The following is a 288,358-nucleotide window of genomic DNA, read 5'->3' on the forward strand; positions in this document are numbered from 1 at the left end:
CCACACTCACACACACAATTACACAACTGTCCTCCCATCAGGCTTGTGTTACTGACATCATTCAGTCTCTGCAAGGTCTTTCCCTCGCTCCTTTTGCTTCCGCTCCCTTTGCGCTTGGGATGAATTGGCACAATAGGAGAAATGCTTGAATTGTGAGAGGCATGGAACTCATTTCCCTGCTTACTGACACACATGGACGCAAGCTTTTGGTTTGACTTCCCCGTTTTCCTCTCTCCCAGTTTGTCTGTGAGACAATGCACACGTGCACTTCGCTCACACATAAAAGACGTGGAAAGATTATTTTCTCCTGGCAACACATCCTGTTTGGCTAAACACACGTGCAATTGGTTTATCCGCTAAACCCTGCGGTTCATGTACAGAAAAGCGAACAGTGATTTAATATTTGTACCTTTTTCACACTGTGTTGAATAAGATCATTTGAATGAAGCCAATGTATGTTTTTTTTTTCCCCTCCCCTCCAGGGTTTTTTTTTGTGGGCTCTAGTGTCCCTTATATAAAAGTAGGCTGACAGGAAAGGGGGAAAGCCATGCAGTAAATGTCGCCGGGTCCGGGAATCGAATCTGCGGCGGCCATGTCGAGGACTCAAGGCCTCCAAACATGGGTCGCGCTAACCCCTATGCCACCGCAGCACTCCCAAGCCGATGTATGTTTGTCCAGAAACCTTGAACGGAAAATCAAAACTTGAACTGAGCTTTCTTATTAGGCGGATAGTTTTTTTAGTTCCATAAATCAGTTAATTATTTTTTATTTACTCTTTCAAATGCAAGTCTTTAATTAATCTCAGAGTAAAAACTCTGTTTATATATTGTTAGATTAACACAACACAGACACAGATTAATGTTTATAGTAGGAGAGTTGAGTGAATGTTTAATTTGAAGAAATGAAATCAGAAAGAGCAAATAAGTAGAGATAACATGCTCGAATGGAGAATGCTTAAATTTTTAATACCCCATCTTTACGCCGCAGTTTGATCACAATCACGATCTTCAACTGACTCATTTTTCTCACTCTTTTTCTTGTTTTGTTATTAAGTATGATTAAATATTAGTAATTTTCAGTTTATCGTTCCAAATGTTACAAGAAGTCAAAGCATTTCTAAGACCCAGTCAGTGGACAAGAACTCCATTTTTTATGAGTGGATTACTGATTACGATTTGTTACATTTTGACATTTCTTTTCTTTAAAATGTTCTGTCCATGACACTAAAAAGACTAAACTTGAAATCAGTACTTCACAAACCACTGGCCAGTACTAGAAACTGTGTCCAAAACCTACCCAAGCTGCATCATGTAAGTCTGATAAAAATAATGAGGGGTTTAATCCCAATTTGTGATTCATGCAGAAATTAGTTCCAGAAAGTTCATAAGAAATTTTCTTGTGGAAAAAAATGTTTAGAGTATTCTTTAGACTATTGTTTAATAATCTTAGGTTACCAGCAGTTTTTCATTTTGTAGAATCTCCATCTGTTATCAGAATCCAGCTGTTTTTCATTTGGTATAGAAGCATTAGCAAAAGATAAAATAATAATGATAATGAAACAACCAAACATGTTCTCTTCCAATGATTATCTGTGTTAATTCATGAATTAAATCAGCGCAAATTGCTTTTTTGTGCTTTCTCAACAGAATTTTTATTAAGTGTCTTCTCCAGACATATGCTGCTCTTTGTGACAGCGGCTCTTACGCTGACCATCTACCTCCTCGTCCAATACTGACTCCTTCAATAGTCAGTCTGCTCTAACCGCATGCACTTTCTGTCTCTGTCGCCCTCTAAAACACAAACACCCGCCTCTCTCCCTCTCTGTCAGACTCCCTCTGCACCTCTGGCACACACATGAATCGCTCCTTCTGTGTCAATATTCTTTTAATCTCTTCGGGCCTTCTTTTGGCATTCAACCCCTCTGACCCTGTTTCTAAAAAGCAATTCACGTTCAGCCTCTCCTCCTCAGCTATCTGTGCCTTTACTTTATTTTTGATCCAGTCAGCGCTCTCCTTTATACTCCCCTCTGCTCTCAGACCGGGCGTTTTTCCTTTGCTCGTGCCCTTGCTTTGTAGCTCTGGACTTGGAGTCCATCCTGGTTTGTGTGTGTTTTAAGCAAGTGAGGAGGCATATGTGTGAGCAATAAAACAGTTTTGAGCTTTTCTTTCATCCTAATAGAAGATTAAAAAACAGCACATAGCTCCATTAAGTTGACATACACTCCTAAACATTTAAATTAGTGCCCTCATAAAAATGCCACTGCACGCAAACATTCATATGTGCAAATATGCATGTCATGCACACACAGAGTAGGTCTGTGATCTCACCACAGTAATTATCATAATAGGGCAGGCATGCACACGTGTCCCCGGGGGAATCTGTGTAGTAGCCTGTAAACACACACGCTTCAGGGAGTGGCGTGTGTGTATAGCTAAGCCCTTGTTCGTCATTGGGTGTCCCTGAACGCCTCTCCTGCGTTGTTATGGCCGTTTTGGAATCCTGTCGTCCCACGAGTCCTCCCACACCCTATAATTAGCATCACCGGGGCAACCAATGAAAGAATACTTAGCATTCTTGTTGTCGTGGTAAATGTATGAGTGCTGGCCGGAGGATGATTCTCAGAGGTGCTGATTAATGGCATGGACAAGAGAGACTTCAGTCTGTCACTTTGTGTGGCTTGTTACCAAAATCAGTGAAGAATAATTTCTGTGTGTGTGTGTGTGAATGGGGGGATATCTCCAGGTCCCCATATGTGCCATAAACAATCTCTGAAGACAAAATACCAGGTATTCGTGATCACTTCTTGAAAACTGTTGAGTCCAGAGATAATAAAATACTTTCGGGATTCCACTGATCTCCTCATTTCCTCCATTCGTGAGTCGTCTGGGTACCCTGTGATCTCAAATACTACACACGACAGTATAACACAAAACATGACATTGAATTATGATTGTTGAAAATCTCCCCATCTTTCTCTTGTTTTTCCATCATCACCATTATCTACATCAATTTCACTGAACTGTAGTGTTTTGAACAGTAAGGTCTAACTGACGTTGGGGTATAAAAGATAATGAAAGGCCATCCAAGTGGCCAATTTGACGACCAGAGTCTTAATACATGGCAACTAAAATATGACAGTCCAATAATTGTGATATTATAGACACTGATGTTGTAATGAGGATTTCAATTTGACATATTGTACAGACCTATGATGACTTCATCTTACTTATATGCAGATCTAAAGGAAAAATCCATATCCAGCTCGCTGATGTAAAGCTGGTTCCAGATTATTTGTGGTTAAAAAAGAAAAAAGAAATGCTAAAGGATTCTCAAAACATTTGACCCTTTAAAGGTTTAAAAAATAATCTAAATTAGATTCTTGTTTTTTTTTTAAGCATACTTCACAAAAGCTAATATATTATCTTTGGTCTATTGCTCTCAGAGATGGATTTATTGCTGCATTTATTATTTAGACTGATATTATTGTTAGCTAATTCCCCTACAATGTAGGGCATACATTCCTTAAATGTTGGGGTGGAAAAATCCATTATTGACATTAAATATTATAAAGCATAGCTGTTCTTAAAACGAACTTGACATTTTATAGATTAAACTCAGTCACCTCAAAATGCTCAGAACGAGCTGAACTGCAGTTCTCTGGTGTCTGCTGCCCTCTATCGTCCATTAGTGGGCTATTACTGCTGGAAGTCAGATTTAAATTTGGTTAAAAAAAAAAAAAAAGTGAACACCGTGTTCTCTCAAAGAAACTGGACTGCTAACTTTTTTTTGTTGTTGTTTTGGCCAAATTCTTAAAATTGAGATCACAATAAATATTTGTATTTGTCTTGCTCGTACATTAAAGCACTTATTTAGAAGCCAAATGTAGTAAGTTCTCAGTACAGGTATTTCACACTAAGTGTAATTTAACAATTCCAATTCCTTAATTGATAATGTAATTTAGTTATTTTAAAATATTTTTATTTCCATTCACATTTTTACTTGGCGGACGGATATGTTCCAGCGGCAACTGTGAGAAGTCCGTACTTTCCCGTAAAAGACGTAACAAAAACCATTAAGAAACCATGTGTCGTGAGCAGTTTTAAAAAAAACAATATTTCAAATAAAGAGTGTGTTCTACCTAGAAACCAAAACTGCCAGTAATAATTGTGAAACTTTCAAATCATACTTAAGAAAATATACGTGATTCCTTATTACTTTTTTGTTCAAAAAAGGGCGCCTGCCGATTAAGTCTGCATAATTTCATTATATTCAAACCTACGTCATGTAATGACTTCAGTTGTTTCAAATTAGCAGAACTGATGAGGAGAAATGAATTCCAGGACATTGTTAAATGCATTTATTTTTAATTTGATTTCTTGTTTATATTTCGCCACTTAAGTTTAGGAGTAGTTGTGGGTTAGTGACACTTAAGCTCTGAGAAACTATTTTCTTCCATCGCGGATGTGCACAGACGTTTGCGTCGCCACAGGGCGCTGACGTACAGTGCTTTGTCACAGTCTCGCTTCTTCTCAGCCGTGGTGTTTGTCAAGGCTGCGTGAGCCGCTAACAGCCGAGTGTCCGATGAAGATGGCCGCAGGTCCTCTTTCTGTATCGTCTAACGCATCTAACAACGATGGCATTCTCATCGGAGACAAAGTGTACTCGGAAGTGTACCTCACGATAGACAACTCGGTGATACCGGAGGAAAGGCTATCGCCAACTCCGTCTATGCTCGACGGCCTCGACCTGAACACCGAGACCGACCTCCGTATCCTCGGCTGTGAACTGATTCAGTCGGCGGGTATTCTTCTCCGGTTACCCCAGGTACAAATATATATGTACATTTAAGTCCACTAAGTGGATGTTTTTATGAAAGTTATGTATGTGAAACGAGACATTTTTTTAAAAGGTGCGGCCTAGTTTTTAGCTTGCTAACTTTAGCCTTTTGACGTTGGCGTGGTGGAATTAAAATGGCGGCAGGCCATTGTGCAAGGTTAGGAAGGTTTACATAAGACCTGGTATTAATAACATGGCCTATGTTTTTCTCGCAGGTGGCCATGGCAACGGGACAGGTCCTTTTCCATCGTTTCTTCTACTCCAAATCCTTCGTCAAACACAGTTTCGAGGTAAGTTCATTCAGTTAGCTGGGTTCTTCAACCTCCCGAGTTGACAACTGAACGTTATAGTGACGTTCAGCGGCAGCCATATTGTTTAAGGTTTTTGAAATGCACAGCGGAAATATACTTGTAGATGAGGACTGAAAAGCGAATCTGAAAGTTTTAAATAAATGGGCTCAGTTCATATATTTGACGTTAATATTTAAGCTCGTTCTTTTTATATTAATCTGAACTATTAGTTAAAAAGTGTAAGGTACCGATATATAGTAGCACACTAGTTACTGCACGACGGCTAAATCTGAGTCAAACATAGCGCCGATTTTAACACATTGAAAATAGAATGGCTAGTGGCCATCATTAAGGCTTCAAAGTTGATTTTGTGATCACATTTTGTTAAGTTATAACCCATTCAGATATAGAGCCTGTGCTATCTTTCTGGCAGACATTCTTCTTAGTGTTGATACATAGATGTTAAGCACCAACAAGGCATTTAAACTCATTATGCAGAAAATGGACATCAGTTAATTTATATTCTCATTCATGCTGATAAGCACATTGTTAAATCAGGTGAAAGAGTCCAAAATAGGTTTAGTAATACATGATAATGTTACCTATTTATATGTTGGTCAAGCCATTTATAAACCGAATAAATATCATTAGGGGCTACCAACTAAATATTCTCAATTTCTAATTATGGAATTTGCTCAACTTTGATTGACAAATCAATTATTAAAAAAAAAAATTACCTTAAGTAAATAAGTTAAAACTTACTTCAGTTACAATCTGAACATGTTCTGAAGCTGTCTCTGAAGCACCTTCACAAGTTGCATCATGAAAGTAGATTTATTTTCCTTCCAATCTTTGTGCTTCATTATTGTTTTTCAGATTGTTGCTATGGCTTGTATCAACTTGGCGTCTAAGATTGAAGAAGCACCACGGCGAATACGAGATGTCATCAATGTTTTTCATCACCTCAGACAGCTAAGAGGCAAAAAGTAAGTATCAGCCAGAAATCTTAACCATTTTTGTAGATTCAGCTTTTTGTTACATGGTCAATATGTTGCACTGCATTTATTTGGTGTAGAATGTTGTCTACACAATTTGTTTTTAATGTGAAAGTGCCCTTCTGTTTATCCATGCACTCTAAACCATCTTAAATCTTTTCAGTTCCAGCCTCACTGGTAGTTTCAAACTGTTATTGTCTACATGTAACATCAGTTTGACCTTTGAAGTTGATAAATGGAAAATGAAAAAATTATGAACAAAAGTTGAAAAAGAAAAAAAAAAACACACATTTGGCTTTGTAAAGGATGAGGCATTTGTACTTTGCCTCATTTCTTTATGTCACGATTCTAGTCCTTGGCATTAACTTGGCTTCTTTTTTCCCTTGCAACCAACTAACAGCGACCAGCTACATTTACCAAATCCTGGGTGATGTGGAATGGTACGTAAGATGAAGCAGTCGGCATGACAACCATGATGCGAGGGGGTCTCTGTCGTCCCCCGAGGCCCATCCCGCCCCCACCTGTGGGAGACTACCATGGTCTGAGCCACCGCGGGGCACTGGGATCGGGGATGGCAGGTTGGCCGAAGGTCCTTGGCCCGTGGGGCACCTTGAGGACTCCTGTGGTTCAGTCTTAAGCTTGGGGGTTCTGTCCGTCAAGCTGTGGACCATGGGGTAATGTAGATTTCTTCTCTGACCGCTTCTCACCATGCATTTTTGATTGTCCAAAAAAACAAAAGTTCATTCATCTTCTATAACCCATGGCTTCTACAGAAATATCTCCTTGTTTTTAACTGATCCCTTGGAATCCATGCTAGTCTTTTTTTTATTTTTTATTTTTTTGCCTTAAAGTGCATGCAGTTCAATGAATTTAATTATTTTTTTCTTTCCCACTATAATTTCAAATCCGTAAGAGGCAACAGTAATTGAGAGACTCCTGGCGCTACTTTTTAATGCTCATCTTTATTTGGTTTAGTAGATTTAAATTTTCTGAATATATTTAGCCTTGCATGTCTGAGTGTAGCATTAGTTTTCTGTTGTTTTTTTTTCTGTCACATCAAAACGTCCTTATGAAAATATGAAAAGTAGTTTTTGATGGCACGTTGGAGGGGTCTGTTGCTTTACTGATAATTTAAATTTCAGGAGTCATTTTATAGCAATTTTTGTGACATTAGAAATTAAGGAGAGTATATCTGTTTAAATCAGAATACACCAATTTTTCTTTTTACAGTTTTTGCTTAAAATAAGATCTTAGTATGTTTCCATCACTTCTATATCTGTGTTTTAATAAATATAGAACTGATGAATCCTTTAGCTTGGGTTGTCCAATACACATTAGTGAACATTTATTAGCAAGGAGTATTTCTAATAGACTGGTCGGTAGATTTTCTTTTTTTGAGATTCTAGTTCTAGTTTGGAAATGTTTTTCTGCCTTAAAATCACTGATTATAGTTGAAGTTGATATTTCTGTTGAAGCGATGGTTTGGGATGATCATGTCAGGGACAATCCTCCAAGCTTTCACTGGAACCACAAGAGTCCACAAGACCCCAGCTCACTGTTAGGCATGCAAACAGTGTAACTTGTTGCTTAAAGTTGGTTGGCAAGGGGGAAAAAAAAGTGCAAGAATTCAAAAGGGCACTTTCTCCTTCATACAATATAGTGAAAGGGGAACCACTGTTTGATTTTGAATTTTTTATGAAATAGGACTCCAAGTCCATTGATACTTGATCAGAACTACATAAATACCAAAAACCAAGTCATCAAAGCGGAACGTCGAATCTTGAAGGAGTTGGGCTTCTGTGTGCATGTCAAGCATCCGCACAAGGTGAGTTTAAAAACAAGATTCTTTTTATGCAATGTTGGGGAAATTTGTTTTCATTCAGGTAGACCGCTTCTGTTTTTAATTTTTCACTTATGGTAGACGTAAGAACTGCACTAGACTATTTACATTTTCTCAGTTTTGTGTTTGAGCAGCAGATTGTTCTGTTAACACATAATCTATATGTGATTCCAGATCGTCGTTATGTACCTTCAGTTCCTGGAATGTGAGAAGAACCAGACACTAGTCCAAACGGCCTGGTAAGTTCATGTACAGATCCTTAACCAACTTCCTCACAGCAGCAACATTAGTCAGAACTGTAAGAAGTGCTGGCAGACCTGGGCTTAAGGTGAAGCTGAATTACTTTCAAATGGTTAAAATTTCTGTTGTATTCAGATGCCCCTCATCTGAACAGCCCCACATGCCAGTAAAATTATATTAAAGTCCTCATGTTGAAGAGTTTCACATTTGAACCACTTTCAATGTTAGTTTTGCCCAGGTCTGAGAGTTACACTTCATCACTTCCATTAAATTCTTCCAACTGTTATTTTCTATTTATTCTTATGTGATTTGCTCATTTTGGGAGGTTTAGCAAGTTCTTGTACTGAAAACGTGCTAATTGCCTCACTTTCTAATCTGCCCTTACATGTGAGAGTGTTTATTTCCCAGTGCCCAGGGAACTTGGTTTAACTTTGTCCTTTCTCTCTACTCTTTGATTAAAGGGTAGTCCATGCTGGTAAGTCACATAAAGAACCTCTGAACTCTGCCTCCTCCAACCACATGACCTCAGGAAGCTCCCCCTTTTGGCTGGCTGCCCCTCTCCTGACAGCCAGTCCCAGTGCAAGATTCACTGAAGGGGGCGGGCGGGCCTTTCCCAACAGCCAGCATCGTCTTGTTTTCTCTTGGGTGTCCAAAAGGATTTGTATTTTTTGGTCTTGCTACACAGATTCTCAAGTGTAATAGCTCTCTTTCCAAGTAGTTACAGATAGGTTATCTTGTTCTAGTTTACTTGCATTTAGAAATGAAGTAAACTCAGTCAGAACAGAATTTTGTTTCTATTGGCCACATTACCTGCCTGTTTGTTACATTTACCAGTAGAATACTGTGTCTTGTCCCCCACTGACATGGTGTCCAGACATGTGTCTGTTTTACAGGCTGATCCGGTTCTCGGGTTTTGGCTTCAAGGACCCGTCTCATCCTCGCAGCAAACAGAATCGAACGGCCAGGCGTTTTCTGTAGTAGTGCTAAAAGTATTTTCACACTGGTCAGTTTTTAAAGGCAGGTTTGAAGGAAGGAAAGGTTTGACCACTTATGGAAGAGCTAGTTTTATGTAACTTAGAAAAAAGGACATCATTTTGATGCTCATAATATAAGAGCTTTACAGTCATATCGACTCGCAATTAGTTGAGGTATAGTTTCTTTGTGGTTTCATTTGGTTAGATTAGGATTACTGAAAGATTTTTCTATCATTTTTCATTAAAAGTTCCCACCTAATTCCATCATTAGTAAGCCTAATTCACATTCCAAGCAGTGCCGACTCTTCCATATCCCAAATCATTGTTCTAGACAAACTCTTGGCACATGGTGCATTTTGCAGAGATTTCAAATACATATCCAGTGTATTTCCACAAAGTGAAGTGGATGCCGGCGGTTATCACCTATAGGAGTTCATTTTAGTTCTTTGCTTGAAATCATTCACTGAAGCAAGACATGGTTTTAACAATGCACCCTAAATCCACATAAACCAACATGATGGTGAAAAACTTAGTCTCCTCATTTGAGTACATCACAGTGCTTCTGAATCATAAGTTATCCCCCGCATGCCTCCATGCACACACCATGCTTTTTTCTTTCAGATCCAACCATCTGAAAGTGAAACTAGCTTTACTTTTTTATTTTTTTTCTTCATTGTCTTTGCATGTCTCCCTTCTCAGAGAGCATGTGTTTGTCTCCGTCATCATCAAACACCCTGGAAAGTTGAAATTTCTTGGATGGTCATCAGTCTTGTCTTCATTCTTTCTGTGACATGCAGCAGCTCCACGGATGCCCTGGAGAGAAACGGACAAAGTTAAACGCAACAATAAAGAGATCGTAATTTAATATTGTCAGTTATTTTAAAACTAAAGTAAAAATGCATCTTCTGTGCTACTGCGTCAGGGTAATTATTTTTATATGGCATCAGTGAGATACAATTGCATTGTGCAAGTCTGCTGAAATACTTGCATCTAGTCATGCTTGAACTGCAGATTCTAGAGTTTATAAATTTTACAGATTTGTATATATATATATATATATATATATAAAAAAAATCTGATTATATATTGGCAGTAGAGATAAATGTTGCAAATTGATATTTAGTACGAAGTTTGGTGCTGCATGATTGGTTGACAGTTTGGTTTGTGTAGCGACGATGCTATGTTTTTGTCTGTGTGTTCTGTTTGTCCCTTTAGGAACTACATGAATGACAGCTTGAGGACAAACGTGTTTGTGAGGTTCCAGCCTGAAACCATCGCCTGTGCCTGTATGTACCTCGCTGCCCGAGCTCTGCAGGTGAGACAGCATGCGATCTAAAAGCAGCTCCTTCACCCTGCTTTTACTCCAAACTCCATCACAGACATGATGAATAATTCACAGCTCGGTGCGAAGGTTTATAGAACTGTGCGCATGTTTTCCCAGATTCCCCTGCCAACCAGACCGCATTGGTATCTACTTTTTGGAGCTACTGAAGAGGAGATTAAAGAAATCTGCATTACTACCCTGAAACTGTACACCAGGAAGAAGGTAACTATTGTGAAATGTGTTATGATAATCCGGTGGTTCATTTTGAACTACAAGAACCTTTTAGGATATTGCTGCAAATGTCTCCTTAAATCTGTGTTTATTTAATTGAAATAAAGTTTGACGTATGCTATTACAATCCGTGCAGAAAAACCCGTGCAGAAACCAAAGCAGTTTAAAGAGACATGGCTACAGATGGCAGAAATCACTGCTCTAAAATCTTGCAGGGTTCCTGTACAAGATTCTTTTATTTAGGCAGTTTTTTACTGTCTGAATGCTGTCCATCCATCCCTATTATACATTCATCCATTTATCCTTTAATTTTTTCCCCCTTCATTTTCTCTCCCATCCCCTGAATCCATACCTTTGTGGAAACAGGCCTAAAAAAATCACTAAACATTTTATGATTTATAATGTGAAGAATGCTGCAATTTGACATTTTGGCTTTTAGTAAATTGAACTATTTCCTTCTTAGCCCAATTATGAACAGCTTGAGAAGGAGGTGGAGCGACGGAAGGTGTTCTTGGCAGAGGCCAAGCTGAAGGCGAAGGGCCTGAACCCAGATGGAACGCCGGCGCTCTCTGGCATAGGCGGCTTCTCTCCGGCCTCCAAGCCTTGCTCCCCCGTGGTGAAGGTGGAGGAGAAATCCCCAAACCCCCAGACTATGAAACCAGTAAAGAAGGAACCCGACAGCCGCACTCAGGTCAACAAGAGTCCACATAATGGGTAAGAAACCCAACAGGTTTATGCCAAGGGTGTTAATATTTCTATGTTTACTTCATTTAGTGATATATTTTTGCTTTTACTGATCAATCTGTTTGCTCTGCAGGCTGAGGAAGGAGGTAAAGATCGGCAGGACCAGTAGGAGTGGAAGTCGTTCCCGTTCAAGAACACGATCACGGTCCAGATCTCCCTCTCATCGCAGACAGTAAGTTTTATTTCGGTCTTCACAACCATTCTTGTTCATGTCCACACATACAAGTTGTGTAGATAAATTCTTATATGTTTTTATGCTTCCAGTTACAACAGCAGACGCAGTCGCTCAGGGACGTACAGCTCTCGGTCACGCTCGCGCTCTCACAGTCGCAGCCCGTTGCCTCATCGACACCCGCCCTCACCCCTTCTCCCTCATCTCAAGTCGAAGTCCAGTCACCACGGCAACAGCGACTCCAAACTCAGCGGGCGTCACAGCAACAGCGGGGGCAGTGGTTCTGGTCACAAGAGGAAGCGCACCCGGTCTCGTTCCCACACTCCAGTCAAAGCGGACAGAGACAGAGAGCGGGAACGGGACAGAGAGAGAGACCGCTCTTTTGATTTCTCTTCAAAGAAACCCAAACATGAGCGGGGAAGCGGACATCGCGACCGGAGGGAGAGGTCTCGGTCCTACGAAAGGGACAGGGATCGCAGCCACAAGAGCAAACACCATGGCAGTGGTGGACACTCAGGACACAGCCGCCACCGGCGCTGAGAGACACATGGAGACGAGCCCTGGGGCTGATGGTCACCAATGTTTGACACAAATCAAACGAGTTGGACACATTCTCTTAATTATGGTAATGTTAATTTAATGTCCATGTCAGGAAATAGAATATTTGCAAATTGTAAACCCAATAATCGAAAGGTTACTGTTTGTTGCATTAAAATTCTTCGGTGGGAGGGAAACTGTTGCCAAATGATGCAGTTAAACAAGTGTACCGTGACTGGGAGAACATGTCAAATTTGAAGTTTTGAAATATTACATCCTTTAACAAATAAGTCATGTTTCTGCGTTCAGCTTTTTAATTTTTTTTCATTTGAATTCAACAAAGGTATAAAGAAACCATTGATGACGTTTCTTCTGGTCCGAATTCCAAAAATTCTTAACCTGTCTGGGTCCTAAATGCAGCATCTGCATGGACAGATATCCTGAGTACTTAACTCTGTCAGAGTCAGCCTGTCATGTGGAAAGTGCAGCAGTGAACTCCAGCATGAAGTGATGATTGTTGGTTGACCTGCTGGAAGGGACTCCATGTAGATGAGGGCAGCAGCGTGACCTCAGCCTCCGGCCTCTTTATCTGCCTGTGTTTTCCTCTTGTCTCACCAACGAGTGCACCCCTGCCCGATTACCTAACCCTAATCTTGTTTTTAGTTTTATATGTAAAGTTACAAATTTTTGGAGAAAAAAAATAAATTTATTTACAGTGTAAAGCTTTGATATCCACTGACGGAATGTGAACGCTTTGATTTATAGAAGCGACCTGTTCAGTGGAGGGATTGAATGAGTAAATGTAAAGTAAATGTTATTTAGGAAAGATCAGTAAGTTTGCACATTGCAGGACTAGTGGGCAGTTTTTTTTTTTGTTGGTTTTTTTTTAAATGTTTTTTTATTGGAAAGATTTGTCTAAAAAAATACTGGTGACTTTCATTTTTCTTGCTCTTTCCAAGCAGGAAAAGCAGACAATTAAAATATATTTTAGGGTTGTCAGTTTGTTGCACTGGTTTTTAGTGTGCATGTCTTCATGTCCAATTTTTATTCATTAATAAATGAGGAATGCCACTGACCAATGGTCTTTTTGTTGGGTTAGTGCTTAATAAAGAACGGTTATGAACAAATTGACACTGGCAATGTCAATTTTTAAAAAATATAAAAATCCCTGCATAGTTTAAATAAATTTTGGTGATGTAATGTAAAATGAGACTAATTTTAAATACAGTTTTGGCTTTGTGAAATGACTAAATTCATATATGTTCCACTAATATCGCCCACCAGAGGGCGATGTAGTTTCAGAATAGCTATGTTCTAGTTTTCTAATTTTGAAAAGGAAAAGTGACTTTGTTTCCTCATGTTAAGATTATGTAGTGCAAATTATATTAGATGATTCTAGTATCTCCAACAGAGTGAAATCTGACTACAAAAAGCTAAAATTAAAATTTACGATGAGTTGCAATTTACCTGTCAGTCTGACCTAAATGTTGACCTGGGAGACATTGACAGCTACGTCAAAATCGATTGATTACCTTAATTCAAAAGTGAAACTTGATTAATTACAGAGTAATGCATGCAAGGGGTATATTTTTGTATGGTTAATAAAAGCAAAACATTCAGTCAGAGAACACTTAAAAATTATATAACATCAATAAAAAAAGGACTTTCAACACAGAAACTTTGACATCCTGAAAATGATGTCAGTATGTGCAGTTAGTACTTGGTGGGGCTCCTTTTACATGAGTTACTGCATCAGTGCTGTGGAGCACGGACGTGATAAACCTGTGGCTCTGCTGAGATGTTAACGAAGACCAGATTGCTTTGAGAGTAGTCTTCATCGTTGGATGTTCTGTCTCTCATCCTCCTCTTGACAATACTCCATAGAGTAAAACATGATGTGTTCTCAAATTTCCTGGTAGTAAAGTCACACTGCACCTACATCAGCAGATTTTATTGCTACCCAAATCACTGGACCTCAAGCAAAGTCAACATCCTGGATACGTCTGTGTGTGGTGGCTGCTAAAGCACCAACTCCAGCTGCAGTCCAAGCCAATGGGACAGTCCACCAAACCCTTGAATGTGTTTTGCCTTATAATCTCCTTTTTTATAGTTTTTTTTGTGACATTCGAACCTTTAGAGACTCTGATTTTGGGTTTCAATAGCTCTAACCTCTAATGATCAAAACTTGAAACATATCACTGTGTGTAATCAATCAGTATGAGTCTCTCCTCTTGAGGTAATTTGACAAGTGAACTTTATCTCCAATTTAATGAGATATTGTATTTTATGTTTTACTGTGTGGAGAGAGGAAACAAAACCACTGAGCTGCACAAAAAATTGTTAAATGGATGTTTTCAGAAATACAGAAATCTCACAGCAGTGTCTAGAGGTTTTGGGACCTCTAATAACAGAAACTAATAAAGTTTCTGTTATTAGGAACTTTTCTTTCTAATAACAGAGAACTTTTCCATGATATCATCAAGCCTGTTGAGATCAGAATCTCATATTACTCACGTGTCACTGCAGCTATAAAAATGCTCAGTCAAGGAACAAAATGGACATAAATTCATGCATCTCTCCAAATCCACCGCAAAAAAAAGGAGCCAAGAGATTTGTTCAGTTTCCCTGAATCTGACATCATGTTAGGCGCTAACATGATGTCAAGTATCTGTCTGGTCGTCTTGTGACCGAAGTAATAATCTATGATTGAGAGTATTCACATAAACACTGATCTTATTCTCAAGGTCATGCTATACACTAAAGGAAGGGCGACATGTTTCACTGTCAACGTCACGTTTTTGGGCAGAAATGACTAGAATGCACGTCTGACTGCAGTAGAAATATTTAGGGATTACTAATTACAACACTAGTTTAAAAGAAGGAGATGCTTTTTAGAAAAAGTTTTATTCCAAATTGCTTGCAGCTGTAAAACGTTTAGTCATACAACCATCAATCACTGCCAGTTGTTCCATTATCTGCTTCTATCTCACTGAGTCATCTGCTTGAGTTAGTCTGTCTTTGCTTTGCTTTTTCTTTACGACAAACCAGTTTGAATGGAAAACAATGGGAGCTTGTTAATCAGACCGACCCACGTTACTCATTTTCCACTCTGCAAACTGCTGCTGTTGGTGTGGGGCAAACCTGAGTGGAGTTTGCACACTTTGACTTAAAAAGTTGACTCTGTTCTTAATACTGAGTCTAGAATGTGCTCCATGTAAATAATGTTGAATGTAAATCAATTCTGTATTTGATCATTTTGCTTTAGATTTTGTCTAATCTTCTAAAATATTTTTCAGCATTAGTTTTTTCTTAAAAATCTCTACATTTCTAATTTCATTAGAATACATAACCATCATATTTTTCCCCCGATTTTTATTTCAAGTGCCCAAAAATAAGCCCTTATGAGAAGCCCAATGTCAGAGGCTGAACTGATTCCTTTAGTTTGCTGATTGTACAGATCTACTTGCTGCACAAGACAAGGATTACTCCCACAAAACAATACTGCTTTATTGTCAATACAACACGTCATTCATTTGTATGCATTCATTTGAATTTAATAGTTATAAAACCAGGAAAAGAACAATAAGACAGAGGAGGAGACAACATTTCATTAGTCATTCATTGTTTGAGGCCTTAAAAACACATAATAAATACTGACCTTTCATCAAAATCAAATTTAATCAAACATCAAAAAGGAAGAAAAAATATATATGATTCATGTTCCTCAAGGCTGAAGGAAATTATTTGAAACATTCAGATAACCTGTATGAATCATCTTCACAGTGTTTGTTTAAACTACAGCAGTATTCTCATTGAGCTTTAAATCATGGAAAGCAGCGTCATACATTCTCCAGCATGAGACATAACTGGACTACGTGTGGAACGGACTGACGGATACAAGAGAGAGGTTACAGAGCCGCCTTGGAAACGTTTTATTTGAAGAACAATATTTTAAGAGTTTTGTGGTCAAATGAAACACGCAGCTGCCTATGGATTTGGAAACCAGTCCAACACGGTTGACAAGGTGTTCATGCTCCATTGTTCCACTTTTAATTTCAAACATTACTAAATCCATAGACAGAGCAGCTGAACCTTACTTTTAGGGAGCAGAGGTTACCAAAATGGGCTTACCTTGATCTTGACTAAGAATGGTACAGAACGCTGAAGCAGATCTGATCATTTCGGGACAAAGTGTTCATACAAGAGACGACTGCAGGGTTTAAAATTTAGGTGACTAAATTTTATCTGGACAGCAGTCTCAACCATAAACATACTAAAATGCAATATTGCACTGACGTGACCTTTTGAAAGATGTCTCTAACGTTTTAAGCGCCATGCATGCAACAAAATATTTCTTCTATGGAAAGATTAAAAAAAACTACTAGAACAACACAACAAGATTGTAAAAAGGAGAAACTTGGACCATTTGTATTTTCCAGCCACTTCTCTTATGAGAAACTTCAAGAACTTCAACAGAAGAAAGGTAGGTGATAAAAATGAACTGAAATGAAAATATGCGATACAGAATTATTTAGGCCATCTAGGCACGCAAAAGTTGCACATAAAAAAAAAATATAGGTCACAAAAGACTTTGACATCTTGGAAAAAGGAAGGTTAGACAAAAGTTAGCTTAAGTCTTTAGCTGACTCCACCGATTTTGTAATTTGTCATTGTTCTTCGTAAGTTAAATGTGTCGACATAAAAAGATGTATAAAATAATCAAATCTAAATCAGCTTCAAAGCAATTTTTTTTACATTGTACCCACTACTTATCTCACAGTAAAATACAGCAAAAATGAGAATTTCTATGTTGTTTTATCTGGGTCATTTATAGATATTAAAAGATTTTGTATTTTGCGTGTGGTCCACTGACGAATGTGTGTAACATACGAGCAGGTCTTGCCCACAGGTTAACAGTAGGTACAGTGCTGTAAAAATGGATCAATACTTCAAGTTAGCAATACATGCAGTCTATTTTTGCTGGTTTCTTATATTATATACTAAAAATACTGCATAACAAATCTGGGTTAAATAAGTCAATGTTCCATCATCAGCAGGATTGATGTCTACATGTGGAACAGATAGCTAGTCTTTGTTCAAAATACTTTTACAATTTCTGCAGAGAATAGCCTTCCTGCTCTGAGTTTACATATCAGAGCTAGCACTGCAGGCCCAAGAAGGGACAGAAACGTTATTGTTTAGGTGATCCAATTCACACCAACCAACTTGGCTCTTTGCCCACTTCCTCAAGTTATCAGCAGTGATTGTTTCTATTTCCTCTCTGTCCATTTGGTTATGCATAAACCAACAAAAGAAGAAGAACGTGCTCCAACTGAAATGAATACTAATGATTCCCATCAAAGTCAGTGTCTGTGTTGGTTCTGTTCTCACAGGTAGGTGGTCGCCTCTCTTTTCTCCCTCTCTCTGGCCTGAGCCACGGCTACATTGATGCACTGCAGCCACTCCTCAGCGTGTTTCTCATCCTCAGCTTTTAGCACGTATGTCTTGTTGTCTGTGAAGATCTCGAAGGCCCTCGGCAGACCCCGATCCCGGCGCTTCTTAGCTACTACCTATGAAAACAACGGAAGATCAGGTGTGAAGAGAGAAAAGAAAAACATCTCTACGCTCAGCAAAGCAGCTGCTATCGCTTTTGTAATTCACATTATTTACCTTGACGTAGATTTGTTTGTAGCTTAAAAGTTTTTTAGGATAAAACACACCTACTTACACTATTAAAGCCTTTATTGGGAATGATTTGGTCCACAAAACGTTAGCAGAAATGTTTTTACAGGTTTACATTAATAAAGAAATCATAGAAACTTGATGAATGTTTTGCAACTTGCTGTACACTGATACAATCAGGGTAAACGTTAGCTAAAGTTGGAGCAGTGAGGATTAAGGAACCTCTGGGATTAGTCACCTTGACACTCTGCACTTTGCTCAGCTCTATTGGGATGTCATCCAGCTCATCTTTCTGTAAATAAGACAAAGAGTTCATTACCTCTCAGTAGATTAGATTACCTTTTTTCTGTAAAAAAACATGTGTGATTTTAGCATCACAATGCCTAATGAAACCTTTGAATAAAGAAGCACAATGCTGTTTGCAACCATTTTTGCCAGTGAAATCTACCTCAGAATGAACCATGTCAAAGAAGAACAACTTCACTTTGTTTTTCTCCAGGGCAGGAAAAGAAAAGTCTGTCTCGCTGACCCCTGGTCAGTCCAAATGTGGGTGGTGTAGTGGAGTCAGAACCATGTACTCTTACAGCATCGTTAATTATGTGGCTGCAACCACAGCATGAAGCAAAGTCCACCGCAGGAGTCCAACCTTTTGCTAAACAACCTTTTGCATTATTTATTTAGTCATCCAATGACGGCCTCTGTTTGGCTTATTGACCGTTCATAAAGGTCAGACATTTCCTGTTTTTGTCTCCATGGTGTTTTTTCTTGTCAACACTTTTCAACAAATTGGTGAGTACAAAGGTGCATGTATGGACCTTTTCATTTGCAAACCACAAAAAAAAAAAAAATGTGTGAACTATATTAAAATACCTTCTCCTACCTGGTGTCATATTGTGTCAATAATAAAAACTAATGGCTCCCTGTAGCATCAGAAATTGACATTCATGACATCCAAGCCATAGAAATACTGCAAAAAAGATATGTTTCACAAAGACTGAACAAAAGTACGACTGTCATATTTTACCACAAAAAAAAAAAAACATTACAAAAGGTTGTCTGATACAGATGACAAGACTATAAATCTATACATCTAACTGTATAACTTTATACTCCCGATGACAGTTGTGTTTTGGGCATATTCTGCATATGAGGGAATATAAAGATCCTTTAATTAATTTTGATATTTGATACCAATGATATTTGGCTCCAGTTCCTGTCTGGTCCTGATTAAAAAGCAAACATAATCTTCACCAGAGCTCCAAATTACAGTGCAAGGATAAATACATCTCTTTGATTAGAAATTGCTTTAAATGAACCCTTAGCTTTTTCTTTATCTTGAATATGTTTATCTGTATTTGTTTTTTCTTGAGGCAGAACAAATGAGGCATAACTCTGTCGTTATACAGTGTGTCTGCGAATAAAGTTTAAAAAAAAACAACATCCGCCCCCTCTCCCTCCCCCTCACCCAACAGACTTCTTGTGGCTTTGACGTGAAGCTGTGATGTCACTCATCCTGTCTGTGACATCACAGGCGCCTGTCTTTATATTCCCAGATTCCACAGAGAAATTCATTTGCAGTCTTCAATCTTAAACAAAACTCAACGATGGCGCGACGAAATGTATTGCTGGAGAATGTGGAGAGTTTGGAGAAGAGCTGCTGGAAGCTTACAAAAGAGAACAAGAAGCTTCAGAAAACTGTTGAAGATCTGAGGCTGAAGATTGAGCGACTGACTGCCAGGAAAAAAGATAACTGGCAGGTAGAGAATGAAAGGCTGGTCAACAAAAATGATTATTTGAAAAAACAATTCAGCACTTTGAATAGTGAATTGGACGAGGCTAAAGCGACAGTTGAACAACTGCAATCAGAAAGCAAAGCCCTGTCAACCCATAATAGGAAGGTAAAATGGGGAACAATGGTAGATAAAAGAAATTTTAACAATTCAATGAAAGAGAAATCGCAACAGTTGTACTGGATTGGCAAGGTGAACGAAGAGCTCACTCAAGAAATTGCTGGACTTAAATTAAAGATGGACAGACTTAAAGCCAGGGAAGAAAATTCAAAGGCTGAGCCACAAGACAAAGAAAAGATGGACAAAACAGAGAATCAGACCCCGGTAGAAGAAACTAAAGAAGAGAAATCAAATATATTTCAGACAATTGGGAGAACGTTCATCAAAATGTATCAATCAGGGACTTTGAGGTATTGGGTGCCACCCTGGATATTTTAATTTCGAAATAAGATTAAATAACGACCACAAAAGCAGGGCTAGACTCAGATGAAGCTTGAGAGCAGAGGCAGAAATCTGCGGCTTCCAGAGGGAGGAACGGACATCAGAAGACCGTGACCACCGCAGGCTCCTAGGAGTCTCACAGATCCTTTCCAGGACTGTGTCTCCGACCCGCCTGCTGGAAACTATCCGTCGGACAGTCGAACCTCGGATTCAGGAAGAGCAGTGTGGTTTTCGTCCTGGTCGTGGAACACTGGACCAGCTCTACACCCTGCAGGATCCTGGAGGGTGCATGGGAGTTCGCCCAACTAGTCTACATGTGTTTTGTGGACTTGGAGAAGGCGTTCGACCGTGTCCCTCGGGGAGCCCTGTGGGGGGTTCTCCGGGAGTATGGGGTACCGGGCCCTTTGATACGGGCTGTCAGGTCCCTGTATGACCGATGTCAGAGTCTGGTCCGCATTGCCGGCAGTAAGTCGGGCTCGTTTCCGGTGAGAGTTGGACTCCGCCAGGGCTGAGCTTTGTCACCGATTCTGTTCATCACTTTCATGGACAGAATTTCTAGGCGCAGCCAAGGTGTTGAGGGGATCCGTTTTGGTGGCCTTAGGATCTCATCTCTGCTTTTTGCGGACGATGTGATCCTTTTGGCTTCATCAGGCCGTGATCTGCAGCTCTCGCTGGAGCGGTTCGCAGCCGAGTGTGAAGCGGCCGGGATGAGGATCAGTGCCTCCAAATCCGAGGCCATGGTCTTGAGCCGGAAAAGGGTAGAGTGCCTTCTCCGGGTCAGGGGGGGTGTCCTGCCCCAAGTGGAGGAGTTTAAGTATCTCGGGATCTTGTTCACGAATGGGGGAAGAAGGGAGCGGGAGATCGACAGGCGGATTGGCGCAGCGTCTGCAGTCAAGCGGGCGCTGTACCGGTCCGTCGTGGTGAAGAGAGAGCTGAGCCAAAAAACGAAGCTCTCGATTTACCGGTCGATCTACGTTCCCACCCTCATCTATGGTCATGAGCTTTGGGTCGTGACCGAAAGAACGAGATCGCGGATACAAGCGGCAGAAATGGGTTTTCTCCGTAGAGTGGCTGGGCTCTCCCTTAGAGATAGGGTGAGAAGCCCAGTCATCCAGGAGGGACTCAGAGTAGAGCCGCTGCTCCTTCACATCGAGAGGAGCCAGTTGAGGTGGCTCGGGCATCTGGTCAGGAGGCCTCCTGGACGCCTCCCTGGTGAGGTGCTCCGGGCACGTCCCACCGGGAGGAGGCCCCGGGGAAGACCCAGGACACGCTGGAGGGACATGTCTCTCAGCTGGCCTGGGAACGCCTCGGGATTCCCCCGGAAGAGCTAGAAGAAGTGGCCGGAGAGAGGGAAGTCTGGGCCTCCCTTCTGAAGCTGCTACCCCCGCGACCCGACCCCGGGTAAGCGGAAGAAGATGGATGGATGGATAAATTGCTCCTTCGAAGCCGGAGTCCGATACACCTGCGGTTTCCAGCGGGAGAGACGGACATCAGAAGACCGTGGCCACGGCAGGCCCCTAGGAGTCTCACATCTTTTCCAGGACTGTGTCTCCGACCCGCCTGCTGGAAACCAACGGCTGACGGGACGTCCGTGAAGGGGGGACAAGTGAGTAGCGTTTAAATTAAAAAGTGAGCGAACGATTGAGGGTCTTTGGGGTGTAAAACCCCATGAATCCTAGGCACTGATAGGTAACAGAAGGACGGCGGAGTCCGCGTAAACTGAAAAACCCGTAATACCATGTGTGTGTGTGAGTGTGAGAGTACTTGAAGGAATTTAAATACCACTAGGTATTTGTCCTCATACCAAACGGCAGGAGTGCAAACGGTGAACCTCTGGTGGATGCATGTAGGCAAGAATTTCCCACCTGAAAAGGTTGAAGAGGGAATTACCACAACAGGGGATTGATCACCGTCCTGCTAAGAATTTATCCAGTCTTTTAGAGTCCACCCTATGTGTTTTTAAGACTGGAACGAAATTGACTAAATTGCTCAAAATGGGAAAAGGGAATAGCAAATTAACACCGAAAGATAAACTCCAGTGTAAGGACTGGAAGTTTATGGAAAGACAAAACCCTAACTCAGTAAAGAATTTAAATAAATTGATAGAAAAATATAACTTTCAGGGCCAATTAAACACTCACAAAAACTGACTGAGTTATAGGATGAAGTACGACAGAAAACAAAAATCAAATCAAAAAAATATGAGTAGTGAAGGAATGGGTGAGTTAGAAAAGTGGATGGAGGAGCTAAAAAGAGAGAAGAAGGCAATCAGAAAAGTTAGGATAAAACAGGAGAGCAAGAAGAGTGAAGCAGATCAGGCAGCAGAGCAGGGAGGAGCTCAGGTAGGAGTTATAAGAAAAAAGCAATGTCAAATTTATTTATATAGCACTTTAAAAGCAGGCATAAAACTGCACCAAAGTGCTGCACAAGAATGACAATAACACAAATGAATAAAAACAGAGTATCAAAACACTAGTTCAATTAAATGCCAAGGAATAAAAATGAGTTTTAAGAAGCGATTTAAAATGATCCAGGCTGTGGGCAGATCTAATTTGGAAAAGTAGATTGTTCCATAGAAGAGGAGCAAGAACAGAAAAAGCCCCATCTCCTTTCCTCTTAAGCAACCAAATACAGAAAGAAAATAAAAAGAAGATTTTGAAGATATAGAGTATAGATAAATAAATAAATGATTTAGTAAACAAAATGAAAAATAATGAATGATCTAAAAGCTGGAAAGAAAAGTAGGTGAGAGGAAGTTCATGCAAGGAGGGAGTGAGGATTGTTTTGTGGTCTGTCTGACAGTAGAGAAGTCATGATCATCACATAAGGCAAGATTTTGATGTAGTTTTAGTTTTCTAAATTCAGAGAACAGTTTTCTCTTTAGAGTGGCTTGTTTAAGTAAGCAAATGATTTATGAGGAATGAAATAATATGGGACGTTTTAAACGTTTCACAACTGCAAAGAAAATAATAATTTGGTGTTGTGATGCCTTGAGTGGACATCCAGAGAGGTTGACAAGCAAGTGTTAAGGTGCCAACCTGAACATTATCCAGCTGAATACCTCAATTTAGGCTTTGATGAGAGGGAGGGATAAGGGGGGTGTTATCTTTACTTTTCCTACACACACTCGCACACATAATGCGTGATTAATTTGCCATACAAAGGAACCTGGAATGGAGTAGTGGAATGGAGTGGCAATGTAATCACAATGCACTGTAAGCTATGTAATGTGTTTTGAGGCAGTTGACCAAAATCCCGGACGATTTTTAGGTCTGAAAAGTAGGACATGTCCGGGAAAAAGAGGACGTCTGGTCACCCTACCACCGAGGTAACGTCTTATGAAATGGTTATAATCCTCCTGTTTCAGTAACTATAGCTTGGTCACTAGGCACTACTGTATTGTGAAATCTTGACCATAAATGAACTTTGTTTGGCATTGTTTCAGTTCCACACGTGGTGTATTTAGCTTAGGCCTAATGTTGACTGTAGCAGGCTACCTAGACTCCTCTGTTCAAGGGGGACAGAAGCCATAGCGATAGCAATTTAGACTAAATTGAACGAATATAGGAAAGGCATGCAAGTTCAAAACCAGGTTTACAGAGATGCCAATAAGCTGCATTTCCCTCCCAATTTTTTTCTTCTTTTGCATAATGACCAGTTGTGTGCACCACCTACTGACTGTAGCATTGACTGATTCACTGATTTGTGAGGTAGAGTAATCGTAAGAGATCTTTTTCTTCATGTTGGCCGCATTTTCTGTACTATTTATTTTTCTCATTTTCAGCACTGACCTTACTTGAAGGGAAAACTTGAGGCTTACAAAAACTTTGTATTTTCTGTCCTGGAGGGTATACTAAGAAGCTGGTTCAGTTGTAAAGCAGGTTAAGTTAACCTTGTGCTATAGGTAAAGCACCTAATTTTCTTAACTAAATGATGCCTGCAGGTATATCTATTAGCAAGTTTAATTTTGCCTGCACTTGGTTGGGTACATTATTTTAAGTGTATTTGACAAGTTTACCAAAATATAAAAAAAGTCATTCAAACTACATTTGCTTTGTTTTACTTTTTACTTGTACTTTTCATTACATTACTTGAGTACATCCATTTTTACAGTAATTTCCATACTTAAGTACAAGAAGTTTCAGATACTTTAAGACTTTAACTCAAGTAACATTTCAGTCAGTGACTTCGACTTTTACCAAAGTCATATTTTGGAGAGGTACTTATACTTTTACTTGACTCTGAGATTTCAGTACTTTATACAACACTGCTCTAGAGCACAGAATCTGTTTAAAGCTGAGGATGATGATTGGAGGTGAATACGAAGCAACTCTGAAGTTTAACTCGATAGAGACTGAAAAAGATTTGATGTATCTTAGCTACTTCATGAAATCCCAGTAAAGTACACTGAAATGTATAGTTGTAAGAAGTAATAATTATTTTGCAAGGCAAATATATTGGTGTTCGAAGTTGTCATTATCATAAACCTAAATAAGCTGAAAAATCTAATTTCACTTTTTGTAGTAGCTCCCTTTTGCATGGATGTTTAGAAGATTTCACAATTTTGCTGTAATTGGCAAAGAAAGGTCTTCCCTTTTCATTTGAGGAAAAATTATTTCACAACAAACCAACCACCTCCAGAACACGCTGGCAGAGGCAAGCTGAGCTCCGAGAACAAAGGCATTCAATCCTCTCAACGTGCGGCTGCTGCTGCAAAACAGAATCCATCAACATCTGGACGGCAGCACAAAGACTATTGTTTAATGTGGGAGGTAAAGAGAAAAAAAAAAGAACATCGGTCCTGTTTCTGCTTATGTTTTACAGATGCTGAATCATGATTTTGAGCCAAACTTGAGTATTTTGACTGTAAACATGCGACACCCATGGGTCACTAATGGCTCCGATGGTGGACTGCATCAACTGAAAACTGGGATGGACATATTGTTAACAAGCCGAGTCAAAAGATTTCATAAGATCAGATTTCATTCTATAGCAAACAATCAGTTCACTGTTGCCAATCAACTATCCTGTTTTTTTGGTGGATCTTTCCGGTCAGGCATGGTAGTTTCTTTTCTTTTTAAATAGAAAACAGCTCATTTTCATTTCCACTTTGCCCTTTCTAATCACCACCACTCCTCATGGGGGATTAGTCACTCAGTCAAGCACAATGTGGTGTATAAATCTAGATCTCTGTTTCTGTTTGCGACTTCTGAATAAGGATATCTGATCGAAGTTGAGAAAGGTGTCATTGACTCATGCCTCAGATGTTCCACCCTAAAGTTTCCAAAGTGGGCCAAAGTTTGCTTCAGCCGGATTCACCTCATGCTCCAGAGGGACAACTTAACTTTTCAAGAGGTGGGATTTTTTACTGTTACACAGTTTCATAATAATTCAAATGACATGGAACATGGGGAAATGCTGATTGTTTCAACACTGAGATGCAAGAAACAGGAAGAATGTGTGTATATACATATTTATCCTTTTTTGTTTTTACGTTTTCACTGCCTACGTACAGATTTGCCCCGGCGGAAGAGGAGCTGGTTCCCTGCCAAGGTGTAATAGCGGGTCTTCCAGCGCTTGATAAACTTCCAGCGGACCTGTTTCTCCTTCAACTTCCCTTCGATCAGAGGTTGTCCTTCCTGGTTCACGACTAAAAGGGTCACACAAACACAGACCAAAAGACTTAGGAGAAAATGGGATTCAAAAACGACCCATGTTTTAAAAAAAAGACATCAACAATATTTTATTTTCACTTCACTGTTAAAAACTGAAAGCAAACATTAGAGTCTAACAGGAATAAACAGTCAAAGGTCAAGAACTCCCATCAAAAATGTTTTTTTTTGAGGTGATTTTAAATGGATCCACAATCAAAGCACCAAGGCTTTAATAATAAAAAATGAAGATGCTTGCTAAATATCTGCTAAACATGAAGAGTCAAGCATTTCAACTCATAGTACTTAGAGCACCTTAAAACAGATTGAAAATATGACTGAATATATGAAAAGCGGATAAAAAAATAAAAAATAAGTTGAACTCTGGGACACACAACACATGACAACCATTACCTAATCTCATTGTTGCAGCAATCAGTTCTCATGACCTCTGCTCTAAACTATCTTAACTTTGGGACAGTTTTCATCTACATATCTGAGTGATGAAACTAGTGGATATTTTTCCATTACATTCAGATTCAATGAAATCCTAAAAAACTTGTTGAAGGCCAAGATAACCTTATCAATGAACTCCTCCATCCCCAACAAGAATGTAGTAAAGTACCTGTTGCAAGCAACGTCTCCCCTGCTTTGGCGTTCAACGTCTCAGCTGACGTCAACCGACCAACAGCATGTTTTCACAATATAAGTGAAAGCATTCAGTTATATTTAGCCTCTGATATAATCTACAATCTGCATGCATACTATACATCCACAAGCACACACACTCTACACCGATCATTAATGTACACTTCAAAGATACTCCAGTAGCTTAAAGTCAGAAGTAAATATAAGTTTTCATAAGTTGCAGGAAATGCTGGTTCTGCTGCAGTTTTTATAGTGGAAAGAAGTTCACCTCACCAACTGGTGAAAAAACCAATTCACAGCGCAGACTTCAAGAACTGCTGATCTATAGCAGCTGCTAACTGGATCAGTGATGAAATTTTTCCGACTTTCCCATCAATCTGATTAAACCATTTGTTTGACATGCCAAATTCCCTTTTGTTCATTTTCTTTCCCCCCCCCCCCTGATTTGTTGTTTTTGTTTTCTGCAACAATGACTGTGCCCTTTTGTTCAACCTTAGTAAGTGAAGCTGTATCAAAGAACATGCAGATTATTTCTGTTAGAGAGCAGGATGTGCCTTCGGTCTACTTAAGTTTCTGATGATTGAACTTTTGTGCAGCGATCTTGCCAGCTGAAATAAACACAGAAGAGAGGAAAAAATAATAATAATCAGGGGTGATTGCAGAATTGAAGATTAAATGCAGAAAATATGTCAGCTTCGTTTCGTGGGATTAAGCTTATTCATACTTGAAAGTTTCCTCCAATCCTGGAGAGTGTTTAGTATTGATTCTGAAAAACTCAGTTAGTTTGTCAATGAAACCTTGGACTCTGAGAAGTTGGCTAGGTCAGACCAGTTTGCTTCCAGGGACTAGTTATTGTGTCTTAACAGGAGACTAAACATTGATTGTGCCAAATTAACCTCCAGCTTTGTAAATACAAATCCACATGTGTGACAGCATAAATACTAATATATACAACCCGACACTAAATACATTGTTTGTTTTGAAGTTGAAAACAATTAGGCAGAGGCATTTAGTTTATAATGTCATCATTATTCATATGTATATCTATGTATATAAATATTTTTAGGTACATTTATTATGCAAAGAGTAATAATTGCAAGATATTATAATACAAACTCAGAAACATGGTTAATAAATAGTGCAGTTGAAGTGCTCTTCATAAACTGAGGAAATTCAAAAAGCTGTTCAATATGCTAAATTTTTTCCCTCATGTTTTGCACCAACTATCTGATTTATTTCTGCACTGGAGTCATGACAGATTACACTGAGTACACACAGACACAGACATGTCCACCAAGTGCCACAGATCCAAGCAATTTGCTCATTGGGTTGCTGCTGCTGCTCTAGTTGGTGATAAACATAGCAGGTGTAGAAGTGATCAAGGCCAGAAAAAAATTTCCACACATCAAGAGAAATAAGTCCCGATGAGATCATAGCAGACTGACTGACTTCAACCCAATGTTTGATAGATATTTGAAACTTTTGACTGGTGGTGGCTACATGCTAGTGGAACGGCATGACAATAAAATGAAGTTGGAAGTGGATTTATTTCTGAACTGCTGATCATGTGTATACCAACACCATCAGACACCACAAACCATTAGCTGTATTTTGTACAAAACTGATCTAAGATCAATCAAAAATAATGACTTCATGTTAACAGACATCAGCTTATCTGAGCGCTAACCATTTGCGCTGCATCTGGAACATGTCTCTGTCTTTCACTGGTCCACCCTGCTGAGGAGACAAACCAGGAAGAGCTGAGTGTTTGCTCCTCTTATGCACCAACACAGTTGTTTTGTTAAAGTGGTAAGTTAAGCCGACAGAAATATAATAAAAACACACATTAACAGTTGTAACTGCTTACTTTGTATACAGGAAGAATGACCAATCCCTCTACTTCTAAATGTCTGAACACAACCAAACAAAGAACTTAAATAACCCAACCATTTGTTCTGCATCTCAGTCACAAGTCACACAATATCAAAAATCACATTTCAGGTAATGAAACCCTCACAAACCCTCATCTGGACTCTGTGAGGTATTGATGTCAATCTTCAGTGAACTAAAGTAAAATCCTATAACCTTAAAGCATCTTGAGTCTACTTTATATGTACATCATGTTCCTTTCTCAGTTTATTACACAAACTGGATTTTTTCTATTTTTACTGGGCTGTAAATATGACAACTTCTGCAGCAATTTATAGGAGAGATCAAGCAGACAGGCTGAAATAGTTATTGCTATCTCCTCAGGCACTTCCTGTTTTCTGGCTTCTCATTAGCATCCATCAAACATCACAGCAATGTATCTTATAAAGGCTTAAAGCAACTCATCAGTGACGATGCAGTTCTTTCCCTGAGTATTCCTACCCCCCTCTTTAACAGCATCCATTGTAATAGGCCTTCTTCGTCTTGTTATGTAATTATGTTAAATGATTTTAAGCTCATAATTTACTGTTGTGAGTTTTCTACAGTAAAAAACTGATAAAAATCACACAGCCTATCATTTTATTATTATGTCAATCATCTAAACATACTGTGTGCTTTCTGTATCTGAGTGGAGAAACAAGGAGATATTACATGAGTTATGTACAATAGTATATTGAATGCTAATGAGTTTGAAACCAGAATCAAAGATTAAATGCCCCAGATAAACATCTAGGTCAAAGTTTAAAATTACACACATGTGGACTCTACAATATTAATTAATTAGGCTACTTCTGAAGGGAAGGTGTTTCACCTTTTGTTAGGAGTATTAGACTAAAGTAGAGTATTTAAAAAACGTGAAGGCAGAAAGTGCGTACTTTCAGTGACCTTGAACGGCAACAAAATCAACCTGGCTGTCACTCGGTTCAAGTTTCCACAGCAGCTTTGAGAAAAGATTGGTTTCCTTTCAGAAATTTTGAGTGAAAACATCCTACTGAGAAACATCTTTACCCAAGACTGGCGGTGAGATGACAAGAAATGAGAAAGCGCTCTCTCAAAAACCTGTGCTTGATTTAGGGAAGACAGCAGAACATGGTGAGCAAGATAAGGGGAGCAATTTGACTGGCTGAGACATGAACGAGCAAGAACTGCCCGATGAGCGGCCTCAGTTTTTAAAAATTTTTTAAATTTCCATCCTTTCTGCTGGGGTGTGTGTGTGTTTGTGTTCACCTGTGGCCTTCTCAGGGTTGTTGCACATGAAGCAAAGCCAGCCCCCCTCCTCTTCGCTGAACCCAAACAGGTCAAAGAAGCGAACCTCCTCCAGCTGGATGTGAAGGTTGTCCAGGTCCTAAAGATGAAAAATGAGAAAACAGGTTTTATATGTTACTTTTATGTATCTATCACTATTTGGACCAAGAAAAGTTTTTCTATTCATCGTCAGAAGGACTTTGGATCAACTTCTATTAATTTTTCATTAATTTCTTTAGCCTAACCCGGATCTTTACCCCAAACATAACTGTTGCCTGTACAGGCCTGACTCTAAACCTAACCCAGAACAATGCTTCTTCTTGTACTCTTCTTATGGTTTTGGGACCCATAAGAAGCAGTAGGTCCTCACAACATAGCGTTTGTTGGAAAAACGGGCCTTACAAGGTGATAAATGTTAAACACACACACAGAGTAATATGTCTTTTTTGCTATCAGACCTCCATAAATAACCAATAGAGGTCTAATTGTGGACACAGATAAACCATGTGAGGATAAAACAGGCATCTGTGAAGTCAGAACATGTATGTGCTATTACAGTGAGAGTGACTGAGGACTTTCTGGAAATCAAACAGAGACCAGACTGATCATTTCTCCCAGCAGAAACTCCTGCTGGGAGAAATGATCAGTCACTGCCTGGAAATGGAAAAATATAAAGCCAAATATGAGGGAGTGCAGCGAATGGAACGTTATTGGTGAGTGAGTTACGTCTGGTGAAATTCAGCGTTTTATTTTACTGCACTTCAAGGTCACTGAGTTTATGGCACATTAAAGGTACAGATAAAGGTAATTTTATTTATAAAGCACATTTTCAGCAACAAGGCAATAGAAAGTGCTTTACGGGAATTAAAAGGAAATACAAACATTAATAGAACTTATTATCTAAACTTTAACAAACTAACAGAGTCATGTTTTTAAATGACTTGGATTTATTTTGAGGATAAAAATCTGCATTGGGCATCCCTAATTGACTCTTCTACAGTCAAAGTAGTAAATTTACTATCCTACTGATTCTACAGCCGGGCTCTCAAACTGTATTCCTCAACGGCCGACCTCCTCCGTGTCTCTGCTTCAGCACACCTGGCTCCATTATAAGCTCATTAGAAGAGCTGACTGCATGCTAGTGATGCAATTTCACCACTCAATGCAAGTGTGTAGGCCAAGTGGCACATCTAAAAGATGCAGGGCTTTGCCCTTGAGGAATGCAGTTTGAGACACTGAAGAGAACAACTCTGAAGCTGGGTTTCAATTCAATAAAGATTCAACAGCTTTACTAGCATCTAGCATCACGGAAAATCTGGAATATGTTATCCTCTGCGAGATACCATTCGTGACTATGGCATTTCATGATTTTCTCTTTTAGAAAACAGAACAGGAAATAGAGTTAGGAAAGCATTTTTTTTTTCACATTTTCAATATTAAATTAACAAAAAGGCTATTTATTTTTTAAGTCAGACATTTTGAGCTTCCATATTTGTCCACTCTTTCCAATACCTCAAATTCTACAATATAATATTTATTACTTTCCCCTTCATATCAAGGAGTAGAGCACAATTATTATTTCAATGACTGAACTTTAAAAGAAAGATGTACACAAACCTTCTGGTTACCTTACCAACACATGCTCATATTTTATTATGCATGTTGTCTCCTTTAATACCAGGAGCAATCCCGATTTAATAACATCAATCATAGGATCAGGATATACAGTACATTCCCAGACAGACTTTTGGCAAGGAACAAAATACCTTGCAACCCGGTTCTTTAAATGATACACCTGCAATGCCAAGGCAGGACGTGTGGGAGAAAAAAGATTAATCATAAAGAAGATGCTTAAAAGTTTGAATAAAAAAAAAAACAAACTTTTGTTTGATTATTGTTTCTAGTTTGCAGTAAAAACAATGTGTCAGCCAGAAACTGACCAAGAATGCCAAATTGGAACATAAATTTGCAACAGAACAGATTTAGGAATGAATTATTTCACAACAGCAAATGTACAAGATGGCAGTCATTTACTTCTGAACCCACTATTAGAAAAAAGTTAAGCACCACAGCATGCCAGTCAAATGAAAAGTACATCACTGTATTGTTAGAATAAACTTCAAAGATCCTGCGTGACAAATATGCTGCCGAGCTGTGAAACAACACAACATTTTTGATTCATCAGGGAAGAAAGATAAATCATTCTAATAGACATAAAGAAACAACAAACATGAAGTCTCCGTTCCCGACGGCGCCTAGTCTACATCTGTCGGCCTCCATTCACTCTTTAACTTTGTGTTCCGGTTATAATTACTTCGAAATAAAGATAAAAAACTGTAAGTACTTCCAAAAAAATGAGCATGTGCTGCCCTGATTCAGCACAAGTAAACTTCGATAGCATTTACGAACCATTTCCCCATGTTTACTTTATGTACATGTTTCGGATGTGCACAAATCTTGGAAGTATTTAGATGGAAGTATTTTTTTTCTTCAAACTTCAAGCTAAGTTTATGAGATCACATGCGTTTATCTGAAACTGATGAGAGGAACTCAAATGAGAAACAGGTTTCATTTCTGCCTCCTTGGATATTTAGATTTCATAAATGAAAGTCAGGAATCCAGACACTAAAAGCTTTTTAAAAGGGCACATGGAGGGATTGCATGTCCCTAAACATCTTTATCTAATCAGCTTGAGCTCAGTCTTTATCACCATGTAACCCACTTTCCACCCATTTGTCCCTCTACCACGGACAAACAAACCAAGGAAACAAAAGGTCAAAACCCCTTCTCCCTTCGGTCTCCTCCTGTTTCTTACCTCTTATTCCTGTCATTTCCTTAAGATTTTCTTGTACGTAAAGTCATGCAAATAAAAGATCTATTGCAGCTTAATCCAGTTTTAATTATTACCGTACTTTATCTCCATCACATCCTCCTTTTCCGTGCTTCCTGTCTTCTCCAATCCATCACCAGCTCCCTGTGTTGTTGTCTTTACCTCCCTTCATGTTTCTCATTTTGTCTTCCACCAGCTTTCTGTTTTCTCTGGACCATAAAACTGCTTAAAATGAGTTGTCAGAAGCCAAACATAAGTCCCCTCTTAAATCACAGAAGCCCCATAAAGCTTTGCAGCCTCCCTTTAAATCTCCCTGCTGATACAGATGTAATTGGTAACCTTTTCTGCCTTATATATATATACACGTGTCCGACATATGGTTCTGATTGGCTCTCAGGTCCCGGAGAGAAACTGTGGACCTGATTGGGAAGGAAAGATGGGGGGGAAAGAGGAAATGCTGTGCATAGAGATTCAGAGAAAGGTTGTGACCTTCTTCCTTCCTCTCTCTTGTTAAATCTTGTCTTCTTTATGGCTGTTTTCTGCTCCCAGAGAAAGAGAGGCCACACTGTTTTTAAGGAAATAAACAAGGATTTAGCCGCAGCCAATTCTTCCTGTTATTTGCACCAAACGTGTTTCTGGTTACCAATCTGTGCCACGAACTTAAGTTGTTATTCATAGATTGGTTCTGAAGTGCATTTGAAATCAAGGTCCTCTTCAGACATTCAATTCTGTTCATCTTGAACAATGCACTGGGACCGCAAGTAGCACAAAAGACCCTCAGCATGATGCTACCACCTCCATGCTGGACATTTCGTACAGTGTTGTCAAGTTTAAAAGCCTCCTTGAGCTAAATAGCTTAATCATTGCATTGTCTTTGATGACACTGAAGTTGCTTTTCTCTGTTCAGTGAAGTTGGACACATGTGTGAGTAACTTCAGGGTTCACATCCCAACCTAAGCTGGTTGCACCGAAACTGTATACTTAAAGTGAGAGAAAGGACAGATGTGGTTTCTTTGTAGCTGTAATCATCTAGTAATGACTTCTGACGTTGTGACATTTTCAAAAAGAGCCTCCCACCACCACAGGATAACAAACGCATAGTAAAAGCTACACATATACTGAAACACACGACTTCTCTGTGTGGCTTGACTTTGAGCTGGCGCAGCACAAACAGACATGATAAAGATGACTGAGAGCGAGGCGAGGACTTGTATAAAGAAATGTCCATTTACCAGAGTCAGAATGTAAATACAAATGACGTTCACACTTTGTGATGATGATATCAGGCCCACTGCTGGGAACACACAACACACACACACTTTGTATATAGACACACACATACATGCACCCCCCCCCACATATATATATATATATATAAATAAGTTTACCTTTCTTTGTGGGGTGGATTGTTGTGTCATGGCCATGGAAAAGCTGTGTGATCCTTTAAGCTGCGTCTTCTCCCAAAGAGAAGCTAATCTTTCGACACTTTTGTCTCTGCTGCACAGAGTGGCACTTGACTTGCTCTGTTGAAACCGGATACAAAATTAAACACAAGGAAAAATCTACTGTGCATAAAATAAATTTAACCCACACATTTATAAGATGGCGAGTTTTTGTGATAGAAAAATCACAACAATGTCAGCTTTATTCTCCAAACTTATGAACACAAACAAGGAAATTATTTTTTATTAGTTGTTTGTTGCAGTTTGGACCTCCCCATTTATGTTGCTGAGCCAAACCACAGAGTCATGAACGAAAGGTTGCAGAGTCAAAACGTGACACTAAAAAGTACAAACTTACACAAAAAAGCTGTTACAGTTTTTCTATTTTGCTTTAGCTCAAACCAATTATTTGTTTTTTTTTTAGCTGGATTACTCATGATATATCACACATTAAATGTACTTTATTTATCATTACTTATCATGGTCTAATTTTCACATAAACCTGGCATTTCACCAGGCATGTGTGGACATTTGAATTCAGCCATATAAGGCAACAGTCATCAAATAGAGATGAATGATTCCATTAAGTAGGCCAAAAAACTCGAAGAAACAGATGCTGGACTTATCTTAGGACAAATGCAAACCTCTGATATTTATGGTGATAAATTTAAATGATAAATTTTAACTGGGTGAAGGCATGTCTAGCCTACTGGGAGTGGTCTCCTGCAGTTATGGCAAGTCAATAGTATGAGCTGTAAGTAAGAGCTGCAATATCCCAGAAAGAAAGTTTTAATTTCACTCTCAACAAAGTGTTTGAAAGAGTTGTTAAATCACCAAATCACTAACTTCTAAGCCTCAAGCAAAATTAAAGCATCCTGTATCTACTGGCACCTTCGGCACTAGATACAGATCAGCAAACTGTCTGGAAATAAATTAATCTTTCATCAAAATACCGTAATTCACAAAAAAAAATACTAACGGGTTGATAGTCTGATACCTTTTTGTTTGTTGCATCAGAAATTTGTGGTGCAAATGAATTTATTTTTACTTTGAATAAACATCCTGGTAAAATGAATTTGAAGCTGAACAGCTCAATTTCCTGTTTTAAACAGAGAGTGTAGTAACATATGCAGACTGGTGACTTGTTTGCACCTGTAGATGCAGCAGCATGATGTGAATCCAAAGGTGAGGCTGTTGGCTGGTCAGGAGGAAACTGGATTTGGCGTACAGGCAGTAGTAGCCCTTCAGGGGACAGGAGAACGAGAGCTTGGCCACGCAACCTCGATTTGAATCTGTTACAAAAAGGCACCAAATGTCAACAACAAATAAAAAAAAAAAATGCAGCAGATATATACATTCACAATCTTATTGGTCATGGTAATAAAAAAAAAAAACTTAACTGGAAGAACTGGACAGGAGTATGTAAACATTTGCAGTTGTTTTCTATTTAAACATCTTTCCCTTCGTGTTTATACTTCTCTGAATGCTAAACATCAACAGCTCAGCTCGGTAACGGAGTTATGGGAATTATACCCAAGAATTACACCACATCTAAATCATCATAAAAAGTATTTTCTTTCTACCATCGCCTCCCAAAACATTCAGGGAAAAAAGCAAATATTTTGACACTGCAGAGAAATCCTGTGGGCTCATAAAGAAAAAGAAAATGAAACAACAGATGGGATTCTGAGGCACATTGTCAGCTAAATAGAAGTTCAATTGATCCAACATGTGATGTAACCTTTAACTCAGGTTCTGTGGTCTAATAATGCAACTGATACAGGTCAAACTAATCTTGTTACCTTGACACATAAAACAGGCTGTCAGCACCGTCAATGAATTTATTCAACCCACACAAAAACATCATACTGGCTCACTGATATCTGTGCTAGTGTATTTTGTCTACAAGTCCTAACATTACACCATCATAACCTGATTGCAAAAGGTTAAAGCAGAGAAAAGACCAAGGGGTGGACAGAGTAAGTCCAACAAGCAAGTCCAGATGAAGTTGTCTTTCGCTGCAGCATCATCATCATGAAACTCTGTGTGTCTCATTCTTTTCATTGTTTACATTAAACGCTCAGTGTTCTGATAAAGCAGCTCTGATAGGAGCTGGGCTGCGAGCCCCGGTGTCGATCGTCATTAATACTAAGAGAATACATTCACAGTAAGAGTAAAGAGTGTTTTTAGAGTGCCATTCTTTACATTTATTTCTAGATTTCATCAGATTACCAGAGTTCAGAGAGAATATTATTAACTTCATTTTCTTTCATGTATGAGAAAGCATGAAGTGTTTTGGGTGCTGTTTCGCTCTCGGCCACTATGAGATACAATGACTAAAATGAACTGATTATAAAATGTACTTTCATTCAAAATATCATCGTCTCAGGTTGTTGTGATCATCCATATTTCTGTCTACCTGTGTGTTTAATGGAATCTGCCTGTCGCAAATGATTAAACACAGAAAAACTGAACCTATGAGTAGAAATGTTTGCCTGGTTGCAAATAGTTAGGACTTTAATTCTGCATATGATTTGTATATGCATTTTTCTAGTGCAGGATATCTGCTCATCTGTCCATCTGTCAAATACCACATTCCCATAATTTCACTAACATTGCATGTTGCGAAGCTGCAGCAAAAACAAACCCCTTCAAAAACAAAAATAAAAAAGAAGATGATGAGGAAAGGCTTGGTTAAAAACATGCCGGCCAAGGTTTGATTTAGGTGAATCAAATTGATTAGAAAAAATTAAAATAAGCAAAAGTAATCAAACATAAATGACAATAAAATATCTGATCCCCAAATATCCGAAAGATGACTGACAACATGTGAAAGCGGATTAGATTTGGAGGCCGTTTCTCATTTCATTGTTTTATTCATGCGAACCTCTTGAACTCTTTGTTTCTGCTCTGTGTTGGCTGGAGAGTCTGCAGGCACACTGAAACTACTTCCATATACTCATGGCTGTTCATACTTTGCACTACATTACCTTCATCTGTTTCAGCTTAGTGTCACGGGCATTTCTTATGCCACTCACTTCTTACTGGGTGGATGTTTTTCCACATATAATCTTATTCTCTTCATCAATTTGCTCATCTGCTGTTACTGAACTAATTAAAAACTCTGTTTCCTGTTTGATTATGTATCCTTTGACAGGTTGTCTTTGGGCAGCTTTAAAGCGGAGCTACTACACATACTGGCTGATTAGACCAAAGAGAGAGTTTCTAGTATATAATAGATGCACTGAAAATTTATCACTCATACTGCATTAGCAGGGGGTTTAGGATGCACAAGGCCATTCCCTTATAAAAAGTGTAATTGTATATGTGTGCTTGGTCTGACTTAGAGATTTCGGATGCCTTCATAAAATCATATTTTGATGTTTCTTCTCGCTGTTTACATATAGAAGACGGCAAGAAAATAAACATTTTGATGTTCTTTTACCAAAATCTGCGAGAAATTGCTATGAGCTAACACTTAAACCACAACATATCAGCAACATATCATGTCAGGTCACAACATGAACATATCAGTTTCTGAAAACCTGCACATTCTTCCTCATGTTCATTCTAACAGCAACAGGGAATAAAGGATTTGGTCCTCAAACCCAAACTCTCTGCTGGGGGGTATGTCTGATATATATTACAGACAGAAACATGACTGTTTACAATAAGGAGAACAAACTGAAACAACATTTCTACAGTTTCAAGGTCTTTAGAAAAACAGCATGACAGTGTTAGAGCGCTATAATGTCTGTAACTCTGTCAAATATGAATCATCACACCTACTTTAAGTAGCAGAAGTTAATTTTATTAGTAGAAATTGAACATATTAAGTGTTTTCTTTTCTTACAGAGTAGAAAACTGAGAACACAACGTAAAGCGTCTAAATTAACTTATACCATTTTTTTCCATTAACATCTGAACTTTTTAAAATGTTCCTGTTGGTAATTAGGCTTGTGAATTTCATTTACAACCTTCACCTGCATGGACCATTTTACCTTATGAGAGATGTGTTATATCCAATAACATTGTTTACAGTGGAACTGTAAACATTTTTGTGTTGGGCATTTTTTGGGTCCTCTAAAGGTGGATAGGAGACTGAACCCTACAGTTCCTACTTGCAGAGGAAAAATCTGGCAAGTATTTTAACAACAAAGAAAAAAAACACGATGTGAAGTTTATAAATGCTAAATCAATTATCAATGCTGTCTACACTGATTTAAAACGCTACAGCCGGTTCAGCAGTCGTTGGAGGCTTTCTCAACGCAGAGACGAGATTTGGCAGAACGGCCAACCAGGCTGAGACCAAACCAGTGAACAGCAGGAGGAAAAGGAGACAAGCCACTGTGGTTCTTTATGGTTTCCCAACTCATAACTGAGGCGCATGTTTCCTAAATACAATAAACAATATCAAACAACAGTAAATAACAGATTAAGCTGTTAGGTGTTGGCAGAGGGGATATGGCTAGTTTTTCAAGGGTGTAACCCACAAACTCGACTCCATTGTTCAACTCACAAAAGCATTTTTCTTAAAAATGTGGCACCAGTTAAACAACTAAAATGCTTTTTGTGTAAAGTTTACATGAAGACATTCCTCTTTTTAGACATCATACTATAACACTGTTTTAGACTTTATACCAACCAGCAAAAAAACATAGATCACAAGGAAAGTATGTCAGGAAGTTTTAGTGGTTTTGAAATAGTAACTTTTTAGGTCTGCAGTATTACCTGAAAGCAGAAATCCAGACCTGGTATAGTTGCTATAATCTAGATGTTTCTATTTCCTCCAGTAAATAAAGACTACTCACAGTTACTCTGTGCTGTAATGTACACATGTTTCAAATCAATGTGAAGCCTTTGAAAAACCTATGAATATTGCATTTTACACATTAAGTGTAGACATACCAAGGTAAAGAGTTGTAGAAAGTGCCAAACTGTAGGAGGTAGTGCATAAAGGACAAAGATAACCCACAGGAACATCATGTGAGCCTTAACCCTACCTGGTGTGGTTATACTGTACATAGTAAATGAAAGCAGATCTCAGAGATGCAATACACAATGGAAGGTGTCTCAACAGACAAGATAGAAAATAACTGGGGGATCAAGAAATGCAACAGACATTTGAAGATTGCACCAAAAAGCCAGAAGTGGCATATAATACCTATATGTCGCTTGGACAGGGTTTGAATCATTAATCAGGACATACTATTTTAAAATCTAAGTTTAAACCCATGAGAAATAAATCTGTCTTTTTGGGTCTAAAGTGCAACTAATCAGCTCAATGCTGACCTCTGCGCTGAGACCAAGAGTTGGAGGAGAAGGTATTTTCATAACACACCATTAATCAACACCTGTCACCACATGTAACTATCAACTCTTTTATTTTCAGGATGTTACGTAAAATCTCCACTGTCCCCTTTCTGGAAAATCTTCTCACAATCATTTTTATAATTACTACACTACAGTTTGTTCAAGTACTTGAGCTCATTCCAGCACTGTAGTACTTTATGGAAAACAATGTACCATGCAATCTTAAACCAGTGGTGTCCAAAGTCAATGGTTTTGAAACCCTAACCCTTCAACACATCTGACTCAAATGATGGTTCATTAGCAGACCTCCACTGGAGTTTACAACATGCAGAGGAGCTAGTTGGACCTTTTAATAAATCAACTGTGAAGATTCAATCAACAGAGATATCTAAAACTGGCAGGACAGATCTCAAATTATTTTATTAGGATTTAATGTGATTTTCCTCCCCAAAGGAGAAACAAGAAAATCTTAATGAAAACAGAATCCAGTGCCACTGATTGTTCACTAAAATGCATGTGTTCTGTGAACATATCATGGGTTAGTTGGGTAATTTTAATGAACAGACGATCAATAAATCAACAAAGTTGTTGAGAGGTTTAAAGAGGAGTTAGGCTATATAGCAATGGCAGCAATACAAACCAGAAATATTTACTCTGAATAAAGGCAAATATGCAACATTTTTGACACTCTCATTTGTAAAAAAAAAAAAAAAAAGAAATGAAAAATCTTTCAGCTTCGTTCACCTTCATAATAATGCATCCTTTTTTCTTGGTCTGTAAAATAAAATCTCTAGAAAATAAATCTTGTGGTTGACATGTAGCAAAGCTTAAGCTACATCAATATTTTTGCAGCACATGGCGCTTCTAGGTCTGGCTGTAGAAAACCTATTAGGAATCACTCACTTTACCTTCAATCACACACTGCTCTGGAACCGGGATCCGCTTCACCATGTCGGTGCAGAACTCCCTGATCGTCTCCATGTTGTCTCTTAAGTGAATGAAGAGTCTGTCAGCTTGCTCCTGTTCTGCTTCCTCTCTGTTCACATCTTTAATCTCAGCATTTTCCACCTCCTTTTTCTCTGCTGTGACAGACAGGGAGTTGTCACTTGTCAGTTTCTTTTCTGCCGGTGAGACTTCATGGCTGTCTGAGGGCTGATTAGGCTGAGCATTGGAAACGCAGTTCTCTGAGCTTGGCTCTACAGCTTCACTGTCCTCTCCTGTATCTGAGCTGATGGAGCGTGAACACACAATATGAAGAGCCAGGCTCTTTGACCTGTTGAAGACCAGAAAATTAAATAAATGAAGAAAACATCAATCTTAAATTAATTAAACTTAAATTATTACCATTGTTTTAACAAAGCTATTATGTAACCATAATGTTAACAATTCCATCTTTAACATGACCCTTTTTGTAAGATTTTTGGTGACCATACTGTCATTTTATCAGATATAGATGTGTTAATTCTCTTTGTGTGCAATCTTTTAGTTACTGCTACTAATTCCACCATAGAAATATATATTTTATTATGTTGTCTTCTAAGAACCCTGCTCTATTCACCAATTTAAAGAAATGATTTGATGCACCATCACCATCACAAGCTAACCTGTTGAATCTCATCTCCCGTCTCTCCTCCTCGACACCTTGGCTCAGGCTGTGGCGTCGCTGCTGCGGAGGAGAATCCTCCCCTTCCTCCTCTGTCGTTCCCACATGTTGTGTTTTCTTGTCAAATTTCTGGACTTTTACCTGCAGTCGCTGCTCAGATGTCCCTCCTCCTCGACCAGCGGGAAGAGGTCCACCTGAAGATGGACATGCCTCTTCCACCCTGTAAGAGATTTAGATTGTTCATTTCTGATTGTCAAAATGTTTGGGTCCATTCCTGACAGTTTCTTTAATTTGGTATTTTATTTTTTACTTCCAGGTGCCACATTATTGTGTGTATTTTGTAACTCAAAATTATTTTATTAATAATAAACCAGCTTACATTAAGCTGGCTTATTACAGTTTTGTGTGGTTTTCATGCTAAATCTACGTTAATATACACACATTAAACATTTTTTCCAGCTTTGCATGCGCAGCAAACACAAAACAATGAAAAATCAGTGTGTAGAACCACCCGCGTTCAGACTTATTCTTAGCAAGACTGAATATGGTAAGATTGTAAAATGTATTGTCATAGAAATTATCTGATTTTTTCGTTTTCACATTAATTCCAACCTGCAGTGTAGGGTGGTTTTGTCCTCCAGTCGTCTTTCCAACACTCTGGCTATGGCAGTGAATGAGTTGCTCATTCTGTAGATGTCTTTCCCACAGCCTCCCAGTAACGATGGGTATCTGTCAGTCAGAGCTCTGATCTCCTGCAGCAAGGTGTGGTGAAAGTTGTGCTCCATACTGCCCAGGAGGGACACCAGGTAGACCAATGAGCTGTGGGCATGGGTCTGGAGGAAGGGGGCAACAGAAATCAGTAAGCGTACAGTTTGGTAGCAAACATACAAATTTTTAAAGTAGGTACATTACAGGGTATGTTTGAAGAAAAAGTACACTAATAGCTAAATTAAAACCAAGGTCAGTTTTATAACGTCCAGTGTCATAGCTTAGGAATATATAGAGAAACAAGAAATGTCTCTCTAAAGGCATGAGATAAATGGGTAACACTTTATTTGACGGGTTGTGGATATGACTGTCATGACACCGTCATGAACATGACATAACAATTGTCATGAACTTGAGTAAGACTTCATGAATATTTATGACTGTTGTCATAAAGTGTCATTCAGTAAATCATGACACTTTTAATACAAAGTTGACATTATTCAAAATGTTTTTGTTATGACAACTTGACATTAGTCAAGAAATCATGATTAATCATTACATTTGTTATAAAAGTATTAAATTTGTTATAAAAGCTAAACTTTAGCTTTAATAACATAAAGCTACATAATTTTTAAAGTTTAATCAGTGATACTTTTATAACAAATTTATGTCAGATCATGATTTCTTGGTTAATGATAAGTTGTCATAGCAAAGACATTTTGAATAATGCCAACTTTGTATTAAAAGTGTCATGATTTACCGAATGACACTTTATGACAACAGTCATAAATATTCATGAAGACTTACTCATGTTCATGAGTTCAGGTGTTATGTGATGCTTATGACGGTGTCATGACAGTTTTTTTCACAACCCATCAAATGTTAAATATTATTTTACAGGCATAATGTTTCTTGAATGATTGGGATTGCCAAAGTGCAATTAATGTAAGTATAACACTGATCTCAACAAAAGTTAACTAAATAAGGAGTGAAATCTAGTTTCCTACAGTGACACTAAAAAACACTGCTGTTTTTTAAGAAAAGTTGTTGTATTGTTTAGCTAAACTGTCCCAATGGACTTTATTTGATCACAGCTATTTTAATACAATTCCATCAGACAGTACTTATTTATATTGTGAAAAAAAACCCTTTAATTTATCTTTCAATCTAATAGCCTCCGACAAAAAAAACAATCTTTATTTTGAGAACAGTTACTGGAAAAAAAATATTTTAAAAAGTACTTAAAGTAATATATTGGTGGTTGATGTTTGTGTTGTTAGTACCGGCTTTTTATTTTGGACCATGAGATTATGCTGCTGCAATGGGTTAATTTTTCAGACTTTTTAAAAAATCTTTTCAAAGATGCCAGAGTAAAAGTGGAGGTTAGAAGGACACTTAAAAGGAGTTGTTCAAAAAAACAAAGTGAATAACCAGACATAATTACCAAAAACATATTTGTTTGTTCAGATATATTCAGTCTTATCGTTATTTTCTAATGTTGTTCTTGTTGAAGTGCCTCTAAAATTGAATCTGCTGCGTTATGGGAAAACACTGGAACTGGATGTACACGTTTTGCTAAATAGGTGAATTTAAATGCGATTAGTTTTGCACTTCCAGCCAGGTTGGAGGTCGGCTCTGCTCTCTGCTCTTTTCTTCCTGAATTATGACAAACTATAATAAACACAAGCACATGCAGCCAGCTCTCTGCTAGCTGAGAAAGTATAAACTCCTTCATTGTCCAAAATGTGATTTCCTAGCAAGGGGTCTTTGTAATAATATTCATATTTCATGTCTGCTATTGTTTATCTGCCCAGTGCTGACGCAAAGCGGCTTCTGGCTTCGTCATGTCAAGGGACGGTTCACACCTGTCTGAGAAAGTTTGATATTTGAATCGCAGACACTTGATTGTCTTCCAGCCCAAAAGTTAACCAAGATTTAAATCACAGTAATTAGAACAGATGCTGAAAACATAACAGTTCTCTCTGGCTGTGATCCAGGTCAAAGGATTCATGTGGTGATACAAACAAAACTTTTCCTTTAAAAAAAAGAACCACAATGAAACCTTTGAAACAACTTTTCTTTTTTTTTTCTAAATAAGGTCAGATATAAAAACAGAGCCAAAATCTGCTTGCATATTTTAAAACGCACAGAGTAATGAGGTGAGAAGGACGAAGCTACATCTGGCACCTTTCATAAGCACTCTCTGTAGAGCCATAAATTTATTCGTTGATCCTAAAAAAAGAGTAGAATATGTAGAACTTGACCTTAGACTTTGGTAATATGCCACAAGGATTTGGGAGAGCTTAGCCCATAAATGAGTCAGAAACTCGCCTGCAGCTCAGGCTGGAGGTAAAAAGACTAGAAGGATTTCTATTCACACAGATTGCAGTTTTAATTTTCTTTTTAACACAAAACCTTTACATATCGCTTCAACGAAACATCAATGCATGTGTATTATGCTATGCCTCCATAATAACATAGCAAATGATTTGCTGTATAATTATTTAGAAGCACTTGGCAAGGATTCAGCATCCTAAGCATCCACTTACTTTTGGCTAAATTCCTATGCAAGAGATCACTAATCAGTGTTAACAGCTTCTTAATGATAAGTTTCTAAAAATTGTGGCAGCATAACAAGAGTCAAATTATAATATCAACTGTCTCGTCTCAGGAGGACACTCAGAGAAAATACTTAATATTACTCTGACATGAGGACTTTAGCCTGAAACTAAGACCAAATCAGTGATGATGTGTTTGGAGCAAAAAGAACTAGAAATGCAGCATGATTAAAGTAATTTGCAAAGCATTTTATATCTCTCTGGAGAGCTTCTGAGCTGGATATACTGTTTATACTGGATTATATCATGGATTGATTAATTCAATTGAAATAATTTGTTTATAAAGTGCCTCAAAGGCTACATTTGTTGCGAAATGGTTTAATATAAACTGTACTGAATTTAAATCGATGTGTCCATTGTAGATAAACTTTAATGAGACATTTGTGTTTTTACATACTGGTTTCAACATTTGTGTCTCTCTATATTTTGTATTGTGTTTTTCAGGCATATGCTCAGCTGTGAACCAAATAATCCAATCCTTAAAAAGTATTAGGTTGAGGAACCGGAATGAATCCTATATTTTTTGTGTGTTATAGTGTTTGGTTCATTAACTTTTTAGTTTTTACCTAATCCCATCCAAGACAGGATTTTTTTTTTTTTTTAGGTTTCATAGACATTTTTCATGTAGTCGATGTGCTCTATGGGAATAGTTTTAAAATGTAACCAGATATTCCTCTGAACAAAATATAAATCTTTCAGATTCGTGAGGGATTTCAGATAGTGAAAAATAATCCTCCTTTCATTAAAAGTGAAACATAATCATCCCCTTAAGAAATCTTGATATAATATTCATGTTCAGGACACGCTGTGTAACTTTAAACTAGAACTTATAACTTACTTCTGGGATGCTTTTCTATTGTCTCTGGGAAAAGTTGAGTATTGGTAACAGAAAAACTACAACCACTTAAGCCTTGGGGGAGTTATTTATCAGATTACAGACACTTATAGAGGAAAACTGCTTAAAAATAATTAAATTCAATCCACTGCTGGTCAGTTTGTTGGATACTGCACAGACACTCAAGTGTGGATCAAAACTAATTATTGTAAGAAAAGATCTTCATTTAAAGTTTGGCACAAGTGGACAGTAAAGATGCTGAAGAGGTCAGATGAGATCAGTACTGAACTTTCTGCTCTACATATAAAACACCATATGTGGCAGGAAAAAAAACCCTACACATGAAGCCACGTGTAGGGGCAGAACATCCCATAATGTTCTGCAGAACATTATGGGATGTAGAGGTGATGTTTTATCAAAATAGGTATCTATAGTAATAGTTGAAAATGTAATATCTGTAGCTCAATCTGACCTGGAGCTATTTAACAAAAGAGAAATGAGTAAAACAGTCTTTTTGTCAAATGTTTTGCAACGTGGAAAGTGTTGAAAATTTTTAAAATGTTTAAAATTAAAAATGCTAAATAATATATTCATGTGAAATTACTTATTTCATCTCCTGAACAATAAATGTAATTTAAATTATTTTGGTGAATCAAACATAGGTTCTTGTTAAAAAGAGGCTGGCAAGTCATGGATCAAAAGAGCATATTTGCCTTATGAAGAGAAAGACATAAAAATGTTCTGGGTTAATTGTTTTCTGTTGTCTTGGTCTGCATATATAGTCCTTGATGTTGCCAGATTTAGGGAATAGGTAAATCCAAATCTGCTTTTGAGTGACCATTATTGGATATTTCTTGTTCTACGTATTTAAAAATAAAAATGAAATGATCAAATGTGGTTATGAAAGGGAAAATTACATTGTGTTCGACACAGACCTTTCAGTTTTAGGAAAAGCTCAATTTAATTTATTTTTTAAAAAGTCTACGTAATACAAAAATACAAAATCATTCTGAGAGGAAAAAAATTACACATCCCAAATGAATAAATGCAAATGCTAACCACACAGATATCTATTTGAATACCATTTATAAACCATCAAAAGTCAGTCAGAATTACACACAACGATCCATCATTATATCCAAATTGCTTGCAAGTAACCCGCGGTCCAAAAGTCACACATGAAAAATAGAATGCTCATATCTACTTATTTGCACACCAAATAAGCAGACATGGTTTCATAGTCATTAAAAATACTATTAATTCAATTTTTAAAATGGTAAAAAATTTACCTTGAAGCTAAATGAAAACTTGGCAAACACTGAACAACATGATAAGTCACTGAAAGTTTTAAAAGAAGCACCTGGTCTCACCAGCCCCACTCGAAGGAGTTCAACAGCATGGAGGAATTATCACTATTATTATTATCAGATGGCATATTTATTTCAAAACTGTTGGACTGGACTTTTTGCAAAGCGTATAGTGTTTCCTTCACTAGTGATATATTCTGATCTAACAAGCAATAGAGCCACACACAGAATCGAGCCTGAGCTCCCTTCAAGGGGGTCGAGGAAGAAAGGGAAACAGTTGTGCAATCGAGAGCGAGTTCATCCCGCATGCATGTGTTCTTATAAATGTGTGTTTATGAGTGTGCATGCATGCATGCATGCAGGGCACAGCACAAACTCACAGGAGGCCTTCCCCTCTGCCATCACCAAGAGGCCTCTGCAGGAGCATTTTCAGAAAACAAGCGTTATTTTCCAAATAGCTCCAAGGTGAAGAAAGACAGGACACCGTGGTCCGAAAACCCCCTGTGTGCGGGTGTGTGTGAGTGGGCGCGGGTGCATTTGAGGGTGTGACGAAGTTGGGGTTGGCAGGCTGCTTGACAAGAAGATTGAGCAGGAAGCAGCTTTTAGAGGAAATGTTGCCCTGGAGAGGTCTGTGCATGTGTTTACAGTATCTGCAAAATACCCTGTGATGTGTATGTGGAAAGAAAATATCTCATCTGGAGACTAATGTGTATTCCCCTGTGGCTAATTGTCCCACATCGCATTTAAGCTGCACTAAATAAACCTGAGAGAGGAGAGAAAGTGGGACCCTAAGACATGAATGTCATTCTACTTCCTGAGACTAAGTTATTTTTTTATCCAGAGGAAAACCTTCCCTGACATAAGTGTATGGTGATTGATTGAGTGCTAAACTTGCCTTTACAGAAATGAGTCAAACATGTGAACAGATTAACTCATATCACACAGGAGATCCTAATCTTAGCCTTCACAACAAATGAGAGGAAACATAGGAAAGTGGAAAAACACTGTTCCTGAAATTTATAATGTGATTTTAACCTTTTCTGAACTCTGTTCTGTAACTCGTTCTAGAGCAGAGAAATAAGACAGTAACAAGGCATGGTAATTTACTTTATCAGATGCAGTAAATACAGGTGTTTCGGCAGAGGAGAACTTTTATCTCATGGAGGCCATTTTTGACCAGTGTCCTCCTCATGATTGAATCATGACCTCTAACCTGGATAACAGTTTCTGATCTGTCAAAGGTGTGAGTCTGTGTTTGTTTAGGAAACTTTCATTGACCACAAAGTCGGGTCGTAAACCTTCAGATCTGCCATGTGCAGTGTGAAATGTTGGGTTTCACCCTTGGCAGAACAACAAAGAAGAAGCCATATGATTGTGCATAACATTCTTCTCCCCTTATTCAATTAAAAACTGTTTGTGGTGAGTGCTTTCCTTATGGTGTCTAGAATCTCTCTCTCTCTCTCTCTCTTTATATATATATATATATACAGTATATATGAGCTAACATTTTTAGGGATTTTATCTGATAAACCAACACAGATCCTACAGTACTTTGGAGAACACCCTTCTCTGCAGTTTCAGCTAAAGGTCTTTGGCATTAATTTTGACATCTAAGGACAATAAGATTTCCACTTTATTCTTTCCAAAAGCTTATTTGTCTTGGCTCTAAAATGTCTGAAAAAATACATTTTACGTCCTGCAACACAGTCTCAGTCCAAGGGCTTCGGAGGACCTTTTCTTTCAGTGTTGGTGTATACTTAACTCTATTCATCATCTGTGACCAGTGTCCCTTTGAAAGAAAAAAATTCCCACTGCTTCACGCTGTCACCCCCATGCATCACTAATAATGTGGACGGTGTGTGTGTGTCTAGTGTCTTCCACCACACAAAGCATTTTCCATGCAAGCTAGAGACTTCAAATTTGATCTCATCTGACCAGAGAACTTTCTGACGCTTCTCCCATTTGTGTATTGTTTTCTCTATGCTGCTTTTTACAAGCTCCAAGCTGGATGTCTTACAACTTTCTTTGAACTGTGGCTTTTTTCTTACTAATTTGTGGAGGGTATAACTTATAGCTGACCTTCCAGCAGAGTTCCACACCTGAGCAGTGGATTATTGCAACTTAATTGCAACACAATTAATGCTCTCAAACAAACCTCGGAGGCCTTTACAGAACAGCTAGATCCATAGGTTATACACAGGTGGACACAGCGTGAGCTGAATACAATTACACACCTCAATTTTCAGATTATCATTCTGCTTTTCACTTCAAAACGATACCCTCTTGCTTTGCTATATATTACATGAAATGCTAAAAAAATAAAAGTTGTGAATTTTGCATCAGAAAATGTGAAAAGGTTCAAGCAATGTGAATACTGTAATGGGACAATGTGGTTCAGACCCAAGCTAATGCTCATCTAAAGCTATACCAGAGTAAGTCTACATGGGCATTTAACTGGTAATATCACTGTTTCACTGTAAAAACCTGAAGACCTGCCTGAACATCTTGTAGTATTGTGAAACATGGCATAAATTAAATATTTGTACTCAATTAGTTCTAGTGACGCTCTCTTTTTTTCTTCTGACAGGATGGTTTCTGTTTCTCCTTTTCTTCAACACGAGTCCCTTATGTAAAAGACCTTAAACCTATGGCATGCTCTCCATTCTGTGTCTCTTATATAAATTTAACATTTTGATTGTGTCTCTGTGTATTTTACCTCACTGAGGATGCCAATAGCACCATGGATTTTGGCTACATGACTGAGAAAAGCAGCAGACTGCTGTCCCACCATCCTTAGTCCTGGCAAAAAGCTGACCAGTGACGAGGGGCTGGCCTGGGAAACATCCACAAGAGCTCCCAACAAAGCCTCAGTCAGAGTGGGCTCACTCAGGTAATTGACCAGTGTGGGCACATGTGTGCTCAGGATCTGCAGGGATTAAGAGAAATAAAGGCAAAAAAAAAATTACAACAAATGTACATCATTAAATCATGACTCAGCTTCAGCGCTCTGTACTAATAAAGCAAACACAAACGCTGAGCTCTAGCTCTTTCATCTGAGATATAAAGGGCAGAGTGAAACCCCCCCCAAAAGATTGCCAATAGGACTTTCTGAGCAAACTGAATGAATGAAGAGTTCCTGCTCATTATCTGAGCTGATCACACTGGGAGGCACTAGACTAGAAGCCCACGATTGTCTGCTCTGTTGCTGCTCCATAATGAGTCACGTTTTCTAAGAAATACACTAAATCCAACAACAATTTGTTCCTCAAAAAGACAGAGGACGGCAGCTAAAATGTTTCCCATATGAAGCATGTTTTATTTTTAACATTGCCAGGACATCACTTCCAGTAAGTGGCATTATAATGCAGAACATTTCACAAGTACTGTGGCAAACACAGCAACAATCAAACTGCCAATATTTCATGAGCATGTAGTGCGTGTGTGTGCGTGTGTGTGCAGTTGGGAGAAAAGAGAGAGGATAAGAATAACTCCAGATGGCCGATGTTGTTTCTCCTCTGAATAAAACTGTGCATGTTTTACTACTGCATGCTCCATTGCTGGTATGTGGTATTCCCCTCCTGTTGGATCACAATGGCTGTGCTCCAAAATATGCAGGATAAAAGGTATTCTTGGAGCGCTCAGTTTTATGAACTCTATTTAGCTTTCTAGGGGATTGTTCTCAATGCAGCAAACAGAACAGCTAAAAGGTCAACAATCTGATTAGGTTTGATTAATAGGAGTAATTGTTTAAAAATATACATAAGATAAAATAATAAACTCATTACAGTAAGTTCTATGCTATTCACACCAAGAACAATATTGGTATGAAGATCCACAATATTGAGAAATAATGTTCTGAAGGCTGAGTGGCCAAGTGTAGTCTTTAAGTGCCAGTGGCATTTAGGCCTCATAGTGGACATGACAGCAAGTAGATTGTCAACTTGCTGTCATTCACTCTGTGTGACACAGCGCCTCCAGTGGCGAGGCACTGCACTGCACTGTTTCACCCCATATTTCTTCCATGTTTGATGTATGATTTCAGGCAGCGTAGATACATTTTGACCATAAAAGTTATATTATCAGTGAAAAAAGAACGACGATTTATAGAAAAGTCAAGACAAACTGATTCTCGCTCATCATTGCTAGCATCCGTTTTACTTCTCATATTCCTCTCTTACTTGTCAGGATTGCTTCACCTGCCTCCTCTGGTCACATGTCACTGCACCTTATCCAAGATGCCTAACCACTATCTTTTCAAAGAGATGTTCAGAAACTTTGATATTAAAAGTTGTTCTTGATTCAGAAAATTTCCTGAATTTTCCTTTCAGGTACAGTCTTCTTGACAGAAATTACCTCGGTGTGAGAAACCTTTGATGCAAAGCAATGTTGGTTGGATACCCGGTAACCATTAGTAAAACAAGAAGATTATGATTTCAGGCAGATCTGTCCCTCTGTTTTCTTACACTTTCAATTCAGTTTATTTTATATCATTTGGACTACCGTTGTAAACTCTCACATGTCCAGTAATACAAAACAATCTGAAATGTGATCTCAAAAACTAACTTCAAAGTTTGCAAGCACAAATTACATCCTTGCCAAAGATCTGGCCGCAGTTTAAATATCACTTGCAAAATCATTTCTGCCATAGTTGTAACAACAACCAAGCTTAACATAGTTACTATTATTATGCTTAGCTGTCAATTTTAGTCTTCTGAAGTAAATAAAAACAAGGACTTACAAGTGGATGCTGCTCTGCAACCGTCTGAATAAGTCTGATCAGGTGTTGTTGCTCAGGTGTCTCCAGCTGGGGCATCATTGCTGTAAGGCTGCCCAGGTGATGGTGGATAGTGTGTGGCTGTTTGGGGTAGACTGATGGCAGCACACGTAGCATCATGTGGTTACCTGTAACACATGAAGAGAAAACAATAATTACACCAGCATACTTTGCACATAGAGCGCAAATAATGCCAAAGAAAAAGTTTTGTTTTGAAGTCGTCCTGCTTTGACTAGAAAAAGCCTCGTCCTGATTCAGTGTTTTTTTTTTTTGCAGGAACACAAATGTTGCATTTTTCAAATTTTTTAGTTCACTTGTTCTGTTCACAACTAACATTAAAGACATGAGTATTTAAGAAGATGACTTAATGAGTTTGGAAACACAGTGCAGTCATTGCCTCTGAAAGAAGCAAAAGGTTACTTTGAAAAGAATATGGTGAGATGATTTTTTTTAATAATTGTTAAGAGATACTTCTAGCAATTTAATTAATGAAATGATTGCTGTGATCTTTCTCCTTGGGAAATCTTACTGCTTTCTTTCAGTAATAAAAACAAAAATATTCCTGCCATCGTTTCACAAAGCTCAGGTTTGAAGATTGTGTTGCTGTTACCTGTCAACCAATTCTCCCAAATGAGTTGCAGATCTCTGCAACTCCTCCAGAATTACCAAGGCCCTCTTGGGTATATTCCAATGGCCTGAATACAATGCCAGGCACTGTGTTATGTGTTGATCACCATGACTATCAAAATAAGAAACAGGCCGCAGGAAAAGAAAATCACCTTTAACTTTCTTGTTTATTGCAATCACAAGACATGATTCCCAGCTATGAAATAATATCCACTGTTTAGAAATAATCATTTTCCCATTTTATTGGGTTGAATCAAGTCAAGTTGACACATGATCAGACATGAAGGCCTTTGCAAAGTGGCTTACAGGCCTGCAAAACCACAGGATTACACAACAGCCTCTGTGTGACAATAAAACATCTTTAAATGATCCACTTCACTAAACAAAAACTCTTGTTTTCAAATAATGGGGGACTTATTGGTGATTTTCAGGCATTTTATACAATAACTCTTGTATAATAAAAACGCACACCGCAAGTATAACTTCACATTCAATGTTTAAATGCAGTCAGATTGTGTGTCAAATACAGAATGTAGGAGAAAATGACTGAAGTCCGAAAAAAGAGTTTTAAAAAAGTAGAGCACGGTAGTTTATTTTTATAAAACTGACTCCTTTTATAGGCAGTATGGAGTTGATGAGTATTTATTTATTTATACTATTATTTGTAATAATAGTTACAAAGGCTAATAGAAGATTTGTTGGAGTTTTTTAAAAGAGAATTAATTCATGCAAGAACAATCCACACAAGCTTCATACCGAAAGGCCCTGGTAGGATCAATATTTGGGCCTGAGAGGATCTAGTTTACATGTAACAATCCTAGCCACTGAGCTATCATGTTGCTCAGTAATAAATTAACGCAACTTCACTGGGAAGTTTAACAATTAATAAAACATATTGGCAGGTTGTGTGCTCAATTTGTAATTAAGATGCAATGTAACATGACTAAAAAGGATTCATATTTTCCTGTCACAATGTGTTTCTCATTGCCTCTATGTCGTCAACAGATGACCAAGGTTTGAGTCATAACCTGTATCACTTGCTGCAAGTTTTCCGTCTCTATTTCCTGTGAAATATGGACACTAACGCCACAAAATCTGTAAAAGGTACCGATTCTTCTATACAAATTAGGACAAAGTTCATACATAATACACTGAGTAGGCTTTCTTATTCTACAATAAGGAAGTCTACTCTCTCATTGTGGTGTGTTTGTGTAAAATATCACAAACACACCACCTTTACACAATTCAACACAAATCATCTTAAAAGAGGACAAGTACAGTACAGAGAAAGCTGGTAGTAACCATAAACCTTCAGTTAAAAGACTAAAATATCGGTTCAAAAGTACATTAAAAGACAGGAGACAAGAGTCTGCATGAAATACTGAGGAAAATTTACAGTCCTGAAACTGTATCTCACATACATTAAGAACAACATGGCCAGATCAAAACGACCCAAACAAATTCAACCTTTTATTACAGATCCTGCCTAAATCCCTCCATCTAAAACAGTAGCGTCAAACAAAGTAGGAGACAATAAGTCAAACCTGAACATGAAGAAATGATAAAGGTATTAATGAATTTGATTCCAGACTATAAACACATTCAACTATTCAGATTAATATCTGACATGACTGCCTAAATCTCTGGATGCAATCCAAGAGCCAGAGCGCTAAAAATTACTTGGAAAACTATTTCCAGATGTACAGTATATGTGATCTAGTGGAAACAATCATTTACCGAAACACAGAACTTTCCTATTTTTGCATTTTTGTCCCACTTAAATGTTTCAGATGATCAAACTAATGTTAATATCAGACAGCGATAACCTGAGTAAGAGCAAAACGCAGCTTTACGTGATGATTTTGTAAAGGATAGACGTAAATAAAACCAACCAGGAAATGATGTAAAATACAGATTATTCGTTTATTAATTTGTGAATTGCCTGACATGTAGAATAAAGGAATCCCTTAAAAAAGAACTGACCAAATGGCTAGGGAATCTCAAAATGCAACACATTATGCCTCAATATAAGAAATTCACAACAAAAGAGAGACATTGACATCTATCAGCCTGAACCCCCTAAAAAACCCAGAAAACCAAAAGGAGTAGCCAGCTTACCAAAATTACTGCACTGACAATTTATCTACAAGGTTTCAAAACAACCCAGAATGATATGAAAAGCACTGGAAGTTTCACTTGCCTTGGTTACCGTAAGTTCAGTGTTTATAAATCAACAATAACAACGAGATTGGATTAAAATGAATCCATGGGTGAGTTCCAAAACAAAAAGCTATTGTTGACTAAAAAGTGCACAAAGGCCTGGCTCACGTATCCCAAATAAATATCTTGACTATGCCTCTTTTGGGAAAATGTTCTGTGCACTTGTAAGTGAAATGTGGAAGTTTTAGAAGCCGGGCATCCCATTACAACTGGAGTAAATCTAACACAGAATTTCAGTTTTTAGGTTTTGGAGGGGTTTACTTTTTTTTTCTTTTTCTTCAAAAAGTCAGGCTGTTTTGGACAACTTTTATCACTTAGTAAACATTCTTGGGATGAATTTATGGAGCTCCTTTCCAGTCAAACTGACCACTCAAAGTGCTTTATGCACAGAGTAACTCTTTCACCAACCATCTTGAACTTTCACCAACATGACTGTAGCCCCGTCCCATCCTTTATGAGTTTTTCTTATCATCGTGAGCCTCAAGTATTCAGACCATGACAAATACCACATTACTCAGTTCCTACTTCCTCTGATTCAGCACTTACTCTCAGGTGGCAATGCATTTGGAAGGATCCGATTTAGAAAAAATAAAAGAATGTATTTGTAAAATGTAAAAATAAAATATTTTGGTTTGTTTAGTATTGTTTATTAAATAAAGAAGACAAAATCTGAAGAGATTTTTTTTTTTGCTGTCAGCTACGCATTTATGATCTGTTTTAGTTGGATTAACCATCTCTTCAAGTGGCAGTTATGTGGCAACAATAGATAAATATTTATACAAGTCATACACACACTGAATTCGCAGCAAATAGACCCGTTTCTTCTCTGCCTTTAAGCGTGTAACATCTGTTTGCCTTCTGCTCTACCTCCCTGTGATAATGCCTTTCTCCCTTTAATCTAAGTAACCTCACTGGCTAAGGCTTGTCTTAAATGTTAATGTTTAAATTCAATCATTCGTGTCCCCTACAAATGTTCTCTTCAAAGTTCAGTCAAAAATGTCCATTTCCTTCACTTTTTTGGTTTTGTTTTTTTTACATGTTACAATGCCAGAATTTGGCTGTTATTGTGAAAGATTCTTACTGCAGAAACTTGATTGATTTCTTGCCAAAATCCCACAAATAAGAACAGTATTGTTGTTTGATCCTCATGCTTCAATGTGGAACCAATTGAAAAAGTCAAATCCACACTCAGATTTCCCTGCTTGTTTCTTTGTTTTAGGGTAATGAAAACGATGCCCGGTCTCTTCTGGTCTTAGTTATACACTTTTCATATTTTCAAGCTGAGGTTATGGGCAGAAAGTGTAAACATGTTCTCAAAACAAAAGATTTTACTGCAAAAACGAAAATATTGTTTATCTTTGAGATATGTTCTATTGTAAAAATGAATTTTAGTACTGCTCTTTGGTTGTGCTGGCGAAAAACCCCAAGCAGAGTATCACCATGGTAAAACTCCATCTGAGCTGAACAAATTTATCTTAATCTCATTTCTGCAAAGAATCTGAACACAATATTCATCAGTTCTCCTCATAAGCTGTTTAGCTAAACCTATTAGTACAGTTTCGTGCCCCTGAGCAGACAAATTTCATTAAAGCTGAATCATGTGGTGCCCTTCAAACTAAAATCTGTGCGTAGACAGAGAGAGTCAATCTGCTGCATCACATGTTTGAGGAACATTTTTGTCACCTTTCCTAGTGGCTTCATCATTAGGATCACTGCTGTGAAATTTTTCACAAATTTATTGTTTAAGCAATGTCACCATCTGTGAAATGCATGTCATGAAGAAGTGCTCGGATGCAATAACTGTTAGCTAATAATGCAACTATCATAAAACCAGATTGTCTGTGCCTGCAATTCATTCAATTTACTGCTTCATCTGAAACAAAGAGCTATAAAGGGTGAAAGGAGGTTAAATAAAAGTGGACATCTTTTTAAATATAACATTGTTGCAATAGAAATCATTTATTTTATTGTTCATTATCAATTAAATTCCGTTTAGTTTATTAATACAGTGCCAATTCACAAAGTTTTTTCAGCACACTACAAAAACAGGTCATGTTATCCAAATCAATTCTAGTGACCAAATAATGCAGTCAAGTTCAGTTTGTTGCTCAAATTAATTAAGAACTTTTCCATTTAAGGAACCCAGCAGATTGCATTGAGTCACTGACCGACAGCATGCACTCCACCTGGACAAGCATTTAGCGACAGAGGAAGGCTGCTTGCATTGTCGTTGGCTTTGCAGCAAACCCTCCAGAAACTTCCAGCAACCTTTTTTTTTTGTAGACTTTGATAAGGAGAAGAAATCCCACCAAAAACCTGTGGGTGGGGCTAAAAAGACAGAGGATAAGAGAGGACCACGGAGGATGGATGATCTCTAGGAACAAATGGTCAGAGATATGTCTCTTGAAATGTGTGCAGTGGTATATTAGTGCAACTTAGCATTAGATTTCAGAGCTTCTTTAAAGATTCATCTTCTAAAAACTACAGCAAACCCAAAACAGAGATGCTAATCTTAAATTTTTTCTTAGAATGATGTTTCTCGCAACTATACAGAAAAAACACACAACACTTCTCAAGTTAAGAGATCAAGGAACACATGCTTTTCAGTAGGCCTGTGTGGGAGAAACAGAAAAACACCACAAGAAAGACAAAGGCAGAGAGAAAGATGGAGTGGGGGCAGCAGGATGAGTGTTGGCAATTCCCATGAGAAAGTTATTGAGTCAATTTGACCAAACACAAACAGGCAAACACAGCCTACATTGATTTCCCAGTCACATTGTGTCGCATCACGGGCCCACAGAAACAACGAGGGTGAGAAGCTGACAGATAGATGTGTCAATATAAAGAAACAGACAAAAGCTTTTAGGCAAACATCTCATCCATAAAGTCCAACAAAAGCCTACACACCATCTCTGCATGGGGCAAAAGACTAAATCTCAAATTTCTTTCTCTCCTCCTGTTATTTTTTGGCTCCCTCCTTTTTTTCCTGCCTGAGAGTCACAGGAGCTGCAGTTATATCTGATTACACCACACAGCCTACCTCCAACAGAGCATGAGTCATTGCCTCACTCGCAGGCCGAGGCGCTGCTTCTGCTTCAGAGAGCCAGATGTTTGCACAAGGATGAAGATTCAGAGAGGGGAAAAAAACCCTTATTTCCTCAATGGATATTCCCAGTGTGTTTGATCTTTGAATACGTTTAATAATTCTGGTTAAAAGGTTAAATAGCTTTCAGGCAAAACATGCACAAGATTATGTTAAATAGAATGATTCAGCTGTTTTTTTTTTACCCCAGGTTTGAGCTGGTTCCTGAGAAAACAATTATCACTTCAAACTATGGTAGTTCTGGGGGGAAAAAAACAACTACTAACTGAGTAAAGTTTGGGAAACGATTTCTGAAAAGGCTATTATTTTTCACCAAGGAAATCTACAAATTGTGCAATATGTGAAATGTGTGTGTGGTTGCTACATGGCAAATGAAAAAAGGAAAGAGTAAGAACTCCTACTATTCACAAAGATCCTCTGTGAAACAAACATTAGAGATTTGTAAAAGTAAGTGGAGGTAGCAAACTTCTCCTCAACCAACAAAGATAGTCTACCCACCTTAAACAGTTGAGGCCTGAGGATTATAAACCACCTGGAACATTAGCTATAAGGAAACAAAATGAGACTGACGACTACAACACAACATACTGAGGTAGCTCTTCTGGAATTAGCAAACATTTCTAAACCTTTCTAAGACATTTCTAAAGCAAGAAAATGCATTGGTTTGCTGGGATTTCTATTTTTTCATGTCCTCTGTCAGAATAAAGAACCAATATCTGCCTAAAATGTTATTAAATTAAAAAATCTCAATTTTTTCCAAAAGTCTCTTAGCCACTCTGCTTATCTGCAACAGTGGCTACTTTTTAAAAAATGTGTATTTTGATTTCCATTCCAATTATTTTTCAAAGCTGAATGTGACTTTTCAGGTAAAAATTACATGTGAAACATCTCCCCAACTGGTACCAATAAAAATAAAAAAACTAAATATTTTATGTTTTTAATGATTTGGCTTGGAGAAAACTGGGTGCTGGTGACCATAACAAGGTAACAATGCTGATCATATCTTGAACATTCAAAATGAACCAGAATGCTACCAGAACTTTTTTCTTTCTTTTTTTAGATTAAGGTTTTTCCCAAAAATGTTCATTAGCTAATCTAACAAATAACAGGTAGACTTGACTCACCACAAAGTTCTTTTAAAACAGCAGACCGGGTGCCAGTTTGTTAGGTTTTACTTTTATCAAATGGATAGAAGTTGTATGAACTTAAACTGGAACTTGGCACTTTGCTATAACTACTATTTTTGGGTGGCCATTGTCTTATGCGTTGATGCCCAAATTTGATGGGGCTCAACTGTCTTGTGTATATTTTTTTTGTCTTTCATACATGAATATAAATATCTTACAGCACAAGCCTGAATACAGTTGCAAAAGAAAAATCTGTGAAATGACGATGTGTCCTCGTCAGAATTACGGAAATATTTTATGAGTGCTTCACAGAAAAACAGATGAGCATGAGTAAGCTCTTCCCTATACCAGGAATGCTGGGCTTCTTGTCAATAATTGCTCAGCATTTAGTGGAGAAAAGAAAAGAAAAATCAGTCAGAGATAAAGAGAAAGAGGTGGGGAGTCTTTAGAGCAGGAGGAGGGACTAACATAATAAGAGAGAGTTGGGGCTTAGAAAAAGAGTGTGGTGGACCTGCAGGTCTGTAGAAAAGTGAGAGCAGCAGCAGCAGAGGAACCTTAAACAAATACACACACATAAACACACACACGCACACACACCCCGACAGAGAAGCAGGAAAAGGACCTGGAGCTGAGCAGACATACTTGTTCACATTGCTGACACACTCTCTCAGGCAGCAGCAGCATGCTTTGGTGGAGAATCCCTGAGGCAGCATTTCTTCTCTCTGTGTGCGCGTGTGTTACTCTCGCCTACGAGGATGACATCGAGATCCAGTACACCGACTACTATAATGAAATCACTGATGGCGAGACACCGGCACGTAAGTCTTTGACACTAAATATCTATTTGATTATCTGAAAGGCACATTTCCTGTTGTAATGCAACTGAAGATTACAGCTGTATTTTATTTTCTGGCTACGGTGGAAGAATATGGAGTCATGCTTGTTTCTGAGGTGACAAAATGGGAGTGGAGAGGGGGAAAAAGCTCACTAAATGGCACCATTACTACTAGATAAATGTCAAAACCTTTATACTCTCAGTTTGCACTAACATCTAGGAGCTTTAAAAGCCCATGACCACTGAAATAGAGATTCAGTTTTGCTTTTGTGTGATGCTCTGCAATCTATTACGTTTCCTAAAACAAAAACACTGACTTAGTTTTTTTTCTTTGTTTTTGGTTGGCTTGTTTACTGTTGGAAAAAGAAAACAAAAAAAGGCACCACAGTTAATAAAGTATCAAGACTGTTGGCAGAGATGAAGAAAAAAAAACTGTGTGAAATAACATCAATTGTCTAATTGCAGAATTATTAAAGGAATTATTTTTCAACATAATTAAAGTTGCATGAGCACGGTAGCCTGGACAAGAGAGAAAAGGCAAGGACTACATGTGTCAGTCTCCTATGCTTCAGCGAGGCCCTTCACAGCTTGCATTCATCATTTGTTTGCTTTTTCTAAACCTAGTAGGAGGTATAATTGCAGCACCATCATCAGTTAAGAGGCTGAAATCTGGGCAAGCCGCCTGTGATGTGATAAAACGTGATGAAGGGCAAAAACAGAAGGGGCTCCAGGCAAATGACTGGGTGGTAAAATACACACACAAATTGGTTCAGGGGATGGGGGGAGGAGAGGTGCGACGAAACACAGAATTCATAATGAGGTTGCTGGAGAAGGGACAGAAAAGGTCAAGCACGTGAGTTGAGAATAGTTTGTTCGCAGGTGTGTCAGGACGCGGGGAGGTCAAAGGCCAGAGGGAGACACGGGTCACTTGTTCTGACCTGCCCAAAGCTCCCAATCTCTGAGAGGAATCTGAATTAATAGGCAACATGAGAAAGGTCACAGTACAGTTCATTTTCGCATGAGTGGCAGGCTGAAAAATGACGTTCAGCAGACAGGAAATGGGGGGTGTTGAGCTTAAAGGCGACTTTTTCTCAAGAATCTCATCAGTGGAAACAAGAGACTCACTATGGATTCACTAGAAGTTTACAAAATATGTAGTTCAATATTTTCCAAAGAGTGCATTCAGGATTTTAATAAAAATTAAATTAATTATGCAGAAAATTTTACATTTGAATTTTCTTTTATGTTTAAAAACATTTTCTCTCATTAAAAAAGTAAACTAGTGTCTGCATTATTAAACCATAGGGAGCACACTGCATGAAGCTGAATCCTGTTTCCTCTGAATAATCATGGACACTAAGAAGCCAAAACAACCAATGAGGGTCTGCAGTAATGCCTTCCCATCCCCCCGCCTCAATCTCCCCAGAAAAGGTCTGCAGGTATAAACAGAGCCTGAACGCGTCAAACGCTAACCAGAACAACATGTGTGACACACATATATATTCTCACTCCTTGTTTCTTTAACCCACCCATTCACCCCACGTTTCCCACTGCTCAAATTATCTCTCTCCTTCTCTAAGCACATCCTCCCCACTTTATTTTCCTTCCGTCTCGCTTCTCATTTCACAGCACAGAGCTGGATAATCTCACAGGAAACACAGCGGGGGAAATTGTTCTGTTTCCTTCTAGTTTTCTCATTGATCTCCCAGCAACCTGACATTCTCATTTGTTGTCATCAACTTGTCACTCTACCTGCTGACCTACGTCTGCTTTTATTTTTCAGAAGTCTTTTTTAAAGTCCTTAAATATTTCATTGATCTATGATAACTAGTGTTTTGAACATATATGAACCAGATATGCATCTATCTGTGTACAAGTGAGTTTTTAAGCCTTCTGTTGTAACTGCTATTCACCATACAAGTTGACGACAGAATGAGAATTGGTAAATAGAGACTGTACAGTAGTATGAGTGATACTGTTGCAATGAGAGAAAACATCCTTGAACTTTCACAGTAATTTATGGCAGTCATGTTGAATCTGAATTTGGGATTAGTCTAGGCTGTTGGATCTTCTATCAACACAGCATTTGAACTAGGGGTTGTTTAAGGACCTCTAACTTTTCAAGTCGAGACCAGTGGGTGGTCTCCCCATTTTGCATATGAACTTGGCTTAAGAGACTTCCGACTTCTCATGTTGACATTCTTAATTCAGGGGTGTTGTAGCCCTGCTGATCTGGGGTTTGACATCTCTGAATCTCCAAGTTGAACTCCAGGTGGTATTCTACCCATACTGAATCTAAACTTAAGGTTGGTCAGAGACTTCAAACTGTTCATTAGAAATTATGACTTAAGATGGTTTTTACATCTAAGTTTTTACCTAAATGTGTTACTCCAGGGTTTCCCCCACAAGACTTGCTAAGCCATGTGGTAGGGGCACTGGGGCAGTCCACCATGTTTTTGTGTTATAAAATGTTGAAAAGGAAATATGATTAGGTGATTATGTGCTGTGAAGAAGCAATGTTTTTTTTCTACCCTTCTAGTGTGTAAATGAACCTTTAGTGTGGCTGTGTGTGGTTGAAATATTTGTTGACTTGTGGATGTGTCTTTTGTGGCAGCCATTTTGGGATTCTGCTAAAGAGGAGACCCACCTCAAACCCAGCCCTTTTATAGAAAGTCCAGTGACAATTGCTGGAGTTTGATTGGATGAAATAAAACTCCAGGCATCAAAGTAATTAACAGAATAAAATGTTTTATAAATTGTGCATTTGCATACATAAAATGTCTTCCTGATATGTTATTATTGATAAATAATTCACATTATGTATGTGAAAGTTAACTTTGTTTCCTTTATTTCACCACTCTGGAAGGCTGAGGTGATTGGCCGAGGTAAATTAAGGAGGCGGGGTTTAAGCAGTATGTAGGTGAACTGCCGGAGGCGGCAGGAGGATTGATGGGAGGGCTGCTGTGTTGCTCCAGACTTAACAAAACAGCTTTGTTTCCTGTACAGCCAAGGTTGACTGACTTCTCTTTCAACACCACAGGATAACTTGTGATATTAAAAGACATAATTAACACCAGATATTGAGTGTCCAAAAAGGCAAACACAAAAAATTCATTTGCTCTTCAGTTAAATCCTAATTAAGTAATCAGATATTAAAACAAGCTATAATGCTGGTCACATTTAAAATCTAACTAAATTAAAAAACATTACCTCAAATGGTCAATGAATAAGTATTTGTCTGCCTTACTAAATAGTTTATGGTACAAATTCAAGTATTTATTCAAGTTTTCTCGTGTTTTCCTAAATCCTGTCATTTTGTTTAGTAAAAATAGTCACTGTGCAGTATTTTGCTTTCCTGGTCGTGAGTGTTTTTGACTTATTCAAGCAAATGCAGTGTTTGCAGTGAATACTTTAAATGGATGAAAAAGATCTGTCTGTGACTGGCTGGTGGTGTGTTTCATTTACATAAACCTGATCAAGCTGCAATCACAGACACAGAGCCAAGTTTGTGCCAGAGCACATTTTGAGTAAGCTTGTGAGGTGTAAACGTCTAACTGCGTACTGCGAACCTCAAAAAGTGTGACTGCAATCCTTTATAGACAGCCTTCATATGGGAATCATAAAAATTACATTACAGGTGAGATCACCTTCCAGATAGACCATTTTGAGTGAAAGTTTTTGTACATGATCCGTCCCGACTTCTATGAGTGCATCAGCTAAAACCACCTTAACCTGTCTTTGCTATTACTGTTATTGTGGTTAAAAAAACATATTTAAAATAAATAAGTACTCAAATGAGTCTTAGCCCAGCGATCGGCAGGGGGAAGTAAAGTCTGTTAGGCTCATAATACGCAAGGGAAAACCTTGCACTATGAGGATGACTGGAGATCAACTATGCTGACAATCAATATAATGAAGTCATAAAATACTCCATAAACTTTGGATCTCTCTTTATCTCTGTGAGTAAAATGTTCTTTCCTAGTCCAACTTTTCACCATGTCTCTCTGCAGCCACACCAAGTTCCACCCCCTGCAACTCTCCAGACCTGACAAAATGGGACAAGATCTTCTCCATGATGGAGAACAGTCAGATGAGGGAGAACATGCTGCTTCAGTATGTTGATGACATCGTCAAGGTCGAAATGGGAACTCTGCGCGGTGAATTGCGAAGGTGGGTCTATCGGTAGGGGTCCTGCTGCTTTATCAAGCAATAATATTAATTCAGCTGAAATAATGGCATGAAGAGTGATTTTAAACAAGACAAAAGTGGATAATTTAAGCTCTTCTGCTAAAGATCTAAATCTTTTCCACTCGTCCTTTGGCAGGTTTATAGCTGAGTATGAAAGGTCCTGTGGGGCCGCTGTGGAGACAGCAGGAAGACGGATGGTCTTGCAGCTGGAGAACCATCTACGAGAAACTCTGGAGCTCCTCAAGCTCAGTGATCTGACCTCTGCTGTTGGAAATTTCAACCACATGGAGGCCCAGATACAGCAGCTTCTCTCTGCAGAACATACTCAAACCTCCAGACTAGCCAAGCTAGAGAGCAGCTGCCTCAGCAGCAGAAGTGCAGGAGCTGGCTTTGGGTTGAATGGCAAAAATGGACTCCATCTCCAAGAAGTGACACCAGGAGAGGTTGCTTTGGATGAGGTGCTAGCTGCAATGAAAGCAGTGAAGGCTGAGCTGGATGAAGAGCTGAAGTCATCAAGGCAAAGGCGACTACCTGCAGGTAAACCTTCCATCTTATCACCAGCAGTTTGTCTACTCTGATATGCTGTTTCCGTTAGTTTGTGTTTGTTTGATATTCAGCAATCTTAAGGTTGTTTACGTTCCTCCTGCAGTGGCACAATTAGGTAACACAACTTCAGCTAGGACAAACTTCTGTGGTCTTTAAGAAGTTGTGTGAGACAACTTCTGCTAACCCAAAATAGTTTAGACATCTCCTTTCTGGCAAGTGAACCTTCTCAGCCAGAAGGACTATCTTCTTTTTCCCAAGATTTCATTAAAAAGCAAAGTCAAGGCTGATTTTGTCATCATCCTAAGAGCCAGAGCTGCTTTCCTCATGACAGCCCCCTTTTTAGAGTCTAGAAATGTTGGTCAGCTCAACACACACAGAGCAAAAGGAAGTGTGCTCATCATCCATGCACCGCAAAAACCACACAATACACCCCGAGAAAGTAGAACCAGATGTAAACCAACAAGAACTCACACACACACATGTCAAAAAGCTTTTTTCTCCTTGCTACTATTTTCTGAGTGACAGAAACCTGAGACCAACAGAACATCAATATTTAGTATATCCAATTTTAGCAGGGTGGAAGTGAAAGCTGGCTGGAGTGACAAAAAGGGTTAGAGCAGGAAGGAGGGGGCAACCCAGAGAACAAAAATATATATATATAAAACATAAACAGTGGAAAGTTGATTTTAGAGAGAATGGGTGACATGGTAGATTTTAAAATGTCATGAGAATTTGAACATTCTTATCTGACAGAAAATAGGCCAGACCTTCTGGAGGTCAGTATTATAGTCACTTTGTTAACTTTTGTTTTTACTTAATTGATCAGTTTTTACGAAATTTGGGGAGCAAAAACACAAAATTATGGTTTGGTGTAAATTATATGAGTCATTTATAAAAAATAAATTATACGATCTAAATTATGCCAGAGAGGTCTTTCTGCATGACATGTATCTTCTCCCAGTGCATCAGATTCAGGTGAAACTGACATCTACTCCCATGAGAATTAGTCTATCTCTTAATAACTTGACTGATTACTTATAAAACTTTGTTTTATGTGATGACTTATATTTTTTTGTCTTCCTTTGGGTTACAGTTAAGTGCTGCATGCCATGTGATAGACATTATTATCTAACCTAATGTTTTACCGTGAGTTTTACTGACTGACCCCATCTGCCATCATTTCTACTTATTGCACAGGGTGTGAGATGGCCCTCCTGTTTCCTGTGCGCTCCCGTCGGATTTACACTGCAGTCATTCCAGATGTCCCCCTGTCCCTGTCTGCCTTTACTGTCTGCATGTGGGTGAAGCCAACTTCAGTCTTCAACAAAACTGTACTGTTCTCCTACGGACACCGTCGAAACCCTTCTGAAATTCAGTTGCTGCTCGCCCAAACCTCTGCCGTGTTCACTGTTGGAGAGGAAGCTAGTCAGGTGGAGGCAAGGAGCGTGGTAAGCCCAGGACAGTGGATCCATTTATGTGGAGCCTGGTCCTCCGAGCAAGGCCTGGCGACCCTCTGGGTGGGTGGGAAGAAGATGGCGTCCAACCCCGGGATGGCCAAGGGACACAGCTTACCCGAGGGAGGCTCACTCCAGCTGGGGCAAGAAAGAAACGGCTGCTGCCCTCTGTCTCCAACCAGCGGGAGTGGTGTGGCCGGGTTTGAGGGAAGTTTTGATCCAAAGCTGGCGTTTGCTGGGAAAATGACGGGGGTTAATATGTGGGACACTGTCCTGTCAGAAGAGGAAATTTCCCAGTTGGCTGCGCAGCGAGGCCAGGGCTGCCAGCAAAGGGGGAGCGTGGTGGCCTGGGGGGTGACAGAGATCGTGCCACATGGAGGAGCTCAGTTCATCTACTGATCCATCATTTTAATCGTCATAATCATTTGTTGCATACATATCCTCCACTCTGATAAAAAGTCAAGCTGAAACCGTGGACATTTAAGAGTTTCAACATCACATTTTTATTGATATTATCATGAATGGTTAAAGGGAAAAACAACCAATGCTGTGAGAGACTGTGAGAAATTGTGCTATAACCTATAATTTTAAACTGATTCAGTTAATTCAGTTTAGAAAACATGACATGTTGCTGGAAATGTGTTGCAAGCAGCATTTGCCAAAGACTTAATTAGGGAGCAAGAAAGACACAGAGTTGCTGACTCATTTTTGCTGACTCAACAAATGATAATGACCAGACAGCCAAGCAGAAATAAGAGGCCACGCACAATGACAAGAGATTATCCTGTAATTGCAGGCTAATGACATTTTTCGTTTTTACTTCTGAGGATTTCATAGAAGCAGCAGGTGCAAGTTAACAAATACAAACAACACAGATTGTGTATTTTAACAAGAACCACAATCATTGGGAAAATGTTGCTATCTTTTCATTGCGGCCTTAAAGGTACAATTAACTTCAGGCGAAAGTAGCTTAATACTTTTCAATGAAATAAACTTTAGAACAACATATATATGCAACACTATTAAAAACTGCTGTACTTGCCTTCTTTTTAGATATGAAAAACTAGAATGTAGGGCTAATTTTATTATTTTGTTGCAACGTTTTGGATGTGTGAAAAACCTTTAAACTCAAACATATTTTTTATAATAAAAATACCATATTCATTAAATGTTTACATCGATTTTATGAATAATTAATTTTATGCTGTGTCTTTTCTTACTTGTGTTCAATAGTTAGATTATTCTTTGTCTTTGGAATAAACAAAGTAAAAATGTTATTTTGAATATGTTTATGAACCATGGGGACAATGTTTACTCAGTCAAATCTTGCATGATTAAACTTGCATAACTTTGTTGCTTGTATTATACTGTACATTGTTTTATGTGAAAAGATGAAACAGAATGTATTTTGTAAATAAATATTTTTACATAACATGAGTGAATAAATGGAAAGTTAAAGTGAGTATAGAAGCTTTTTTGTCATTTTCCAGCAGAAGGCAAAACCTTAAAAAGAATTTGAAAGAGTCTAATGAGGACTTTCACATTGAGCCTCAAACCAACACAGGAAATTTAGCATGTTGAAAGACTGTCCTAGTTTATAGTATACATAATTCTGCATTAGGTGTTTCTTAAAAGTGGGAATTCAAAATGTTTTGCCGTGTTTGCTTTAAAGCTTATTATAATCATAGCCATGGATTAACTTCACTTCAGAAACAAATTAGATATAAAACTAAAAATATATTTTATTTGAGTCTGCTTTGCTACTGCTACAGTTTGACAATCCTTGGTACTGTAACCATTTCTTGAGGCAGTGAAGCATCCACATCTACACCCTACAACATGAAACAGAAACAGCTCCAAAAGCAAAGTGGAGAAAGAATAAATGGTTCTGTAGTCGTGTATTTTGTCTGAGGCATCACAGTCATTTTAAAATAGTTATAGTATTTTTTTTTTCATTATAATTTTTTACCAGACTGTTATGGGCTTGTGGGGGTGTGAGGTTCATAGTGTTGAGATTAGAGCTCGCTCGGGGGTTGGGATTGTTTCATCCTCAGGCTGTTCTGGTTGGCTGGCTGGCTTGTTGGGACCTTGTGACCTTTTTACAGCCCATTTCTGGATGGGGTCTGTGGTCTCCTTCATGTCTGTCTCAAGTTCTGGGGGGTAGATCTGTTTTGGCTTCCCAAAACCCCCAATTGAATATTCTTATGGAGAAACCTTATATACACAAGCAAGCTCCCACACACACAGGTGTTTAGATTCAGGTATTTTGTCAGAAACACCATGTTGGGCATGTTGGGCCACGGATTACACTAAATGCATCTAGTATTAACTTGTAAAGTGTACTTTTCAGGGATATTGAAGTTATTATTACATATGCATACCTTGATTGTCACTATTGTTTCTCAATTTTGTTCTTTTTTCTCTCTCTCTCTCTTTCTGCAGGTATAGAAACAGGCTTCCAGGTTGTCTTGTGTTTTCTCTATCCTTCTTTCTCTCTTCACACATCTCTCATTTTTTCTGTCTCTTTGTCCGTTACATCTGAAATAAATCCAAACACCTTGGCACTCAGAATTGTTATCTGAGTACCACCCTGCCAGGCAGGACGTAAGAAAAAAGGAAAAGTCACCAGTTGCTAGTTAGTATTGGTTCATAATATTATATCTACAACCAACCTGCATGCAGTCTACAACTGCATTCCAAACCACAAAGTTAACTTAAGATCACATTTAACTTTAACATTTAAAGGAACAGTTTGGCACTTAGCCCCCATGGAGCTAAACTGAGTTAAACTTTTATAAACGAGGATGTGTGAGTGAGACATCCTGCTGAAGCTATAAAACTGCATCCTGCAGTAAGCTCTCTCTGAGTTGGGAATACACAAACACACAGACACAATTTCTTATAAAACTGAGTATAGTAAACTGACAAAAACATAATGTAAATACGTCAAAACATACGTTAGAACTGAGTCAAACCATTTCTAAAGGAATGCATTAAATAGGACAATGTGTATATGACTACACAGGCCTTCACTGACTTCAGTATTAAATACACATGTGTGCGGTCTGCCCTTCCTGCTAGCTCATATAACTAAGCCATCATCTACCTCACCCCTGTGTTTATGCTGAGGTTTCAGAACTCAGTTGCACAGCCGGCTTGTAAAACACAAAAGTCAACATGAGGCTGAAATGGCCATAGTAAAGTAGATGGGTCCATGAGCAGAGAAGAGGAATCAGAAATTCAATGTTTCAACTGCTCAGTTTCTGTTTTAATCTGTCTGAGGAGGTGCAACTCCACGATAAAAATCTCTATCCATCTTCTCAAATACTCTGATCAGCTATCCTGTCAATGTTCAATAAAAGCAACCCAAAGCATGATGTTTCAGAGGAAAGACACGAGTTGTAATGCAAACTATCTGAACCTTTTTTTCCTATTTGTTAAATAATCTTAAAACAAAACATGGAAAATAGAACAAAGTAGCTGCAGTATTAGGCCTACAGTGTCTCACTTTTAAAAAACGTGTGTCATTGCATCACCAAACTTCTACTGAGTGGAAGAAGGAGTCGAACAAAGCATTACTGGTAACAGTTACGATCACATATTAAAAAACAACAAATAAACTGTGACGGAGGAGCCGTCACGAGCTGGGCGTTAGAGTCCGTGTTAGCATGCCCGCATAACTGCGTACACACGCCGACAAACACATACATCATCACTAATTTACTTTTGTTGCAGGTTGGACTGGGGCGGCTCATCGTGGGTGCACACGCGGTGTTCCTGCTCCGGTTAAACATTTACTGTAACCTTTTTTTTTAGCACTGGATGTTTTCCTGGTTTTTGTTTTCAAGTAGTGTGTTTCCGGATTGTGACGTGCCGGGAGGGAGTCACATGAGGAGGTGACGTCAGCAGAGCGCATTGGGTGTTGTATATTAAATTGAATATTGTATTTTGTTTACAAGTTTATTTATTTATTTATTTTTTATTATTATTTTGTATACTGTATAAACTTTAGGCTGATTTGAAGTTTGATTCAAATCAGAATCAAACTTCTGATTTGAGTTAGAGATGATTAGTATTTTGCTAGTTTGGATTGTCTGTGGGCGGAGCCTGTGGCTTTAAAAGCAGGGCTCTGCTCCACAGGAGGCAGTCGGTGGTTAGACTGAGGAGAAGTCACGCTGGAGGTGATGAACTATTGCAAGCAAAGGTACTAATGATTTTTGATTTCTAGCCTGCTCTGGATGTCCTTTGTGTGTGATCTGCACCTGCCACCTTTGTGAGAACCGAATAAATCTTCTAAAATGATCTCCAACTTGGAACAGTCATTCTTTTTTGACTAAACCATAATAGAACCTCGTCACACATGGTGTCAGGAGTGGGATTATGGCAAGCCGGAGAAGAGGATCTCGTTTGGTGAAGCAAAGATCTGGTCTTCGATCACAATCAAAGATGGAAGAACAGGTGACTGACACAGCATGGGAAAGCATGCCGACGACGGATGGATCAGATGAGGAAGGTGAACCGAAGCCTGGCCCCAGTGGATCAAGTGCATCTGGCAGTGAGTTTCTCACTTTGATGAAGGACTTTATGACAGGTCAGCAAAAGCAAGAGAAAGGGATGCTGAAGGAACTGCGATCTCTTAGGCTGTCCCTGCAGCAACCACAGCAAGTACCACGTTCTCACCTTCAGTTAGGAGTTGGTGCGGAGCAAAGTGACGATGATGACGATGGTGATCAAAGCCATCAACCTCAGTCAGTAAGTTATACCACTGATCCAAAAATTCCCCCATATCAATTAGGAGAAGACCTTGAAAACTATTTGCTGCGGTTTGAGCGCATTGCCAAGACATGGAGGTGGCCAGAGTGTGAATGGGCGTGCCGTCTCATTCCACTCCTTTCTGGGAAAGCGCTGGAGGCCTACGCTGCCATGGATGAGGACTGTGCTCACTGCTACACGGACTTGAAAACTGCTTTGTTAACAAAGTTTGACATCTCACCTGAGACATACAGACAGAAATTCAGAGCAACAAGTATACCTGTTGGTGAAAGTCCTACTGAAACCTACCACCGCCTTAGAGGTCTCTACCGACGATGGATCCGTCCGGATCAGCATTCCAAGGAGGACATCGGGGAGCTCATCATCCGGGAACAACTGCTGAGCATTCTGCCCTCTGATGTAAGGACCTGGGTGAAGGAACATGAACCTGAGGATGGTCTGACGGCTGCAAAGTTGGCTCTACAGTACATGAACGCACGGCGAGGAGGAGCAGTATGGTTCTCCAACCCTGGACCGCGACCTGTTCAACCAGCTGGACATCAACGGTATCCCAGAGACCCAAGACAGGAGGTTAAAGGTATCACCAGTTCTCTGAATCCACCATCTAATGGTAAGACATTGATTTGCTATTATTGCCAGCAGCTGGGCCACAAGGCTTCTGTGTGCCCAATAAAGAAGACTAAGTTTACTGGTTCCTGCTATGCTCCTAGAGTTGAAAATCAAGCTGGAGTCAAAAACCTTGAAACTAGAACTCATAAAACTGTGACTGTGAATGGACAGCATGTGACTGCATTAATAGACAGTGGTAGTTCCACATCACTTATAAAAAAAGAGTCTTGTACCTGTTGGATGTATGAACTATGAAAAAAAAACTGAGATCTTGTGTGTGCATGGAGATTGTCATGTTTATCCAAAAGCAGAAGTGACTGTCATTATTGATGATCAACCATATTTGCTAACTGTCGGTGTGGTGGAAAACCTACCTTTTGATATAATTTTGGGTACTGATCTACCTGTGATGTTTCATCTTTTGGAAGAGGTACGAACCGAGGGGAGTAAAGTTAGCAATGTTTCCGGACCTGTGATTACTCGTTCTCAGGCCAAAGAACAAGTTGAGTCCTTACCTGACTTTGATGAGAGTTTGTTTGAAATTCCAAAGAGGTCTAGAAAATCCAGAAAACAGAAAAAATTTGAGAAAAAGTTAATGCTGAGTGGGAATGTGTTAACAGATTTAACGGTAGATGACATTTGGAAAATACCTGAAAATATTGCTACTTTACAGAAACAGGATGTGTCTTTACAACCTTTGTTTGATCGAGTGGAGGAAAAAACTGATGCTAAGTGGAGAGGAAGAGAAACTTTTGTGTTAAAAGATGGTGTGTTGTATGCTTGTAATGAAAAACAGCGGTTGGTAGTTCCAACTTGCTGTAGGGCACTTGTCATGCATTTGGCACACACCATTCCATGGGCAGGGCACTTGGGGCGTCACAAAACATTTATGCGTGTCAGCTCACGTTTTTTTTGGCCGTCAATGTACAATGACATTAATGCATTGTGTGCTTCTTGTCCCACATGCCAGAAGACTCGTCCTGCTCAGAAATCAGATCGGGCGCTCCTCCAGCCACTACCAGTCGTCTCCACTCCTTTTCGTAAGGTTGCAATGGACATTGTTGGACCCCTAGTGAAGAGTGGGCGTGGTCATCAGTACATCCTGGTAGTATGTGACTATGCCACCAGATTTCCAGAGGCTTTTCCACTGCATACCATTACTGCTCCTGCAATAGTACGAGTTCTGGTCCAGCTGTTTTCAAGAGTTGGAATCCCAGATCAGATTTTGACAGACCAGGGAACTAATTTCACCTCTAACCTCCTAAAACTTTTTCACAAACAGCTTGGGATCTCAGCCATCAGGACGACGCCTTACCATCCGCAAACTGATGGACTGGTCGAAAGGTTCAACCAGACACTGAAGAGGATGCTGCAGAAGTTTGTGGATGACACTGGCAGAGATTGGGACCGCTGGTTACCATTCCTTCTCTTCGCCTATCGTGAGGTGCCGCAAGCATCAACTGGATTCTCCCCCTTTGAACTCCTGTACGGGTGGGATGTTCAGGGACCATTAGAGCTGCTGAGAAAAAGCTGGGATGCATCAGAGACCTCATCCAATGCCAAAGGTGTGGTCCAGTATGTGCTGCAGATGAGAGGTCGGCTTGCTGAGTACCAGGAAGAAGCTGAAAAGAACCTGCTGCAGGCTCAGCAGAAGCAAAAGAGGTGGTATGACCAGCAGGCCCGGCAAAGGGTTTTAAGTCCTGGACAGAAGGTGTTGCTTCTTCTGCCTTCATCCACCAGCAAGCTTTTGGCAAAGTGGCAAGGGCCCTATACCATCAGCCGACAGCTAGGACCCACCACCTATGAAGTCTATCATCCTGACAAAAGGAAAGCTAAACAGGCTTGTCATGTGAATTTGCTGAAGGAGTGGAAAGAACTATCATGTCCAGCTCCAGAAACATCATGCCTGTTGAGGCCTGTGGAAGAGGTTCCTGGTGTTGAAGTGATGGCTGAACAGTCAATCCCCAATCTCAGCCATTTGGCCTCACACCAAGCCTCACAACTTCAGCAGATCTTCCAGAAATTGTCTCCTCTCTTTTCTCCTAATCCAGGCCGGACCTCCTTGATTGAGCATGCAATTCGACTGAAAGAGAAGCAGCCAATTCGTCAACGCCCATATAGAGTTCCACAGCAGTTGGTGGGACGGCTGCGAGAAGAAGTCGAGACCATGCTAGCGTCAGGAATTGTTGAACCTTCAAACTCTGAATGGTGCAGTCCAGTGGTCATTGTGTGTAAGAAAGATGGCTCACTGCGGATTTGCATTGATTTCAGAAAGCTTAATGCAGTTTCAGAGTTTGATGCCTACCCCATGCCCAGGGTGGATGAGCTGCTGGAAAGGATTGGAAAAGCCAAGTTCATTACCACTCTGGACCTGTGTAAAGGGTACTGGCAGGTTCCATTGGAGCCTTCAAGTAGACAGTACACAGCATTTCGAACCCCTTCTGGTCTTTTCCAATTTACTGTAATGCCATTTGGCCTGCATGGTGCTCCAGCCACCTTCCAGCGGCTAATGGACAAAGTCTTGCGAGGAAGTGAAGACTACAGCGCTGCTTATCTTGATGATGTAATCATTTATAGCAATAGCTGGGAGGAGCATGTCTCACATCTAGCAAATGTGTTGGAAAAGATTGGAGGTGCAGGACTGACACTTAACATTTCAAAGTGTGTTTGGGCACAACAGGAGACCAGATACCTGGGTTACCAGCTGGGGAGAGGAGAGGTGCGACCACAGATGGACAAAGTTGAAGCGATCCAAAAGTGCCCTCGTCCTCGAACCAAGAAGGAAGTGCGGTCGTTCCTGGGACTAGCTGGTTGGTATCGAAGGTTTGTGCCTCATTTTGCCACACTTGCTTCTCCACTCACAAGTTTGACAGCTAAAGACCAAAAGAATCCTGTGGTGTGGACTAAGGAGTGTGAAGCTTCTTTTAACACTTTGAAAGATCATCTATGTTCATCTCCTGTCCTCCGAAGTCCTGATTTCAGTAAGAAATTTCTGGTTCAAGTGGATGCATCCACAGTTGGCTTAGGAGCTGTCCTGGCTCAAGGAGATCCTGGGGAGGAGCAACCCATACTCTACCTGAGCCGTAAGCTGTTACCTCGTGAGGTGAGGTATTCTGTAGTAGAAAAAGAAGGCCTGGCCATTAAATGGGCTCTGGAAAGTCTCAAATATTATTTGATGGGCAGAGACTTTGATTTGGAGACAGACCATCGTGCCCTGACCTGGATCAACACCATGAAGGACAGTAACCATCGTCTGACTAGGTGGTATTTGTCCTTGCAACCGTACAAATTTACCATCTGTCATAAAAGTGGCAGACTTAATAAAGTGGCAGACTTTCTTTCTAGGTTGCCAAATTTTGCCAACCTTGGAGAGGAGAGGGGTGGTGTGACGGAGGAGCCGTCACGAGCTGGGCGTTAGAGTCCGTGTTAGCATGCCCGCATAACTGCGTACACACGCCGACAAACACATACATCATCACTAATTTACTTTTGTTGCAGGTTGGACTGGGGCGGCTCATCGTGGGTGCACACGCGGTGTTCCTGCTCCGGTTAAACATTTACTGTAACCTTTTTTTTTAGCACTGGACGTTTTCCTGGTTTTTGTTTTCAAGTAGTGTGTTTCCGGATTGTGACGTGCCGGGAGGGAGTCACATGAGGAGGTGACGTCAGCAGAGCGCATTGGGTGTTGTATATTAAATTGAATATTGTATTTTGTTTACAAGTTTATTTATTTATTTATTTTTTATTATTATTTTGTATACTGTATAAACTTTAGGCTGATTTGAAGTTTGATTCAAATCAGAATCAAACTTCTGATTTGAGTTAGAGATGATTGGTATTTTGCTAGTTTGGATTGTCTGTGGGCGGAGCCTGTGGCTTTAAAAGCAGGGCTCTGCTCCACAGGAGGCAGTCGGTGGTTAGACTGAGGAGAAGTCACGCTGGAGGTGATGAACTATTGCAAGCAAAGGTACTAATGATTTTTGATTTCTAGCCTGCTCTGGATGTCCTTTGTGTGTGATCTGCACCTGCCACCTTTGTGAGAACCGAATAAATCTTCTAAAATGATCTCCAACTTGGAACAGTCATTCTTTTTTGACTAAACCATAATAGAACCTCGTCACATAAACCATCTGTGAAGGTTTATGCACAGATGGTTGCATAAACCACCTGTTTATGCAACAGATAAGTTCTTATGGACTAAAAAGAAGGACTTTTTATGTTCAACAATAAGTGACAGCTGCAACTTATTACCATTATTTTCCTAAATGGTTTTATTACAGCACCTTCTGATTGCAACAATCACTCCCTGTTCCACCAGTGTAAACATCTGACCTGCTTGTTTCACTTATATTGAAAATGCTCATAATGAGAACTCATGAGTCCAACTTCTACAAAACATCCACCCAAAGTTGAGAATCATCATCTAAATAAGCAGAATTACAAAAATTATACTGATAAAGAGTTATTGAACTTACACTATGGTAGGCTTTTAATTTCATTATTTTTGATAAAAAATGTGGAAACTGACGTGGGAGTAAAATGATCTGTTTATTTCAAGTGCAAAGGAAATTACAAAAAAGCAGTAATACGCTTTTAGCTCATGACTATAAGTGTGTAGACTGTACCTCCCAGCACACTGACGGTTATGGCCTCTGTATGTTCAGCCAGCAAGTCAGCTTTTGCTATAGCAGCCAGTGAGAGATAGCTGGACATGTTCCTGCTCAGTTCCTGGTTCCCTCGCTGCAGGAATCGCACCGCCACTGGAACAGCCAGAGCCATGACTGAGGGGCAGCTGTAGTTCTGAGAAGACAAAAGAAGAAAAGAAGTTCAGATCATGTGCCTAAGGAAAGACAAAATGATGTATTTCCTTCCTTCCTCATAATACAGTGCCTTACAAAAGTACTCACACCCCTTTAACTTGTTCATGTTTATTAGTACTCAATGCTTTGTGCTTTCCAAGAGTTGACAGCGTTGAAAGGAGCACATTTTGTGGGTTTTCTTCCCTCTGAACCAGGGGCTTCCCAGATCAGGAAACCCCTGGTTTGGAGAGTCTTGCCGACTTCTGATCACTTCACTTGAATCCATGTTGCATCAACATCCAAACCATGCCATTGTATTAGATGTCGGAAATGATTTCACTGGACTTATTTTGAGCAGTTCTTAAAGATAGTCAACAAGATTCTATGAAACAGTGTCAATGTTTTTAAATTGTTTTTATTGTTTTATACTTGTGCATATGTATTAATTGTTTTTATCTTGTAACCAGGTTGCTATGTATTGCAAATTTTTTGCTCAGGTCCCTCTTGAAAATGAGATCTAGATCTCAACAGGGTTTACCTGATTAAATAAAGGAATATATATATTAGGGCTAAAATTAAGACTATTGCGCACCGAGTGGCGGTTACTTCCTTGAAGCAGGAGGCCATATCGGTACTGCTAACTGAATAGCTGGCAGTGGCAAATTAAGGAGACTATGCACTTGTGTTAGCTTTGAAAAAATTGGTGACTAGCATGCATAGGCTCGTCACCCACTGGTCTGCCTACTTCATCTGTCCATTAGCACCTACAGTGTATATCTTTTTCTTTAAGAAAAACTTTATCAACTCGCGTTCTCACTAAAACCAGGAAGATGGAGCACATAACACCGGTTTTAAAGTGCCTACACTGGCTCCCTGTAGCTCAAAGAATAGACTTTAAAATACTGTTGTTAGTTTATAAATCACTGAACGGCTTAGCACCACAATACATTAAAGATCTGCTGTTGCTGTATCAACCTTCCAGACCTCTCAGGTCTTCCGGTTCTGGTTCTGCTCTGCATCCCCAGAGCCAGAACCAAATGAGGAGAAGCAGCTTTCAGCATCTATGCACCACAAATTTGGAACAAACTTCCAGAAAACTGTAAAACAACTGAAACACTGACTTCTTTTAAATCTCGACTAAAAGCCCACCTGTTTAGGATTGTATTTGAAAAGTAATTAATTACAAATTTATTGATGGAACTTGACTTAATGTCATGTTTTGATTGTTGATTCTATGTTGCATTGTGATTCTGTGTTTGTAATGATGTAAAGCACTTTGAAATGCCTTGCTGCTGAAATGTGCTATACAAATAAAATTTGATTGATTGATTGAACAAAAATGGTTGGTAAATGATATCTGTAAGCGACATACATTAGATGTATTGATGTGTTCTTTTGACAGAGTTTACTGTAATTCAACATGACGTCAAGCATAAACATACTGTAGGAGTCCCACTCAGACTATATTGTAAAGTCTGAGTGGGAAAGGAGAAATATTATTTGAGATGCACTAGCACCCTCTAATGGACAGAGTGATTCCAAATGTATTTATACAACCTAAATAAATAGAAATTAAAACTCTGTCCTCACTAGTGTTACATGAAATTATAATTTGTTACCCCAAAAACAACTTTCTTTAATGCCAATGCTTTAAATATTTTTAAAAAGTATGTTTTGTCTGCGCTACGACTCCCTTCTGCCACATGATGGCAGTGCAGATACTGGGTTACCACAATACAATGAAGGTGATGTGAACTCAGTCAAATTATCAGTCTGCAGGATTTGCTCATTTTCTTTGAGAATAGATCTACAGGCTTATACATCCAACCTAATTCTCCATCTTTCATCTTTCTTGAGGGCTAAATTTAAATATCATAATTAAGACATTTCACAGAGTCTGTTTGGTGAATGTTCATTATAAGGCAGACATCTCTGTTCGTGTTTACACTTGCCTGTGTTCAGTTTCTTTACAACCAGCAAGCCAATAAACCTCTTCCTCCAAGAAACCACTGCCTACATCTCTCCTGCTCCTAGTGGGAGTTTCAGAGGAAGGGTAAGACAAGTGTGTTGGTGTAAATTCAAAATGACAGTGAGGTAAAGAGAGAATCAAAGATATTTGAGATCAGGGAGGCTAGGAATCAAGGAGAATGGTTTTTAAAAGGTAAAGAAAGAGAGACGCACAGTCTCCTGTGATAGCTATTGTAACTGGGACATGAGAATCAGACAGAGCTGTCAGAAGTTTTAGTCTCACCTCTGTGTGTGTGTGTGTCTGTGTGTGTGAGCACGCGAATGGGCTTTTTCTGAAGAGTTGGGCTCATTAGGATGGTATTAACACATTCCCATTCCTCAAGGAACAAGAACAGGGGGGTGGAAAAGGCAGAGGACAGAGTTTGTTTATGTCTAAACCTTTTAGCTTGAGAAATCCGAGATGAGAAATCCTATTTTAAAGTTTCTTCATCAATAATTAGAATTTTTGTACCTTTTGTATTAAAATCAAGCAACGTTTATGTCATTTGAACATTCCATCCACCATTTAAATAATTTTTGCGTACAAACCTTTCCCGATAACACACTTTTCTTCCAATCAATTTTTCAATAGTTATAGGATAAAAAAAAAAATACAGCAATGGGTAAACATAAAAACTGGGCAAGGGCAAGTTAAATTTATCATGCACAGCACCTCCACAGGCTTTGGCACCCCTGATAAAGATGTGCAAAAAGCCTTAAAGTAAATTGTTTTTTAAGGGCAACTTGGTGACCTAGATGTCACTGTTTTCATAGTTATTTAACAGGGAGCTTTGAAGATTATTTTTAACATCCCGTAGCATCCACCTCTCTGTCTACTTAAGTCCTGCTCCAGTCTTGTCATAATTTCAACTGCTTTAAACTTTTTATTATTGCCTTGAATGTAAAAAGTGGCAAGATCTATTCTTGATATACTGTGTTAAACATACACCTGTTTTGCTTTATTCACAAGTTCTCTTGTCTTTTCTATATTGAAGAGCAGTTTAGACAAACAAGCCCCTGTGCCAAGTCCTATTTTTATCCTTGGGAGACAGGAAGTCATGCGTTATTAATTCGACATTCCTAGACACTTTGAACTCCAAAAGTGAAGAAAGTACAAAATTACTAAAAGAAATGCTCATGTTACGCATATCTCTCATTCTATAGAAATGGTTTGGGTTAGCAATAATTTTACACATCTTAAATGGTAAATAGTGGTCTATGTGACACTTGTACATATTTTAGTACCACTTTTATTTATGGTTCTGTTCAAGCTGAACTAACAGGTCATATGAAATCATCACAGACCCCTTTCTTGGTCAGGAAAATTGTTTCAAAAGTAACGTAGTTGTTATATGCAGGTACATGAGAGATGCTGTAACATTGCTTAACACACACATACACACACAGTCTCACTCTGAGGAAATGAATGTTATTTGCACATGTGCAAGGATCACAAGTATTTGGTTCTGCACAGCGAAACTGTGTGCAAAGATTGCAGACCAGAGATTTGACCCTTACTTTTCAGGCTGTGACATTCAATTCAATGTGGATATGTAATCCATTCACAAATGACCTTAGTAATAAACTTTGAACAGAAAAACACCCAAATGGCTTGATGCCTTTACTTTAGCCATGTCTTAGTTTCAGTTTCTCCAGAAAATAGCACATTGTTAAATGAACTGATTAACAATGGCTGTCAGCAGTACTCTTGTTTGAATTAGTAATGCACTAATTGATATCAGTACATCACTCAGAGAAAAGGTTTTAAAATGTCATACTGTTGCAAATAAGGTTGATTGTAGCTGATGTAATACACAGTAATACACTCTTAACTCTGTAAGAGTGTATTACTATTATACTATAGTATCACACTAGGAGTATTGAATGCATTTTATAACTTGTTGAAGTTAAAAAATAATATTCCTATGTGTAATAAAATTTAGAAATTTCCTCAGCATTTCAATTATTTTAATTACAATAGAGTGCCATGCAAAAATGAATAATTAATATAAAAAATTAATATAGTTTATGTTTTTTTTATTATTTTATTTTTTAATGTTTGGGCTTCTTACAACCAGAAACTTCAATGCGTTTTATAGGGATTTTATGTTTATGGTTTCTCAACATTCACAGTTCATACTAAGCTGTGGAATCGTTGCATTATTTTATTGGTTTCTTTCTTATTTGTATATTTTTTTTAATGTGTTGCTAGTTGAATAGCTTCTCTGAATAATGCTCTTTTTGCTGGCCTTCTCAGTTTAGGTTGATGTCCATGTCTAAGTAGGTTGGTAGTTGTGCCACTTTGTCTTCTTTTTATCAGCTGATGCTCAGCAATGTTTTGTTTTTCAACCTTACCCAGCTTTACACTTTTACACAACTGTATTCCTGACCTGCTATTTTTCTTTTGAATGTAAGGGCTAGATTTAAAATTAAATGACTGTTTACTAATCTGATGAAGCTATAAGCTGTACCACGTTTTATGTATCTCTTGATAAGTGACACTTCAAAAGATAAGTGAAAGATAAATCATTATTTATAGTCTTTAAGTGAGACATTGTTTTTTATCTGAAGAATTGCACCAAAATCTGTAAGAATCATTATGGTCATTTTCACAATGACCATAACGATTCTATTCTATTCTATTCTATTCTATTCTATTCTATTCTATTCATACTTCACCTTATGTCAGTTTGTCACAAAATCCCAATAAAAAGAAGTTTGTGGCTGTAATCTGACAAAAAATGAAAAAGCGCAAGGACTACAAATAGGTTTAAAAGTTGCTATTGTTCCCTTATTTAGGTTATATTTAATAAACTTGAGGTGATTAAATATAATCACCTTTGAAAAGCCATGTATTTTCAGTACACAGCTATGAATGGACCATGTTGAAAGAAAATACTAATACAGTTGTAAGAGCCTCTTAATAGACTTTGTAAATAGGTGAACATCTTAGTGTATAGAAACCACATTTTTTAAGAAGATTCCAAATGTCAAACTTATTTAACACCACAGGCATAAATTTCCATCTGATGACAGGTATGTGCAAAGCTATGTCCTTTAAGAGTTCCAGGTCATCAAACCCCCCAGTGTCTGTCTCTGATGAGAATGTACCTGCAGGATGCAGCTGGTGATGTCAGAGGCTATCTTTGCGTGCGGCGTGTCTTCTGTGCTTTCCCCTTGAGGAGTCAGGTTATGCTCAAGACAAGACTCCCACAGGCCCACCAGGGCCATGCTGTGTCGTTCGATGGAGCTGGTCTCTCGGATGGCCGTGGTGATGCGTGTGATGCAAATCTCGACCACGGCCTGATCATTGTCGTTGGTCAAATAGTCCTGTCGGCCGGCAGAAAGAAGCAGGCGGCAAAATTAAGAATATTAATAATACATGACAAAATAAATAATTCATTAAAGTGGCATTTGCTATGCAAGTATTTACATAACTCTCAAAGGACTGTGTATTGGTTTTGCCTGTTTAGACATGCTTACTGACTGGTGAACAGGAGATGTCCTTGATCTGATCCAGAGCTTCAGACAGGCCGTCTTCGATCTCCGTGTCCTCTAGAGAGAACAGGTCTCCTGCTCTGGACAGGTCCCTCTGACCGAGGACCCGACTAAACAACTGGTGCATTCTGACCCTGAAGGAGCCGTCCGCTGAGACCAGCTATACTCAGGACTTTACAATCAAGTATTGGAGAATGAATAAAACATAACAGTGTGGAGAAAATCCTGAACTAAAGAAATACCTTTTCTGTTTGACTTTTTAAAGAAAGATATGAAATGTCAACCAGAGTTATTTGCATTTTAACAGTAGCACCTAAGTCCACCTCTGTGAGTCCAGGATCAGGTAGGCTGCATGTGACTGGACCAGTTTGAGCCAAGCTTTTCTGGCTCAGTGTGAGGTCTGTTAGTGTGGATGACAGCCATATTCTGAAGAAAGGAGTCCTGAAAGAGCAAAGTCCTGAAAGAGAAAGAAGAGAGAAACAAAACAAGAAAAAAAAAATCAAACACAAGACATGCAGCACAGGATAAAGCCAAACTAGACAGCAGAATCATCTGAATGTGTTTGAAAAGTCCCAGGGTCTCTCACTTAAGCATGATGGAAGGTAGACTTGATAGCAAACTACCAGATGTTAGGGCAGCACAGCTGATTAGTGTTTCTGTCTGGAGTAGAGAAGGACAGCTGTTTGGATGGCTCTTTTCCGTCACTGAACAGAGCTCAGAGACAGATGGGAATGCAGTTGGAAAGTGAGAACTTATACAAAATTAACACCACATGTTAATTTTTGGAAAGTTTGGAAAAAGCCTAAGTAAATGTTGGTAATGGCATCAAAAATAATGCCATAGCAGTCAGAAGATAAGCCTGCAATCTAGTAAGCAATCCAGACCCCACAGTCTGTGTTTCTTTAATTGGTGTTTATCATTATAGCAGTGGTGGGCCGTCAGGGCCTGCAAAGCCTTCTCTGCTGGCCTAAAAATATCTGAATCACAGACTGATGTTAATTATATTTTGTCCATGAATACGTATTAAATAAATCCAAATGGTCTGTCCGCTTCCTTTCATTGCTAGCCCCCTGGCTGTGCTGCTTCCAGACGTGTATTTTCATATTTAAGCATTTAACCAATCACATTTCAGCCACTATTTGTTGCCAGGGTCAAAGAAATCTGCCTGGAGGCCTTCACAGTCAGTTCTGCTGGCCCTGTAGCATAAAATAAATGTCAATCAAACTGTTGCTTCAACCAATCAGATTTTGAGTTGGCGACACCAAGGCCCGTACGGGAACGTCAGCGTATTCACACGCTCTGATTGGCTAGTCAAAGAGTGTACTAGCCAGAGCTAGCAAACTGCATCTGTAGCGAGCTGCACAAGCAAAGATTGTCAGGATCTGTGTTTTCTGTGTTCATTTAGAGTGTTTTGTGTCCTTGAGTCTCTTCGTTGTCCTGTCCTCCCCTTGATTGTTCCCAGGTGTGTCTCGTTCTGTGATTACCCTCCCGTGTATTTAACTCCACCTGTGTTCCTTGTTCCTCGTCGGGTCCTCGTCAATGTCGAGTCTAGTTGTCAATGTTCAGTCTAGTCGTGGTCAGTGTTTCCTTGTGCCTGCTGCTTGTTGCTGGACTTATTCATCATTAAACATCCATTATTCATCTCATCTGGGTCTACAGCGTCTGCCTCACCACCTCACACCCGCACTTCATGACAAAGATATTGTTGTGTTGATTTAATAGCTGGTTTGTCAACTCACAATGGGTGAAGGAGGAGAAGAAATGGATTTGGTTGGAGATTTACTGCCAAAGCCATTTTCAAGACGGACTTTTCAAGAAAAGCTGGACGTTGTTAAGCAAGGTCGGGCAACTCCGAAGCTAGCAAGCCTGTCACAACCGGGAAAAGGATTTGATTTGGTGAAACTGCCTAAAAAGGAAAAAGTGAGTCCAAGAATTTCCAATAAGTTTTAGTTCAATAAGAAAGAAAAAGCAGATATTCTCAGATCAACACCAGGCTACAATGTCCCCAGCTCCACTGCAGTTGGCAGTTCACACATTTGCTCAGTGGAAACACAATACTATCTTTTTTGTCCCCAGCCTACCTGCTTTTAATCCAAGGTTATTCTTTTAGAAACTGTCCGCTCTTTGCAAGAGCATGGTTAATATATGATGACTTGATCTAAAGCCTTTGGCAATCTGTCACATATCTGCAACCAAATGGTGCTTAGCTTCCGAAATGCACACAAACGAATTGCTATCCATCTCAAAAATATTTATATTTTGGTAAGACATAGTGTAAAACATATTTTTACAATAATTACTATTGCTAGTTCAAAGATTTAAACTACATGCCTTTACTGTGTGATATGAAGAAAGGTAAAGTTGTGGGATTTGAAAGCAACACGTTAACCATTTACGTGCGACGGTCGCTCGCCTTGTCAGCTTTAATAAAACATTAAAACATTAACTCTAAAAGCAACACCACCAAAAAAAGAGCGAACACTCCCACACCAGTTAAACTGGGACCTTTTGTTTCCTCTCCTGCTTGGATATGAGGCTAAATAAATGTATCTGTGTCACTCTGTGCTTCCAGTATGAGCTTCCCTCTTCAATCGGACACAATCTAATCCTCACACAGTTTCCCTGTCAGCCACACAGAAGTGGGCCTGAGCCAGACCAAAGGAAAACACTAAGCAGATCATTGGGGAGACTTATCTGTGCTGCCAAGCCAGCGCCGGCCATGAAGACTATGCCAGGACACAACAACAGGATTCTTTACTGGTCCTAGCCTGGACCACAGTACCAAAAAAACAAACTAAGCAACTATAGAGCTAAGAGATTTATCTTTAACCCACAGGCATGCCAACAAAGGAGCATTACATTTATAGGATCAGAGATGGAAGGAGCTTAAGAATTAAAACCATAATGAGATCCTTTTATTTTCCCCGTGCATTTTTTTCCTCATTCTCCACCAACGGAGTACTAGTTATACTAGTATAATATTCTATAAAATGTTTCTGATTTCCATGTCCAAATTTCTCTACAACATACTATGGTTGCATTAATAACATCCATAAAATGATTCTTTTTTTCCTTCCCATCTTATACTTACAGGCTGTTGTGAACAATTAGGAACCCATGGTTTTTAAAGTGTAGGTTTAAACCCGTTCTGAAGTTTTTGCTCATGCAGCACAAGTTTAACAGCAATTTTTAATCAACTTACAATATTTCCTTCCTATTCTCTTAATCAGTTTATTAATATTTTGTTTCCCTTGTTCTCTCTGGCTTCTTCTTCTATACCCAAACAATGCATACCTCAGGAATTGGACTATTGAATTCTGGTAGAAAGCTGATAGATATCGCTGTTTTAGTCTTATTAAAACTAAGCATTTAATAAAGATTAGGTGCAACTTTTGACACCCATCCATCCATCCATCCATTTTCCGTTCACCCTTGTCCCTAATGGGGTCGGGAGGGTTGCTGGTGCCCATCTCCAGCTACGTTCCGGGCGAGAGGCGGGGTACACCCTGGACAGGTCGCCAGTCTGTCGCAGGGCACTTTTGACACCCATGACCCCAAATACAAGAATGCAGGCAACAGAAAGTCATTTAGTACATAGCTACCAGATAAAACACTGAGCAATAAAATTGTAGTGGGCCAGAGAGGCAACGGGACAAGGCAAAAAAGAAGGGAAAATAATTCAATAGGAGGAAGAAACAAAACTCGCACGGAGATATGCAGACTGGGGACAGAGGCAAGGGAAAGTCAGAGATGGATAATGTTTCAGTGTCCTGAATTCTGGATCCAATCTGCAGAATGCTGGCAAATATTGTTTCCATTAGTTCCCCTGAATACTGTACACACAATCACAAAGAGTAGGATACAGTGCCTGTTTATGTACAGCGTGAGCCTGCGCTCTCAATATGTCACAGAGCACCTGAGTAACTGAGCACCGGTGTGTTGGCGTAGGCGTGTGGGTGTGTGTTGGTGTGTGTGTGTGTGTACACATAGCGAGGGAAAAAAGTGGGTCTGAGGAATTTCAGTTCTTAAACAATCAGCAAGTTACTATTAATCACCCAGCTACGGCTGAACAAGCTTAGGAATGTACCCTTTAGACATTCATTGGTGTTTTAAGTTCTGTTGTGTTACTTTTGACAATTGGTGGTTACCATAGTAACCAGTAACTTGCAGCTCTTCCCTTTTTCTGTTGCTGTCTGTTACTGTGGTGTGTATTAGAATAAGCTGTGTTTTCTTTACAAATATTATATTTTACAATATATTTTGGACAAATGTGATAGTGTACAGTGTTTCTTAAGTAAACCTGCTATGTTTTGTGTATATTTTTAGATGTCATCATTGTTAATTTAGCTAATTTTAGTTTGTTTAATTGTACAAATGTTAACTGCTTCTAACTGCTATTGCTTTCTAGTTTGTTGAGGGTTATTTATTGTATTTTATTTAATGTATAGAGGGCAGAAGCTGCTAGACTGGCGATAACCACCAACTTGTATTTTTTCTCTTCTTAAGTTTTAATTTTTGATACAAAGTAATGTTTCAGTTATTAACTCTGTTAGTGTTTGAATATTACATGTATGATTTTATTTTCTGCTCTAAAATATATAGTCATTGTTATTTATGTTAAAGATGAGATTAGCTATGTGGATTAATGATATGAATTTACCACTATACGATCACAGCCCCCTTTTTCTGTTGATGTCTGTTACTGTGGGGGCAGAAGCTGAAACCTTCAAAACAAAACATCAAATAGGACAAATATACTGTATTTCATTAAGTAACAAACAAATGGCTTCTACTGCCATAATTAAATGAAATTAAATTAATTGTCTACTATTCACAGAAAAAATGTTTGGTGCTCTCTGGCATCTTGCTTTCAGCACAGAGTCTGAGAGGCTTTTCCTCTATCAAACATGCTATTTATTTTTGTCTCGTATTTAGTGGAAATATTGATGTTCTGAAAAATGATAAGCTTTTTCAACCTTCACAGCTCCACTGTTGAAAATGAGGAATGAACATTCACAAATGACACTGAAATAAATTCTAATCCAACATGTGGTTTGAGGTGATTCCTCTGGAACCTGTTGGAGGAAAAATATCCCAACTTCACAAGATGTGGCTTTAACCCAACAGAGCTCTGTGGTTCCTCCTATCAGTCTGAAATTTATCATATTGAGGTCATCAAACCAAAGTTCAGATCTGCCATAATTGACTGACACCTTCTGTCCTCAGGTTTGCAACCAGTTCCTGACTATGAGAAACCAGTAACCTCCTCCCAGTGTCAGAATGTCACTAAGGAAGAAACTGCATTAGGTTTTCTATCACTTTGATATTTCTACTATAACTAATGGATATTTGCATATAAAATAAGTGGATAGAGTTTCATTTACAATTTTTATATCTTTGTGTCGATATAGCCGGCTGGTGAGAGAAAAAGTAGATCTTGGTCTCAAAACGTTTGGGCACCCCTGCTTTAAACATACACACCACCACGCACATACACAGAGAATAACTTTTCATCACTCTGGAGGACATAACATTAAATGGATTCACTTCCTGAAGAGATAAATCCATCAAATGTTTTGCATTAAAGAAGTTGATTTAGATTCCAGAAAGAAAGATGTTTCTTAAAATGTCATTTTTGTAACAGAGCTGCATAATACAAAATATAATCCTTTGTAATGTATAGTATTTTTGAGAATTGTCTATCATTGCTTCTTGGTTGTTTTCTCTCTCGCTCCTCTGGCAGCCTAAAATCATCCAGTGGATTTAAGGGGAACCTGTAGCAGAAACCTGGACACCGCAGACAAGCTGTGAGTGAGCCGCTGGATGAGGGTTGACAGGGGCTGAGCGCCTGTGGGGGCCACTGAAAGAATTACAGACTATGTGAGGACAATTTGACCAAAGGGCCCCTTTCTTTTTTTATCTGCTCCCACCGTCACCACTTCTGGCTTTTTCTGAGCACACTGAGAGAGAAAACACTGACTCTTTTGTACGACCTATGAAGACAGACCCCTCCTTCCTCCCGTCACCAGTTCCCCTCCACTCCTCTCCCTTTCTGCTCAGTGGGCCCCGTCTTTCTGTGCAGTGTGCACCTGCTCAGTCTGCAGAACATCACACTCACAAAAACTCACACAAGTACTTTTTAAAAGAGCTAAGTGAAAGAAGTGAAGACAGAAGTGAAGAAAATGAATGCATTCCTGTTTTCCACATTTGATTTTAAATGTCCCAAAATATATTGTGTCTGCAAGATGGAGGAGGATACATCCTGTGTGTCAGGTTTGTGGTGACATTGCTTCTCTGCTCCAGTTAAATACACCCCAATCTTTTCCTTCATCACTATCACTGGCACATGCCCAAAATATCTAACATTGGCTGATACTGCTGTTAATGCGGATAATAATAATGATATCATTCAAATCTGAATAGGTACTTAGTTGTTCTGTACCAGGGCCAGTTTGTTACACAAAACATTCCTTGAATGTCATAAATAAGTAAGATGGAAAAGTCTCAAACAAGAGAACCCCAAAAGAGGTCCTTGGAAACAGGCCCACACTCCTGCAGAGAAAGAGTTCTGCCTAGAAAGATAGACCCTCAAGGCTTAGCAATCCACTCTGTCCACACTGTAGGACTATTGTATTAATGTGTGTGTGTGCTTGAAAGAGGGAAAGTTCTCCATAATTAATGCTTTGGTGTTATGCAGCTGCAGAGCAAAGACGATGAAGTACAGGGTGACAGGAGCTGCAGAAAATAGCTACTGTAAAAGGCCAAAGATGGAAAGATTGACAGGATGAGAAACATGAAGAGACAAGGAGAGAAAACAGAAGGCAGGGCAGAGAAGCAAATATCTCTCCTTCCTTGAGAGCAAACAGCGAAGGGTTGATTTAATCAACATAACTTAATGCCACACACACCCAGTTCTGTATGTTTTAGTGTTTCACATTCATATACAACAGAGGTCTTCAACTCAAGTCCCCATGGATCCCAACGTTTAGATGTGTTCCTGGTCAAACAGACCTGAATCCATCCATCCATCCATTTTCTGTACACTCTTGTCCATAGTGGGGTCAGAAGGGGTGCTGGTACCTATCTCCAGCGAAAGTTTCGGGCAAGAGGTGGGGTACACCCTGGACAGGTCAACAGACCTGAATGAAGCGTCTTAATTACCTTCTTAGTGTGCAGTCAAGTTCTCCAGAGTCCTGCTAATGACCTGACTATTCAACTCAGGTGTGTTGAAGCAAAGACACGTCTAAAAGCTGCAGGACACCGGCCTTTGAGGACCGGCATGTTAGACCCCTGATGATGCAGTGCTATAAAATATTTCTCATGATCTTCAACATATACAGATTGTGTTTTTCTCATGTCCACAGCATTTTTTTCGTGAACACTAACAAGCAGATGAGCAAATTTTAGCCTTCATTTGAATGTATGGTCTCAGCCACAGACACTTTGACAAATGGCTGTGCTTGAGGTTAAACTTCCAACTGGACGATGATTACTCTGCTCCAGACTACAGAGGAAGGAGGGCATGAGTGACTAATAGCAGGGGATCTAAAAACATCCAGACACAGTATAATTCCTGCTCTGTAAGCACAGCTTACACAAGGATATCAATAAAGTGATATCTGTAGAAACCTTATATGTGTCAATACAAGATCATAAAATGGCTATAAAAAACTGTTGAACACTGCAGTCAATAGGCAAACAAAACTGTGTATCAGCCCTACTGACCTAATTCAGACTAACAAAAATGTCAGAATGAAGCAAGACTGAACTTACAAAAACCTATTTTGATATTAACTATGCTGTGTGAAAGGTAGAACGAGAGAAGAACAGATTAAATCCAAAACTGAATTATTTTTTATATTCATTTAAAGGATGAAAAATATGTATGTCAATATTGTTTTCATTTTCAGTGTTGGTGGTTCTGCAACTCCAACATAAAAAACTGGAGGAGAGGTTTGTCATTATGTCTTGTTTCATTTTTTTCTCACCGAGATGATTTCCATTACAGAAAGAATATTTTCTGGTTGGTGTTGCACATAAACTCTCACACTTACCCAACTAACTTTCACTCATAATCTCAGAACCATTTATTATTCATTGCGCTTCCCGCTGTGGCCTGCAGCCTAAACTCTGAATCTGAACGGAAGGAAGCGGGCCGTTCCGGGGTTTGGCATCTGAGGAAGACCCAGGAGTGCAGAATGATTAAAGGGATCATCTCTGTGCACAAAACATCAGGACCTTAAAGTGCTTTCAGATAAAATCTGCAGTTGCTCAGTGATGAGACATCTTTTAGTAACCTTCACTCCTGGAAGTGGAATGAAAAGCAGCTTTCTCTTTGTGGTGTACATCACATAGGTTATTTTCTAAAAATAGAAACATGACATGCACAGGTTTTTTTTTTGTTTTTTGAAGTTTTCTTCTAAACAACTAAACTGTGCCAACCTCCTCTTCATAAAAAAACAAACAGATATTCTGCGTTAAAGTGCATTTGTGGTCTGTGTAATCTGTGCAGAAAGGGAATTCTCAGTTGACACAATGAAAATACTTTATAGCAGAATGGGGGAGTGAGTGTGTGTTTGGGTGTGTGTGGGACAGCAAAAGAGGAGTTAAACTCAGGTCTTGCTTGAAGACCAAATGATGTCGGCTTCACTGTTTGAAGTATGTTGCATTGTTAAAATGTTGGAATTCATCAATAGATTAAAATTAATGAGGAAAAAAACAACAAATAAATAATTCTGTATTACTAAAGCAGATTGAATATGGTTTGTTTTTTATGTTTAGTAGTTTGAAGCTTACTTTTCATAATTTGTTTGTGTGCTTGTTTGTGTGCTGTTTGCTAAAATAAGTCGTAAATCACATCTGAAAATGGTAAATAAAGAATCAACCTTAGTGTTCAGTATATTTAGGGACGAGTATCTGATGCATTTGACAGAAAAGGTAAATAAGATCAAGAGGTGAGTGGAGGCATTTCTAAATACTGCCAACAAAATAATTAAAGTAGAATCCAACATCCGTCTTGCAGAAATAATTTTGCCTCATCGTCGTCTGTCTGTCTGAACATCTGTGACCTTGAGGAGTCCCCCAGACTTACCCCTCTTCATCTTCCTCACCCAACTCCCCACCTAAGTGTAGCCACACAGAGAGTGCGGAGCACCATCCACACTTCCACTTGAACTGAATTTGAATTGAGGAAATTCTTCCTGAGAGTCTCAGAGTTATTGTAAGTATGCAACTGAACTTGCCTTTCAAGCTCCAAGAAACACATTCCTCTATTCACACAGAAACAAGAAGCGTGGGTGCATGTATCTGCCTGCGCGTGTTATAGGTTATCAAAACACTTCCTATGACAAAATGAACATAATAAATATATATCATTATGTGATGCATGTGTTTGCACCACATCTTATAAAAAATGATCCAAGTAGCCTATTTTACAACTCAGCCAACTCATGAGCACCTCTCCTGCCCTCTCGCTCTCTCTTAAATCTACCTGCATGCATAAACAATAATCATCTGATACCCAAATAAACACACGGACTCATCCATGCCCTGTTCATGGATTTCTCCTCGTCCTCTCAACTTTCCAGACGTCAGGTACAGCCCGTAGACAATCAGTCGTTTCGCGCAGCACCATTCTGTTTCTGTCGAAATGTGATCAAGCAACAAAAGCCCAGCATGCATCTGTTTTGAACACTAGCGGACAGCTTACCGTCTCCATCCGGGACGTCGGGAGCGCTCTGACGGTGAATGTGCTGGCTTCGGTCCTTCAAGCGGTGATCCACAGCGGCAAACGCATTACCTCGGCGAGGCTCCGGATTCCCTCACAGGGCAGCCTTCATGGCTGTTCACTGCCGTAAGCATGGCAGAGGGTGCCATCGTGCGGCCGACTGGAGCAAGCTGCGCAACAAGTGGAAACGAAGGGGAAAAGGACGAGCTACTGTACGTCGAAGGAAATGTGTTTATCTCAATACGCATCAAATCAACATCCTGTTTTACATATTCTGCGTTCAAATAATCAATAAAATGTCTTAACCCTCCTGTTATGTTCCGGGTCAAATTGACCCGTTTTAAAGTTTGAAAATTTTCTAAAAATAGTTGGAAGTATTTTTTTTGCATGAAACTTTTCCTATTTGTCTTAATAGGTGAACTCTACATATCAATTGAAAATTTATTAGTTTTACACATTTGTACCAACCCCTAGGTCTACTTTTTACACAGATACTGTTCGGGTCAATTTGACCCGGCAGTCAGGTTAAAGTGCAAAAAAAGATTAAAAAATGTCCATTTCTATATGTTTCCTTGCAGCTATGAACCATATTTCACCACACAAACACCACACACATCCATGCACACCCCGACACACACAAGCCCACTTTCTCACTATTCTCTTTACTTCACTAGGAAACTGCGAGAAAGCAGGTGTTCACACAACTTTTGAGGAGAACTTCTTCTGTTCCTGTGGACAAACTCCACCCACACTGAGTGACACTCAGCAGAAGTGGAGGGAAACATAAATACTCTCTGCATGACTCATTTGTCTTGATTTTAATCAGTGGGTCAATTTGACCCTGAACAGTTTGTGTGTCTCAAGTTCAATTATAAAGATCACCCATTGAAAAAAAAAAAGTGTAATATAAAAATATTTACCAAAAATCAATTTCAAGGAAATTATAGTTTTTTTGTGTCTAGGATTTATTCAGTAAATATTAAAAATGCAAATTCCATTTTTTATGTCCAAATGAGTAAATGAGTAGGTTGTTGTCATTGATCCTTAATTTGGGAGAAATAATCAAACATCATTGCACAAATATGAATTGAAATGGTTAGTATTGGAGTTAATAATCAGATAGAAAAATGTTTTGGAGGAATTTTTTGGTTTCTGACACTATTGCATGATTAAACACTCCCCGGGTCAAATTGACCCACGAACATTATTGCTGTACGAACATAACAGGAGGGTTAAAGTTCTGCCTTTTTCACACATTTTTTTTTGTCTATTTACGCAAACCTCTTTAACTGGAATCAATTCATGATTTAAGAAAAGGAGAAACTCCTGAAATTAAATAGTCAGAGGTAGCATTTATTATGCAATATATAATTAAATAGTTGCACCCTGTCTAAAATATACATTTGATCCACTTTCCTCAGTTGTATTGAAAAAATATCAAAGGTAAAATTTTGGCTGGTATGAAATAAATCGTTGTACATAATAAGAATAATTTTCAGAGAACTCCAGTCAAGAACGTCACATATCTCAGCATATAAAACCAAGCAATACCTCTGTAACAAGAGTTCCTGACAGCCATGTGAATAAGAAATAGGAATTCTAAAATATGGCTCCCTCCTTACAGATTTCAGAGGTCAAAGACTGAATTGCACAATGACTCAGTAAAGGTGCTAAGAGTTGGACGATTTATGTGCTGCCCTAACTGGAAAATAGGTGGAAAAGTTTGATGGAAGAGGATGCATTCAGTGTACTTTTACCTCTGGTTTGAAGTGTGTCAGGGTGACATTTCCAGAGGATGAGGTGAGTACTTTTGCATATTGTTTATGCAATAATCTGCAATGGAATTGATGATTTCAAACTAAACATCTCAAGAAACAGAGGGCAAGTTATGTCTGTAATTAATATGAATGGAAGTTTTCAATTAACAGTTAAACATGCAGGGTGCTGAGTTTCTCCTTTACAGTAAAATGTTCAAGATTATACCATCTGTTCTGAAAAAGCACAGCCGTGCCTCCTCCATACTCAGCTGCTCCTGCATGTAAACAACTTCCCTGCTGCCATTATTTTTCTTGATAGCAGATGCTAAAAAGTGCCACAATAAATTAAGTAATTACTACACAGCATAGCGCTGAAAACAATGGGTAGCAATAGGAGAACGTTGCAAGAAATAAAAAAGGCATATTGAAGAAAGGATAGGCAGTACAGGGAGACAGTTGTTGCCAAAATACAGATCTGCTGTTTAACAATGAGAATTGTTGCACATACAATGTGCACAATTTCCCCTTTCCCTTATAATAGTTTTAATTCTTACCAGAGGTCACATTATTGAAGGCCACTAAAAAATTTTTATATTAACCAGTCGTATTATGATTTGATGATTTGTTACAAAAAATAACTTCATGTTTGCACGCTGCAAAGATCACACAATGAAACACATTTGAGGGATTTCTATTCCTAAATAACTTCTCATTAATATTGTGTAAATCCCCGTATGTAGTGCAATGGACCTTACTTACCAGAGGGGCCGCTTTTCATTGGCTGATGCCCATTCTACGTGGTCACGTGCGTGGCCGTCTCACAAACACACCGTTAGCTTCCCGTTAGCTAAGTATAGCATAACGGCAGAACTGATACAACTTCTACACCTTGAAGCCTGTCTGCTACACGGTCTTACGTTAGCTAAACAGATCAATATGCAATGTGTCTGTATCTGACATACACTAAAGATTTTATTTTAGCAGAAAAGGCTTTGGACTAAACTGTTACTCGTGTTAGCCGCTCTAGCACCAAGTACAGCTAGTCAATCAACCATCACTTTTGTTCAGGGAAGCGCTGATTAATAATCGAGAAATAAATATCAAGCCTGGAAACTTGATACCGTAACGGACTGAATGTTATGTTTTTAACGTAATCTTTGCTCGTCTTGCGGGGCGCAGGCGGTTGCCATGGTAACAGGTGTGCTTAAACTACACAGAGAGAGAGTAAAAAGGTAGGAGTGGTTTTGAGTTGATCACCTGTTCGGGTTATTTTACCTTTGTTGTGGCGCATTACAGCCGCCGTAGTTTCTAAACGTTGGACTAATTACCTCGTTCATTTGTGAGTTTATGTCATTCACAACAAACATGAAATCGAGCAAATATATTTCATAAAATTTTAACAAACAAATGGCTTCTACCGTGGTAATTATGTGAAATTAAATTAATTATATCCCAGCTTCAGAAGATTTGCCTTTACCTTTACAGAGCTCTTTGGCTCTTCCTATCAGTCTGTAGCTTCTCATATTGATGTCATCAAACCAAATTTCAGATCTACCATAACTGACTGACACCTGCTGGCCTCAGTCTTGCAACCAGCTTGTGACTGAGAAACCAGTAACCTCCTCCCAGATGATGACATGAACTTGTTAGTTCCTCTGTCCATTGTAGTAGCTGATATATTGTGAAAATCTGGTAGAAATGATGCACTAATCCAGTCATGTTTACATAGAAACAATGTGCCGCGAGACTTTGTTTGTGAGACTTGCGGTAACGTGGGTCGGTTGTGGGCGGAGCTTGGTAAGGTCCATGGTGGACGCAAACACAGGTAGGAGATAGACACTGACTAAGATGATGCAAACATTCGAAAAATTGTGCTTAAATAAAAATACAATTCTGCTGACAAAATAAAAATCCAAAACAGCACTGGGACAAATATACAAACAAGAAATCCACTGGCAAAAAGGCCACAGCGAGTAGCAGCTCGATCTGTCAAAAAGTTGACAATAAGCTAGAAGGATAAACTGAGGAGGGTGAAAACTGGAACAAGAAACAAGTGAATCTGAATACTGACACAGCAGTGATGAGAGCAAAGAGCAGAGGCACTGAGAGAAGTAATGGGAGCAGAAAAATAATCAAACAATGCTATAAGGCAGTGGTTCCTCACCCTGGTCCTCAGGCCCCCTGACCATACATGATGTAGTTGTGTATGTTCCAGCACGACTGCTTCAAATGAGTGCTTGGCCTCCTCTGCATGCCATCTATAGCTGCTGAAGCTGTTTTCCATTCAACTAACAGGTGTGTAAGAACAAGTAGACACCTAAAGCATGCAGAGCAGGAGTGTTTGACGATCAGGGCTGGGAACCATTGCTATTCGGAAACATAGAAATGATACAAAAGACAAAATAAGCAGAGCATAAAACAAAACATGATGTTAAATATGAAAAGCAGAAGCAGTCTTCCACAAAGTACGTCAGCTAGTCTCTCTATAAACTGCAGTTGCTCAACACCTGGGGATTGAAAATGAGTTCCCCCACTCCTTTCTAATGCCCCCCTGGGCAACAACCATCATGGTCCTTATCAAAAAGCACCATGCAGTGCTGAGAACAGTCACTTTTCAGTGATATCTTCTCAAGGTTCCCAAAATGCTGCTCATTTTGCTGTTTAATAGGTTTAAACTGGGACAAGCATGACGAATAATAGTAAAGTTTATTTTTATAGCATGTGTTGAAATGAGAACCAGGCATTGAAGACAATGGGGATGTTGTGCTGCAAAAGCATATTGGCTCCAAAGCAGCTTTTAGTCACTAAAGGGGACAATCTCTGAGGGCTGCCGGTGCCAGATGAACTTCTGGGCAAACATTGCTATGATGATTGTAAATTTAATTTGCATATTTTTGCAATATTTTTAACATTTAGGTAAGAACATCTATTTTAATCGTTTTATGCGAGAGAGATTGTAGGTTATATTAAATACAACTTTAAAATAGAGGAAATTTTCTTGTTTTTCTAATATCCAAATTTGTAAATTCCATCCATCCATTTTCTGTATATCTGAGTTTTCATACACATTTTCTTGTTAGATGACTTACCGTTTAAAAGTATAATTTTAAACGGTTATGTTGAAACATTTTAATTAGTCACAGCATCAGAGAAATGCAATTTCTTGGCATCTTAGAAAGATGAGATATCTGGTAATTTGATAGTATTTTTAGTTAACCACAGGGTGACAAATTTCCTGCTGTTTGAATTAAATGAAATACTGTCATCCTTGATTGGCTTCTCTCCAGGGGATCTATTGATAGTAATAAGAAAGATAAAATACAGCCAGCATAAGCCTTTGATCTTCTTGAAGTTTTCTGTCTACAGGGAAACACACAAAAAGCAGATGAATGTAAGTGAAACAGAAACCTGACATGTGGTTAAAACAGTGCTAAAACAATCATATCTTCTGACAAAATAACATATCATGTGTGGGTCTTCTGCAGCTTTGTTGTTTTTCACTTTAATGTGCAGTCAGCTGTAGATCTAACTACATTCTATAATAGAGGGATTCCACATAGTAACTACTACAGGAAAGTTTAAAGTAGTTTATGTGTTACACTGAAAGGAGACTTTCATTATCAGAAATCCAGCACAGAAACTCCCAGACTCCCGATGAGGGAGTCTAGTAATTTTCATCCTGTACTGAGTTTTTTTTTTTTTTTTTTTGACATCTTGACTATTTTTAGCACTATTTGAATGAGTGTCAAATCTGCTTTAAACACAACTATTGACAGATTTTTATATCAATACTATTACATTTGTTTGATGTTTTGGCAATAATACAATTAGTAAATTAGATCTTTAAGCCAATTAACAGAAGTCTAGTTTTCTGTTTAATTAATTGTGATTGAACTCTTGCCTATGCCACCCTGTTTTTTATATCAAGGAAAAGCATGCCTGTACAGTCTCCTTTGTGTGACACGGAGGAGCTGGCAGGATGGCAAGACATTGATTGATCATCACCATCTTCATATATATATACCTCCAACAGAAGCAAAATTAGTTTAGTGTCTTAGTGTCAGACAGTGAGATTTTTTATGGTAATCTTAATTAAATCCACATTTTACTTTGAAGACTGAACACTGTTTTAACCTGAAGTTGTACAAGATGGAAAAGGATCCATTAAATTCACAACAGCGACTTGTGGCTCCTCGGGTTGGGTTTTGATGGAGCTCTGAAGCGGCCAATTGACAGCCAGCGTGAGGGCTGGAGTGGGGAAATCTGTGACTCTGGAGGAGGGACTTCCTCTGGAGCAGCAGTTTAATGGAAAGCTGCTTCTGGGCTGACACGTAACTAAAATTAAAGGTACTTCAGAGGCCTCGACCTGGACGCGGATTTCTCAACTTTAACGCAAGCTTGACGGAACTGCGTCGGAAACGTCTGAAGGAGGAAGAGGAGAGAACGTAGTGGCCCTGAAGCGGGAAGCCTGAGATTTCTTGTTTTGCATTACAGAACTGGGCAGAGCAGGACTTTGACTTGAAGTGAAGCGAAGATCTGAGCGACTCCTTTGAAGTGGAGTTGACTAGGCTAAAATAATGCATGCCGAAGCAACTGTTTACACGTAAAGCGGTGCCGTTTTGTGAGTGGAAATGCTCGGGGAGTGACTGGGAGGGGTGCAAAAAAGTTGAGTCGGAAGTTTCCACCAGCAGAGACGGGGCTTTCTCGCGCAGACGGCGGGGAGGGGTGCGGGTCCAACATGGGAAACGGGGTGTGCTCTCGCAGGCAGCGGCGGATCTTCCAGTGCCTGCTGCTGGTCACCGTGGTCTGCGGGATGATGTACGGGGGACTCATGTCCTATGAGATGCATAAACAGCTCAGGAGGACCGAGGCGACGGCACTCAAGTACCAACAGCACCAGGAGTCCCTCTCGGCACAGCTCCAAGGTAAACACTGAACTGATGGCAAAAAGGAGCGATTTCAACAACAAAACCGCAATTTGTTTCCTCTGTTATGCTCGCTGACAAATGTTTTAGCACTTTAAATGATTCATTGCCAACCACGAAAGAGCATCAAAAGTGCTCTTTCAAATCTTAGAGATGGCTTAATAAGATCCCAGTAAATCCCATCCAGAGATAAACAGTAAACAAATTAAGAAATATGTTCAATATATATATATTTTTACTTTGCACTCATAACGATTGACTGAATAATGTATGAAATCTGATTAATAATATATTGTGGCTCCAATCATTGTCATTGAGAATCAGTTTTTAGATTTAATTCCACGCCCTCTAAGCAAGAGAAATATAAACTTCCACAGGATTCAATGGTATACTGTACTTACCCATTAGTTGAGGTCAGGGTTGACTTAAATGCCAGCGCTAGTTGGAATTCAATTAAAAGCAATGCTATTGTAAGAATGGTGTCACAGTGTCGGCTGTTTAAAAGAGGCTGTTGTCAGTTTGGCCAAACTGGACCAGAACAGAACAGTACTGTAACCTGCCTTGTCTTTGACCTCGTTTAACTTTCTAATCTCACAGGTTAATCTCCAGAATGCTTGGTTAGACAATATTGCTGTTTGTGCTGCTACTGTGAAAGTAACATCAAACCTCAGCGAACTCAAACTTTTTCTTTATTTGGTGCTTCACAAACACCTGGTTGTCATCATCATGTGGTCATCTGTACCCCAGCTGTGTGTCCAAAAGGCAGCAGGTCATTCTGAATATCTGCTGTTGCCTCAGCTTTAGAGCAGGAAAGGGAAGTACTGTTGCTGCACTTTCCATAACACTGCTGCGGCACAAGTTTCAGGACCACTGCACCTGGCTTCTGTCCAGCCAACGAGCCACGCTAGGCACATTCTGTTAACTTTATAAACTCTAGCCAACAATTTTATTAAGAAAAACATCAAAGTAAGTCTTGTTAGCTACATTGTCCCATTAACAATGAACAATTCTTGAGTCCAGATGCTGATACTGTCACATGTTGTGCATCCAAGAAGTGATCTGATTATGGGTTTGTAAATGTTTTGTTTCAGAGTAGAAAGAATTGATCCATACAGTTAGGGGTGCACCGATTGCAGTTTCCGGGCTGATCACCGATTAAAGCCTGGCCTGCCAACTCCGATTTTGGCTGATAGCCATTTTTTTTTTTTTAAATGTGGCTAAATATAGCAAGAAAGCCGCTGAGCTGGTAACAGTGGAGTGAGTGTTGTTAACTGCAAAAGTGCACACACGATCCTGGGGGCCAGCCTGTCAGTCAATTCTCTCTCACAGGAGAGCAGAAGAGAACAGTGGTTAATTATTGTTATTATTTTTTAGACCTTTGCTGAGGTAGATTAGATCGAGGGATAAACTGGGCTTCAGATGTAAGTATCGGCCAATCACCGATCTCCCAAAATTAAGGAAATTGGCTCAGATAAATCGGTTCACCCCTACAAACAATCTTTTGCAAAAAGTCAGCATTGAGTCTAGGGATTTAATAGCTGTATGGATGTAGCCTTATTTGGGATCTGCTGTTTGAAATTCCAGGTGTTTGAAACTAGGAGCTTTTTGGCATAAGCATTATTTGGTTCAAAGTCCGGGGCGGTATAGGGGTCTTGATGACATTTCAGTGACATTAAATCTCAATCTCTGAGGGAGCGGTTGTGACTAAATTTTTGCCATAGTTGAATGTTATGCAATATAATATATGTAAAATGTGATCTGGAAATCAATTAAAGGCTATTTATTGTTTCTTGCAAAAGTTTTCCTAGCACTTGAAATCTTCTACATTTTGTCAGATCATTAGTAAACAAGTAGTTTCATGAAGATCAACACAACAGAGACATCAGGGAGAAAGTTGTAGAAAAATTTAAAACGTTGGTAAACAGCATCCCAAGCTCTGGATAGTTCAATCTATCATACAAACGTAAAAAGAGTGTTACACCACTACAAACCTACCAAGACAAACAAGGAGAGCATAAATCAGATAAGCATCAAAGAGGTCTGTGATAACTCTGGAGAAGCTGCCGCAATCCACAAATCAGGTGGGCAAATCTGTTGACAACCGTTGCTCTCACACAGCACAAATCCAAAAATATGGCCTTTATGGACAAATGACCCAACGAAAGCAATATATGAAAGAAAACCATAAGAAGTCTCATAAATACATAAATCTGTGTTCATGTATGGAACACAGAAAACATGGAAAAAGGTGTTCTGGTCAACTGTGAACAAAACGTTCTCCTGTTAGTCTGCGTTGAGAAGATCATGTGTAAAATAAACTGCACACTGAACACACCATGACCTCAGTGGCAGCTTCACATTGCAGGGATGGTCAAAGTGGGCCACATTCTCAGACACAGAGGTTATTTAAAGTTTTAAACATACAACCAGAGCTACAATGAAAATAGCTTCCATCCAAACATGTCCCTGCAATACAATGGCCTAGTCAAAGTACAGACCTAAATCCAATAAGGAATGTGCTGCAAGACTCGGAAAATTGGTATCCTCAGAGACTCTCCACCCAGTCTGACTGTACTTGCTGTTCTGTGAAGGAGAATTCACAAAATATTCAGTCTATAATTATGCAAAGCTAGTAGAGACTTGCAGCTGGAATTGCAGCAAAATGTAGTTCTACCAAGTGCAAATTTAATTGTGTGGGGAAACGTGCACACCACACTTTGCAGATTTGTAATTGTATCATTTTCATTTCACTTCGACAGCGAATGTACTACTTTCTGTTGGTCTATCTCTATTTGTACTATGAAAAAAAAAGGGAAAATATTAGAAATTAATACTGTCTTATTAGTCAGTAATTAAATAACCTTTTCAAACCACACAACTTCAGGATCAGCATTAAATGTGATGTGATTTTATGAACTTTATAGAATGAAAACGAATTGCTGATCACTGCTGTTTTTTGTTAGTGGGCTAACCTTTCTGGAAATCCACATGCAGACAAACGTTCAGCTGTTTACGAGATCATAAACGGATAAAGGGGAAGAATCTGGCTGCTTTAATTTTAAATGTAACATTTTAAATTAACTGAAAAGCAGTGCTATTTACAAGCTTTCAGCGCGGTTATTCTGCTCTTAGCCATTGGTAATGGCTCAGACATAATTGGATTGAGATGAGGAACTGTTATTTGATTAGTTATAAAGATTGGCTGTTCCAAAAGACACCCCTAATTTAGTTACTGTAGAGAAACAGCAATAAATGTAGACTAATGTACTTGAGGTTAGAATAATAGTGGCAGAGCTGTTTTTACTTCCCCTCCCCCTCCATCATCGCAGTCGGGTCAACGGTAGTAAACCTCACTCATTTACTCCCTTCTTATAAACACACTCTGCTGTGCTGACATGGGCTGGGGTTTTGTTTCATTCCAACATCTTTTTATTTAAAATAACTTCCTGGGTGGAGAATTGTTTACCAAATAGTTTTGTAGAACGGGTTAAAGGCACATCTGCGTTTGGGTTTCTCACACAAGCTTTGGAACCAGTCATCTCCAGTAGTCTTTAATCCATGTAACCAGAAATCATCTGTCTAAATTACCCACTGCTTTGTTCAGCAGGCTGTGTATGGAGTTAGCCTGAGGCTCTACTGTACTCTGTGAGACAATATACATGTTCATGAATGGAGGGTTTTGTTTTATGCTTACAGGAGACGGCAATAGTGCACTTTAGTGTATGTAAAGCAGTGGCTAAGTGACTTTTCTTAGCTACTTGGCGATGATTAGGATTCAGCTGATATTAAACAGCGAGAGTAAAGCAGATTTATCCACAAACAGAAAGCCAGTGTTCGAATGCAATGCTGTTGCTTAATTCCTTGTGGCTCAATTTTTTGAACCGCACCGGAACTTTCATTGTGAAAAGATGAGCCACCCCACCAATCGCATTGCCCAGGGAATTCATGTCTTCTGTAAAATGTTAAAGGTTGCTTCGTCCTATATGTAGTGGATGTGCATAGCTTGTGGGTTGTGAGGTAGCCATATTGATTTTCTGTTACCCTTTGCAACACTGGGCTGGCAATTGTGATTGATTTAAATGATTGAGCAAGCACTCTGAAAAAATGTGTCGCTTTGATTTCACATCCTCAGAGACCTCATTTGTTCATTTTTGAGCTTTAATCATATCAACAAATTAGATCAAACGTTATGTTACAGTCACATTTCTGATGTTTTTGCTCACTAAGTATCAAGAATTTCCAAATTGCTTTAATGTTCATATGTGTACATATAGAAACATTTCGATCAATTATGCTATAATCGAGAAGTTACTTTATTCCAATAAGTCAGTTCAAATGTAGATTAATTACACACACATTGATATTTAATGCATTTATTTTGTTTATATTGATTATGACTTACAGCCAATTTAAACTACAAAGTCAGTTTCTCTGCAAATCCTGAAATGATCTAAAACCAAGAAAATACATATTGCAGAATATGATGTTATGGTAAACATAATAATGCGAAAGACTTCTGAAACTTGTCCCATTCACAGTGTTGACAGAAGGTTGTGTGGATGGAAAAACTGCTCTAGGCAACAGTTGCACCAGCAACAGGGATACCTTCAGTCTTGGAATATTTACAAAGCAAAACCCATTCGAGAGTATATTGGAGATTCACTAGCCGTAGACTGAAGGCGGTGTTTTAAGAGTCAACAGACAAAGACGTATCCAGGACATCGGTGAAAACCGTCCCTTTCCTTGTGGAAAGTTTCTCCTAGAGCAGCAATAACATCAGAAGCATTTTACCTGAGATAAAAAGAAAAGTTGGGAAACCAAACTTTTCACAAGTAGAAGGTCAGTGCAGCTGTCTACCATAGCAGAGGTGCCTAACCTTTTTTTTTACCCCCATGGACCGGTGGTGAGGCATAATAATAAACACAAGACGAACTCTGGGCCAGGCTGGGAGCTTTCTCTCCCACTCTCCACTCACTACTTCATGTCAGCTGATCTGCTGCTCCTCCTGCTCCCTCGTCACAGTTGATCTTCCTACTTATCAGGCACACCGCTGAAAACATACAAACGCTTAGGGGTTTTCAAAAGAAAACAGTTCTCAAAGTCTGATGACCACAAATGACAAAACGTATCAACTTTCCACCCTGTGGACCGGTACCGGTCCTGGTTTAGATAACTTTATGCATCCCTTTGCTAGAGACGGTCATTTGAGTTTACAGCAGGACTTGGCAGCTGCCCACGCATCCAAAAGCACCATCATCTGCTTTAAGGGTTATGGCATCTTCAAGTTCATCAAGATACTTTTCAGTCTGTTGACGTTTCTTTCCTTCCTTCATTGGTCTTGTGTGTGTAATCTCATTTTCAGAAGAACTAAATTCAGGGTTTTAATTAGTCATAATAATTCAAATGAGTTCAAATTTCCCTTTTTCTTGTTTGGCCGTTCCTGTTTCTGGGTTCAGAGGGTTACAGAAGTGCTGCATGTGTGGGTAACAGTCACCACCGCAGAGTTAAAATAAAACACCCACAGATGCCACAGGAACAGGAAATTCAAAACTTGGCTGCATCACATTTGTTTTGCGCAGATGTCTACTAGTACTCATAGGTACTTAGTAAATATATTTGAGATAAAGTGCAGTAAGATGTTTTACAGCTTATTCTGTTTTATACAGATTTTACAGAAGAGATAAATCAATAATTTTTAAACCAGACCTTAAAAAGGGTTACCTGTAACTTTAACTGGATTTAGGACGTATCCCTCTTGACAACGAGACCTTATGTCTCAATGAGATTTACCTGAACAAATGGAAGTAAAAGTAAATAAATGACCTCGGATACATAAGCCATAGTAGCAAAACAGGATGTAATCAGAACAATCAAGCCATGGACTGGAAAGAGATTCTCTGATAACCTCGAGTAAAAATAACTCACTGATGTAGTTTCACTGTGTTCACACACCCACTCACCCACACACACACACAAAAACTCATATGTTGCGTAATCTGACTGTTTGGCTACTTCAGGAAACCAGGGACGTTAAATTTGTTTTCATCATTTTGTCAACACTTGACGCCTGCATTTAATCACATTTTTAGACATGAATTATTATTGCAACCAAGAATGGAAAAACAGTAAAAGTAACAATTCCAAAAATATTTCTTTGGTTTTGTAAACAAAATCACACAGTTTGTCATTGATTTAAAAATAATAAATAGCACTATTGCCCAACCCACCTTCTTGTCGGACAGAAAATTATTGATAAAGAACTAAGGGAACTTTCTGAAACATTTTCTGCAGTGTTTTCACCTCTGCCTCTGATGCAAACATAGTTTCTCTTCATAGATTTTGAGACATTCTCTAAAGTGGAGATTTTTTTTCTTAAAAGCTATAAAAACAGCTGCAGACCTGCATAGATGGCACCATTTAGCGAAGCTTCAAACGGACAAAATAACCAGCATCTGAAGCGACAGCAGCAGCAAAGAGATTGGCCTATTCATTTGTAATGGGGCATGCCTGATTCTAAGACCAAGGTGGATTTTTCATTATCTAGACTATAACAAAAGATTTTGTTTAGTCAAAGCAACTTTATCTTATTTATTTATGTTTTATTACCTTTATAAACATAAAGGTAATAAAACGTTTCTACTTCTTATTGTGACAGTAAATAAGAAGTAGAAACATAAAAACCAGCAGGACCCTTCCCTGATGGGGTTTATTGGATTGTTCGAGCTGCAGCTTTTAAAAGCAGTCTATAAAAACCAGTCGAGCTCAAATGAGGTCAGATTTATTTATTTCCTTTTTTAAAAATACATGTGTTATTCAGATTGCTTCAGAAGCTTACAATATATAATAATGTATTAAAACTAAAACTAAGATCAATTTAAAAAAGCAATGTGTATGTTCAAAGAGAAGACTTTAAAATCTTATTCCATGAATAATAGATGTTTGGTTTAGAAAGCCATTAGGCAGCAGTTGTGCATTCGGTCTTAATGGTGAGCTGCCTGCGTGTGTGTGCATGTGTGTGTGTGGAAAACCTACAGATTCACCAGATACTCAACCTCCCTGTTTAACACTATAGGTCAAATACAATCAATACAATCTTTTCCACATCTAAAGCAGCAGGTCAGCAAAGGTCCACTGCTACAGAGAGCCCTGTTGTTCTCACACTGCAGGTACACTGAAACAGCAGCAGTGAGGGGCAAGTTTCAAAAATACTCAGAGAATGAAGACTGGATTAGTTTTGTAGTCAGAGCTACAGTAGATTTCTCAACCCTTCAGCACTGAAAGCAGAACCACATCAGAGAGGTGCAGTGTGAACTTTTCATTGAAACTGAATCTGATGAGTGTATTGCATCGACTCACTGTATGGAATAGTAAAATGGTCTTGAAAAATCTGAGATGTTTGTGCATTATACCTCTTTTCATATCTGAATCTGCATACACAGCTACATAAACTGAGTCAGCTAAGTTTGTGGTTCCTCAGTCACTCTGATTCTATTGCAAATAATATTAATTATCATGCTGTCACATTTATAAATGAAAGTTTTTTTATTCCAGACTGCTCATATTTCTGGTTTCTCTGTTCAAACATGTTCCTAATCTTTGTTTCAACTGCCGCTATTCTTTTCATAAATGTTGCAATTATCACTACAAGCAAGATCTTTTTTTTTTTGCAACTTAGAAGCGTTCCTCTTAAAACTCATCTTCTCTACTAATTCTATTTCTGTAGCTTATAACATCCTCCATTTTTGCAGTCATTATTTATTTATCAATGTATTCCCAAGAACATATGATTGTACTTCAGGCTTTGTTCAGAAAAAGTTAACACATTTTCCCAATAATCTTCAAGCTGAGTTACTGGCAGTCACTCCTGATCTTCCCAATGATCCTGGTGATTTGTCTTAAAAGTGTGGGTGGATAATTCTTTATAAAAAGTTTTTTAAAATAAAGTTGACATCTTTAATTCTGGATTGATGCCTACCTCTATTCTAATTAAGCAGTAGCGGTTTTTGGAAAGATATAATTCTTTATGCGGTTGGTGTATTTTATTGTTGCCCAGGCAGGAGGTTGCCTATTAATTTTTAAATTAAAGAAGTCACAAATGCATAATTTTACTGTAATGGTTAAACAACAAAACAAGTTTAATTGCATTTATTTAGAAAAACAAGTTATCCGTTTCCTTTGAAGAGTCTGTGGATTTAGACATGATTCATATTCTACTCAATTCAGATTTATTCGCGGTGGATGACTAAATAACAAAACAAAAAGCGACATTGAAATACAAGGTTTATTTACTAAATAGCTCAGAGTTTCTTTCAGAAAATTGTCAGAGAATAACAGACTTCATGAAGCCTTTACTGCTGTGTAGACGGTGGCCATCAGCTACAATGTAGTTCAGAATCTGCACCTCTGAGGCAGCTTCCTCTTCCTCAGTAAGGCGTCACTGCCGGGTTAAGTGAATATGACGCCTGGCTGTCATGTCACACCCTGCCTCTGTCGGCCCCACTGAAACAAATGCTTGAGTGTGTTGGAGCCCATAGGTTTGTCACGGTGTTCAGATTTAGATTGAAGCTCCGTTTGATTTTTCTTCCACCTGGATCTTCCTTTTATGCTTTATCTTAATATTGTTTTTATTTAATACCTAGTGGTGTATGAGCATCGATCAAGGTTGGAGAAGTCTCTTCAGAAAGAGAGGTTAGAGCACAAAAAGGCCAAAGAAGGTGAGATAGATATCTACTTCTTTATTACTATTTTTAACGAAAGCAGTTTACATTAACTCATTTTTTCCCCCTTAGATTATCTTGGTTATAAACTTGAAGCGGAGCAATCTCTGAACAAAGAGAAGGTGGGTTTCTTTTCCTTCTCTCTTCAGACTGTTGTTTCTCATTCTCTGCTCTTCATTGCTAACATTTTGCACTATAATAAAGTATGTGGATAACGGAAGATGTCGTAATCTTGCTTCTTGTGTTTTAAACAGCAGGATGCCAACAGCAAACTCAACTCCTTACAGGTGCAGCATCAGATGCTAAAGGTTAGAATGAATAGAAACGTAGATGCCCTCTGGTTCAACCTGCTTGGTGCAAAGTATGCAAATGTCTTTGAAAACATATATTTGCATACTTTACCCAGACATTTTCCTATTGTGCAAGTATGCAAATAGTCCTAAATTTTTATATTACTTGTCCCATCTCCTCCGATTTTCATGTACAATTGGTGTATTTGTAGCCTAGGAAAGCTGCACGGTGATGAAAGTATTTTATTTCTGTCAGAATCAGCATGACGAGCTGAAGAGGCAGTACTACGAGCTAAACGAGCAGCACCAAGTGCAAGGCGAGGACCACAGCCGGCTGCTGGACGAACACAGAGATCGCTACAATAAACTGCAGCAAGCCAAAGAGGTGGAGGTCTCCCAACTTAAAGGTAATGATGTTTTCATGTGACTAGAAATACCACAGAGCAATGGTTTTTAACGCGAAAAAGTTTCAAACAAGATTCCGGAACATAATCTAACTGGTTAAATTAAAAAAAACAACAATTACTTCAGCTGATTCTAGATTATAATGTAGATTTGATATCATATTAACATTTATTTAAAGTTATTTCAATAAATAAACTTAGGCCTGAACATAGAATAAACACAAACTACATGCTATAGTAGTTTTCAAGTGAGCATCTTATGTTCTTTATTGAGTTGTTTGTAAAAAAATATATATATATATATTTATTTGGTATTTGTATCAAGGTAAAATTTGCAAAGGGAAAGAGGAAAAATGTTGAATGCACAGCAGGTGAATTTTACAAAGATAAATTAATTTTGCTCCCAATTAGTTTATTGCTAGTTATATGACTTTTGTCTTCATGAAATTTTAAATAATTTCTCATTAGACAGTATAAAGTTAAGTAATGTGTGAATCCCTTAGCTCCTGACTTTAGTGAGATCTCAGAACGTTTTTACACCAAAGCGTCACTTACGTGATGGGACTAACTAAATATGGCACACTGTCAAATTTCTTCTAAAGCAGAGTGAGATGTTCAGGGTTTTCAGTTTAAAATCTTGCTATTACATTTTGCTTTAAATAACACCAGAAGTCATAGTAGAAGCGTTGGTCAAGTCAGTTTTGGTAGTTGAGAACAACAGTATTTTACATGACACCACTCATCCTCTATCACAGAATCTCACATTTCCCATACATGCTTCTAACTTTACGCCCAATTCATTGAAATATGCAATAAGATGGGCCAGAGATCTCTTTGTCTCTATGTCTATGTATAGAAAAGTAATGTGTGTGCTGTTTCTAACAGAGCATGTTTATAACCTGAGAGAAGAAAATAAACAACTGAGGAAAGCCCACCATGAGATTCACACCCAGCTACAGGATGCCCAGGTGAGGAGGACCCAACAGTTTATGTTTAAGATTGCTCGCTCTAATTACACAATAAGTAAATATCTTGCCTGGCTGTCAGCATTTTCTCTTGCACTAAAAATATGCTGACATCACTGCAGAGTCTGCTTGGCTCTAAATGCATCGGTTCTGCTCTGTGTTCAGCTCAAGCATCAGAACCTGAAGGCCGTCCACGACCAGCTTGCACTGACCCTAGAGGACCACAAGAGTGCGCTAGCTGCAGCTCAGGTGGGAAAGCCGTGATACAGTCCATTTGTTTACCAGTCACATAACACCCGAGCAGACTAACACTGAGGATATGTTCTTACCCATGTGTCTTGAAGGTACGCCATGTAAGCTCCAGGGAAAGGTTTTCACGATGACTTTAATTAATTTAGCTTCATCTAGTTCCACTATTATGTCCTTGAAGCTTAGTTTTTTTTTCTAGAAAACCTACAAGGTAAATGACCCTGTATTATATTGAACTTGTAAGGATGGATATTCAAAAACTCTCCTCTTTTTTTTTTTTTTTTTCCTTGCTGCTCTTCCTGCCTGTTACGATTCGTTAATCGATTTTATGGCTCTCCATTAGTGCTTCTGGTTGAACACATCCTCTCCACTGCAGGGGGTTTGGGTCAAAACAGTTAATCTAAAACGTGCTGAAGCCAATCGGATGGAGATCTGTAATAAAACGAGGAGGGGAAATGAAACAATGGGGCACAAATTAAGGAATTAAAGAAGATTTTTTGGACTTAATCTCACTGTTCTGGTCAAGCATATGCATGTGGGTTTCCAGAGGGAGAGCACTCTATTTTGACTTCAAAATAATAGTGTTACCTTTTCCTAAAAGGAAGTTGTTAACTAAAAATATTTCATGATGTTTTAGTGCTCATTATGCAAATGAAGTGGATATTGAGTTGGAGGCTCATGCAGTGATTCTAGCTGCATATAAATGATATAACTTGGCATTTCCTTATAAATTCTGGGTAGTGATTCTGTTTAAAACTAAATACTACATGGGAAAAAAAGTTATGCATGATTCTGTATCATTTATCAAGAGAAAAAAGTGAGAAGAATAAACTATATTGCAAGAGCAGTTATTTAATTGACTAAAGGCAAAGTTCATATTTAGAACACAATATATTTTTGCAGTGCCCTGAATTTCATGTAGTAATTTCTAGCCAAAAACACCATGTTGAGTTTTGTTATACTTTTAGTTATCTCTTATGTTGTCATTGCAGTGAATGCCAAAAAAATAATTGAATTATAAACCTCTAATTAAGTTTATAATTCAAAATAAAATAATTTTTATTCAGTAGAAGTAAAAAATTACGAGGTACATTTTTGATATCCATTTTTGTAAAGCTTTGTGCTTTTACAAGCACAAAAATAAGGTTTTGTGCTTGTAAAACAAAGACGCAATGTTAACAACATTGACCTTTTAATCTTTCTTTTGGCTCTTAGTGGTTAGCAGTGGTTAGCACTGTTAGCATTACCAAAGTATCTGTGTGTCTACATTCTAGAGAATGGAACCATCTTGATCCAGACATATGTAAAATGCTATGGACCCTTCAGCCTTCTTGTTATCTGCTGAATGTGTCTGAAAGTTTATCTTTTTTACATTAAATGGAAAAACAAATCCATTAATGTATTTTAATAAGTTTCCCTGTAGACATTGCTTGTACCTATTTTCTACAATCGGACTGATAATGAACTTAAGCGATTATTAATCAAGTGTTGGACACTGATTACTGACCTGTTTTTGGATTATTACTACTTTTTTAATAGTTGCACAGTTTTCCAATATCTCAGCTTTTCTTCTGTTAATGTTTTGTCTCTTTAGGCCCAGGTGGATGAATACAAGCAGTTCAAAGAGACTTTGAACCGGGAACCAAACCGGGTACGACCCGATCCAAACTCTATTGCTCAGCAGCTGCATGCAGCCGCAGTAACAGCCGAGTCCCATGTTCACCAATCCCAGCAGGCTGCTAAAGAGACACACGCTCAGGGAGAACAGCGCCCCCACTGGGACACCGAGTCAAGGGTAATGAGGGAATTCTCATTTGATGAGTAAATCTTGATAAAGCTGCTCTGAATATACAAATACTCTTCATTATCTTCCTGCTGCTTCCCTTTAAGTTGGATAATCAGGAAGAGAAGGAGGCCAACGCCCAGTCTGACGTCAATTCCCACCCTGCTGTGTCCCAGCCTGGCCTGTTTGAGAGGGATGAGGACAGAGAGGGAGAGGCTGAGAGGAAGAGGGAGCTGGCAGAGGAGGAGATGGCTCAAGCAGGACAGCCTCAGAAGCTGGAGGAGGACCTGGACCAGGCGCATGAAGAGCAGATGGAGGAGGAGGAGAGGGAGGAAGAGCAGCCTGATGAGAACGCGTTGGACAGACAGAGACGGCAGCCACAGCTGGTAGAAACCAGTTCACAGCTACTCAGAATTAAAGGATTAGCCACATTTTTACTTCTCAAAGTTATTGATTTTAGAAACGATTAATTGGATTAATCGATTGTTGAAATAATCGTCAACTAATTTAGTAATTAATTAATTGTTAACTGGAGTATACAGACTCAAAGAGAGGCCATTTGCTGAAGGAACAACATATTCAGAGCAGCAATTAAGAAAAATAAAATACATCTGTCTGTAGATCTGTTCCAATCAGAACTCCTAAAGTGGCATAGTCTTAGCTCTACTCGGTTCAAAATCTGGGGAAGAAAAAAAAAACATTTTTTTTACTGGATTGTAAAAAACTGGATTTTTTTTTACAATCCAGTTATTAATCAGTTAATCCAAATCATCTCTGCACTGAACTGACGTTAAGTCAAGCAGAAAGGGCTCGGCTTTTCACTTGTTCTTGTGTATTCTGTAATGTGAAGTGGAGTGGATTAATTCAACAAACCAACACTACACATGACTGAATATAAAATCACCATGGGTGAAACATGGCAGTGGCAGTATCATGCTGTGGGATGCCGTTATTTATGGCAGATAGAAGAGGTACAACTTGTCAGAGGCTTGAGACTGGAAGCCTGTTGTCTAGTTCCCTTCCAACTAGACAACAACCCTAAATCAAACATATTTATCACCTACAATCTTCTAAAAATACTTTGAAATATGTTATAAAATAAAAAAAACATAAAAAGTGTAACAGGTACATATGTGTATGTTTTGGCAGAGACTGTATAGAGTCACGAAGTCACGTAAAAGGACAAAGCAATGTGTCCTTTACCTACTGAGGCATGTGTGCAATTCAGACAGATGGACGACTCCTGTCTGCTTTTCCGTTTCGTTGTGGTTTCTTAGGACAACCATGTTGAGCTGCACCAGGGGGCTCAGCTGCAGCAGCAGCAGCAGGCGCCAGCTCAGGTGTACCACCTGAAGTCAGCCTACGAGCAGCAGCAGGAGCAGTGGCGCCTGGAGGCCCAGAGGGACAACGAGCGCAGGCAGATCCAGATGCGACAGGAAGCGCTGCAGGCGCAGCGAGAGAAGGTGCTGAAGGAGAGGGAGCAGCGGCTAAAGGAGGAGAAGGAGCGAGAGGAGCAGCAGAACAGGGAGGCTGACAGAAAAGAACAGCTGCTGAGAGAGGAGCACCAGAGGTCAGGTTCAATGTTGAGCCTTGAAGTTTCAAAAAGAGGCACACAAGTTTTACATCGTTTTACTCTCATCAAGAACAGTTCAAGTCAGTAAACTGATAGTACAGCCAGTTTTTGTTCAGAGTCAGAGAAATGTGTTTTAAGACAAGGTGGGACAGGCATCCAGGCTGAATCTCTAAAAAAAGGGTTGTCATGTGGAGAAGTATGGAAGTTGATGTAAACATATTCCACAGCTCCATAAGTTTGAAGAAAGAAAATAAGGATTTGAAAAATATTTGTATATCCCAACTTTTATTTCCTATCCCAATGTTTAATTGTTGTGTCCTTCCTCTCTTTCTTTTCCCTTCCACTCTCCTTTTCTTTCTTTCCTTATTTGTGTTATAATCTTCCACAAATCCACAGTGAACGTTCAGATATTTGAAAACAAACTTTAAAGTTGAGTCTCAATCTGCAATTACAGTTATAATGTGACATTATAAACAGTTCAGTTTCTAGGTTTTGATTGTTGTGTTTAGGGGTGACTTGGTAAAGGGGAATATCTTTTCTAAATGTCCATTATTGTTGCTCTGTTAGGAAAAGAATGGAGTATGAGAACATGGATGAAGACGTTCCAAGAGAAGAGGACCGTCACACTACTAATGAAGAAGGTGAGACAAGAAAAGCTTATACCTGGGACAAATCCAGTTTTCATCCCCAATATAGTTATTTTGGGTATAGTTCTAATCTTTAGAGAACTCCACTGCATAATCCCTCAATAATTTAATATGTCTGATGAACATATGTGAGGCATTCGTAACCTTTTTCTTTTAAACTCAGTTTTGACCATCTTTAGCTGTGTTATTGCAACTGAAATCAGAGATTCAGTCAACATAAATAAACTAGAGGCTCATGTTATTTATATACAGTTTTTTATTAAATATCAGTCAATGCCTCTTCTGTTGGTTCTGCGTTTCTGCGGTCTACTCGGCTTCATGCAGCTTGTTGGCGCTTGTTATCTCTAGTGACCCTCTTTGCACCTGCATACCCAGCATGTCTGTATGCTTTATTGCATAAGAACAAAGGCCATAACTCCAGAGTGAAAAGGAACCATACAGAGCAGATTTACAAAATAAGGATAAGTTGATACAGAGAAGAAGACTTGGAGTGGGTGCAGAGCTGAACGGCCAGTAAATAATCATAGACCCCAAAATATCTTAAAAGAGAGTTAGAAATTGTTTTCTAATTTGTTTTTATGCATAAATTGGTTATATTTATGAGAAATGATTATTACACTACAGTACAAATCCAGAATGAAATGATTTCTGTGTTATGCCTTTAAAAGTACTTACAGCTTGTTTTCACTCTGTTGGCAGAGAGAGACGTTCACATGTTACATGAAGAGGAACAGGAGGAGAAACAACCAGCTCACATAGCAGCCCCACATCAGGTGACTGTCCACCCTCAGCCTTTAAGTTAATCACTTCTGCTTCTGCATCTTTTCTTTTCCCACCTCATAAAAACGTGGCTTTTGACATGCAGCATTTGTCTGATTTGTTTTTTAATTATTTCACTCCATATTTTTAACACCGAGTCTTTCCTATAACTGATTTAATTCTCCTTTGGAGGGCGGCATGGCCGGTGAGGTAGATCCTGAAGATGACCCCAACAACCAGGGAGAGGACGAGTTTGAGGAGGCTGAGGACGAGCGTCTGGCACACAGGGCTGCTGAGGAGGAAGAAGAGGGGGAGGAAGAGGAGCCAGCTGCTCCTGGCCAGCACATAGTCTCTCATCCGGGCCCCGGCCGACCTGCTATGGAGGAGGAGCTGGTGGTGAGTACGGGAACAAGGATGATGTGAGGAGGACAACGGATCCACGCCTGGGGAAAGGATTGGGATAGGAAACAATCCTACTGTCGTTGGGCAGGAGGATGTGCTTATGTTTTTATTTTGTGCTTCCAGATGGCTGGAAACCCAGATCAACAGGAGGATGCACTGGATGATCAATACCAGGAAGAAGACGAGGTAACTCTGGTTCACAACACAGCTTTACAACATTTGAATACATAAAAAAAAAAAGTTGAAAACTTGACATGGTCTGTTTCAAACTACCTCTAACCATCATTTACAGGACTCTGACCAAACTCAAAATATATTTCAAAGTATTTTCTTAACAAAAAACATTTACCAAGTAATTTTCACTTAAGGCCCAGGAGGATGTAGCTGGTGGAGAGAAAAGGGAAGGAGAAGAGGAAGGGGAAGATCCATATAATGAGAACACGGAACAGGTGAGTTTTGTAGGGAAAGAACTGAAAGCTGGTCTTTTATTCCCAAACAGCTGTAAAAATAATGATAGAAAACTATTTCTCCCTTGCTGCAAATGATAATGCATTATAATGTAACAGTGAGCTTTGGAGATTCTTTATGCCTCCATTGCCATACTGTTAGGGTTCCAACTATTGTGCCACCATTGCACCTTTGAATGCATTTCAACTACAGGTTGGATGTTTCTACTTCTTTGCAGTGTTGAGGTCTCCTTGTGCAATACATGATTATTTTAAATACTTTTTTTTTTACACACATTTATCAGGAGTGCATGTAAACCTGCCCTAGTTTGTATACAATAGCAGCTGAAGAATTAGCTGGTGTTCAGCTATGTGTGTACACGTCTTTGTTGTGTGACTGTAAGTTGAACCCAGGCCCTTGTGAGCTCTGGTAAATGAGGTCAGTCAGTGGCTGGGTTTGTCAGGGTGTCAGGTTTTCACCTGGGCTTGGATTATCCGTTGAAAGGAAACTAAGTGAATGGAGTTCTTGGTCAGATGTCGTCAGAAAATGTCATATCTGGAGTTTTTAGACTGCTTTTTATAAAAAGCAGTCTAAAATGTCGGTGAAAAAGACATTTTAGTCCCTTTGACTCCTTATCCTGGAGCTAAAGTAGCAATGTTTTATTCCATTCTTTGTGGCCGTTACAGTATGTACAGGCAGGTTTATGTTTCACTGCTAAATAGAATAATTTACACATAAGTAGCCTGACCCTGGAAGTTTTTGGATTTCAGATGTCACTGGAGTTTTAATTCTCAACTTCAAGTCAATTACCGTGAACCTTTAAAACAATCATTAATGAATCAAAAATACAATGTCTAAGTGACTCAGTCCTTTTGTCTGTGCTTGTTATGTGGACCAGAACAAAAACCAGGATGGACCCAGAAAGAAACAGCACCACCAGAATGGAGCGCACGAGGACGAAAATTACGAGGAGGGAGAGGAGGAAGTGGAGGAGGATGCAGCCGGTCAAGATAAGGGAACCAATCGAAGAGCAGAAATGTAGGCTGAGCAGCTGCGGCGCATTTTGTGCTGCTAGTGCAGCCAGTCAGGAATTAAAACCAGCCATCCATTCAGAATTTTGCTTCGGAAAATCTGAAAATTGTGCCAGGAACATAGGAATCCAAACACTGAACACTGTGGAAATGGACACAACTTTTAACGCTAAATTGCATACATGATTATGTATTTTTATTTTTTTACCTTAATCTGCTTTTCTGTTTCCTTGCTCCTCTGGATCAGAGAATGTATTTTTTTTTTATCTGTATGCTGAGTTTGTGTTTCAGGAAAGAAACAACAATCCCATCCATCCATCCATCCATTTTCTGTGCACCCTTGTCCCTAATGGGGTCGGGAGGGTTGCTGGTGCCCATCTCCAGCTACGTTCCGGGCGAGAGGCGGGGTACACCCTGGACAGGTCGCCAGTCTGTCGCAGGGCAAGAAACAACAATGTAATTCTAATGTTGTCAGGCCCCTTTTGTATGTTTTTTGCAGACAGTTGTATTTTTGCAAAGCTTAGATGTTCATTTACATCACACATTCCAATGAGTAATGACATTTTATTATTTATTTCTGGTAGTAACAACTCTGACAATCATTAAATGGTGCAACATTTTAAAACATTCATCTTCTGCTGGAGGAAGATTGACATTTAGGCTTTAACCAGCTTCCAGCAGGGTGACTCGCAGGGGCATTTTCTCTGGATATTCCTGTAAAATGCCACTCAAAGAGACATTTGTGGCAAAGCCGCTAAGTGCTGAGGGTCACACTGACATGTGCCTTTCCGTTCGTGGAATCCTCTCGTCTATCCTAGTCGCTTAACATTTAGGAAATAATTTTAATATAAAAGAAGAGATGTGAGGATGCCGCATGAGCTGAGGTTTATTTCCAGTCAGCTGCTGGTGTGAATAAAATTCACCTTGTATAGAGAACCTTTTTGTAAATTTGTACACCTGTTATATTTGATACAAAACAAAGGGATTTTTGATTGTTTTAACGCCTTGTTTGTCATCTTGATGAAGTGTGTAATAAAGAGGTTAAAAGTTCTAAGTTTTGGGTAAGTCTCAAACACTTAAAATTTAAATATTTCTGATTGTTTTTTATGCACAAATTCTTTTTTTATTTGAAGCTGTAATGTAATTTTCTGTGCTAAACTAACAAAGCACTCAAATTACTATTCAGTTGTTAGGAATAATTGCAAAAACAAAATGTTTTTATTGCCAAATTAGTGCCTCCATTAACCAAGTAAATGGAATTTGTTTCACAGTATGAAAGTGTTTGGGGCAGAGTACTTGAGGTAGGCTTATCAAGGAGTGCAGCCAGCTTTCAGTTTAATTATATTTATACTTTTTATAAACATTTATCATCCACAAACATTCTTAATCAATCAAATCATCTCTTCTCTGCCTCTTTGCCTGTGCCATCCCTACGGATCAAATTCTTCTCCACCATGTAGCTTCTTGTTTTGCTCTTTTCCCTTCCTTCTGTCACCATCGCTCTTCAGCTATGAGACAGCAGATTTCTCTTTTCTCCCCAACAGGGACAGGAGGATGGAGAAGCAGTGCGACGCTAACAGGTGTCTCATTACTGTGCTAATATCTAGCCATGGGGACATGTACACACAAGTGTGTTTTTGACAGTGACAAGATATGGCAGAGATAGCGAGTCCTCCAACGTTCTTCACATTCCTCCATGTTTCTCAGTTATTTCATGGATGAATTACCAGGAGTGGATAAATTGAACATGCTGATAGCTTGGAGCCAAACTCTATCTTGAGACCCGCATGATTCTCACCGGTTATCAGAGCTAATACAGCTACAAGGTTTACTGTAAAGCCGAAGTTTTGCATCCAGTGATGGGAAATGGCTCCCACCATATCCTGCTTCCACAGACCAGCTGCTCTGCTTGACCTGGATCCTGTTTGCAGCATAAACATCCAGTGAGCTCATTATCCCATCCCTCTGCAGCATCCCTCACTCATCAACTGGAGACTTGGCTTGTTTCGCTCAACACCCGACTGCACAAACACTTTTTCGCACTTAAACAAGTCCTAATGAGGCATGTAACTGCTACTTTGTGCAGGGCTGTATGTGCTTGTTAGAGTGTTATTTCTGCCCAAATTGTGTTTTTTCTTTCTGAATTAGGCTGAGAGCTGAGGACTCTGAGCTGTGTTTGTCTGAATGTGTGCTCATTTTGAATGTTTGTGGGTCGTGGCAGCTATTCATATTCACACACTCTAATATTAGATAGCCACGTTTGAGGGAAAGGAGCACCTTAAAAGTAAAACTATTATCAAAGAGAGGATTGCTGCTGTGTATAAAAGTGTCAACAGGAGATGGGGAACCTCGTCAATCTATTTTTTTATTTAATAAATATATAAAGAAAGCTTAAAAATACACATAACCTTTTCTTCCTCATTGTGTGACAGACTGTTCTGGTTTTTGGGTAATTTGAATTACCATTCTGCTTCTATTTGTTAAACATTGGAATAATGAGCAAGACATTTTTTGGTGGAGCTAGTTACTATCTACATATGATCGAGGTCAAATATTCTGGGTGTCCTTTCACAAACTTCTCCCATTAGTTGGCTGTAAATTTGGCTCATTCCGCCTGACAAAAATGTCACATTTGTAGATTTAAACTTTCTGTCTTATTGCTTCAGTATTTCTACTTAACTTTCTGTTCTCACAGCAAAAAACACCAACATGGATCAGGAAAGGTGCTGTTAAGTCTCTCCATTTGATCACAAATACTCATGTCTCACAAAGCCATAACATCCTATTCGTTTTCCCAATTTGCTTGAAGGCAATTACACTTTGAATACTACACTGTGTGCACGGCTATTAGACAAATCTTTTTGTTGTTGTTATGATTATTTGTATCAGTCACCAATTACAGTGCTCTCAGTGAATCCAAAATGTTAATAAACCTCAAATATAAATGCTTAAGAAAGTAAAAGTGAATATCTATATGTGCACATTTATTTTGTGACTATTATTGTGACGCAGATCAGAGAATTGAACTGTTGACCTTCACTGTAAATCGGTTTCGGTTCAGTTGAGGAAGAGCACCATGCCGTACGTTTTTCCATATTTAGCACCTTTGCTAGCCGGCCTTGCAGAGGAGTACGTGGATGAATATAATGGAAAAATAATTACTGTATTTTTTAAAGATACAGACTACTCCTGCCAGTTTCTTCTAAAAACTGGCAGTAGGTTCGGGAGTTGACATTGAGCCCATCTACAACATAAATAGGTCCAACCAGCTGATCTTCAATAATACCAGTTCAGACCAGTGCCTCACCTCCACCTTGATGGCATCTGACTCCCAAGTAGAGCTTTGAGCCCATTACTCATCCACCCACGGCCCTCTGGGAGACTTTTGATAGATTTTGACTTTTCAAAGTCAGTTAAATCTCTTTGTTGACCCAATTTGCCTAAAGAAAAGCTGAAATCTCCTTTTCAATATGAAGAGGAAGTATCCCAGGCAGCTCCATGCAGCTCTAACAGTGTGCATTCACACACACACACTTTTAATCCTGGCAGATTAAAAGCAGTGAAATCTTCCCAAGATTACTCTTTGTCTGTGTGTTGTATATGTGTGTGCCTGTGTGACTTACTGCATGAAGCTCATGGGTCATTACCCTGTCAGCAGCAGGACATAAAAGTCCATTATCCAAAGGAGTCTGAACTATAAATATTTGATAAGTCTCTGAAGAGGATGTCCTGTATCTCATTATGCACACCATGCGTCATCTCAGGATTTGGCTACTGTTTAAAATTATGGAAATATACGGTGGCTCCCTAAAGCATTCTCACCCCCTTTGAGCTTTCATACATTTTCTCTCACTCAGACTACAACATTTCAGTTATTTCATGAAATGTTTTTTTTCTGATGGAGCAATACACACATTTTGATAAAGTGGAAGGAAAATTATATAAACTGTTTTCGAACTATTTTTACAGATCAAAAACCTAAATAGGCTGGTTTGTAATTCAGTGGTATTTAACCTCACTGAATTCATACTTTGTACAACCATCTATTTGTTGCGACCACAACTGCAATCTATTGGTGACTGTCTCCGCCAACTTTGAGCTCTAAAGCTCTGAAGTGTTGGATGGAGAGCATCTGTGAGCCTAAATGTTTTAGTTTTGACACATTCTCAGTCGGACTTAGTGGCAAATTTCGACGGGATCATTATAACATATTGTCATACTTGAATCTGAACTATTCCATTGTGGCTCCAGCTGTATTTTTAAGGGCACTAGTTTGTGTTGAAGTTTGCACTGAAGCTTGGGGCTATCATGTGACAAAATGTAAAATAAATAAAAGAAAAAAAACATCCAAGGAGTATGGATGCTTTCAATAAGTGCTGTACATCATATTTCTATAGAACCTGAGGAGTTTCAGCTCATGTGAAACGTTTCCCTCCCATTAAAACCAGACCATGTGAAATCAGTCATTATATATTTTCCCTGTCTGCCTTTCTTGATATTTAAGTATTGGTTGTATTCTTGAGTGTAAAATAAGTTTGATGCCTACCAATATCGAGCCTTACCAAATGTTACAAAATATGGTCATAACCAAACAAACGAGATCCAGGATCCCAACAGCTGAAATTAACTTGCTACATAGTTGACTTCTGCTCTGCCTGAAAGGAGTCAAGTCAGGTGGTGGAAGCGTTGGATCAGGATAAACTCCTGGAGTTCATCTTTCTGAGGTTTTCTGTTAATAATCCCACTGGGAGGAAGCCCCTTTATTGCTCTCAGGTGTGCAAATACTTTGGGATTCTTGAAAAAGTGATGGAGGTAACAGAGAGAGGGATGTCTGATTTTTTATTTAATTTTTGGCTTTACCTCTAAGACCCAAATTGAAATAGAAGACACTGGATAGATTGATTAAATCTTTTCTCTTGGAGAGCTTTTTTTTGTATTTATCAAAATATTTTTATTATGTACAAAGTATCTGACTTACAAAATATAAGCAAAACTCAATATTAACACAGTTCAAGTTTGCATATTATTATCAAGCTTTTCACAAGCAGCTTTTGACAATCTCAGTAAATGTAGAAAATGTTACCCAGCTGGTTTTCCTTCAAACTAAAAACGGGCCTCCTCGGTGTTGTTGTTGTTTTGCAGGATAAAAGCGATGCCGAAGTGAATACCAGAAATAAGTCTGTTTTCATCCTCCCTCAAAGAGAGTCATAAAATGATACACATCCTGCTGGATTCCGGTCCCTTCACCCGGAGGGGCAGCGAGTCTCCTGGGAGCTTGGGAATGCCGTCCAAGACCTCCAGGTTTGGCAAACAGGAGAAAACACTGCAAGAGAGAAGAAGAAGAGAGAGCACATGAAGATGACCTCCAGGGAACGCACCTCATTATAACCTCAGGCTACCCACTGTGCACGGTAGTCCCGACTGAAGGTCACTGGGTTGCGGGTCAGGTTAAGGGAGCGCAGTGGGCTGCTCCCCAGAGCCCCCAGTCCCCGCAGGGAGCTGATGGCGTTCTCCGACAAACAGAGGTGCTCCACTGCTGGGAGCTTTGGCAGCTGACGCAGACACACCAGGTGGTTGCGATGCAGGTTTAGCATTTTGCACCTGCTTGGGCAGAAACCAGTAGCACTTTTTGTTATTACTAAGGCTTCATCATAATTCATAAAGGAGTCTTAAAATTACCCGGAAAATGAGATAATTTGTGGAAGAATATGAAAGGGGAACTCAGTTTCTGATGTGCAGGTGATTAAACTTTCTTAAAGACAAGCAGGCAGGGATTGACAAAACCAAAGCAGAAAACATGAGCAGGTATAATTTTTAATAAACAGCAGGATAAAAGAAAAATACAGGCAGTCCTGGTAAATACGCAGCATCATCAGAGCCTAATACAGTTTCAGCTTTGATCTAGAAGCATGAAAAAGTTCCTCCTCAAGCTGTTTTCTTTAATTACACCTTCATTTAAACCACTTAAAGGAGTGCCAATCGAGTTTCACCAGCTGCCAGGAACACCATCTGGGGAACATTTGTATCACAGCTGAGCAAACACACACAGATGCAACCTACAGCCTGAAGAAGGAGGAGAAGGAGCGGATGCACAGGCTGAGGCAGGTCTGTATTACCTCTTGAGAAAACGTTTTTATTCAATTTAAAGAACTGAGTGCATTCCATATAGGAATTTAAAACCATAACATTGTCAAAAACCCTGATTTATTGGGAGACCAAATTAGGTGTTTCATATTTAGACAATGGATTTGGCATGCATTCTCACAAGTGTAGACGTTACCTTGGCAAACGTAGAGAACTCAGGTCGGTGAGTGAGTTGTCGATCAGCTGTAGTATCTCCACGCGGATCAACCGTCGGAGGATGCGGAAAAAGTTCTCCCTCTGGTAGGGATCACCCAGGTTTTGGTAGGACAGATTTAGCTCCTATAGAAACAGCAGCTGTCAGGGCTCTGAATTGCTCTTAGTTTTTCATCTGTACTTAACTTCTTCAGCAGGACAGAAACAACAGCAGATTTCTTTAAAACCACGTTCTTTGTTTTTCTTTGTGTTTTCTTGTAATCTGAACTGCCTGCTACCACAGAGAGTTCTGTTTTTGCTGTCAGCCTGCGCAGACAGCAAGGTCACCAAAATCACAGGCGTTGCTGTGGAGCAGACTGAGCAGACTGTGCTTTTGAGTTTCTCAGCAAAACAAATATTCCAGTTGGTGTTGACATGAAACATTTGATGAATTTGTTGAAAATGACCTCATACTTTGGAAAACCTACAGAGTTTCAATAAAAATCAGACAGTTTTTTTTTTTTTATCAACGGGTTTTTCAACTTTGTCTTTCAACAGTGATCCAAAATACAGCAAAATTATGACAGAAAGTTTCCACCAGAAACAAAATGTAACTATTTCAGGTCATCACAGTTTTTCGAGAGACTTGCACAGAAGAGCGCATAAATGAGGACATGAAACAGACATATTGAGGGAAAAGGATAAAGATTTCTCTATCCTGCTGCCAAAAGAAAGTTTTACAAAGTAGAGATAACGATTATTGTGGTAGACTGGTTTTCAAGTGACATTATTTCATTATTTAAAAATCCTTAACCATGGAAAAAAACATAAAATACTTACGCTTCTATAAATAATGAATTTATTTATTGGCGTTTTACACATTTTAATTAGGGGTGTCAATAACTGTGGTAAACTTGAAATAAATTCCTGAGGCTTACCAGACAGTTTTCCCAATTTTCTTGCAGTCTCTCCTCCCAGCTCTTCCCTTCCTCCTCTCTCCTCTTCCTCCTCCCTCTTTCCAAACAGAAATTTCTTCCTTCTCTGAAATGAAACTCCTCCTCTGTTGGTCCTTGTTTTGAAGAAAAACAAAACCCTGATTACTTGTGACCACCATTGCAATATATATTAGAATATCACTTAGCTAAAATCTGCTTGTGATGCCGTAAATGTGTTACAAAAAAGGATGTTCTTCTCCACAATCCATTGGTGAGTAAAAAAATGACAACGGCTGTTTTTGTTTGTTTTGTTTTTTTTAAAACTGGTAGTCGTCAAAGGAGACCACATGCCTTCTCTAACCCGGGGGCAGGTCAGCTGGTCGCCGGTGACCTCACACTGCTCCAGGCGGTGCCACGGCACAAACTGGAAGCGGCTTGACGGAAGCTGACGAGGAGAAGAGGAGGACAGGAAAATGTAAGTGAAAGCTCAGTCCCAATGTAGTAATCCTTGTGGACAACATTTTTCAAATCCATCCTGCATTTTGCAACAAGTTGTGATGCATAATCAGTATATAAAGTATGAAGGCCTAGGCACCATTCAGTGTAACTTGATTTCAACAGAAAGTCAATGATTAATCAAAATTCAGCACAGAAAAAAGAACATGTTTGTGTTTAATGTCCCACAGCCTCCAATCTACCAAACTTTACAATAACCTAGAATTAATGTGCCATTGTAAAGGCAATTACAAATGTTACTACACATGTTATCAGACTGACAAGGGTTCAGATTGCCTCACAGGCTGACCGTAACCGCTAACAGCCTGTTTTACTGACCTGAAAATAAAACTTTGTCTCCTGTCTGTATCTTTTACAATGTGAAGTTTTTTGTTTTCCCTTCGTATTAAGAGAAGAGCTCATGCATCTCTTCAGCAGCTACAGTGTTACAGACTTCACATCCCACTCTACAAACTCAAATCAGAGCTATTTACCACTTTCACTTTCACTCAAACACTAAACACTAAAAAGCATCAAACTGTCTATTCTGTTGAATACACACTAATATTTAAATATCTTATTGGACGGCCTCACAAATGAATATCAATCTACAGTATAAATTACATTTTAGATTTGTACATATTTTTAATTTTATGCATCCAGCATTTACCTCAGACGTCAGAATTTGAAGTTGGGAATAACATTTACTTCAGATTTAACAGCATTCCAGTTAACATGGTCAGAGAAGGTGGAGTTCCAGTATGGCGACGCCATCTTGTTCGTAGCAATACTAACAAATATCATCTTTAGCTGAACTTTCCACATGCAAACATCATTTTTAATTTAGTCAATTGAGAGTTGCTGGTGTTACCTGCAACATTGATTTTAGACACACTCTTACAAAAACAATAGTAAGCTGCATCCGCCGCAGCTTACTATTGTCGATGTGAGGAGCTGCCATGTTAGATCTCAAAGTCAGTATTTGAAAAGTTCTCAGATTCTCCAAGTCAGAAGCTGGACTTTGTAAGGAAGGGCTCCGGTGTATTTTTCTAACTTAGATGTCAAAATTTCCAAGTTGCAATTATAAATAGATTGTAGGATTTATTCTCCACTTGCTTGACCCTTTCTTACCCCACAAACTTATTCTTGTTCACCTCTGCTTTGCTTGTAACTTCACACTTACATCTGTTAACACAAACAGTGCAGGAGTGACCCCAGTGCACTTGACCACCACACACCTGCCGACAGAGTGGACACTTGTAAAACAGCCCTAAGACATCTGATCTTGTCATATAAAGCTAGTGGAAAAGTAAAATATGATTATGTTGTAAAGAACACACTTCAGGACATTACTTGGATATTTTATGTCATAGACTGACTCGAAATAGCACATAACAGTGATGTGGAAGAAAAATACTTCATGGTTTTCAAAATGTTTACCCTCAAATCTTTTGAAAACTGTGACATGTATATCCTTTTTACTGTGATATATCTAAACACAGTCCAGCGCAAGCTAGATCAGGTGACAGATGTCAGCTGACAATTAAACAAATTCCACCTGTTGTTCACCTGAATACACCATCCACACTCTCTACCTTGTTCTGATTTTTATTTTATAAAGAGTGTGCAAACCATTGGGTTCTTGTCCTTTCACTTTACAATCAGGCATTACCTTATGCTGGTGAACCACACACAATTTTTACAAAATACATGTAAGTTTGTGGTTGTAATGTGAGAAAATGTGAGAAAACCAAAGGGGTGAATGTGTATAATTTTGCCAAAAAGGTACAGTACATCAAAGCTCAGCTTTTAGCAAAGGGCTGTGTGTCTACGAAGTCTATATACTTTAGATCTAATAGATGTAGAGATCTCTGTTTATATCAGAATGTAGAGGATGAAAGATTATTTCATTTGACAGCTGGAGGCGGGAGGCCAGAGGCATAAGAGCAGAAGAAGAGAAGATAAAAAAATGAGACGGAACAAAAAGAGATGAGTGAAGAGAGAGAGGATTAAAGATAAGAGAGGGCTCTGAGGAGCAGATGTTAGTGTGTGTCACTCACAGGTGTAGATACCAGTCCAGAATCAGGACTGTGGTCCACTGAGAGAGGTGTACGTGTAACTCCGAGCTCTGAGTACTGGGATGAGTGGGATTTAGGAAAACTTCCACTGAGCGTATTCACACCAGAAGAACTACGAGAGGAAAAATAGATAATGTTACGAGGAAAGCCTGACATGGTGTGGATAGTGATGCATTCACCTGCGTAAATAGATGTATGCTGCATTATTGTAATGTAAGCCCTCTGGGGGTGTACATGTGTGTGCTGACTGACACCCTGACCACTGGCAGAGTGGTTAGAGTTACAGTGAACTGGGCCTGACAATGCAGATTAGGACCCGTTGCCATGGCACCAGTGGACATCTGAGCAGGTGCTGTTAGTTTCTAATAGTGCCTGTCTGCAGGTGATAAGTGGACCCTGGTGTTTCTATAATTTATCCTACATGCTCTTTTCTGCTTAACATGAACCAGAGAGCGAAAAAAAATGTTTTAAAAGAACACAGATAAATTTGTTTTGAATGGTACATACCTTTCTGACATGTCCCAATCGCCAAGTGATGGATTCTCCTGTCCTTTGTTAACACATTATGAGCTGTTTGGTGAAGCGTTGTTGCCCGGCAGCTGTTGCCCATGGAGCCGTTGGCTTTGTTAATATTCACTCAGAGAAAGTTACCCATCCTGTTTGCTTACCAACTCTGGCCCAGAGTCTGACACCGAAGCGGATCTCTGCTGTGCGTGAATGACAATACTGCCAGGCAAGCTGTGTGAAACCGCCAAGCTGCTGGTTGCCTGGCAACACCATTCAGGGTCACTGTTTTTACAACCCCATATGAAAACTGGGTTTTTCTTTTTTGGCTGTAATGATAAGCTGTGTACATTTTATTTATTTATTTGTTTGCTGGTTTGTTGGTTTAACAGTGGCACCAATTTTTTTTCTTTCCTAGAATCGACTAGGGGACAGAAATACAGGCAGAGAAACATTTTGTTTTTTTTCTTTAAACAGGTGAAACTAACTCTAACGTAAACTGAACAGAAATGCATTTTCTAAGACAGTTTCATAGGCTGTCCGTACTTCCTCAATGATGAAATGTTAGCGTAATCTGCTAAAGTATTGTAATTGTCAGACAATTACAATTACAGTAATTGTAATTGGATATTTATATCCACACACCTTGCATCCCATCTCTTTTACATGCAGGACGTTCTCTCAGTTTTTACTGTGACGACAAATTGAAAGTTGTTTTTCTTCTGATAAATAAAATACATTTAAATTAAACTGTTTCATTTGCCGATAGTTACACATTTTTTCCTCAATTTATTTGTTATTTTTTAAATTTATTTTTCTTTGGAAACATCCATAGCCAGGGAGAGACTATTAAAAGGACACTTCTGGCCCTCATGTGTCGACCAAAGGGTAGTCTAAGTGTAACTGGGTCACATAAGCGGTAAAAATTAGTGCTGGTCACTTCAGCTTTTTTATCATTTTCTATAGTTGTAGCTCTGATCTGACTTTTTTGCCTACAACATGGATTTATCAGCCATGCTGCATATCATGGTTGTAGGGATTGGGACCAAATCTGTTTTTTGAAGCATCATGATGCAGACATGGAAGATTCTGAATCAAATTCATTGATTAATTTATGAATTAATTTCTAGGAACACAGAAGGCATTAATTATGAATAAGTGCAGCACCTTGACAGTTCATATTGAACAAATAAGGTTACATGCACTCAGTACCCTCTGCACCAAAGGGAAAACAACTTAATCAAAAGCCACACCATTGAGATCAATTGATATAACAATGACAAAGCTTCCCCCAACCTCAGAAAGTAGGAGCTAATAATAAAATTTATTGCAACTTTTATTGCAAAGGATCTGCAACCATCAAAGATGACAAACCAATCCCTACAACGGCAAGATAAATCCAAACTGATGGGATCACAGCCAGGTAGGACAGTAGGATCAAGTGATGCATGCACAGCTATTGCAATAGAATCTGATGCCACTGAAACACATTTTAGGATGTGGGCAGCCTGTGGTTGTGTGCCACATACGAGAGCAGTGAATGAATACTGCAGAAGTAAAAAAGATTATTGCAGAGAAATTGCAGATAGCTAAAAAAAACTTCCTCCTTTTAATGACAAATTAAGTGAAAGATTTTGGAATATGGTAAGCTGTTTGATGATTCTGAATATACAGAAGTTCACAAGCATTTGTTTTTGAGCTCTGGTGAAATTTTTAAATGTCTCTCGTAACTAATCTTAGGTTTTCTTTGTCGATTATTTAAACTTGTTTGCTGATATTAAACATTCAAGTTACAAAAAGCTAAATCGAGATAAAGTGATCAACTTGGTAATTTTCCATGTCTACATTCTGTATTTTCTTGGATAAGAGGAAAAATATGCACATGAAGAAGACATAAGGCACAAACATCATACCAGCTGGAACAAGATAAATAACCTCCTACACACGAGCCATAGATCCTCAACAAGATAGCTAGTTGATAAAACACACATTGCACCCTCAAAATATTTATATCCACACACCTTGCAGCCCTAGGATTTTATCAATTTACTGTATTTAAAACCTCATGGTTATAGTATTGTACATGTTTGATTTAATCACAGGCATAATCTGTTTATCGGTTGTGTGTTGAGCTGTTTTAATGAGCTACATGATGCAAAATTAACTTTACCCATGCAGGACACTGTGGTGCACATTTCATGAGAAAATAAGCTGCGCCAGTGTCTGAATTTACAAATGCTGAAGTATTTTTGTGAAGTAACAAATTTATGTTTTCTTCTCCTAATTCCAATTTGTGTTTAAGTAACCCAGCAGAAGCTTATACAGTATGTTCTCGTCACAGTTATACAAGTCATGTTGCTTAAAACCTAAAGCATCCTTTAGTGATACAAAAGCTCAGTAATGATACAAAAGCACAGTAATCACACGCAAACGATTATATGTCCATATATAGAGAGAGATTTTAATGGAAACACATTCATGTTTGGTCAAATAAAAGAATCAAATACAGCTGGTGTCACTGTTTCCTGCTAAAGGTACATCCACAAGAGTGCTGCAGATCTACCTTCATCCTCTGGTCCATCGCCATAGCAACCTGGCCTAGTTACACAATCCCCTCGGCTTACCTGTAAGATGCCCAACTCAGGCTCAATTAACCATTCACATATGATAAGGCATAATATTTCCTCAGGAGCTAAGCCATGTGCCTACAGCAGACAGAAAATGTCTCAATACTAAGATATTTTGTAGGAACGCAACGTTTGCAGTTTTTCTGCAATAAATAGTAAGCAAATTTATGCATATAAAACATAACGCTAATCATACAGAAATATAACTGAAGTGTTGCTCTTAAGTTGAGTACATTTTGAGTGTCATATGTTTTGTAGCAGGTGAGTAAGAAGCAGAAGCTCCTGAGCTGAACTTAAAGGGGATGTGCATGGATTAGGTACAGTGTGTCCCTGTCGCTCATACAAACAGCACTTTACTAGTGAATATTTACATCTACCTCTCTGTGTGTCTGTATCCAAGAACTTAAAGCTTCCAGTATAAAAACACTGTCACATTATACAGTATGCTGTATGTTGAAGTTTCATCATATATCATATTGTACTAGGATAATATATATTCTTTGTAAAGAGTATAAAACACAGCTGAGGATGGTGATAGAGAATAGGTAGCATTTATGACGTCAGGATTTGATTGACAGAGCAGCCTCGCGTCTCATCTAAATGGAGTCAAAGTCGTGGTCGAAGGGCTCGACGACTTCGGGAGTCATGACTCTGCCCATGAACAGAATGGAGCCTTAAAGAAAAAGACAGATAAAGGGAAGTTTCATTTATGTAAACAGCAGAAACCTGGTGTACAGGTAGAATCATGCTTACCAAATTCATAGACTGTCTGGTCTTAACATTTTTTGGACATAGTGCCTTGCAACAGTATATGCATACTAATATGTGTGTTTGGTTTTTTTTTAAAGTAAACCAACACAAAAGAGTGCATACATGTAAATTGGGAGGAAAATCACGATAGATGTGAAAACTGTCACATCCTTCTTTTTCAGAAGTCAGATAGGATGGAAAGCTTCTGTGAGCATCAACTTGGTGCAGACCATCTATTGGATTTAGGTCTAGACTCCAACTGAGACAATCTAACACATGTGTTAAATACAGCAAATTTTGCTTTAATCTACAGCAGAGGTGTCCAAGTACAGTCCTCGAGAAGTACCATTCTGCAACTTCTAGATGCATGCCTTCTCCATCACACCTGAATCAGATGAAGTGTTTGTCAGCAGGTCTCCGTAGAGACGAACGGATCCTGTCGAGGGATCTCAGCTGTGTGACTTAGGTGTTTTGGAGTTGAGATGCCTCTAAAAGTGGCAGGATGGATGCTCTCGAGGATTGGACTTGGGCAGCCCAAACCGACAGCGCTCATTTCTGCTAGACTTTCCTTTTATTTAGCTCCATCAAATTCCTAGCAACACACCTGCTAAAGAAAAGCAACCCCACAGCATGATGCTGCCAGCATTATGTTACACTCTGAGGACAGTGTGTTCAATGTGATGTGCAGTTTTAGTTTTCTGATATAGATATTATTCTGCACATAAGCTAAAAAGTTACATTTTGATCTTATCTGAACAGATTTTGTTCCACCTGTTTGTCCCTTCCATGGTCAACTGCAGACCATGGAAGGGACATGGTCCCAGCTTTCAACTTCTCCACAACTCTATAGTCTGTAAAGCTGTATTTATGTTGAGATTTTATGACAAACAGGTGATGTTTGTTCACTTATTATGTTACATCTGAAGGCAGTTGGTTGTGCTGGATTTTATTTACGGATATTTGAGTAAAGGGACCTGAGAATCAGTCCAAACCCACACTTTTACTATTTTGAGCATCATGTATTCTTTTCCTTCCCCTTCACAGATATGCACTGCATTGTGTTTTCTCAATACATACAAATCCAGTAAAAAAACTCTGGAGTTTGTTGTTGTGACTTGTCAAAAATATAAAAAAGTTCAACTCTTTTGGAATGTCCTCTGCACAAGGCTCCTGGTGTACTGCACGTTGACACACACACACACACACACCCACGCACACACCTGTTCTTCTGTTTCTGATGACAAAGAAGAATGGATGATCCGCCATGACCTGCTGGTTCAGCACCAGAGTCCTGGTCAAGGCAATCATTCCTGACAGAGAACAATGAGGGATCAGTTCAGTACCTGTTCTACTTATCCACAGTAATCAGTGTAGTTTCAGTTAATTTCAGTGTATGGAAGTTATTCACACTAAAGTAAAAAGCCCCCCAAAAAAAACTCCCTACCAGATCCAACAGCTCCTTCTGAACCTTCCTCCGTCACCTCCAGGTAAGCCTTTTGCACTGCCTTTCCAATGTACAGGTCCTTACCATCTGCACAAGACACAGATGTCACAACTGTCTTTTTAACACACACACAGGAAGGCAATTAAGTTTTAATATAGACTATAAGTTGCATGTTTAGCTAAAGCATAAACACACAATAGCCTTGAGTGTTTATTAAACCAGCACTGACAAGCAGACAGATAGGCCGCATCAAGGGGCACCTTGCTTAAGACATTAAGTCAGAGGATACAGCCTAATTATTTCCACAGAGACTGAAAGTGAGTTAAGTGGCCTTCTTCTTATCTGCCTGACCTGTCCTCTGAGTACATGTGAAGCTGAAGCTGTTTGAATAGGGACGTGCACAAGTTGCTATTCTAGCCTTTACAATGTAATCCCCTTTGTTCCACCTTAAAGAAGTTGGCTGACTTCAACAGCATAATTAATGTTATCAAAGCATAATAAATTAAAGGTTTTACTCCATCATTTACTGTATATTGGGTTATATATCTGTTAACTTTGTGTATCTTTCTGGTGCAGATGTAAAATATCTCCATATACATCCCATATTTCTCTGGCTGTGTGTATCTGAGCTGCTCTTTGAGGATCTATTTTTACTGCTTGATGTGACAGCTCCGAACTGCCCACTCACTGACAATTACTGTGGTTACCTTAAAAAAAGTGTAGAACACTACCTCTTACTGCCAATATGTAGGCTGCCGTTCATTTACCAGCTTTTGTCACGTTTCTGTCCTTGTGATTATTACGAAAATTCACTAGCCTTGTCTGAATTGTGTGTCATGCCTCACCTGACATGGCAGAGAGATCAGCATCATCGGTGAAGATTTTGGTAATTCCCAGCTCCTGCAGCGTGGTTCTCAGATCAATCTTCTGCTCCACCTTAAACCTGATGGGGGATGTCAGTTAGTCAACGTAAAAGAGGAACAAGACGATAACTCATAGAAGGGCCGCCGGAAAACTGATAATAAAATAGCATTAAACCGCAGCAATAAAAACACAATGTAGTTACAATGGCTTTATTTAATAGACCTATAAAAAACTATGAAGTAGGAGAAAAACACAGTGCTTTGAAAAACCATTTGCCCTACAGATTCCTTCTGTTTTTGTTTTGTTGTTTTTGTTCCAGATCATCAAACAAATATACAAATATAACCTCACTCTGAGAAAATATAATTGCTGTCCTTGTTAATTCATAGATTCAGTTTGATTTACCACCTTTTCAAAAGTGTATTTGTAAAACTAGTGGCATTCATTTGCAGTTGTAAGACAAGATTTGGGCAGAGAGAGAAAATTCAGTTCATGGGAACTGAATCGGTAACATGGAGCATTGATAGTTCTTTTTGTTCTCTAATGTTCTCCAACAAACATCTAAGGCTGTCAAAAATTACACAATTAAATGACTTTGACTAATAGTTGTTGCAATGAATGTTATTTAGAGATTTGAGAGTGAACTGGGCGCAATGCATGCCACACCTTTAAGAAAAAAGAAAACTGTTTTTCTTTCCACATTATGCTAATCTGTCACATACATTTAATTGAGCTGAATAAAAATACAACACAATACATTATGATTTGTGACTGTAATGAGAAAAACATGTACACCACTGTATGTTAACACTTGAAAGAGTTCAGTAAAATGTTTGTTTCTATTGTGTTCTATTTACTATGAAAAAAAATATATTAGTTGATTTTATCTGCAGATAAAATGAACAAAGAATTGCTTTTGACTGACAGAGGAGGAAGTACCGTAGATCATAAAACCTAAGCGTTACGCACAGGGTAGCCTTAATCCATAAATGCGGTGTTTATTAAACTAATGCATCAAGAGCAGAATGATAACTTTCTGTCTTGCCTTGATGTGCATGTATATGTTGTATCTCACCTAGGCAGGTACACCTCCACCTTCTGTCGTTTAACATTATTTGCCCATTCCTCCAGCAGTGGTGCTTTAATGATGGGCTCCAGGGAAGCCAGAGGAACCTCCTGCCGGGGCAGTATGATCATCATGGACATGTCCTCTCCCTCATAGGGCATCTCCAGGACTTGGTACACACCGCCAGCCTCCTGGGAGCCATCACTGAATTCACCTGATCAAGAAGAGACCAAAACGAGGCCACTGGCATGTCACGACACAAGTAAATGCTCAGGCGTTGGGCTTGGACTTTAGTTGTGGAGAAACATCCACAAATTGAATCATGCTGACACATATAGACTGACTGATATTTTGTAAAGTCATTTCTGAAGTGTTTTAATCAAAATCTAGTCACTTGAAAATAAATGACTGACACAAAATAATTTGAATGAATACATTTTAGAAAGCATGAAAAAGTTACGGATGCTTAGTGCATCTTAGAAACAAAGAAAAACTTTACAAAGACATTTCCAACAAAACGTACTAAACTTGTTATTGCCATTTAATCTGGAGAGTATATAACATTTTGTTTTTAAATACTAAAAATGTTAATGTTTCTGGTAATGTACTCTGATATGTCATCATAGAGAAAGTATTGGTGTGGCCCCTGTCAGGCAGAGTTACATGCTGTAGCCTGTAAGTGACAAAAAATACAGTAAATTGCAAGTAGAACAAAAAAAGTGTGTCAGTAAAAGTTATATAGGCAACAGGGACACCTTTGGGTTAAGGTTAAAAGGATTGTGAAGAACACAGGGTGGACTGCAGCTGGAGCAAAAAACTTGAAAGCCACCAGAAACTGATGAACCCAGGATACATGATACTACTGATACACAAGTTTTGGTTTGAATTGTGAAGTATTAACAACATTAGTACAATTAGTTAACAATTAAAAAAAGGTTAGGATCTCAAGATTTAATCATGAAATATTTATTCGCAGCTCACCATCTTGACAATTACTACAGTCTTGTTGCGAATTTCAAGGCCAATCAACCAATGCAGTTTGCTGCCAAACAAATGTCTTCTACGCAATACCCAGCTAGATCGCCGCTGAGGTGGTTCCAAGAAACAGGAACCACGCAGGTGATTAGGGAAGAACTGGTTAATGTGGTTAGCCACTATGATTGTTCTGCAAAGTGAGACAGAAAAAATGTGGTCTTCTCCACAAGGACCTGTTTACGGCTCTCTCACACACACAGTTGACACATTCACACCTTCTGGACTCATCAGAGGAAAACACATTAGGGATCCCTCTTGTTCATGAGTGTGTACGCATGTATCTGTATGTGTGTGTGAACACTCTGCCCACACATGCAGATGTCACCAAAATAACTCAAATGCACCAATTTTAGTGGTATCTTAACAACTTGATGCAACTGTTTTTGGTAGTACAGAAGGAACAAAAGAGAATAAAAGACTGAGAGGAAATATTGAAATATTTCACATTTTAGGAGAACAACTGTTACAAATGTGGGCAAATTCCCTGAGCCGAAAAAATGCCTTTCACTCTGCTAACACTAAATATCGATATTTTAGACCTTAGATTAACATTTTAAATCACACTGAGAAGTAAGTGCAGTAAAGTAGAATTTCTAAATAAAGATACACTGGTCCAGTTCTGCACTCATGGGCATGCAGACTCATGCCTACCGTAGTAAAAGTCTCCCTGCTGGTACATCATCAGGGTCTGGACCTCCGAGCCATCATCTCTGCTGAAGGAAAAGGTTCTGGTGTTCTCTGGTCTGAACTGATTTTTCCAGGATCCTCGGAAATAGACGGCGTTCACCAGAGTGAGACGGGTGATGCTACTGAAATCATCGGCTGACAGCAGTGAACGAATCTTACCTGCAGGGGATAAAATTTCTACTGAATTATGTTCTAAATCTGGATAATTTTCCTAAAGAAGATTAATGCTGCATTGAAGCTTTGAAGTCATGACAAAGAATTATGAAGAATTAGTGCACTTAGGCTTTACACAGCTTGGTATCTTCTAGTTAAAGTAAAAAATGTAAATATTATAAATGCACCTCATCTGCTGTATTCCCCCCTTTTGACTATTTGTCTCACTTACTCTCTGTATGATTCTCCACCCAGTTGTTGATCTGTTCGGCGACCACCGGAGATTCGCTGAAATCCACAGTTTCCACTTCAGCCTGAAAGTATTTCTTCATCAGCTGTAGAAAGTCTGGGTTAAAGCTGATACCTTCCTGCAGGAAGAGGCTGTTTGCAAACCGGATCACGTAGTGGGCGTCATCATCGGAGAGCGCCTCTGTCAAGTTCTGGAGCAAGGAGAACTCCACACCTGCATGGATAACAGCAGACACACACACATTCATCCCGTCCCTGTGTGTATATCCTGTACAGTACTCAAAAATGTAATTTACAAAAACTATATAAAAAGTTTAGTCTTTCAGAGCACAAATTATTATTGTACTCAGGTAGAGTCTTTCTTGTCTGTTGCTGTATTTGAAGCATCAGGTTTGGTTTCGTTTGTGGAGTATTATGTGCTTTTGCTGCATGAATTTTACAGCATACTTTGTAATTTGTATCAGGGTAAAAAATGTTTACATTTACAGTGTGATGCTTTGCCATGATGTTCTAATCTTGCTGGTCATTCAAAATGACCACCTGATCATCTCAACGTGAAAATTTAATGAACGTGGCCACCAAGTGGTCAATTATTCAACAGCTATATTAATCAGAAAATAGGTCCATCTCCCCGGTCATGCTGAGGTGAGTGAACCTTCTTCGGTGCATCTGAACAGCATTGCATGAGATTAAAAAACACTACCATCAGTTCATTGCTTCAGCAGTTGCGTGAAGCAATATCATTTTGTAATCTGGCTTGGTAATGCAAAGCATTCAATCCAAAGCTAATAAAACTGTTTGTTTAAGTTAGCAGACTGACTAGGTAAAACTCATCATGTGACGACGCTAAGAGCCTTTCAGCAGCAGGTAAGATATTTACTGATATGTTTTTCAAAAGGACTCATCTGGTAAAAGAAAAACCTAAACTATCCATTTTATATTTTTAAGCAATTTGAAATTGTGATTTTTAAAATAAAGTTTTAAATGTGTAGCAAACTGATTTTCTATACATTTCTACATGAAAAAAAAAAAAAAAAATTATCTTCCAAATGTTAAAAATGAGCTATTTATCAAGTGGACAATTTGAGTCTTCTGGTACTGTAAACCACAGCACCTGATCTGACAACCACACAAGACAATGGTGCATTATTCTCTCAGCCAGTTGAGTGTGATGCTTGGGACGTTTATCTCACCAGGCAGTAAGTGACTGAATCCCACAGCCTCTCGTATCTCCTCCAGTGAAGCCCCCCGGGCTCCCAGCTCCACCATACCGAGGGCAACAGACACACTCAGTGGAGAAAAAATGATGTTTTCCTGACCCCCTGCAGCCTGCAGCTGGTGGTACAGTCTGACCGAAAACTCCGATGTGGTGTCCTCTGGAACGTCCGCCGCCCAGCAACCGTAGCCCGGCAACAGGATGGAGAGCAGGAAGAGGAAGAGCGGAGTCGAAACCTCCAGAACTGACATCTCAGCACAGACCACAGGAGAGCTGGTAAAAGGAGGAATAAATGAAAGGAAAGCAAAATAAGATGAACAATAATATAAGAACAGGGGAATAAAGAGGAGGATGAAAGCTGTGGAGATGGATAGATAGATAAGTTACAGGAAAAGAAGTGATATGGAGGGGCTGTGCACCCAAAAAATGTGACAGGAAGGCAAGCAGATGAACAAGATGAGAGGAAATGATTTGTGAAGGGGACAGACTGATGAGTAGAGAGAAGAGGACTAGAAGGAAGATAAAGAGGTGAAGGTATAGAGACAAGAATATAGAAAAGAGGAGAAAAAAGAAACCTCCCAAACCTTCTGGGTTCTCCCAAAAAAACCCAGGTTTTTAAAAGCAAGATATGCTGTCGGAGCTGCACTGCTACTTTGTTGATGGCTAAGGGACCTAAACAGAGTAATAAAGGAGGTGTATGCTAATATGTGAGCATATGTGGATTAGAGAAAAATATACAAGTTCAAACTTAAGCACCGGTTTATTGTTTTTAAAAATCATAAATGTCGTCAGCATTTTTTCAGCTCACTCTCCCTGTCATTCTAGTTTTATCTGTCCACCTCAGCCTCTTTTCTCTCCACTTTTCTACCTTCTTTGACTTTTTACCTCCCTACACTGAAAAGAGATTACAGATAGACTCTGTGCTTTTTTTCTAGTACTGTTGTTGCCAAGCAACATTGTTTTTTGCTGGCCAAATGGAGAAACAGAGAGTTAGGGGTATAAGACCGAAATGTGCAGGAAGCTGGTGAATTCAGACAGTGATAAAGAGGTAACAGATTGTTTTGTTGTCGTTTTTTCTGCTGGCATCAGAGATGCATTTAGCGGTCCCAAGAATGGCTGGAATCTGCTGGCTAATGCTATATGTGTGAGATGGCAGGTGACAGTGCTGTCGACAACAGAAACAATGGATATTGGCCAGAAAAATGGGCGCCCCATCCCGCTGTGTCCTGTTCTTTCCTCTGAGCCAGTCCATCTGACAGTAAAGCAGTATCCAGTTCTAGCATAGTTCTGTCCTTCTGGCAAGAAAAACCTTGAAATTCATTAACAAGCACTGTAGGATTAACTAAAGCCTGATATGGATTAATCTTTCTCATAGACTTCGACTGTTCTCCAAAAACCCATCGGGTTTCATGCCACTGTTCAGGCTGATTATTATTTCGACTCCAGCACTGCCTGCAGTACTACTAGTGTTAATACTCGGGAGAGAGCATGCTATCTGTGGCCAACAGTAGTCTGAAACAACAACTAGGTTTTTTAGTCAGGATAGTTTCAGTAAAGAAAAGTGTTGACTGTGAATAGACCAAGTTAAAGAGAGAAACAAAGTCTACTCATGGAATTTGTTGCTGCATATGAACAGAGAAGTCAAAAGCGTGACAATCCATTTTACATTTTACAGTCTGCTGCAGTAGAACCCTTTTCAGTGAACATATGCATATGAAATTTTCAGTGCTTTACTTGAATGGCCTAAAGGATCACAGCAAACTGGTTTTATGAGGAAATGTCCAGCTGGTTTTACAGTTGCTAAAATCAGCCAAAGAATGATTCTCTTTTACAAAATGAAACAGCGAGGCTACCATCTAAACACAACCAGACCACTTCTAGGTCTGATTGAGGGGTTTTGGGCAAGGTGCATATTATAAAAAGATTTAAATATCATGATTTCTTTTATTATCATTATTATAAGTCCAAATCACCATGAGATTGACTTCTCTAGAACAAGAGAACATTTTCGAACATCATAATTGAAGTTAAAAGAGAACTTAATCCTAGAGAAAATTTAAGAGGTCTCCAGAAAAGGTCACAATCTGACAGATTTAGGCAAATCTTGTCTGACAAAAATGAAGGATGCTGAGAAGACTGAATAGTGAAATTAAATCATAAGGTGCTTCAATAAAGTCGTAGCTTATTGGTTTTGTGTGCACCATATTAATGCAGATTCATTTTTATATCTCCCCCTCTAATAGTTGAGTCAACTGTAGTATAAATGTCCAATTAAGCATTTAAGAACAATCTTTAAATGATTTCATAGCCTAATTTATTTACATGAGAAAAACCTTATGCAGCTGCCACCGACGTCACACACTGCAGCTCTTATTTATACAGGAAACCATTCTCACCTAATCTTGTTCATCCCATGTTGCCCAGAAAAAGAAGCCGCCCCAGAGGGAAGGGGCAGCTGGCACACATGTAAATGCAGGTAATGTTTCTGACCTTCTGAGTTGTGGGAGCTGAACTTTTTAAAGACTGGCACTCCTATTTTTCTGTACGAAAAGTCTGAGCAACAAAGCACAAGCAGGGAGAGCAGTCACCATGTGTGGCAGTGTGAAAGCATGAGAGGATAACAGCACCATGGCTGGCTGACTTTTACTTGAAATGGTGACACCGTTCCGACCTTTGGAGTTGTGGCGCTCCATCTGTCAGCTGGTCCCACGCTTTGCCAGCTTGGTCATTGATGAGCCTGAGCACAACTTTAGTTTTGGTCTACTCAAGTGGTTTTCCCACAATACCTTAAAAGGGAAGCGCTAATAACAAGCCATAAATGCTCCCCCACGACTAAAAGGACAGAATATGTCAGGAGATCTCCTGTGGTTTGAGTTACAGAAGTTTAATCCTGACAAGTTAATTCCATGCAATTAAACTCTCTGGCCTTTAAAAGCTGCCTTTAATCTCTCTGTGTAATCCTAATTCTCAGACAGAATAGATCGGTGGTTGACATTTTTGCAATCAAAACATGATGTGTTCACGTACGTAATCCTTACTGCCATTTAAACTTGACACCTTTCGACAGCATGCCTGGAAGACCAGGGGAATTTACTAAACATCCTCTCTTCGTGATTCAGATCCACAAGCACACGCACGCCATCTCAGGTGCTTACGCAGAATTTCAAATCGAGATTACCAAGGCAACTGCAAGTGATGGGCATTTTGCATTTTGCCAAGCTGATGGAGAGACATTTTTCTTTCACCCTTTGAATATATCTCACTCCTTCAAGGTAGGTAGATAAACCCCTTTCTCTTTTCATACTCCACTAAGCAATTTCTTCCACCAATAACATCTCTCTTTGAAAGATCTCTGCACATCAGTTCCAGTCACTTAATGTCCCCCCTCTGTAATACACACACACAAGATTAACAGTCATGACTGCACTGCAGTTTCAGGAAAAAAAAAAGACAAACCTGCCTGTGCCTTCTCCTTTCATCTCTCTGAAAATGAGTAGATGCAGCAGACTATTTTTTATTTTTTATTTATGAGGTTTAACGCTTTCAAAGTGCTGAGGCCTAGAATAATTCTGTGAAAATGCTAACATCCTTTTTCATCAAGGCCTATTCCTCTGGGAATAAGCTGCAGAGAGTGATGTCCATGATTATGTCTGGCACAGAAAAACCTTGGATTCCCGCAGTGTGTCTGTAGAAAATGGCAGGGTAATCTTGGCATGACTTCACTTTGAACATGTATAACTTATGAAGGGCTTCGCAGAACGGAGATAATGGATGCTGATTATCATTCATGAGTTTTCCTTAGAGGTGCCACTGGGGCAGCTTTCAATTTTAACTTGAACTGAGGCAAATGCAGGAAGACACATGCATGCGCACACTAAAAGTGATTAAACTTACATTAAACCGACATCATTAATGTTAAATCACTCCTGCAGTGAAACTCTCTGATTTCAGCTCTTTATGCAGTGAAAATGTATTAAAACTCTCTCAACTCGTTGCAACTGGGAAAGTTGATGTACAATTTATGTCTTGAAATGGAGCTTCAACACCATGCTAATTTCTCGCAGCATTTCTTAGATTTTAGTCAAATAAAGTTATTATTTCATAAAATTGTATAAGTTAATTCTAGAGCAGAACCTGAACCATCCTCCTGAGCAGCTTTGCTGACATGAAACCCGAACAGATTAAAACTTTTAACTATTTTGCGGTCAGAACAAGACAAAGCACGACACTCCAGTGGTGGATGAAGACCCCAATAAGGAGGATCCATCAATCAAACTGTCTGTCAGGCTCAAACCTTTTGATATGACAGCATAACGTGTTTTATGGAAGAAATTTAATTTTTACCTTTCAAGTTCAGTAGTCAACACTTTGACCTTCGACTTTTATTTTAACTGTGGGCCAAAAATGAAGAGAAGACGGTAAATATGATGAGATGCTCTCTGTACTGTAAGCCGGTATGACAATATCAGCTGAAACAGGTCAACAAAGGGAACTCTAATAAATATCTGAAACCAACTGTAGTTGGAAAATTGTTTTCTTGGTGAAAGGACTCTACTTGACTTAAGAAGCTAGGCAAAAGTCTTCCATATTGCCTTTCTGCTCATAGAAATAATAACAAAATTTAGATTAATATAGATTCCTAATTGTTTAGTTGATGGTGAATCTAAATAAATGCAAATTTATTGACCGATATAAACTCAAAATAATCCCACTGCAGAGCTCTATTTTTACATGTCTTTAGATTATGTATCCTTATTTAGATTTTATTTTATTGAGTTCTGTTACGTGAAATAGGAAAAGTCTTGTCAAAATCAGCTCCTTTAAATGTTTACAGTTAAATTCCTACATGCTGACCAAATCTTGATCATGCAGGGATATAAAAAGTATGCATAAAAAATGGATGGATGGGCATATGGACATTTCCTGAGGAATCAGTTTGTAAACTATTCACTGTGTTCTCCATGTAGGGCGAAATTAATCACAGCTACATCTAAAAGAAGAAAGTTGAATGAGGAGTAAACTGAGCATACACAAAGAACAAATAAACCAGTTTAACCTCTTTGGATATTTTGCAAAAGAAAAGACCTAAATAATAAGTAGACAAGGGAGTAGGTGGAGACGGGGAGTCCGCCAAGGGGCTGAAAATGAGCAGCTTCCTCACTGATACCTGTTTTTATTTAGCAACGATAATATCTAACGACCCAATTTCTTTGTCATGCACCAACACTCTACACCAAGGTAAACGTAACAGCGCCCTTTTTCTGTCTTCCCGCATGTTGCATCAGCAATGTACACACACAAACGCATACACTAACAGCTCAGCTGCTCTGGGAGCAGAGCGAGAAAATCTGAGCTGTAATTATATCAGCTTGTATTTGGGGTCAGTGTGAAAAGTAAAAAGACCAGAGGCTTTGTCAAGCAAAGAGACGACTTTTTGCTTCCAGGGTGCAGGAAGGGGAATTGTCACTGAGTGCTGAGAAAAAATGAGATTTATTAAGAGGAAATATAGATCATATAAGCAAGCACCTAAATGAGATGCCAGGTGTGGAGAGAAGAGATCGCAAAGATCGTTACAGTTTACAGTTTACAAATAAACTGTAACAGTTTTATCTTCCTTAGGCTGTAAGGCATTTTAAGGAAGGGGGAGAAAATCCCTTTGTTTATATTTCTACTCAATGGAGAAGGAGAAATTTAGACATAAACTATTTTAGCAGTATACATTTAGCATGTATTGACTTTACGTTATAGCAACGGAACTAATACATTTTATCACATTTTGCTCAAATTTTATCCCAATTTTATGACAGAACAACATGAAGTAGAACATAATTATTAAGTGGAAGAAAAAGCATATATATATATATATATATATATATATATATATATATATATATATATATATGTTTTTTATTTGTATACAAATGTAACAAGTGTGGTATACAGATTCAAACTGCTTTACTCTGATACTCCTGAATAACTAAAAGTTAAATCAATAGATTTCAGAAGTCCCACAATTACGAAAAATGTCCTTTCTTGTGTAATTTAATCTCAACATAAAACTCAACTTTTGCTTGTCGAGAACAAGCAAAAGAATGAAGAGCAAGGAACAGGTCAAGGAACACAGCTGTGGAGATGTTTAAAGCAGAGTCAGATTATAAAACATCCCTTGTCTTGAACAATTCAAAGACCATAGTTCAACCAATAATCTGAGCATTTTACACGACTGCTAACAATCCTTCCAAGACATGACTGGTAGGAGAGCGTAAATAAGGAACGGAAAGTTACCTTTCAGAGGTTGAAATTGTCCAGATCTAAACTAATTAATAAACTGAAAAATGTTCACTTATGCTCTCCCAGTCTGACAGAGCTTAAACTTCTTTCCAAAGAAGGATTCTCAAGATGTGCAAAGCTAGAAGAAAAATATCCCCAACGATTTCCAGCTTTAACTGCAGCAAAAGGTGATATCGCTCTATGTTGGCTCATAAAGTTCAAATATAGATACACACCACACTTTCCAATTTTTTTATATGACACTTATGTGACATTCTTTAAACTTCCCAATTATGCATTACTGAAAGGTGGTGTATCAAAAAGCCTCAATATATTGTAACCAGTGGTTCTGATGTAAGAAGATGCAAAGAGGGTCAAATAGATTTAATCCGTTTAATAACCAGCGCTGTTCAGGCATTTTTGGAGCAGTAAGTGTACATCTTTGCAGAAAAGAATGATCTGTCCATTATTCCATGACCAATTTACCTTCAACATCCCATCTGTTTTCCACACAGAAATCTGTTTCTGTTCGTTTCATCACCTCCACTCTGGATTCAGCTGCCAGCTAAAACTCTATTAGTCACTATATTGATTTTAAGAAGCATTTCAGTGTGTGAACAAGTAAGTCCCATCCATCCATCCATCCATCCATCCATCCATCCATCCATCTGCAATATGGCAAAATAAAAATGTAAGAATTTTCCTACATTACAAAGCATATCTGCAACAAAAATATTGATTAAGATGAACAAACATTATAAAATTGATCTCTGTGTGACAGTATGCCAACCTGAGTCAATCAAAATTAAATATTACACTGGGATATTTTAAGTATTCTCCTTCCCAGACTGTTTGCCTTCCACAAGATGTATTTTAATTGAAAAGGTAATCAATAACAACATTCAGGTGACCCGCCCTGTTACTTACTAATATACGTCTTCAGATGTAATTTCACACTTGATTAAATCATTTCTATATTCTGATTTTATAACTATGTGAACCATTACCCAGTTGCTAAAACATTAGTGAGCAAACAGCATAATTAAGACCAAGGGCCAACACAAATAGATAAGAGGTGAAGTTGTGGAGTTGTTTAAAGCAAGGTTAGATTCTAACACATTATCCCCAGCTTTCAACATCTCCACTGTTCAATCCATGCAATTGGAAAGAGCAAAGCAAAACTGCCCACTGACCAAGACATAGTTATCATTTTCTTCATTCCGTTGTTGGTTTAAATTGTTATCCAACATATAAATGTGTTTGAAAGCCATGTTTTAAATAATAGCAACAAGCCAATCTATGATTTTCTTGTTTGGTACTGTATCATAACCCTATTTTGTAATAAATGCAAAATCAGTTCAATGAAAAAATAAATAAATAAACATTTTGTTGTGCTCTGCTGTATTTAAGAAGAGGAGAAAAGCACAGGAGGATTGGTTCTATCTCGAGGAAAGGCATAATATACAGTGTGGGCTAAACAACTGCACTGCTTATTACAGGTTTCTGAGCAGAAAAACTAACAGAAACACATCAATAAACCCTGCAAACACACACGCATAATTCTGAAGGACGATCGCAGCTCCTGGATGTGAGGTATGTTGCTTTTCCCTTCCCTGCCTGTTTGGTTTCGCTTGGATGATTCGAAAGACATTTAATTATTGAAATGCAATTAAGGCATTAATGCTCTGTGGGAATAGGCAGCACAAACACACATGCACACACACACCCACACACACAAAGCAGGGAGGAACAGCAGGGATTAAGTAGAGATTCAGACGAATATGGTTTTAATTCGATGGGATAAGGATTTAAACAAATACTCTTTTTGTATACAATATGAACTAGACCTGAATTAGGACATTATCTGAGATGACAGAGATAAAGAGATTAGACGTGGATTGAGACCATAAGGCAGGACAGACATAAGTACTATGTTATTAACAGAAGATGCAAAATCATCTGAATTTAACTCAGAATATGCAGAAATTGAATACATTTTATTAAACGTCTTACTTTTCCAAATTATTACTTGAAATGTCTTTTCATCAACACCTACTAAATGTCCACCTCATTAAGAAGTAACATCTGTGGGATCAGTTCATAGCCCATCAAGCCTTTTAGGGACATGAAATACCTGCATGAAAGGGGGGAAAAAACAAGAGTATGAACTAGTGTGTATATGTTTGGGTGGGGATAAGATCCATGATCAGGCTGATGAGCAATGCGTCTCGCTAAATTACACATATTTGCTCAATCCTCCTTTGGCTGCATTTCAAGGACAAGAACCCCACGGCATCCACTGAGATGATTTGAGTGGTTAAAACAGCAGGAGGCGAAGCAGTGCATCGCGACAAAAAAAAAAAACAGTCCTGGGTGGTGGACACATGGTCAGTGTTAATCAGCGTTTGCCTTAGTGCGTCCCAGCTTTATCAAGCAGCCCACACATGTTGATTACGCCATTCGAATCCCTTCATTCAATGCCATCAAATGCCGACACCTTCACAAAAAGTCAACCCTGGGATAAACTCACATGATATATATATTTTTTTCATGTAGCAAAAGCTCCAAAGCTGTGATACTGACTTGTCTCTTAAATAAGTTGCCGGCGGCAATCTGAATCAGAACCACCTGAATGTGAAGCATGAAGCGGCTCTTACCGTCAAAGGGCGTAAGGTAAAGCAGGACGGATGGATAAGTGAGGTCTCTGCTGCTCTCATCCGCAGCTCACAGCTTGTTAATTTGCCGCAGACTCCGCCCCCTCGTCACCGATTGGTCCACATCCACTCAACCAAAGAGTACAGACGTGGAGCGAAATGAATCCCTACTTCATCTTTCCTGAATTGCAAAAGCCGCCTTCACACTTTGGGTTTTGCCTTATGTTTAAATTAGGAATCGATTAGTGGTTTTGCTAATATATTTGGTCATATGATCCGCTCGAGTCTGTTTGGTTTTCCTTGCTTGGGAGTATTTTAATTTTAAAAAATATATATACATTTCAAATTTACTTAGGACAAAAAAATGGCTATTAGTTATAAAATGTATTAATATTTATTTGCAATTCATAAATTCAAAAATTAAAGTAATATATCTGGAAAAAAATAAAGGTTGTAAACTACTTTGTGTGCGAAAGTATTAATCTGATAGAAAATGCTAAAAACGTGGCTATAAAGTTTACGACAGAATTGATGGCTTTGTTTGAAATATAGCAGCCACTTTAGATTTCAAGGGTTGGTAATATATTGCTGACTTTTCCACAAGGCAGTCCTATTTCACAATCTTTGCTTATTTCTCCAAAATGGAACTTGAGAAGTTTAATGTTGAAAAGCACAATTAAACTGCACTCTTCAATCACACATGCTGTTTAAAGGATAAAAACTGTATTCATGAAAAATACAGAATAACAAAATTTCAGTTCCTGTTTCTTTTGTTTTTATATTGTCAGATCGGTGGTAGGGAAAGGCTTAATATTCCCTGAGGTGGTTTGAGAAACACTGGGCTGTAAAACAGTGGCTCTCAAAAGTTTGCATGTGTTTTCTTTTTTTAAATGCAAAAAAATTAATTGGTAAAATAAAAAATCTTATTATTAACAATCTGCACTTTTTTGGCTTATCAATTCTCTGCCAAAATACATCACATTTTATCTGGAGTGTACGTTTTTACTTTTAAGTGATGCAATAAGCACTGTCACTGGAAAGGCTAACTTTACCTGTGTTGTAGTTTATCATTTTGTGTTTGGCTGGCACACTGTGCCACTGTTGGTTGTAATTTAATAAAAAATAAATAGTGAGGTGAGTCTGTGTCACTTCATAGATAACAAGAAAAGCACAGTGGGAAAGAGTTGGCTGGACACAGCTAGCCAATCGGTGTAAGTATGCAATTTACCCACAATCCATTGCATTGTAAACAATATGGCGACGTCGGTGTGTCAATATTTTATTAAAATTTGTAAAAGAAGAGCGCAGCGGGAAAGAGCCAAACACAACTTTATTTTTATTATTTATCTTATTTATTACTTTAACTTTATTTTTACATCTAAAGTAAATATTTTAGATGTGAAAATACCGTTTCAACTGATTGCGAATCCCTTTATAAGGTTGTCTGTCCTGTGTATAAATGCTGATTCATCGCTTGAGCTTGTGAGCCTTTTTATGCCTTACTTACGGGCCACAGTATTTACTTCTTAGAGTTAAACTGTTACACTCAGGGACGCACAGTGGCACCGATTTTAGCACAAATTGAGACTTTCAACATCAACTTAACATGTTCTTCTGGTTCATGCATGGGTTCTCCCAGCAAGTGACCGTTGTGGTGTAACTCTTATTAAAATCTGTTATAAATAACTATAAAAAATGTTTTGCTTTTTGCCAAGACCTTTGCAAGTTTTTAACTTAAATTGTTGATATAGCTTATGACATGATTGATTTTTGCATATTTATCTTTGGTTTGTTTTTAAAAATCTTCATCAACTTTTCCCTTTCACAATATATATTTTTTGTTGTTCTTTTTATATTATTTCATTCACATCTTGTTTTTGTCAACATCATATTTTCTGCTTTTAAATCAAAATCATGGGGCTGAATGTGGGAAACCTGGCATTAGTGAACAATCACTCCACAAGGGTCATTGATTAGAGCAGCATGACCAATAAAAACAGTGGAGGGGACTTGCATCAAAAGGCCGATACCAGTTTAAATTTGAAAAAAATTGCTAACAAGCTAATTGAACAAAATTTATATCGTTTCAGGGCAACTGGTCCAAGTGTTTAATAATAAAAACTGAAGGAGAAAATGTAATAAAACCTGTCAAGACAAATTGATAGAGCAAAATCTGATAGACCTAACACCTGTCTCCTTCATATTTGATAGTTGTCAGGATGAGATAAGTTGTCAAGCCTGATTTAAGGGACTAAGGTGCATAAACTAAGAATACATTAATTTTTCCAAATATTTAATTGACCTTAACAGCTGCCTCGATCTGATTGGCATTTCCCTTTTTGCAGTAGAGGACGGTTGTTTACACCACGTGCAATTTCCGGTAAGCATCTTAGTGTCAAACTGGCACTAAGTTTGCATTACATATGTAAATATTAACAATTGGATAACATTTAAAACCTCAACACAGTCCAGGCATTCAAGAAGCAATCGTTTTTCCAACAACAGAGAGTCTAGATCCTCTGTACAAAGCAAAGTGTAATACAAAGGGGATGATTTTTATCAGGCTAGTGAAGGTGGAACTGGTAAAAAGAGATTGAAATGAATAACATATGTTTAACGGATCAGAGAGAATTTATTAGATTGAAAGATAGAAACTTATGGATCATAGACTAGAATACTAGAAAATTCCTTTGACCCACTCAAGGATTGTGATTGGATGGTTTATTTGCTCTGATATTTGTCTTAGATTTAAAACCAGTTCATATGAACAGATGAACCCTGACCCACACAATATGATATAACAGATGGAAAGACCTCGCCTTATTAGGGGCCTGCATGAACACATGAACTTCTTTTGGTAATTTTCATCACACTGGCACAGACAGAAACGACCTATGTGATTTTTAAGCTCTTTAAGCTTTGATGATGCCCACTCGATATAACTTGACAACAGAACCTGTAATTTAGGTCCAATTGATATGTACAAAGTTGTAGGCTTTTCCACAAAACTTTCAATAATTTCCTACTAAACAAAATAAAAGTAAGCAAAAGGAATATCGAAGAAAATTACATGGTGATGATGAAAAGAGCAAGATTCAAAGAAGCAAATAAGCTCATGAATAATTTTGCAAATAATTTTTTTTGTTTTGTACATTGAAGTAATTTCTCAGGTGGTAAATAACTGAAAGAAAACTACATGCGCATACTAAGTCTGTTTTTGGTGAATATAGAATTACGACATCAAGACCTTCCTCCCGGGTCTGATTGGTTGTTTTTGGTCGGGAGCGGTGCATTTCCTCAGACTGCAACAGGAGCTCAGGAAGGAGGTGGCGGAGATCAATCTTTTGTCTCATAGCATACTCTAACAACAAGGTGACAGTTTTAACAAATCTGTAAAAAAAACCCATATTCTTCATGAAAGTTACATACTGCAGCTTTATGTATATGGTATTTGTATGAGGTACACAAATATACGTTATTAATATGTGGTGTTATTATTCTAACACAGAATTTTTGCAAAGTGCTATGAAGTTTATCATTGTTGATGTTAAGTAGTAGTCAAGGACTGCAAGCTGTGGTCATGAAGTTGTAGAAGAGGGGCAGGATAATGCCAGTTGGAGTAGCAGTGAGGAGGAGGAGATGTAAGAGAAGCCGGAAAAGTATGAGAATGGAGCAGGAACCACTAAAAAACTGCCAGATGTGATGCATATGAGTAGGTTGGCATTATATCTTTCCTCTGTATTATATTAACAGGGGTTGAGCACAACCCACTTAGTCCTCGACCCGGCTGTCGCAGGTTCGCTTCCCAGCCTGGCGACCTTTGTGGCATGTCTTCTTCTCTTATTACCCACTTTCCTGTCAATTCACTTTGAAATAAAAGCCTCTAGAGCCAATAAAACCTTTAAAAAAGAAAAGAATTTGGTCCAAACCTATGATTTCTGATATCTGACACACGAAAAAGTATTAATTCCCCTTCAAACATATTTGATTCTTTCTCCTGACAGATTTGTAAATTAATTTCATTCAGAGTGTGTCTTCCGCGTACTTAGATGATGATAGATGTTAATTTCAATTGTGTCCACAATCGTGCACAAGGTCCATTGAGGTACAATCTACCTATTTGATCATACATATGAAGACTTACTCTGAATAAAACTAATTTGCTAGATCTGTCAAGAACTGAGAACTTTGAAATAATAACACTAGCTTAGCAGGATCAACCATGGTGCTTCTCACATGGTTGAGAAGCACCATGTGAGCTTCTCAACTATGTGACTTAACTTAACTTACGTTGAGTTATTCAAATTAATTAGTTCAAATTAATGCTTAATTCTATTTTCCTACTATCTAAGTTGCTCTTCTTTATGAGTCAATATGTGTATTCTTGTTTGCTCAAATAATTTTTGGTTAGTTCACTTTTGAATTAAATTTACCTCTTTTATCGGCATATTAGTCATATTTTAAACCATTTTGGGTGAAATAAAAACCGGGAACTTATAATTATTTGTCTTCTCAGTTTCTGAAGTACAGCATGAATATGAAGAAGTTAGTTTTTCAGAGAGAATTTGAGGGATGTACACATATATTCAGCCTCTTTACTCTGATATCATTAAATAAAATCCACTTACTCAACAAGGCATGAGAAAATAGAGTCCATCTGTGTGATTTAATCACAGTATGAGCAGTCAGGAAACAAATTATAAAGAAATGTACAAGTTTGAGCCATAAATTAGTAGGTCTATCCCAGGCACCTGGCACGTCACTCAGCACTGTTCAATCTATTACCTTCTAAGGAAGAAGTTGCCCAATCTACTTAAAGTAGGCCAAATATGGTGAGTAGAAAAACCGCCAGGAGGTCCTGGTGGAACTGCAGAGATTCACATTTCAAATGTGAGAAGCTGTTGACAGAGCAACTATCAACTGTGACCTGAACATTTCCTCAAGAAGAAAGCTACTGATGGAAAAAAGCCACAAGACATTCAAGTTTGTTTGTTAAAAATTGTACGGCAACATGGTAAATGCGGAAGAAGATGTTGTGGTTTGATAAGAGCAAAATGAAACTGATACTGCACATTGTGCAGAACACACAGTTCTAAAAGTGGCAGTGGATGTTTTTCTTTGAAGAGGAAAACTGGTCAGTGGGAAGATGGATGGTGCTACAAACAAGGCAGTCCTGATTAGAGGCTGCTGCTGCTGCTGCTGCTGCACTAATCATCCAGGAAAGGATGTATTTGAATTTTGTAAGACAACATAATTCATATGTTAGAAAAGTCCTGTCAAAGTTCATACCTGAATCTAACTAATTTATGAAAAATATGATCACAGACACCGTTTAATCAGACTTATTGAATTGGAGCTATTTTGTACATAAAGATGGGAAAGAATTTTAATCTGTAGATATGCAAAGCTTTGAGACACATTGCAAAACCAAAATGTAACTGCAATTGGAGCAAAATGGGTCTCTGCAGTACAATCCTGCAGGTCTCCTGAACTGAATACAAATGCATTGCACACTTTTCTCAAATTTAAAAATCATGTATCATTTTCCTTCTACTTTACAATTATGATTGTAACAATTACAGCACTTCTTTGTGCTGGTACAGGAGTCGGGAACGTATGGCTCGCGAGCCAGGTGTGGCTCTTTTGATGATTGCATCTGGCTCACAGATAAAACATAAAATATTTCATTTGGATGGATTATAAGTTTTTATCCATCCATCGATTTTCCACCGCTCATGTCCTGTTCAGGCTTGCTATTGGCTGCAGGAGCAGTCCATTATTTTAATTGGATGATAGTAGCCTAAATGCCCCCTTTTAAATCAGTCTGCTGGGGCATTAGCTCAAAGCTAACCCTTCAACGAAGAAGATGGCGAAAGAAAAAAAGACGAGGAGTATCGTACATTTCAGGACGAAAGGACCGAAGAATTTGCCTTTGTGGAGAGAGCAGGTTCTGCGGTGTGTCTAATTTGCAATGACAAAATTGCGTCGATGAAACGGTCGAATGTAAAGCGGCACTTCGACACACGCCGTGCTACCTTTGCGTCAAAATACCCGGCGGGAGACAGTAGAAAGAAAGCGTGCCAAGAGCTACTGAGCTGCACCATGTTTGGATCTACGTGTGCGTGTGAGCGGTCATTCTCACATCTTAACAACATCAAGTCCAACCTACGGTCACGTTTAACGGATGAAAGCCTCAACGCTTGCATGAAGCTTCACTTTACCAAGTACCAACCAGACTACAAAGCCATCAGCAAATTCATGCAGCACCAGAAGTCGCATTAATGGTGAGTATTATAACAACATTATTTAAAAGAATAAATTCAGAGGCATATTATACTCACATTTAGTTGAATTCAGTCTTAAAATATATTACATGGCTCTCACTGAAATAAATTTCCAAATATTTTGCTTTCATGGCTCTCTGAGTCAAAAAGGTTCCCGACCCCTGTGCTGGTATGTTACCTGCATTCCTCCTAAAATGCATTTAAGTTCATGATTGCAACATGACATCACAAAATGCAAAAAAGGTTCAAGATGTATGAATCGTTTCCGATATACTATAAACATGGTTCATGTATCTTTTTTTGACCTATTTACAACTATTCATATATTTCCAATTTAATATTACGGTAACTATTTACTTGGGAATATTTGTATTATATTGAGTTTTATATTTATTTTATCTCTAGTTATAGTACATCAGAACCCCCCAATGAAATGCATTTCTTACCCTAATATAAAACGTATTGCCAGCTGCTATAAGCGAGTGTCAGAATTGCTTCAGCTTTTGGAGTATTCATATGTAATTGGTATAATATTGTAATATTTATTGGACGGTATTAACAGTGAGCAAACAGCAGAATTTTAAAGCTGATCTCCAGAGGAGTGATGTATTACCAAAGTATCAGCTCAGAGGAATTCAATTTGAATTCTCTTGAAGTTTACCAAAGGAAACACAGGTGAAAGGACTTGACAGAGCTTTTCACAATTCAATACTTCAGTAATAAATCTTTGATGTGTTTCGATTTTTGGACTGCAAACTCGTTTTTTTTTTCCCCATAGAGATCCAGGCCCTCAGTGTGAGCTAAGCTGTGTGTGTCATGTGTTGTGCTGGCGGCTTATCATTGTGATTCTGTGTATTACAGCACACACCTGCAAAAGAATCAATTTATCTGCAACATGCACCTTGAGAGCCGCTGTTAGAAAGGCAAACTTTCTGTTTGTTGTTTGTTTACATTTCATGTCAACTTACATCTTTCCTGCGATAGCTCTCCTGATGTCTTCTACTTTAGAAATGATCAGATGAAGCAGCTCAGTGGGTTGTGCCTTTGATAAGTGTTTCCAAAAACACCCAAGCTGACAGCGAATTCTCAGGATGACATATTTGTGTTTCTGTAGGCTGAAAAACACACTGCGAGTCTGATTTATAACAACACCATGGAGATGTTGGAGATGGAAAGCTAAAAACGACCTATTGCAAGTCTACTCCATATAGCATGCAGGCTAGGATGAGTGCAGAGTAAAAACACAATATAAGACCACAGAGGATTATTATGCCATAGAAACTGTGTGAGAGGTGCAGTATAAGGATCTACTTAGAAAGCTGTAGCGTTTTCAATCTGTTCTTGCTTTGGTTTCTGAAACTCTGCTGCTACTCTGTCATGCATTAATCCACTGGGAGGCACTGTTTCCCCACAAATTGACCATCTTCCCCTGTGTTCAGATTCTCCCTTGTTTCTGTCTGTAATTGAATTCCTCTTTGCCGACCACAGTGATTGATGGTAGTAATGAATTCACACACACACACACACACACACATATATATATATACATACACACACAGTTTGGCTGAATTTTTAATGTACCTCCAGCATGGCACATCCTCAGTTACACCCTAATCTTGCGTTCACTTCCCAAACTCTTGGTTTAATCTGCCTGCACGCCCGCCACTTTCACCCTCATACAAACCAATCCTCTGTGCACGTTTCACATTTGTGACGAAAACCTTTGCTTTTAGCACACACCACTGGTATTAATTGCTTCTGCTTCGACGTCCCACAGGGTGATTTGCATGTGTGTGGACGCTCTGATCACTGAGCAGTTTGAGATATGTATTTTCCCTTCCTCCTGGCATTTTCGGTGATTGACAGGCGGAAGAGACCGAGTTCCAGGAGGTGAACCAGAGGGTCTGATCTCTGGAAAACATCCTCAGCACAATACCAGATGAGATCAGTGGCAGAGGAGGCTTGCTATAAAATATGTTAGACAGTTCTTTGAGTCTATTCCTTTCAGGCTAAACTCTGGAAAATTGTTTCAGTTTATTATATTTGGTTTATACATCTATAATATTGTATTTTAAATTAAAGTAGAATTATTCAGATTGAGAATAATTTTCCTTTTTGATGATTGAAAAAGTCCTTTTAGGAACAATGAATTACGAATTACAGTCTTTGTTTTTATGACCTTTGCCTTTTACTAGACCAGGCAGCCACAGACAACAGTGAAAGCATCTGCCTTTTCAGGGTTGTCATTTGTGTTGTGAAGCTGATCTTCCTTTCATTTTCAGCTGCTCTACAGATCCTTTGAAGTTGCCTCCAGAAACTGCTGATATTTCACAGAGACCATTATTTACTCTACCTGTACATTGTCTTTAATACGAAGACAACATTGTTCCATTAATTTTGATAGTTTAGAATGAAAACTTCAAATGTAATTCTGCACCCTACTGCTATGTGCTAAACATGCCTCTAATAAATTACTTTAACATTTTGCTTAGATTTGCAAACTTTAAAGATTGCTATTCCTTCCTTGGACTGTTTTTGACAGGTAACACCCAACAGTAGTTTTGGACGCACTCACAACCCAGTCCTCTGACCGTCACAAACTTGCCCCTTGTCAAACTCTTTACATTCCCATCCTTGCCCATTTTTCTGCACACATTCAATGTTAGGATAAAGTATGCCTTTGCTTCCTAACACAGTATATCCCACCCACCAACAGGTGGCATGATGAACAAAAAAAATCAGCTATTTACTTCACCCGTCACTGGTCATAATGTTCCGCCACATTGTGTGTGCTATTTGAAACCATGTAATCTTCCACTCACTTAACTCTTCTCAGCACATTTGTCTGCAGCGCAAACCTCTGGAGGACGTGTCAAACGTAAAATCCCCATGAATGCGTCTGTAAGTACTGTTCAAGCCATCTGTCAGGCTGTGATGGCCCATAATGTTTAATACCAAAACATTTAAAGCATGCACTGGAAACATGTAGTAATGGTGCCATTGACATCTTTAATGAAATGTTAAACTAGTTTGCACAGTGTAGTAATATATGTATTATGTCCTTTAACAGGACTCACATTCCCGGGATTACCAATATAGGTCATGTGTGCTCAGATTTACCCATATTCTAATGAAATTCAACGCTTTTATTGAGTAACATCAGAGGTAACATACTCAGCGGAGGGCTTAGAAGAAATTCAAAGGCGATGCTGAGAAATTAATGTTCCGAAACAGCAGATGTCATATACATTTGAGAAAAAACTCGCAAGCATGTCTCTGAGAAAGTGGGGTAAAAATGAACTGGATCAAAGGAGTGTAGTTCTAGGATATCAGTCCTAGAACTACACTCTAGGACTGAGTGTTTTTTTTCTTTAAAAAAAAAGAGAGGACAAAATCAAGACAAAAAAGAGCGATTGTTTTGAGGTCATTTGCTTACTTGTATCATCTTCAGAGACGTGGCCACATCCATGACAGACATGCTAGACATAGTAAATGCTGTTTTCAGGAAAAAACGGTGTCACAACAGATGGATACAGCATGAGTAAAACCTTGCGCTGAAAAACATGTAGAGCTGAAAGGCTGTTTGTGTTTGTTGGAGTTTGTGAAACATCCTCCAGACCTCCTGCAGAGATGTAGAGCATGTTAGTGGTCTTTAGGTTATTCTCTGTTATTTTCTATTTTTTCTTCTTCTTAATCACTTGTTCTGTATCTTCCTCGTCTTGAGCACCCACACACTAACACATCTAGAGCTTGTGCACACATTCCAATACACACTCGTGTCACTGCCATGTAAATGGTGGCTGTTTGATCACAGTCCCGCTGCTATCAAATCCACCATTGCTGAATAATTCCCTTGACCCACTTCCCGTGGATTCATGCCGACTTGTATTCTGTGTAGCCCGACATTCTCCGTTCTAGGCAGATCAAAGTGTTTCCAGGATCAATCCTCATATCGTTGCCACGGTTCCTTTGCTGCATGATTGACATGCATGTCCTCGTGTCTCAGTCATGGCTGTTTCCTGAGAGATAAACGTGTTTGTCAGCGCAATCCGGCTCAGATCACAAGATCAACAAGATATCGCAGGTCTTCAAGGCTGTCCAAAAGTAGGCACAAACTCACTTCTACACAAGAATGTGTTGTGCAGAGAATAGGTGAAAGGATGTGTTGAGGTATTATCGTGGTCTTCAAAGACATTTTCCAATTTTCTGCTTGCTAAGTCAGAGCTTTAAAGAAAGACAAGTCGTGTGGAACTTCAAAGGAAGTAAAGTTGATGGTTTGTCTATAGATTCAAAACACCTGAAGTTTAAGATTTCTCTTAAGACAATCTCTCAAGATCATTCAGTTTCCTGGGTCTCATTTTGTCTTAGGTTAAGATTAATTTGGGGTCTGGTAAATAGTTTTTTTCTTGAGTATTTGGCTGCATGTTTTAAGATGTTTTCAAGTTGCAAAACCCAAAGATGACCCATTTTTAGCTTACTGGTTTAGTCTAGCGTTCACAATAGAGTGGTTGTTTTGAAGCAGGAAGATCTTGGGTTTGAATCCTGGGCTGGGGTCTTTTCACATATTAGTTTACAAGTTCCTACTATGTTCCTTCCTTCAACAGAGAAAAAACCTGACTATTAGGTTAATTGAGTCTCTATTTGTCCTTAGCTGAGTGTATGTGTTTGTGTGCATGATGGTTTGTCTTGTGTGTCTCTGTGCTGCCTTGTGATAGACTAGCAAGGTGTATCCTGCCTCTTGCCTAATGACTGCTGGAGATAGGCACCAACCCCGCTGCGACCCTGCAAGGGCAAACAGGTATAGATGATGGATGGATGGACAGCGTTCTTTAAAAGGGCCATGTATTACAAAATGTCATGCAGAAAATTAGGCCCACAGATCATCCACCGTACTTAAAAAGAAGCATAAAGTGCCGTTTCACATCACCATTATTCAGAATTCACATGATTTAATTTAAAGCCAATATAAAGTTTAGAAAGCTCAACTTATTTGTTTGTTAGGGGAGGAGACGTTACATTACTCCCAAACAACTAGTTGGTAGGTCATTAACTAATAGGAATTGCAGACCCCAAACCTTAAGATGCCCTACCTTCCTGCAAAGCTCTTCCAGTAAGGTGTTGAAATATAGTCCCATCTTCTTTATGCCCCTGCCTGCTGTGCATCATGATAAGATAAACTTGTTTTCTTGTCCATTACATTGGCCATTGGAAAAAAGTGCCACTTTGTCAGGTCATATTTCTAAGCCAGGGAAACCGAAAGTCATGCATTAGTAAAGAGATTTTCCCAGCCACACCAATCAACTAAAAAAACATAAATAACAAATTCTTCAGTTTCATTTTAATTTTTGTTCCACCGGTGACAAGAAAAACAACTTTTCCATGCTGAAATTAACTCAATTTATAGATTTTATTTCCCTAAATTTTCCACTGTGAAGCTATGATACATAAATCTATTTTAAGCCTCTTTATGTATTTTTTTTTTCAAAACAGACATTTTTCAAGAGTGGCAGAATTGTACAAACTGAAGCTTCTCCTGGAGCATTCTCAAATTTGCTTTTCAATCTGATCAAAATACTTATGGCATAAAGCAAACACTGCAAGACCAAATTTTTAGGAATATGGGTTGAGATAAATCTTCATGCAATCTGAAGCAGACTCGTTTGAACATGTCAAGAAACATTAGAAGGCACTATGGCTCATAAATATGGACTCTTGCAGTCCCTTTTTAACCCTGTTCTGCACTGCTTCACCGCACTGCAGTAAAAGCATTAACCACTCAGGGGAGCAGTAACTCATCGGCTTCGCTGTCTTTTTTTCTTCACGTTTTCTTTAAAACCATATGTCAAGCTCTAATTATTGCTGACATTTCGCTCTTCTCCTTTAGATTTCAAACATGGTTATTGCACCCATGTGTTTTTTTATTAAAATTTTCAGGAACCCTCCCACCCCCTTTCAGTCTGTTGATATCAAAGAGCTTCTGCTAGTTAAGAGTCCAGTTTGCTTCTCAGTCTCACACAGGGAGGAAATTATAGACACATTTTGATTTTTAAAACTTTACCAAGATTACAGTTACAGTTTGGAAAAACTTCTTTGTGATGCTGAAACATTTTATTCCATGAGACAACTATTAGCAGACATTTGTTTGCATCGCAGGAGGCTTAAGCTAAAGTAATTTTTTTTTATGTAGCTCTGAAAATATCTGAAGCAGTAAAAATGAAATAAGTCAGTCTAAGTTTACCACTATGGAACAATGAACACTTTTTATAATGTTTATGCTTTTTTTTCTTTCTCCTATTCTAAGATTTTCCCCCACTGTCATTTAACAGAGTAATAGAGAGTGGAGGATCTGTTCTTTCTTTCGTAAATTAAATAGTTCTGAAAAGGATTCCCAAAGTGGGTCTCCCTTTGGATTTGCATTGTGGACTGAAAGTACTTCGTTTTTGCTCAGTTGCCCTTGCATTCTCTTTTCTTCGACTGCACTCCTTTGCGTCTCGCTATTTTTTTTCTTCCGCCCCATTCCAGCAACTTCATTCTTCTCCCTGTATAATAGTGGATTCTCCATGGTGGATTTGTGTGGGGCTATTTCAGGGTTCTGCACTGGCTCCTGCATGTGCCGCTATAATCCAATTGTGATAGTGTTAATTTTTAAAGCTTTATTATTGAAATTGCTGAGACCTAATTTTCTGATCCTGTCACTGTTGAAGGCCGCCATAATCATCCAATTCAAGTTATTCCAGACCATTAAGTCACAAGCAGGGATTGGTCATGGCTGCTGAGGTGGGAGAAGGATAGAGGAATGTGAGGACCTTTGTGTGCATTTTTGTTTGTTGTCATGCTGGCTATCTTTTTTTTGTTTGATTGTAAGAAGTCTCTAAATTTTTCTTTTTTCCCTTCTTTTAGTGTGTATGCTGCTATGAATGACCTACAGGATACTTTCTGAAAGGCGTGCGATTGGCACTGGACAACTTTTGTTGTGTTTATTTGTTTTTATTTTTCAAATAAAGTTCAGGCTCAGTTCTTTCAGGCTTTTATTGCATTTAAACTTAGATGTAAAAAAACCCAAACTACTATGAATTATGTTGTTGCTTCTGCTACTGAATGTGTGTAGGTTGATGTGGAGTTATTGTATTTCAAATAGATTATCTTCTCTTTTGTGCCTAATCTGTGAATAGAAATAATGCCCACGCACACAGTCAGGCAGTGCCACATGTAGACAATAACATCCAAACTCACAAACACAACACTTTTTCTCTACTTGGTTGCCAGGAAACTTAGCCTGAGTCTTTAAGGGTGAGAGATAATAAAGAATTGTGCATGTTTGTGTGTCCTGCCTCGGTCGGAGCTACAGGGGGCAGTTAGTTAACTGCCTGAGGGTGTCTGCATGCTGCAACCTGGGCTGTTGGAGTTGATTATCTCTCAGTCATTGCTTTCTAGCATAAATCTCAGCCAAGACAAAAAGCCTGTGCTGGATTTAGCAGATACTCCCTACGGATGAGGCCGTGACTTTCCATCCTAAGGTTTGCCTGAGATAGGAGAAATTTGTGTTTTATAATCTGATAACGTGGAAATTTGGAATGAGGAAATTGACCATTGTTGTGTGTTCAGATTGTTTTTTCTTAAAGGGAGGTAGTATGTAAAATCAACTTTTTTGAGCTTTGTGTCATGTCATAAGTTTATTCCCTCATAATAATCGTACAAATTACTTCTCCATCAAAAGCTTTTAAAAAAGGTTGTAAACGATCAGGATCCATGTATGTGGCATTGAATTGTAGGCGTCATTGTAATCAATCCAAACTGCACAGGTTTGTTTGTCATGCTTTGCAGTCTTGGGTGACCGTTCTTTCAACCAGAAGCTGGTGTTTGGCTTCTTTGGTATTTTTAACAAAGTCTTTTTGTGACCCTGTCATGGATTGCTCAATATGCCTGCTTATTGGTGCTATGATGCCTGACAGCAGCTTACATGTTATGGAAAGACAGGTTATTGGGTATTTCTGGGAGTCTTTCATTATCAAGATGTTTTAGCCCTTAGTCAGCCAGTCTGGGAGTGACCCATCTTCAGCATTTGGTTCAGTTATGCTGGCAGGCATTCATGGAAAGGTGTCAACTTCTTTAGCCAGTAGGGTGAAGACTTGTGTTTCATGTCCTGGACTTTGCTCATGGAAATTATTATGGTACACAAAGTTTAATTATTCCATCTTGGAAAGAGAATTAATGTCACTTATTACAACTTTGCATGTAAGCAAACTTCTCACTGGAACTAAACTGTGAAAATGGCAATCCAGCTTGTACGAAGTGGATTCACACTCTGAGCCATTTGGATCCTTTTTAGATTATAACTGAAATTTTGAAACTAAAGATTTACATTATTTCTTTCTATTATACCAAAACCAGGGTGGATGGATCACCAGCTGTTTCATCTGAGGAGAGCTGCCCCCATGTGATTGAATCCAGACCGATATCCAGCAGCTGGCTCCAAAAACAAGTCAGGGTGAAGTTGATTAAACGCCATCATGATTATAAACAAAAGAGAGGTGAAGATTATCACCAGATTATCACCATTCTTTTTATTTATTGCAGCTGCAGAAGCACATCTGTTGCATCCTGCTTGTTTACGGGGATGGAAACAAATGGTGGCTAAAGAATCAGATCAACATCAGATGGCACAGTAATGGCCTTGGCATCACATTGATTTGCTCTTTTGTTTTTTCTTTTTGCTTTCACTGCGCACCGTGTCATCTGAATCTTGGATCAGTTTGATGCCACATTTAATAAAATTTGCCACCAGAACGTTTGGGTCAGGTTAAACGTGAAATTAAGAACTTTACTGCTCTTTTAACCCTTTTGGGTCCCTTCAATTCGTGCTGCATCTGTGTTCTTTGGTCATGAAAAAAATAATTTCTTTATGATTTTCTTCAAATTTCCTTACAGGATATGGTGGAAACATAGACACACAGTTCTCAGAAAAACTTTACGCATCGCTTTAAACATTTTTTCAATTCATGTCATTATTAACTTCACTTTTTTTTCCCAGAAAAAGCCATTTTTTCTCTCCACATATAAATTAGCAAATATATTTAAATTAAAATTACATAAAAATATATTTGGATTGCATAAACAGTAAAACCAGAGATTTTGAAGGTATTTCAACAAAGAGATTGAAAAAAAGGATTCAGAAATCCTTTTGAATGGAAGTCATTGCCACAAAAACTGCTGTAGTAAACTGCTCTACCTAGTTTAAAAAGATTTAACAAAAATAAAGAAAACAAAATTGCATCTACCCTAAAACACACAAAATGAAAACTTACAAATCTATAATTAAAAAATATGAAAAGAATAAAAGGATCCAAAAATATTAACACAAAGTTGAAAAGAAAATGTGTCATGCCATATTTATTTCATCTGCTGTTAGGTGAGTTCCTAATTATACTGTAGTGCAGGCTTATTGAACAAATCTGTTCAGTTGAAGCTTTAGTCTAATTTTTGTCTATGTTATGTCCTTCTGTTTGCTGTTAGCCGACATAATCAGAGGCTTGACTGATGTTCACCACCTGCTGAGACCCGATTCGGAGACCTTTTCACCCGTCTCCAAAAGCTATCCACCTGGGTGGGAATGAAAGACCTTTGCATGCTGTTCAACACAGGCCCATATGGATTAAGTGAAAGGACCCAATGAAAAAAAAGCATACTGCTGTGATCCTGCTTTATGACCATTATGACATGACAACCTGCTGTGAAATAGATTTCGAAGGTTACTAAAGGATTACTCAAGCTGGGGACATCCTGTTTTTGTCATGCAACACTCACAAAGGCTGGAATGTATTATTTGACCGGGCCTGACGCACAAATAGAACATTGGTTTTTAAGTCTCTGACCTTGTCTGCTATGTTTGGGGGTGATTGATTGACAGGTCTGAGCGGTAACCAGGGGAACAAAGACGGAGGTGGCGCAGCTTGAAGACAGGATGAACTCTGAGGATTATAAAAATTACAAAGCCTCTTCCTTGTAAGTCTGATTTAGCCTGTCAGTTTATTAAAAGCACCGATTTACAGAAGGTTTCTCAAGAAATGCTGTACAGACAAGATAACAAACGCAATATATGTTATGATGCTGTTTATCTTGCATGCAGGACTCCTCCAGTGAAGCCCGCTCCTTGTCTAGAACCGAGTTCCTTGATCTTGACTCAGTGGCAGCTGGACATCGATCCAGGGAGGAATATGGCCTACTGTTTGATGCCGCTGTTGTCTCCCAGCAGACTGTAAGGCTCCTGGGCAAAGATGGTGTGAAGGCATGTGGGCGTGTCAGCTGGAGAGGACTGAGCTTCTTTCTGCCGCTGAAGCTTTCTGATAAACTTAGGAACAACAGAGCAATTAGTGCTCCTTGCTCTGGAAGGCATCACACACCTTGACTTGTCCTCATCGGGAAACCATTCAGAAGGTGAAAGGTCTCAGCATCTCATTAGAAGTGGAGTTTGTTACAATGACCTGAACATATGGTTCATTTTAAACTCATGGCCCACATGTGATGGGGGGGGAAACATTCAATGAGTTTAAAATGCTAAACTCTGCTGACTGGGGGGAAATTCACATTATTAAACATTGAGCCAGGAAAGTATTAGAGTCTTGCTCATCAAAATGGCACACCTCTTTTGAGATAAATGGCTCCAGACTGCTTTTACATCTATCAATTAATATGCAAATAGTGGAGCCAGTATAAAGTGCCTACTGCTGTGGATAAAGTGAAGGCTCACCACTTTAATCTTTCAATCCGCAGGATGTCAAAATGTCAAAATGTTGTGTCAGTTGTTTTCCACAAGCCTGGAAGGTTTTGAAACTCTAAAGAGGAAGGTTTTCATTCCAGTCAAAATTTCTATGACCTTTTTAGTAGAGATGTAGGGACATAGATGAATTAAAAATATCTTAAAACATGTATTAATGAAAACTAATGGCAAAATAAAACATATATTTTATTGCACTATTCTTAAGAAATTACACAGTGCTCTAGCAGAAAGGATTCTGCATCGATTTTAAAATCGATACTGAGTCTAAAAGGGAGGCACACGTTGGGGTAATGCTTTTTTCTGCCGCTGTGGCTCCAGTAATGAGTCCAGCTGCTGCATTTGCTACTGGAAATAACTGTGAGAGTTCTCACTAACATCTGCAACATGCAAAGACCAGTACTGAAGGCAGGAGTATACAACTGTGGTTTATAGCTCACAGCTTAAAGAAATGATCTTGTTTTGATATTGTCAGCTGGAACCAACAAGAACAATAACATTTCTGACTTAACCCTCCTGTTATGTTGCGGGTCAAATTGACCCGTTTTAAAGTTTAAAATATTTTTTTAAATAGTTGGAAGTATTTTTTTTTGCATGAAACTTTTTCTATTTGTCTTAATAGGTGCACGCTACAAATAAATTAAAAATTTATTCATTTTACACATTTGTACCAACCCCTAGGTCTACTTTTTACATAGATACTGTTTGGGTCAATTTAACCCGGTAGTCAGGTTAAAGTGCAAAAGAAGATTAAAAAATGTCCAATTCTATATGTTTCCTTGCAGCTATGAACCATATTTCACCACACACACACAAACACAACACATGCACACACACAAACACACCCCACCACACCCCTACATGCGCATGTGCACGCCCACAAGCCGACTTTCTCACTATTCTCTTTACTTCACTAGGAAACTGCGAGAAAGCAGGTGTTCACACAACGTTTGACAGGAATCTTTTCTGTTCCTGTGGACAAACTCCACCCACACTGAGTGGACACTCAGCAGGAGTGGAGGAAAACATAAATACTCTCTGCATGACTAAATGATTTTTATCTGTTCTGGGTCCATTTGACCCAGAACAGTATGTGTGTCTCAAGTTAAAGATCACCCATTGAAAAAAAAAAAAAGTGTAATATAAAAAAATGTATCAAAGATCAATTTCAAGGAAATTATAGTTTTTTATTTTTAGGTTTTTTTCAGTGGACATTAAAAATGTAAATTCCATTTTTTATGTCCAAATGAGTAAATGAGTAGGTTGTCGTCATTGATCCTTAATTTTTGAGAAATAATAAAACATCATTGCACAAATATTGATTGAAATGGTTAGTATTGGAGTTAATAATCAGATACAAAAATGTTTTGGAGGAATTTTTTGGTTTCTGACACTATTGCATGATTAAACACTCCCTGGGTCAAATTGACCCATGAACAATTTGGCTGTACCTCAGAAACGAACATAATAGGAGGGTTAAGTTTCTAGCTGAGTGCATCCTTAATTACTGACAGTGAAAGTCATATTGCATTAGTGAAATGCAATAAAACAACAAAGAATTAATACAGGGACCAGAATGAATAACTTTTGACTAATTCCCATTAATATAAGGACCTTAAGGGACATTCAGGGTGTCACACTGAGTGGTGTTGTGTGGAAAAGAACCGACATCACTCTGACTCAACTAAACAGCAAAAGAAGCCGATTTGTTGTCTTACAGTTGGTGGGTATTTCATGATGGATTTGAAATACACAATATTCTCTCCCGTTTTTACATGATAGGTTAATCAGTTTTGTTCGAGATGTTCCCAGCTTGAGACATGGTTTAATAACATCACCCTGTTTTTAACATATTCACATCTTTCCTCATTTTATCCATTACCTGTTTACTATGAGTTTTTGTTATGCTGTTTGTTCACCAATGTTCACTATGAAACCTCTAAGACCTTCACAAAATATCTCAATTTATACAGAAAATAACTTAAGCACACTTGAACTCTGTACATGCTTCTATGAAACATGAATGCAATTTATTGCATTGGGGTTTTATTTAGAAGTAATAGGGGGGTAGAATATAAATGCATGGAACATTTTCAGATAATGCATTTGTTAAAAAAAAGAATCAATTCATGTATTGTTTTCTTTCCACTTTATAACTCTGCAATATGCTGTGTTATTATGTCTAATCAAAACATATTGACGTTTGTGGTCGCAACTTGACAAGTTGTGAAAAAGACCAAACTGTATAAATACTCTTGCACTGAAAGAACAAATTGATTTGAATTGTCGTAGTTTAATTAAATGCTGCTTTTGAGCAACAAATGGACATCTTAACTATAAAATTTTATTTTGCAGACCTACGTTTCTCTCTTGCACCTCAGCCAGTAAAATCCTGCAACTCATTAATTCAGATTTGTTTTATCGACTGCAGCACAGAAAATGGGTGGCTCAGTTTCTTTTTCCTGGACCCAGGAAGAGGAAGATTTAGAGAGGAGATCATGCTTAATAGGCTTATTCAAGCATAGTTCTTTTGTAATTAAGGAGCTAGTGAGAGGAGAAGAACAGGATATACTAAATATTTAAAATTCAATTTTAAAAACCCACATTTTAACTAATTAACTTCCTTCTCTGGTTTAAAAAGACACATGACTCTATTACAAGAGTCATGAAGGCTGCTGTTTTGTCACTGCGAGTTAAGAATGGTGTTTGCCTCGGACGCGCTGTTGTTCTGCGATATCCGCTGGTCCCACCAGGTGTTGTACATTCAGAGCTGAGGTCAGTACCTGACTGTGAGCAAAGGAGGAACAGTGGTGCTGTGGGACAGAGAGGACATGTCCATTCAACACATGCAACGTCTGCAGAACACGGTCACACCCAAAGGCACTCTGGGTGACAGACATGGTGCTCCAGCCGAGCATGCACAAGTTATTTGATCCTGCTGTAAACATTGCATTTCAGTTTTGTAGTGCTCTGCAGCAGCGACACATTCCGGCTCCAACAGCCAGTTCCTGTTCAGGTCCACAGAGATGATTCAATGAATTATTAAAAGATAAACAGTCAGAATTACTGGGGCAGATATTGTAATTTATAAAGGCAAACAAATCCTTCAGTGAGGTGATTAATTATTGATTTGTGGTCTGTGTAACAGTGTTTCAGACAAGAAGCTGTTGCATAATGTTCAGAAAGTAAACATTCATTTGTCTGTTGTAAGATCATCAATTATTTATTATTATTCCTAATTAGCGGCTCTTCACTCTACAGTTTTGTTTACGCCTCGCTGTATTCAGTTTCATGGAAAAAATATTTTCTGATTATTATTGATTATCAGCCTGTGGAATTGTGAAATCATAGTGATAATGATAATTTCACAATCTGAAGTCAGTCTGTTCTTTGTTACCCTCCTTTTCTTTGGTCAGCTGAAAATTTAAACCAAAGGTAACTATTGTGTGCAGTTGCACTTAAAATGATTCAAACCCCGCTATAATTCAGTTTTATTTGCAAAATTCAGTTTTTGGTGGGTTTATACTCTCTAACTCCCAAATTCCTGGATACATTAGCTTCAAAATGATGTATTCCTCCAAATAAAACGTGTCATATTTGCAAACCAGGTGTGATCTTTGTGACATTTGCAGCAACCACTCCAGGGGTCACATGTTTGAGTGCATGTTAGAAATATGGCTAAGTCAAGAGAAATGACTGCTGTCACGCAAAATTATGCAAACAAATAGGGAAAGCTCTTAAGGTTCCTGGGGATACAGTGAGAGGTTTGTGAGGAAGATGAAGCATGAGCCAAGTTTTGAAACTTCTATGTTATTTTGAAACTTCAGAGTAGTCACTTGACTTGAACTCTATTAAAAAATCCTTAGTGGTGTTTTTAACATGTAATCCCAAGAATACTGGAACTGTGACCTGTTAATAGTGGGTTAAGATTTGTTCATTGCAACTGCTAGTTTTCATATTTTCCAATAAATCTATTTAGCAAAAAGGGTTTAAACAATTTTAGGTGCAGCTATAAAATGTATCAACATGAGAGCTTTTCTTTCACAGTCAGGAAAGCTGTGAGTATGCATGTATTCATGCATACTTTTAATAATAAATTCTTTAGGAATTAAGATTTACCCATGGCCTCTGAGTCCGTCTCATTGCGATCAGGCCGTGGTGAGTATAGGAGACATTGGGGGACAGGAAGAGGACTAAGAAGACAAAGAAATGTAGGACACTGTCATGGCCTCCCATTTTCTTGCATGATCTGTTTGTGTTCATTGTTATGTTATCCATCATGTATACATCCCTGTGTGTTACCCCAAGTCAGCGTTTTCTATTTACATACCATACTGTCACGACATACTGACAGCTTCAACAAATATGTTAAAAAAAACTTTTTTTGATAAAAGTATATACAACAGCTTTAATTTACTAATGATAACAGTGAGCACTCAACTGTCACTGTACATTTCTCTATGGAGATACAGATGCAGCATATCATATTTTTGTGCATGTTCACATTCATCCCAAATCTCAAACAAAAAAAGCCCCGTATTTATCAGAAAAGAATAATAATAAAAAAAGATACCACTCAAAGGCAGTAGTAGTTCTGCCTACTAAAAACAACACTCTGGGTGTCAGGGATGCTTATGGCACACCTCCCACCTTTCACCTTCCTTGACACCTGGAATGAGCTGTGGAGCAGCCTCAGTCACTTATTGTATTCACATTGAGTCACCTTCTTCACAGGCACATTTTTTACTGTTGAAGTGAAGTTGCAGGCATGAGGTTTGGCCCATTGAGATTACTCCTTTCAGCTCAGTGTGTGCAGCAAAAAGGATGCTCGGTTTTATCTCAATTGCATCATTGGAATAAAGCTTCTCTGAAGAGTAATTGGGCTGTTTGATAATGATCCAGCCGAGGCTTCGTTTTGAGACCGGCTTGGCTGAAATCTCGATAAAATGGGAAAAAAAAAATTGTGTGCATATAGTGTAGATAGAACACAACAAATTGGGAGACAAAGGGGTAACAAATGAAAGGGAAAACCAAGGAGACAAAACAAAGTCTAGGTTGAATGTAATCTCACAGACTCTGTGTGCATGTGCATCGGCAAGCATAAGCAAAGGGTATTTTGTGTGTGGGGGTGTGCGTGTCTGTGTGTGGTATTTGGAGTGTAAATACAAAAAACTGGGTGCCAGTGAGAGTGTATATATGTGTGCTACCATACCTCTGGGGTGCTGGTGCTATTCTTTTGAAGTTTCTGCCCTTCAGTATGAGTGGGCTGTGTACCATTAGACATGGCTGGTTATCCAGACTTCCAAACCTTGGGGCTCCCAGGACAAAAAAGCAAGGAAGGGAGAAATGGAGAGGCTGATGGAATCTGGGGGAAAATGAGAAGAAATTAGAAGGAAATTAGGATGGACACAAGGCTGCAAGGACAAAGGAGGAGAGCTGCAGGAAGTAGTCGTGTGTGTAAGTGTGTGTGTTTGTATGATCCAACCAAATAGTCTTAAATGAACAGTAATGATGAGCATCTAGGTAGGGATGCAAAACCAAAAGGACTCTGTTTGATGTATATATCTGGTTCAGCTCCAATGTCAACTGAACTTAGCAGCTAAAGTGTGGGATTAGTTGCAACAGTGACTAAAGAAGGCAAATGTTATTAACCAGTCTCTGTATTCCAGTTTGATTTGTGAATGCAAGTAAAGCAGAAAGTAAGTCTCATCACTGTCCCTGATATTTTGATGTATATGAGTGAGAAAAGTCCAGATGTATGATTATGTCTAATCAGACATAATTATTTGCCCCAGCTATGCGGCTGATCTTTGACATGAGACTGTCACATGTCACGTCTCACAAGCAGCCCTTTTTTCACCCTCTTTGAAAGCTTAGCAGCTTCTGATAGAGACACGCTGGCATCCAATTTAACTCTTCTCAATCAACATGTTAATTGAGATAGATGGTGATGCGAGATCCATTACATCTTTTGTAATGGCAGTGAGCAAATGAAAGCTGCCTAATTCTATGCTGTGCTGAGCGCCTGCAAATTGGTTCGTTTTTGCCCTACACCAGGGCTGCGGTCATTGCACATTGAAAACAGCTCTTCTATAAAGTGGCTGGCCCTCCTTCCTTTCACCTTTTTCATCAGGTGAAAGGTGTCTATTGAAGACATATCAAAGAAAATTGAGCAGAGTTCATTTACATTCGACTGGTTAAGGCATTTCCTTGTTGTTTCCTTACCTGTAGTCTTCCAATGAGTTTATAAATACAATTGAAATGAGATCTTGATAATAAATGCATGGATTCAGTGTTTTCATAGTTTTTCTCTATCACTACAAAGACCATATTTCACACCAATAAAACTGAAGCATGCTAAAATAAACCTTAGAGAAAAAAACATCACAATTCAACAATTGTGTATTAAGGAATCTGTATAGATAAATTTACCCAGTTCCGGTTTGACAAGTGGTTCCACTGAGGTTCTGTTGAGTTCTGTTGAATAACATATAAACATGATAAACTGAAGCCGTAGAAAAACAAAACAAATTTGTATGCATTTTTCCATATAGAAAAATTACAATTTCAAAACAATATTTTTTGAAGTTGAGTTGAGAAGCTTCGATACAAAAATAAAAATTCAGGAGAGAATCTGAAACTAAAGTATTTCACCTACTGATCAAATACCGATACTGACTTAATATAAACTGTATTGATATTTTGGATCGGTCAGGCCACCTCTAGGCTTTGTGTCATTTTCTTTTGTACATTAAAATTCGGTCCTATATGAAAATATAAGGAGACATGGGTTATACATAGTCAATAGTCTGAGATTAAGGACAAACGCCCAACAATCAAAGTAACTCACAAAGCATTAGATCAAAGAAACTAGCTTAGCAATCAAGCCACCGTAGTTGAAAGCTCAGACAGAAATAATTCCTCTCTGAAAGGTAAATGAAAGTCTCTGCAGAACAGCGGTTCTCAACCCTAATCCACCGTCCTTTATGTTTTGGTTGTGCCTCTGCCCCAGCAGACCTGATTCAAAGAATACCATTACTAACTGCACAGCGCTACAGAAGCCTGTCAATCTTCCATTTATTTGAACCAGGTTTCTGAAAATAGTGTCTAAAAAGGCCTAAATTCATGTGTCAGTGGGATATTTTACATGTACATTAGCATGTTAATGCTTAACATATGAAGTATTTTAAAGAAGTGAAAGGAAACCTCTTAGCATAAATCCAGTTTATTTGGCCCATATAATGTATATTCTGTAGATTACCTATTATTTCAGAGTTAATCTGTCTTTTAAATGCACTATCTTGCTGTGTGTTACAAAAGATTTTCTTGTTACACCAGTCTAAATCCTATTTTTGTCCCTGACTGTGGCCTGCAGTGCGCTCCGTGGCCTCACTTAAAGCCTTTGTATCCTGCAGCACCAGACCAAACAGTAGCATGGTGATTGGCTGGAAGGAATAGGATGGCAGGGGTCTGCGAGCCATTTATTTTGCAACAAAGAGTGATGTGTGGGACGTGGGTTATGGAGTTGGTCTGACAGGTGGGAGGAAAAATGTATCGCAGACATGAAATAATACATATATACTTCCTGACAAATATACAGTATTTGTATAAGTTTAACTTTTCACATTTTTTAACTTAAAAAACATAAACCTCAGAGTATTTTATTGAGATTTTCTGTTATAGATTAATACATTGTAGCATATGATCACAAAAGGTTAAGAAAATGACAAATGAATGTTGCATTTTTACAAAAGCAACCTTTAAAATTAAATCTAAATAAAATTTGGTGCAAGCAATCACCTTCAAAATTCAATATTAAAAATGCAGCTGTTTTGTGAAAGTCTCAAAGGTTTTCAGAGAATGTCAATGAAATAAACAGCAAAACACAGATCAAATAACAGGAAACAGGCTGGGGAGAAAGCCATGGTTTAAAGCTGTGTTGAGTTGTAAGCAGTATTTCAAGCTTCTCTGAAAATGGCACAACTGCAAACCATAGCTGGACATGTGGTTCAGGTGTGCTGACTCTACTTCAGGGAAAACTATAATCAAAAAAGCAGCTAAAAGTCCCATGGAAGCCCTGGAGGATCTACTTAGATCCCCAAATCTTCTGAGAGAATCTGTTGCATGACAACTATTAGTGACATGCTAAACAAGTGGCAAGAAGAAAGCTGGTATTGAAAGAAAACAATGAAAAACACTGGTTACAGTTTATGACATCTCATGTGGGGCACACAGAAAATATGTAAAAGAAGGTGTCTGGTCAGCTCATAACCAAATTAACTTTCTTGCTTGCTTTCTAATTGCTGTGTTTCGGAGAGTTACCACTGAACATCACCCTGAACTCAACCCCACGTCAACAGTGGTGGCAGTATTATCCTATGTAAATACAGAGGAATATTTAAGGAAAACCTGTTAGATTCTTCAAAAAACTCGAGAATAGGGGGCCTACCTGCAGAACAGAGGGCCTAAACATGGACCAAGAGTTACAATGGTACGGTGTAGAAGAAAGGATATCTATGTGTGAGAATGTCCCATTAACATTGCAGGTCTAAATCTAACTGAGAAACTGTGGATTCCTGTGTGTTTAGCCCCTGTGACTGCATGTCTTGCCCTTCATTGTTTCCAGCTGTGTTCCCCTGATTATCTCCTCTTGTATTTATACTCACCTGTGTCTGTGTTTCCCCGTCGGATCCTTGTCTTAGCTGTTGTACGTCGTGTCGTTGTCGTTGTCAGGTTTTTCCAGTTGCTACCAGTGTTTGAGCTCCTAGCCTTTTGCTCACCTGTGCTGCCTGGACGTTTGCACTTACTTGAGACTTTCATTAAATCTTCAGACTCAGATGCTGCCTCTGTCTTTCTGCGTTTAGGTCCATACCACAACTACCACAAATCATGACAGATGCAATACTTCAGAATTATAATTTAAAATTGGAGACATACCCCAGAAGGCATAGGTGTCACACATTTTATTAAGAGTATTTCATAAAAATTCCCAAAGAATGCATTAAAGTTTGTGTGTATAATATAACAGAATGTGAAAAAGTTCAGGGGGTATGAATGCTAGACGTCATATCTGAATCAAACCAGTGAAAAGCTGTTCTGCAGAATGTATTTTGAGTGACGTCCAGATTAGCTGTTAATGCACCAGTTGTACTGCTGTCATAATATTTTTGTCATGTATTGGCTTCATAAATCATGCATTTCCCATGGATCCAACCTTTTGTTTTCTTCCAGCATTTAAGGGTAAGGGTAAGAGTAAGAGGTAATTTTGTTGAAGGACTTTTAAACTCCACAGGGTTATTTTAGCTCATTTCTTAAATATGCTTACTCCCAGTGATAATCTGCTGTTCTCGGCTAACAATTAAGCAAAAAGGAACACCTCCAGAGGTAAAATTCAAAGTTAAAAATTTCTAAATGGTATTTTGACTTTAAAAGTGTCATAATTGTTCACCTTTTTTAGCACCTGGTTGTCACCATAGTTCTCAATCAATCTAAATTAAATGTACAAAGCTGTCAAATGCCTCATTGAGTACTAGATAGTTTTTTTATGAGAAGGGAGGATGGAAGAGGTAATTTTCTTGTTATTTCCTGGTATGGGTCGCAGCTATGGCAGGTGTGGATCATCGTATCTTACTGTGTAACCCCTGTGTGACCTCTAAGCCAGACAGTGCACTTATCGGCCACTCAAGCCCTGTCACCGCAATTAATTTAATGCAAAACAAACAACAGCTGATCAGCAAGGTAGGAGTCATTTAAAGATGAGCAATCCTGGATTTCCAATCCTGAATATTAGCTTATTCTGAGGACCTTCTGGTTTCCTCATTGCTGAAAAAGAAGGGAACAGAAGTTTCTCTGAGCTCAGATGTTCCTTTAAATCGTTGTTCTGACTGATGTGGGGATGATGTTGGTGCCTGTACTTTTCCTCCTCTTGCTGTAGTAGCAGTCTGCATGCTTCCCTACTCTTTGGTTTCTCTGAAGAGAATGAATATTTTAGAGGTGATTTATGCTCCATCTGCCCTTTCCTCAAACACCATCTGCTAAAGCAAGAAACCGAAGGCTTTACCTCAAATTTATGAGGAAAAGTTCATGAAACAGCAAAACAGTTGTCTTGTTTTGCACAATAAAGAAATATGGCAAACAGAGTTCCTCTGACTAACATTTAGCATAGTAGGCAGCTGAAAACATAACTCTTTATGGCCATGACTGTATAGATGTGCAAATTTTGTTATTGATACTGAAATAATTGTGGTGCCAAATGATTTTTAATTGGACCATAAACTGCATTTCAAACTTTTGTGCTCACACCAATAAAACCAGAGACATGAAGTTCCTTTTACATTATGCTTATGGATGTGTCTAGTCAGATGTACGTTCATCATCTATCTGGTGTCTTCCCTGACATGCAAACTGACACACACATACACACACACTCCTGTTTCTACAAGAGGAGCAAAATAAACTTCTGTTTACATCCAGCTTCTCCTGCTGGAGACAAAGGAGGAGAAGGACAAACACCTTTTTATGTGTGTGCTCTGCAACAGTCGGTTTAACCTAGTGTGTTTGTAAAATGATTCTGCCTTTCATTTGCTTTTAAACGGGACAATTTTTAATTATGCTAAACTATGAAGACAGTTTTCATACAAAAGCCTCTTGAAAACGGATTTGTTGAAATTTCAACCTTTAAAGACAAATATTGAAAAGTTCAGCATCATATGTGCTGAGCTTTCTTGTGTTCTATTGACACAATTTCCAGTACATTAGTGAATCAATGTAAATGTGATTTTTTAAACTTGATTTATGTTCCCTCTAAGCAGCAGAAGTATCTAGTAAAAAATTGCAAACTCTGTTTCAAAGAAACTGTAATTAGTGTAGAATACTGTAGTTCCGATTTGACAAGTCTGCATAACACATTATTTTTTGTTTTACTTTAAAGCATCCAGAATGCTCCAGATACAGTAGAGTTTACCTTGACTAAAAATAAAGGAACTCTATAAACCAACTATATAAACCATGCAGGCCAATAACAACAGTTGTGGATTCAAACAGTTCTGTGACGTACAGCAACAGATTTAAGCAATACTACAACCAGTTATCAAAGAATAGCATGGTCTGAAAGTGACCTTTTCAAACCCAATAAAATGTTCCATCAAGACGTTTTAGTTTATTCCATAGTTATTATTTTTCTTATGTTTGAGTCAGCCACAGAAAATAATTAAATCAATTTAGATAACATCAATATTTATTTTAGGACCAATTAAATCCAGCATTTTTCCTTTGAATTTTTGTGCAACAGCCATGACACCTTGCTATTTATACAATGCAATCATGGCATGAGATATTATTAAGACTCATACCTGAAAACAAACAAACAAAAATGCAAATAGACAGCTTGCTACTGCAACTTTTATTACACGTAATAGTAAACGCATTGGATCCTGAGAATGAGGTTTGTTACTAACTTCAGTCTTTTCAAATCCAGTTACAATTTTTCTGACTTTTCTATTTCTGAATTTCCAGCATCCAAGATCAAATAACATGCAACGTAACACTCACTGTTTTTAAATTTGTTTTCTCAATCCTTCATTAATAATGTACAGTGCTTCCTGTTTATATTTGGAAGTGCCGATGACACAGAATCATCAGAACATAGTAGGGATGTCTGTTTTAAAGCACACATGTATAAAAGGAACAATATATTTACATACATTGAATAAAAAGACACAAACACATTTTTCTCACTGTCTGAAGTTAAATCAGACCAAACTTTTCTTGCTTTGGGTAAGTTGCCATTACAAAAATTATTTCTCTTTGCTAAATACCAGGCAACTTGGTGGCAAATTTTTTTTGTTTCGTTTTTAAGCTTCCTCAAATTCAAAAGTTTACATATTCGGGATAACTGTCTTTTAGACTTCATGACATTGGTCAAACTATATAGAAATCATTTGGGTAATTCTAACAAAGCTGGAACAAGAAAAGGCTGGTCAGGTTTAACTTCAGACAGTGAGAAAAATATGTCTTTTTATTCAGTGTATGTAAATGTGGTGCACCTAAAAATGCCACCACATTATTTTGGCTGCTTTATAATTTTGAAATATTTTCATGCACAATTTATTCCATTTTTAAACAAAAATGAGTAATTTATATTTTTGTTCCATTCAGCATATTAATATCTGTAGGAGCCATATATACATTTTTGGTACCTAATACAAAATGTTATTTGTGTTTGTGTATTTCCTCTGTTATTTGAAAAAGATAAGCGTCTTAATTGTATTGTGTTTGAGCTTATGACATGGTGCCTTTTGATTGGTTAGTGACTAATTAGTGTATCCAAGACGAAAGTACTAGCTCTTTGCAGAAGTCTGGCACCTGGAGAGTAACACAGTCTTTTGACCGTCACTTTCTATTTGTTTTGAATCTGTTTGTTATTTTTATGTTCTTTTAAGTTAAGTAAAGACTGAAAGATGACCGTCGGATTCAAGACCTCTTTTTTCTAGAAGAAACGTGTCGCGTATGAAAGAGCTTTAAGGGGCTAGACTAGTGAGAGCTTGCCGCACTTACAATATCCCTGCATCTATAGTGCTTTCCTGCGGTTGGGATTGGGAGCAATAGTGGCGAAGCGGAACCTTTTTTTGGGGGTGCGTTGCTTCCGGGTTGGTTTTCGGGCGGAGTTCCGGTTTGCCTCATACGCAATCTGAATGCTAACGGCAGCGCTTCGGTCGTCGTTGCTGACGTCTATTTTATTATGTTTCAGGTCAGTACATGGTGAAAATACACCAAAACTACTCTGTAAGATATTTACCTCTTAGTTGACCAGTATATAGCACCGCGTTGCGGTTTCTGTGCACCATTTTGACAGTAGTTGCCCGTTTTATCAGGCGAGGGTAGCGTTGGCAGTATGCCAGCCCCCGCTGGGAAAGTCCCAGGAGGGAAGGTTAAGAAGGCCATTATATCTTACTAACTCCGGGATTTGGGAGCTTTATTTTGCTTTTGTTTGAAAAATATTCAGTTTAAGTTACTTGTTTACTCAAAGTAGCTCAGAGCATGAGAGTATGATGAATCCAGCCAAAGTTAAAAGGTAGAGAAACTGTTCTTTGTTCATAAAGTGTGAGGATTGAGGTTAAAGTTGAAACAATGTTAAGTTAAATTCTGTATCTGTTCTGTAAGTCTTGTAATTCTATTTTTGATCAGTATTCAGTTAAAATAGAGCTAAATGCAGTAGGGCTTTAAAACAGTTGATTTTTCCCGTTTGATACACATACTGTGGTTGTCTTCATCTAAGTGAAAGATGGAAATGTGAAAAAGGTAATGTGGGAAGTTAATTATTACTTGTGAGAAAAGTAAACCAGGTTTATAAGACAACGATAATGTAAAACATTAATACTGTACACTGAAAAAGGATTGTTTGTCAACAAATAATAATAAAAAAAACGCAAGCTGGATGCTAAAGGCAGCGCTTCGGTCGTCACTGCTGACTTCTATATTATTATCCTTCAGATTGTGGTCATCACTGTTATAGCAGTCCTGTCACTCGGGACCTGTAACATAAATACCTGGTTTCAACTGTAAATGTGATTTTTGTTCTAGTTTTCATTTCCCTTCAGCAGCAGGATTTGTTAGTATAATTAGCACTATTAAGGTCTTTAATCTTAAATGAATGACATCAAACTCTTGATGTTTGATGCCAAGCCGCTCTTTGCAGGTAGTCATCTGTGACTCTGTCTCCTCTGTGATCTTCTGGCAGGCTGGCACAGGCCAAAAAGTCTAACAGTTCAGCCGTTGCCATGACAATGCAGAGATCTCCACCATGAGTTTGGACAGTACACAAACCCAGTTGTTTACTGCAGGCACTGATAGACAGGTCAAAGTAGGTGAACTCTCACCCACACATGCATACACACACTGCTTATGAACCAAAGCAGAAAACACAGATATTATGATTTGATAAAAGGGGAGAAAAAATATTTATAGCTATGGCAAAGAATGCATTTTTTACTTTTCCTCTTCATGATTATGACAGTGGGCAGCATGGTGGTTCAGTTTTTTTCACTGTGGACCTGACAGAAAAAAGCTGCTTGGTTTGAATATTGGCCTGGGTATTTTCTGCATGGAGTTTGCATGTTCAGCCTGTGCATGGGTGGGTTTCTCTGGCTTTCTCCCACAGTCCAATAATATGACGGGTGAATTGACTACTCTGAATTGCTCTTAGGCATGAGTGTGTGTGTGTTCATCATTGTTTGTCAAGGTTAGGGTATGGACTGGAGGCCAGACCAGAGAGAGTGCAGCCTATTGTCCTACATGTAGGCGCTGTGACCCTGCAAGTACAAGTGGGGAAGTTTTGCTTAGTGAATGAAACATGGCTCTAGCTGTAAACAAACAAAGCAAAAATAAATGACTAAAACTTATAATCTCCATCAAGACACAATTAACAGCAAACCATGCTAGGAGAACATTAAAAACAACACCCTCTGCAGCTCATGGCTTCTGGGCATGCAACACATTAATGCACAAGGGTTTTCCAGATTCTGAAGATAAAATAAAATACAGAGTCAATTTAAAAATGTCGTGGTAAAAGAAATAGGTCTGTTCCAACCTGCTGATTATAAAAAGAAAGTTTTAAAACCTTTTGTACACTTGTTTAATAAACTGATCACTGTCTGTTTAAAGATCTGTGTTCTGTTTCTTCCATTCAATTGAGTACTACAAATAGACTCAAACATGATAGCTCAGACAATAGAATTCCTAAAATTCACACTTGCTAATTTTATTTAAGTATGTAGTAAAAATAATTTTATACAAGTAGGTAGTAAAATGTGTAGGGTGATTTGTGACTGTGGGCAGTGTTAAGTAATTTTGCAGCATAAATCTTGAAAGGGGCTGGGAAGCAGTACAATCTACCTGACAGTACTAAGGCAGTAAAGAGTGGCTGCTTTTGATCAGCAAGAATACTCCTTGCTTTTTTTTAAAGAGATGTCTGTCTATAGAGGTGTTTTACATTGATGGGGCAAATATACCTTCTATTGGACTTTTGTGTTAACATGTGATTTCTTTGTACAAAAATTACATTTTGCAAATCATTTTTGTTCTTTGCATCTTCAATTTGTTTGGTATAAGCGACAAGCGCTGTATTGTTTTACAAATTGCAGCTCTGCATAATGACTCCAGCCTTAACAAATAAATAGAATAATTATGCATTTTGTAATTAATCAATATAATCAACCACATCAGCTCTGACCCCATGAGCTCTCGTAAGAGCACCGACGTGTGCATTGAGCACATGTGCGTGCGGCGTCAGATACACTCACGCTGCCATTTGAAACAGCTCCTTATGTCATTGTCTGCGAAAGAGCTGGCACCCCTTGGGCCAATTAGCAACAAAAAGCATCTTCTCTCCAATTTTCATCAACACCGAGCCCATGGTGTAGCTGTTAATGCAAGTCAGAATTTAAAATTCTGACCTTTTAATTACAGTGTTCCCATTGAGCCAATCAGTGTTCCTTTGTCAAATGCCATAAACACGGGTACAAACTGCGTCATCATGCAAAGTTGTTGCAAGACAGTGAGAGACACCAACTGAGCTTTCACCCTGGATTAATATACTGAAGAATGATTTCACCAAACTTTCGTCTATTTTCATCACTCATTAAAAATCTGAGCAGCTGTTTCCTTCAACTGTAAATCAGAGATTAAATATACTGTAGCATGAGGTTGAGCTGCAGTCATCAAGGCAATGAAAAACATTCCTTTTTGTTTTTAACAATACAGAAACTTTGTTTTTGATAGACTGTACAACAAACAATTTTACAGATTTTTCTAAATTAGAAATAAGTTAATTAGTTTCAATGTGGTGTGGATAATTCTAGTCCACACAGGTAGAAATGTATACATACAGCCCCACTGGCAGTTGATTTAATGTTCTTTTGTGAGTTCAGAAGAAACAACATGAGAAACAACAAACATTTTTAGCCATCAGTGAGGTCTGAAAAAATACTTGGTCACTATTTTTATCAGATATGGTAGAGTTTATTTTATACTGCGGTATGTAACTTTTATAATAAACATGTTTTTCACATATTGCTAAAGCTGTTGCCATGCAATGGCAGTATATGTGACAGATAACCTGTGAAAAAATTGAGCTCCTCTGCCTTTTCTTTAAGGTCAGATGGTATTTTTCCCATCTGCAAAAATACATGGCTTGGTCAGCGGTGTATTTTTGGAGGACAATGTTAGTACTGTCAATCACACTTGTGTACGTGCTGTTCACACCCTTGCCCTTGCTCTCTACACTACAGCTTCTTCCTGATAGCTCTTGTGAATGCTCAGACTAACTAGCATAGACACTGGTGATGGCAGAAAAACAGTTTTCCCATAACAGTAAGTTGTTTCTCTGCCATTAGCACATTGAGCAGCACATCTACAGCAACTCTTAGAAGATCCTTGAACAATATGAACTACAACTTTTAACTTTTGATTTTAACCCAAGACTATCAATAATAACCATGCCAGTTTGTGGTCTCATGCCTATTGGCTAATTTGCAGGTATTTTTGCTGAGGAGGAAACTATTGGCAATGGGGTGGAAAGTACAGCAACTATGTGTATAGTTCTAGATTTTTTGTATTGAAAGATAGAACATAAACACAATCTTTATGGTCCTTGAATCTGTGTTTTCCAGTGACCTTGCAGTCGAAACTATACGTAAAAAGTTAGCACATTACGAGGTGTTTAATGGTGCAGGCATCGAAAAGGCAACCAGGTTAGAGTGTGTATTATTTTTAGTGGTAGCCGTTCAGTGATTGTCCTCACAGAGATAGAATAACAAAGGAGTGTGGGTGTGTTTCTGTCTGTCCTTTCCTGCTGTGTCTGCCTGCCAACAACTCAGAGCCAACCAGACATCTGGACCCTAACAAGTCAGAACGCTCCAGGGCTCTCACATTCACTTTACTATCGCTGCTACGGATTTGAAAGGATGTGTGTGCACACTTCCTTTGTATACCCACATCACATCTGCTCTTCATCATCATCATCATTTCACACCCAGTGAGCTGGACTCAGTGGTGCGCTATCATCAAGTTATACGACTTTCACTCTTTCTGTCTCTCCCTCCCGTCTCCACACATGCACATGCTAGCACACACACCGCTGTATTTCCATGTCTTCAGAGGACATCGCAATGACTTGCAGTGGGTTCATTTTATGGAACGCACATGCCCATTTCTAACTTTAACCTTAACCAAAACGTTTACTGTAATCTCAAAAGATGTCTTTACCGTTATTTGAACTTGCCCTCCTGTCTCAAGAGGAAGCCAAATTCCTCGTAACATGCTTGCGTAAACAAATTTAGGCCCCCGCATCATGAGTAATCCTCACCTCCTGCTTACTGCCTCACTTGCAATTACATGCTCTCAGGGGTGTCACGGTGGTAAAAAGAGCAGAGGCGACAGATTAGCAGCAGTAAAAGAAAATAGTGTCATTATGACTTTCATCACTCATTTAATTTTCTGCTACTTCACATAAACCTGGCTCCCAGTTGGAGCCACGCAGCCGTGTGCTGCATGACGTCTGATTTAAACTTCCTCTGCCCTTTGCTGCCCAAAAAGATCTGTAGGTTGAAATATTCGCATCGCCCAGGCAGATTCTCTTCACAGTTTGAAGAAACAGTGCATCATCATCATTTTTTTTCTTATACTACACCTTACAGCAGCCAGGGGCAGAAGTGCTGTGATGAGAAAAAAAAAAGATCTTTTCAGGTGTAGTGAATGGCCTCCAGAGAAGGTGAATATTAAAGTGTTGCATATGCATAACCCCTCATCTCAGTCATTTGTAGTAAAAACGATCGTCTTCCCATCACAAAAGAAATGGTAAACATGGTGCAGAGAAAGGAATGCACACAAATACGACATGATCTTTATTCAACTGAACCCCATTAAGGAATAAGGAAATATAACCTAATTCCTTCAAGGTTATATTTCCATCAGTATTTTTACCAGCACTATTACTGCTGCTTGTGTTTTATGACTTTGTGTTTTTGAGTTTATGATGCACAGCACTTTGAGCTGCCTTGTTGCTGAAATGTGCTATTCATATCAACTTGATTGATTGATTGACATTGGTGTTCTAGCTAACCCATTTACAGCAGCTGCCAATTCTCCATTCCAACACATTGTTCAATTTTTTTTTATGGAAACAGATCTGCTACTAATTCAATCAATTAATCAATGTTTATTTGTAGAGCACCATTCATACTAAAAGCAGCTCAGAGTGCCATACAAATTTATAAACAATAAATGGACAAGATGACAAACATTGACAGTAACCTGCATCATTTGCCACGACTGCTAAGCATGACTGTATATTTTAGTAATAAAAAAATAAGCGTTGTATTTTATGACTGGGACACATTGTTGGAGTTTCCTCCCACTCTCTTCTCTTCTTTGTGTTTATCTCTACAGGATGTTAACAGATTTTCATCTGCCCTGCTAATGTTGAGCCCTATGAGGGGACGTCTGGTGTTCATAAAGGTGATGTCCTTCAGTCTGCACTCGTTTTTGTCACAGGTGAGTGGTTTTGTGCTTATTAATTCTTTACCTCAAAAAGAAGCTTTATAAACTTACCTTGTTGTGTTTTTTATTTTCCACTTGCATTCAAACTAAAGTGTGCAGCGATTCATAACCAAACCCGCGCAAGCTTGCATTTTCATGTGTTTCTTTTTTTCTTTTGCTGCTCAGAAGAAAAGGGAGCAGAATGCTATCTCAGAATAAGAGAGATGCATAGAATGAGAAAAATAAACAAAGGCAAGGAATTAAACGGAATTTTTAAAAAGAAACTTCAATGAGATGAAAAAATAACTTGGAGCAGTTATCTGCTGATTATACCAAGTGGTGTTGTTATCAAAGGAAACCGAGCACCGCACTTTTCTCTCAGCTTGAAATAGATCTGTGTTTTGAGTATCTGCCTACACATGTAGGCAGAAAGGGAAGAAATATTTTTCAGAAGCCACATTTGAAAGAATAACTGCTTGCAAGTGCACTATACACCCCTAAAATGATGTCTTAAAATCATCAGAACATATGTGAAACATTTAGCTATCCATGACCAGCAACATAAAAAATGAGTCTCCAAAAAAGAATCTATTAAATTAATGAGATATTAAGTCTCATCTCTGGTTTATTTGATTTCATTCAAAATCAAATAAACAGTGTATATTATAATGTTGTTTATATTGTATTTTTTGATAAGTACTCCATCAAATAAATAAATGTCCCAATGAAACACAAACAAAGTAAATATTTAAAAAACACAAATAGCGGTATGGATGAATAATTAAAAAAAAACAGTTGCACAAAAGTGTTTCACTGTAAAGATGGTTTGTAGTGTGTTTTGTTGCAACCTGAAGTGTGAAATAAACTACAGTGGAGTTTGAAAACAAAATATGTTTATAGGTTTATGTCTGGTTGGACGATGTGTGTGCCCAGTTGATTTTTTTTTTTTCTTTTTGGGGGGATTTTATTGTAATCCATAGGGGGGCCCAAAATATTTTTGAGCCACTGGGGGGGCCCCAGAAGAAAATCTTTGGGAACCACTGATCCTGATAAAATTTAGAATTAGTTATATATGTTGCCATGAGGGATTTTGAGTTCACTTAGTCACTTTTGTTGTGAGTTTGCTTATCATATGCTATTTTGCATTTCCACGAATTCTTGCTTTGCATTGCGGGTTGCTTTAGTGCATGTTAGTCACTGCTTCACTTATCTATGTGTTCGCTGTTGCATTAATTGAAAACCATTTCTCAGCCGAGACCTTTTTTTTTCTCAACCTCCCTGTTTTCCCTACAGCCAGTTAATCAGACTCACGATTTACATCCAGTAATGATCCTTACCCAGATTTAGCAAGGAGCTAAATCCTTCCCATCCAGCAACTGTTTTACTCCTGAGGTTTCATGCATTGTTTCCAGTTTTTATGCACAACCTTCTTTTTTTTATTTTGCTTTTTCTGTTTTGACTCTGAAATTCATTAGATTTACCTTCGATCTGCCTGCCTCTAGTTAACCTTTTTCATTTCTTAAGTTGCACAAAACAGTTTCAGAAAAAGTGCCCATCAAGTCTGAAAAATGGCAACAATTAGCTCTTGACATCAAACAAAAATAATAATTTGAATGCGGCAAAATAACCCATTTTGCTGCCAGGAAAAATAACCCAATGAATCAAGAAATTATTTAGCTGTCATATTTAGAGGGTTATGACAGCCTCTTGTAGTCAGAAACTCAATTCATAACAAGGTGTTAATCCCAAAAATTATCAATAATCTGGCATTCAAACCACAAAAAGGGAAAATAAACTCCTCCCAGCAAAGCGTTTGAATGACATTTCCTGAGTAAAGCTACTGCAAAACCTGAGCCCCATTCAATCAGATGTTCAATTATAAAATAAGCTACAATTTATGTTTAGTTTAAATACAGAAACCTACCTTGTAGTTGAACAAAATGCACATGAAGAGAAAAAGAAAAGCAAACGTATATTAATTTTTTCCTATTTTTACAAGTTTAGTAAATTTGATTTAAACTGGACATTTGAATGAAACTGGAGAGAGAAGAGGATGCATGTGCACATGTGTCTATGTGTGCAGATGGAGAAATGAAAGTAGGCTAACCTTCTGGGATGGCAATATGAAAAAGTAGAAGAGGAGTGCCAATCTGAACTATGGGGAAGAAGAATCAAATGCTGGAAGAAAGGAGCTGAAAACACTGACAAGAAAGTTTTTCAAGAAGTTTACAAGTTCTGAAAGTAGCTCCTGAACTCTGCTTTTTTTCCAGCTACCACTTTTTCATTTCCTTCCGAGCCACTTCCTCACTTTGGCTTTGAGAACGCTCTCATCTGCTTTGCTACATTCATCTCTCACTCTATCGCTTTCAGTGCTTACCTCTGGGGTTGATCTGTTGTGGAAAGCCAGAGAAGATCTGCAGTTGTTTTGCTGTCTGACTTGTGAAATGAATCAGTGTTTTTGGTATTTAAACCAAAGTGATGCAATTGCACAAACCAGGAAAAAAGGACTTTCCAGGTCACATGGGGCACAGAAAGTTTGAGGGTAATAAAAGAGGACCAGTAACTGGAAGATTGGCAGTTATGCCACCAAATCCTGGGAAATCTAAGAAAGTAATGAGTGCTGAGGGGTCTGTTGGATTTTTAGAGTACATTCTCCTTATGTGTAAAAGCCTTTAAAAGTCCCCCATATTTTACACATGTGCTTGCAGGATACTCATTTTCATGAATTCATTAGATTTTGGTCAATAATATCCGACAGTCCTGATTTGCTAAATGTATGACGGGTGCAAAAGCCTCTGCAAGACCCATATAAACGAAAAAAGTTTTACAATAAAACAGACAAACTTTGGATATGAGTTTTAAAAAAAGTCCACATAAGTTTAAAGAAGCTGAATAAAAAGCAGAGTGATTGGAAGAGACACACTGGCGCCATTAGCCAGAGGCACACAGTGTGTCTGCATTTTAATATGTGCTGCTGTGATTTTAGTCCTCTTCTCTGATTTTCCAAAAAAAAGTGTCAAGCATTTCCATTTCATACCATTGAATCCATGGACTTATCAGCCTCCTGATCCTTATGATTGTAACACCAGATTATTCTGTCTGTATTATAATTCTGTTAGGTATTTTTTAGATCTTCTGCTACAAAAAGAACATGCAGAGGTTCACACTGATTTCTTGTTCCGTTAACTATAATGTCCCCCAAAATTACTGCCTCCCCTGATAAAGAAGTGTAAAAAGACTTCAAATGAAACTCCCCCTTTTTTTGCAGAAGCACATCTGACACTGAAACATTTGCTGCAGTTCGCTAACAGTTGGAAAGTTTTTTTTTTCCCTCCATACCAACTCTATTAGCAAGATAAACCGTTACTGCTCAGTTGTTTTCACCCACGCTTTGGGAACTACTGACCTGGACAATTATAAAAATCAGTAACATTTTAATTAATATCGCATTAAGCTATTTCATAATGCTAGAGGAGAAAACCTGAATTGCATTACATGCTGTCTCTACTTTAGCATATTGTCAACAAACCTTTCTCAGTCTGACATCGTCATATTGCCCACATCCTTTTTTTTTTCCAGCTGAATCAAAGTGAAGCTTCAGGATCAGATAATGCCAGCCGTGGGCTCTAGAGTGCCATAGATGGCTCGACTTTTCTTCAAGGCCTCTTAAAGGTCAACCTGGATTAGAAGGATCTACTGCTGTGAAAGACTTCTTTTCTCATTCAAGTAACTTTCCCCCATCTGGCTCGAATGTGTCGACTACAACACATTTGCTCCAGCATTCTACATTAAAAAGGTCCTGGATGTACAGTAATAGACTCTCCCAAGTAGGCAAATAAAACATTTTAGAATCCACTGTAATCAAAGTAGGCAGGACTGGTGGGATCATTTTATGTTTTCAGCACTTTATTAAACACAAATTGTGAATAAAAAACTGAATGCCCCCAGCAATCCTCAGAAAATTGACTACCTCAAACTATGTTTAGCAGATTGCTCAGGAGCACAGGTACACAGTAAGGGGACTGCAGTTCCACAGTTGTTTTTTCAACCTGTTCACACCTGTACAAGTGGCACTAAATAGGCATCAGTTACACTATTCCAGCTGTAATGTAAAGCGATATCTTTTAAGTCAACTTCATTTGCATTGCACATCTTAGGAACAACACAGTTCAAAGTGTTTTGCATAATAAAGGACATGACACAATAAAGACAGACAAAAAAAGCATTACATTACACTGGAAAAATCAAGAGAGGTCATTAGCAGGACTCTGGAGAACTTGATTGCATACTGAGGGGGAATCCAACACACTTGATTCAAGCGTGTTGGACATGGGACACATCTAAAAGTTGCAGGACAAAACTTGGATTTGAGGACCCATAATAGAAAGGAAATAAGTGTTTCAGCAGTTTTGCAGTTTTCTGGAGGTTTGCAACAGATCAGTGGAGCATTAAAACGTAATAGTTCTGGGGATGCAGAGCAGACTGGAAACAAAGACTTAAGTGTCTGAAAAGTTGATTTAACAGCAACAGACCTTTAAAGCAAATTTTGGTGCTATGACATTCAGTTATTTGTAACCTGACAAAAGTAATTCAAAGTCTATTCCCTGAGCTATAGGGAGACGGTGTGAAAACTTTGGATCTGGTACGATGCACTCTAACTTCTTGGTCTTAGTGTGAACATGAGCAACTATGTTCTGGATCAACTGCACTTGTCTGATTCACTATTTAAGCAGACCTGTGGAAAAAAATGTTGCAGTAATATAGTTGGGCTAAAAACAAAGTGCATGGATGAGTTTCTCAAGATCTTGTTGAGACATTAGTCCTTCAGTCATAAAAAATGTTCTTCAGGTAATTGAAGGCCAACTTTGCACTTGTCTTTATGTGTCGTTGAAAGTTAAGGCCTAAGTCCACCAATAGATCCAGATAGTAGTGATGGAGGTATTGCTGAATGTTCCATGTAAATATGTTGAACAGCTTCTCGACTTTTTTCACCTGAAGATGATCACAATAAACGTCATCTACAGCTGAACTAGGGCATCATCTTGTTCTTTTTGGCCTAGTCATAATAAAGCCTGGCCACACTTTGTATAAACTTAACATGATTCTCTAAGTTCCTGAAAACAGATGACCTTGGATGGCAATGCAATAACTGAATCTGTGTGCTGACTCTTAATCATTCCTCTTTAGGTCCAAAAAGAATTATCTTAATTTTGTTTCTGTTCAGCTGAAGAAATTGATGGTACATCCAAGCACAGATTTTTTTTCTATGTAGCTACTCTATTTCTAACCCCATTTAAATTCAAAAGAGCATGGCAAAAGAAAGTTTTTTTGCTCATTTGTTGTTTCAGTTATTTTACAGTTTTATCTCAGTCATTAGTTTCTACCTCTTGAAGGTAAATAAAAACAGTTTGAACAAAGCAGGGCAGATTTAAAATAACTTGTAAAAATGGCTCCTTTGTTATTGTTTCAAACAGTGATTTGACTGCAGGTCAAGATGAGGTCAAGATGATTTAGAAGAAAGTGTTAAAAATATTAACGGGAGTTAACACCTTTAGATATTTGGGCGTTCGGTTTAAGTGCGTTCTCTTGAGGTGAAAGGCCAGCCTTACAAGAGCTTTTCATGGAAGTTTGGTTCCTTCACGGTGTGCAGCAAAATGTATGTCTTTTATGTGTCTGATATTGATGGAGTGTGTTTTCTTTTTTGAAATACAAAATCCTTATTAACACTTCTTGAGTGTACAAAAAATCCAAGATCATCTGTTTTCAGGAGCTTGCTTTTATCACAGACCCACTTCTGGTCCAAAAATGACAAAAAAGGTGGGTTTTAGTAATAAATTCCTCTCAGCTCGATGTCTTTTTTGGATTTCATAGTAATGTAAATCAATCTCATATCCTTGTATTTTGTGGTACACTTCTTTTTTGCTTAGACAATGTCCTTTATTATATATTTTTTTCCAGATTTTTTCCTCACAAATCCACGCAGCGTGACCAAAATAAAAGCAATAGTCCATTAGTTGGCTTTGGCACCATGTTTCTTCAGGGCTGCATTTGAGCAATGGTGTTTCCACATGGAAGCACATGTTGCGCAAAGTCATGCATTAATGCTGCCAAGCGAAAACAGTGGTGGCATCGTGGCCACTAGTGACAAAAGTCAATTTCAAGTTCTGTTTGGACTCTCCCATGCTCAGGAAGTCTGTGCTCATATGTCTGAGAGTGTGTGTGTGTGGGGGTGCACAAACATGTGTTCATCTGTTTGTTTGGTGTCTTGAGCTGCAGCAGGAACATTTGCTTGATTTGGGACCAAGCCTTTTCATTTATATTCAGAGTCTCTGCAAGGTTCTGCTTGACTTCTCACACACATACACACCAGGGTATATGTATACAGGGGTACTGTGCACCTACTTTAGTCACAACCCAGCTTTTACGCCTTCCCTCAGATCCCTTAATCCTTCGTGGCTGAATAACTTTGAAGCAAACAGGCACCAGCTCATCTGAACTTTGACTGATGGCCAAAATGTTGCGCAAATGGTATGGCAAGTACAGAAATCCAAATACTTCGACAACAATTATCTCTGTTTGTAAGCAGTGAATGTGACCTTGGAGAGTATTTGGGCATGTATGAAAAGAGTTGAACAAAGTTTTTAGCATTCCCAGATCGAGGTCCATGAAATCTAATAAATTACCCTGGGTAATTTTTCCTGGGATTGTGTCAGCTTACATCTGTTGGCCTCCAGGCTATAGAAACAACTCTTGGCACAGCAAACTCATATCTCAGGCTAAACTCTTACTTTGCAATTGTGGGTAATGAACAAATCCAGGGGCTAAATGAATAAACAATGTATGTATTCAAATTCCTCAAAGATGTATTTGTGCATGCAAACTGTTATTCATGAGGAAAGATTTGAGTTTAAAATGTGCACACGTTAGAAATCCTTTAGAGAGTGCCTGCACACATGCATTCCAGTGAAAATGTGAACTTAATATGGTAACATAGAAATGTGACCAAATTAAAATGAAGCTAAAATCAGTGGGGCGGTTTGACAGTGATTGGTTACTGTTCACACTATCACCTACCTGAAGTCCATTTCAATACGCTCTACAGACTGTATGGCTTGTAGCAAAAAATGTTTTGCCATTGCCTTTTTCTTTGATGCTATAGCATTTGGTGTCAAGCTAAGGTTAGACTGCCAAAGCTATGAATTTTACCTTTAAAAATTCACCAGCCTGAATGTTGTCGCTTAGAGACACTACATTTACAACAGATACACAGCTTGAACTGTTGCATGAACTGCAACTTCCTCTAAAAATTAACATGCAGACATACTTGTCAATCCAGTTGCACTAGTCCCACCCGAATGACATAAATAGTTCAGCCAGTCTTGCAAAGACTGCTTGACATGTAAAGGAGGTCATTCATCCTTTCAGGTGTGTTGGAGAATTGATGCATGCATCCAAAAGTTGCAGAACGGTGGCACTCAGACATCCTTCCATTTAACATCAGATGACAGAAGTACAAGAAAATACTATCATTGGGCATTTAGGAGGAGGGCAGTTATTTAGTTAGTTACAGCAAAGTAGAATCAGCTCAGTCACTGTACCAGCAAATCATGACGCATATGAGGCGATGGAAACACAGTACAGCATTTGCTCTTTATACAACTTGTGAAAATAGAAAAACTAATCAGATAGGAAAATTCTGACAGAAAGAAAAAGATTTGCCACTTTTGATGGCATCCATCTAAATAAACAAAAAGAAGAATTAGGGTTATTTTTCTTCAGACACTTTCCAAAGGCTTATTTTATGAAATCTTCCAGTGGAAATCCACACTTCATTATCCAGCTGTCTTTTATAGTCAATATGCATAAAACAAATACACCACTGGATAGTATCATACTCACTTTTTCACAAATTCATGATTAAAACTATCCACAGAAAGTTAGTTTGGATAATTGGAACCATTCAACTAGCCCAATAATCCAAGATCCACATACATTTTTATTTCCTGCTGGTTTTGTATAAACATGATTTCAAACATAGAACTACTCACAGTTTTATGCAGGTGTCCCCAGGTTATGAGGGGAAGAAGCTGCTGAATAAAAAAAAGTCTATATCCTTGCCCGTAACACTTCTGCTTTGAGCTCCAACAGGATTTGCATATTTGTTGGATTGTGTAAATGATCCTCTGCACTTTAATATGCGAGGTATATTTCTCACTGCAATCGCCAGTGCTTTGTACATTAGGGCACTTTTGAGACTTAATGAGGCAAATTAAGCTTAACCTGGTGTAACTGCTGCAGATATTTACACTCTTATTCTCTATATCCATCACAGCTTTGCAAACACACAGAGACACACATTCTCACACAACATGATAAAACTTGCCTGAAATACCGATGCTGGCCCTGGGCTTCATGAATAATGTAGATGACCTACACCCTCTCATAAACTTTACACCCCCCCCTTTTCCTCACACATAGCCTCAACACTTCTCATAAATCTTTTCTCTCAGACCATTTGACTATCAGGAAAACCGATGAGATTCCTCACTCACAAGCGCACACAGATCACGCAATCCTACAGATACAATGCACATTACAGGAAAAGCCCTTTTTACCTTGAGGTGTTAGTTAAAGGTTGAGTGCTAGAACAAATGACAGTTGAGGAACACATGTTGATGTTTTAAAGTGGTTTAATGCTTGATCATAAAACAAAATGGGTGTGCCTCAAGTGAAAACGTTAATTATTTACTATAAATATAAGTGTATATTTGATCTAATGGTGATTTCATATCCTCAGAGGGGAAAGCGCCAATAAGGCAGCTCGTTCATAAGGTTTTACTTTGAATCATGATTCAAAGTAAAACCTTATGCTGTTTCTGTTGAATGTTTTTGTTCAGGGGGCCAAAAATAGTTTAGAACATCGCCACACAAGAGGCTCCAACAAAATTAAAGTATCAAGAAAAATTCTTCTAGGACAAATGTACCGTATTAACTCTATTAGTTTAAGGGTGTTCACAATCTTGCAGTTGGGTTATTGCAGTTTTTTAAAATTCTTCCCACTGATGGAATGGTTTGTTTTTCAACCTAACAATATAAGACTATATACTAAATCAAAGCCAGAAAAATCTCTGAAGTTATACTTTTTGCTCTCTTTTTTTTTTTTTACTAAACTTTTGTGTGTTGCCCGTTCTGTGCAAACATTTTTTTACTGTTTGTACAATGAAATATATTGTTTTGTTTGTTTGTTTTTTATTTGACTGGACTTTGCCTTAGCAAAATGAGACCAATCAGGAATAATAGTCTCCTCCAGCAATAACAGTCTCTTAATGTCAATTAGGTGGTGTGGATTTGGCTTCTTGCTGTGATTTGGGTTTGGTCAGACTCTGGGACAGTTCACAGCTCACAACAGAGATTTGGGATCCATTATCAAGTCTATCAGCCCCTGTGGAAAGTATTTAGTCATAGAAAAAGAACAATCAAGACGAGAAACATTGAGGTAAGTGTTTTTGTGAAACACGCACCGGAGCAGCCGACATCATAGTTCACACTAAATCTGCAGCTTTTCTGAGAATTGGAGGGAGAGCAGCAAGAGCAAAGAAAGACAGTGATGGAGTTTGTGGAGTCAAGGGGAGTGACACAGATTGAGACAAGTAGTGTAATGAACAGTGAGGATAGAGTAGATTAGATCAGACATGTTGTTCACACTGGCTGTCATTCTAAGGCCTCAGCTGCTGAAGTGCAACTAGGGCAGTGAATCATTTAGAAAATCCCCCCAGATTTATTAGCAGATGGAAGCAATTCATCAATCTTATTTAGGCTTTCATTTCAATTTGAAATACTGAAAGAAGCAACATGTATTTTCTAAATGAAGACACTAAAATGTTCCAAAAGACGCCGAAAGCTGATAAATTACGAAAGGTTTTAATGTGTATTTATTACTGCTAATATTACCTCCATCTGCTAGTGCTCACTTTATCCACCTCACATATTTAAATGATTCATATTTAAATGATTCTGATAACCCAGAGAGAACTTTTGACTTTTTGACTTGGATTACTGAGACTTGGGGATCGTGCCATTGGTGTGAGGTGGAGCTGCATCACTGTCATGCTCATAATCGCAGTAAAAGAAGACCCTCTTGGGTATTATTGCCACAATATACCCAGCTCAGCTCCCTGTCACAGTTTATAAGAGGGGATGAATTCAGATGGCTATGTCTCATTTGGCATCCAGTTTAATTTATGGAGATTTATGTATATATGTAGCAGAGTTGAAGAAGTTGGGTCGAACTCGGTATGCTCTAGTAGAAATCCTGTCCTGTGGCAAGTGTGGAGCATGCTTTTCAATTGGATGGATGACTAACATAATTTTGCAGCGTATGGTTTTGCGTGCTCAGGCATCGCAGTTCTCAATTTAGACACAGGCTTTGACCCTTCAATTATGCATCTTATAGTTTGTAAAAACAAAGAACTCAGTATAAGCACCCCTGTCACATTTATTTTCTTTTGGGTTATTTCTTTTCACTGAAAATATTAAAAAGAAGTGTAGCTGCAAAAGTTTCAATTGACACTTTTTTGATTTTACAAAAGGGAAATACAGGATTAAACCAAGATTTCACACATCAAAGAAAAGATTTAGCAGTACTTTGTAGGTCTTTGGAAGATGTAATCTGGTCTTTATATTCTAATGGCAGTCAGGTCGGAACTTTCAGTAAAGTGTTAAGCTAAGGAGTTTTAAGATGGATGATTCTTTGCAGATTTGTCACCTTGTTTTTGTTTCCTGTCTGACTGAAAGGTCAGTTTTATGCCAGTGCAAACTTTGCCTGCAGGATTTCATACCGAATTTTGCTAAAATAAAGAAGACAGTCTACACTTTCAGCACCTCTGTTGTTATAATCTGCAAATATTTTTGTAAATAATATCCATCCACTTCCTTTCTAATTTCTGCAGATAATACAATGTCATTATTGTGAGTTTATTAGATTGATGACCTCTTCAGATGGAAAATTCACCTTTAGAAATACAAAACCTTGAAAGCCTTATAAAGATAAAACAGAAAAAAAAACTTTGGGGTTGTCTTGAAAAGTGAACATAACTTGAATCATTTTATTGAGATTTTATGTGATAGATCAAAACAAAGTAGTGCAAGGAAGGAAACTGTCCTGTCCAATTATTTGCAGGTAAAAAAGTAAAAGTTGTGGCTTTACTTCTCTTTTACTTTTACTCATATACCCCTGAATCTAATCCAGAGCAACAAATTGTCTTCATATGAGAACAGATAGACATTAGTGTCCACCTGTGTGTAAATTAATCAGTATATTCAGCCGTTCTCTTAATGCCTCGGACAAAAGCAGACACTTCAAAAATAAAGCTGTGCAGAAGTTTAAAACACGGTTTGTATATGAATAAAGTTTGAGACATAAATTATTTTACGTTGCATCATCACTGCATGCTTTTTGTGCATGTGACATTTTTTCCCTAAGTGTTGTTTTTTTCTGTCCCTTTGTTTTACTGTCTCCAGACAATCAATTAAAAAAAGTAACCAGAGAATTCTCAAAACCACACCTTGATCATGCAACTCATTTGGATATATTCATGCACAGTGATTGATTGATGTCAAATAACACGGCTTCTGCTCCTCTCATCATCCTCTGACTGCAGTGAGGCTCAACCATCTCTCCTCCCTGGAGAGACAGTTGCCTTGTTTGGACAAGTGAACAAACGCATCACATTTAGCTGCACCACAGTAGCTTAAATGACAGAATATAACCCTAATGCTCTCATTGACTTGTTCTTTACAGCATCACACTGCCAAAGTAGTGGCCTTAGATGCTTACAGTTCAGTAGTACAATTTCGGCTTTGACAAAGACTGACCCTCCACTCTGCAGCATGTTGGTGGGTGGCAGCATCCTGTTAATGAAACAAGTGTGAAACCCAGCGTCAGGCCATGGTTAGAGGTTTGTGTGCTTGTCTCAAAGGGGGACCATATTAAGGTAGCCTGCGGCGGTGGCTGCTGAGTGTTCCTTTATTTCAGCTTGCCTTAGGCTCCCCCAAACACACAGTGAAACAAATTAATTCAAATTAGCTTACCACAGCCCAGAGAAGAGCATGCAGGAACTACTGCATGGCATGTATGTGCAATATATTCCAACTGATTTTCTTTAAAGGTTTTATGCCATGTTTAATTATTTTTGTTTTATCTCATTCTATGCTTTTGAATTACTCATGTTGGCCTAAACAGGAAATGTATTGCATGCATATCCAACAAACCAGGTTGTCAAATGTTAATTATTAAAGCAAGGACACCAACACAGACACCGTTGTTCACATTAAAGAGCTTTCCACTAGTATTTAATTAGTGTAGTAATTATCATTGAGACTAAGCTGCTGCTTCATGTCTCCAAATCCACATAAATACTTGATCTGTGGGTTTCAGTAGGAACTTTAAGGGGCTACAAGGTCATCTCTCTCATCAGCACTTAAATGTTGTTGTTTTTATTGCCGTTCACTTTCTTAGTCTGCAGAAGAACCAGTGGACTTTGGAAAGAATTCATGTGGGACAGAAAACCGAGGGGAACATTAAAGAGAGAGAAGATTAGAGAAGATGTGACACAAGAGACCAACGCAAGAACTGTCCACAATCCTGCAGCAGAGGAAGGGGAAGTGGAAATATAACCTTAGGATGAGGACAAGGTGCAGGAAAAAGAGCTGCATCGGTTCAGAAAACTGTGTCTACATAAATTAATTGTTGTACAGTAACCGTGATTGTGTTGTACATTACCTTTTATTTTAATGCCTGTTTTTATATCCTAAAAACACTACTTTTTAATTAGGCAGCACTGTAGGTAGATGGCTTGCAGCAACTTTTTGAAAGGGCTCAACAGAAACATTTACACTTACAGTGTTTATAGAAGTATTAACTTTTACAGCACCTTTTGTTGTGTTTATGCATCATTTTATTGTCTACAGTCAGTGAGGAATTAAAATGTTGGGGTCAGTGCAAGAGCAGTTTGGAGCTCTGATCTGTCAGTCTCTAGAGAGCAAAGAGGGTAAAAATAATAGCTGTTAAAATGTTAATATTTGCATGAATTGAACCGACTTTTCTGTCAAGGACACAGAACAAAAAAGGGCTAATTTTATTTCTGCAACTTAAAAGCTTGATGTGCACTGTAGCCGCAATTGTTCTCAAGTGTCCTTTAAGATTCAGAACGGTTCATAAGTTTTAACCGCCACTACTTTCCCTTGTTTGTTCCCTTAAAGTTAGCTTGCCATATTACAACCACAAACTTCATTGTATTTTATTGAGAATTTAGCAGTCAGACCAACACAAAGCTGTGCATTGCTTTAAAGTGGAAAACAAATGATGCAAGGCTTTCAAAAGTTTACGCAAATAAAAATATGAAAACTGTGTTGTCTTGAAATTTGTGTTCTCCAAAATGTAAAAAAGTCAGAAAAAAAACATTTTTCCAAGGTTCTGTATGTGCGGCTTTCTTTCTTTGACCATGTACATTTGATTAATCTCGTAACTGTCATGATGACATGGGTCTTCTCATCGACCCACTGACTAACATGTAAATGTTCTGAGGGTGACAGTTAAAACTGCGCAATACATAACTTTTAGAAAAATGTTTTTACATACTTGTAAATGTGTCAACATGCTGTGACAACGTAATGTAAAACATATAATCTGTGAAAAGATCAAGCTCCTCCACCTCCCAGTAATACAGTTGCCGTCTGAAGAAATGTACCTCTTCCATGTCTAAAACAACCAATAAGAGCCCAGAGGAAGGTCTTAGCGTTGTCAATCATCCTTGTGTATGCACTCATAAAATGTGCTAATAGCACATTGGTGGCCATGCTAACCAGCTTAAGCATTCATTGCAGACTCTGTTGTGGTGAATTAGCTGTCGTATCGCAGAGATAAAGGAGAAGGTATGCGCAGCTTTTGGCTATGATTGGTTGATTCTGAGTAATGTTTTTCCTGTAGATTACAGCAGGGCATTGGAAGAAGGCAAAAGAGCTTGATTTTTTTTGCATATTATCTGTGACAATTTTAAGAAATATGCAAAAAATATAGTTTTTATAAAAGTTACATACTGTTTTTTGAGGCTAATTTGTGATTGGAATTGTACTTGAGGCAGGTTCTCGCCATAATCAACACTTTTTTCTGTTGACAAATGAATTGGGATTTGCCTTCTCTATGCCCCTGAAAAGGATGATTTAATTGAAGAATCATCATCCATATTTCAACACTGACAATAAGCTCTTAAAACACAATACCTCAGGTGCATGTTATAAAACGTTAGCAAGAGATGATGGATGATGCCAAAATCGGTTTAACTGGTAGTAGGTGGAAAGGTTGTGGTTGGAATAATAAATCCCTTAGAACAGTAGAAAAAGTGTTTTTTTCTCTATTGTCTAACCGTTAAGATTTTCATAATGTGACTCCAAAAATACAAGAAATGAGAGGCAATGCAATAATACTCCAGAGGAGAACAGTTTTAGAATGATAATGAAAATGATAGATGTGGGGACGACAGGAAACTTAACTGTCACTGTAAACCCAAGGGCAAGTAAAACTACAAAGGACTGTGTTTTAAATCAGTGATCAGTTTTTGAAATGCATGGAAGGAAGGAACTGTGGGGAGTGGGACCAGCGGGTCTCTGCAGGGGGGAATCAATACGGACTGTGTTAATCTCTCTCTATGTGTGAGTAAGAGTGTGTAAGCTGTAGTGAGCTTATCAGAAAAAAAAAAGTTTCTGCGGCTGCTTTGGTGGAGCCGCCAATTGGCAGTCTTGACTTGGCTGCTAGCCAGCTACTGGGCATGAGGTGAGGAGAGGGAATGGTTTCACTCCATCACCAGCTTAGTGTGTGTATGTGTGTGAATAGCCTCAGTACATCAGAGCCGCAATTCACTCGTGAGTGAAAGTGTCAGCTTTTTCCGCTCTCTCCATCACAGTGCATGAGTGTGTGTTTGTGAGAAATGCAGGAGTTATGGATATTGATGGGTCTGGGTGCTCAGCCTAATCTCTGCTGCAACACAAGGTACCCTGACACCGGCAGGAGAAATCTTGAATGTGTACACACCCTTGTTAAAATGGAATGCTTTGTTATGTATAAAAGGTGACTTTGATAAATAATTTAAAACATTTTCACCAAGTGATGTGGCATATATCCTGAAATATTCAAGTGAAAAACAAATTTGTTTTAAAAGACAACTAAATAACATGGTGGCATATATGAAACTTTTGATTCAGTTGTAGCATTTAGACTCACCAATTATAGAGAATCTGTCTGATTGTACTTAAGGTTAAGATATTTTTGAATGATTTTCCAGACATGTGCTCATTTGCATCATTTAGTTTGTACAATGGTTAAAAAGTAATAAATTATATCCTTGGACAAATGTATCAGTCAAGAGAAGGGTATTAAAATATTCCAAAGCAAGATTTACAGAGTATGGCAAATAAATGCTTACCCTAATATCCTCATTTGTTTATTGGAAGGCTAACAATGAAGAGAGATTTTATCTTCCAGCATCAGAGTCCAGTTAGATATATTCTAGAAAATGAGTTCATGAGAAGAAAATAGATGCTTTAGAATGTCCTAACCAAAGCCCAGAACTAAGTCTGACAGAAAATCTTTACAGTCACTTGAAAGGGACTAGTTAAAGTAATCTTAATTTTAAGGCAGAGTAAGCAAATATTACCAAGTCAAAATTCCTACCCAAATACCAAAACTTAATCAAAAACATATACACACTGATTCAAACACATTATTCCACCTATTTGTACTTCTTTTTCTTCCAAGACATTTGTTTATTTTTCATTTGAATTGTATAAGATGAATACTACATAATATGCAACATGTTTTGAAATTATTAATCAATGTCTCCATTTTTTTATAACTCAAAAACCTGGCAGCATTTCAACACTTTTGAGGTCAACTGAAAGACCCGGGCATTCTGTGATGGATAATCACACACACAGGATGTATTTGTATCTTCACAAGGACTTTGCATTGACTTCTATTCATTTTTCATTCCTTTCTACAGCCTAACTCTGACCCTGACCCTAAACCTAACCATTTTACCCTGTGAGGAGGAGAGGGTCCTCACATTGTAGTATTTGTTGGAAAATGGCCCTCGCAATGTGAGAAATCCTAAAACACACACACATGCAGACAAGATTTACTCTTTGCATATTTTATATGACCATAAAGATCAGCTGAGATTGTAACAAACAAGATTTAAAGAGTGGAAGGGGTAAATGTCTAATAGGCAAAGCAATCTGTGAAATCTAAATGTCATTATATTTAGCACCGTCTTCACACACAGAGACTGCAGAGATGAAAAAGCAATTACAAGCAGGCAGGTTGATTTTGATTTTAATTGGAGCCCTCGCTGCGAGTTCCACCTGTTATTGTCGACAGCCAGCAAACATAAATGTGGGGCTGACAGTTCTGCAGAATGTCTTCACTCCGTTTAATCGAAATTCCTGTGGCCTAATCACCAGCCCCCCCCCCCTCCCAGCTCTGCTAATAAATTACATGAACAGCAATAGTGCAAGGTGCTTATAAGCAGTACTTAGTAAAAGTCATTAAGGCGTAAAAGGCACGTCATACAACACCTTTACTCTTACGCTACAATACTAGAAATAGAAATAGCCTTTCTTGTCCCACAGAGGGGAAATTCAGGTGTAGCAGCAGCATCAGATATGTAGCTTCACTTATACAGTATATGGGTTCTACTTGCTGTATATAAAGACATCTTGTGGTTGTGGGTGTTAGCAGAAAAAATGGACCCAGTGTACTTTGTGTGAAGGAAATTATTGCAGCTTTATTTTTAGTTTTTTTGTGCCAGATCTCGGTTGGTATGTATGCAGTTCCAGCTACATGCATTGTTGCATTCCTGCAAAAGATGTCTAAAAAGCCTTAACATTAATCCGTCTTGTATTGCAGTTGAATAATGTGACACTGAAGATTTTTAGAAAAATCATGGATTTATTTTAAGCATAATTAGATTTATTTAGTGTAGGGGAAAAAATCCCACTTAAAATAATCATTACAAACATAATCACAAATGGCATACAGTCATTACTGGAACCAGGAAAAATCCCTTTAATATACATAAAACTAAAATGTTTTATAGTATTTTTGTTTTGTTTTGATTTTTTTATATGTATAGCAAATAACACTCCAGATGGATGTAGTGCAAAACAAAGGAGACTACAGTGTGTGGAAAAAGCATGCCTACTATGGTTCAGGGTCTGTGTTGTTGCAGGTTTGTTTGTCTTCAAAGAGTAAACCTTGTTGGAACAAACACCATCAGGAGATCTTCAAAATACCAAGACACTATAAATTTAAATATTTTGCCTTCCAGAAGATAACTCAAAACAAGTAGGATACTGATTGAAAACCTGTGGTCACAAAGACCACATCCTTACTCTGTGACTATATCTCTTCCCAGACTACCAAAAGAAATGTGTTGTAAACTGAAGAGAAGAAAGGACCCTGGACTCTGGGTCATCTAGACAGAATGTGCAAAGAGGGATAGTTGAACATTTCTGCCTCTGTATTCCAACCTAGAGAAATATCTACCAGGACAAGTGATTATAAATCTATAGGCACACCACACAACTTTGACAGCCTTCACAGATTTTAGAAGAGCTTGAAATTCACACTAACAGACAGGATTTCTGTAGATGTTTGATTTATGACTGAAAGAAGTGTGTAGGATCACATACTTGACAAGTGTTCCTGCTGAGGGATCGCAGACTACAGGATTGGCCAAAAAACACTAAAGCTACTTGAAGCCATTAAACTCTTGACTGGTAAAAGGTATTCATACTCGTTAGTGGTAAGGTTAAGTTAAAATTGGACTTAGATTGGCATAAGCATGTATGATAATAGATGGATGGATGAATATGAGTTGTGTTACTCATGTTGAGATTTTTTCAATCAACAAGTCTGCTCACTGTCCGATAGCAATGTAATAATTCACTATTAAGTTTAAATTTCCTTCAGTGTTTCATATTTTTGTTTGTGATGTTTACAAAAAACAGTAACCTGCTATGAATGCTGTGTCCCAAAATTAAATTTTGCAAATGTGTGGGCAATATATGTTTGTAGTTGGGTCAGTGATCAGTTCAAACTACCCAGCAATGTCCAGAGTCAGCTCCAAAATGACAGAATGTAAACTGACTACTACTGAGCTCGGGTTGGCTTTCTTCACACACCTGCAGGCTCTGGTCTCCACCCTCTCTCACCCTGACGGATTTTCCTGACAGCTCACCCAACCGACTGTCTCCAACAAGTGCAGGCTGGTGCGAGCTTTACTGACCAAGAAACAACTGTAGAATAAGGAAAAAGAATTCGAGGTGAGTCCCCAACTTTACTGGAAAAAGAGGGCTGTATGACAAATGAGCAGCAGAGGTAACAATTGTTCCACCTACAATTTTATTTGTGTGTGTGAAGAACAGTTTTTAGTAGACCATACTACTGCCATAAAAAAAAAAAAAAACTTTAAGACTTTTTACACATCTTTACTAAGGTGGCCAATAAATGTGACTGGCACTAGATGTTGATGAATTCCAATGATGGATCTACAGGTCATAATCACTCGTGTAAAGCACATAGACATACATCCATTTTAAATACTCAGAAACAGAAAAAGGAACACAGCTACACATTTTGCATATGCTACATTTAGTCGCCCCCCCCCCTCACCGCCCCTCTTTTCATCTGCAATGCAAAGCAAGTCCATCGTGCAAATGATGTGTGCTCCGAAATTCCCAATTAATTTTACTCACCGTGTGTAAAATATGGTGGAGAGGCACTGCTCAGCGCCACGGTGTTGGAAGACTGGAGTTGAATTATGAGGACGTGGGCTGACGATGCCGGCCTGCATGCCCCTGAGCGCACGGCCGTGTTAGCATTTCAAATTGAGTTACACGCTAAACAAGCAGAGCGCCATGTGAGTGCTAACTCATCTGTTTATTGCAGGGCCTGCCTTGTTTGTTCTTTCTAAAGTTTGTTTTCACAGGAAATCCCTGTATGTGTGTGAAATTTGCTTTAGATTCCTTGTCTTAAGAGTATAGAAACAAATGCTATTTCTGAAAGTGCATGCTCAGAAAGTGTCTGAAGGTACGGTAGCGGTGCGTGTACGTTCTCAGCTCTTTTTTTTCCAGAACTTGTATCTATGGTGCTGAACTCCAATCATGTAAATCAGACTACTGGGGAGCTGAGAAGATCTTTTTTTCTTCTTGTTCCATATATGAAGATGAATAAGAACCAAGCCAGTGATAAAGGAAAGAGGAGAGAAAATGAAATTAACTCTGTGATTAAAGTGCCCCGCTATATGGGTCTCTTGGTGCGCTCACAGAATGTGCAAGCCGCAGTTCATTTAAATTTTCGAGTTTCAGTCATTTGGCTCATTGTAAAAAATAATGTCCAACTCACATTCTCATATTGTATGGACTCAAACTTTGCATATACCTCTTTATTCTGTCCATAAATCCTTCTGAACGTGCTGCACACTACTTTGCACAAACTAAATTGTGTAATCAATAAAAAAAAAAAAATCTCCACTGTATGATTTCTCATGTATTGCCTCCAGAGAATTAATTTAACCTGCTGGTAATTTACACTCACAATTGAGGTTAAGGTTGCTGTGGACATTGCAGAATATTGTGTGCATGTGTATGTATAAACATATATGTAAGTACATGCAAATAGATAATAATGAAAATAATTAGCTTGGAGCACCCAAGCTTATGGTATTGTTTTATCTCTTTCAATTGAGCATTAATCTCTGTTTTTAATATATACATATACAGCACACATATTTTTTAAGATGGCTTCATTTGTATGTATGAGTTTGGTGGCAGGTGAATTAGTCTGTATGCACGCTGCAGCCCAAGCTGCCTGATTGCAGCATAATTACCATAAATCAAATTTACATTTGTCACATAATTTAGTTCTCATCTTGGCATTGCCTGGTTAATTTTAGTGCCCACTGCATGCAAGATTTATTGTCATTTATATTAATAACACAAACACACATACACATGGGTTCCTCCTACACACGTCTCTGGGGGGTTGTCATCACACACACCATGTGTGTGCACATTTCACACTTTTGCTCTTGTGGCCACAGCTTTCTCTAGGCTCTTCTCCCCCTTGTAATCAACATCTAATTTATTACAAATAGCTTTGATAACAAAGTTGGGTGAACTGCTCAAGTGTACTCAAAGTATATATTTGACTTGAAACATTTAGAATTAGATGAGCTGACTTTGACGATTTACTGTTAATTGTGAGGTGCCCCATATGTATTATCTGGTACACTGAGTGGACTTCAATGCATTGAGTAGAGGTAACCAGAAATATCTTAAATCCAATTTGGAGAAAAGAAAACTAGTTTACTGAGACATGCTTATAAAGCTGCACATGGAACAAAAAAGAAGAAGTGGAGCTAAAACAAAGCCAATAAATGGGCAAAACACCAACTAAAAACCTCTAAATAACTTCGGCCTGACTGGAACGCTGAAGAAAGGTTGTGCACATTGCTCATTTATTTCCCAGTGTTTGCAGAGCTTGAGCTAAGATACCTGTCAGCAATAGAAAGAAGATACTTATTTCTGGTACAGACCAGAGAGAAAAATTGAGACATTAAAGTGTTTGAGCTAAACTTAGATCTCTAACTGAATACTATGGGAAAATTTTAACATTACAGCTGTGAACTAAAGCCCTTGGGAAATAAACCCACCATTATTGTATATTTTGCAATATGAGTTTTAAATTAAAGTGCTGGAGCCTATGATGAAAGAATGGTACCGATATACTGCTTTAAAGTCATCTGTGATCTGGAAAATGAGGAATTATTTACCAAAAACAGTAAATGTAACTTGATGATGCAAAAAAGTATTTCCTGATGTTGTTTTTGCATAATTTTCAGAAGTTACACAAACATTCACACCCCACAGAGCTTCCCACAGTTACAGCTGCAAAACTTCAATGTATTTTATGTGGTAGACCAACTCGATGGGATATAATTGTGAAGTGGAAGTAAAATTCCACATTCAAAAATCAAATAAAATATTTTGTTTCATATCTAATCCTTGCTGAACCACTGAGAAACATCCAGCTGCATGCAGTACTTTACATTTGCTTTTTATATTGTAGAGCTGTAAACAAAACCATACTTGTAGTGGACAGTCAGTTATTTTATACAGCAGTATTTCTAAACTTGTTTTCATCCTTTTATCCTCACTTTTCCCCCATTGCAGCCAGACACGTCAGGTGTCGTGTCTTCCTCATCTCATCTGTCATGAACATATACTGGTAAAACTACAAGCCACACAAACATATCGGTCTAATGTCTCGTAATGCTTTTGTTGTTTCAAATGTTTTTAATTGCGTTCAGAACTTGGGGAAATAATTAGCTGATCTAATCACATAAGCAAAGTACCTCCTAATGAAGCAGGCAATAAGGTGATTAAATCACACGTGCTAATGGAAGAAATCCAAGCTACAGATGCAAACTGACAACCTCTCAGCTATGAAATTATACAGCGACACAGAATGAAATACAAATGATCAAATCAATCCTAAATTCCTCTGTGGATAAGTGGTGGCTTAACATGATATGTAAAGGTTACCCTTTATTTTTTGGGGTTATTAAAATAGTTCCATGTCAAAATAAAGGGTTCGATATTGTTTTTCCTCCTGTTATTTCAGACCATTTTGAATTTAATTTTATTTATTAGAAACGTTCTCCAGCTAATACATGGCACACATTTCTGGATGGACGGACAGTAGGATAAAACTTCTTGACACTGAGACAGGAAAAGATGTGGCAATACAAATGTTTTTCCAGTTTCTATATTTTTTTGCTACATATTTATAGGAGTGGAAAATGTCAGATTTTTTCAGAAAAGGAACCGTGTATTGTTTTGTATAGATCCAAATGAGCTTGTCCATATGCAAAATGTGAGCAATTCAAACTAACTGGTTCCTGTCTTTCTATGTCTGTGTTTTCCCACAACATTTCATCTAATGGGGATGCTGCCTGAATGCGTTTTTAATTGCATTATGATTACAGCTGCACTTGTAAACTTGGAAAATGGCTGCATATTACAACTTTTATGAGAGCAACAGAGTCAAGGGAGGACAGTGAATCTTTTACAATTTTACAGGCATTTCATCTCATTCTAGCAAGTTATATAGAGGAACTACAGCATAATGAAAGACCATTATTCAAATCAGGTCTTTGTGCTGCTCATTGTTCCCTCAAGAGGGGACAATAAGGCAGCAGATATGGCAGGAAAGAGTGGGTGGTGGTCAGCGCATCAGTCGATGCATCATTTTTACTGTGGTAAATTGGAGCAGAGCTGCAATCGAAAGATGGTGACACAAAACATACGACTGAGATCGAGCGTATTCATCTTTATGCAATAAAATTCAGCCGAAGGAAGCAGGACGCAAGTGCTTTCTGTCCATACTTGTGTTCCTGTTTTTAATGGGTCTGGTATAAATCAGTCGGAAAACATTTGATTCAAAGCCGAAAGACGCGTGCTATTAGAATGCTAAGCAGCCGTTTTAAAGAGTCTTAATGCTGGGAAGGTGTAGGTCAATAAATCCACTTTGACACTGTGTTCTGATTTCTTCTCTGTGTAGGTGCTTCTGATCAGAGGGTACACACACACACTGATCAGAGGGTATGCATAAGAATACCCTCACAGCTTCAAGGGAAAAGATCAGGAAACATGGAGAGAAAATACTTTTTAAAAAGTAGAAGGAAACAAATAAAAAAAAGCTAGAAGACAGGGGAAACAGAGGGCAAACTGGATGAGAACAGGGTGAGAGTGTGTGGAGGGGGGAGATGAAAAGAAGATAGAAGTTGAAGTCAGTAGATGAAGAGATGAAAATGGCAGGAGGTCAATGGTATATAGAAATGGAAGAAATTCAGAGGCAAAGATGAGGTGAGAGAGCAGAGGTGAGATAAAGATGAACAAAAAAGAAATTGTAGATAAACATCGAGACAGAGGAGAAAAGGTTTGAGGCAGTGAGATTCAGACTAGATATTTAGATTATTAATAAAACTCATACCACTTATGGTGTTCTTAGCAGGAGTTGCTTGTTTCTAGTAACTATGAAATCATCAAAGTCACCAACAGTCAAGTGGTCATGACTGTCGCTTTCAAAGAAATTCACTTAAGGGATATTGCACATCGTATTGAAGACAGAGACACCACTGAGAAAAGTGGTCCTTCCTTCCATGCTAATAAAAATATTAGCAGAAGGAAGTGATTCATGCTTACTAGTTATTTTAGATCCAGTTCTCGTGCTATGTTTGGCTGCATGTTCTTCACTGTAGTTCCCCTACAAGATAAGACAATGAAAAGTGTGGAGTAGTGCACATCCGCAACTCTGATACTTTCTGTTCTTCAAAAAATCCCTTCTAACAGCTCTCCTACAATAAAGTCAAGCATGTTCAGGTAAAAAAAAGTATAGAATGTGGTATTAAAATGCTTACATTATTGCTGCTTTGAGTTCATCCACTGCATACTTGTTAAGAGGTCACGAGTTCAATAAAGTAAAACGACTATGTTCCTTAAAATATATTACGAAGTTCTATATTTTCACAAGTCTTTTTGTCTGTGTGCAGCTAGTGTTGACATTGTCTTAACTTAATGCTAATTTACTTTTGAGCCTTTTTAGCGTGGAAACCTATAGAATGATGTTGAAAGGAGATAAAATTCTCAAACAATGTGGACATTGAAACATCTTCCGGCTGATGGCTTAACTCGCCTCACGTGCTCCAGGCTGTGCCGACACAACCGTTCACTTTGTGTTCGCTCGGAACAGTGTGTGACAGTTTGGCTGCATGGTTGTTTCCCTGTGCCTGATATCCCCTAATAATCTCACTCAGTTTTCCATTCAACCGTTAACTGAAGCATCAATGTCTCGTGAAAGCATTGCATGTTTTTTTTGTGAGTGTGTGCGTGCGTTGGGGTGTGTATGCGTACTTGTTTAGCTACTGTTGTTAGGACCATTTCTGGCATATTTACTTTACTTTGAAGACCACAATCTTTATGGGAACGTAAGCCCCGTCCTAATATGGCTGATTCCCTTGTTTAGGGTTAAAAGTTAGGTTTAGAGGTACGATGTGAATTAAGATTAGGGTTAGGAACAGACTAGTAATGGTCAGGGTTAGATAAAATGTCAGGGTTAGGCATAATTGCAGTTACTAAAATGAACAAGACAATGCAAACTCCTAATATGGGTAGAAATCTAAATCTGTCGGCGTGTGTGCATGTGTTTACTGATGGAGATAAGAGGACAAAGAGTGCTCTGTTGCAGAACAGAGGGATGATCAGAAATATGCAGTGATCAAAGATTTTAGACGGAATCTGAATTTTTTATATCACCAAAATATTGAAAAACCTCCACCTGCCTAATGCATGTATGTTTTCCAACCTTTCTGCTCCACCCCCTTTCTAATTTTTTTCCTCAGTAATCTGGGAAGTTCTAGCTTTGTTCTTTATTTAATTCTCACTTTCTTTCTTTATCTTTCATCTCCTCTCCTCTACTCCATGTCCTTTTACTCCCGCATCGCCTCGCATCCCATCCTGTCAAAGCTGTCTTTCATCGCTTAAATAATCTCTCTCTTTACTTTGTCCCCTTCTTTCTCTGTTATCTTCCATCCATCATTTCAATCTGCTCTCTTGGAGCAAATTGTTTCATTCTCTCTGTTTCTGTCAGTCTTTCACCTCCACCGTTTTCCCTTTTCCTGCCTGCACATCTGTTGCCTCCGCTAGTTCCCCCACTTTCTCTCCTCGTTGCTCTCTCTTTTGCAGTCTGTCTGTTCTTCCATGAAATTAAAGCGCTCTAAGCTGCTGTTTAATCAGGACTCTGTTTGGGGAACTGCTGCGATGACAGAAACTGCCCATCCCAAGTACTGTGTCAGTGTATGCATACATGCACTTTACAATGCATGACTGGATGAGTCTGTACATATTGTTCTCGATGATGAGTGTGGATAAAAGAGGAAGGATGTATGTGTCTGGATTTTTCCAGGTGTTTGCTTGCATGTGTGGTTTTTGTTTAGATGCCCATTAATCCATAAATAATCAGTATCCGAGCGGTGTCATCTGATGCAGGGGATAAAATCAGGATTGTTTACTCTGTGTGTTGAGTAAATGAACACAGATCAACAAAGCTAATTAAACAGCCGACGATTTCACATCAGACTGCTGTAGTTAAGACTCCAGGGTTTGAAATGGAGGAGTTCAAAGAAGGAAGCTGGTGGTAAAATGGCTTTACTTATGCAGGTGCATCTCTGTAAACGTATATAGTTTAACTGAGAAGTTAAAGTATTTTACTAATTCAGAAAATGAAACTTGAACATTTTACAGATTGATCAAAAACAAAGTGACATATATTTATTTTAGGGTAATTATGATGACTATGGATCACTGCAAATAAAACCTCAAAAAGCAGTTCCTAAGAAAAGTTTAATATTACCAGCGAACCGTAAATGCAGTATTCTTACTACAGAAGTGTTGACCTGCTGTAGAGTGTGTCTTTGCTGTCCAGCAAAGGAAAGCAGTACTGTTCAGGGATCCTTTTGGATCAACTGTTACTGCATCAGTGCAGTAAAATGCTGTATCTACATCTATATATCCTATCTGTATATCCTTTAGCTTTTCTGCATTTCTGGCTTTGGCATTTTTCATCCTTCTCCTGACAATACCACTTTTTAAAAATTATTTGTAGCTTTGTCTAACCAGGAAGTCTCATGGGGTAAAGAAATTTCTTTACGAATGTGGCAGTATGCCCTGTGGGCTCTGAACGCACCACACAAGTGCCTGACTTTAATTGGATGTAGCGCTGTCTGTATATAAAGGGCCCTCCCTCACCTGGTAGACAACACGTTCTCCTTCCGGTTCAGACTTCACTGTTTACTGGCGCTATACGACTGACGCGCTGCGCTTAATACATTAATTGCTGTTCAAGCCTTCTTCTGGTAAGAAGCTTCTCACACCTTTAATATCTGTAAGTCTAGCTTTAGCTCAGCTTTACTTGTAACATCTAGGTGACTTGTATCAGCTGACTGCTTCTTCTCCCTGCCAGAGGCATAACGCATCAAGCTCAGTGGTAAGCGAAAGCTCATTTTACGTATGCTTCCAGATTCTATTTTTGACATTATGTTTGATAGACGCTGCTGTTTGTCCTTGGCCGGCTGCTTGCCCGTACTCTGTTGTCCCTGGTTGACGGTACGTCCGCCTGTGACCTGGTTATTCGTCGTCGGCTGACGGCGGCCTACCCGTCGCTCTGGTTGTCGGCTTCATACCCGCTGTCCTGGTCGGCGTAAGCTGGCTTTTGACTCTCGTCCAGTGTGGCTGATTCAGGCTGGTTTATGACCAGCTCGTCCTGACCCCTCTGGTGCCGCTCTGGCTGGCGTTTGCTGTGGTGCGGCGGTTCGTCTCAGGACGGACTCCTAACTTGGACTGCTATTGCTTGATTTGTGAGGACTGAACTGTATAACCAAGAAATGTATGTAATTTGAATGTCTCTTCTTTTTTTTGACAGGAACGGCCAGCTCGGGGTGTTGGTGGTGGACTTTCCGGGTGGTGGTACTTTCTTTGGTTTGGTGCACAATTTTCTTTTATTTGGTTTGCTGTGTTTCCTTTGTAGGTCCCTGCCAGCTTCGAGTTGAGCCGTAAATGTCATTTTAATGTGTGAGTGATTTTAAATTAATATATTTCTGACTAGAAAATTGAAATAAATAAACTGATTGGATTGAGTGGAATTGTCTCGTGCCTCATATGTAGCGGGCCTGTGCGCCTTAAAGGTAACTTTACAGTATTATTAAATTAGTTATCTTAAAATTCAAGTTGCCAATCGGGAAAGCATAGGTACCGTCACACAAGGAAGACCTAGCCAAGTTAGCAGCCACATAAATCAGAGTTCTATAAAACAAGTATAATACTTGTTAGAACTGCAGTATTTGGTTAAATGTATAAATCTGAGTGTGCAGGTGTGTCTCCGTGATTGGTGGATCCAGAAGATGGACAAGAAAGGATTGAAGAAATTACCTTAACAAGAGTCTGGATGAGAAGAAATAAGAAATGTATTTAAGCCTTGCAAGGTGAGAACAGAATACAGAACAGAAAGGAGTCTGTCAAGCCTACTCTATCAGTGGATCTCACTTCCTCTTATAAGTTCTTTTCAGAGAAGAGATATTTGATTGGACTGTAGTTGTGAATCCCTGATTGTTATGTACTAGGGATTCCGTGGAGCCCAACACAGATGGTCTTGCCATTTGCCTATTGTTAAGGAAAGGGGGTTGTTCTTTGCTGCTAAAGAGGGCAGATATGTTCTAGGTTGGGGAAGTTACACTTAGATAGTCTCCAGGATCAAGGACCTCTCCCCTGCTGTTATATGACACTGCAGAGGTCTTGAGAACAGCTTGGCCAATCTCATGATAAGACTATGCAGATAACCTAAAGCAGAAGAGGGGTGAGGAGCACATTATAAAATTTTCCATTACATTCACCTAAGAGGAGATGACCTATAAAAAGATGTTGATTGGCTGCCCATCATTCATCCTATGCTCATCCAAATTAATCACACCTTTAAATCTGTATGTTATGTCAAGGAGTTTGCATGGGCGGACTGCCTTTTATTTGCATCTTAATCCACCCCTGTTTATCTTGGTTTAGGTGGTAAGTTGTCATTAGGTTTACTTCCTTTGAATAGGTAAGTTCGGTAAATCTTTTTGATGTTTTTTTTTTGTTTATTGTCTTAGGCAGCAAGTTCATTCTGAAGTTACGTCAGCTCCCTAATAGCATCACAATCTAAAGTAAAATAACAGCTTGTACTTAAATTAGTTTAAAATTGTCCAACTACATGCTGTGAGTGCTTGAGTTTGATGTGGATGGATTATTTTCATGTTGTGGTCTGACCACCCCTATAAACAGACCATAACACCAATAACTCAAACTTACAGTTATCAAAAAATCTGTTATACTATATCCACAGAGTTGTGTGCAGGTTGTTGTTAGTCTCTCTTCTTCCTACTTTCATTACAGGTTGTGACCGGAAGGTGGAGTTTTTGCAGCTGGAACTTAAGACCCATTAGGAGGAGCCATGAAGTAGATGCCATATTGTTTTGGTCAGATGAGTTGTAATCAGGTTTTTATCTCCATGTGAGTTGACATTTGCCTTTTGTTGTCTCTCTTTGAAAGTAGCTCCTTTCCCTTGTCATGTTTAGTACTGTTAAGGAAAAATGATTATTTTCAGTGCTTAATACAGTTAATCTTACGACATGTGTAAAACGTATATTCAACACTCTTATTTGGAACAGCGTTGTGTTAAGCATTCAAAATTAAGCCAGATGGGCAAGCACCCACAGCACAGGAGGCCATAAAATTAGCATTTTCCTGCAGGGCAATAAATTGAGTTTGAGAAAGAGAGACTTTAGATTTCACAGGTATCTGTGAGATTTTATCTCAGGTCATTCTGTACCCAGAATGACCGTGGGAGCCACAGGGGGTCAGGGCAGTGGTTTGCTTTTTTGTTTGGCCAGAGACCAGATGGCCCTTTGATCTTTGCCGTAAATTAGGGGGAGTTCCAAGTTTCTCTGAGTGCTTAAGGGAGTTTCCAGTTGGTCAACAAGAGGAACGCCTTGAGTGCATATATTAAATAGAAAAAAAACCCTCTTAGTATAAGATTTCATGTCAGGAGAAAAAATTCAGAGAGCGGCCACTATTTTTGCTTTTTTGTATCGGCTCTCTCCAAAGACGCGTCTTTGCTTTTTGTTCGTCTTTGTCTTCGTCTTTGTCTGTCTTGTCTGTCTTTGTTTTTATAAGGTAAAAATGCATATCTCTGTTCCTCTGCAGCTTTGTTGTTGGTTGCTTTGTATGGAATTAAACTCTGTGATCTGTGACGTCAACGCGCTTTGTTGTTGTTTCACTTTAGCAGCACGCCCCCGCTCGCTGAGAGGATCCGGGAGTTTTAAGGAAGAAAGAGCCAAACGTTTTGTCCAAAGTTAATATTAAATTATTCTTCCTTAATAGTACATAGACCCCAGTGAATGGCTTCCTCATTCCCTGTGTTTGTTGGGCAAGTTTCCCTGAGATTACTGTCTTGAATCTCCTCACAAATCCCTTGATGGCCCTCCTGGAATCTGCTGCCCAGAATCCTTACCATTGTGTTCTAATCACTCACCTCCATGTCCACCCACCAACATGTCACCATATCTCCATGCTGTCTTGATAGAGAAAGAAAAGGAAGACAATAAACACTAATCACCTGCCAACCACAGCCTCTGTGTTTATACTTGCCTTCTGCTGCTACTCTATTTTCTTCATCACCAGTGAGCTCTATGCTCAACTCCTTGTTAGATCACCCCTTCACTCCATCCAATTATCAAACTATAACTACTTACCTTCCCTCCTAGTCCCTCTGTGGAATGCAGTTCTACAACCAAGAAGAACTTATCACTGCACATGTTTTCCAAATAAACTTAAAACTTCTTCCATTTTGTGTAATTGTTGCTTGGGTTAGTGTCAATGTATAATCTTCCACAGCCATGATGCATGGTAGAAAAAAGCTGTTTTGCCAAAATCTATCAAACTCCTTGGGCAAGTTCCTTTTAGGACCTTGATTTTATACATTTTCATCCATTGAAACTCCTCTTTTTCCTGTTGAAGTTGAAAGTAGGTTAATGTGGTGCATTATGGGATTAATAGTTCCCGTAACAGACTCCTGTAGTCAATCCTTCCTGGCTGGAGGCTGCTCATTCTTCCAAATTTATCCTGCCTTGTTTTTGAACACTAATTCCCTTAATTTTTCCTTTGTTTCCTCACAATGTAAATTATAAAACCAATATTCCATTAGGACTCGTGCCTGACCTCATTTGTCAACTTGTCCATCACCACTGCAGACAAGAGGGGGCTCAGATCTGATCTTTGATGTGAATCCACCACCACTTTGACTCCATTTTCACACACATCATCACTGCTTTCTTTATATCCATAAAGAAACACTTACACTGTTTTACATCTTCTCTGTAGAACTCTGCTAATATTTTCAAAACAGAATTTCATCTTTACCTATCTGTTGTAAGAAAACATACGGCTGGTTCACTTTTCTAAGGTAAGCAACATTATCTATTTGTGGGTTATATGTTTTCATCAGTTGTGTTTTTCTGCAATTTCTTCACATCACTTTTGTTCTTGGTATCAGTACATTTCTTCTCCACATTTTCCAGATCCTTTCAGGAGTTTTTGAAAAGACCATTTCCTTCTCTCCTTGACATCTCCACAACTTGACATGTACATCTTGACCAACTCCTTGCTACTCTACAGCCTCTTTGTTATTGGCCTAATTCTTTCTTACAAATCCTCTGCACATCCTGATTCAATAACTTGCTTTTATCTGCTCCCTTTTCTCCAACAATCTTCTCATTCAATTATGCTTGAAAGTGTACCTTCTTTTTTTGCTTTTAGTACATTTCTAATTACGTCCTTAAGATCTAACCTGCTGCCAACACCCTAACTTTATCTCACTGTTGCTACTTTTTACGTTCTCTCATGTCCGACCTTACATCCAGCTCACTATAAAACTTAACCTGTGCATTTTATAGCTCTTTTTTCCACACAACAGGCCTAGCAGTACTATATCTATCTGCCTCTCCCACTACTTCTCTGTATTTGCCTTCACTTTAACTTTCCTTCACTGAGTCAGATTGTCTTTTATAATCTGCCCAAAGGACAAATGATACAGCTTCATAGAAGTTCCCCTCACTATTTCTACTGAACTTTTTCAGCTATCTAGTAGCTTTTCCTTATATTCAAGAGCCTTCACAACCTAAATTATAGATATCCATCTCCTTCCCTCAGTTTTCATCACTAGTGTATGCTGCATTACACACCATCATCCAATGCTATCAACTGTATTCTCCCTAAGAAATCCTATCTTGTTTAGAATGCCTCTTCTGTACAGGATATAGTCTACCTGTGTGCCCTTTTTGCCACTTTTTTGCATCACCCCAGTATTCTTTTTCATTTAAGTATGTACCTTTTCCTGCCACTTACATCCCTGTGGCAAAACCAACAGCATCTGTCCTTTCATATTTCTGTCCTAAGCACCGTGCCTATCTAACACTTGCTCATGACTTCTATGCCTTTCAACACGTCCAATAAAGTTTACCTCAATCACTCTGCCCCCTGGGAACATCACTAACATTTTCTCCTGCTTGTTGCAGTGTTTCTCTTCCTCCTCTGAGTTCCAAACTATTGGTCATACATACTGACAACATTTAGATCATTTTCCTTTTCAGCTTCAAACTCATGATTTTCAGACACTTTATTTTGATTATCTATACTTCATTCACTCTGGACCAGCCAAAATTTAAAAGGCTTCAAAAAGCAACTCAGAGGTGAATAGTTTACTGTTCTTGTTTCATAAATGCATTTAAATGTCTGCATCAGGTTGTCAAAAGGTTTCAATACTGATAAAGTTAGAACTGAGGGTGTAAAATCCCTCATGTCCTTCAGCCACAATAACAATTATAGATTTTTTTCCACAGAGTAGACACCCTTTGCAGCTCTTAAAATGTTTTTAAAATAAAAAATGGAGAGTCGGTCTCCAAGATATTTGAGGAGATGTAGTCCAAACAAGGACTCTACTTGCCACTTATCTTGTACCTGATCAATAAAAACAAAATCAGACCGTGGTGAGGGAGATGTATTGTCCTGTGATGGACTGACAATAAAACACATACAAATGGATGACAAATGATGAATGAATATAAGATCATTTAAGAGATACTATTTAACTAAATGTGCATGTCTTTAGACTATGGAATGAAGTTGAAAGGTTGAAGTACCCAGAGAAAACCCAAATATGCACAGGGAGAATATTCAGACCATACAGAAAGAAACTTGTCGTAAGAAAGTCCTGGGTTTCTCTAGATCAAGAGCAATGTAACAATTGCACCAGGGTGCAATCCATTCTGTTTTTAAAATTTTTGTATATATATATATATATATATATATATAAACTTGGGGAAAAGAAGGCATTATGTACAGACTTGTTAGCTTCAGAGGCACTGGAAGCTAATGGATTTTGGAAGTCTGATGCCAGCTGGGTAATCCTTTTTCTCCCGCTTTCAGTCTTTATATTAAACGTCACACTATAAGCCTTTCGAGCCTTCTGGGTTCAAATTTGGGTTATGGACTCCTCTATGGTTACTTGTGTTATATTTTTCTGTGTGTTCAACAGCATTTACAATACAAAATGTGTATCATTATGAGGTCTTTGACAAACCCTCCTAAATACCAGGTCACATAAGATTACCAAAAATGCTACTGAAGACTAATCTATTTTAGCCACATGTACATAAACAAACCAGATACAAACAAAATGGAGTTGGTCAAGGGCTGTCAGTTATGCAGTTTGTAGTCCTACTAAGATTTTAAGTACCATACCTAACACATACATGCAAATATTGAGTAAATGGTAAATGGCCTTCATTTGAATAGCACTAGTTCAAGAACTTCAAAATGCTTTACACTCCATTTAGTCATTGACCCATTCACACACACATTCACACTGATGACTTGAGGAAGCTCCACTTTGCCTGATGTAAAGAGTTGGTGTTTTAGCTTGATTATAAAGTAAATTGACTGCTGTTTGTGTTTTCTTAAACATAATTTGTTTTAAATGCATGTCTGTTCTCCATACCATCTTAAACCTCCAGGTAGAAAATCACAAGTGCAAGGTGTTGGATTTATGGCTCTGATCTCTTTTCTGGCTCTGATCTCACAACCTCCAGATGGCAGTGGAGGAACAGTTCAACATTGGTTATGAGCTTTCACAATGGCGCATGTAGGTGTGTATGTTTGTGTCTCTGTGTAGAACTGGTTGTGTGAACAGAGAGATGAAGATGGTTAGTAATATATAAGGTAATGTGGACTAATTCTACCTGTGCTATCTCTGAAAATTGTTTCAGCGGTAGAAAAATGGTAAATCTTGTTCCTGCCATTATTTTCCTCTGTAATCTATGACAAAACAATAAGAGGATGTGATCAAACAGTTTCAGCTTGTTCCCTGGTTATTAAATGTCATGTCTGACCCAGATTTCAGCAGCATTTACTGTCACACTCATGTTTTTCTGGAGTTTTATATTGTAAAACTGAGCTTAAAAAAAGGAATGACATGATTTTGTTTTGATTCAGTCTACCTTGTTGCTGTCAGATGCTGCTTTGAAGCCTGAATTAGCAAATAATCCTTTTCCACTTTTGGACTGTGGTTTACTCCACATTTGCTTTCTTGTTTTTCTAACAACCTTCCTCTCTTTGTGGCGGTTGTGTTTCTAACTCCTGACATCTAAACGCTTTTGATCTTTTTACTATAATTTTCTCTTCTTTCAGAATAGATCACACTTTTTCTTTTACAATACCCCTTCTTTCTTTTCTGTCTTTTCTCTCTTTCATCAGCTCCCTCTGTTTCCTTTGTTACATCATGTGATCGTCAGAATTCCTGCTTGCAACCAGTGAAATTTAATCCTCCCGTTAGCTGTCATCAGATCCTCATCTGAGCTTTGCCTGATGTGTAATCTCTAGGTACACACCTTTTCTTTTTGCTTGCAGCTGCGTGAGAACCCGTCTCGGGCGTGACACAGAGTCATTGGCTCAAGCTACTCCACATGATGGAGAGGCCCTCCTGTGCACTCCACCATTCTCCTCTCCCCTCCTCACCCATCTGCACTGTCGTCGTCTCTCCCAGCCATCCGTCTCTCCCACCCTTCCACACTCAACCTCTCAATTTCTCACTTGGCCTTTGCGTCCAGCCCTCTGGCCTCTCTCCGCTCCACCACAGCTCTCATTACCTCTCTGTCTCTTTTCTCAATGACACACAATGACCGGCCATCAGCTACTGACACCTTGATATCCTCCTCGCTTCTTCACCACCTTTCTTTCCACTCACTGCAAATCTTTCCCTCTTGTTCTCTGTTCTTCTCCCTGATGTCTTTCTTTCTAATTTCCTCTTTCCTTCCTGCTGTCATTTTATCACTGTCAGTTGGTTAGACTTTTGAAAAAAAAAAGAAGAAAGGTTTTTCACCTTAATATTTTTTGCTTCCCCACTCGTCTCTTTATACTATTTAAGGTTCATATGTACAATGCCTAGTTCTGCATGGTGCACAGTAGCACTGATGTCTAGTAGCATAAGGTCCTGCTTTCGAATTCCAGACTATCTTGTGTGTTTATATGTTGCTTTCCAATGAACTGGCAGCCTGTCCAGGGTGTACTCCACCTATGACCAATGACAACAGTTAGACACCAAACCACCCAGGCAATGAATGATTGTACAATGTCATACAAACCACAAACATTGATGTATTTTATTGCAATTTCATGTGAAAAGTCAAAATAATGCATGATAAAGTGAAAGGAAATTACTTTCATCTTGTGAAAGTAATTTCACAAAGTGAAAACAGTTTACAAAAACGTTTCAAGTAGCCAGACTGAAATTTCTATCCAGTCCTCCTAAATCAATGCATTGTAGAATCTGTCATGAGTTGCGGTGGTGAGTGGTGAGGCAGACGCTGAGACCCAGGTAGGATGAATAGTGAAGGTTTTAATGTGGAATAATCCCAAAAAACAGAGTACAACGATGATCAAACTAGTCCAAATCTCTAGCAGCACTGCTGAGCGGAAGCTGAGGCTCAACACAGGTAGCAATAGAGAACACGAATGGACTAACACGACACACGGCAGAACAAACGCCAGAGGAGACGAGGACCCGACAAAGACACAGACACACAGGTGACACTAAATACACGAGAGGTAATCAGGGAACGAGACACACCTGGGAATAATCAAGGGGAAGACAGGACAACACGGAGACTCAGAGACAGAAAACTCATAACACAGAGAAAAACTCAAATCATGACAGAATCACCTTTCTCTGCAATTACTCATGTATTTGGGGCATCCATCCATACTTTGCACATCCCCCAATTTTTCATTGTTATTATTATTATTATTTATTTTATTTTTATTTTTTTGCAAAATAGCTTATGCTCAGTCATATAGGTTGGAGACCCTCTGTGAAGTTTATAGCTCTTGTCAAACTTTCTAAATTGGAATCAAGTCTGGACTGTGTGATTCGAACACATGCTTTGATTTGCAATATAGTTTGAATTCTGCTTTTGTATTCTTGTCTCAGTGTCTCTCAGTCTTTTGCAGACTCTAACAGGTTTGAGCTCCATCCATCTTTCCATCAAGTTTGACAAGTGTTTCTGTCTCTACTAAAGAAAAGCACTGTCACCCCTTGATGCTATCAGTGCATTGTTTCAACTTGTGAAGGGTGTGTTTAAGTTCGTGCGTAGTTTGTTTTCCACTGCTCATTGTGTTTTAGATGTAGCTCAAACCAAATTCTGTTTTGAACTTCTCTGAACAAGACACTTTCTTTGACATGTTTGTTGTTTCCAAACATGTGGGCAAACCATGAATGCAACATGTGACTTCTTATAGGTTTTTTTAATTTATTTTTTATATTTTGCTTCTCTTCTATAAAGGCAGATATATAGAGTACTGAATTGACAGCTGTCTTGTAAATGAATTATTTTGCCTGACCTGCAGATATCTGCAACTCTTCCAATGTTACTGTCAACCTCTTGTCTTCTTCTCTGTTTAATTATGCCTGACCTTTCAGAATATGTGGGCAGACATGCTTTGGAAGGTTTGCGGTATTTGTTTTCGGATGTTCGATCATACAGTGCTCCTTGTAATTTTCTGAAGCTTGGGTATTTATTTATAACCGAACCTTGTCTTAAACGTCTTGATGACTTAATCCCTAATCTCTCTGCTGTATTCCTTGGTCTGTTTGTTCACTAATGTTCTATAACAAATCTCTGAGGCCTCACCTCATATATTTACACTGAGATTAAGTAACAGAGTTGGACCCTATATTACTAATTAGGCACCTTGTGAAGGAAACTTTCTATCAGAGTACAAGGGGATTTATTTATGAGATATTTTCATATTTTAATTGTAATATATTTTGAAATCTATTGAAGATTTTCCAACCACTTTTCTTTATTGATATACGCTGCTCTCAAAATTGCACAAAAGTAATCAAAGGTTCATAGCTGTAAAAATGCTGTCACAAGGCACTTTACATTTCTTGTCACATATTTTACCATACTCCACTTTATGTGTCAGTTTACACCACTTATTCTCCATCTATCTATCCATTATCCAAATACGTTTATCCTTTCATGGTCCCAAGAGGGTCTGGCGCCTATCTCCAGCAGTCTCACTTATTTTCTTAAATATATATCTTTTTGCCTTTTTGCATCAAGGTCTTCTCCTATCATTGTGTCATGTTTGTGTGTATCCCAGTGCATACTGTACTAACTGCCCCATTCACAAAACCTCTGTGGCATACTGCACTGAACTAAAAGGAGTATAGGGACATCATTAGGAGAGTAACTGCAGTAGACTCTTCTCATTGTGTCAAGGACCTGGACAAGTATCCCTGTCCATGTCTTTCATCCCACTGTGGCATTGATGGTACCAAAACTCTCTACATTTGCTTCTCTGACTTCTCATCATCTACCTACACCGGCACCTTCATAACTATGTCTCCTCACAGTCAAAGTCTAAGAGTGTCTGTTTTTTCCAGACAAAACAATGGAACAAGCTGGATTTTTATCATTTTAAAGGCACTAAACCCACTGCAATGGTAGCCTGTTTTGTGATAACAAAGGAATATAATTTCAGTCATTAAAATTGCATATTCCACTCAAGTCACTCAAGTTCCTATGTGTGTGAAACAAAATATATTGTATTTCCTTTTAATTCCTGTAAAGCACTTTGTATTGCCTTGTTGCTGAAAATGTGCTATATAAATAAAATTACCTTTACCTTACCATTACCTTTACCAGTTTAGCATAGAAATCAACATACTGGTCAAACTGGTTACATGGTTTACCAATATTGTTTATTAACCTAGTGTACAATCTTAAAAAAAGTATTTGTACAGACATTTGCTGTTGAACTGTCGTACAATCCACATGTACAAACTAAATGTTCTTAATTAACTAAGAACAATGTTTTACTGAAAACATTAATTAGTGACTGGAACCAATTGGGCAAAAGTTGTTAAAACTGCTGAAAAATTGTCCTTAAAATCCACTTCAAAATTCTGTTTTTTTTTTCTTATGATCTTCTTCAGGGTTGCTACAAAATAGGTAATCAAGGTCTTTAAGATAAAACAAACAAAAAAAATCCTGGCTGTTGTGTGAAACTCAAACTCATTAATATATTTCCACAAAGGCATTTCTCTGTATATGTGTCAGTAAATAATTTTGGCAGCCTAAGTTGATGCAGTTCTTATAGCTTTAGGTTTTTCTACCCTCAAGCACAACAGTTAAACCTTTGAGACACAAACATCTAAATGAGTTTTAATTATAGGAACTATTTATGAAAATCTTGCATAAAAGACCATTCATACAGTTGCAGAGAAAGATATCTTAGAGTCTAATTATTGCTCCTAATTTTCAGAAGAAGTTTTTTTTAGCTTAATTAGTTGGGCATTCTGCTGGGTGGCACACTAAACCATAATGGTGTCAGCTTCCTTGTTTGAAAAGACAGTTTTGCAGTATAAATACTATAAATATGACAAATCTACTTCAAGTTGTTGTTTAATAAGTTTCAGAGTTTCCTAGGGACTACTAGTCATGGGTGTGTTACTGTATTAAGGTATAGGATTTTATAAGGCTTTAATTTAAAACCACTGAAATACTGTCATATTATCCCTGTGCTATGAAGTACTTTATCTGTGATGCCAGAGATAGTACTGAAGGACAGGATTTTCTTTGACTTTCTTTGAATAACATTGCTGCCCATCGACAACGTCTCATATACTGACAGAAGGATCCTCTTCTATTTTTTCTAACATCAAAAATGTAGCTGTTGGAAATATGTTTTGTCAAAATACTGCAACAAAGATGGTCATAGTTTGGTAACTTAAGAAGTGGCACTCATTATTTCCATTAATGTACAGTTATTTTAAAATAACAGTTGGCAGGTTAAGGTTTAAGCAGGTATGTTTAGTGCCTGAGCTGATTTCCCAAGGCAACATCAGCATGTTAGACCCCCTGTACTAATTTATAAATTGCAGAACTTAACTAATTAAACAATTGAAAACTGCTACTATACTTAGTTTATTCTATTCAGTTTTTAATCAATGCATCAAAACTAAAATAAGACTAGATATGCTATAGATACTAGCATTGCACTCACAGTAGTTGATTTGCTAGATTAGTTCAACAACAGTGGAAATAGTGGTTGTTTTCCCATTTCAAATATATGCACTTATCATGCTTTGAATTTTCATCACACTGTGAATTTTTAACAGATCCAGCTTTCCATAAACATCCCATGATGTAATCAAACATTGTAAATAAAAGTAAAGCCTCATTATATACAGGCTAAATTTGAACTCTATGTGTAACCTAACTTCAAGCACTTCTAAAAAGCTGTTAAAATTCAATATTTTCAGAGCTAGGTGACTACAAAGTGTTTCAAAAACCAATAATAGAAACTCCTAAAAGCAGAAAAGAGTTGTTTTTCTTCATATTCTTCCCTTAACCTAAGGTAATTTGTTTATGTTTATTTCAGCCTATGTTATTTCTGTTGATCTATGCCGTTCAGTTTAATTTGATTTGACAGTTTCATACAAACATGCCATTAGCATTCAGGGAAAGCTGCCTTTAGTCTTTGTTTCACAACAAATAAATAACTCCTGGGCTATCAAAGTCACTTGTAGAAGAAGCCTAAAGAAAGCATTTACATGAAATAAAGAAAAACTGAGAAGACATAAAGTATCTTGAATATCAATAACTAAAGACACATGAAACATAATTTATCACTATTTTGATGTGCTATGTTTCTTTGGTTTTGATCCTCATAGATTCTGATGTAGATGAACTATCGACTTCAGACAAAATTGAGTGCCAATTTTTTAAATGCTAAAAAATCTTCATCCTGCATGTTCTTCTGCTCAGGACCATCTTGAATGAGTCCATCTGGCATCCAAAAAAGTGTAATCAATTAAAAAAAGATCACAAAATAGGAAGGAAACACAGCTGCCTGAGTAAATACATCTGCCTGACACTGTATGTCAGTATAGACAGCTGGTGTTCTTTCTTCAATTAACAGTTTGTAAGTGCAGTAAATGAATGCATGAAAAAGTCAAAATTTTCCATATTAGTTTCCAATTCTTTTTGTTAAAATGCCTAACATTATCTACTGTTAGGGTTGTAAAATTACTTTGACTACAGCTGGGTGATTACGGTACGTCCTTTCCCTTTTTGGTGCTAGGACTGTGTCTTCTTTAAAATGTTTCCAATAATTTTAAAACAGTTTCTATACAGTGTACCCAGCATTTGGATTGCCTAAAAAATATTTAACCCAACGGATGACATTCAGTGCAGCACCATGATCATTGCCTCCTAATGAATTCAATAGCCCTGACATTTCACAGTACACTGGTTGTCCTTTTCCTGCAACTGCTCAGCTGTTGCATCCTTCCCTTTCATGCATTATGTTGCTCCTTTGTTCTTTTTCTTGTGTCACTCGTTCATGTGCCTTTTGGCCCCTTACAATGCTCGCCCCCCCACACCTCACATCCCCTTGCACCGTTCTTATACCACCCTTCCCTCTTCTCTGCTCAGTCTTTCACTCATCGGTATGCCACTACACGCCAGGCTGTCTGTTCGAGCAGATTTGACAGAGAACAGGAGAAGGAGGGAGTGACTGTTTAGGAGCACAGACAGAATCCAGCTGGAGGGTCACAACCCTAAATGACCATGCACACTAACAATCTCACAGGCACACTCAATAAGTCATATACCCACACTTCCCTGATGGCAGGAGCAATAGGTCGTATGCCAACAGTGTTGGAAGAGGGAGAGATAGACAAAGGGGAATGGAGAGAAAGCCGGATTCGGGAACGAGGCGGTCATGTGCTTGGTGGACCATTATTGTGCTCTGTTGTGGAAGAATTGTGATAAAAATTTCAAGGCTGACAGAAGGTGTTAAGCTTGGGGGACAATTTGACAATGCTTTCGGAATTGCCTGAGTATAACAGAGTATAATGTCCTGGAATGCAAATAAAGCCAAAACTATATATGTGCATCATTGCATGCAAGAGACAAGGCCAAAACCTGAATCATAAGTACATTTCAAATCTAACTCCTGGAATGAAATTAAAAAGTCTCAGAATACTTTTGACAATACTGCAATAGATATGTTGACTACTGCAGCAACATTATTTTTTATGTTGTTGGGTCTTTAATTTGTTGAGGTTTCTTTTTAAGAAACATTTTGAACCTCACAATTAAAATTTCAAAATATTTCAGAATAACGCTGATGAACAACTATTAAAATATCTGAAGGAAAATGACAAAATTCATTCCAAACCCTTATCTTTTGTTCTATTGCCACAAAAAATTAATCATGTGACATTCATTATTTATAAGAAGCTTTTACAATTTTATTAATTATATATCTGTAATGTGTATAAAAAAAGCTGCTATAGTGGTGCTATGGTGTCAGCAATGACTGTATTGCCATTCTTAAATTGTAATGTAAAACAAACTGTTTCTTTGCTGATTAATAACAACTTGTTCCTTCTGTTTTTTTGTGTTTGTTTTTTAACAAACTGTAGGACAAACGGGGTGAACATTTAAAATTTTTATCGTAAGCAAAAATGTTGCATAAAACACAAGTACATGAATTGTACCCATTTTAAATTTTATGATATATATTAGTATTGTTTCCCTACAGACATACGCATCTATGGATTTCACTTTGGTCTTTTCAAATGAATTGCTGAACATTTTTATTTGGACTTTTGAGAAATGATCTTTTCTTTGAAGGTTGTCAACATGGACTGTCTAGAGATGTTAATTTTAAATGAGTTAAAGTAACTCCAAAAAAAAAAGTGCTGAAAAAAAAGTCATGTTGAAAGCTTTAGTCAGTGCTTAAAATTTATCTTGATACTCATAGAAAGCATCATTTACAAGTAAATCCCACTAGTCTGCTCATAATTATTTAGGGAACAGGGGGATAAATGCTTTTGAACTATGTGCTTATTTATGTAAAAAAGAAAGTCACGCAGTATTAATCTGTCTGAAGTTGAGGATTAGTCATCAAACACCCGCAGGGAGGTAGAAACTGATATCAACGCGCACACGGAGCGATAATATATTCAACTCCAATTAACTTCCGGCTTCGGTTGCCATAGTGACTCCGTCCCAACAGACACGTCGCTCTTGTAGGCAGCGGTTGTTCGCGAAAATCTTACTCAAATACGGTAAAGCTGTAATGAATGTAGGGAACTAACTAACACCGAGACATGTTGTGAAAAAAGACATTAACGCCCGGATTCAGGGTAAGTTTAAGCTCCTCTACGTTGTGTTTGCTCACTTTAAGCGGTGTGACGCAGTGCCAAAGTTTCTTATTAGCTTCGCTTTGAACAGAGCAGCTGTTTTAGGATGTGGTTTAAGCAGTTGTTGGATAAAAGGTAAAAACACACGTGGAATTGATTATATGGTGGATGGGTCACCACAGAGATTGAACACAATTTTGTTAGAAACTACTCCCTTTTTTATTACAAGTTGTAGTACCCATTTGATGCCTTTTAAATTTTTTTTTTTTTTTACAAATAGTTAATGGTCATTTTCCAATTTATCTAACAATATTAACGTCTCTTTGATGAATTTAGTTTATTTAATTTTACGGTTCTGTTTTAAAAATGTTTTCTATGGTTCTAGCCAGAAGGTGTTGTATAGCAGCCTGCAGCGTGTACTCGGTGTGTTTGGTCAGTATGTACAAATAATATTGAATATAGGGTGGCCTGTTATGATGACAAGTGAAAAGGTAGAGTGTGGTAAAGACTCGGAACTTCTTAAAGAGACAGAGGTCAATTTCAGCATGTCTGTCAAGGATCCGGGTGCAAGCTGGCAAACCAAGCAGATAGCCTTGATTGGACTGTTTATTCAGCTAATATCAGCTTGTTAAGAGCAAAATGGCAATAACGTGTATTTTGTGTATTATGCGCTTCAGCACTGGTACCAGGTGTAGCTGGTGGTTACTTTACATGTTGCTAGATATTACTAGCAGGTGTGCCTGTGTTGCTAATATATTGCAGTATTTGCAAATGTACTTTTCCATTTAAATACATAGAAAATGTCCATATCTGTCATAAAATTTTTTTGGGCAAAGAACTGAAATAATATTTTTTTTTTCATTAAATATTTTGCTATTTTTATTGTGGTCCGGTTTATTTATAGCAGAATGTTATTTTGTGAGAAATACATGATTGTAAATTTAATGGCATCTCTGTATTGCTGCAGAAGAGTTTCTTTTCAAAAGCGCGGTAGAAGACCTTGGTGAAATACTGCAGCCCCTGGAAATAAGAAGCATGAATTTAAATGACTATGTGGTTCCTAATAACAAGACCAGATCTGTCAAGCTCAATGCCAGGTAAGATGAGATCAATAATGTGATTTAGGGCATTCACTAGAAGCCCACTAGCGTCCCTTCACTACAGTTCTTTTCATCTGCTAGTCATCTATAGACATTCAAATTTTATCATGAACAAAATGGACTTCTGGCCAATCTATAGACTTTCTTGATTTTGCAGTTTTCTGTGTAGCATCTCTTTTAGGTGACCAAAGATATGTTGTCCAATTTTTGTGAGCACAGTACAAAAATCAGTTCTGTCCCTCGCTACAGTTTCTCACATGCCTACAGATAATTGAGTGGGTTGATCCCTTGCTTGGCAGTACACTGATCCAGTAACTAATTGATTGAAGTATTGATTTAGTCATGGGAACAGGGATCTGCTAACACAGAAGATGAATTGAACATATATCGATAAAAGCCTTGCCATCCAATCTGACAAAACCGGTCATTTGTGTGATTGATTGTTGATACCTGATTGCTGTATGTGCATGTGTTTTTGTTGCTATAGGAACCTGCGCAAACTGCAACTGGACACCACATCTCTGGCCAGTGAGAGCAAGAATATGGAGGAGAAACTTAAACAGTTGAAAGAAAGCATGAGCAAAGAGAAGGAGGAAAGAAGGTGAGTTTTGGTTATACTCTTTCTAAAGAAAGCAAAGAGCAGTGCTGGGAAAGGATAAGCAAAGGGGATAAGCCAAAAATGTAAGTAAAGTAATAACATTAAATGAAATTGTGCTGTTGAGTAGACATGCCCAGAAAAATTCAGGATAGAAAAAGATAATCATAGGATTTGATAGTTATTAAATGGAATATACACTACAAAGAACAAAAAAACAACATTAGCATATTCCTAAAAGTGGAATCTTGTTCTAAATAAAAGGAGATGGTCTTGATGCATTTGAAATATTGTGTTAAACATTATGATGCTTATCTTAATTGTATGGAAATGACAACTATGTTCTCTGAACAGTTTTATTATTTGTTTTCCAAAATTATTACTGCAGAAAGGCTTGGTACTCACTGCAGATTATCATTTTTATCATATCCTGCACATATTGATTTAAAATGGTGACTGGTTCTGAGTGGATGACACTGTTGAAACCTGCTTATATCTGGAATTGTATAACAAATAGCCTGAGTGATGTTCTGTTGAAAGAGCTGTACAGTCTTGGCTTGGGAAGAAATTGGGCCTCCATATCTTAATAAAGATATTGGATGAAAAGTAGTTGGGTTATAACCCGACACTAAACACTATTAGTGTTTAAAAGGGCATGCATAAGGCCGAGATGCAATTGGAGATGCGATACTGGGACTAGAGAAAGTTGGAAAAGTGTGCAGCAACCATAAGACAGTTGCAAACAACATAGAAAAGACAACGAGTAATAGAGACAGAAAGACTATGACTGCAGTCTAAAGTGCAGAGACATGAGGGATTCTTCCATCTGTAAAGGTCAAGCAAAAAATCCACTTTGGAAGGAAGAGATGAGAAAACTGAAGCACCTTTTAAAATTAGGTAGGCCAATGCCCATATAGTCATCTATAGTAAAGGTCAAAGGAGCAGAAATGTGGGTGCAGGTTTATGTCTAATTTTACCTGTCATTTTATTTGTGAAGACATTACTCTTGGTTTTTGGTAATTGTGAGTATATTGACAAAGAATTTCATTGGGTTGATCTGTAGAGATGTAGTTCATTTATATATATACAGTACAGACCAAAAGTTTGGACACACCTTCTAATTCAATGGGTTTTATTTATTTTCATGACTATTTATGGGGCAAGAAATCCCACTTATTAACCTGCCAGGGCACACCTATGAAGTGAAAACCATTTCAGGTGACTACCTCTTGAAGCTCATCAAGAAAATGCAGAGTGTGTGCAAAGCAGTAATCACAGCAAAAGGTTGCTACTTTGAAGAAACTAGAATATAAGGGGTATTTTCAGTTGTTTTACACTTTTTTGTTTAGTGCATATTTCCACATGTGTTATTCATAGTTTTGATGATTTCAGTGTGAATCTACAATGTCAATAGTCATGAAAATAAAGGAAACTCATTGAATTAAAAGGTGTGTCCAAACTTTTGGTCTGTACTGTATATATATACAGTATATATACTGTGTGTATATATATATATATATATATATATATATATATATATACATACACACAAAATTTTACCAGTATTCTAATCAAATATCTACATTGCTGGTTGTTTGCTTACAGGTGCATCTTAATATTTTATTGTTCATTACTTTCAATAACTAAATTCAACAAATGAAACTCATTATGTTGATCAATAACACAGAGACTGATCTTTTCATGCCTTTGTTCTGTTAATTATGATGATTTCTCAATTACAAAAAAACCATACATTTAATTTCTTAGAAGAAATTAAATGTTGAATTTATGTATTTAGCATAAATCATCGCTGAATACACAAGTTCCCTCATGGAACCTAGGCTAAATTTTTTAGCCATTACTGTTTAGAACTATTTGTTCTCTCACACATACATGCATATGTGAGTGTAGTTCATTGTGTGTATATTTGGATTAGATGATTGGATTTTCATTAATGCAGTCCATACATAAACCCAAATAGGCATGCACACTGAGGGGGCCCCTGAGGGGACACCCTGTCATCCTGCACTGACAGGGGTGTGCTTCAACTGTCTCCTCTAGCGACAGTCCAGTTGCCGTGATGATGCTGGTAGGATGATTACCTGACGCCTTCCCTCAGTGTCAGTACAGCAAAGCAACAACATTAGGTTTCTGGATTCTCTATGTGTGTATGGATTCTCCATACACACATATTCAGATTCAAAGTCTGACTTCCTGAGCCTTGGCAGGCTGCCAGCTCAATCTAAAATAAACTTTTTCCAAAGAGAGCCCAACATCACAATAGAATAAATGTCATAAATAATTCAGCAACATGAGCATGAACAATATTTCCACCACACTTCTCTCATCCACTTTTAGAAACTTACATTTCTGTGCAGGGTTTGCACATATGCATTTCACTGGGCATTGGTCCATTACTGACATCAATATATATTGCTTCTCTGAAAGTATAAACCAAAAACTTAAAGTAGCTATCGCTCCCCCACCAGGTGCTACACACCGTGCTTTCAGCTTTCTGAAAGGCAAAGCAATGCAAATTTATTTGCATAGCACATTTTGTGTATAAGTGCTTTACCAAAAAATGTAAAGAGTTTAAATACAGAGTTTAAAAATACAGGTATAAATTAAACATGATTTTAAAAAAATCATTGTCTAATGAAATTTGGAAAAAATAGTAGAACAAATCCTTCCATCTGTCATATGCACGGCTAAAAATAACTATTTTTAACTTGGATTTAAACATTGTCAGAGTCCAGTCCTGGCTCACTTCTCCAGAAAGACTGTTCCAGATTTTAGATTTTGCATAAAACTGTTGTGCTTAGTTCTGACTCTGGGTACCATCAGGAGACCACTACCTGCTGTTCTCAGTGTCTGAGCTGGTTCAAAAGAAGGTTTCCAAACTTTTCTGTTCTCAATAACTATAAATTGAGATGTTTGAAAGTTTTTCCAATAATAAAATATTAACAGTTTTGTTTTGGAAGGAAATTAGTTCCCAAAGTAATTATTTAAATATACAGTTGAACAGCTACAAACATCACCTGAGCAGATAGTCCTGGTAAATATCTACCTATTATCAGTTTGTTTGGCTTGTGTTACTCTGCTAAGAGCAGAATGGCAAAAAAGACTTAGTATTCTGCACAACAAGCACAGTGTTTACTGTACTAAATGTACCTGTTATGAAAAATAACTGGTATATAAACATTGTACCATTGTACCAATGTTTATATATCAATCAAGATGTACAGTAAATGTTACAGATAACATGATTTTAACTAATCAATATGATATACTAGTCGTTGTTGGGATAGTTGTTGCTTTTCTGTTTTTAACTGAATGCAATTAGATAATTTAATACACTTGTTTTAAAATATTGTGTTATTGAGATATCTACTCTTGTGACTACAGTTTAAAAAAATTCCACATTTCTGCACCCTTCTCTAAATTTGCAAAGAAAACAAAAAGCTATTCATCAAAAATGAATCTGTTTTTTCAGTCTTTAATACTCCCAATTATGTATTATATGTACATTCCACCTATCCCGAGAAATGAAATCAGTAATAATCTGTTGCAGTTAAAACCTTGAAAAATGTAATATTCCAGTGAGTTTCATTCATATTAATAGTGCTTATAATACTCAGATGATTGTTTTTCTTCTACATGAAATGGCGCAATAAATCAAATTAGTTTAAAAACACTAACAACTGTTGCGGTGACTACTGATATAAGCTTGACAAAAGCACTGAGAGTTGTCTGAATCATCTGAAAATGCTGCTTTGTCAGATGTCATAGTCAGTGCTGTGACAAAGGACTCATGCTGGCATCTTCAACTCCATAGAGTTCTTCACTGTCTAGTTAGTGGGTGTAGGGAAGCATCTCACTAAATCAGACTGGTGTGCCTTAGTGATACTGATTTCTTGTTGTATGATCTCATTGGCATGAATGACAGAATGAGTACTTCTTCTGGAAAACTGTGGACTTTTGACAACAATTATAATCAATGATTCATTTAATCATCTTTCTTTAATTTGTAATATTTGTCTTTGTTGGTCTCTTTCTTCAGGCATTTTAGAGACTTGAGGTGGAAATTTGGACAATGCATTTCTTCAATCAGTAACCCTCAACCTAACAGCTTCAAGAAAACCAATGACAACAAAGTCCAAAAAGTAAATAAAAAATCAAACTCTGCATCCTATGCCTTTGTTATTTTATGGAACTTTATACAGTCACTCTGAGCTTCATTTACTTGTGTTATCAATCCTAAACATTTAATGCCACATAAAAGATGCAGGAGTTGGTATACTGTTATTATTAAAACAAACACAACATTTTGTTTTTACCAGGCTGTTTGTAAATTAAAGAATAAAACATTTTCCTCTTTTATGTGACTTATATTTCATCTTCCCAGCTTCCAGCAGGGAAAATAAAGATCAAAGTTTTGAAGGATGAGCCACTGCCAGGTGAGTTAATTAGTACAAGAAAAAATAATTTACTAAGTAAATTGATCAATTAGTCAATAGCTGATTAATTAGTAATCATTCCTATTCCTATAGCACATTGATTTAGAAAGATCCAACATACAATATAGATATACAATATAATTACAAAATCAAATGCATTCTTCTGTTTATATTCTTTGTTGTTGCTGTAATAGGTTGTATTTGCTCTCACTATGGGATGTATTTTACAACAGAAGTGAAAGACTTCAAATTATTTTTCCAGTTGTGCATTAGAAATATGCTCACTTGTTTGGTATTATTTAAGATTTAAAAATCTGTACTGAAAAACAAGCAAATGTTCAATAATATATTGTTCTGTACATTGTTTATCTAATTAATATGTTCTTTTTGTCTTTTCATTCTGGTTTGATAATGATAAATTCATATGTCGATAATAGTAATAAATAAAATCCCTGTGTCGGGTTTTAACATCTGCGTGTTTACTCTTTCAGCCTCACCGCAGTCATCATCTTCATCTTCAATCCCTAACGCTGGTCTTGGAATGACAAGAAGAACCAGAGTCAAGGGAACAATCTCCAGAAAATGTGAAGTCAAATCAACTAAATTAGTAAGAAAACAAACACATTTGATATTTACTCTGAAAGTCTTTCGAGATAGTCATTTCTTAAGGATTGTGAGAAGGCAAAGCAGCATTTTGTTACTTGTATAATGACATCAGTCTGTTGAGTTTTTTCCAAATTTGTAAAAAAACATTGTCCTGTACATTGATTTAAAAATTTTATCAGATTAATCACATTTTGGCACTGTGATTAGTCATGATTAATCACTATGCCTGACTTTGTAAGCTTGGAATACAAATATGCTTGAAGTTATGCAAGTCCCTCCTGCCTCATTCCAATGGATTAAAATGCAAGCAATTATTAGACCAGAAAGTGGGTAATGTAGTCCCCAAGTACTCAACATCTACTACTAAGAGAAACTTACTCCACTACAGATGCATACGGGAAGTAGCAAACTTTTTCAGGGGACAACTGACAGATATATTTTATTTTTTCCTTATGGTGCCCCAGGCAACTGCCTATATAGATGAGGCGATGAGGTGACAGCCAGTTGACCTCATCCAACCAAGTGAAGGGCGTAATTGGTGCATGTGAAATTTCAAGCTCATACACATACTGTAGATGTGCACATGCGAAGCAACGCAAGAAACTTGAAAATGTTCAACTTTTGTTGCTGTCTGCTGTCGCAGAAAACTTTCACCCTTCACTGTCATTTGTCGCTCCCCGCGTATCAAGTCCATTTCATGCTGCTGTGAACTAGGTGACCCTAGTTAATGCATTATAATTTTCAGATTAATCACGTACATTAACGTGATTAATCTGAAATCACGTTAAGGTTAACACATTCATTTTCTTTGTTTGCAGCCAAAACACAAAGACTTACATTCAACTAAGCTGGTAATAATCTCAGCTGTGGGATGTTCTTTACAACAGAAGTGAATAAAAAATTTTTCCATCTGCTCTTTCTCCATTTCTTTTTCAGCCTGGCTGTCACTCTCTATTTGTTCAGCTGTTGATTTCATTTAAACTTATCTTTTCATTGTTCTATTTTATTCGTCTTGATATATTTCTGTTCTTTGTCTCTCCTCTACATCACCTCCTGGCTTCTGCTGTCATTCAGATACCCATTATCTCCTACTCTTTTCTTCTTGGTCATTTGGTTTATCCGTCTTTTAGTTTCCTTCACACACTTTATCTCCTCACTCCTTTCCCTCACTTCCATCTGCTTTATTACAAAGTTGTCTTCACTGTGTCTTGTTTACCTGTTTTTCTTTATCTTCTCTTCTCCTTTACGATGCCTCATCTGTCCTATCCAACAGTCGATCTGAGTGTTTGTGTTTGCACTGATAACTGTTTAGTTGGATCTATTCATCGATATGGAAGACCCCTAAGGGCACCATTGTTTATTTTTTTCTCACTCATCTTCCTACAGCTCAGGAGGTGGGACAGCTACTCCCAAGTGTTTGTGAATAAAAAGTGTGAGTGTATGTAAAATGAGCAGCTTGGTTGCTATCTATCCTTTTTTTTTAAAATTTTACCTTGAATTTAGCTGATCTTAGGGTCAAGCTTATGCTTTCAAGACACAGAGACAGAAAATGTAAGGTGGTTGGTGTGAGAGCCAGGCAGACTGACAGAAGAAATTAAAGAGGAGGAGGGGTTGAATTGGCTGAGTTGACATCCTGCCCTTTATGCTGTGGAATAGGTTATTCAAATCCAGCACACAAAATGCATTCAAATCTGTTGTGGTAATTTGTTTGAAAGTGCATGCGCTGATGATGGCACTGAACTGTCTATTAAAGTGCCCAGTGCCCCCAGTCTTCTATAGTGATGGGTTTAACATCAGCACTTATAGTAGTCTGGACAGACACATAGCCTAAATGCAAGCAGAAATATACACAATGCCCTAATGGACACATATTTTAGATTGCTCTTGTACCATATAACGATTGTGATAAAGGAAAGCTTTATAACTGTCTGGACACCTCTGTCTGAAAATGCACTCATTCACACAGTTTCTCTCTACACCTGCAAATGTAAACTTCCAAAGATAAATGTGTTTAACTTTGTCTGAAGTTTTGAGTGAAACTTGGACATTATTTAATATCCTACAGGCACATAACTCTGCACCATCTATTCAATCTAGACAAAAAATGAAGAAAAAAGTGGCAAAAGCTGCTCCTTATTTTCTGCGTAGTTGCATAGCGTGTAGTGATATGCTGCTTGGAACCCAATAGGGAAGTCTCATCCCCAAGGAGAGGCTGTAATTTATCCTCAGGCCTGAGCAGGAAAATGAGGCTGTGTTTTACGGTATACTATCAAGCTACTATGAGGCTTTTGTAAGTATTAGTGTGCATCCATATGCACATACACATTTTCTGACACGAAGCTGCAAATGAGAAGAAATATGTACCCTTTTATTATGCATAATATTATTATTATTATTATTTCTTGGAAATTATAAACATTTTTAAAAGAGAAACATAAAATGAAGGAGTGTGAAAGGGAGCAAGATTTATTGATGATTTCCAAACTGGTACAGAAAATTCACCAGGTATTCATCAACAGTAATTTTGTTGACTTATGGATTTAGGGCTAATTGTCTTCTACAATTGGCCAGGAAAAAAAAGTACAACAAAAATTAACCATAATTATGCAATTTAGCAATGAATTGACTTTTGAAAGAAGGCTTCAGTATTTACACTATATTATTGTATATTCTTATTTCAGAGCAACTGTCTCATATAAAAGTAAACTTGTGGACTAAGCAGAATCATTATAGCGGTTTAGATGAAGGCCGTTATATTGATTTTACATTGCCTTTTCTGTCAGGCAATTACTGACTTCTCAATACATGTTTCACAGAGGAAGATTCCTCATGGCTTAACCCCTCCTTTCTATAAAAATAATTGCCCAATGTAAACATAGTGGTCACATACATTTCCCCAAAGTTATTAAAACTGCAGCTGTTTTAATAAGGTAGAAGTCCACTTAAACTAGCCACTAGCGTTTGCCTGCAAGACCAACAAATCTGGAATCCTTATTTTTGGCAACATTGCTGTAGGGCTTATTGTGTCCTCAATTTCTCGCAAGATGCCAAATTTTACATTTAAGTATTTTGTTTAATCTAATTGTGTAGTGAGCTGTGCAATTGGATTGCAGAGCTCTCTCTCTCTCTCTCTCTCTTTATATATATATATATATATATATATATATATATATATATGTATATATATATATATATACTGTATACATACCATGGACTTTTGGATAAAACCAAAGTAGTATATTGCAAGTATATTGCAATTATGAATTATCCCTCCTCCACAGCACAACCATTTTTTAGTTACTATTTTTAAATTACATTTGAAACAAAATTACTTCTTTTAAACGCTCCTGAATATGAGTTTGGATAATATAGATATTTGTTTTGAGACTTTAAAAGATTTTCTTCAGTCAGTGAAAAACATTACAAATAAAAAGCATTACAAATAATGGAATGAAAACGTCGTTGTTTTGTTTAAAAACAAGGTTGTTTTGCCCTATCCTCATTCCTTCATTATGTTAGTATTCACCCTGGCATTGCCTGTGTGGTCTGTCCAGCTAGTCCATGCATATCTTCCAGACCTGCTGACACAAGGGTTTTTATTTCTCCTACAAAGACTTTGATGCTTTGAGGTAGCAGTGATAATGACCTCCCTTAAGATGCTTTCAAACACCCACACATGCATATGCAGTACTACTGCACTGTTGGTGCAGTGACATAAGGTACATATAGAGTACAAAAAGGCACTTCTATCTTTATCTCAAACCTACCCAAAAAGTAATTTCAGTATTCATTCTGTAAAAGTCTGCTTGGCAAAGATGAGTGTTGAAGACTGTGAGATACTTATTAAAGTTAAACTGGTTTTTACAGGTTGTTTCTGCAGGAATTTAAATGAGCATGAACATTTGGATACTTAGCCCTTTTAAAACATTTTTGGGTTATGTAATTACACAAAAGTTTAATTTTTCTCTGGTGTAGCTTCTCTGACTCTCAGTCATAGTGTACATGTATCCTCATGCACACAAACTAAAGGGACTCTTGGTCTTGAAATGTACACTGATAACTACTGCTCATAAGGTGCTTTGACAGACTTTAACAGAAGGGGGCACTGAAACTCCACAACAGGATCTTAATTTATAGAAGCAATATCACAGGTGCATCACGCCTGTTTCCTCTCTATGTTCAATCTCAGTGTTTCTCGTCTTTACTTTTCTACTTCTGTTCTCCTTTGGATTTGCTCATTCTCTGACTGTTTCTGGCTTAAGTTGAAGTCAGTTATATATCAAAACCTACGACTACAATAAAGAAATCTGTATCTGTGAGTTGGCATGCTTTAACAATCTTCACGTTCACCTGTACCTACTTTTATAAGACTTGGCTTTTTAGTCAGCAGCTAACAGTTTAATTATGAAATACTGCAGTAAAGTAATGACACTAGTTCTAAGCTGGATAAAAACAGTATGAGGGTTGTACATAAGAAGGAGCTGCTACAAATTCAGTGTAAAATATTTGGACCCTTTGGTGATATTAAGCATACATTGTAAGAATTTTTTTTATTATTGCATTTAAATTCTGGCAACCACACAGATTTGTGGTTGCCAAAATTTTGTACGTTAACATTCTGGCAACCACAGCTGCCAAAATTTTATCTTAAATTAGAGACGTTTTTTTTTGTTACACTGTGCAATAGGTTTGTTCCTTCTAGCGTTTGTAAAAGGTTCCATGACAGTCATTCAGTTGACTTGATGAATCCTGTGGTCTGTGGTCTCTCAACACTTCTTGTTGTTTAATTTGTGATCCTTAGTCTTTTATTCATGAAACAAAAGTCCCCTGAAATCAGTTTATTTTCAAAATCTATGAAGACTATGAAAGTCATTTAGTGTTTCCCCAGCTTGATATAGGAAGTGAGAAAAACAAAACCCTAAATACAAAGACCACCAAGATAATCATGAAGCCAGAACAGAAAATAATTAATATTTTGAAAATAAAACAAAAACAAACTGCTCATATTTAGAAGGATGCAATATTATCATTAAAAGGCATGCTAAAAATGTAAGCATAAAAACCCAAAGAAATTTCTGATCCAAATCAAAACACACAAAAAAAACACAAGCATAATTATACTTTGACATTGAAAGCTGACAGCTTCAGTGTGTGTGCTGAGCTGAATGGGAGAACGATAAAAAACTGCATTAACTTTACCAGAGTAAGATATCCTTTTTGTGTTTAAACTCTGCTTTGGTAATGTACAATATTAGGCTTTTATATATGCTGAAGCACATTGTTTACTATATTTTCAATACTTCAGCAGAGGTCAGGTTAACACACTAATGTGTCTTTGGGATGCAACATGGATTAAATAAACCATGCACATACATGTTTGTTTAATCAAACCACAAGAGACCTTAAGAGACAATTGTCATTTTCTCTGTAGATTTTCACTGTTCGTTTGGGCTGTATCCTCACTTTAGCCAGCAGTAATGCAAAACTGTGTATTTTGGCAGAATATAAAGACTGGGGATTATGCTCATGCAGCTGACGCAGGCATATCTCTCTCCCCTATACTAATCCAGTTTGATTTTCTTTGGAAAGAAATTATGCCTCGCCCTTCTGATGAGGGATGAGGCAAAATGAGGTGCAAAAAGAAAGAACAAATCAATATGATAAGTTGAGTTGTTTTTTTTTTTTTACCTCATCAGATATGTCTTGTCTTTCACACACAGAGACCTGGATCAATAACGATGAATTAAGTAATCATTACTTGTAGTTCATTAAGGCAGAACCACATGAAGTGGGTGTGGTAAGCTGTGGTGTAGCAAAATATTGTCAGGTAATTTCAAAGAGCACTATATAAACAAAACATGTTTAATTGATCTAATTTATGTCATAATGTTGTATTTCTGATTTTTGTCTCTGAGATCATCCCCACCCACTTTCTATTCTTTGGTTGTGGTTCAAAGGAAAACATTCTCCAATGCAATTTGTTTTCAGTAGGTCATATTTCTGTAAGCATCCCACTTCTAGCTCCCACAGTTACACAATCTATTAGAGCATAAACATGGAACTGCACGCATTTACTTTGAGGTGCTTATTGTGAGACAAAGATTGATGAAATGAGAAGCACAATGACTTGTTGCAAAAGGGGTTTTTAATTTTTTCTCCATCTTAAAATGTAAGTAAAAGATGCTAGTTTCATAGCTGGTTACCATTCTGGAACCTATTTAAGAAAAAGTTGGCCTGTTTTGTTACTGTTCTGCTTGGAATTTGTTTCTTCAACTAAGAAAATATTTTTGATGTATGTATATACGCATTTTGATGGACGCTGTAATTTTTGTTTAACAATATCTTTATTTTTATCAGTTCTATCAATACTACCCAATTTTAAACTATGTGGTTAAAAAAAATTACATTTATTCGTTTGATAAATTTTAAACTCATTAAACGTCACTTTAATTGGGGAAGAAATGATACTCAGCCAACTTTAAAATAAGATTTTTCATACCAGCCATGTAGTTAAGTTCCCTAAGACTGCGTTAGTCAAATGAATTTATCTTTTAAAATCAGAATTTGAACTCATGTCGTGTGTTATCAGTCGCTGTGAGAACTCTACTTTTACTGTATCTGATGCAAACTTTGGTCTAACACAGGAGAGATAAGTTTCTGTTTAAGAAATGTGTTTACTTTCTCCGTTTTCTCTGCATTTGCATTTTTTATCCAACTCAACTAAAACTGTTTTGGAAAAAGTGTTAGTCTTTCTTTGATTATCTGTTCACTTGCATGTTATACAAATGCTTTGCAAATACAGTGATATGTTAGCAGCACATAGTTGTTGAGATGCTTACACTGGAAAAGGGGAAGTATTCTTTGTAGGTGTTGTAAAATGGGAGTTATGAGTTTGAATTTCAAAGCCATATTTGTGAAATCCTTTACCTGTAGCTATTGTGTTTTCATTGAATGTTTGTAAGTTGGACCCATTGCTCTACAATTACACCATCACAAAGAGAGTATCAGTTTCAGATGCTGATATGACATGTCCTTTGTTTCATATGCACTTAGACATTCAGACTCTATCTAAGTGCACCTGTGAACAGAGCTGGAAAGTGGTCAGAAAAAGGAAAAAGAGTAGCTTTAACAACCTTCTGTTTGTTCTCACTGTTTTTGATTTGCTATTAAGGGATCTTGAAAAGAGTGTCTTTTGGCCCAACACATGTAAGAACTTTACACAACATTTGAACACTAAGCACAAAGATTTGATATTTGAAGATTTTATTTCCTTCCTCTTAGATTCTAAATTTAACACATAGACAGAATACACCTAAGCTGATTTTGCTTTCTTGTATATAATGGCAGATTTTAGACAAAAAAAACTCGTGCCCTGTCTTTTCCCAGTTGTAAATGTTCTAGAATAACCATCTTTAAATCAGGATTGGAGTGTGTGAAACGCATTGAACAAATAGAGGAGTGAGTACCAAACATTATTATAGTACTCAAGACATACCGTAATTTAATCCCTGTAGAGTTTTGCTTATTATGTGATATACCAGGATGGCATGTGTCCCACACTGAAAATTAATTTAGTAAATAAAACCAAAGCTTCAGTAGGTACATTTGATATAAAAACATGTTTCATAGATAACTTATTAAAAAGTCAAGCCCCTCTGCTTTCTCTCTGCTGTTCTGCAGCCATCTGCAGAAATACAGGGCTTGGTCAGAAACAATCAGTCAGAAGGAGAAGGGTCTCAGTTCTGTGTACATGCTGCTCACATGCTTCTCACATGCATCTTATACACCTCCTTGCTCTCTTGTTTGCTACAGATCCTACCCTTCAACAGAGCCTGCTAAGAATGTTCAGGCTTGTTAGCATGGCCTCCGATGACGGCAGATACATGTTTATCCTATAACAAACTGTAAGTTGTTTATCCGCCATTTGCACTGCTGGCGTGCGCACACGCCAGTGCTGAAACCTTCCTCCTAGCTCTTATTGATTATTTTTTGACGAAAAACAATTTATTTTGCAAGTGGCAGTAGAACTAGGCTGACCATTGCCTCCTTGCGCAATTCCAAGCGAAAATATTTTTTGCTTCCAGCACACTCCAGCCTTTTGTCCTCTTGACTCGGATTGTCTCCGGTCGACCGGGCCAATCAGCAAACAGTTTTAAAATTGTAGTCAGCCTGAAGTTTTAGCAGTGGCAGTGGTGGAAGTGAAGGAAGCCATTCAGTCAGTGTTGGTCACGCTTCCAAATATTGAATTAACATTAACAGTCTTCTTGTTCGGATCGGTTCTTCTCTCTTCACAGTGGAGAATGGTTGTTTACAGTGCAGGCTGTGAGCCCAGACCCTGTGTACAAAGCAAATAGCGTAGGACAAGAGGCTGGTTTTTACCAGGCCGCAGTAGAACCATAGGGAGATGGCAGAGGAGTTAACTTTTTCACAGTTTCTGTCTCATGTTATGCTGTCACATCATTGTGACAGTTTTAAGAAATATGCAAAAAACGTATTTTTGTGACAGTTACCTACTAAAGCTTTAATGCAAAGGTCACCCAATTCTTTTTCTTTCTTGCTCAGTTTATTTGATTGGACTCCATAGATAGCTTTAGGCATGATGTATATCTGTGAAGCTGTTACATGTCCAATTTTAGGTGTTTCAGAACTAGTCATTATAACACACTGCAGGGCTTCAAACTGGTTCCATGTTGCCTGGATGAAGTAGATGCTATTTTATCAGATGGTTGAACTTATCAGTGACTAGCTAAACTTTATAAGAGCTACTGAATTATGCCACTTACTAGTTATAATAATGTCATTACTGTCCAGTTGTAAAATCTGCTGATGAAAAGCATCGTCAGCAGGTGTGTGGACATACGATAGAAGGTTATGTGGGATAGCATACAACTATGCAACAGTAAGAGGTGATGAGTGTGTAAATCTTTTTGTATGAGATTTATGAAGTTATTATTTGATTCACATAGATATATATATATACAAAAATGGACTTTTCTGTGTTGGGTTTCAAGGGTAGACTAGGGATGTAAGTGTGAGCACTTAAAATGATTAGGAGTTACCCTCTAAATGGGGTCAAGAGAGCTGTCTGGCATCATCCCATTTGCTTTATGCCATCAGTGTACTTTAAATAGGGCTTGCTTGGTATTTACTACTTCAATTTGAGTAAAAGTTGTGAGTGCTAAATCTCTTGTCTAAAATTTAACAAAAAGAATGGTTGCAGGTGTTTGGCACATCATGCCGCAGTAGTTATTATGCTTCATGGGAAAAAAAGTATATATTCACCCTTTGATCTCACTTCATATGTTTTGAGAGGTGACCTTTAACCTGTCAGTGAGGGGACAGGTTAAGGGTCCCCTCACTGACAAGTCAAAGGTCACCTGTCAAAATGTATGAAGTTTGATTGAAAAGTATATACCTTTTTCATTGCACTACCTTAGCTTGTAGCAATATTGTTAACTAATTGGTCATCTGTTGTGATTGTTTAAACACAATTTCTTGTTTTTAAGTTACGTCAGATTCATGTAAATATATACCAGCCTCTTTGCAGTTTTTTTTTAACACAAATAGAAAAGCAGTCAATCACCTGGCATTCAGTGTATTTAGGCATTTCTATGTGTTGAAGACGACTTGCTGAAGTTCAAACTAATCACCAAAATCAGGAAGAAAGGGAAATTAAGTAGCCTTGATAGTGACATAGGTCTTATGTCTTACGTCCTATGAATAACATCAATTAGGGTTTCTGTTAAATAATCAGGATAGGGATTTCTAAATGTTTACTCATGTAGAAAATAGTTCCTTAGTTAGCTGTGTCTGCTGATAGATCCAGAATTATCCATACACCTGGATTTGGATATAAAGTTATATTTTAATTCAACCAACACATTTCTTCTAAATTAAGCCGACTAGCTCAGTTGTAGCAAGGTTCTTTCATGTATTCCTCTCTTCTATAATGGTTTTCTTACTCATTTGTCACTGCTTGATGGGTTGAAGCGGGCTTCATTTTGGTAATATAAACTCTCAATAGGTGCGTGAGCTTATCGTAATGATGTTTCAATAGAATTTAGATAAGAGCAGTAATTCCAGCCTCTTAAACTAAGCAATACTGATCTGGTGTCATAAACTATGGTCTTCTGTTGCAGACAGACGCACAGCCTCAAGTGATCAGCCAAGGCGTCAGCTGCTTCCAGAGAAAGATTAACCCTGGCTCTTTTCCCGGTATCTATAATCCTGATTCCAGTAGAAGCCCTGATTCCAATCACAGCCTCACATTCAATGCAATAACCACAAGTGAAGATGAGTGGCCAAAGAATGGAACAAAGCTGAAGCAAAAACAAATGAAAGTTTTTCATAATTGCAGCCAGGTATGTGCTGCAATTATCCTGCTTTAAACTATAATATATAAGTAAATAGAGGACAACTTTATGCTCACTTCAATTTCAACATTATGAATCATAACTATGTGTACACGGCACATTCTGTTTATGACATTTAGATTTCTCTAAAAATAAATATTTGAGAAAGTTTTACTTGGTATTGTTTCATTATCATACGTCAATTCTTTCATTTTAAATTACACTGTTTAAAACTATTCACTATTTCAGCAGTCTTGCTTTATTTCACTTATTGATATTTTGTTCCAGCAAAATATGAAGCCTCTATCCATGATTGGATACAGCATAACAAATAAATTTGCCAGTGGGTAAAATTACACTCCATTTGCAGTTTACATGATGTGACAATTCACTAAAAAGATATCCAACAAGCGTCTACGTGGTGTGAGTTCTACCTCTGCACCATGTGAGTCAATTGAAGGAACTTCAAACAAACCCTAATTGACGCCAAATCCACAAGCTGTATCTAAAGGCAAACTTGTGAACTGCATGTACCTTTGGACTGAAAGGAGCCCTCCAGCAGCGTGGGTCTGGCAGGAACAGTTAGATTGACATTTCATACTCTTTACACCACAGAGTGCAGTTGACCCCATTCTGACAGTAGTCTTTTCAAACAACTGAGGTCACAAGGTAGAGAAAAAAATTTGCTCCATGTCCAGCTGGTGTACATCTTGCAAATTTGTATTTAGTTACAAGTTTAAAAACAAACAAGATAAAATAATTTGCATGTGCTCGACAACAGAGCTTGCATTAAAGTTTGGATTATGCAGCTATTAATATGATTGATAATTTATTATTAATAAAATTATTAACAGAGTTGAAGTTTCTTTTGGAAAGAGTTGGGGCTCCACCAAAGTATCCAGAATAGTCAGTCAACCATCTTTGGTTTCTCATGAAATGAAAATCTCAACGCTACAGGAAAGAGGACACACTTCACACATAATACTGGAATAATCACAAACACTTTTTTTTAATAAAGTTTGAGAATTTATTAACTAAATAGCTCAACCTTACAGTCAAAATATTCAGCCAGCAAGCTTCTATGCCAAACTACATAATAATAAAAAAGAAAAATCAGCAGAAGTAATTATGTAATAATACATTAGAAAAACAAAAATGCATAAATCTCAGAGATGTGAATATATCTATACCAGAACATGCAATACTGGAGGGGGAGTTTTCCTTGTTACCCGAAGCTACTAAGGCACCAGCTACCAGGGAACCAGCTAGCTTAGCTAGGCTTCATAACTTAACTATAGCTTAGCTAGCTTAGCTATGAAACTAAGCTAACTAGCCAGTCAGCCAGTGGCTAGTTAGGTAGATAGTGTGACCATGTGGGAAACTGATGCCAAATAAGAACAAAGGAACAATGACTAAAACTAGCTTTAGAACCCAGAAAAAGCAGAAAATGAGCTTTAGTGGTTCCTCAAGATTTACACTCGCTACACATCAGTCTTCCAAGAATTGGAACTGAAAGATAAAAAGAAAAAGGAACTGAAACATTTAGTATACATTGTACTGACAAAAGAATCTGTATTCATTACATCAGAAGAGCAGATTTGGAGGTGCAGATCATTAGTAGTGGCCACCTTTAGTAATGAGAATATGTATGGGAACTTACATCACATTTTGACCATCACATAAAAGCTCATGGGATATTCTTTATGTTCTAGGTGCTGGTTGTAAAACATGGACAGGAGAAAGCAGTGGGAGTAATTGAAGATGATAAAAGTGAATTGGCCAACTCCATTTTTACAGGGCAGTATAGTGAGGAGGAGTCTGCAAGATCTTTTCAGGAGGCTCTGATACAGTGGAGGAATGAAAGGAGTGAAGGAAAAGAAAACCTTGATACAACCGATGTACTGGAGACACCCACGACAGCAGGTGAAATATATAGAAATGGTTGGTAGGCATACATACTCATTATTTTTTAAAATGGACAAATGAATTGTTGAGGGTAGCAATTGTAGCAGTTCTGAATACAAAGTGGGGTTTTTTTGTTTGATATGACTGCACGTTCAGCATTCAGGCTATATTATTTCTAGAACTTAGGCTGCCTCAAATGTGCAAATACTTCTTTGAAAAAACGATTTTGATTTTGGTGCACCGTAAAATTCTTCAAAACTTGTATACAAAGAAACCTCATTTTTTACGTGAAAAATGACATCAAAAGAAACCTCTCTCTCTTTTATGTCATGACTTTCTGTGTCGTAACTCATAGAACCAACGACAGAAAATTATTTATTGCATATCAAAAGTCAACAAGTAAAGTGAGAAATTAAAAAAAAATCTTCACTTTGTTTGAAGTGTCAAGAAGACAAATACAAATCCAGCTAAAAACAAAACATTTCACTTTTAAAATGTGACCTCACCACATACCGAATAAGTGTGCTGAAATTAAGTGTTCTTTTTTCTAAATTTATTGTTGTAAGATTTTGCTTGTATCTTACAGATACTACATTTATTTTAAGGCTTTTTACATATCTTAGTAGGTGTGTCAATAAATTAAATTTGTGTGGAAGAAGCAGTATATCAAACGGTTCTGAAGGTTACTCATTACATGTTCTGTAGTTCACCTACATCCAAACTCAGCTAAAGTATTTGAACTGTGTTACCAAAATGAATTTTCTATCTCCTCTTAAGGCTCGGGGACATGGCATCCATTATTTAAAAAAAATGCATTTCATATTTTGATTCAGCTGGCCACAGGGCAGTTTTCCACTTTGCCTCAGTCCGTCTTTAATGAGTTCAGTCCCAGAGGCTACAATGTTTCCTGATATTTTCTGATAAAATTTGAATGAGTAGGTATGCTTGGTGTGTATCTTTCGAGGAATGCTGAACTTTTTGCTTTTATAATTGAAGAGTTTGTGTTGAATGGTTTTTATTCTCGTTTCTGAACTGATGCAGAAATTTCCTCCTCAGAACAATTTGTTTTTAATTCTGAATAAACTGACCTTTTCAAATGGAGGCACATCAAAAAATGTGAAAAAAGGTTGTTGCACACTTGCTTTTTTATACATTCCACATTATTTATTAATGTGTTGGTCCCCAGGCCATATGAATGCTCTTAAAAATGCTCTGGTCTGAAACGTCAACAAGTAAAATGGAATTTAAATGAAGATCAACTGTGCACAACAATTTTGAAAAAGCGAGTGTTAATGCTGTAACAATTGCAATATATTGACAATTAAATACATACAATGTATATAAAAATGTTTTTTTTATCATCCAGCTATCGGAGCCATTTCTCTCTCCTTATCTCATTTTCTTTTCCTGCTTTCTTTCTGTTCGTAGTCTGATCAGTTAATTAAGTAAAAACTTCACTATTATTTGAAGATCCAGGGCTGAATATGGTGCTAGTCGAGTATAGCTGTTGCATCATGTCGTAATAAACATGGGATTATAAGGACAGGGATGCACAAAATGCACAAAAAAAGCAGCACTGCCTTTCCTGAGACTATGGATAAAACTATGTTAGCTAATTTTTGTGACTTTTCATCAAAACTGTATCTACATTTGTTTAAATTCATATTGTGTGTTTAAGGTTCAAATAAGGTGTGTTTTTAGCACAATTTATATTCTGGGTTATTGTTTGTGTGTGCATCTGACCAGATGTTTGTGTTCATCCTATTTTTTCTGCTCTACTGCTTGGACGAACTCAGGTTCTGTCTATTCATTCTGCTCTGCAAATTGCGGCTAGTCCCTCTGGCGCTAATCATTTCTGCAAGGCCAATGGACCCAAGCCCCAATTTAAAGCTGACACTGTGTGAACTCCCAATGCGAAACAATCACCAAATTTCCTTTACTTCTGTATTTTCTTTTCTCATGTGTGATCACTATGTTTCTGTGTTATTGTTTGAAACTTTATTCTTGCTCTGATATGGTTAGCTTTTGTCTTTCATTGCTTTGGCACTTTTGGCTTGTTTTGGGTGTGTTTTCAGTATTTTTTTATAGAAAGGTGTGTTCAAAAGGCTGCTCAAAATACTATCCTGCCTTATTCTCTGATTTTGATTCACTTTTCTGTTACTTTATGCTGTGTATTTTTTCTCTTATTTCATTGTATTATGCCATGTCCCCCATCCCATATTTTCCCAGTATTGGTGTCAGCCATGTCGACCCAGACTGACATCCCTCCAGGCAGAGAAGCTGATGGACTAAAAAGAGAAGGAGCAGAAGGGAAGCTAAATGTGAAGTTTTCTGATAACAGCCTTACCTACATGGATAGGTTGCTTCTCAAGAAGCACCGCAGGTACAAATAACAATACAAATGCAAATCACAACAACTGTTTTTAAATAGGTCCTAACGATCCAAAATATTCTATAATCATAATGTTCAAACTGTAATACAAATACCACTGTATTTAGTGGTACCACAATTTGGCAAGCTAAATGCTAGTTAACTAACTTTGATAAAAGTAAGTTTTTCAAGGATGTTGATCTTTGATGCTTTAGGGAGTTTTCAAATAAGAAGTACAATGTAAACTGTTTTTAGAACTCTGTATCAGAAGCAGCCACCTTTGTGTCTTCTTCTTTTAAGTCAGATAAGCTGTGTGCTTTCAAAGCCATATCCAAGTTCTAAGTTTCAGAACTTAGATATGGCGTTTAGCAACCAGTAGGATTTAATTTATATAGTCAATGATCAGGCTATTACTAGAAATGCACATGCTGTGTATTTCCCATCGAACGTTATATGGTATTTTGTATTTAAAAGAGTTAAAGAGGGAGTATTATGTAGAATAACATTTTTTTAGCATCATGGCATAGTGACAACTTGTTAAGGTCAGTACAGCAGTAGTTAACATAATATAACACATATGCAACTTTCAGGAACACACACATTCTCTTTCCTTCTATGTAAATTAATCATACAACTCCTTATATGCACCAAAACACATACTTACTGTATGCAAACATTTTTACTGTTAGATCTTTTGTTGCCATAGCATATGTCTCACCTGCATCTCCATAGTCAGCCCTTATAAGGCACTACTGAACAAAGCAATTTCTTTGTACTTATTGTGCAGTTCATTGCCTGCAGGTTGGGCTTTTGCAGGTCCAGTTATTATAACCTTTATTTAAGCAGTTTTTTTTGGCCTTAGTAGTCAGCTTGAGAGCAGGTCAGCAGGAAAGAGAGCTGAGTGGAGTTTTGGGCATTCTCTCTGCTGGAGCAGGAATGCTCTACATCCCAAACTGTAGCAGCCTTTAACTGTGGAATAGACCAGAGAGCCAATCTGGAGTGCAATAACCCTGAAGCAGTGGTGGTAGCAGAGCTTAATGGAGAGACAGAGAGTCTTACCGGCTGGAGGGAAGAAAGAAGGAGAGGTTGAATTTTAACAAGCTTTAATAATAATGGGAAAAGGAGGGGGTAGAGAGCAGGAGAGAGCTTTAAAGAATCAGCTAAAAGTGCTCAGCTATATTAGAGTCGTAAAGTCTATCACCCTAGTAGATTTGTGCGCGGCCTGCAGGTTATAGAAAGCAAGCTTTTGACCGCGCTGACTGAGCTATGTTGCAGGGGTAAGTGAGTGCTCATCCCTCCTCTGAGAACCAGACTTTTAACAGGTCCTGAAAACTAAACTATAATAAACCCACATGGTGATAGTCCTCTACTAGACAGGTCCACTTCTAGAAAGCAATTTTAGGATGAGGTTTAACAAATATTAGAGAAAATATTTGATTAACATTCCTTTATCTCTGACTATAGAGCATGAAAAAAGCAAATGTGTGATATCTGTGTTAGCTTGAAATATTGTTCATGACTTTTACCAATGATGTTTACAAGCATCTGAAACAACACATGCTAAAACACAAAGTTAATCTGACATTAAATAATACAGGCCCATGATATGTCTAAAAAACTGTTGGTGTTTTTTGTAGCAATTTGTAGCTCATTTGCTACTGCACTTTTTTTTTTTACATGCAAGTATTATTTTCCAAAATCTCAGAGATGTTTTGCCTTAAGACAATTCTTCATCATGCACCATATTTACACTTTTTTGCAACCTTTTTCCAGGAATAGTAAGACATCTATTCAACTACCTACAATATGCCTAGGTCAAAAATCAAATATGCTTTCTACAGATGGGCAATCTGGTGTCAAAAAATAATTATTTATAGTAATATAACAAACAAGTACCAGGAAGGATACAAACAAAACAAAAAAACATTAATTAACAAGATGTTGGTAGCACTGGTATCATTAATTTTAATAAATTAGGGTCAGCCATTTTTCTCTTTTTACATACATTTTTTTTAATTAAATGCATTGAATACGCAGATAGTCATTTTTGGTAAGAAGAAAGCACACATTTAAAATAAATGGGTTCATGTATTTTGAGTATGTAGGATTTTTAATTGTACTGCTTAATTTTCATATATAGTATCATTCACAGATAATAATAAAATGCTAAAGAATAAAACTAAATTGTTGTAGTTGTTCTAGCACAACTGTTTGTGTTTCTTCATTTCCTGCTTTGTTTGTCTTTTAAAGGTGGATCAAGTTTTTGTTGTTAACCTTTTAGATATTTATATATTTTTTTACACATTATAACAAAGGGCTCTTTGCACGTCAGCTTCTGTGTTCGGGGAAAAGCGGCTTGGTCGCTTCCAGTCTCTTGAAAGTGGCAATTGGTGCTTGCAGTGCTTGGCCAAGGTAACAATTAATGATGTACATGAATCCGAAGCCCCACCAAGTAAGCTGGAGAAAGGTTTTAAGATGTACGCCTCGTTATACATTCACAGATACGAAGCTGCCTTTTACTTTCTTTAAACTTTGATGCTAACATTAACTTTAGCTTATGCTAGTAGGCAATATCCTCGGACATTTTTCTTATAAAAATGTGCTATTTAAATATCTAAACACTTTAATCCATTCTAAAGGACAATGGTTTTACCTTATTTTCAAGTATATTTTGTGTTTATGTTGTTGTTAGTGTCAAACAGACACCAAGTAACGGGGGAGATTACGGTTTGGGCTTTTTGCTTTCGATGCATGAGGAAGCACAACAAGCCCCACAGCTTAAAAGTAGGGCAGCAATGGTGTCAGAGTTCGAGTTCAGCTGACTGTTCAGGTTCAAAGTTGTTGCTTTTAGAAAAATGTGGCCATGTTCTTTAAGGTCTCCGTGTTATTTCACTTTATTAGTTTTGCATGTTTCTTGTGAAGAGCTTAAATAGGACTGTATTTACAGCAGTGTGTACAGGCGGATCAGTTGCTTGGCGATCTGGCTTTAGTCTGATCACTTGTTCCCATACACTTGGTCTTTCCGGCTGAATACAGAAGTGATTCCATGAAAATAACACAGGGACGGCTCCTTTATTTACCATCCATCTCCCTCGGTAGTTTTAGGCTGAAGAAGCTGATCCAGAGTGAAGTGAAGGCTGCGAACTTTGCTGGTCGGCATTAGCTTTAACTTGTAACGACGAATATTTACAAGCCACCGTCTTCTTAATTCAAGATTGCTTGGAAATCCATGAAAACGTAAAAGCCCATTATCTTTAGAAAAATAACCATGTTCATTGTATTGCTTTATTTGGTTCTGATTTGTCCTTTCTAGCTGTCATGGTAACTCAAAGCAGAAGCAAGAATGTGGCAGATGTGAGGTCAGCGTCTTACGTGCAAAGAGCCTACAACAGTTTGTTGGTAGTCTATATTGATTTGTGTTTATGTTCCTAAAGACTTTTCCAGAGGTGAACTTCTTTCTTTAACCCACACCAAATTTATGTGAGCTTACCAGGACCAAGAAATGTTGGTGACGTTGGACAGGGAATCTTGAGCAAATTAAGCTTTTTTACTTGGTGCACTGCAATATGGCTTTCAATAAATTATGAGGGACAGTTGTCAAATACTGTGTTGTGATTGTTTTCAGTTGTTGAGGCTTGTATTATTGTCTCCAACTGGACTGAAATATAATTTTTTTCTTGCTGTGTGAATTATTTTTTTTTGTGACGTCATAATATTGAGATCCACTACCACAGATGGTATGATACAGTGGGTACGGAAACACATCACTCTTTGTTTCATAGCAGTTGTATGCTACAATTGAAAAAATAATAGTAACTATATGAAGTCTCATTAATGTACATTCAGGGTTCTATCTTGAAAGAAACCCCCCCAGAAATGTAGAAATCTTTTTACATTTCTGAATACTTTCCGCTGCATGTCAACACCCAGAACTCTATACCAGGATATGAATACTGTCTGTTTGTCCATCTTTCCATCCAGCCATTCATCCAAAGGCAGATAGTTTGAGGGAAATAACAAAAGTACATATTATCTGCTTACATTTATTGTTATGTTTTAATTCAAAGTTGACTTTCTGTTTTCAGAACACCAGTTGAAAGTCCTCCGTCACTGGCATTTGGCATGGGTTTAAAACCACCACCTACCACAGACACAGAGGAAGAGATGGCCACCATCCTAACTGGTAACACAAGCACATCCACACATCTATCCTTCTCTGTGTGATATACATCTTTTGACACAGAAAATTAGACTGATACCGTGAGATCTTGATACTTTTGCTGTACATCTAACCTTTCTGATACACACATTTTCAGAACAGGCTCTCAAATTAACCTAACGTCTCTTCAGAAAAGTAGATCCACAGATGACTTACCCAAGCACACATCCACACATATCACATTCAGATATACAAACACACAATTGGAAAATCTCTTTCTCTCAGCGGGTCAGACATATCGGTCGTTGGCCATTCATCCATAGCATTGTGACAGGTAATCACTGGCTGTGATTGTACAGGTAGAGTGCTGTTATAGATGGCTCAAGTTTGACAGAGTAAGGGATGGGGCATTCAAGGGGAGGTAGGGTTCAGCCAGTCATCTGCAACTCACTGTCTGTAGCTTATCAGTCAATGAAGTGTTTTCATTTTTTAACTACAACCAAGGGTTAAAAGGAAATGGTAGACCAGCATTACAACCACCCCTCAATACCTTTCGATTCTAGGGCATTCAACTGCTTCTTGTTGCAATAAAGGGCCATCTCTTGTTAATTTTTTAAATGTTATAGGTCAGAAATACTTCCTAGATCACACTGTTTTCTATTAAATAGTCTAAACAAATTGGGAGTCATTTTAGATTGCGCTGACGTAAGGATAACATTAATTGGACTAATTTAGTTGAGGGTTGAATATAAAAATTAACTCCTGACCAATTTTAGGTCTGTGAGTTTCAGCTAGTGTAAGTATATTTCACACATCCAAATGGTGCTTTTGAGAAAGTTGGTTTTGTCCCGGTTCTCCATGTAACAAAAGCCCTCAGTCAAACTCCACCACAACACCTATTTGGTTAGCTTCAAAATTCCAGGAGATTGGCAGTTTCTGAAATACTCAGATAAGGCCGTCTGACACCAACAACTATGCCATATTCAAAATTCTGATGATGATGAACTTCAACAAGTTATCTTCACCACTCCTAAATGCTTATGTCCTTTTCTATTTGTTCGGCTAATTCAATATTTGTGTTAACAAGCACAAACAGGCGGATCTAACAAAGTGGTCTGTGAAAGTAAATTCCCCTAGTGAGGCTAAACACAAACATGTTAGCAGAAACTTTTTTTTGTTACTAGTGACCTTTGACAATAACTTGACAGAACGGAGGTGGGGAGAGGTGGAGGAAGACACGTGGCAAAGAAACTATGGACAGGGAGAGTGCCCGCTCTAACAACTGAGCCAGGCGACGCACAAACTTTGGTGCACTCACAAACTGCTGTCACTCCACCACGTTGGTCTGTCAGCATAAGAAAATGAAAATTTTAGATGAAGGGTTTCTTCCTACATGTAGGAAGTAAACAGCTTCTATTATTCATTGACATACTCATTTCTGCCCCTTTTATATTTAAAGATTGATGAGGGGGAGAGGCTCTGCAACCTGTTGTAATGAGCATGGATTAGAATAAAGGTTTGAAGCAGGTGGTAGGAATAGGTTATCAACCTCTGTACATCTCTACATTTCCAAAAGACACTTCTGTTTTTGTCTTATCTGCATAAAGTTACAAGAAAGAATAATCTATTATTTAATTCTCAGTCATGAAATCAAAGTTGTGGAGTGCACTTTTTTTAAAATAAGCTGCTGAAGAAATTTTGAGCACAGTAAACACTTGAATGTGGATGGTTCACCTACTTGGATAGCAGTTTAAAATCCCTAATTTAATGGTAAAATGTGACCCTTTTTGTGGTTATAACAGAAGATAGTTTCTATACCATTCTGTTACTTTTGATTATATTTTTTTTACAAAAATAAAAGATGTATGCTATGGAACAGTGGCAACCTACTTAGGACCATGTTAGGTTTCCACATTAGGAATGCAGACCATAAGACCAATGTCTTAGTTAATGCCATGATAAAATGAAACTTAACAGAACAGTGTGTAAAAAGTGTCTGTTGGAGCAATTTGTTGAGGTACATGATTCATTTTCAGCATTTCTAATTTTAAGAATATATTTTTAACTTGAATTGTGCCTGATGTATTATTAGAAAATACGTTTTAATTTGGTATGAACACTTTTTGGAGGCATTATACAGTATGTGCTGAATTTAGATTTAGTTTGCAAGAAGAATTCTTAACCAATGTTTATAATGGGAATGCCTACCTCATCATCAACAAGTAGGTCCAACCAGCGATGAGTGACTGCTCAGCAGCTTCTTAAGACTCCAACAGCTATTTTCGGGAATCAGTAATCAGTCAGACTCTTTCACAACGATCTTCTCTGTGAGGAGAGCACTCATATGAACACAGAAACTGAATCCTTCCGTACTGCCTATTTGATCATTTTGGATTTCTGAACATTTTTGTAAGCATTTAAACTTTATACTTGAAATCATTTCAACTTAATCCCACAAATTTTAAATTTTATTCTGCTAAATCACAAAGAATGCTACATAAATATGCCTCATATCTTATTTTCTCAAGTCTACTTTGTGTTTTTATATTTTTAGCTGAAGAGGAAGATTTTCGGGAGTACTGTTCATCACTGCTCAAAGTCCCTGTCAGCAAGGACAGCACTGAGTCACAAGTTTCCACACCTGAATTCTATCTTGAAATAGAAATCTTGGATGAGGTAAAAAAAAAAAGGACCACTTTTATCCAAGACCTTTTTTTTATAGTTAACATATCACATCAAGACACAAAAACTTACAAGTGTACTGAGAGGGTCACAATATGAACACGTTGCTTATTAACATTTATGTCTCACTCATCCTCATGTGTTTCTTTTTTCACCACAGGAATCCACAGATATGAAGATGGTGCCTTTGACTGGGCAAAAGTTAGATAGCAACACAGTGTAAGGCTTTGTTTAAAGCATTTCTTAGCATGGCTTATAATATAATAGCCAGGTTTAGATTATTTCTAATAAAATATGCACATGTTTTTACCAGCAGAGCAAAATCTGTTAATAACAAAAAGGGAGCAGACATGTAAAAGTTTAAAGAGCCACTCATGACAAATTCTTAGTTGCTGGTAAATAGATGTAGAGCAGATGTTCTCTTGATTGAAAGTATGCGTTGTTTCTTTCTTTAAGACAACAGAGGAAAAAGGATGATTATTGTCTGTTCACCCTCAGTACTGATGTGTACATCTAGATGAATAAGCTGCATTGTTTTTAAAGCTGGACTCAGTAGTTAAGTGAGTTGAGATTAATTGCTTTACTTTCAAGTCTTATTCCAATTGATTACATTGAAGAAAAAGGGGTTATAATGAATTAGAATGTATTTATTGTCCCATTTGGCCATCAACAGGCAGATGATTTGAGAAGGTGCTTTATTTTTCACTCAGAGTTTCAGCTGTTCAACTATCCCAAACAGCCTTGTTTGTTCACAGGAGTTCACAAGCTGTTTTCTCCTCTACCCATTCAACTCAACCGTCCACACCATCTGAAGCATCAGTTCAACAAAAAGCCAAGGAGCCACATTGCCTTCGTGATCAGATTTTAAAAAATGACTCAGTGAAAGGTAAGCTGTGTTTTACTATAAAACCGGAATAAGGCTTGAGATTAAGTCAATTCTAATATTTTTTTTTCTTGATGGCAGCAATGCTTCTAAATTAGTCTTTGAAGGGGACATATTATGTAAAATTCACTTTTTGCACATGTTTGTACCTCCATATGAGTCTCTACTTTCTTCTAAAACAGTCCAAGTGCATAAAAAACACCCACCCTTTCCTGGCAATAAGTTAATATTTTTTGGGTCAAAAACTCATAATTATTAAGTAACAATCAGCGGGCACTACCCTGTTTCCTAGCATCCCTAGCCAAGCCCACTCCTTCACTTTGCTCTAGCACTTTTAGTCAGCTGGTTTTACTGCTGTCCAATAGCTGCTGGAAAAGATAAGTGTTTTGTTTGTTGACTTACCATTCATAAACCGCCCCTGCATCCTTGGTGGTTGTGCAGGATGCTCCAATTCCTCTGCTTCAGGGTCAAAAATGTACTGTTGTACAGTTGAGCATCTGTTTTCCATTGTCAAGTGTATTAGTGCAAGTGTAAATGTTGAGTTGAGGGGTGTGCCCAGCAGCTTATGTCAATTTAAAGTGACAAAAGGCTCTAAAACAGCTAATTCTGAAAGGAGCTAAAAATTGGCTGAACTGACCAGGTGAAGTCATATCATCTGACAATAATTTTGTGCAAAATATTTAATGAAGAAGTTTTTATAACCCATAGATCTTTTCTAACCTGTTCAAGGGTGCATAGTAGGACCCTTCTAAAATTGTTCTTGTACAGCTAAACATGAATTTATCTTATTCCTGTCTGTGGATTATTTGACTAGCATAACCTTCAGATTGTAGGGCATCCACTCATTCTTCTGTCAGAACATCTAACATCTGCTAAAACACCAACTTCATGTTAATCAAGAACCATTAACTCTCCTACAGTAAGTAAATCTAACTTGGATCACCACAATGCTTCCCCTTCCTACCAGAATCAAAATTTAAAACTCACAAACCCTCCCAGCCTCCTGTTTTATTTTTAACTGATGTTTCAATTTTGGATGGTGCGACGTCAGTTATCCCAGAGGAGCATCTTTCCCCTTCTTCATCAACATTATTTTCCCCTGAGGTTTATGATCAGTGTCTCTCCATCAGCTTCTACTCAGTGCGTCTTATTGCCAAAGGTTTACCACTCAACCCCACAACAAAATGGTACAGAAAAAGCCCGATCTTGCCAATTATTTGCAGAAGCAATCTCATCTCTGAACCCTTATGAAACACCAAGAGGCAATCTAATCTCCCCACAGCAATTCCAGCTTCCCAGCAGTGACCCAGATTGTCTTCTATTAGACAATCAACTCACACACTCTTTATCACCTGGTACTGTAACACCACAGCTAACGTCTAAGGCCTTGGGAATGATTATTTCAATAGCCAAGCCTGTGCCAAACAATTGTCCTCCATTATGAAAATGCTCCAGTTCTAATGTCATTAGTATGTGGTGACCACAAATTAACACCATCATGTAAAAAGACATATTGTATCTCATCATATCTTGTCTCAAATGACACTGACAATCCTGGGGATATGAATACTTCTGCGCTATTCAGCAAAAAGTCTAATGTAGATCGACTTTTTGGGGAATAGCTTAATTTTGCAGATAACGTTTGATGCAGTCAGAATGATATATGATTTAGATGCCTATCTGCCATAACATTTCTGTCATTCCATTGCATTAATACACTTTATTTTCACATTGAATAATTATAGGGTGTAGTCTTGAAATTAAAAACAGGCCTCCAGAAAACTATTCTCCATTTATGGATGACACATTAAAATTCTTTGCAGTAAAGAAACCTCAAGAAAATAACTATTTCATGCACAGCTTAAACACAGTTAACAGTCAATGGCTTATAAATATCACAGTAATAGTTTATTTTATTCTCTTTGGCTATCAAAACAAATTTAAATCCAACTATTAAGCATGTTCTATTTTTTTCTTTTTGTTAAAACTGATTAGTTTATTTCTAATTGCACCTCACACTTAAACATGTAACAAACACAAAGGTAAATTTGTGTTTGTTACACACAACTAATGGATAAAACACATTTATTGCTGAATCACCATGGCAGCATTACATAGCACAGTGAAATCTGTGGCCTCTCACTCTAACCTTTGTTTCTATCACAATAGAATGCCCCAAATCAAACCTTAATCCTCTGACCAATTTATATTTAAAATCTTTAAAATTTAAAGGCAGACATGTTTACATGAGGTGTTGCTAGTTATGTTTAAAATCACATCATGGCACAAAACTCTCACATGCAAACACAGAGAGTTTCTTTTAGCAGTTACATTCAGTAAAAAAGTTAGCATGTTGTCTGGATGTACATTGTGAAGTCTCACTTGATTGGGCCCATGTTTTAAAATGTATAAGAACTGATAAGTGGATGGTAAAACTGTAGACAAGGGGAAATCAGTTAATATTTAGCACCTTTAATGCATTCAGATGAATGAGACCTGATTTGGCTATCCACCACTTACATTAGAAAAGAGAAGTCTGCTACAGTGACAGCTAAAAGGGTCTATTCTTTCACAACTTTCTCAAACCTTTTTTTACTTTAACTTTCCTTCCCTTGCTTCACGTCTACAAATATTTCTGTGTTCATCCATCATCTCTGTGTTCTCCTTCATCTTTTTCATCTTTTATTTCCACTACTTACTTCAGCTCTTTGACCAAGGAGACACTGAATGCCAGCTTTATCAGCTTATTAGAGCTTTAAAGTGTCAAGGACACTTATATCACACATTACCATTTTACTAGAATATTGAATGTAAAAATGTTTTCTCCATCAGTTGAAAACATTACAAACAAGGATAGTCTGTTTTTACTGTTCACCTTGACATTTTACCATGTTCTAAACCACATAAAGACAATTGTATTATGTTTATTAATACTCTTGGACAACAAGTGTTATTCTTTTTAGCTACAACACATTGGCAACTTTTATTTTAATGTTGGGTGTTTATATGTTTTGTAAAGACAGTGGGGATATAATGACCAGTTACAGTCTTTACCCGACTCCAACAGAAGAAGACTCCTGTACAGAGAAAGCAAGAATACATGGACAATTACCAAGGGAGAAATCAAGAGAAATGGCCAATAATCTGGAAATGTCTTATCGAGAGGACTTAAGACCTGCAAAGAAAAAAACAGAGAAAGATTTGCAAACTGAAGGCACAAGACAGCGGCCAGAAACACACATGGTAATATATAGTATTTTCTTATTATAAAGTTATGCTGAAAAGAATATCTCTTTGTTTTATACAAATGTTTTCTATGTTGCTATCTTTGTTTAATGAAAGCCCTATGATGGACTCTCACTCAAACTAGTTCCCCTTCCCTCCCTGCAACCCACTTGGAGATGGATGGATAGATGGATACATGCATGCATGAGTGGATTTAAATGACATAGTTTTGTGAAAAGTTAGGGGTAGTTTTATACAAGTTTAGAAACTCAACCTCATATCACTCAAAAAAAGATCAAAAGGATGAGACAGTAAGGCTACTCCTAAAGGTACATCTTTTCCAAAATATTATTCAAGAAAATGTAGATATTTACTACCCACCTCTGGAACCGGCAGGAGGAATGTTCTCTTTTTATAAGGACTAGGACCAACATCAGCTCCCATCCTGTAAAGCAGGGGTCTCAAACTCCAGTCCTCGAGGGCCGCTGTCCTGCAACTTTTAGAGGTGCCTCTGCTGCACCACACCTGAATAGAATAATTAGGTCATTAAGGCTCTGGAGAACTGATTTACACATGGATGAGGTAATTAAGCCATTTCATTCCAGTGTTTTGTACCTGTGGCACATCTAAAAACTGCAGGACATCGGCCCTCGAGGACTGGAGTTTGAGACCCCTGCTGTAAAGTGTTAGTGATTGCCACAGTTGCATATGACTTCTACCAATTGTAAGTGTCCACATCGGTGGCAAAATACAGACTGGAAGCAAAATTGTTTTAAAAATCTGTGAAATTAGCTCACCGTCAAAGCTAAGCAGTCAGTACAGACCATTTCTTTCTATACACACATTTCTAAACACATCCCACAGTGTTAAGTGTTATCACTGTTAATATGAATTTCTTGCCCAGCTTGGTGACCTCTTTGCTGCTATTGTTGTAAGCTACAGTTATCATCCTCTGGTATCAAGGGCTAATTGACGAGCAGGTCCATTATGCACTTAATGCATAAAGCATAATTTGCAAAATGCTCTATAAAAAAAACTGTGGTTCTGTTTATCAGCAGCAGTTGTTAAAGGTGAAACTATAAAAGCAACATACAACAGTGAAATGAGAATAAGCCTTGGTAATATGCACAGCACAATTCAGAATTAAGGAGGCAGTGCTTTTGTCAAATGCTTGTGTCAGTGTTTTTGTCAAGTATGAAAAACTGGTATTGACACACTGTGTCAATACCAATTGACACAGTTAACTTTTCATAATGAAAAGTTAACACTGGTATTTTTACTGGAATGTCTTTAGATTACTCTAAGGTTTTTGTGGCCTTTTGTAGAAAATCTCTTGGATGGTAAACTGAGCAGAAAGAGAAAGACATGCAACGGCCAAGGTCACTTGCTGTTGGAGTTGTTTTTAAGAATGATATTGATTTGGTTTGTTGCAGAGGTGTGACCAAGTCACTGTGTTGCAAGTCTCAAGTAAGTCTCAAGTCTTTGTCCTCAAGTCCGAGTCAAGTCTCAAGTAAAGACAGGCAAAAGTCGAGTCAAGTCTCAAGTCAGGAACCTTTAATTTCAAGTCATTTCGAGTCGTTTTTATTTTATTTTATTTTTTATAATTTGCAATTATACATAAAATTCAAATAATAGACCATTTGTTTGTTTTAAAATATGTATTTATCTCAAATGATAGAACATGTGTAGCTGAACACAAAGTATAAAAAACATTTTTAAATTGGACCACTTTATTGCCCAGTTCTGTTAAACTTGATATTCAATAAAAAAAAGACGAAAATGCTGACATTTCCACAGCACAATACAAAGAACCATCACAGCAGTTTTTTTCCTCTTTCTCTGACCTGTCAAAACAATATATTGTCAATATAATTTCCCAACGTAGATGTCTTCAAATACACCAACCATCCTTAGATGATACTAGACCCGGCTCATCATCATGATGGGACAGAGAGACTCTGTTCCCTGTGTTCAGGTCCAGAATCTGCTTTCTGTTCCGGAGCCCCGCTCACTATCCACCGGCTTCCTGAGCTAACACGGTGCACATTATTTGTGGAGGCATTTGAAGGACCGGATTTATGGTAAATAATCACCAATTTAACCCGGAGTACACATGCTAACACGAAGTTAGCTAAAGTCAACTATCTTACAGCAAAAGAAAAGTGCCACCTACCGATCTTTGTGAAGCTTCAAATGCCGGACAAAGTTGGACGTCGTGGCATCTCCATCCGATATTCTCTACTTGCATGTTTTACAAGTTGCAGTTCGTTTTTTACTCGAAAGTTCATAATCTACGTAGCCAAAAGAAATTACTCGCGGAAGCATATTCGAGCGGTTATTTCGTATTTCGTTCCCTGAGCTCTGTAGCTTTGCCGCGGTTTTTTAAACGTCCAAATCCTGTTAATTTGATTGGTTGTGCTGCAGCTACGTACACATACATACATAAGGAGAGAGGAAAACCATAGTGACGGTCTGCGCATATTGATACGCAATGAGTGAAATTAATTAATGACGCCACTTTATAAATAATGTGTTTTAAATTTTAAGACTTTGAGTAAAAAATATAAAGTCTTTTCAAGTAAACAGCTTCAAGTCGAGTCAAGTCCCAAGTCAATGGCATGAAAGTCAAAGTCAAGTCCGAGTCTTTGAGCATTTTTTCAAGTCAAGTCTCAAGTCGTGATTTTAACGACTCGAGTCTGACTCGAGTCCAAGTCATGTGACTCGAGTCCCCACCTCTGGTTTGTTGTGATTAGTTGATGTCATGGGTATAAATGCGACTTAAATATTTGTATCCTTGTAAAAAAAAAATTGTAACCTTGTGTCAGAGAAGATATAAGCTTTAGACGTTTATAATGTTTGATATATTCACTGATTAAAATAAAGGAACTTCAGTGACCCATAGCTAACTAGTTAGTTTTTATAGCTGCTACCGTGTTCTATTAGACAGTGTCAGTATCAATGTAATTAGACTACATCATTTATCTATAACTTAGAGATATACGATTCTGTGGTATTAAAAGTGAAATTCATTGATAAAAGAAAGCAGAACAGAGTGGATTAAAAAAGACCTATCTGAATGGTCTCAAATGAGTAATCTAACATTTAATGACATGAATCCTTCGTACCGTGGCAAAGGAATGAAAAGAAAAAAAGAGGAGCAGCCAACGCTTTATTAAAAAGCTTGAATAAAATGATGTTCATGATTGTAAAGATGGTGGTTATCTGGACTCTCTGGACCTAAATCAAACTGCTGCTGGAGTGATTAGATAGTATTTTCTTTTTCTAATTCTCTTTCTCTCTTTGCACAAGACTTTTTCTGGTCTCTTTTCCTGTTAATTTCTTTTACTCTCACTCCTTTTCGTGTCTCTTGATAAATCTTTTGTTCATTTTTTATAGGTTTCTTCTTCTATTTCTGTATTTTTGTTTCGTACATTTACACTGTACATGAGGCAGCTAGTCATTATTAGAAAATATTCTGCATTAAGAAACATAATTCCTTCCCGGTTGCTCACTATCACTGTTTGGTCTCTTGCCATTTAATTGTTTATCTTTTAGCCTGACTTCCTCCTTTCTTTCCTCATCCCTGCTCCTTTCTTACTCTGAGCATTGCTATTCCCACTTGCCTTTCTCCCTACATTCTCCCAGCCCATCTGCAGTGTCATGCAAGGCTAGCATGCTAATGTATCAGATCTAATCTTAACTAAACAGAGCTTGCTCACTTTACTCCTATCTCACAGGAGGACACTTGCATGGGAGGAACGGCAAACACACCACACAATTGTGAGATGTTCTTGCCAGCTCCAGGGGTTAATTAAAAATCAATTCATCAAGTGGAAACAAAGGAAACGGGGAGAGCTGGGAATAATCTTCATTAAAAGACTTTGTCTTATTAATATGTATTTACATGCTCGACATTGAAAAATACAAATTCAGTTACTTGGGTTCATAAAAGTTACAATGATGGTAGATTTTACTTTAGCCCATACTCTGCTGGGTTATGTGCTATATTTTCATGGTTTGTTTCATTATTGTTGTGTCATCCCTCCTTTTAATAAGCTCCAATATATATTTACTCTTTTTTTTATCTTGTCTTGCTCTCCTTCTGTGTGCCATCTCTCTTTCTCATTCTAACACGAAATGTTTGAATCTATTTCTGTCCCTCATTCTCCTCTGTCTTCCCATCTGTTTTCATATCCCCTTAGGTGATGCAAAGCCAGACTGCTGGGTTTGGATCAGAGCAGTTCTGTGATCTGGATGGGTTTTTGCCTTTAGGTTTGGACACGGATACCGGTCACCCAGACTCATCAGAGCAGACACACTGTGACAGACTTCCCACATGCCAATTTTCAGTGCGTGCCTCAGACCCAACAGGTTGGTTAAAAAGGGGAAAGTGTTTTGATATGCATAAGGGGTGTTTTTGAATATTAATGCATCACTTTCAGAGGGTTTCATCAATCTGGATCATGTTTTTTTCTGTGAGTTGCATCAGGAAGTGTCACTGCTGTTTTTGTACTTCAAGAGATTAGATTGTAAAGATTACCTCTGTGTCCAACTTTTGCTTGAAGATACTTTCCAATTTGCAAGCATTATTCATATCACAAAGGCCTCATAATGGGGTTTTCAACAAATATGTAAAATTTGTGGAGCTTACAAGAGAGATGAAAATGAGTTTTAGACCCAAAGGAGTTCTGGCTGCTTGGCGAAACAAGAGAGATGGGTGGGGGAGCAACAGACAATTTACTTCTTGCTGGTCCAAAGGGAGGTTTTCTCAGATGTGCTTTTTATTATGTATGTGAACGTGTGTATGCCAATGCTTCTGAGTCAGTGTGCTTCTTTTTACCTGTGTTTAGTTCTTCAGTTCTTGGTGAAACAGGCACTCACAGACCTAGGCATACTGTAGGTCCTGTGGTTTAACAAACACTTCTGTCCCCCCATTGACACTGAATATCTGCATTCTATAAAAATAACTCCTAGATACGACACATCTTTTCACTCTTATTTCTCTTTTAGTTGCGAAGTAGATAATAAAAATGCTGTTCTTAATTTAGATAAAAAAAACAATCTATAAATCATTTTTTTCTAGGTACAGTTTATCTAATCATTGTCTTGTTTTTTTCTTTTCTTTTTAGTTTTTTAAATCCATAGCAAAAACGCTTGTGCTAACAAAATTGCTAATATACAACTGTTACCTCTTGGTCAAATGGTCAAATAGCCGTTAAGACAAACAAACAAAAAAAAAACTAACATCTCTCTTTGCATTCTTATTTCTTATATTTAGGTGAAATTCTGTTGCATTTGTGAGCCATGGACAAAATCTGTTTTGCAAGATTGTCTTGACCTCTGACCAATACCTTTATGCATTTTAGTTCAAGTGAACATTTGTACCATGCTTAATAAATATCCTGCGGATATTTATTGAATTTTGCATTCGTGGCATTGCACTATGTAAACAAACAAATTGACGAACAACCTGAGAAGAGTGTGTTTAGACATTTAAAGCTGTAGGGGTACTGTAGTCTTGTTTTTGGAAATGGATATACTGTGACCTTCACCCCTTATTCTCAGATTGCAACAGATACTTGTGACTGCAAATATCATATCATAATATCACACATTCAAAATAAGGTCTCGAGACCAGGGCTGCTATAGAGCACTGCAACACTAGGAGTTCGTTCTGTGGGTTGCCAACTCAAACCCCTACTCCGTCTGTCTCAGTCGTTGTGTCCTCGGGCAAGACACTAAACATGCCTTTCCTTCTGGCGGTGTATGACAGTCTCACTTCTGTCATACTGTGAATGTAAGTGTGAGTTGCTGAATATAGTGAGTTTGGAGTCCTCTAGATAACACTACAAGTCATTTACCATTGGTCAGTTATATTAGCTTATGGTCAATGGTCAAACTAATATAACTGACCAATATACAAGTCTCACTTTGGGAATTTGATTTTGTCATATATTGGGATGGGCCTATGTTTATTTATTCCTCAATGTAATTTTATTTAATCTAACCTCATAGTTTATTTTTTCTCTTCTGGTGGCTCTTTTTAGAGTCTAATTTGGTTTTATCTACATTGCAGGTGATTTTGCAGCTGGATCATTGTTTGTATGTTTGGTAAACCTTCCTTTGCCTCATTAAGAGCAGATTTCTTGTATTAGTGATATATTTTTTGGAAAATGGTGGCAACGGTGGTAAGAGTTCATCCCCCAGTCGGTTGGTTGCTGCTCCATTTTCCTCTATCGTTGTTTCTTTGGGCCTTTCCTTTCGGTGGAGGGCCTGGTGGAGCCGGTCCATGGCAGCCTCACCTCTGTCAGTGTGCCCCAGGACAGTTATGACTACCATCTGGTAGCTTGCCACCATCGGTACATGAATGGGTAAATGACTGAAAGTAGTGTGAAATACTTTGGGGTCCTCTGGACTTCATAAAGTTCTATACAATTTCAGGTCATTTACCATGTATGTACCACTTAGTTATATTCAGAAACTCACTCGCTCCTTAAAAATTATTCTTACTCGATTTGTGCATAGCATGATACCTGAACGTATTACATGAGGACTGAATCGTACATAATAATTTAACCAGCCAAATGGTTCATATTAGATGTTTCTTCTTTTGTATGAATCTGTCAATTTTAAAAATATATTTAAATATGTTTATATTATTTAAATTCTGAGACTGAAAGAGATGTTTGTTTGTTTGTTTGTCTTTTTTTAAGAAGACTTTCTATAGGGGAATTGCTACCCTTGCTGCACAGTGCAGCCAACTACTGATCAAATCTTATACTGTCTCTGCTACCATTGTTACAGCTCCAAAGATAATGGAACAGAAAAGTAACAGGAGAGCAATATCACCCTGACAACACTTTACGAGTCTTTATAGCCCTCCATCTGTTTTCTTTATTTCTTTTTATTTACTGAGATTTAACACATCTCATGTCTCCACCTCTACCTTTTCTACATTCCTTCTTCCTTAGGGCTCTGGGCTGTCATTGGTTTGGACACAACGTTGTCAGTATGCAGTTTCTTGTTGCATTTAGATCTAGTAAAACAAGAACTAGAGGGAGACAGAAACATAGCACAGAAAAAAATAAAGGTCTCAGAAAAAGCTTTAGAAAATAATTAGATGTAAGTAAAAATATCTATAAGACCATATACACTTTCTGCACATTAAAATATGCTAAATACTAAGACATGAGATGACAAAATTGCCAGCAAGATATGTACAGGTACAGGAAAAACTGCTAGATGTACAAAAAAAAAACCCTTAGCTGACCAGAAATGACTGTCTTCTTATATTTTGCTGATTTAGACTAGTTAGAAGCTTCTCGGTGCAGTCAATAACATTAATTAATTGGCTGACCACTAGAGAGAATGAAGGAAAAAGCAGTAATTGCTTTGCAGCTATCGTGATTGGCTGAAAAGTCTTGTTGAGCATTACTGCCTTGGTCCTAATACTGCTGAATGCTGAAATATAATAAACAAATAACTAAATTCACCTGAATGTTTCTATGTAATTATTGACAATATCCTGATCTACAATAATAAAACTGGAAGCTATTGGTGCATAGATACTGTGCAGGATTTGATAATTGACCTTTGTTACTCCTGTTTGTTGTTTTAGTTGGTCGATGCTCTGTCAGCCTGAATGAATGCCTAATATTGCAGAAATCATAGGGGAGCTTTGCTTCTTTTAGTGGTTCAACCATTTTACCCTAAAGCCTTGTTTTATTGATTTGTTGTCAACCCCAGAAAGTAACTATACTGCAATTATCATGTTGACTGATAAAGGAAACCTTAAATATTATGATCTGAAAACATAACCTTTTGGTTAAAATGATTTGTTTTAACTTTGGGATAATTAGTATCCCCAAAGCGTTGCGAGACTCATTTCTGGGATTTTATTTATGTTTTTTTTATGTCATTTATGTAAAGGCTAAGTAAAGGCATTGCTACTTGCAATAATATTCTAAAACAATACATACTGTAAATTTGTCAGATATTTGTCATTTAATTATATTTAATCTTGTAAAAGCTATAGGTATAGATGAAGATGTTTATGCTTGTTAAAGATAAAGGTATAAGCAATAACCAAATGACTTAAAAGTTTCAAAAAACCTGTTACAGTTGTAAGTGCTTAATGGTAAGTTTGATTATATTAATCATCAAAAAGGTGAATGTATGTTACACGACAAGAACTAAGAGATCTAAATGTTATGTCATTCAAAGCTGCATATTTCAGTCTGAATAATTAACATCGAGTCTTTCGAGGTATTTGTTAGCAGATCTGTCATTTATGTCAGATTAATATATGTCTTGGTCGGATTTGTCTTTGCCTCTTTCTTACTTTTTCTATTCATTTTTGTAACTTCAGTGCATCGTTCACACAGCAGCCTTGGCTGTCACTCTGAGGAATACCTGCTTTGCGGAGTGATGAAGGACAGATATGAAGAGCCAACGGGAATTCAAATTCATTCAACCCAGAGAGAAGAAATGTCAGCAAATGAACTCAGAACATCTGGTAAACATCTGCACACGTTCTTCTAACACTCTTCTGTGTATTTTTATGTGTATCCTTGAACAGTTTAAGGAAGCTGGTTGCCACCTGTTACTGCTCTGTATTCCTTTACACTGAATTCAATTTTGTACACAATTAATCCACCAGATTCCTCTTATAGCCAAACGTTCATGACAGTGGCCATGGAAATTTTTTAAACAGATTATACCTTATCGCTGTTAGACACAAAATGGCGCACCAGCCATGGTTATGCTGCAAGTACTGTTTGAAAATATATGCATGTCTGGACATTAGTCCAACAAAGTATTTTATCACGTGCGAGTCAGATCTGTCCTTATTAAACACTGATATATTCTACCCACCTATATGAACCTACAGTGGTTCATAACTGTTGAGACCAACAGTTTGGACACATAGTTGTGTCCAAACCTTTGGTCTGTACTGTATATGAGTGTGTCCAAAAGTTTGGACACACTTTCTAATTGAATTCAATGAGAAGGTGTGTCCAAACTTTTGGTCTGTACTGTAGGTCACTCTAAAAAGTGACTGAATTTGCAATCTCTTTTTTTTCCAAAGTGCTTTGAGATTATATTTGTTGCAAATCAGAGCTACGTAGAAATACTGAATGTAACAGAAAAATTGACAAAATTTTTGCTGAATACAAAAACTGCAATCGTTAAGCTCCATAATGGGCTCAACACATGGGAGGTGACGTTGCTCTCTTCTCCCGTCATTTTCTGTGGCACTTGTGCGATAAGGTGAAAAGTGCTTGCCTTCCTCCAGCTAAGTGACCCGGGAAATTGGTGCATGTAAAAATTTTGAGCTCATGTATGTAGATGTGCACATGGACCATATATGCAAGCTAACAACGCGACACAAGTAAGTTGAAAAATGTTCTATTTTTGTTGCTGTCACGTCCCGTGTTGGATTCACCTGTGGGAGGTTTCGCTGCCATATGTCGCTCCTTATATGTTGAGCCCACACATGTGCAGATATTTAAAGATTTGGGGTTTTTTTAAGTACCTTCTGATGTAGCTTCCACATTCAGTTATCTTGAGACCGCAATTATCATCAATTATACTGAATTTGATTAACTTAAAATAAATTTAAACTTTCTCATCAGTTTCCCTGACACTGCTCATTTGCATTCTTAAGTTGACATCATAGTTTGTAGAGAGGCAAACACAAATTAAAAAGTGATAGTTTTATGAAGAAATCAGGTAGCAAAAATTCAACATTGTTGTTTAAATGCAATCAGCAACAATCTGAGAAAATGTAAGGCAAAAGGGACTAAAACTGAATTTTTCCAGAATTGATCAGGTATGAAACTTCCAAGAGACTCACAGCAACACTGAAATTTCTGACAAGTTTCTGATGTGTTCTATGGGACATCAATTGGTATTTTTCATATAACCTGATTAAGAGATAAACTTGAAGGACAGATGCCTGCTCTCCCTGCTGTCAGAATCCAACCAAAGAAGACTAAAACCTGAAATAAAGTCAAAACGTGTTTGAACAAACAATGCACACTTGTTCATACTGTGTTATTGCACCTTTTTATTTCTATCTTTACTCCATTATCACATTTCAGCTAAATTGTGCAGGATAATTATACGTTTTTAAATTGTCATTCTCTAATTTTTCTATTTCAAAACACTGACATTTTAACAGGGAAGTTTCTTTGACTGATTCAGAGTTTACAGGTTTGTTGTTAAATACTTTATATTATATTCTAACATTTGGAAATTAACCTCATAAATTTCAAAGATGTATTTTAAAATCTCTGTAATCTTTCTACCTGCAAAATAGGTTGAGTGATGATAAAATTGCAAATTTCCTACACAAGGTAACCATATTTGTCTTCTAGAAGAATCATTTCAAGTCAGCAAGGCTTCCCTTAGAAAGCATCCATTCTGTGCTTCTAATTTAGGCTTAATAGAGAAGTGAATTCAGCTGCTATACTCATTAACACTTCACTGAGCTAATGATAAAATCATTGCAATAAAGCTAGTAGGTTATTGAAAGAGCTAACATATTGTGTGAAAGAGGTTTTTGTGATTTAGTTCATTAAAATTTTCAATTTTAACTTTGCAATTAACTGCATTCTCTTTGATCACTGATTATAGTTACTATTAAAACAGAGAGGGCAAAACTTCTAATAAAAACAGGATTTCTTTCAGTTTCAATTATATTCTACACAATGGTCATCAAGATTTAATCCCCATACACCAGTGCAGATTTACTGGCCAAAAACACTTTAGCAGCAAAATTTATTAAATTGTTTCTCTTCACACTTATGTTTTCAGTCTTTTGTCAATAAACTTAATATGTATAAAATCTTTAAAGTTTCACCCAAGCTAGATATGTCAGAATACTTTGCCATTATGTTGTATCTCTCAAACACTCAATTTATTTGATGAAATTGTCAATTTAACAGAAGCCCTTAACATGTTTTTCAAGTTCCTTCATTTGCGCTAACAAAACTAGCCATGAATGACTATTTTAAACATTTTTTGAAACTATTTTCGAATGGGGAACTCGTAGATGTTTTCATTTTTTGGTTTACAATTTTTTGAGTCTCTTTTTATGTGTGTAGTTGACACTGATGTTATACCAACATGTAGGTTTATGACAAGAAACAATATATCAATAGAATATGACTCAAAGATATAGATATGTACAACTATACTGTTAGGAGGGTATAAATATTGCATTGACTTTCTTTGCCATGGAAGTTTTCAGTACAAAATAAACTTGGTTCAGACTTGCACTACCTTGCAATATCCATGGAAAGTCTGTCACATTGCAAATATGACTTGTTAAAAAGGTCAGATTTGTAGATTGCATGACTTTTAGATCTTTATGTTCACTAATGTTATCCAACAAACTTCTAAGGTTAGAGGTTAAATTACATACAGCTTGACATTTTTGTACTAATTAGGTGATTTCTGAATGCAAGTGGTTCCACTGGATTTTATTTCATGAGTGGTTAAATAAGTGCTGAAGGAAAACGCAATGCCGCTTCTCTTTCCACTTACAAATTATCCACTATTTTGAGGTTGTTTATCTAACCGAATACAAATAAAATTCATTCTAGTTTGTGGTCATATCATAACAAAAACGTTGAGAAATGTGGGAAAGTTTAATGGGCGTGACACTCTATCAGCAGCAGGAAACTGAACATTTATTCTAAATTGAAATGAATTTAGTCCAGAAGTATCTATGTTCAGATGCGTTTTCAGCTCTTCATTTTGTGCGTCTTTCCTCCCGTGCCATTTACTCTGACAGTGCAGGCGGCAGTGATGCTTTAAGTGGAGGTTCTAAGCCAGCCTGAAGACAGGAACAACAGCAGAGAGGGAGGAGAGAAGGTGGGGTGAGGAGACAATAGAAGATTGAAAGAGTGAAATCTTTAACACAAGAGCTGAAACTGGTTAGACAGCAAGCGGCATGAGGAATCAGTGTGCTACAGACATACACATGCTCAGCCACACCATCATAGCTTCTCAGTGGGGGCCTCAATGTAATTTACAGTGAGCAGGTGGGGATGGATGTTCAATCTGATTCAATTTGATGTGGCTCGCAGTGGAGTGGGATGAGACACCACTCATTCCACTAACTGTTGTGATCATGTTTGTATCTCTCACTCTTTCTTTGTAGCCAGAGCTACATTCCTTTTACCTTTGCCTTTCTTCCACTACGCCTCCCCTTATCTCTGTCTAACACTCACTCCTTCTGTAGGTATTTTCAAAGAATTCCTTTTGCCACATTCTTACGTTTGTCATTGCATCCGTCAATCAACAGAACATCTACCAAAACAAGAGCTGAAACTCTTGAGTGATCAGAAAAACACTATTTACAAATCATATCAAATCTCCTCTTAAAGGAAAGCTCCCTCAACAGCAGTATAGTATAAGTTGTTATTAAGGCATTTTTGGAACATATGCACTTGAATTTCCATCCAATCATTTAGAAAACAAATCTGTCTTTATCTTTTCCCATTGCATGATTTCAAGCCCCTGCAGTTTTGCTTCTTTGAACTTTCTATGCATGAGTACATACTATTACTCATCTTTGTAGATCATTAAATATAGTATCTGTTGTTTATTCCTTCATTGATATGGACCACAAAAACTCCCATGCCTACTTGCTCAAGAAAAAAAGGTTAAGACTACATTTTAACTCTTTGAAGAACCTTGACTTAATCCCACAGGAAAATTAAATATTAGTTGAGGTTCTTCAAATAGTTGTTGTAGATGCTGATGGCTTTGGGCTGAAAGATCTCCTGCAGCATTTTGTATTACAGCAGTTCTGAAGAAGCCTCTGACTAAAAACTCTGTTGTTTCAGTGCAGTCTCATAAAGAGAATGCTCAGGATTGTTCATAATTTTCTGGATTTTCTGAAGAATTCTTCATTGCATTGTCATCTCCAAAAGTTCCAGAGTCATTCCCATAACAGAACCTGCCTTCTTCACCAGATTGTTTAGCCTTTTTAAGTCCCTGGCTTTGCTTCTACCCCAGCAAATAATGGCAGAAAATATTACACTCTCCACAACAGACTTATAGAGATACAGTATGTAGCATGTTGCGGTTTACACTCCTTCCTTGTAAACTGTTTCACTGTTGTATTTCTTGTTCAGCCTACTGTCCAGATGAACACCAAGGTTTTTTTATTCTCCTCAACCACTTCCACTACACTTTCTCTCCTCCATAAAAAGCCTTGCTGTATTTTAGATTATTTATGTTATCTGAATCTTCAGTAATGGGGAAGAGATCTCCAGTAAACAACATGGTGTCAAAAGCAAACAATAGTCTGGCACAAGAGAGTTTTGGATTTTAGTATATGGGAAAAGTTGCTGTCCGGTGCTACTGTCAAAGACGTGTTGTGTGGGGGAGGGAACTAACATAAGAGCAGAGGGTGTATCACCATAATATGGGATATTTACAGGAAAATTCTAATACAGCAGCATGGCAGGAAAGTGGGTAAAAAAACAAAACAAAACAAAAACGGTAGTTTCCCGGCCAAAACGGGAGACTTGACAGGTCTGCTCCTGTGAAAGAGGTTTGACTGATAGACTGGCCCACCAGGTCATGTCTGCACAGTTGCAGTTAACAATAGTCACCCCACTGTTGCCAACTCAGCAACATTTTTGCTATATTTAGCGACATTTCAGGCAAAAATAATTGGTATAAACCAAAATCTGAACCGGCAGGTCAGACTTTTTTAAAGGTCATCGGCCAACAGGCAGAAAAATGCAGTCAATGCACCCCTAGCTACCACCTGTGTCTTCTGGAGTTTTTGATAAAGTAAATTAGGCTCAGTTGCGTTAAATGCATTGGAGAAATCAAACAATGTGAACCTCTCAGTGCTGCCTTGTTTGTCAAGAGATGTTTTTCTTGAATGATAAACCAGAGCTCTCAATCCAAGAGAATTTGAGTTAGTAGGGAAACATTGGTCACTATTCTGGGGAAAATAGTAAAAAAGATTTTACTGTACATGTACTTTCCTTTTTCAAAGATTCAAAATCATTAACCAGAAAGCTATAAATATTTTTAATGTTTCAATTGTCAGCATGTTGACTAGAAAGACTAACAAATACTCTGTGTCATAAGCAAAACACTACAATGCCTTTTACAAACACAATGACTGGTTCAGCCAGGAAAAAGCAAGCTGAAAAGTGAAGGAATGTAACAGATAAAATCTGATTTCATACAGTTTAGAAGGTGAGTGTTGTTCTTGCAGCATGTGTGCAGCAGTCACCAACCTGTGTGGGTTTTTTTGTGAGGCAGTGAATGACTAAAATCAGTGTAGTAAATGGGGTAATCAGATTTCTTTCAATTTAGTTTTAATTGAGAAGCCCGCAGCCACCTGATGCCAGTGATTAAGACTGATCCGGTGCATTAACTTATTATGGTGAACAAGCAGTTTCCTTGAAAATATTAAGTAGCTGTCCTTTATTAGGAGATAATAAATGCTCTGCAGCCAGTCAGAGCTCAGTATTAACAAAGACTTTGCTTCCTTTTCTGAGTAAAATAGGCTTTGAACTAACTAACCATGTACATTTTATAGCCATATAATTTTATTTTTGTGTGTACTGTATGTGTGTGTTATTGTTAGCTGTTTATTTTTTCCAGTTGACATATTTGAGTGTGAAATTTGTGCTAATCATGTGGACCAAAACTCTCAAGCAGAAAATATGCATTTCGATGAAGATTCAAAGTTAAATTAAATGAAGTAACAAATATTGCGAGGTGATACAGGTTTTCATTTCTGCCTTCAAATACTTAAAAATGTCCAGATTCTCTTCATATTTCAGCTAGATTTTGTCTTTGAGATTGTGAAATTATGCATGTAAGTTGATAATGGGTGACTAATTAGTAAACTATTGTGTTAGTTATCTCATGACACTATACAGGAAAAGAAGTAGGTGCAGTTCAATCAAAATAGAAAACTCCATCCATCCATCCATCTTCTTCCGCTTATCCGAGGTCGGGTCGCGGGGGTAGCAGCTTCAGAAGGGAGGCCCAGACTTCCCTCTCCCCGGCCACTTCTTCTAGCTCTTCCAGGGGAATCCCGAGGCGTTCCCAGGCCAGCCGAGAGACATAGTCTCTCCAGCGTGTCCTGGGTCTTCCTCGGGGCCTCCTCCCGGTGGGACGTGCCCGGAACACCTCACCAGGGAGGCGTCCAGGAGGCATCCTGACCAGATGCCCAAGCCACCTCAACTGGCTCCTCTCGATGTGAAGGAGCAGCGGCTCTACTCTGAGTCCCTCCCGGATGGCTGAGCTTCTCACCCTATCTCTAAGGGAGAGCCCAGCCACCCTACGGAGAAAACCCATTTCGGCCGCTTGTATCCGCGATCTCGTTCTTTCGGTCATGACCCAAAGCTCATGACCATAGATGAGGGTGGGAACGTAGATCGACCGGTAAATTGAGAGCTTCGCTTTTTGGCTCAGCTCTCTCTTCACCACGACGGACCGGTACAGCGCCCGCTTGACAGCAGACGCTGCGCCAATCCGCCTGTCGATCTCCCGCTCCCTTCTTCCCCCATTCGTGAACAAGATCCCGAGATACTTAAACTCCTCCACTTGGGGCAGGACACCCCCCCTGACCCGGAGAAGGCACTCTACCCTTTTCCGGCTCAAGACCATGGCCTCGGATTTGGAGGCACTGATCCCCATCCCGGCCGCTTCACACTCGGCTGCGAACCGCTCCAGCGAGAGCTGCAGATCACGATCTGATGAAGCCAAAAGGACCACATCGTCTGCGAAAAGCAGAGATGAGATCCTAAGACCACCAAATCGGATCCCCTCAACACCTTGGCTGCGCCTAGAAATTCTGTCCATGAAAGTGATGAACAGAATCGGTGACAAAGGGCAGCCCTGGCGGAGTCCAACTCTCACCGGAAACGAGCCCGACTTACTGCCGGCAATGCGGACCAGACTCTGACACCGGTCATACAGGGACCTGACAGCCCGTATCAAAGGGCCCGGTACCCCATACTCCCGGAGAACCCCCCACAGGGCTCCCCGAGGGACACGGTCGAACGCCTTCTCCAAGTCCACAAAACACATGTAGACTGGTTGGGCGAACTCCCATGCACCCTCCAGGACCCTGCTGAGGGTGTAGAGCTGGTCCAGTGTTCCACGACCAGGACGAAAACCACACTGCTCTTCCTGAATCCGAGGTTCGACTATCCGACGGACCCTCCTCTCCAGGACCCCTGAATAGACCTTGCCAGGGAGGCTTAAGAGTGTGACCCCTCTATAATTGGAGCACACCCTCCGGTCCCCCTTAATTATTAGAAAACTAATAATTTTAATTGAAACATCCATATTTCTATCTCAAACTTAAAGATGCATTGGTTTTTCTGGACATTTTATGAATTTATTTTTAAATAAAGTTTTCATCATTATATCAAACTCATCATGCTTTCTTCTTTCCCCTCACCTCCTCTTCCCACCTGTTTGTCTTTAAAATTTGCTCTGGCAGGTTCTCAACTTTCTCAAGTGATCATGGAGATCTGTGGTGTGGACCAGACTGGCTGTGAGGACCCTGATTTGGACACAGACATGACCGCACGAATGCTGCACATTATGGAGCAGGAACTACAACTTGTGGCAAACACACAGTGCATACGTAAATGAATCTACAAATATATAAAGAAATAAACAATTTATGACCAGCATGTTACCTTATTACAAAATTGACTTGTAAAAATTCAGTAATCTTCTTTAATATCTGTTTTTTAAAAAGCTTTCCAAGTTTTCAGTTTGGAGTCAGAAGACAGTGGAGGGGAAAACGAAGATGAGAGTCAACATTTGAAATGGTGCATAACATTCAGCTGGTTACTTTTACTGCATAAGCAGGATATGCATCCCTGTGTCCTTGTTTTTACAATCATTATGTGTATCAGCATGTAACAGTGCAGAGAGATTTGTCATCACAACATTATGCTTCCTTAAACTCAACCATTCTGATTCCTGAAAGAACCAAGCCACATTGACTGAAAATTTTCTGACATTGATTACTAGTGAATATTAGTCTGTTATGTTTAAACACTGATGGAAATCTGATCAAAGCCTCAAAATCAGAGTTTTGCGACCCAGAAGCATTCCTATTTTTCTGGAATGCTGTACATCTACAGCCAAATTCAACCACAGTTCTAAAATTCTTGTCACAATCTTAGTCATAAACTGTAGCAATTAATGAAAAAATTGTTTCATCCTAAAGAGTTAATGAATATTTAAGAAGGTATGTGTGTTTCAATCTAAAAAGAAAAGTTTTTGCCTCTGCCCTGACAGAGGCAAAAACATGTATGTGTATTTTTGCTTTTCCAACCTTAAATCTTTCTACTTTTCCTGGTTCTCCCTCCTTGTGGTGCTTGTCAGTCTCTCTCTGTCTGATATATGAAATGTGTAATGGATCATTAGCCAGCACAACGACTTTAGCTCTGACATCCTGTTAGGTACTAAGTCCTAATGTGCTGTTCAATGTTTATATGTGTGAAAAAAAGAGTGCGAGGGCGTATGTGTGTCAGCATGTTTCCTTGTATTTTTAAAATAATTTTAAGAGTCTATGTCTAAATAATTTTAAGAGTCTAGATCTACTTCAGTATATAGAGGGTATTTTCTGCTCTAGAGGCCTGGTACTGAAAGGACTCTTAAGTTTATTCCACCCATAGATTTGAATTGAACCGAGTAATTCATAAAAACAAGTTTTATGAAATCAGTGATGTTGCTTGATCAGCAGTGTATCTTCTCCAGTATGTTTTCAGGCTTTTTGGCAACTGGTTGAGGATGTTTCCACCACTTTCATTACAGTGTTTGTTTTTTTATCAAACATTTTCCACATCCTCTCAGTATGCCACTGCAGTCACACTGCTTTGTTTTCTGGCAGAAAAATCCTAAATGCCAGAAACTCTTGTATGTACCATTTTGCAGCCAATGAAACACACAAAAACATGTCTCCTAATTGCAGGTTTACATGCTGCATGTGTGCCTTCAGTGGTAAATGATCTATCCTGTTATCAGGGACAAAGATTAGCAGAAAAACAGTGCTGTAGTTGCTAAGATGTAGACAGCCAAATTCATTTCTGCCTAGCAAAACTCTGTTTAGGGCATCCTCACTTGTTCAGGTGGCTACTTTGTCAACTGTTAGTCATGCTTTCTCTCCTACCTTAAAAAAATTGCTGTATTTTAGATCATTTAATGATATCCCAATCTTCAGTAATGGAGAAGAGATCTCCACTGAACAACATGGAGTCAAAAACAAACAGTATTCTGGTTCAGGAGAGGTTGCTGTAACCATTGAATTTGTACAAGCAAAGTGGATTTTATGTTGTAATACACAGCTCAGATTGACCCACTAAAAAAAATCTAATCTTTGAAAAGCTCAGGATAGAAATCTGTTAACACAACAAAAGTTTTATTATATGAAAATCAACATACTTTTATAAATTCTTGAGACATGTAGCACTCTGTTGTAATAGGCCTTTGAGTCACCTAAAATATTTAGCGTATTTAAGGGCATTGCTGCAAGTGGTTTACTTAATAACATACTAATTTACAGTACAACTCTTACGCACCACCACTGTTATCTGACATCTACAGAGGAGCTCATTAAGTAACAGTATTATCAGAATGTGTGGGTGAAGTGACATTAATATGCCTGCTGTTTTGTAGTACTTCCAGTTATACTTGGCTGCATAAACACAGTCAAAGATGCTTTCCCAAATCTTTAGCATGTACGGAGACCAAAGATTAATTCTTGCCCCTGTTCTGTTTCAGTTACACTCAGTGCTTTCTTACTCACAAAATGTATTTTTTCTCCCATTTCCTATTTAAACATTTTCAAACTTTTTGTGAAACCAAATGCTTGTGATCATTTAATAGTTTTCCAATTGCAAATTTGTCTGATGACAAAGGGGTCTGCTGGTTTCAAATGTGACCTAATACTCTCTTCTGGCACCACTAACAACACATAAACTATACCTCCAGCTGGTACACCCTATGGACATTTATCATCAAAGGTCTCTTCAAGGGACAATATTATATAAAATCTACTTTTTGACCTCTACATCATATTATAATGTTATCCCCTCATCAAAAACATACATAAAGTGTTGCCTTGATTCTTTAATGCATGTTTGAGAAATCCTTGAATCTGCCATGGCAACCATTCAGTTGTGCAAAACTGAAGGTAACAGTTATGTGATTGTTCCATAAAATGTCACTATATGCCTGGAAAATACATATTACTGCCCCTTCAAGATTAATTACTGGAATATTTAGAAAATTTGCGGCACATGTATTTATTGATTATAGGCCACAATTTGAGTATTATGTGTGTATAACATTCAACCTTTAATTTGTGGGTTTGGTCTTGTAGGGATGGCCCCAGCAGTGAGCAACACGAAGAGGAGAATACTACAGAGAGAGACCGACGAAGTGTCTTCTTACTGCCATGAGTCATGTACTGACAGAGACAAGCAAATGAAATTTACAATTGGTTTAAATTGTGTTTATGTGGTGTGCAGATGCGTTTTACCCACATTTATATAAATGTAGCAGTTATAATAAATGCTGTTTTGATTTGCCTTCTTTTATCTGTGACTCTGGTTACTGTGCACCATGTTTAAATTAGTCATATGGGAGGACTGTGCCTTGCTGTGAGATGCATGCCTGTGGAAGGATTAACTGAAGAAATAAAACAATTTGACATGCAGGGGACAGCAATGGGACAGGAGGTGACGGGAAGACAAATGGTGTCTTTTCCTTTATTCTCAGCAAGACCCTGCCTGGAACCCTTTGCGTGTGTGTTTGTCAGAATGTGTGTGTGTGTCTTTGAGACATGAGTTAAAGGACAGACATTGAGGGACAGTTGCTGTTGGTGCCAGTTTTCTTTTTTTTTCTACAGGGGTTAGGGAGAACATTTTTTTCCTCTGTTGTCACCATTTTGTTCTTTAATAAGGTTAAGGTGGCACTAGATTAGGTCAGACTGTCTACACATACGCGTGCATGCACTGAGTAAGCTCCTGTAGGTGATAAATTATGTTTGTGAGGGAAGGAAAAGGAAACTGTGCCAGTGGTTGCTGCTTCTGCCATCTCTCTGTACGCTTCTGCAGGAGTGGAGGAAGATAAACACCAGGCACGGAAACAGGTTTGTCATCTCTGAGGCGAATGTGCAGATGCTCTAGTGCTGTGTTGCTAGCGTGTATGTTCCTCACTTCTGTTGTTTTCCATTATTCCCTGCAGCCAGTCCTAATCTATCATGGCCGCCACTGTCCTCTGCTGAGATCACTACCCCACATCCACCACTTTATCTCCAGCTGATATGCATTTGAGAATCAAACAAGGACAAACAGGCGGGAAATCACGCTTGCATTACAAAGCCAAACACACACACTGAAACTGGAATTCAATAGATGCTAACTTCGTGATGGAATTGCAGATTAGTTTGTGAACTGTTGAGTGTGTGTGGTGAATGTGAACGCACATGGCCCCGCTCTTAACTCAGTAACTGTGGAGGTATATAAGGGGCATTTTTTTGCCTGACGTTAATCGCTAGAAGCAGACAGCAAAAGCCCCGTAATCCAACAGCAATTACCACAAGGCTGATTGATAGCGCAGGGACAGAAGGAGACAGACAGAGCGACCAAGAGATAGACAAGGAGAGAGAGGTGAAAAGGTAGATCTTTGTTATTGTGTCCTTCACCGAGTTTATCACTTAATGTTTAGGAGAGGAAAATAACAGGCATAAATCTGATGGATATCGAACCAGTAGGCTGAGCCTAAACAACTCTGAGATCTATGCAGTCCATTTCTCTCTTTTTTTTTCCTGTCTCTTCACAAACAGAATCACACACAGACCCACAACTGCATGCATAGAAACATGAAACAAGATCAGTGAAGAAGAGACCTTTGTTAGATCTGGAGCTGTTGATGCTGTCAGAGTGACAGTGAAACTGCAGAAGTTGACATTTAAGTCTACTGTATTAACTGACCCTTTCACCATACTAAAGCCAAGACTGATTGTGTCATAAAAACACAGAATTATCCAAGATACACAGCCTGCTTCAAGCTTCTTTTCATATTCCTGAGTAAATTTAGAAAACTGCTTATTTTCAAACTAAATTCTAGCAAACCTTGCGAGATTGAACAGAACAAATATCGCAGCTGGGACGTATTGTTGAATTTCTGTTTCTGCTGTTGTATCCTCAAGAATTGCTGTGATGATTCGACAGATGGGATTTGTTTTCCTTTCCTTCTGAACTATGTCTCTTTCCTGATCAAAGAAAGATCAGTGAAGAATAACTTCACCATTGTCACAATTTAACTTTCTGGTTTTTCTTTAGTTTACCTGAAACCATTCTATTTGTCACCAATAGAGGTGGGTAATAGGTGGGCAACAATTAATAAGTGAATATTTACAACCAAGCCTTTCACTCACAATTTCAATACAGACCAAATACTTTTATTTAGATTTGAAACTCAAGGATGGCGGTGGCCAAAATTTGAGGGGTTTTTTTAGCACTTTTTCTTACATTTTCTAAAAAATATTCTATATATGTCGTCAAAATAATTCACCAAAATAATATATTCAGTGCTATTGAACATAAAATTACTGCTTGATAATTTCATAATCTGCCTGTCTTCTAGGTATATAACACCAATATTTATTGTAAATCAAATGACACTGAGGTGCTATAATTTCTGCAAGCATAACAAAAACAACTCTCATTAAGGTGATCATTTTTGTCTTGTATCTTATATCTGTAACTCTGCAGTACTTGTCTCTCTTGAGTGTACAGTATGTTTTATGACTCATTGGTGAATCGACAGCAGTTGCTTGGCATGCTATACCCAAGATCATTTAACGTGCAGTTTCTGGATTTCTTCTCTAAAAGGTGGATAGTTAAAAAGCTTTGTAAACATCATGCAGCTCTGATCTGATGTGTATTTTTCAATTTAGAAAAAAAACCCAATAAAAGAGATTATACACCTACTGAAAAAGGTTCTTTACTCAGACATGTAACACACCACTTATATCATGAGAGTATGATTAGACCATGGTAGCTTTAACTTCAATTTATTCTATCACTGTTTGCATGGTTGGTAATGCAGGAAATGATCAATTAAACCATCCCCACCCCCAGCCTCAACGGCGCACAAACACTGTAGCATATACCATCAGTCTTTTGAAATTTCACTCATAAATCTCTTCAAGTATGCAAACTACATCATCCCAGTATGAATAAGTGGCTCTTTTTCTTTTTGGCTTTCAGGTTGGAGGCATATTTGCTGCAAGTGCAGCCATCTAATCATGTCCCATGTTGTCTGTTTCAGCCATGCTGCCTCATTATAGAAAAAGGAAGCAATGCCTTGTCTGTCTTTGTGAAATATAAAAAAGCCTCATAGCTACTTAGTTTGTGCTAGCTGCTTTCTGTGGGTCTACCTTATTATTCCCAGGTTGTGAATAGACATAGCGGCATAGTGCAACACAGGTGTGGGATAATGGGCAATCTTGTTTTGAACATGCAGGATGAACACCAGAATGATTTGCAGGTATCTTAGAGAATGCACAGCCAGGCATTAGGTTTCCTCTATTCACGAAGCACAAATCCATGGTTCATGTACTGCATTTTTATTTTTTTTTTTTGTCTTTGCTGCATCATCCCTACTGTGTTTTCTCATGTTGCAACCTGCCCAGCTTTAACTTAGTTGTCAGTAACTTTCAAGGTTACAGCCTCATCTATGCCTAAATGACCCCCCATATGGTAGAAATGGGAGTACTTTATGCCCTGGACAGAAAGTTCAGGCAGACTAAGTTATAATAGAAGGAGGGGAGAGGGAGTGAGAAAATGTAAAGAACAGAGAGGTTGTGGTGGTAGAGGGGAGAAATTAAAGAAAGGTCAACAGAGGACAGGAAAGAAATGGAGTGACATTAAGGGAGGGAGAATGCTAGTTTGATAAGGAAAGGTATTTTCCCCTCTACTCTCCCTACCTGCGTTTTACAGGTCTACATTTATCTCTGCTCCACTCCTGATGTTGTCCTTTTACACCTATTCAATCACTCCGCCTAAATCCATTCTTTCCTTACCACTCTTCCTCAGTACTCCCCACCTTCACACCGTCTCCATGGTTTCCTCTGCTCGCCAATGCTCGTTTCCTTTTCCCCTGTGCATATCTTTCTGTCTTTTCCTATGGCATCCCTCTCCTCTCTGAATCCCTGCATTCCCTTCAGGCCTGTGGCAGTCTAGGTGTTATTGTCGAATCGCCAGGACCAGCTGACAAATCGATACATCACTGTAATTGATTTTGTGAGGTCTCAAAGTGTTTAATGAGAGCGAGCACCCCCCCACCCCCCTTCCCCACCTCCTCCCTATGGCACGTGGGCTTTATCGAAGTCCAGTTTAACGGTTAATGGAGGCATCCATGTGCAACGAAGTGCTAAAAGTGGTGGGTGAGTAAAGAGAGCTGGGGGGATGAGACAGGTGAGGTGAGGCAATGGTAGTGGAGGGGTGGGGGTGTGTTGAGGGTTAATTAGAGGATTTCTCAAGGTGATGGATTGGTTCAGCTGGTTAATTAGGACAGGTAAAGGCTACAGGAGATCTAAAATGTGTGCGGCCTTGGGAGAGTAGCACTTTGTGGGAAGGAAGTGTGTTTAAATTTATGTGTGCTTGGAATGGTATTTCCTCATGGTTTTAATGCTTATAATTGCTTACAGCCTTTCTAAATCAATATGTGTTTTGGATAGTCAGTCATTCATAAATTCCTTACCTACTTTGCTTGGTAATTTTGACAATTGATGTTTATAATAAGTGAAAGGAGGGACGCGAGGGAGGTGTCAGATAATGCTTCTGCATGTTGGCGTTCCAGCTAAAGCCTTTTCTTTTCTTTTTGCTCCGATTTTCCCTTTACGACAATCTTACGATGTCCTGCAGTGTGTGATGTGTTATGTGGTGTCATGTCTTGGCCCGATTATAGCAGCCTGTAGAGTTTTCCCTGATTGGGAGCGAGAACTCAACCTGATGTGACAGGTAGCCAATCAGAAAGCGCGGTGACGTAAGAACGGAGGTGAATCCCAAACAGCTGACATGGCGCAGCTGAGATTTCGGTGGACATAGGAGGTGAAATGTGAAAATGTTTATTACTATATAAATGTGATTATATTTATTCAGTTAAAATGTTAACTACGAAAAAACATAACTCACCTCCAAATCATACAGAGCGGCTGCTCCCGCCGTCTTTTATCAAACGCCTTTTCTTTTTGTTTTGTCTTTTATCGCTTAAAATGAGTCCACAAACTATCACTACTGCTTCTACATAGTCGTCCGTGTTTGATTATTCTAAATTCACGTATGTTGGGGGTTTTACTGGATTTTCTTCTGGAGTGGGATGTTCGTGAGTGGAATCGGTTGGTGTTGTGGTGTGTTGCTCCTGCAGTGTGAACCGATCGAACCTGTTGGACTTTTATCGGCTCTCTGTGGTCACAGAAGTTTGGAAAATCGGCCGACAATCCTTAAATCCTGCCGTGTGAACCAGACCTAAAACTCACAAGCTCCACTCCTCTCATCTCGTCTCGACCACTGCCCTAACGCGCTGACTCTGGTCGCTATGGTAACGTTTACACATCCCTTCAAAATAAGATGCAGATGCGCCACAAAAACGAACATTTTACTTTCGTGAACATTTTAACTCACGATAACGACCAATGGGAGCCCTGAGCTTGTTTCTCTGCAATGAGACGGTCCATCTGGGAGTGATGAGAGGCAATGACACCCGAAGTGTTGCTTATGCACAGGATGTTTGGTCTCTACGTTGCGAAGCAGTTTGAAGCTTCATTGCCTCATAAACAGTCGGTCACCATAAATCACCTTCCGGGATAAATCCACTCTCCTGTCTCTTCTCTGGGGTCTTTTACTCTTTGCAAAGAAACTTTCCAAAGAATCTGATCTGTTTCTTACTCATTTTGCTGCTTGTGGGCTCAATGTTGGCGCAAGACGTAACCGAGGGAATCCGGTTAAATGATTTTCAAAATAAAAGATCCTCCAGACTCAAATAATACATAAAACGGAAATATTACATTAAAGATGCTTTTCAGTCTTAAAAAGCACAGTGGTAGAGGAGAAAACAGGCCCTGATGATAAAGTGCGCATGTCAGCCTCAGCTTTTTTTTGCTTGTGCGCATGTTTACATGTTGAGGATGGAGAACCTCACGGACAGTGAATCATTAATATCGGCAGCCTGTTAGACACTAATGAATAACAGGAATGTATTGCTGCTCTGCTCTCTACTCGTCACACACTCGTCCTTTTCTCCTCTGTGCGCTATTTGTTCCCTCCGTCTTTAATGAGAAACACCTGTTGGAGCTCCTCGTTACGACCAAGCCTCCCCCCCAAACACACGCACCCCCTCACACACACACACACACACACACACACACACACACACACACACACACACACACACACACACACACACACACACACACTTCCATCATGTTTAGGACGATTAAACACTAGTTCCTCTGTGTCTGTTTTTGTGCATGAATGATTGCTTATCTGTTTATATAGAAATATGTACACTACCTTCAACGTTTTGAAAATAGCCTCCCACTATATATTTGCTTTCGGTGTCTTGCAAAAGTATTCATCCCTCTTGCAAATTTTCCCATTTAAAAGCATGTTTAAAAGCATAGCCTGCAATGTAACCCTCCCACCCCCCAAAAAGAAACAAAAATTGAAAATTGGGTGATACCTATGCATTTAGCTCTTTTCAATCTTAAGAGATCCTATGCAGGCAGTTGCCATCATTCATACACACTATCAGTAGGAATCTTGAGTTCAGTGTCATGCTCAGTGGCACTTGAACATACGGTGGAACCGGGGATAAAATGGAGCTCATAACCTCCAAAGTGCTAGACAACATCTCTTACAGCTGATTGAAATGTACCATTTAGCTCTGATTTTGCTTTCAAATTAATAGCTAATTATAAAAGCTCACAGTCTCTGGATTGCTGCTTTTATGCACTGTGTCTTGTGGCAGAAGGTCTCTTCAGTTAGAAATATACCAATATAATGTCACTTCTGCAGCACTTCTAAACACTCCCAGGAAGGGAAATATGTGCAATGTTTTGTTTCACTGAACTGTCATTCATCCACATGCTTTACGCATCAATGAAGTGCATCTGAAATTTCTGTTTCTTCATCTGCTTTCTTTGTTTGAGCAGCTTCCTTCTTTACTTTGAGCTTTAATAGCTTTAATAGCTCTGACTTGCTGTGGCAATTTTGTAATCCTGATTACTTCTATATTTTGTTAATCTGGATATCTAGGTAACTTTGAAGTGACCTGTATTTGCACAATTTATTGCTGTTTGGCTTTTGCACTGCTACTAGCTTATAGTTTTTTATTTATTTATTAACCTTAGCCTTTTAATCAAGTTTTTTTTGGTATTAAGAGCGCTGGGTTACAGTTCAGTTAAAAGACCTGAATTTAGTTTTGTGATTTTTGCTTTATTCAGTGTTTTGTTTTTTCAGATTCTGTTTGACTTTTGATTATAAATTTTTACTTTTGATTTAAAAAAAAAAGAAAGAAAGAAAATGAAACAATAAACCACTCAGCTTTTAAACTATTAAAATCTGGTTTTTAATGTTCCTTCCCCTGGTTGCGCCAGGGCATGGGCAGGAAGCTGCAACTGCACCTGCACTAAAACAGAATAGGAAAAGAAAAATAGACAAGGCTACTGGATGTAACATCATGACTACAACTGTGAAAAAATCTGTAGCTCAGTGCAGTGTTTCCACATCTCCCGATATATTTTCCTACGACATGTATTTCTACACCAAAAATGGAAAACTCAACAAGTCCAAACAGAAAAGTGTTGGCCAGCCTGTTTGAACCATTTCTTGCTGCACAGCAGGGGTGTTAAGCACTGACCCACCATACCAACAACTTCAAAACAGAGCAGTCAAAACGCACCCAGAGGCAGTGGGGTAGCTGAATATTAAGCAGAGATGTCTTTTTAGTTTTCCGATTGCAGTATAGTTGAACATTAAATGGTTTTGTGTGTGTGTGTTAACTGAGAAGGTGTGTACACCAGCTGGCTCTAGCTCTGTAATAACCTGTGCATCTATGATGTGTGCATCCACATATGTTTAGTACCGCACTGTGTTAAGGCTAAACACACTGAAGGCCAAGCAATCAACGAATATAGTTTCCCCGTTGCCATCATTAAAGCTCCACATAAAAGCTTAAGCTGCTTTTATCCTTTCAAGGAATAAAGGGAAAATGTCAGCGCATAATTAAATTAGATGAAAGGAGGGGAATTAGAGGCTTCCTCCTCTTTAAACACAAACGACTTAATCAGAACCTTGGGCTAAATGAAAGACAGACGGCTACATGATCACACGGAGGATAAACATTTTTCTCCCTGCTTCTACGATTTTCTCTCTCACTTTTATTCATTTCTATATTAGCTCTCTTACAGTCACAAAAAGTCCAAAACACTTAAATAGTTGAACCTCCAGCCATGAAAGACTAAATACAGGACTCTGGTATAACTATTTGATTCAACAATCACTGCATTAACCTACTCCCAGCCTCAACAGGAAGAGAAGGAGCTGTGATGTCATGGGAACCTTTGTAACCCAAGACTAGGACAACACCTGTACTCTTCTTGCTGCGCTGCTACTTTGGAAATAAAAAAGTGTGTGAACTGAAGCCTTCCTTTGCTGGCGGGGGAAGGCTGCTCTATGTCCCCGAACAATGGAAAATGAAGAACAAAATGGTACTAGAACCTTGAATTCACCATCTACTTCACAATTAGTTTCAACAGTTTCACATCGAAGCTGTTGAAAGTAATGATTGTGTATTTCATTGATTGGAAATGGGAATTCTGTCATATCTGACATTGATTTGTTGCGTCACATTTACCCTCAGTGAATGGCAGTTTATTTTTGAATGATTCATTTTAAAGGAGGTTGTGATGCAAGCAAGTGCATCAGATGAAAAAAGTAAGAACTCCTTTAAGAACTACTGCCAATTCCTTCAATGCCTAGGAAGGAATCTATTTTGAATCAGATCTACCAAAAGAGCCTAATGACCATAAATGCCAAAGACATTATTAGTTTAAAGCAGAACACTTTTATCTGAAACATGAAAAGCATCCACAAATACAGTTCATGTGATATTTTAAAAAAAAAATATAATGCTCTTTTTTTTATTCATGTGCTGTGCATTCCAAAAAAGGACAATTTAAAATATTTACAGTATGGTTTCCATGCTAATAATATTGTCTGCAAAAATGAATATTAATTTTGATTGCTACAAAGACCGTTTGTGTCAAGGAACAATATTTTCTGCCAGTAACTGAAGTAGGGAAACAGAAACATTTTGAAATAATTCCTCAGTCTCCTCCTAGTGCATGAATCACTTCAAAAGGGAGTCACGTCCTGCCCTAGATTTAAAGGAACTCTTTGTTTTGGCTATTTTGCAGTTTTATGGAAGTTTGTTTGAGCATAAAAATTGAATTCTGCTTCTCCAAGCTTTGTTTTGATTCTGGGGATACAAAGTAGACCAGAACCAGAAGATCTAAGATGTTTGGAAGGTTGATACCACAACAGCAGGTCTTTAATGTATTGTGTGGTAAAGCCATTCACTGATTTATAAAGTAACAGAAGTATTTTAAAGTCTATTCTCTGAACTACAGAGAGACAGTGTAAGGACATTAGACCTGGGGTGATGTGCTCTATTTTCCCAGTTTCAGCTGACGCTTCTTGATGCGGTGAAGCAGCAGATCCTCTTTGCTCAACTGGGCTCAGACCCAGCTAGCCTAATGAGGAAGATTATGTCAGCGGCTTGTACAAAGGATATTATGCTTTAAGTCATGATCCAATTCTAATGAGAACAGGTGAGGGTCAGAACAGAGACGGATTGGTAAATCGAGACCTTCCTTTTTGGCTCAATTCTTTTTTTCTTCACCATGACGGATCGAAGCTGTGCCCATATTACTGCAGCCAATGCTCCAATCTCTTTCTAGCTCTCGCTCCTATAATCCTATAGTTTCTTGTTAAAAAAGACTTTTGTGAGATGCTTGCAATGTTGTTTACATACACCTGCATCTAATGTAGTCTTCTCTGTAAGAGTATGTAAAAACATTGAAGCCCAATTCTCCTGACATAGCAATATTGTTATCTGTCCATGACTATTTTTAGCCTCTTTAATTTACTGATCAAAGTCTGTTTAACAGTGCCATCTTCCAATAAATATTTCTGTTTGATTTTGCTAATTCGAGTGAAATATGAGATAGAATATAGATGCATTCAAATTCTGTGTTTGTATTTTCTGTGTGAACGTTAATTCTGTATGAAAGTCTGTTTTTCTATCAACTTCACTGCAAACCGTAGGGAAGCCATGAGAGTGCTAATTAGCAGCACAGGGGGAAGCAACCCCAGCGGCGAATCCAATGCTTTTGAAACTGGTCCCCCTTGAGATACCGTGGACACAGGGTGGCTGAGTTACCACGGCAATGAAAGATGATGTCATTTAGTTTGAAGTGTTTAGAAAACAGATTTTTTTTTTTTTAGTAAGAAGAAAGACATTGTTTTTGTTTGTAAATGTTGCAATATTTGTATCCTCACAGTTGTTGACAGTTATAGCTGGAAATTTTTCAAAGGGGGAAACGTTAAGTGAGCAACTTAAGCATGGAGACAGGTTTATACCGGGGCCACATTATAGATGAACTCCTTCAATTTTATGTGATTCAAGAAAGACGTCAACAAAGTTGAAACAAGTCTCTTGATTTAAAGAGTTATGTGTGATTATTCAAATACACCCTTTTTAAACAGTTTTCTTACTCAGGGTTGCAAAGATTGCACAGCTTGATTCTTAACGGAGGGGGGGGGGAAATCATAACAGATCTTTTTTTAAAAACATTTCTTAAAAGGTAGCAATTATACATAAAAAAAGTGGAAATAAATTGACTTATTTTGTTAGTCAATTGTGGTGAAAGCCTGACATTTCTTGAACTCTACAAGGCCTCACAGTTTGCAATGATTTGGATTGACAGCAGTTGATAACCTCCTTGTACCTTTTAAAAGGGTTTTGCCTGACAGCAATCATTCAATTGAACAAGATGCTGTAGTGTAAGTCAGTCAAGAGAGTTCATTAGAGAGATCAGAAAAGTGGATTGATTTCTTAGCAAATTGAACTTCAGAGACCAACTATACTACTGATGGAAAGAGTTATAAAGGATTGGGAACATGGTTGGGAAAACGGGTTACTTAGGTGAGATTAAAACCAAAAACGGTTCGCGACGTCTGATGGCTTTTTTCATCTGAGGCCGTTGGTTCTAATGTGTGAGAATGTTTTCCAGAGGATTCCCTAAAAGGTTCACTGTAAAAAAGAGAGAAACTTGATAATACAGCATTCATCTTTCCTAATTTTCCCTATACGAATGTACTGTATGTTACTTCCCACAATTTTGAACTGTTGTGAAACTTTTCACTTTGCCATGAAGCACGAAACCCAGACTTTTAACCTGGACAGTCCCTTAAGCGGCTTCTCATACCTACTGAGGTATTTGGGGAGAAAAAGTACCTGACATTTACTGTCAAACTGAAACTTACTCTTCATCATTACACCTTCTGAAGAATGATGGATATAACAGGTGAATTGAAGTGCTTGTAGGCATATGCACTGTAAGCTGTGAAATGAGTTAAACTTGCAAAATGTCTTATAAATTTTTGGTGGACTGTACAACAGACTTCCCAATTTAAAAATGTCTTTTAATTGCAAAAGTAGATTCAATACCCAAAATTTCCAGATATGTTTTTGGACTATCTTTTATAGGTGTTTGCTTTCAAAAACATAATGTTTGAAGCACAAAATTTCACATTTACCAATATCTAATCTTTTTTCTGGGACTTTCACATAATGTATTCTTTTGTTGTTTTTTGACAATAGATTCAAATCATTGCTGATTAATGCATACTTAAAAAGTTGCACAAGTACATCAGCCACACAGATGTAAACCAATGAAAATCTGAAAACTTGCATACCACCGAGCGGCGCCGTATAGGGGGGGAAAAGTGATGACAATTCTAAGGGCCGTTGACCACAGGGGGCCCCCCACAAAAAAATACAAAATAAAAAATTTACAGAAATAGAAAAAAAATCAGGGTCAAATACTGTTATTGTGTTTTTTTAAAATTGTTTTTAGCAGTAAAAATTAAATGTTACCCCTCCCAGACCAAAAAGCACACATCCATATTTGCAGTGAACTCCCCCCTTATCTGCGTTAAATGGTTCGTTCCTGCTTAGCGAGCTTGACTGTGATGTTTTCAGCATCAGTCAATAGAAGACAAGAACGACTGTGTTCTTGTCTAGGCAATTTTGCTAGGCAGCAAAGTTTTCTAGGCAATAAAATGAAGTTTTCAAAAAAATAGAAATACCACCTCAAATCTTCTGTATATATATTTTTATTATCACACTCTGAAAAAGAAGTTATAAAGTTTGTAGAAAGCCCTATGCTGTCACAACATTACCAGCAATAAAGACCCAGAGTAAACCTCTTTCCACTTAAGCTTCTTTATAGCACAGACAGGATGTGTTAGGGGTTGGGATTTTTCACGCTAGTGAACAGGTATATGACTGTACAACCCACTTGGGAACCATGGCAGCAAGCAATACAGTGTTACATCTTCCTTCTGGGAATGATATTGTAACAGAAAACAAACGAATATAGAACTGCATGTAGTGAGAATAAGAGGACAGTGGGGACGTAGTAGTAATACAACTCAAGACTCGTGAATTCCTTCAACTTATTCTCCTCATCAAATGCTATATTAACGTATGTAAACAAGAATTGAAATATGTAATCCCTGCATATATGTTCAGTTGGGATACAAATAATCAAGAAAGTTTCTTATTCTCTATTATTCGCCCAAGCTGCTAAACACTGAGTGTTCTTGAAACAGTTTGTTGCCAAATAATCAACTCATACAGACAAAAAGTCGATGCCACAGGAAATATTTACAAGGTGTTCCACCTATCAGTATTTTAAAGACTTATTGGGTCTTGAGTTTTTAACATTCAACTATCTATCCCAGGGAAAAAAGAACAAATTATTTTGGGTTATTGTATGAAATTATTCCCATATTTCGACATTTGTCTGTTTCTTTATGTTGTTTTCTTTCGCTCATTTCTGGGCTGAAATTACTGCAGTTAAAAATAATTGAAGCTTTTCCAGAGAGAGCCTGATGACTAGATTCATTCATCTGGTAAACAGAGACCAATTTAGAGAAAGCAGCGTAATGAGCTCACATGATGAGATCATAAATGATACTGGGTTCACATAAGATGAGATTTTTGAATATTTCTAATAGAAAAGAACACTGAGTTTGTGTGTCAATTTACAAAACGTAAAAACTGCTCTAATTAGTGGGGGCGTGAGGAGATTATGCAAAAACAACCTTTTCAGCTTTACATCATAATGTTGTTCCTCCATCAAACACACACAGTGTTGCTTTGAGTCATTCGTGCATGTTTGAGAGTCCCTTGAAAGTCCAGTGGGGGCCTTAACGTCTGTTCATACAATGTGTTGCCTATTTACCCAAAGCTTTGCCTTAGTGGTTCAGTCCCCAGCCGAGCATCCACCCCACAGAGCACCTCTCCCCAGCACTCCCACACACAGCTCCACCAGACTAGCAGCAGCGATTAGCAAACACCTGGTGGAACTGTGTGTCTAAACTACAATGCTGAAAGAACAGCATTATTGGTATATTCTTGAACTATGTTTCTTCTTTGTTCTTATATCTTGCTACTTTTGTCTGACCTGGCTGCCTGGCTTTCACTGTTGCTGAAGCAAGCTTTATTTTGCAAAGTGGTTCTTTAAGTATCTCAACATTTGTTGCAAACATTTGTAAAAATAATTTTCCTTGAATAGATAAATTCTTACTCAATGGAATTGTAAACTGAACCTGATTGCATTTTTTTATACCCGGGATTAATTTTGATAAATTTTTTATATCGGAACTAGTTGCGATAAAAGTAACTGCTATTGTTGCTATATTTTCAAATTGAATAGCATTTACTGAGATTTTCATCTAAGGTTGCTCTTTATATGTCTAGAAAGTTGGATATTTGTGAAAAAAAATTGCTCCAAGTTTATGCACATTTATTTACATCTCCTAGGTTGCTATTATTTTCCTTATAGAATGACATTCTTGTCAGAAACAATGCTCTGTGTGGTTTCTTTTAATGTGACATCAGTTCAGAAATGGCTGCCAGCGAGAAATTATACTTCCTCTAGCCAATGCTAATTCAATCCTGGGGTATTATTGTCCCAGCAATCTAATAAGTGAAAGTGCATTAACCTGAAAGCATATCTTTACTGACTCCACTAAGACATAAATAGGGCACAGGTGTCTGTGTAACAATGTTATTGTCTCCATATGCATCTGTCATATTTAACATAACTACATCATCTTCCAATTTGACAGTGGATGCTGCTTCTGGACAATTTATGGTATAACAGCTTTCAATGTCAAGGTTCAGATATTGATTAGCAGTCATGATTCAATGTTTATGGTGCAGTGACAATAGTATCCAGCGAGTTCAGAGTAATAGATAATGTTAGTTTAGCACCTATAGTATTTTGCATGTAAATATGTTTTCATCATAAACACTTTGAATTGCCTTGTTGCTCAAATGTGCTGTTCAAACAAACTTACCTTGCCATTTGTAGACAATATAGAGTTTAATGTTCTGGAAGCCTTAAATGTGGAGAAACTCTTAATTATTTTCAAATTATGACTAAAAACAATGTTGTTTGTTAGGGTTTTCTCACAAAGACTAAAGCTTGCTTTATCATGCCTGTTACATTTAAGCTTTTACTTGTTTAATTATTATTTTAAGGTGCTTTTCTTCGTTTGTGTTACAAATTTGAAACACTCCCATGAGTGTATTTTATGTATTTGTGTATTTATGTATTTATACATAATACCTTATATATAAATACAAATAAACTTCCCATTCCTTCTACATTTTTGCTGTGTCTCCACCATGACTTGTGGCAGAAGGCAAATGAGATCTATAATGGCTTTCGTTGAACAATGGCTTTCAGTCTACCACTTCCCCATAACGACCAGATTTGTGGTATCCAACTGATAGTTGTGCTGTCCCACATAAACTGAGGATTTGTGCATCTTCTTGTTTACAGTTATGTAGACGTTTCCTTTTTTTTGCATGATGCATTGCTCCATGAGACATTCAATGCTTGGGATTTTGTTTGCAAAGCTCTAAACATTTGTTTGCTAATGTTCTCTAGCAAAAATCTGAGGCTTTACTGAGATGAAATTACACAGAAGTGTAACTTATTATGTGAATTCTGAAGACAATTGGCTGAACTAAATTTAATTGGCTGTTGTAACAAAAACACAGAGAACTAAATACAAGATTAAAGATTTATGTTTGTTAAAAACATTGACAACCATGTATTATATTCCAGTCTACAATTATGTGCTGCATTGTACTGGTCAGTCACATAAAACTACAGTAAAGTTCATATGTACGTTATTGCAGTAGTAACTTGACAGAATATGAAAAGGTTTCTTGGATATGCGTATTTGTGTGAGATACTGTATTATAAACGGACAGATAACATATGCCAGGTATTGCAAGCTCTTTGTTTTGTTTAGGAATTATCAGTTTTGTGATATTTGTCAGATGGCATTTAATGAAAAACAGATGACTGACAGCTCAAATATAGTCATCTCAGACAACTTTTTAAATTATTGATATAATAATATTCTCACTATTGTATTATGCTCAAACCACTGAACACATTTTTTAACATTGTTTACCCTTCCTCTTGAAAACTATATTGTCAAAAAGAAGCTAATATTCCTGGCTGAATGTATTCCTAAATCCATCTATGCCAGATCGCAGCTGATTGTCTGTCAGTTCTGCCCCACTTTTAATTTTCCACACGCATTCTCCATCACTGTTGTTTGAATGTCTCTCAGTCTGTTGTTTCGCTCCAGGCCTACAGCCGTTATCAGAGATGCTCCACATAGTTTACCACAGAATGGTCCCCGTCTGCTAATGAACATGTCTCCCTGAGTATGTGTTAAGCAGCGGACCTGATGCAGTGTTTGATGTTTTGATGCATATGTCTCAA

General features: G+C 38.1%; 7 protein-coding genes and 2 long non-coding RNA genes across 21 annotated transcripts; 6 read left to right on the forward strand and 3 right to left on the reverse strand.

The window, feature by feature from the left end:
- The first annotated feature begins 4,502 nt into the window (after positions 1-4,502).
- ccnl1a (cyclin L1a) lies at positions 4,503-13,311 on the forward strand. Its single transcript, XM_028045835.1, has 10 exons — positions 4,503-4,824; positions 5,052-5,126; positions 6,003-6,112; positions 7,826-7,946; positions 8,136-8,200; positions 10,391-10,490; positions 10,617-10,721; positions 11,194-11,444; positions 11,548-11,646; positions 11,739-13,311. The coding sequence occupies exons 1-10, from the start codon at positions 4,582-4,584 to the stop codon at positions 12,184-12,186; spliced, it is 1,617 nt and encodes a 538-aa protein (XP_027901636.1). The 5' UTR covers positions 4,503-4,581; the 3' UTR covers positions 12,187-13,311.
- Positions 13,312-15,665: 2,354 nt separating this feature from the next.
- Positions 15,666-90,703, reverse strand: veph1 (ventricular zone expressed PH domain-containing 1). 6 transcript variants are annotated; one of them, XM_028045829.1, is made up of 16 exons: positions 90,495-90,698; positions 81,028-81,242; positions 80,775-80,957; positions 80,399-80,617; positions 75,107-75,281; positions 50,964-51,127; positions 48,942-49,151; positions 41,370-41,590; positions 40,759-40,977; positions 40,063-40,427; positions 34,994-35,133; positions 33,788-33,922; positions 29,552-29,669; positions 25,610-25,746; positions 18,104-18,157; positions 15,666-17,753 (listed from the first exon to the last, which is right to left on the reverse strand). In XM_028045829.1, the coding sequence occupies exons 3-16, from the start codon at positions 80,910-80,912 to the stop codon at positions 17,571-17,573; spliced, it is 2,478 nt and encodes an 825-aa protein (XP_027901630.1). In that variant the 5' UTR covers positions 80,913-80,957; positions 81,028-81,242; positions 90,495-90,698; the 3' UTR covers positions 15,666-17,570. The 6 variants fall into 6 exon arrangements, with proteins under 6 accessions (XP_027901630.1, XP_027901628.1, XP_027901631.1 ...); XM_028045827.1 differs by having other exon boundaries at positions 80,775-81,242; XM_028045830.1 differs by lacking the exons at positions 81,028-81,242; positions 90,495-90,698 and having other exon boundaries at positions 80,771-80,909.
- On the forward strand, positions 58,759-66,561 carry ptx3a (pentraxin 3, long a). The gene is made up of 4 exons (XM_028045836.1): positions 58,759-58,894; positions 62,922-63,081; positions 63,236-63,636; positions 64,843-66,561. Exons 1-4 carry the CDS (start codon positions 58,759-58,761, stop codon positions 65,496-65,498), a joined length of 1,353 nt encoding a protein of 450 aa, XP_027901637.1. The 3' UTR covers positions 65,499-66,561.
- A 5,840-nt stretch (positions 90,704-96,543) lies between the features above and the next one.
- golim4a (golgi integral membrane protein 4a) lies at positions 96,544-114,513 on the forward strand. 3 transcript variants are annotated; one of them, XM_027998822.1, is made up of 17 exons: positions 96,544-97,194; positions 105,834-105,908; positions 105,984-106,033; positions 106,166-106,219; positions 106,458-106,608; positions 107,491-107,573; positions 107,736-107,819; positions 109,414-109,470; positions 109,555-109,614; positions 109,710-109,988; positions 110,880-111,172; positions 111,743-111,816; positions 112,522-112,595; positions 112,774-112,977; positions 113,107-113,169; positions 113,352-113,432; positions 114,329-114,513. In XM_027998822.1, exons 1-17 carry the CDS (start codon positions 97,008-97,010, stop codon positions 114,470-114,472), a joined length of 2,013 nt encoding a protein of 670 aa, XP_027854623.1. In that variant the 5' UTR covers positions 96,544-97,007; the 3' UTR covers positions 114,473-114,513. The 3 variants fall into 3 exon arrangements, with proteins under 3 accessions (XP_027854623.1, XP_027854622.1, XP_027854621.1); XM_027998821.1 differs by having other exon boundaries at positions 106,169-106,219; positions 109,414-109,614; XM_027998820.1 differs by having other exon boundaries at positions 96,545-97,194; positions 109,414-109,614.
- A 4,890-nt stretch (positions 114,514-119,403) lies between these two features.
- Positions 119,404-125,087, reverse strand: LOC114161423 (uncharacterized). Its single transcript, XM_028044684.1, has 7 exons — positions 124,753-125,087; positions 124,228-124,357; positions 122,024-122,117; positions 121,676-121,806; positions 120,742-120,884; positions 119,865-120,062; positions 119,404-119,784 (listed from the first exon to the last, which is right to left on the reverse strand). Exons 1-7 carry the CDS (start codon positions 124,761-124,763, stop codon positions 119,667-119,669), a joined length of 825 nt encoding a protein of 274 aa, XP_027900485.1. The 5' UTR covers positions 124,764-125,087; the 3' UTR covers positions 119,404-119,666.
- Positions 125,088-127,183: 2,096 nt separating this feature from the next.
- On the reverse strand, positions 127,184-143,859 carry serpini1 (serpin peptidase inhibitor, clade I (neuroserpin), member 1). The gene is made up of 9 exons (XM_027999196.1): positions 143,768-143,859; positions 134,818-135,113; positions 133,608-133,838; positions 133,187-133,381; positions 131,510-131,714; positions 130,416-130,513; positions 129,571-129,657; positions 129,347-129,436; positions 127,184-128,049 (listed from the first exon to the last, which is right to left on the reverse strand). Exons 2-9 carry the CDS (start codon positions 135,089-135,091, stop codon positions 127,973-127,975), a joined length of 1,257 nt encoding a protein of 418 aa, XP_027854997.1. The 5' UTR covers positions 135,092-135,113; positions 143,768-143,859; the 3' UTR covers positions 127,184-127,972.
- A 29,618-nt stretch (positions 143,860-173,477) lies between these two features.
- On the forward strand, positions 173,478-208,683 carry LOC114161367 (uncharacterized). 5 transcript variants are annotated; one of them, XR_003598998.1, is made up of 7 exons: positions 173,478-173,570; positions 174,519-174,683; positions 179,267-179,371; positions 195,412-195,508; positions 197,600-197,734; positions 207,455-207,537; positions 208,442-208,683. It is a non-coding gene; the product is annotated as an uncharacterized LOC114161367 (long non-coding RNA). The 5 variants fall into 5 exon arrangements; XR_003599001.1 differs by having other exon boundaries at positions 173,481-173,570; positions 174,561-174,683; XR_003599000.1 differs by lacking the exon at positions 173,478-173,570 and adding an exon at positions 173,799-173,894 and having other exon boundaries at positions 174,561-174,683.
- On the forward strand, positions 205,167-206,298 carry LOC114161366 (uncharacterized). Its single transcript, XR_003598997.1, has 2 exons — positions 205,167-205,517; positions 205,579-206,298. It is a non-coding gene; the product is annotated as an uncharacterized LOC114161366 (long non-coding RNA).
- An 11,996-nt stretch (positions 208,684-220,679) lies between the features above and the next one.
- Positions 220,680-272,778, forward strand: zbbx (zinc finger, B-box domain containing). 2 transcript variants are annotated; one of them, XM_028044632.1, is made up of 19 exons: positions 220,680-220,838; positions 221,797-221,932; positions 222,423-222,536; positions 226,591-226,693; positions 226,936-226,987; positions 227,479-227,594; positions 237,733-237,954; positions 239,658-239,868; positions 242,080-242,233; positions 246,307-246,404; positions 248,935-249,056; positions 249,223-249,281; positions 249,818-249,948; positions 253,013-253,188; positions 257,373-257,541; positions 261,539-261,685; positions 269,669-269,815; positions 269,933-270,005; positions 272,567-272,778. In XM_028044632.1, the coding sequence occupies exons 2-19, from the start codon at positions 221,871-221,873 to the stop codon at positions 272,643-272,645; spliced, it is 2,235 nt and encodes a 744-aa protein (XP_027900433.1). In that variant the 5' UTR covers positions 220,680-220,838; positions 221,797-221,870; the 3' UTR covers positions 272,646-272,778. The 2 variants fall into 2 exon arrangements, with proteins under 2 accessions (XP_027900433.1, XP_027900432.1); XM_028044631.1 differs by having other exon boundaries at positions 221,803-221,932.
- Positions 272,779-288,358: the final 15,580 nt, after the last annotated feature.

Source organism: Xiphophorus couchianus, chromosome 18 (assembly GCF_001444195.1).
Source record: "Xiphophorus couchianus chromosome 18, X_couchianus-1.0, whole genome shotgun sequence".
NCBI lineage: Eukaryota > Metazoa > Chordata > Actinopteri > Cyprinodontiformes > Poeciliidae > Xiphophorus > Xiphophorus couchianus.

Bases quoted from the DNA above. Each gene is read 5' to 3' on its own strand.
- ccnl1a (XM_028045835.1), top strand. From the start codon at position 4,582: ATGAAGATGGCCGCAGGTCCTCTTTCTGTATCGTCTAACGCATCTAAC. The intron at 4,825-5,051 runs GTACAAATATAT...TTTTTCTCGCAG, and splicing joins TTCTTCTCCGGTTACCCCAG to GTGGCCATGGCAACGGGACA. The intron at 11,647-11,738 runs GTAAGTTTTATT...TTATGCTTCCAG, and splicing joins TCTCCCTCTCATCGCAGACA to TTACAACAGCAGACGCAGTC.
- ptx3a (XM_028045836.1), top strand. From the start codon at position 58,759: ATGCTTTGGTGGAGAATCCCTGAGGCAGCATTTCTTCTCTCTGTGTGC. The intron at 58,895-62,921 runs GTAAGTCTTTGA...GTCTCTCTGCAG, and splicing joins TGATGGCGAGACACCGGCAC to CCACACCAAGTTCCACCCCC. The intron at 63,082-63,235 runs GTGGGTCTATCG...GTCCTTTGGCAG, and splicing joins CTGCGCGGTGAATTGCGAAG to GTTTATAGCTGAGTATGAAA.
- veph1 (XM_028045829.1), bottom strand. From the start codon at position 80,912: ATGCACCAGTTGTTTAGTCGGGTCCTCGGTCAGAGGGACCTGTCCAGA. The intron at 40,428-40,758 runs GTTAGCTTGTGA...GGTCTTCAACAG, and splicing joins CGGGAGATGAGATTCAACAG to GTCAAAGAGCCTGGCTCTTC. The intron at 17,754-18,103 runs GTGACTAATCCC...TTGTTTTCATAG, and splicing joins GCAAAGTGCAGAGTGTCAAG to GTAGTAGCTAAGAAGCGCCG.
- golim4a (XM_027998820.1), top strand. From the start codon at position 97,008: ATGGGAAACGGGGTGTGCTCTCGCAGGCAGCGGCGGATCTTCCAGTGC. The intron at 106,609-107,490 runs GTAATGATGTTT...TGTTTCTAACAG, and splicing joins GGAGGTCTCCCAACTTAAAG to AGCATGTTTATAACCTGAGA. The intron at 112,978-113,106 runs GTGAGTACGGGA...TTGTGCTTCCAG, and splicing joins CTATGGAGGAGGAGCTGGTG to ATGGCTGGAAACCCAGATCA.
- LOC114161423 (XM_028044684.1), bottom strand. The intron at 120,063-120,741 runs GTAACGTCTACA...CTGCCCAAGCAG, and splicing joins AGTTCTCTACGTTTGCCAAG to GTGCAAAATGCTAAACCTGC. The intron at 119,785-119,864 runs GTGGGTAGCCTG...TCTCTCTTGCAG, and splicing joins AGTCGGGACTACCGTGCACA to TGTTTTCTCCTGTTTGCCAA.
- serpini1 (XM_027999196.1), bottom strand. From the start codon at position 135,091: ATGTCAGTTCTGGAGGTTTCGACTCCGCTCTTCCTCTTCCTGCTCTCC. The intron at 133,382-133,607 runs GTAAGTGAGACA...TATCCCCTGCAG, and splicing joins GGTGGAGAATCATACAGAGA to GTAAGATTCGTTCACTGCTG. The intron at 130,514-131,509 runs GTGAGATACAAC...ATCCCCCATCAG, and splicing joins GTGGAGGTGTACCTGCCTAG to GTTTAAGGTGGAGCAGAAGA.
- zbbx (XM_028044632.1), top strand. From the start codon at position 221,871: ATGAATTTAAATGACTATGTGGTTCCTAATAACAAGACCAGATCTGTC. The intron at 249,057-249,222 runs GTAAAAAAAAAA...TTTTCACCACAG, and splicing joins AAATAGAAATCTTGGATGAG to GAATCCACAGATATGAAGAT. The intron at 249,949-253,012 runs GTAAGCTGTGTT...CGACTCCAACAG, and splicing joins AAAAAATGACTCAGTGAAAG to AAGAAGACTCCTGTACAGAG.